Below are 253198 nucleotides of genomic sequence, written 5' to 3' on the forward strand. Positions count from 1 at the left end.
CAAATATGACTCCAAGGTTCCTTGCTGATTCGGAGGGAGTGATTGTGGAATTGCCAAAATGGATGGTGAGTTTGTGTTGCACCGTGGGGTGTGCCGGAAACCCAAGTAGTTCTGTCTTGGCCGGGTTCAGCTGGAGGTGATGCTCTTTCATTCAAGCTGAGATGTCATCTAGGCAGGCTGTTAAGCGACCTAACAGTGATATCATCTGGGTGAAACGAGATGTAGATCTGGGTGTTGTCAGCATAACAGTGATACGAGAAGCCGTGTGCCCGTATGATGGGTCCTAAGGATATCGTTTAGATGGAAAAAGCAGCGGTCCAAGCACCGATCCCTGAGGGACCCCAGTGATCATGTGGTGAGCAGTGGACAGCGAGCCCCTCCATGACACCTTGAAGGATCTGCTGGAGAGGTAGGATTTAAACCAGCGGAGAGGGGAGCCTGAGATTCCTAAAGATGAACTTTAGAAATCTCAGGGAAAACTTGGTTTGACTTTGGTGAACTTTGGTGTGTGTGTCAGCACCAAATACTTTCCCAACAAAATGGTGCTTCTGTGTGATTCACCGTTATGTCAGAGAACAGTTTGCTGAAACAAAAACGAAGAGAACAGTCCAGCTCAGTCATGCATGATCTTGATCAATATCTACTTTTAATTCATGCTGCTGCTCAACATTACCCTGATTTAATCCAGAGAAAAAATCAATAGAACTTGATCAAGACGAATCTTTTGTTAATTCTGAACTAAAATGAAATATTCGCAGCACGCAGAGAGATCTTCGCACAAAACCTTTAATGAATCACATGTAAAACTTCCCATGCAGAGGAATGTTATTTGATTGTTCAGAGGTTACTCTTAAACACATCATGGGATTAACTGATGTTAAGCATCTCAGACATTCCCCTTAAATTACTTGAGAACAAATGTGACAATTGTTGAAATCAATGTATGGAGGTGTAAATGAATGTTGATTATAGAGGGAAAATATCTGCATTTGAGTACATTTGATGAGAAATGTTTGAGTTCATATTGAGATCTTCAATAATATTGAACTTTTGATTGCAGACTTGACAAATCTGAGCTCAATTTGAGAAAAATGTCATACGTGATTTTTCTGTTTTGCATGTCAATGAATCCACAGTAGTTTGTTCTACTGAAAGAACATCTGACAGTAATGCTACAGATGAGGATCTGTGTCAAGGTCTTCTGGTAACTGACTGTCCTGATCTGCCTCTTTACAGGTCTTGCACAGTATGGGGTTAATCCAAATCTGTGTCATTGTGTTTTCCTGGGACAGAACATCTAATCTGTTCTTGGCACAGAGCAAAGTGACACAAAGACAAATGAGAACACTTGTCAATACAGTACATACAAAGCGACTTACAAAGAGTTCAGGAGCAATACGCGATATGTACAAGAGCAATAGTACAATAGGTGCTAATACAAAGTTACTAGTTTCAACAAAAGCTAGACCACTACCTGTTGAGAGAAGAGAGAGGGTTAGGGTTTTATTATTATTATTTGGTTCTGTAAAGGACCATCTCTTTCTTATTTTTGTATGGCATTGAAGAACGTTTTGAAGCAGAGTTTGTGGAGTACAGTGTACTAGTTCAGATACTCCTCTTTTTAAACAGTGAACAGTTTTTACTTATGTTAAATACATTTCATAACTTAAATAGTGGATAAACATAGAAGCAATAATATCAAATCAAGTGACATCTCCAAATAATTTAAAGATTGCTGAGAACCTTTGAAGACATAAGGTGTATTTTTCATCCTGGCAAATAGCAGGTTAAAAAGTAGACTTCAGTTTGTTTAACCTAAACATTAAACATAACTTAAACCCTCAGGACTTCAAACCTGTAGAAGACCTTTGACCATTTGATATATTTAAGTCCATATCTCGCTGACTCATTTTGTTGCTGCCTGGATGGATATATTTGTGCAGAACTTTATCGTGCAGAAAATCCATGGTCATGAGTAAGTACTTTCACCATGCATTTCAAGCCAGAGGTTTATGCGTGGTATAAAGGTACCGTGGATGTTGGAGACAGAGGCATTATACCGCTGCACAATGATAAAGCGCCTTCAAGGTGTTCTGCTGGGATGTGGGAGTCATTTCAATTGTGAACAGGTTTTACGCCAGTGGTCATAAATACAGAGCGCCCACTGAGAGTCACAGGAGAGATCTGCACTCCATCCCCACGCCTGCTGTGTCACGATCACATCTGTGTTTGCTGCTTTAAGGGACTCGAGCAGGTTGCAAACACTGTAGGAGGACAGAACGCGGTGCCTCAAGGGTGACTATTGTTTTAGCATCCTAACAATAAACTATATGTGGTTGTCCACTGAAGTGGCTACATCATCTGATCGCACATATTTGTGAAAACATAAAAATATCATTTAAAATATTCTGAAAAATACTTAAAACGTTTATACAATACAATACAATATAATATAATCATATATTAGGTGACTATAATAAATATGACATGAAACATCACGAATATTTCATATGTAGTCCAGATTGCTACGTTACATTGATTTGACAAATCAGAATAAAGCATACGCCCTATTAGAAAGAGATTGATATCAAACTATACGAATACATTATATGCCCTATTCATTATATTTACATTGAAAAAATACATCAGAAGATACGTTAATTTAGCACGAAAGCATTTAAAACAAACAAAAAGTAAATTAATATATATATACATATATATATATATATATATATATATATATATATATATATATATATATATATATATAGGCCTATGCTAGATCTTTTTTTTAGTTCCCTGGATCCGTTTTTCCTGGATCTGAGGACAAAACACCAAAATAAAAAATTAATAAATATCAGAAAAATAGTAAAAGGAAAGAAAAAGATGGACTTTTGAATAAAAACTTTAAAAACGTTTTTCCAGCATTGTGGTCCGATACCGAGTCACGTGAGCGCCCCCAGCGGCAAACCAGACAATATACATCGTGAAGCGAGTAGTGCTTGAGCTACAGGCCAAAGCATGCTTATGTATGTAATATATTCAAAGAGATTGAGTTCACTCACTGTACCAATAACATAAACTTTGAAGCTGCTACAACTACACAATGTTAAAACAAATTTCATATAATGTAGAGGAGATGGGGCTAGTTGTCTGTTACTAAATAAGATTCGGATACAACAACTTAAATATGCATTTAAAGGGAACTTTGAGTTAGAAAACAGCAAACCAAACAATGAATGATTTTAACAATGAACTGAACTGTATGTCTAATGGCAGCAAGTCGAACACTTGTGACAACCTGCCCCGACCTGAGGTTTATGAAAAATACATGACAAATAGGTTTATGACAAATGACATAAGGGCACATTTGAGTTATATTATTTATTCTTCCCTTTAGTCTGTCATATTGTGTTGTTGTGTTTGATTGCTAAAGAGCTATAACAATGGTGTTTCCCATTTCATTGATTTGCTAAAAGGGATAGTTCACCCAAAAATAAAACTTCTTCATTTACTCTTGTTCCAAACCTGAATACATTTATTTGTTCTGATGTACACAAAGAAAGATATTTGGAAGAGTGCTTAAAACCAGCCAGATTTTGCCCCACCATTGACTACCATAGTAGGAAAGAATACAATGTAATAAAAAAATGGTTTGCTGTCCTACATTCTTCAAAATGTCTACTTTTGTATGTTTTTCCGACTATGGGAGTCTGGTTATAAGCATTCTTCCAAATATATTTCTCTGCATCAGAACAAAGAAATGTATACAGATTTGGAAAAACTCGAAGGTGAGGAAAGGAGGACATCATTTTCATTTTTGGGTGAAGTATGATTTGGAGAACAAGCATTTGTGCAATTGGACTTACTGTTGTTGAGATACTGTATACTGTAGGCCTGTATAGATATAATTTGTAAATTTCTCTGTAAACGAAAAATCTGTAAAGATATGACCCCAATTCTGCAGTCTGAAGGCATTTATTTATGACGTTGGATTAAGGCTCATTCTTTGTGGAAATGACCGAAAGAGAAAATACCAGGTCATTTTTATGACTGAATAAATTGTTTGTATCTCCAGTCGCCGGTGTCCTAATCCGGTGTTATGGCTTTTCACTGAAGTGCTGTTAACATTTGTCTTGATCTCTTGATTTAATATCCGCTGCTGTCGGTGCAAACAAAACATGGATATTGCACCCCCCAGAGCGTCAGGATTCATAGTCTGTAAAATATCTTCTCCATAGGGAAGACGTTGTTTATTCCTCTAATATGATGCAGGGAACTGAGATGTTTATCAGTTTATATGAGAATGCCTATATGCATCACTGATTGTCTCATATATACAGACGCACAGACAGTCTATAAGATTAAGTGTGTAGTGAAAAGGAACAGGCAGTTTCCAAACTAGGCTCCTCCATGCGCCTCGCTCTCTGTGAGCTTTCTGTGACGCGTGGCTACCGAGACTTTACACCCGGACCAAACCCATTCATCACTCCATCACCTTCATGGAGCAATCGTAAATCCTTAGAAAACAAAGGTGATCTGCAGCATTTTACATCCACTGTCCTTGATCTGCACCCACTATACGTTCAAATGAAATTTCTTCATCATTTGAGATCAGATTTGTATTTTATCTGTTTATATATCTCAGTTTTCTCTGAAGACAGTCTTCTCTGTTAATGTCACTTTATAGGGAATGCTAGAATTTCCACATTTCTTAACATATATATTCACTGAATAAATGAATTGTATTTAATCGTTATAATTGTCAAAGCCTTTAAACAGACATGTAACGGCCACAATCGCAATTATTAAATAGACTATTATTCGTCGACCGACTTTCATAACCATGACAGACCAAAACACAAATAAATATATGAATAATGACGGTCCTGAAAAAAGCTCTCCAAAAAAAAGCCGATGTTGACCTTGATAAATGTCCCAACGTGTTGTAGGAGCACACATTCTTCGCTTTGAGTCTTTCATGTCAGCCCTTTGTGCAAGAAATGTTTGATAGTGTTTGTCTCATAAAAACAGGGACACCTCTCGATCACTTTATTATGCTGCTGTCTGCGAATGCCCGTGTGTCATAAATGAAAAGTTCAATGAGCTGAACATCCACTCTCTGTTTTGTTATTGCTGGCTTTTATTTCGTCTTGGTTGACGTCTTGTTACATTTCCAGATTTGAAGAGTGCTCCGTCTTCATTGATCAGTGTATTATGCGCCATCAAAGCCATGTTCCTCTGATGTGGAGGTGTTTTTATCTGCGTATGAAGCAGGATTACGGTGGACATGACAGATGAGCTGGTTTGCTGAGATGAAGTGAAGCTCTTTGACCCGGTGGACTGGAGCTTTATTACTCAGACTTTATCATGAATAAAGGCATCGATCTGAGCTTCAGGCCTGTAGAGACCGATGGAGACATTGTGTGCCGTCCTATCAAATATGTATTTGTGTGGAATGTTTATTGTTTTTTTCAAGAGACATTATAAATAACGGGTAAATAAATTCAACACTACCCAACCCTAGGTGTAGCTGAACACGTAAAATGCATGCGCAACCGCTGTCAGCGTATAAGCGAAAACTTTATCGTTTTAGTTTAAACGTCCTGAAATAACCGAGCACAAATATACATGAATGCTTTGTGAGGTCATGAAATGTATTCGTTAGATAAAGTGTCTAAAAGTCAAAAAGTTGACTTTGACATGTATGAGTGAATTGTTTACTAACGTTACACCGGAGATGGATTGGCAATAATACAAATAACGCTGAAAAATTCAAGTGATGTCTGATGAATTAATCTAATCCGTTTGCGTATTCGAGTTTTGGAGGATCTACTTCAGAGATTAACTGAGAGATGTTGACATTTGCTTTGTTTTTGTGAGTCATTTTCCTATCATTTTGTATTGTTTCGAGATAAATGTTAATCAGTCCAGCTCAACAGCATTGATGCCACAAGTCCTGTATGTTAATCCTTTCAGTCTGACACAAAATAAATTATTGTTTTTGTTTTTCTTTTTTTTCTAGTGGGACACATGTCAAATTTGATCCTTAAAGGGACAGTCCACCCTGTTCATCATTTATTCACCATCTCGTTGTTCCAAATCTGAATACATTTCTTGGTTCAGGTGAACACCGTTGACTACAAAAGTAGGAAGAATCGTAAATGAATGAATGGATGGATGAAGCATTTACGAAGCGCTTTATTATGTATTACACGGCTCGTTGGAATGCTTGATTCTGATTGGCCGGTCGCAACATTTGCATGTTCGTTATTCCCAGATAACAACCCCTCATAACTAATAACATACGGTAACCCGGATGCAGCAATCATTTTGACATGTTTTTTTTTGACGGATTAAATATAAATGTCTTTTCATAACATAAATAAATTTTTTACAAATGATTAAACCAAATTGCCTGTTCGTGACATTTGAATGTCATTTCTTACCTTATAACCGAAGTAAACGGCTTTTCCTCGTGGAAGGTCTGCATTCGGAAAAAATGAGCTAATGCAATATTTCAAATTCATGTCCAGTTTTTTTTCTCATGTGGCAAGTAGCCATGTTATAAAGAGGATAATGTACACTCAGCCAGCTGTTATCGTGAAATAAGCTCCTTCAGTGTTATGCAAGTCCCTTTTTTATATTTCTTCCGATTATAACGAGGCCGTGATAGACAAGGGTCGGTGGAGGGAATCTGGGCAGGACACCGCTACTCTTTACGAAAAGTCCCATGGGATCTTTAATGATCACATGGAGTCAGGACCTCGGTTTAATGTCTCATCAGAAGGATGTTTTTACAGTATAGTGTGCCCATCACTATACTGGGGCATAAGAACCAATACAGACCACAACTGGTCTCACTAACACCTTTTCCAATAGCAACCTAGCTTTCCGGGGAGGGCTCCCATACATGAACTGACCAGGCCCAGCCCTGCTTAGCTTCAGTGGATTAAACCGTTTTGGGACTGAGAACACTTGCAAATCAGATACAAGCGTTTATTTTGAGTTTTACTCCCATCTAGTGGCATGTGGTGTGTTAAAAGTACAAGTTCATCATAAATATTGACGGTCAATACATGTGTGTATAAATGACCAAAGAGAGGGATAAAATGATGATGTTAATATTAACATTAACCTGGTGGATAAACAATTAGATAAACTTGTAAACTCAACTGGAGATTTTTAACGAATATTCCAGTTCATTCAGATATTTTCAATTTCAGTTTCTACCCATTTCTCTAAGAAATGCCTTGGAACTTAACAAACCAATGTAAATGACATTTACAAATAAATAGATAAACATACACACAATACATCTTATAGTTATAGGCTACAATAATTATTGTGCTTAGTACACCTGTCAAGCTATAATTCAAACTAATGCTCCTGTAAATCTATTTACATTTATGCTTTTGGCAGACGCTTTTATCCCAAGTGACTTACATTGCATTGTACTATACATTTGTTTCTATAGAAAGCATGATTGTCATGCAAAAGCAATATGACTGTCAAACGCTCCACAACAGATATTACGATGTTAAAGCAAACTATAATTTGTAAATAATAACATTAAACATGAGAACGCTGATATTGAGATGAATAGATCTGAAACTGGCTACTCGCTTTTGAATGTATAAAACTTTCTATAACTGATTTCATTTGAACATATAAAATCTTTAATTTTATCAGCAATATTATGATCTAAATAGTTTTACATGTACTATAGCCTGTTCCCAACGTCTTTCATGTCACCTTGTCAAATGCAGTTACAAATGTAAGGGTTTTGCTATTTTGTCATCAAGTTATAGTTATAAATGTGTAAAGCACAGTCATATTGTGAGTCCAACATTTGTACCATATATTTTTTTGTGTGTGTCCAGATGGATTTTTTCAGAGAATGAAGGCTGCAGAAAGCCAGACGAGCATCAGCAGAGGAGCCAATACCACCTCTGATCCAGCCTTAATGTCATCACTTTCAATGCCTGTCTTCTTTATTATTCTGTGTCCCTGAGTGGGCTCATGTGTAAGGGGTGCGATGTCGGGGAGCTCGGTTGAGATGGCTGGATGCTGTGTGGCCTCGGGTGGCTCCTCCGATGGAAAAAGTTTCACTGTGAGGAGAAAAAAAAGATTGTTTTGTGATTTATACATTTTGTTGAATAGAAATCAACCTGAACAGATGATTAAAGATTACCACAGATGTTCTCTTCACACACTGGCAGTTGCTCTGGACACTTTGAGCACGACTCTCCTGACTCGTACGGTCTATGTCCTCTAACATTTCCTCTAATAAGGGAATAAAAAGATTGCATGTGTTTTAGGCTGGAAAATAGATTTCTTTTAGCTTTTGAAGTTTTGGATAAAGGTACAAATTACTGGGACTTGTATTTCTGTTACTTACTTCGGATAATAATTGCAGATGAGAAAAGTGGACTTTGGGTAACTCAGACCCTCAAGAAATTCACACACGTGAGCAGCACATCCAATTTTTTTGCTGTCGGCCCATACCATCTATAATTTAAAAACAACTGCATGTTAGGTTGTCAAAATAAGTGTTCGGTCACTTGAGACAGAGCTTGAGGCAACTTTATGTTCAAATATTTAACAGTAAATAACAAACAAACAGAGAAATAGAGAACAAGGTTTTGTTAGGTTGAGATCTAGAGAGAAAGAAACTGAGCCGAAAGAATAAAAGGGCGTCTGTAGGAATGTTTTTACATGTCCTAAGATTCTTAAGTCTTTGTTTTGATAACCACATGGATTTGGGATCATTCACGATAACATAGACCTTTTTATTTATATTTGATTACGAAGAATATACAGTGAGATGTTAGTATTGGTACAGGGGCAATTTGTTTATTTTTTAACAGTTTTCCAAAAAAGATTCACGCAACATATATAATGAATATTAAAATAAATGTGTTCATTAATAATTGATAAGTCATTTATAAATGCATTATGAAGCAGTCATAACTTCAAGAATAAAAAGAGGAATTCTATTGAAATACCTGCCAAATATTTAGCCATGTTTAACTCACATGTTATAAAATGCTTAATAAATCTATTTATTCATTTTTAAGATTCATTATTATCTCGACGTTGTTTGTAAATATAAGCTGTCAGACTGGACACTGGAGGGTGTTATGCTGTTTTTCTTATACCTGCTCACTATTTGTCAGGTATTTCATTAGAATCCCCCTCTTATTCATGCAAGTATAACAGCTTTATAATACATTGGTAAATTACTTATTAATCATTAATGAACACATTTATAAATGCTTCATAAAGGGTACCTTAATGTAAAGTGTTACCAAAGTATGTATATACTTTATTTATAATTTTGATATTAATACATGAACTTTCTAATAATATTTTTCCAGTTGTAGGGGCATCATTCTTAATATATATGTCACTTTTAAAGCAAAGTGGCATTTTTGGACTGTAATACAGTCATATTCATCCACTGAAAAAATTAAGAGAACATTTCGGAGATTGTTTTTCCGATTTGAAATGTACTATTTATAGGTATGTGTTTAGGTAAAATTATCTGTATTATTTTCCTGTGAACCACTAACAATATTTCTCAAATTTCAAATAAAAATAATGTTTGCATTTATTTGCAGACAATTAAAACTGGACATACAGGTGAAAAAAGATGCTCTGTATTTTTTGAGACCCCAAATACTGCAAAGAAGTTCAGATTCACTTTTAAGCTACACTACAGTAATTACAGTTGCTGTTGAATGACTTTATGTCACTCCTGAAGTGTGATCTTGTTGGAATTCAGGCACTGAACGGGAATGGCCGTAATACATCTACTGTAGAAATACTGATTTGGAAAGTCTCTTATTTTTTTCTGCGGCAGTATATTTATACCAATCTGGCAACCGCATGTTGCTCACCTGAGTGTAGTGACCACACTTTTCGTTTTCAGAGCAGATGTTGGTTTCATAATCATAATTATCCATCTCTTCAGACCTGTGGTGCAAAGCAAACAATTTCATGGAAATGAAGTGCCTTAACTCTGTACAGATATAATATAAATAACCATCCATCTTCTGTGTACTCATCAGAATCACAATCAGTTTAGATCATACCAGTCAAGCATTGCTTTTGTAACATTGAATGATCTAGTTTCTACAAAAGTGTTTTCCCCCATTTCGAGGCTCTTGAGTTCAGGGTTGTGGGCCCAGATACATTTGGCTGCGTATGCTTCTGCCACCAGACGCAGTCTCTCGTCCCATACCTGAAACAACAGCGGTAACTTTTTACGAATAAATATGACTTCAATTTGAAATATGAAAAGAAGAAATCTTAAAACTCTTATTGTCTAAATGCCGAATATTGTTTCTCATTTTGTTACTTGACTTTCACCTGGTTGACCTGGTTCTTCATGAGATCTGCGTCATTCTTGTGTGATTGGAAATGTAGAAAGACATGCACAACTGAGTTTCTCCGACAACATTACCAAAAACGGGAAGGACGAAAGACCACATGGGGTTTTATTAAAACACACTCAACATTACGCTCCTGCGGTCTCGTAAAACATTCACATTCCTCAACGTCTCAAGTTGCGCAACGGTATTGCCAATATCCACACGCCCACACAAGTCTCATCCAATCAAATCAAAGGCATGAAGATTACTTCTTCTTTTAGAGCTAAAGAATGGTCTTGTGTTATAAATCTGGTGTTACTCTTATTTCAAGAGTTTGGGTTCATGGATGAGTTGGGGTACAGTTGTATGGAAAGGGAAGCTTTTTCATACTTGATACTAGATTTTGAGAGCTTTATGAAGTGTCCTCTTGTATACGTTTTCAATTTGTTACTGTAATTACATAGTCCCTTGTGATATGAGAAAGCCACTCAAGTTAATTGCGACTATGAATATGCAACAAAGACTCAATTACCAGACAAATCAATGTGATTATTGGTGTTTGCAGAGGTAATAAGCAGGTAAAAGCAATTCCAATGATTGACGGCGGGTGATTCATATGAATGCACGTTGTTATTTTCTTTTAACAGCTTCGCCCTGCTCGCCGTGTGTTTGTGGATCTGTGGAAAACGAAATCTTTCTGTGTGTTTATGTGTTTTCCAAGAAAGAAAGATTTGAACTGACAGAAAGAAAGAATCGTTTTAAGAACCAGCAAAAATGCAGCTAAATGTTTCATGCATGAAAAAATATCTATCAACAGTTTTGACAAACATCACATGCATCTCTTACCAATTTCTGCATGAAGGCAGCTCTGGGCATGACCTGTGAGCGGAGATCATTGTGAATATCTACAATGGTTGATGTCTGTTGCTCTGTTAGGTGACCCGCCGCTAAACTCAGAAGAATCCAGAGCGCGCCGTGCCGGAGGGCCATATTCCAAGGCATGTTGACTGCAGTCAATGGTACGATTCTCCTCTTGTTGTCTGTGGTCTTGCCTTGTGACAGAAATTCTTTCTTATTTCTTTCAGAGCATGTTAATGTTCTCCCCCAGTGTGTGTTCGCGAGAGAGAGCGCAATTGAGAGATGAACACCAGTCAGCTTTGCAGTTTCACAAGAAGTACAGGACCCTCTCAGGACCCAAGACTGTAACTCCCACCTGGCCTGTTCAATACGCCCAGACTCAGATTACACATCCCACATACTCCACATGACTTCATAAAAAATGTCACGCTGAATCACGGCCTGTTGTCCGACTCACTCTAGCAACATAATGCTTTTATGAGCTTGAGTCATGTTGCATGTCTAAGCATGCAGCTCGAGGAATGCCAGACATAACATGGTATGTGATATGTTTTCAACTGCCCTTGTTTTTCATGGAACTGTGCTGTATCGCTGAAATCATATCTTCTGTACCAGACTGTGCTTTCTCCATACAGCGTGGATTGAACCGTAAGATCCTCCTGTTTGAAAAATAAGCGGATCAGACCCAGGCCAGGTTACACAAAGCAAGCGCTCGTGAACTGTAAGTGACGTCAGAGAAATTCTTTGCCTCCATAATAGTTGATTCAGCAACAGAGCGGATTGTTTCAAATATAAACATCTCCTGAAAACTCTTTTCTGACTTCCGTACAGCTCCACACATCGTTCAATACAGCTATTGTACATGCACTATACAGAATGCTGGGTTGCAATCCATTTGATTAAACCATGCATTGTTTTTGTAAAAAATAACCAATGGGTAGGCAATGGGAAACGGTTTAAGAGGAGCATTGTTTACTCTATCTGTGTGTAATACTGTATGTCACTATGTTCCTTTCTCTATAAAAATTTTAATAAAAAAGGAATGTCTCGTAATTGTTTCATCGTCTTTTGGTTGTTTTATCTTATGCCCTGATAGCACACATACATCTGGATGCGTCTATTTGACGTCTGTATTTACATCTGCAATACATAGTTTGCTCATTTGCAATACGTCTCGGAGATGTCTGCTGTCAGACGTCATGTAGACATCTAGAAGATGTCTGTAAGATGTTTATGATTTAGAATGGATGTAAAGCAGCTCTTTCTAAGATGTTTAGCAGATGTTTTTACGCAGCAGATGTTTCCAGGTCTCCAGATCTTTAGCAGACGTATTACAGACGTTCAGACGTCTCTGAGACGTATTGCGGACGAGCAAACTATGTATTGCAGATGTGAATACAGACGTCAAATAGACGTAAGCCAGATGGATTGTGCTATCTGGGTTTTAAATAATTTCAAGGGACACACCGCTTTATAGTGTGCTATCGTGTGGTTGTGGGAAGAAAGGTGGATAGTTGGAGCTGGTTGCCAGGGTGGTGCTATGTAGTTGTTAGGCCAATATTGTCCATTCACTTGCTCACAAAGCAATAGCGCATCTGAACAAGCGGCATGATTTTAGTTGTCATATATATTTGTGTCACAATTGATGGTGTTTATTTAGTTGTTCCAACCCTTCAAGGAGTATGAGCGGTAATGATAGTAAAGTTTGCCTTAGCAAGCATCACTGGAAGGGCGTTCGTATTATTGTTTCATTCCTGGATCGATTGGCATCTTAAGAACTCTTGTAAAATATACATATGTCAGTGAACTCATTTGCACCAGTATGTCTGAATGCATGTGCCGTGCTATGCGTGTCGTGTTCGTTGCTTTAACCAATTGAACCAAAATCTTATATTGTATACAATCACAGTTTCTAACAACACGTTTTTGTTGCTGTAGCTTTGAAAGTGGACGCACCATCTTACTTGCGTTAAATGTGTTTATTTTCTCTCTGCCGTCGTGCTGGGTGTGGACCATTTTGCTGCTCAGATTTTCTTTCCTTGCAACCAGATGTACAGGCATGGGAACAAATTATTCAATGCTGAACTCTAAACACATGTGTGAGGCTCACATCCAATAAGCTGCACACATTTGGAGGAACTTGTTTTCCTCTAAACCTCATTTTGCATGTGTCTTTCTTTTCCCTTGTTTTATATATTTTTTTAAATAAACTACACTCTAAAAAATGCTGGGTTATTTTCAACCCCTCATTGGATCGAAAAGGGATGAACCCAACAGTTGTACATGAACCTATGCTGAGGTGTTTCATCCCCAAAATGTGTGTTGTTTTAACCCATTCCACAGACAGACAGAAGAAAACAGAACACGGAAAGAATATAATGTATATTTGAGTTGTTCTGGGTGGAGAGCTGCTGTGTTCATCATGAATCACACTGTACCATGGGCGTGTCTTCAGTGATATCACACTTGACGATAAATGTAATTCTCAAACATGCGTCACGTAAATGACTTCACAGGCTGTTGCTTTACCTGCTCCAAAAAATGTCGCTCTTCATGTCAGGTATCAGAGCTGTTGCTTAGCACCGCAATCGGGAATGCTGTTTGGGAATATTGGAATGTTCTCCTCACCTCTGAGCCTTTCCTTGCCCCGACGGTTAAAACGTCCGGAATACTTCCAGATGTAGGGTGGGAAGACGGAGGTCTCTCGATGGACTTGGCCCTGGGCTCCACCTTATGTTCTGCTCTGAAATCCCCTCATTTTGACCGTCTGTATTTCAGCTTTGCTTCTAAGGCAACCACAGAAATCATTGATCGTGACTCTGAGGGTTTAAAAGCTCTGAGCAAAACAAAACATATGCTGATGATGTAATGTTTAAGGGTAGTTATGTAATTGTCCTGAAATGTAATTTGTTTCCTTTTCTTGTGATGAATTTAAAGAGATGGCATGACCCACAACTCTTATAAAGACTTTCTTGAATGCGCCCTGAAGGATTTTTCATATATAGGATGAAAAAAGGCCTCGTGAAAAATGAAATCTTTGCAATATTTGTTGTGTCAGGGAATAAACATTAAATTACCATTCTAGAGTATTTCATTATAGTAGTAAAACGCAGTATTGTATTGTATTAACAAGTATGAGTAGAACTTAAAGTTTAGATCCAGACAATGATAACTTGCTTCTATTAACATTTTTTAGATTAGATTAGATTCAACTTTATTGTCATTACACGTATACAAGTACAGTGTAACAAAATGTAGTTTAGGTCTAGCCAGAAGTGCAATTAACAATTGCAGGATATACAGTTAGAATAAATACAGAATACAATATTAGAAAAATACAATACGGTGGGCATGGACTAAGAAAATACTTAACAGTAGGTATGTTCTATGAAAAATTGACAGTAGATTTGTACAATATATGGAATAGGAATATATGATATATTTATGAATAGGAATATATGATATATTTAATATTTTAAATACTCAAGTATTTGTCATAGAGATATTTTTCTGGAGCCTAAAAATTAGATTTCTTCGTTCCCCTTTTCTCCCCTAGATGTCTCTGTCGGGTTCGTGGATGTATGACAAAAGTCTCATGTCATGGTGAACCCAAAGATCTACCAGCAATCCCTTTCATCTTAATAGATTTTTCTCCCTGATTCACATGACCCCTCTGAAGTACTCAATCTCGCTCTCATCTTTCGTTCTGGAGAGGTTTTTTGAGCCGACCCCCTGAGGCAAAATTTTCTCATGTGAACTTCTAACTGGAATGCAGTCTTGTCAAATTGTAATTTACAATATTACTATGGCGTTCCGGGCCCGTCCGACCAGGACGAGACCCCGGGAAGACCTAGGACACGCTGGTCGGACTATGTCTCCCGGCTGGCCTGGGAACGCCTCAGTGTCCCCCCGGAAGAGTTAGAGGAAGTGTCTAGGGTGAGGGATGTTTGGGCATCTCTGCTAAGACTGCTGCCCCCGCGACCCGGCCCCGGATAAAGCAGAAGAAAATGGATGGATGGAATATTACTATTGTGACCGAAGCTCAGGGGAGGGGAGGGAAGGTACAATAAAACAGGAAAAGGGGAATTGATATAACCGACTACGCCACCCAGCACAGCTATCTGGGAAATAGACTCAGACACACAGGTTCAGATTTCTCATGACTGAAGACAATGAGACGTGAATATCAAAATATAATTTATTGTAATCAATGATTTGGGAAAACCCCATGCGTTCTTTTAAAATCGGTAGTAATCTTAATAAAAATGACAGCATGGGTTGGAAAACATTAAAATAGCAGAGTTAGATGAGCTGCCGACCAGAGTCTGGGGATCGCCAGCAAGGAGGCAGGCTAGGTGTCCGGCTTCCCAAAGGAGCCACACGTGCTACAATTAAGTCAAATACAAATGTGAAATTCACAGCAAGGACAAAACCTAAACCAAGAAAAGAACAGGAAAACCACACAAGCAATTAAGGAACTCCGGTATATGGCCGCACCAGCCTGCAACCCCACTGGTCCTCCCCAACTCCTAGAAGCAAACAAAGAAAAAGGACAATTACTTATAACTAAATAGACAAGAAGAGTAGAATACAATTAATATTTCTAAAGCAACAAAATCATAAACCTAATACAAAAACCAGTTGTGATTACCCAAAGCATGGGCAGCACACACATATACACAAATAATCCAAAATAAACAAATATGCTAAACAAAGAAAATAACAAATTCAAAAAGGGTATGCACACGAGAAATATAATTAATATTTCCAGCAAACCGTGAAAGAATGAGAAACCCGACACCACAGGTTTACATGCGCTCAGAAGTGAACAAGCAGCTAGCCAAGCAGAGAAAACTTGCAACCTGAGCGACACCGGGGTCCAACAACAAATGAAAACAGACAAAATTGGTTGGACTGCAAGCAACGTAACCAAAATGTAAATCAACGAAATCAAAACAAACAAAGCGAAGCAAGCCACGCAAAGCAAGCAAAACGAAAAGCAAAGCAAAGCAAAAAGCAAAGCACAACAAAACAGCAGCGATGGAGCTTCACGACATGCAGCAGCACACTACAAAGCGTACCAACGCCTTGCTGTACATCTGAAACCTACAAGAGTAAAATCGTCACGTACCTTTCAAACGAAGTGCGATCAATGCATTAAAAGCGAGCGCTACAAACCCATATGCGGAGGACGCCTCGTCCGGTCTTCAGAACAGCACCCCAACGCTACACCACAGACACAACGAGTCGTATAACTTGATGTAATAAACTGTAATTAAACTATAAATATATACACCTCTGCTTACCAGCCAGGAGGACAGCAGTCACACATGCGGTAATGTAACGCGGTAAAGGAGCTTTACGGCAGCGAAATCAAGCTGTTTTTCAATGCAGCCAATATAATAGGCACCCGCCAAGACAGACACCAGCCTTTCCAAAGAGGGGTAAAACATTCAATAATATCACCCAAACACCAGGATGAACAAGCCACGGTGAACGATAAACGACCTACCCTCAACACCAGGCAGCAGAACACCAGTCCACAACGGAAGTTAACTGAACAATGACGCCACATCCTCCGACCGGGGCAACCCCTTTATATAGAGCTCGAAACATACTAATGATGGGCGTGGCATTAATTCCATTTCACCACAATCTACCCCCCACTCTTAAATCGCTGTCCCAGCGATTAATCAACTAGTACAACCTAGGTTGAGTCCCAGGGTCTAAACATAGCAGTAATACTACTAGAAACTGGGTGAGTAGGGGACACAACCCTTACCACACGAGGGAGATGGTGCAGATTTGAATGATGACCTGCAGTTACACGCCCTGTTCGCCGGGGTAGAACGCCCACTACGTCTGACTGCCCTGCAGATGACAAAACAGCTGCAGCATCTGCACCAACCACAGTATTAGTTTCCTGAGCAGGATCCATCAGATGTTGTACCGGTTGGGGAACAAGTTGTATCGGTTGGGGAACAAGTTGTTCCAAAGGTGTCACCCCCTCCCGTACCCCATTACGGACAACTACACCCTGTACAGGTAACACACCCACCAGATCTACCTCATCCTCCTCATGGATAGACAACTCCAAGGGTTCAAGGGGCTCTTCAACTGATGAACATATAGGGGATTCTCTCTGAACTCGGCTCTTAAGCAATGATCGATGCACCGTGGTAACCTTACACAAGTCCTCGACCGGTGCGATGGAATACACGGCCCCACCGCCCTTGGGCGCTCTTATCACTTGATACACAACTGGACTCCAAATATCTTGGATCTTGTGCCGGCCCTTATGGCCACACTGGCGGATAAATACTAACTGACCCTCCACCAGTGGAGCATCACGCACGTGCTGATCATGACTAGCTTTACGTTTCTCCGCAGCAACCTGTAACCGCTCTCGTGCCCCATCAAAGGCTACTTGTAACCTGTTCTGATGCTCCTGAACCCAGGTGTGCACACTGCCTGCCACTGGCTCCTGTACCCTACCCAAAAGGAAATCCACCGGAAGCTGTGGCTCCTGTCCAAACATTAAAAAATGTGGGGACTCACCTGTGGTTTGGTGTGGGGTGGTGTTATAGCAGAAGAGGACCTGGGGTAAACATGCAACCCAGTCCCTCTTTCTAGACACAGGCAAGGTACGTAGTAAATTGTGCAGGGTCCGATTGAAGCGCTCGCACTGCCCATTCCCAGCAGGGTGGTATGGTGTTGTGCGAGACTTCTTCACCCCATACAGGTCACAAAGCTGCCGAATCAATGAGGACTCGAAGTTACGGCCCTGGTCAGAGTGCAGACGACTTGGAATGCCGAATTTGTAGAACCACTCATTAACCAGGACCTGGCCTACAGTCTCTGCCCGTTGGTCCCGGGTAGCAAATGCTAAAGTATATTTACTAAATACATCTGTCATTACCAAGACACTCTCAATACCCGCCCTTGATGGCTCCAACACGGTAAAGTCTACGGCCAGAACTTCATTTGGCCTTGAGGCCAACAAGTGGCCCATGAAGCTTTGTGTTGAGGGCTGGGTGTCTTTAGCTGACTGACACCTCTCACATTCCCGGCACCAACGGGCCACGTCGGATGATAGACCAGGCCAATAACACCGCCTCCTAATTAGTTCCGCAGTGCGCTCTATGCCTTGATGTCCATGCTGCTGATGCAAGAGGTTAAACACCTCCAACTTCAGTGCAGAAGGCAGGAGTAGTTGCAAGATCTCAGCCCCACCATTAGGACAATAGACCCGACGATACAGCACCCCGTCTTGCGCCACTAGACGATCCCATTGGCGCAACAATGTCACAGCCGAAGTGGACATTTGTTGACGTGTCTCCCGTCCTGGACGTTCATTCGACCTCCAAAGCGGTAGTACTTCAGAAATTATTGGATCAGCTGCCTGTAATCGCCCCAAATCCCCTAGCGAGTAACCGGGTACAGTAACGATCATAGACTGTCGTGCCTGTGCTGCTGATCCACCCTCAAAAGCCTGCTGCAACTGGGCTGGTACTGCAGTTCCCGGGATTAAGCCACCAATCCCTCCTGGTTCAGGGGGGTACTGCCGGGACAGCGCATCTGCATTTCGGTTACTTTTCCCTGAACGGTAACGTATTTCGAAATCAAATGCTGCTAGCTGCGCAGCCCATCGCTGCTCCGCAGCCCCCAGCTTGGCAGTGGACAAATGACTAAGAGGGTTGTTGTCTGTGAAAACAACACAACGACTGCCCAATAAATACTCCCGAAATTTTTCAGTCATGGCCCACTTGAGCGCCACAAACTCCAACTTCATAGAACTGTAGTTGGACATGTTGCGCTCAGTGGGCCTAAGACTACGGCTTGCATAAGCAATGGGACGTATCTGACCCTCTTGCTCCTGGGAGAGAACCGCTCCCAGACCACCGTGGCTTGCATCCACCTCTAAAACAAACGGCCGGGAGAAATCGGCATACGCCAACACTGGAGTAGATGTAAGTCGTCGCTTTAACTCCTCAAAGCTCTCGTTACACTGATCAGTCCAAGTGTCAGAGAACCTTACACTAACCTGCTTTTTGGGCTTCTTCCTACCCCCGGAGACCTCCGCCACCAGCTTATGCAGAGGAGCGGCAATCTTTGCAAATCCCTCGACAAAACGACGGTAATAGCTTGCGAAACCCAGGAAGGAGCGAAGCTCTGTAGCATTAGATGGACGATGCCACTTAGCCACAACCTGGGTCTTGCTTGGGTCAGTAGCCACTCCAGCAGCAGAGATTATATGACCCAAGTAGCTCACCTCAGGCTGCAAGAACGCACATTTTTCCAGTTTAGCTTTGAGCCCTTCCTTTTCCAACCGGCTCAACACAACTCCCAACCTCTCTAGATGTTGCTCAATAGACGAGGAGAACACAATGATATCGTCCAGGTAAAGTAGTAGTGAGTGACACTGCTGATCTCCGAACAACCGCTCCATTAGTCGCTGGAACGTACTGGGGGCATTGCACAAACCAAACGGCATTCGGTTCCACTCGAAGAGTCCGAATGGTGTGCAAAAGGCGGTTTTAGGCCTATCCCCCTCAGTGACTGGGACCTGGTTATATCCGCTGGCTAAGTCCATAGTGGAAAACCAGCGGGCCCCAGTCAACGAATCCAGCGACTCCTCTATACGAGGGAGAGGGAAAGCATCCTTCCGAGTCTTGGCATTTAATTGGCGATAGTCCACGCACATGCGTAGACTACCATCCTTTTTTTTGACCAGAACTATTGGAGAGGCATATGGACTGCAACTCTCCCGAATCACCTGTGTCTCCAATAACTGGTTAATATGCGCTCTTACTACTTCGTATTCAGAAGGAGGTATACGGCGGTACCGTTGACGGACAGGAGCATCATCCAGTAAAGGAATGTCATGTGAAATTCGATCAGTACACCCTAGATCTCCCTCCCCAACAGAGAAAATCATCTGGTATCTCAATAAAAGGGACCTTATCTTTTTCTGCTCCTCTTCTGACAACAAGGACAGATCGAGAGCCGCTATTCGTTCTGGAATAGTGGGCGCCCCTAATTGAACATCAATAGAGCACATGGTTCCTAACACCGGTCTAACCTCTACAACCCCTGGCGGCTGACTGACCACATACACACTAGTTAGCGTGCCAATGACTCGACGTGGAAACAACAAGGCATCCGTGGTCCCCACATTAACAATGGGTATGTACGCCATACCTCTTGTCACTTGTACAAGGGCAGGAGATGCTAGTAATCCCACAGGGAGTCCTGACTCTAATGGTTCAAACAGCACTACACCGTTTGAAAGCGTATCGGAGCAGGTAGCTGCTATCAATTTCATTGTACCACCTGGTATACGACCCGCTCGAGGGCCCCGCACCTTTGCCTTACTTATCGCTTCAACCGATAATTTTGTGGTCGCCTGATGACAGTGCTGCAATGCCTGAAACACCAGCGGGGAAGCGCCCGATACCGCTGGCGAATCAAACAGAGAGGGGCCATATTGTCCGAAAAGCTCCTGATAGCACCGCCCCAACACATTCATTCCCAACACCCCAGGGGCATGGGCACAGATACCACCAGGAGGATCTCTAACAACCAGCACACCACATCTCGGAACAAGTTTACCGCACAGTTCTACATCTAGTTCGATATAACCCTTGTAAGGGATAGACAACCCATTAGCGGCCCTCAGCTGCAACCAGTGACAGGTTTTTAGACGCTCCTGATCCCACAGCTCAAAAGCGTCCCTAAAACAACTTTCTGTGATGGTAGACACCATCGATCCGGTGTCCACCAAACACGGCACTGACACGCCACCCATACGAACTACCAAATGGGGGCAAGATGACATTAAATTCGGCCCGGGGCCATTTCTATCTAACATGGAGCCTTCAAAGTCCCCACCCGAGTCGTGGCTCAACGACACAGCGGGAGCTAGTTTTCCGATGCCTGGTGTTGACGCAGTAACCGTTCTTCTGGTGCCCTGGTGCCTGCTTGATCTAATCGAGATGGACGAGGGGGAAAACGCTCATTACACTCACGTGCAAAATGACCAGGTTTTTGACATCTTCTACATATCACAGAATCATTTCGAACCTGGCGCATACTATGAGGAAATTCGCGTAACTGAGCAACGCTTTTGGTAAGCTGGGTTAGCTGTTCCTGCTGAAGCTTTAGCATCTCTCTAAGCTCGCTCATTTCCGACCGCTGGGGATTCCCCACCGGTGAGTAGGTGTCACCTTGGACACCATATTGAAAGCCATGTGCTACAGGAACAGATTGACTACGACCCCTTACCCCTCCCGGCATTCCCTCTCGCTCCCACCTAATGGCATCCTTACGCACCTCCAGTAGTGTGGCAGTAGGTTGGCGACGCACTAGCTGCTTCAATTCGCGACGAAGAGTGTTATCTAAAACATGCTCGACGAACTGATCCCGTAACAGTACATCTCCATTCGACATTACGCTCGGTGACTGCTGTTTCACCTTCTCCAGAAGACCCATAAGAGCAAGAGAAAACTCCAATAAAGTTTCCCCCTCCTGTTGTCTCCTGGAGAAAAATGCCTCCTGCAAAGCGATATACGACTTCGAACAGCCATACAAATCTTTTAACGCAGCGATAATACCCTCAGGATCATCACGCTCATGAGCAGGTCTATATCGAATTTCATCCCGGGCTTCACCTTCTAAATGATCGAACATAAAGAAGGCCTGATCTGACACGGACAAGCGACGAGCCCGCATACAAGCCTGCACCTCCTCAACCCACTCAATTATCCCAACACCTGACCTACCATTAAATTTGGGACATCTCCTATCCCTAGGGATAAACACAAATCGCTCTGCCAATGCACCACTAATATCATTAGATTGAGATGGGCGTCTCGATGGTCCGGGCATATTAGAAGGGTCGCTACTAAGACCCGGGGAACTCGTTTGGGACTGTTCCTGTTGTAATCTAGAGTTATCAGCTCGCAGCTGAGCTATCAGCTCCTGTAATTCCTGCACTTCATTCTCCATGATCGAAGCACACTTACCACAGCCTAGAGAAAAGTAACTCACTCAGTTCCAAAAAAATACCTCCAACACTGCTGTTTTGTCGCCTAGAAAAAAAAAACACAAACACGTTATACCCCGTCACTTAACCAATATTCACGTCTCACGTCAAAGTCAAAAAGGAAAAGACCCTGCCGACTACGCCAAATGTGACCGAAGCTCAGGGGAGGGGAGGGAAGGTACAATAAAACAGGAAAAGGGGAATTGATATAACCGACTACGCCACCCAGCACAGCTATCTGGGAAATAGACTCAGACACACAGGTTCAGATTTCTCATGACTGAAGACAATGAGACGTGAATATCAAAATATAATTTATTGTAATCAATGATTTGGGAAAACCCCATGCGTTCTTTTAAAATCGGTAGTAATCTTAATAAAAATGACAGCATGGGTTGGAAAACATTAAAATAGCAGAGTTAGATGAGCTGCCGACCAGAGTCTGGGGATCGCCAGCAAGGAGGCAGGCTAGGTGTCCGGCTTCCCAAAGGAGCCACACGTGCTACAATTAAGTCAAATACAAATGTGAAATTCACAGCAAGGACAAAACCTAAACCAAGAAAAGAACAGGAAAACCACACAAGCAATTAAGGAACTCCGGTATATGGCCGCACCAGCCTGCAACCCCACTGGTCCTCCCCAACTCCTAGAAGCAAACAAAGAAAAAGGACAATTACTTATAACTAAATAGACAAGAAGAGTAGAATACAATTAATATTTCTAAAGCAACAAAATCATAAACCTAATACAAAAACCAGTTGTGATTACCCAAAGCATGGGCAGCACACACATATACACAAATAATCCAAAATAAACAAATATGCTAAACAAAGAAAATAACAAATTCAAAAAGGGTATGCACACGAGAAATATAATTAATATTTCCAGCAAACCGTGAAAGAATGAGAAACCCGACACCACAGGTTTACATGCGCTCAGAAGTGAACAAGCAGCTAGCCAAGCAGAGAAAACTTGCAACCTGAGCGACACCGGGGTCCAACAACAAATGAAAACAGACAAAATTGGTTGGACTGCAAGCAACGTAACCAAAATGTAAATCAACGAAATCAAAACAAACAAAGCGAAGCAAGCCACGCAAAGCAAGCAAAACGAAAAGCAAAGCAAAGCAAAAAGCAAAGCACAACAAAACAGCAGCGATGGAGCTTCACGACATGCAGCAGCACACTACAAAGCGTACCAACGCCTTGCTGTACATCTGAAACCTACAAGAGTAAAATCGTCACGTACCTTTCAAACGAAGTGCGATCAATGCATTAAAAGCGAGCGCTACAAACCCATATGCGGAGGACGCCTCGTCCGGTCTTCAGAACAGCACCCCAACGCTACACCACAGACACAACGAGTCGTATAACTTGATGTAATAAACTGTAATTAAACTATAAATATATACACCTCTGCTTACCAGCCAGGAGGACAGCAGTCACACATGCGGTAATGTAACGCGGTAAAGGAGCTTTACGGCAGCGAAATCAAGCTGTTTTTCAATGCAGCCAATATAATAGGCACCCGCCAAGACAGACACCAGCCTTTCCAAAGAGGGGTAAAACATTCAATAATATCACCCAAACACCAGGATGAACAAGCCACGGTGAACGATAAACGACCTACCCTCAACACCAGGCAGCAGAACACCAGTCCACAACGGAAGTTAACTGAACAATGACGCCACATCCTCCGACCGGGGCAACCCCTTTATATAGAGCTCGAAACATACTAATGATGGGCGTGGCATTAATTCCATTTCACCACACTATTATTTACAAAATATATATTTTTTCTTGATTTGACTGGAGTACTGAATGAGTGAAAGCGCCACGATGTGGAAAGAGCGTGCTGTATTTTCTGCATCAGACAGGAGGATAAGACCGCAGTTGATGTGTGAGAAGTTAATTCAAGCTAATCTTTGGGTCGGTTTCATGCGCCGGTCTCTCAAAATGTGTGCTCACTGAAAACACTGCCAAAACACATAAAAGATGAATGAGCTTTGATGATCATACATAGGCATCTGTACAGTACACGCTGTACCCAAACATCCAGCAGTAAACAACTCCTGTGTTGACTGTGGTTTGTTATTCTATTATTTGAAACAAAAGTGGGATTTGTTTGACTTTTGATTTTGCGTCATTGTGTATTTCGATTTAGCATTATTTCCGATTGTACAAAAGAAAATACATTTTTATTTGATCTTGCCCTTTTATCTGCATTTAAAACGAAAATGAGGTCACTTTATTGCTCAAAGCAACTATAACTATGCTTATTGGTTCCTTAAAGCAAATATAAGGTAATCCAGAAAAGGTCTAGAGCTGGTTGAATAAAAGTTTCATGTTCTTCAGTTTTCCCTGGATCTGTATGCTTAGTATTTCTATAGAAACATAGAATCATTCTCCAATGTTGTAATTCCATACAGTATATCCTACAGAATTAGGTTGTAAACATTTTCTGCGTTAGAACACATATACTTTGAATTAAACTTTTACGTGAAAAACTAAATGTCCAGTGATATAACCTGACCACAGCTCAACCCAGACATGTTTACATTGATGACCAGTACATACCATAAAGTTAGTAACTATCAAAGTCAATGAATGACCCAATGGAATGTCACCATTTAAAGTCATGTGCTTTTTTTACTTCTGTTTGCTTTGGCTTTTAGGGGAAGTAACACAATATCTGCCCTATTATTTACCAAAGATACAGAAGCTGTCCAAATGAAATGCTTCACTGCCAAAACACATTGATAGAGTGTGAATTATGAGATGTGACACTTAAGGGTGTTGGTGGGGTATAAGTCAAATCATATTTTTAGAAACAGCCAAATGAACAGGTTGAAATAGCTTGAATGTCTTTGTCGAAAACCCGAATTAACATATCCACACACTTAAAATGTATATATTTTCCTTTATACCAAATTCTATACATGAAACCAGACTATTTCGCATTATTTTGCGATTATAACATAATGCATTCTCAGCGTTTAAAATGCAATAAATGCGGGTGTCTCCTTTCAAATGTATACAGATTATATAAAAAACACAAGTAATAATAGTAATAGTTTATTTGATTTTACAAATTGCTGTACCATGAATACTATTTTTAAAGTGGGCATTACGCTGTTGACGCACGTAGCGTTCAGCCAATCAGCTGCAGCGCTGCGTGTATACGCGGACGCCGATTGGCTGATCGAGGTGACGCGTTGAATGCCTTCTTAGTTCCTCTCTAGCATCTGATTCAGTCAGGCAGGTGAGCGGGCGGGAGTCTCGCGCATTCTCATCTCCACAGGTAAGACTTCACAATACTTTATTAGTTATTTGACCATCGATTTAATGGCGATTTTATGCTTTTATAATGATGTAGTGTTTCACATACGCTAATAATGACATCTGTAAAGTTTTTCCAAAACAACAATGCTGTAATTTAATACGTTTACATTAGTTTACGCGATAATTGGCTAACAACGAGAAATGCAGCATTAGCTATCGTGTTTACTGATTATTGCTTTGCATTCTTATAGTTCCTATAGTTATAGTTATAGTATAGACAACGTTGTTGTGCACCTGCTCTGGAGTCTTAAAGTTGAATGCACACTTCAAATGACACCTATGTAAAACTGTACACGTGTATTGTTGATATTTACATCTTAATTGAGGGTTTATTTTGAGCTCTTTTGTGTTTAAATTATGAACTTCATTCATTTGAACATCTTAATTCAAACGTTATTCAACTGTAACTTTATGTGAATACACATTTACATTACAGGACTCAACAAATCATTTTCTTTTTTAATCGGTTATGCTCTTACAATGACAGCTCATAGGGATTGCTAAGTTTCAGAAAGGAAATGAAACCATAAATCATAAATGTAGTGATTTGGAAACACAGGTTTTGAAACCGCCTGCGGGTGTGGGCCCGACACTTCAGGTATGAGCTATTATTAATAAATAGGAAACAATGAGTCTACAGATCTATTCCTCCCACAAAGCCGTCATATGGCTTCAGAAAACTGGGAATATTGTGAGCACATCTTATGTTTATTGTGCTTTGAAACTTCAAAGCATCTCTTTAGCGTGTCATTGTACATTTACATTCAGTCATTTAGCAGACGCTTTTATCCAAAGCCACTTACAAAGAGTTCGGGGAGCAATAAGCGATATGACCGTACAGAAATCTCGCATTCTTAACATCTTGTATGTTTCACTAAAATAAAACTTGGACATATGAGGTGACATGAGTGTGAGGAAGTAGTGACATCATTATACAATTTTACATTATAACTGATACCGTATAACATTGGCAACATGTTAAATAGTTCGCACAACGTCAAATGGTTAGATGTGTAATACATGAAATCGCACGAAACAAATGTACGATTTTATTTCTAGAAATGCAAGAACGAACTGCTCCACACTCTTTCTACGCATTTGTATAGACAAGGCCTGACTTCAGACATGCTGGTCTTAATTCGTCTGATGAAGGGATTCAGTTTACTGTAGTTTTATATAGTGAAACGCTTTCTGTAGTGTCTTCCTTGGGGTGATGTGTATGTGATATAGGGAAGGTTTATAGATTTATTCTAACAGAGATCTGCTTCTTTTCTTTGCATGTGTACTTTGCAGCTGGACTTGGACTGTGTGTGTTTATTGTCTGTAAATAATTGGCCAGGGCCAACGACAGGGCAAATATTTCACATTTCTTATCTTCACATGAACCATATAAAACTTTGCATAGTCGTTCCCATATCCAACAGTCCCTTCAAGGAGATGATGGTCATCTCTTTATGAGCTTGAGTTTCGTTTTACAATGAACCTTTAATTACAAACTTCGTTGTTTAAGCATAAAAACATTGCATAGATTCCACCTTTAAAGTTAAGTGTCTACATATTTATTGGGGTTTTTTTGTTTATGTGTGTGTGCGCATATCTGTAAGTATCATGTCAGGATTCATAAAAAACTCTCTTGACATTTTTTCGAACACTTCAAGAATGAAATCTATACAAACTTTTATACACGAGGCACACACATGAGACTTTGTTGGCCTATTAAAGAATGTATGTAATACATAAATGTATTAAAATAATAGTATTATATCTCTTAACACATTTCAATTGAACATTTTCCTGTTTACAGTTTTACCTTTTACCATTCAACGTTCTTTATTAACATGTCACTCCCACAAAAGTAAAAACATACATTCACTTTTTTATGAAAAGAAAAGTGTGTGAGTTCATGGGTTAACCTAATGATATGTCTTGAGACCTGATTACTTCAAGTCATTTGAAAGGTTGATTTACCACAATTGTCTCCATACCCGGTAGTATTTGATTTCACCTGTTTGTGAACCAATCCATTGTCAAAGTTACTCAGCTAAAGACTTTTAAACAAAGTGTTATGCAAACTTCATAAATAGAAAGGCAAAAGGATTTTATTATTTACATGGGTGACACAACAGATTTAATCGGATAACGTGGCATTCCGGTTTTCTAGGTGTTGGTTGTAGTCATAGCCCAGTCGGTTTGATGTGTACACGCAACAATGACCTCACCTCAGCCATGCGTAGCTGCCTTAAATATGCCGAACAACTTGAAAATCTTACCATGTTGCATGCTAACAATGGCTGTCATTCACATTTGCGTTAAAATCACTGCGTGTTATCTTTACACATTTGATTTGAATCTATCTGAATCTCTGTAGTTCTTTCCGTAAAGATGAGATGTAGGATTGGTTCTAAAACCTGCCATGGCCAACAAAGATAGCTTCCTTCTAAGGGGTTATTGTCCGTCTTTAAATTAGTGTTGAAGCATTACTCTTTATGAGCAGTCCGCTTGTAATGAGACGCGCTCAGTTGAAAGAATAAATATGAACAAAATATTTATACAGCTTAAGTAAAAGATCCTTACCTCAATTTGCGATGGTTAGTAGGGGTGTGATGAGACGCTTATCTCACGAGACGAGACATGAGACTGGGTTCACAAGAACGAGAGGAGACGATTTTTAGACTTTCTTAAAATAAATCCTCAATGACGAAATATATAGGTAAATAGTCTTTCATTCACCTTAATACAAAATGCAAAAAAATGTTGGCATTATAAAATCAACTTTATGAAACACATTAAACTTTTTTTATTTTAATGAATTATATTATGCAGTAATAAACAGTATATAAACACTGCAAAAATGTTTGTAACAAACTCAAATGATAGGCAGTGATTGCAAACATTTGTGCTTTATAGTTTTCTTAAGCGGTGCAGCTTTTAGTAAAGAGTTGTGGTTGTTTTCTCTATATGCTTTTGCATAGTGTTCATGTTAGTAGAGGTGGTGATCATATCACACGCATAGCGCTAGCGCTCACACACCGTTGCCGCACATATTTTGTGCAGTTATTAGCGTGCACTGTACAGTAATGAAAACAGGTCACACCACAACAAAATGTGCATCCACACAAATGTTCCCAAATATATTTTGAGGTCGCACAGGTTAAATTTAGGAAGCATTTGCGACTAAAATGTTTGTTAATACGAGCCCAGCACTCTACATGCCAATTTCGTAAGGTAAGTGTGTTCTCGCGAGACCATTCGGATCTCGTCACACCCCTAATGGTTATATTAAATAGGTTACGGTTTCTCTGGAAATGTCAGTGTCTTCTCTACAAAGTATAATCTCATCATGCATGAGGGCTTTTTCAGACATTACGTTTACATTTGGCAGTCACTTTTATCCAAAGCAACTTACATTGCATTATCCTATACATTTATACATAGGTATATGCAATCCCCTGGGATGGAACACACAACCATGCGTTGTTAACGCAATGCTCTTACCTATGAGCTACAGGAAAGCTAGTAAACATTAAAAATAGCTAGAATAGTAAAGAATGCACTGGCTTAAGACAAGTTTCGTTAAGCTAGACCACAATCCACAAATTTGGCTTTTGTTGCCATATCTGTTTGAAACACAATATAACAGGTTACTTAACGCACGTGGGAAGAAGAAAAACATGCAATGCAGTCTGAAAGTTTGACGAAAAGAAGATTTATTTAAATCCTTGCGATGGGCGCACATGTTGTTCTCTAGGCGTTGGCTTTGAACTGACGGTCTCACCTACATTATGTGTTCAATAATGTGTGCTTTGTTTTGATTGGCTTACCAGAAGAGGTGAGTCAATCATGCTAAGAGACTTTCATGAAACATTGAGCTGTTATCTACAGGGCGGATGCAGTTTATCTAGTACGTTCAGTTTTCTGGGCAGGTACTGAGAGGCTGAAGGACTTTTTGGGAGCGCTCATACTTGTAGTTTGGCTGATTTGGTACTTTTTGTCCGGATCAATAAAGAGATCGATATGTTCAGTAACGCTGAACCTTAAGGCTGAAGTATTAGGTCACAACCTGATCAGCTTTTATGACATTTATGATGTATTATTTTGTTTGGCGTCCATCCACCAAGGTTTAGATGGCAGCATTCACCATTATTCAAATGAAACGCACCGACTGTGCTGTACAGTTGCTGTTAAGAACCCAAATACCAAAATGTACCTTATTTCCAATCCCAAAACGTATTATCAATCTGTTGGTGAGCATGTGTGTTTAATCTCAGATCTTGTACACATATCTGTAGTGTGTGACATCAGTCATTTTTACAAAGATAATACTGCTGGAAACATTCTCTTACAAATACATTTCCAAGCACTCATCCTATTTGAGATTTAAAAAATTCAGTTTGTTCCACACTCTGTCATCTTGTTTAATGTGTGTTTACTGTATGAACTTTCTTTAGATCATCAGAAAAGGCTCTTTAGACATCTGTCAAATACTTGACTCCTCCAATGTACAATGCCAAAAAGTGACAGCTGGCCAAGGGGCGTTTCCAAGGAGCCTGTGTCTGGTATGAACAGCACAGGGAGCTGTGATAGCATGGTCAGCATCAACTCTGACTTTGTGAGTATCACATCGTCTACCGTCTACAAATTTCCTAGAACAGTGCTTCCCAATCTTTTGTGTGCATATATTTTAAGTACTTTAGGTAGGTTTTGGGATAGTGTCTTTACTTTTTCTTACAATTTCTTTTGCCATTTTTCTATTACGATTTTGCCATAACATTGAGAAGCATGCTCAGAGTATTTGAGACATCTTTTTTTTTGACGGGCTTTTAAGTATATGAAATAATATGATTATAGCCGCTGCCAAGTGGAAAACTGCTACAAAGATGTGTGACATTTGAAAAGCGTGTTAACTACAGCAGTAATTGCATTTCATTTTTATTAAATTACAGGTAATAAAGTGCATATTGCATCTACAGTATACAGCCACTGTTGCAAAATCCCATGTTATTAATTTAAAGATATTGTCTCTACGATATCTACAGCAAATGCTAGTCACTCACATACTTAAATATGTTAATTATTAGCTTTACATATATATTTATAGTCCCAAAATGCGTTTTTGTTTATAACTGTTTTCTCAAAAGAGGAAGAAGGATATGTGATGTCTATCTACTGATACTCTAAAACTTCATTAAACACCACTTTATCTTGTCCATTTACTTAATACTGAATACTGATTATATGATATGTTGAAGATTGTGGAAACGTCAAGAAATTTTAGATCGCAGTTTGAAATGATACTTCTTTACTCTTTGTCTAAAATTGTAAATTGGTCTTGCAAATAATTTCACAGCATTGGCACAATGTGAAACATTTAATGCAGTCGTTTGAGACATTCCAGGTTTTTAAGACCCTTTCCTCTTCATACGATAGAGTGACGACAGTCTGGGGCATCTCTCTGCTGAGGAGAAAGAATGTCTTATGTTCCTGGAGGAGACCATTGAATCTTTGGATGTGGAGGATGACAGCGGACTGTCTAATGATGAGCACAATCGCTCCTCTTATGGACTAGCGGAGAAAATAGCTCAGTACCCTTCTGTCTATCGCAACAAACCTGAGGGTAAGAAGTTACACCTTTTACACACCGTAAAAAAGTTTTGTCTTAAACCAGATTGTTAAACCCATGTCCGAAGAGAGTCTGCTGTCAAGTCATGCTTTCAAACAACTGAGGGTTAAAATCATTACATTAAATTGACATTACCCTGTAAAGACTTTCCTTTTTTAATATTGACCCGTATTTGTTCTCTTTCAGCCTACAAGGACCCAAATAATATCATCGGAAGAGCTAACAGACCATCTGCAAAATACCTCGTGCCGACTCCATTACTCGTTGCTGGTGGAAATGCCAAACTGGATAGAAGATCAAGTGAATTATCACCTAAAGAGAAACCTGCTGTGTTTATCGATGGCTTCAGGTCAGCCTCTGACCATCAACAAACACCACTGGCAGCTTTAAAAAGATCAGAATTCTCACAAGATGTAGATGCTAAACAAAGCACTGGACTAATGAGAGAAGTGGCTGATCTACCGCCTTCTTTCATTCCTGAACCTCCGGTTAGATCTCAAGCGTGCAGTAATAGTCCTAAGAGTTCAGATGCTAAGAAGCAACAGAAAGTCTCCTCAGAGATGAGCTGGATTCCTCCACCTTCGGATTTCATGGACAAATCAGCTAAAGCCGCTCCACGCTACTCAGCACCTGTCGTTGATGAACCGCCAGAATGGACTCCTGAACTTCCAAATCCTGCCAAGCCTGCAGAGGTGATCAAACCAAAATGTATAGATCCAGCACCATCAAGAAACTCAATGGGTAAAAGTGATATTGAAAACTTACGGCAGAAAGCTATGATGAAGAAAACACCTCTGACACCGGTAATGATCGTGCAGCATTCTGGAGCAGAAAAGCCAAGAACACCTTCTCCATCTTCTGACCAGGTACCGGCTGTTCCAAAAGAGTACAAGGACCCCAAAACCCCGCCACCTGTGGCACCCAAACACAAATTCCCTTCTAATATCATCCTCAAAACCCACAAAGAACCTGGGCCTGCATACTCGCTCCTGTCATCAAACGATCGTGCTCCGTTGGATCAGGAGAAGATACGAATGGAGGCATTGAGAAAATTAGGCCTGTTAAAAAACGACAACGTCGATTCAGGGCCCAGTGTCTCTCCTTCTGTCTCACCGACATACAAATCTAAAGATCTGAGTCCGGTGTCGTCTCGCAGCCCATCTGTGTACTCAACATCACCAACTCTGGAATTGCCGCCGGACCAGTCGAGGTATACAGGAGATGCACATCTGCCGATAGACACAAGACACAGAGATGTGGCAAGTAGAGAAAGCCTTTTGAAGAATCCACTGCCTCGGCCCTATGAGATCAAATCGTCCTCGCTGGGAAGGTCAGGTGTCGGTCTTAGCAGCATCGTTGTGGAACCCAGAAGATCGGCGTCAAATCTGGACACCATCAATGTTGAATCATCCCACGGACAGTTTCCGAAAAGCCGAGCTCGACCTCTTTCTGTGGTCGATAAGGACTCGAGTTCGGGACATCCGGAGGTCAATTTCAACAAATCGTTTCATTCCAATTTGGTTTTGCCCGCACACACAGGTGGAGATGCCCAAAAGTTGCCACGATCGAATGGAATAAGTGTGGTTATTACCCCTCATGGGATAAACGGAGAGAACAGACGTGAAGCGCTGAAGAAATTGGGATTACTGAAGGATGGCGGCGGTCACTGATGGTCTTTTGCAGGTTTTTGGGGTATGAGGATTGGTGTCATAGACACTAATGATACCGAAGAAAGACTTTGTATAACATAAACATTTAAATGATGCTGGATCTTAGAAGAACTGCTGTAGTTCAGTTTATTTCTTCATCATCACTTGTTGCACTTTTGGTTTTATGGTCGATTTGCATCTCTAGTTTACGTTTTAAACTAAATTCAATTAAATATTTATATATACTGTATATATATAAATAAATAAATATACAAAATTTTTTGTGAATTGTTGTTGGCAAAGCATTACAATGTTATCGTTTAAGAACGCTTTGGCTTAAAGATAGTTTGTAGTATTTACCGCAAAAAAATGCAATCACACAGGACTGTATTATTCGGGCATGTTTTAGGGCATTGGTTTGTCTAAAATCTCATCTCTCCTGTGTATATTTCTTTATTAAAAAGTTTTCAAATGGTGCATGAGGCACCATTTAACAAAGTTATTCTTGTTAATGAACGAACGGTAGTCTTGTACTGTTTTATGATGGTTTTCACGGTCTTAACTTCATTTGATCTCGGCCTTGTCTTGGTCTCAGACCTAAAGGAAATTTTGAAGGACTTCAATAAAATCTGTTATAATATCAGTATACTGTGGTGGTGATGAAAGTAAGTAAAATGTATCTTGGAGGCTCAGTGTGTTTCTGAACACTTTGAGTGGGTGTTAAACATCCTTGCTGCCTCTGACGTCCAAATTCCTATCCATGTTTTTCTTGTTAACACGGTTCTGATGAGTGACATTCTTGAGAGTTCCTTTCATAACATCAGCTGTTTCCATCAAACCATGCAGAAACTTGTCAAACCTGCTCTGAGTCTTTCAGAACCTTTATCACCTGCACGTCTTTTGTTATCCAGCGTCAGACAAACTTCATTACATCTTTATTTGATTCGACATTACGAAGCCACTGAAAGACTGTCGTTTGTCATTTGAACAGGTGCATCCGAGTCTGGCTTTTTTGCCCAATATTAGATCACAATAGACAGAATGGACAAATACAGGATAGTGCAGGACAATAAGGTGCATACAAAGATTACAAAGACCAGAGACAAAGAGTTGAAGTAATCAAATATCAAAAGTTACGTCATACTGTAAGTTTGGTTGATCATTGTGTTTGATAAGTGTGGGGTGGGTACGGAAACCTTGTGCCAACATGGCTCTTAAATGCTGGGTGAGCTGTCGATTGATGCTTTACCCTCATTTACGTGAACCGATCGGAGCGCGCATGACCCGTGGATTGATCATAGTGAAAGAGTGCACGCTCGCTCTCGTTCTTAACAGTGTAACGCATTTGACAAGAAAAACAAGCAAGAGACAGCAGTGCAAGAGCTAAAACCTTATAGCATCTGTCAGTCTGATCTCAGTCTGTCAAGCTTTATACTCTGACTGCATGTTTAGGCATATAATTATACTTGTTCCTCATACATACTGTCTGTTTTTAGAATAATGCACATATGATGTAGCCTAGAAGGTTAATGGACTTAATCTGTTGATGTATTCAAAGCATTTCCTGCCCAAATTGAATACAACTATTAGCATTTAGTTGAAGCTGGAGGGTAAACACTTATATCATATTTCTAGCAATTTTAGTCTCCCTGCCAATGCTCTTTACACAGTCACTTTAAACTTTAATTGTGAATTTTTTTAACCCAATAACTATTTTTTACTTGAACATATAATTTAATGTCATCCACCGGTGTTTTGTGGCTCTTTTTAAAAGTATGGATTTAGGCACCGGTACCGTTTTAAAAGTATCGATTCGACACCGGGACCATTTTAAAAGTATCGATTTAGGCACCGGGACCGTTTTAAAAGTATCGATTTAGGCACCGGGACCGTTTTAAAAGTATCGATTTAGGCACCGGGACCGTTTTAAAAGTATCGATTTGGCACCGGTACCATTTTAAAAGTATCGATTTAGGCACCGGGACCGTTTTAAAAGTATCGATTTAGGCACCGGGACCGTTTTAAAAGTATCGATTTGGCACCGGTACCATTTTAAAAGTATCGATTTAGGCACCGGTACCGTTTTAAAAGTATCGATTTAGGCACCGGTACCGTTTTAAAAGTATCGATTTAGGCACCGGTACCGTTTTAAAAGTATCGATTTAGGCACCGGTACCTTTTTAAAAGTATCGATTTAGGCACAGGTATCTGAAAAAAACCCAAACGATACCCAGCCCTATACGAGAGGTACTGGTGAATTCAAAATTCAAATGGGCTGAATCTTTCTTAAAGTCTCTCCAGTAATGGTTCTTCATTAAGACTATGAGTTCAGATCCTCATGCTTGTGTTTTCTGGTGACTGATGGTTTATGCGTTCATGGCTCCCTCTAGTGGTAGTAGTTGTGAAATGTGCACGCACACTTATGTTTGGCTCAAATATGGACATTTTCAAAATGAGTTTAACACAGATGTTAAGTTTATTCATATGTTTGTGCCTGATGAAGACCTTTAATCGAAACGGTGCATTTAAAAAAAATATTTGTGAATAAAGGGATAAAAACAGTGTGCAGATTTTTGGCATAATATTTGATATGCTTTTTTTATCTTGCACCTGGCTAAGATGCCTTGGATGTGCGTTTATTCATATTTTACCCAACCATGGGTAAAAAAACAGCATTTTTAGCTTATGGTTGAACTTTGATAGATGTATAAATTAATAGATTTACGTTCAATAACATTTGAGCTGTCTTCGTAAAATGTGCTTCCTTAAAGCTGGATTGCTGACTTTACAGAAGGTTGTGCTGTGGGAGATCGGCTAAAACTATCCTTTCGAGGGCCAAGGAAAGGAAAGGCAGGAGTGATATTGGTCTGTAGCTGCTGACCACTGAGGGGTCGAGCTTGTTTAAAGGAGGTGTGGACAATACCAGCGGGGATGGAGGTGTTTATAATGTGTGTGAGTTGAGGCATTTGAGACAGAGAGATAGCCTTTAGGCTATCTTTGTTGTACAGAAACTATCAGTAGCTTCCTCAACATTGAGAGATGAGTAAAGGGTTGGGATGGGTAGGGAGGAAGAAGACGAAAAGCAGGTGGGAGAGAGGAAACGGAAATGGAAAGATACAGGGTTAACGGTGGGAGGTGAGATTACAGGGAGTGTTAATGTGAACTTTATAAAGAAATGGACAGAGACATGCAGGGGAGAAACCAGAATATTATTAGAGGTGCAGTATCGAGTCAGAACAAGATCTAGCATTTGTCCTCCTCTCTGAGTGGGAGGGGTGTCGGCCCTGTGAAGGTCAAACAAGGAGAGGAGAGCTAAGATGTCGGATGCTTGTGGTTTGTCTAGGTGGATGTTAAAGTCAGGGATAGAGCAGCGGCGTGTCAAGCTCTTCTAAGAAGTTGACCTGGAGAGTGATAGATGACAACACAATGTATTTTGGTTGGATGAGTGATTGCATGGTATTGGAATGAGGGCTTGTTGCAAGGAAGAGACAGAGGAGTGAAGTCGTCTTTAATTTGTTTTGTTATGGTAATGTTTGCTTTTTTGAATTTCTTGGAAATGTGCAAGCTTATACATTGTAATGAATTATCCTGTAATGTGTGTTTCCAGTATGAGGATGAGCATTAGGTGAGTAATCGATGATTTATCCGTTTACCTCAATCTGCCTCAGAGAATCATGGGATATGTGGCTCTATTGCACAAGCCTGATGAACCAGCTTGTATTTTTTTGGCAAACGTTCACAACTTGATTAAGACATGTTTACTATTACTATTATGAATGCACGCAATTTAGGAATTAAAGAATGAACAAAGATGGTTTATTGTGTCCCACCTGTAATTGTCTCTTTCTTTTTCTCTTTATACAGTAGAGTTGCCGGATATCCACCGGAATAAATCGCAAAAAGATTTCCTGTTTTCAAACATGTTTCCCAGAGACTTCACCTTTCAGGATGGTTCCCAGAGGCTAATTTTATAGCTCAGGTGTTGTTCTTTCGTCGCATGGGAGATTTAAAGTTGTATCAACTAAGTCTCTGATGTTTCTCATAAAATTGTTTAGAAGAAATAAAAAGAGAAACAAATTAGACAATACGGTACATGAAGAGTATGGAGGTGTAAAATAAATGTAGATTGTAGATGTAAAATAATCTGGATTTGGGTTAATTTAACGAGAAATGTTCATATTGAGAACTTCAATAATATCGATCTTTTGATTGCAAACTTGACCGATCTGAGCTCAGTTTCTGCCTCTTTTTGTCAGTAGAAACATCCGAGAAGACTTGTTTCCATTTGCACGCCATTTCATCTTATTGATGTCTAGGAGAAATAACTGAGATATTAACCAGAGTAAAATACAGACTCCAGTCTACTTCATTACAGCCTCTTCCTTTGTGTCTACTGAGGAAGCAACAAGCTTGCCGAGAATTTCTTGTATTGCGACATCCCAGAGCGTTTGAACCGCAGAGAATCAGGCCACACATCTGGATGAATCTGGTGATTCAGAGCCGCAGGATGGTGGAGGGGTTACAGGCCCAGCTGCCCCCTTCAGTCCTCCAATTGAGGCTCTGTCTCATTACTGCCACAACAACGTTACGAAACCATTGAGGTTTACCAGCAAACCCTTTACAGGCCTTCTGTTTATAATAAAACAGTCATTCGGACAGTTCCGTGGAATGACTGGACAATTGAATTAAATCAGATTTATTCAGGAATTTCTGTTTGTTTGTTGCCGATGTCTAAGGGGAAAATGTATTAGCATATTTTAACCTGATCATAAGATAATACAACTAATGTGTAATAGAATGTATTTTCAATATCTGTGAAGGACAATTTCTGATGATATGGAGACACAAAGGCCTATCTCTTTACCTTTTTAATGAGTTATTACGTATAAAAACACAAACCAACACATTCCAAACTGTGAAAGGTTATCACATTTCTTTAGGAATTTAAATCTCTGTGTTTTCTGATGTTTTGTAAACTTGTTAACGTTTTTCTGTGAATGATGACAGTAACTTAAATGTTGACTGTTCCAAGATGGCGGACGCGTTGATGGAACGGTTGAATGTGCATCCATCTACACATGCATATCTAAGGTAACTACGTGTAAACGGCACACAATCATCTCTCTTTTTTCAATAGCCTAATGTCTTTTTCTGCATGTGCCAGAGAGATTAGTCATGTGACTTACATACTTCACAGGTGGTCTGGGTCCCAGCAACAGACGTTGGCATCCAGGTATTATCATTTAGTCTTTATCTGGTTAAAACAATTCACTTGTCTACATAAGAAAAGCTGTTATTTACCTGTGTGGAGGTGTGTTGTTTTATAGACCCGCATGTACTTGAAAAATACCACAGTGGTGAATAAGCTCATGGGTTTTTTTTTGCTTTCTGCCCATATGATCCCGGCAGGGTGTCAGAGCTCATCAGCTCAGGTACTTACCAGCATTTACCACACAGATACTGTTATAGATTATATCATATAGCAAATACCCTCACAGTCATCACTTGTTGACCTTCACATCCATTTTCTTAAAGAGATAACTTACCCTTATAGGACCTCATAGCTTCAGACTTTTTTTTGTTTTTATGTTTTGTGCTGCATTTAAAAAGTAGTTTGTGCTATTTGTAATTGTATAGAAAGGATACAAAAATCACATACATTTATGTTCCACGGAAAGAAAAACAGCATCCATCTATCCTTTCTCTATCCCCGCTTGTCAAGGTCCTGAGAGGGCGGAAGCACAAGGGCAAACAAATACATTTTAGAGAGAATTGTACTTTTAATATTTAACACACCCATTCCCATATTATATGTTTTTCACATCAACAATTCCACAATGTAATTTGAACTCCAAATGCCCCATCGCGTTGCAGTTCTCTGTTTCACCGCCAGATGTCTCTAAAGCCTTCGCTTCGAGTTCGATTACCGACGCAAATCCTCTTGATACTTTCCGCAATCTTTGCAATCTGTTTCTACTTTGAAAAGATTAAAGTCAGATGAGTCAGGCTTCAGAATCCAGTCAAGCAGATAAAGAGGGAGTTGTGTTGTGTTTGAGTGAGATGACTCAGGGACGCTCAAACTCTGTGTGGCCAAATCCAGGTTGATGGAGCTTATAAGACAATCAAAATATCCTGCCTGATGCCACAAAACATCTGTCCGCTGGGTGGTCCGTTCAACCTGTGGGACTGATGAGAAGGGTCAGGCTTTTATTTAGCATTCTTTTCTAATTCAATACAGAATTACATTTTAATTACTTTTCAATTTGCATTATTAGAATAGCAATGTAATAAGTTGATCAATTTCAGGTGTCTCGGTATTTGGCATGAGAGCATGTAGTCAATACCACGAGGAAGGAAAATGACCGACCTCTTTAATATCTCAATTATTTCTCATATGAAATAAACATCCGTGTCTGAGGAAAAGAGTCAGAAATCTCACAAATGTCTCCGTCATTGGAATTTCAGAAGAGATGTGAGATACGATTCTTCAAGTGTGAAATCAAATGTCAATAGTGAGATCTCAATATGAACTCAAACATTTCTCATCAAATTGACTCAAATCCAGATTACTTTCCCCCTGGAATCTACATTCCTTTGAAACCTTCATACTCTTCATGGATTGCAAGCAATCACAATCTCTTTCCAATGTCTTGACCTCGCTGTATATATGTTATATCTTTCGTGAATACCAATTGAATTTTTCCAACAGACTCACTTTTCCCAAAATGAGAAGTGCCCTGAGCATCACATCAAAAGCTAAATGAGGCATTTTTTCTCTCGAATCTGTAAATAAATCAGAGTTTATTACTTTGGATGCGATGAAAGCCAAGTGCAACAAATTCATCTGAAAGCCGTGACCCGGTTTTGGCATCACGTCAAATGCACGTTCACAACACGTCTCGCGCTGCGGGATGTTCAAGCACGTCACCTCTAAAAGAAAATCAACATAAACACAAGAACGATGACCCGGCGGTGTGCCGTAATGATGGAGGTGAGACAGGCTGAAGCTTGCCTGCGTCTGCTTTTGTTGAACTGTACTGGGGCTTGACAAGAGGAAGTTTGGAGAATGCTGGAAGAGAAGGCTTAATGTCTCGGCGTTTAGAAACACTATGGAGGAGTTAACCCGGGAGGCAGAGGAATGTCCCAAACAATGACCCTTATGAACTCTAAGCACGTTTTTTTTACCCTTACCTCAGATCAGCTCACTAACCATCGTGATGTGTTTTATGCGGATGTGATTCACTGTGTTTGCAGGGATACATTATACCGGAATTCATCTTGTCTGACGGAAAATTCCCGTTATAAAAAGAGCAGACGGGTCAAAGGTAAAAGCCGTGAGGTGATGAAGGACCCTTAGACGTAGAGTGGCTACGCTTCCAAGGGAACTCCACCGTCTTTGTTGATCACAATGGCGGAAAAAAGTGTTTGTCGCTCGAAAATAACACCTCTCGCTTGCTTTTGATTTTTGATCTTGAATTGTTCTCTGTTGAATCCAGTTTGTGTCTGAACAGGCCTGTTCCGACACGAGTATTCCCGCCGCCATCTTTCAATGCGCGAGTCGGTGTGCTACGAGCAAATGCCTTACGGGATGCAAATCGACACGCCTAAAAGTGTGCTCACATTATTTGTTTTGTGCATGTCTTCTGACAGCGGTCATTGTGACTGTGAAGTTTGTGGAGAGATGAGAGAGAATTCATGAATCACACATGGCCCGGAGCGTCTGACCTCTGTCGCCCCAAGGAAGCCGTTTCCTTGACAACCCCCCACTCATCCGGAGTCCAACCAATCGCTGACGATTGTGAATTCCTGCAGGTTTAGAAAGAGAGAGGAAAAAGTTCTCTATGCACTTTGATATGAAACTATTACAGCCACATTTGGAGACGGAAATGTGTTTGCTGCTTGTATTATTAGAGACTTTATACAGTGTTTAACATCTGGTGGAATTTTGTATTTCACAGAAGGAAGAAGTCCCATGGGCTTGGAACAACAGAAGTGAGTAAAAGTCTTCTTTTTGGGCGCACTGTTCCTTTAATTATAAAGAACACATGTATAGGATGGTGCAAAAGTTAGACATTTAACAATTGTTTTGGGAGGTAATGTTTAATATTCGAATTATTCATAATAATGCATTTATCTACATACACATATTTACAAAAGAAATAACTGGATATTTAACGAATCGAAATAAACATCACTACAAATCCACTGAATGAGCGCGAGAGAGTGACAGCAACACACTCTTCTGCATCTCCCCCCCCCCCCCTCTCTCTCTCTCTGTGTGTGTGTGAGTGTATGGTGTTACTCTCTTGCCCTCTCTCCCTCTCTCGTTCTCTCTCTCTCTCTCTCTCTCTCTCTCTGTGTGTGAGTGTGTGGTGTTACTCTCTTGCCCTCTCTCCCTCTCTCCCTCTCTCTCTCTCTCTCTCTCTCTCTCTCTCTCTGTCTCTCTGTGTGTGTGTATGGTGTTACTCTCTCGCCCTCTCTCTCTTTCTCTCTGAAGACATGAGCGCGTTTCTCCTCCTGGTCTCCGCGCACACGACCTCTCCAAGAGCAAGGAATAACGCGCGCACTCCGTTTCACAGGAGGTCCGTCTCCACGCGCTGGGAATATCGCTTCGCGCACGTTCGGACTCTTTCATTTGTGTGTGTTTAATTCTCGGTTTTCTCTCTGTGAGGATCGAAGGTGTCGGAGATGATGCGCGCCGCGTTTGGATTATTCGGCGTCTTTCTCATCGTCTTTGTCCAGCAGCCACACTGCGCTCCTGCCAACAAAACCCCGCAAGGTAAGTTTCGCTGCTATAATAACGCGCCTCTACTCGGGCGCGATTGCCGCTCCGGCAGAAATGAGTGTTTGCTGAAACTCATGGCAGATAAGTTTGAGTTTTTCTCCGGCGCATGCTGAGACAGGCATGTGAAACATGTTCGGACTGTTTGTCCTGTGCAGGTGTGTTAAAGTTGCATGATAGATGCACTTCTGACAGTGATCGTTACGCATCGAACTGTACATTTGATGGATAGAAATCACAGTTGTGACAAAAGTTTTGAAAGCAGTCAATATGTTCAAGGTCGCTTAGATGTTTGAAAAGTATTTGCATGACTGGGTTTTGTAACAGTATTGCCAAAGTGTTATAAATAAAACAAGCAGTGAGACGAAATGTGGAATATCGCAAAATTTGGGTTTTAGTAAAATAACGAGCTGCTTTGCGCGTTTTGGCTCACAAAACGTTTTGGTGCCATAGGATTGTGTCACAGTCTTAATAGAAAGGGTGACCTTAAATAAAGCGTAGACTTCATCTAGAGCACCCAGTGAGCTATGAAGTCATCTAACACATCTTTAATATAGAGATCGACAAGAGAGGGACAGACACATCTGCAATAATGACATGTAGAGTCATCTTAACAGATCTATTGGGAGTGTACGGTATCACTATAGTTTTTCCAAGAATTAAAATTCTGTCATCATTCGTTCAGTATCGTGCATAACCTGCATAAGACTATGCGAAGCACAAAAGAAGATATTTAAAGAAATGTCTCAGCGGTTTTGTGTCCATACAACGGAAGTCACTGGCGTTCAGAGTTTTGTGGTTACCCACATTCTTCAAAACATCTTCTTTTGTGTTCTGCTCAAGAATGAAAGTTATAAGGTTTGATGGCGATTCATTTTTTGGGTGAACTATCCCTTTAGTTCAGTATCTCGACATTGCGACTCCACTGAAATGATGAAATACAGAGCTGCGACCCTTACGTAAGGAGACGTTGTGCTCATCTAGAAGATTTCAGAGGGACGGTTCAGCCAAGCACCCATTCACCTCCATTTCCCATCACTCAGCGACATGCTCTCAGTACAAACAAACGTCAACAAATGGCGACTCCCGGGGCTCCATCCATGCGGACCACATGCTGTACGGTTCCATATGTGGCCGAGAGCTGGAAAGCAGCCTCCGACAGCCCTGCTGAGAGTCTCACAGAGGCCATTTAAAGGTATTTAACACCATAAAGTCGAGTATTTAACGCTCGCCCGTGACCTGATCGCACAGCGGAGTCTGAAAGTGTGCAGGGTGGGATCTTGGTTCCACTTGTTATTTGTAACACTTCTTGCATGGAAACAAAGTTGCCGTGTGATGAACAGTTGGACACGTGCATATGTGTGCATTTACATTCGGTGACCAAAAAGGCCACCGACAACCGATATGGACGACAAGAGAGAGAGAGACTGAGAGAGAAATGGAGACAAGAGAGGGAGGACTGGGAGGGGGGGGGGTTGTTTTGCATCTTGGGTGGTCTGCTTTCCATTGTGGGAAAACTCAATATTTACATTTTGTAATTAGAACTACTTTCTCTCTTTCATTTTCCACAACAGGGATGACACACATCTAACAGAGGAAGGTGGCAGTGTCGGGGTTAATGACCTGCACCTGTTCACCAGCACAGGACAGACAGGTCAATGAGACGTGCACGTGTGTGTTTGTGATGCTGGTGCCTTATATTTGACTGCTGGTAGAAAGAAATAATAACATTGAGCTTTATTTTTATTTTTCAAAACATTAAATTTCTTCTGTGTTTTGATCTGAAAGAAATTCAGATGAAATGATGTCATACCCTGAAATGAACAAATCAAGAGGAAAATAAATTTCTTTCTTTCTTTCTCTTTATTGGTTTCATTCCATCCATCCATCATTCTTTTTTCAGTTTGTTTGTTTTTTTCTTTTTTCCTGACTCTGTTGGTTTGTATCCATCCATCCATCTTTCTTTTTCTGTTTGTTTCCTTCTTTTCTTTCTTCTTTTCCTTCTTTCTTTCTCTCTCTCTCTCTCTCTCTCTCTCTCTCTCTCTCTCTCTCTCTCTCTCTCTCTCTCTCTCTCTCTCTCTCTCTCTCTCTCTCTCTCTCTCTCTCTCTTCATTTGTACAGAATCTTAGTTCTGCTTTTTATTTTTTTTGTCTACATTTGTATGATCCATCAATATTTTTTAATATAAACACATGGACTTTGTATTAAAGTTTGTTAGGAAATGTTGACTGTGAGCATTTTTAAACTTCATCACTGTCTCCATCAGTACCGGTCGCTCACTATTAGAATGATAGTAATGCAATGGGAAAAGGGCCTTTTGAACGTCGAATGATGGATCTCTCCATGTTATTTGACTAGAAGGATAAAGAGAGAAATGTTGGACACGTCTTGCCGGTCGCTAACACAGCGCCAAGGCAACCAGTGGTTAGGATGTGACATGCCACAGCGGTATGTGTGTTGATGTAACCTCTCCTGCCGCTCTCCGTCTACCCAGAGGTACAACCCCTGCCGGGCAGCCCTGCTGGACATCTCCAGTGTGGGAAATACACATTTCCCTTGAATAGCAGGAGCCGCCAGCAGCGGAGGCCTGCAGGGAGGGGTGGCGTGACAGCGGTTCGCCTCTTTCTCCGTTTGGGGGTTTGTTTGCTTTGTGTAGCCTTTCACTCAATGAAGTTGGAGTTCTTTTGTGAGCGAGGAGTCGTGGCCTTGTCGGAGGCGGGGACGGATGATCTTGTGCTGCTAGTTGCTCCAGAGATTGATTTAGAGAATATCTGTTGCTGAAAATTCATTTGTGAGATTTCTTCCGAAAAATCAGAGCTCAACAATGTCTCAAACTGTTCTGTTTTTTAAACGCAAAAGATTTTTAACAAAACGTTAACTTTTCCGAAGTCGTTCCAAAAGCAAATTAAGTACAAGGCCCATAGTAAAAAACTAATGAGTTCTCGTCTCTTTAATGACTTTCAGAAGATATCTCAAACTGTGCTGCAATTTAAGTCTCCAATTCAATTTATAATTCTGCAATTGAAAGTGATGACTGAATGAAAATTGTATTATTTGATGTTTCCAGATCCATGTTAATTCTGTCTCATCTGAGTCTATTTGTAATTAAAAAATTGTAGGAAAAAACCTCACTCAAGACCATTTTATTACTTTATGAAGCGTTTGCATAGTCTAGACTTTACGTAAATCCAGAAATTGTATTGCATTTATTTTTAGTAGACACTATATTAACATTTTTGCTTAATGTTTATGTAGATAAGATATAAGATCTTTCTTTCTCTCTGCACATCTTTGTCACAAATGTCTGTTTAACTCTTTCCTTTCACGCTTTCTGTCTCAGAATATGCATGTTTAGAGTTGGTTTCACGGACAGGGCTTAGCTTAAGCCTTAGTTAAATTAAGATTTTTAAGTCGTTTTTGCATTACATTACTGGAGTGCATCTTAAGACAAAACAATGGTTTTGGCATATTTAAAAATTTGTCAGGGCAAGTTATTTTCAGTTTAGACTGGGACTAGACTTAAGCCTTGTCTGTGAAACCAGGCAATTGTGTTCATGAGAGTTTTACAGCCCTGTTATGCTTTGATCTCTCTGAATAGAGTTTTCATAATGTATTAAAAGAGATCACACACTCCATCCATCATCGTGTTGGAGAAATGTAGTGCATCATTAGATGGATTATTCATGTTTTGTCATTTATGACTGTTGTGGCAGTAATATTGTGGTGTAAAAAAGCACAACACTGAATGATAACCATAATTACCCAGAAAAACTGTTTATATTTCAGATGTTGCTCTATCATAGCTCAGGAGATTCTCAGTTGTGTTTCATTTAAATACTAACTCAGATGTTAAAGACAGAAAAGGGGACAATTGTTGAAATGCATAAAGAGTATGGAGGTATAAAATATAGACAATTTCATGAGAAATGTTTGAGTTCACATTGAGATCTTGAATAATATTGACTTTTGTTTGCTCAGTTTGACACATTGTAGATGTCTCTTCTGAAACTCAACGTTTGTGAAATTTCTGACTCTTTTTCTCCGGAGAAATATCAGAGAGCGAAATTGAAAAAACTCCATTTCCATTTAATGTCGAATGAATTAAGATACGGTATTAAAGAGATCTCATCTGTGATTTTCCTTTCTTCTGGGCAGGCACCGTGGTATTATATTTATAATGATATTTTTGGGAATAGCGAGCGTTAACCATCCCTATTCCTCATTAGGGAACGACAGACCCATTTAGTGTAAAACGCAAACCTTACATTTTCTTCCGTTAAAATATTCATCCGTGAAAATATTCATCGTACTCGCACGAGGGAAAAGACATGTACTTTACGTGTGAAGAAAGCAAACGAACACCTCAAACTGACTCATTTATTTCAGGACGTGTTGCTGACTTCACGGAGTAGAAATGTCTTTCTTAATTTACTCATCCTCGAGTCATCCCGCATGTTAATGACTTCTTTATTTCAGTTCAGTTTGACACAAACAAATCATTTGATGCTGCCACGTGCCATGTTATCTCCTGAACATGGCAAAGCTCCGAGACGCCCGAACGCGCATCATTAAAGTAATCATCAAAATGATAAACATATGGCATGATGCGAGAGCGAGAAAACGGAGAGGATCTTCATATTTGGGTGCACTTTTTCTTTAAGCGGTGATTTGGAGATGAATGTCAGGTGGTGTGAAACAGTTCATCTGCTCGGCAGACAGCTCTGCGAGTTTCTCCCCGTTGCAGTCGTCATGAGGAGACAGAAGGAAAGCAAACATGCCGGCTCTAATTAGCGGGTAGAGCTAATGCAAAAATACGCACTGCCTTTAAGGGCTTCGCAGTCGAACAAGTCTAAAGTGACACGGCTGGGTTTGGATCATTAAGAGTTTACACTGATAGTGCGGTCGGGTTGAGGGGAAGTGTGCAAACCACATCTGTACGTGTTAGTGAGAGCTTGTGAACGCGTCAGGCAGGGAGGAGAGGAAACACGTCTTAATTGAAGCTTTTTGTGGTTGAATGAATCCAGCAAGCGACCGCCTTTTCTGCCTTTTAACACCCTGCACGCTTTATTGTGTAGTTCAGGGATCGTAAAGCAGCAACGTTCTGTGAAAGATTCACGCGATGAGGTTTTAAATCCGTCACGTTGTGCTTCCCTGAATCCTCACGTCTACATGTTAGAATCCACAGCGTGTGTATTTAAAGCGTCCGAGGGACTCTCTGTCGGCAGGGGTGGAGTACACACCGGTGAAGTCGAGGGCCTACTGAACGTCTCGCGAGAGCATCACGAGACCTGCGGTTATTGTACTGAGTTGGCTTTCTATGCATTGATGTTAGATGAAAAACATACTGTATGCTTAAGTCCCTCACACTTGCTGCAGAGATGCAGAACTCGATCTAAACGCCATCACAATCTTTCAAGATCAGCGTATCTGAGTTATGATCTGCACATCATTTTATACTTTACACCATGTACGATCGCGCGAGTGACTTCACCTCGGACAGCTGAGAAACACGAGAAAGCGTATTTCTCTGATGTTGTTCATAGCGTTAATACAATAAATACAAATGGACAATTTGGAGGTTTCAAATAAATGTAGATTCTAGAGGTTACATTTACATTGAATTTTGTCATTTAGCAGACGCTTTTATCCAAAGCGACTTATAAAGAGTTCGGTTACAAAATGTGAATTTGGGTAAATTTGATGAGAAATGTTTGAGTTCATATTGAAATCTTCAATAATATTGACAATCTGAGATCTCTTCTGAAACTCTAATGACAGAGACATTTTGTCAGATTTTCTGACTCTTTCCTCAGGAGAAATTTCTGCAAAAGTTTGTTCTCTCATTGATGTCTAGTAATAATCGCCAGTGTTAAAAAAGGTCAAATTAACTCTCGCAGTGTATATATAATACACTGTGAGAGTTAATTTGAGAAGTGTGGATTATACATATACACTGTGAGATTTAATTTTAAATTTTTAACACTGGCGATTTTGCTGTGTATGGAGAGGTGCAGCATCAACGAGGAACATCCAGACGGTGTCTGCGAGCGAGACCAGCAGCAGAGGAGACACGGCTCTTCTCGTCCATTTTTGAGTATGAAAGGTTCTTTAAGATTTACCGAACTTTTCTGATTTTAAAATGATGAGAAAAAGTGTTTCTTTCAAACATCTGAACACTCGAGTTAAACTTACCAGTCGAGTGTGAATTCAGAACAGATTTTCAAAGCTGAAGACTGTTGTCTGTGTAGATAAATCGATCAAGCTAAGTATAGCGAGACTAAAGATGTTTTTAGTATTCAGATTGATATAAAATATATAAACAAATGTCTTTACCTAATGCATCTTTGTCATTCAAGCTCAAGAGAGAGACTTTAGGATGAAGAACACCTGAATCTTAATGAACTTTAATTTGGCATTTCTCATGTTTCTCGGATGGTCGTGTCCTCAGGAAAGCTCTGTTGAAATATAAATTGGTGCGATCATCCGTCAGGGGCCCTGCAGGTGAGGACCGCCACCGACTCTTTAAGACAAACAGCGTTCCTGTGCGCCTGATAATCCCACCGCTTTTGAGAAAACACAGGCGGGGCTGTCATAAAAAACGCTGGTTTGTGAGCACTGATGTCAGACACCAAGTAGGATTGAACAGCAGGAGAAAAGTTAATGCGTATAAAGAACCCTACGTCTTGTTTGTTTGATATTGAACGTCAGCGTTTCTGGAAGCGGCAGCACACTGGATTCATTTTAATTCTCTTCTCTTGGTCTGTAACACATTGTTCCCGCTCAAGGGAATTAATTCTTTTCATGAGACGTCCTTCTATTTGTTGTGGTGCGTTTATCGATATCAGGGCACAGACGCCCCGGGCTCGGCAGCCGCAATGTCAGTAAAATACGCTGTGACTCACATTTTCCTTCATGACATCAAATTAATGCCTTCTTCGGTCCCAACAACACGCACACCAATGCTAAAGGCCTACATGAACTCCCGAGCACCGCGCTATAAGCATCTTTTTTATTTATTTCTCTTTGATGTTTATAATCAATACTGCCTTTAAAAGTAAAAACATGGCAGATTTATTTTCAGGTATTTTTCAGGTTATTGATCTTGTAGTTTCACTGAGAAAACTTTGTGCTGAAGAAACTCTGAAAATGTAAATTGATCTTTACTCGGTGGTGCAAACAAAGCATCTCATGGGAACTATTACACGTGGTGGCTTATTTATTTGAATTCTTACAATGGGAAGCATACAAAAAAACTACAATAATTAGAAAGCGTTAAGAAATTAAAACTATTACTTGTGCGAATGAGACTGTAATAAACGTATGAATGAGAATTCATAAGCATTAGCAATTCCACATTCCCGGGAGATTTTGTTGAATGGACTCAATGGTTTTGTTTTTTACTGGTTGCTTTGCATGGGGAGGATTTTAACTTACAAATAATTTGTTATAGAAAATATACACATTTTTACCCGACAGCGATTGTTTAATTCAGCTACTGCCTTTTATGAATTGATTGTATTGTTTTTATTATTAAATCGGACCCGAAACCTTCGAGGCGGCATTTTTGGAGCCATACAAAGTTAAGCCAAATTTTATGGTTTAAACATATTTCTACCCGTTCTTGTATACAAATTACAATTGCCTCTCCGCTGTGGCATCATTGCAACATTTCTGCGACTAAAAATTATTTTTATACTTTGTGTACTTTGTACTTGGTTATCAACACATACAGTGTTACTGAGGAGTGTGCAAATGGAAATCTGACATAAATAAATGAAAATATGACACATGCAAGCTGAGGTGAGCAGAAAACAAAGTCAAGATGTCATTGAAACGTGTTCGATGCCATTTTCTTTTGTGGTGTAATCACAAATCATTTTACTTAAGCAGCTTACTACAGACTTGACCAGAGTAGAAAGTCGTCATATTAAACCAAGAAGACAATGGAACTCTATCTGCTTTTGTCAATATGACACATCGAACGTATCTTTATGGCTCTTTTCTCCTTCCAGTCTTCTGTTTTTCCTCTGTTCAGTGAATGTACGCAAGCATCGTGTCTGAATTCTCCCTGACCCGACCTCTCAGAGAGTTCATTTATTGGGTCGTAAAATAAACAACATGCCTCGGATTGCGTCTGCAGTGTTGCTCTTGTGGGATCGAGAGGTTTTTTGTAGGCCACATGGAGCTTGCGCCAAGCGTATCAGATCTTGAAAAAGCAGTTCAGCGATGGCCTACATCTCGGAGGGCGTGGGGTGGCACATTGGTGCCAAGCTGATGGTCAGCGATCGAAGCTCTGAAGCTCACATCTGGTGCGATCCACTTGCTTTGGTGCTTACTTTATATACAGTATATCATGGTATTGAATGAAGAACATTACATTAAGATTGATTCACTTGGCAGACGCTTTTATCCAAAGAGACTTACATGTAGAAGAGCATACAACATTTTGTTAACTTTAAACAGAATTGTATCGCGGGGTCATGTCTAAAAACACGGTAATACTATGGTATCTTTTTTACTAGTGGCAGTTATACCTGTCAGGGTATCATCAGAAAAGTTCCATAATGGGCCGATTTGAGGTTTATTCACTAATTTTCTTGGATTTAGAGCAAACGGAAACATGAGATATTTCTCCTGAGATCAAAGACTAACAAACGTCTCCATTGGTTTCAGAAGAGATGTCTCAAACTGAGCTCCGATTTGTCAAGTCTGCAATACAATTTCGATATTATTAAAGATCTCAAATGGCGCTTTTCCACTGCATGGTACTGCACGGTACGACGCTGTACAGTATTAAGTTTTGCTATCGCCATCGATATCCTTGTAGAGGCGGCGTAACTATGACTATAAGTTTATAATCTAGGACTAAACTGCAGTGGAAAAGCAAACCGAGCCGAAGTGAAGTGTGCTATACCGAGCCGAGCCGTAGTAAACCTGACGGTACCATGCAGTGGAAAAGCGTCAAATATAAACTCAAACATTTCTCATCAAATTGAGCCAAATCCTGATTATTTTACCTCGACAGTCTTTCTGTTATACCTCCATAATCAACAGTTACGCTGTCATTTCTTTACATTTGTATTCCTCTAAACAATTTTAAGTTTAAATGTATATAAGTTTAGTCAAGAAAGGACAGAAGATGTTCGGAAAACGAGTGACATGAGCCTCATGTTGTCTTCAGTGTCGCAGTCGAACACATCAGATCGTGTGCTCCCGGCCACGTTAAACATGTTAACATTTCAAGAGAAGTCAAGCAGAAAGTATTTGTGGTCGATCATTAATGAGTGATAAACATTTAAAAAGCACAATTTATCAAACATCAGTCTGCTTTAATGAAGTCTGCGGTATCCCAGACGAGGAACAGCACAATGAAGATCTGTCAGAGACGGTCTTGTTATAGGACAGCAAGATGAATGTGTGTGTGTGTGTGTGTTTGCGTGTATTTGTGTGTGTGTGTCTGTTTACAGACTGCATGTGTTTACATTCCGGGGAGATGGTCCAAGCTTCAGAGGCTGCGGTTAATGAATGGAAGGAAATGCTTTATTCTCCTCAGTAATGGAAAAACACTGTGAAAATGAAAGGTCGCGTTTGGTGCCACGGAGTTGCCGTGTGCCAGCTCGCACCGAGATGGGACAATATCCCAGACGCCCAAGAAGACCCTGCGAAACGCTCACTGTTAATGAAGTGAAACCTCGCCTTTGGTTTACAAAGAAGACCCTCTCTGTAGGCATCTAACACAAGGTTGGCTTTAAAATGCAGGATGGATAATTATGTCTGTCTATGCTGAATAATGTTTGTTTCACCAAAAAATTACACACTAAAAATGTATTTTGTGACCTGCATCGAGAATGAATTCACTGCAAAAAAATGACTTTCTTACTTAGTATTTTAGTCTTGTTTTCCAGTAGGAATGGCTCAAAATTCTTGAACCAAGATGCTTTTCTCGATGAGTAAAATTACCCAAGGAAATAAGGTCTTGTTCTTTTATTTTTATTTTTTTATTTCTGTGAATTTGTGCTTAAAACAAGCAAAAAATCTACCAAATGGGGTAAAACAATTATCTTTACCTTTTTCACTAAATTCAAGATTATTTTTCTTACCCATTGGCAGATTATTTTTGCTTGTTTTAAACACAAATTCAATGAAATGTCATATTGTTTTTTCTAAAAACAAGACGTATTTCCTTAGGTCATTTTCCTCATTGACACATTGCATCTTGATTCAAGAATTTTGAACAATTTCTTCTGGAAAACAAGACAAAAAAACTAAGTAAGAAAGTGATTTTTTGCTGTGAAAATGTAAATTCTATCCTCATTTACACAACTGCATGTCATATCAAACCCGAATGGCTTTCTTCTGCAGAACACAAAAGTAGATATTTTGAAGAACGTTGGTAACCGAACAATATTTAACCCCATTGACTTCCGTTGCACCGAGACATCATTCAAAATATCTTCCTTGGTGTTTTGCAGAAGAAAAAATCGGTATGAATTTTTATTTCGGGGTGAATTATTGCTTTAAGAATGAACAGATGGGGTTAATCATATTTGACATATGTCACAAATAAAGGAATTGGATAAGCAAACCGTGATTCCTTTTTTTGCAGGTGCTTGAACATCATTCATTTGAAACTAAAAAAGTGTCTAAATCAAAGTATGATTGTGATAAGTATCTCAAAACTCCAGCTTCCCTGTTTGACCCAGTTCGTCTGTCTGTCGTCTTTCAGATGTTTCACGTGTTTACTTTCCGTCGTGTCCTTGATGGAAACATCCTCGGGGTTTTTTAGGCGCAGACGGTTTTCATGTCGGGATCTTGGCTCCGCTCCGTGTTGTCGGATGTGTCTCGAGGGCCGTGAGATAGCAATCAAAGATTTTGTCAAAGATATCCTTCTTACGTTTGGAAACAGTCAAAAGAATATCTGACTTTACGAAGCCCGTTTTATCGCCTGAGCGCGTATTGAACATCAAAGGGGGGATGTGATGGAGACAAGTTCATATTATAAGCGCGATTGTATGGCTTATGTATGAAGAACAGAGATTGGATGGGTGCATTTGTTCCTGATAAGATCTCATCGATAGAAGCCATTAAAGCTGGTTTGTAGGAACAACTTGTTCGTGTCTGCAGAAATTCTTGAGCTGTAATGGTCTTGAAGATGCCCCAAAACACGATTTTTTCGAGTCTGAATTGATGGCTTTAGGCTTAGATTCATGGTTTATGGTTCATGTGTCATCTATTGATATTTACATCATCTTTATTTGAAAGTCACTGGCTGTATATATATACTGAAATATATTCACCCTCATGTTGTTCAAAACCTATATAAGAAAAGGAAGATATTTAGATACACGTCTCAGTTGTTTTATGTCCACACAATGGATGTCGATTGCACTGTTGATCTGAGCTTTAAATAAACGTTTTATTGTTGTTTAAAGACCGCCAGCATCACTCAGCACTTACAGTAGCGCTGCCTTTACATCGTGTTAAAGACGCCTGGCCGTAACACAAATAGAAGCAGGCGATATTCCTTTTACGAGGCGCTCGGAGGACAAACACTGAGTTCCTTCATTAGATGCAGAGGCACTGGGAAGAGACGGCGGAGGGGTGGATTCTAAATTTTGCTCTTGCGTCTGCATTTCTCCAACACCCTTTTTTCTTCCGTCTCGTCTCTTCGTCGCCTAATAGACCATGAGATGAAGGCTTTGTGCTGGTTTTGCCTGCGCCGGTCTGCCAGGTCACACACCCAATACACTCTCTCTCTCTCCCAGAGCAATTAAACATCGCTCGGCCCGCTAACGGATGTTTGGCCAGAAACGAGAGGTTGTCCCTGCGCTACTGTTTCTGGCTCTCCACCAGCTCATGTGATTGGCTGCCAAACTTGTGCGGGCAAAGTTAAATCCACTCGCTTAAATAATATTTATTTAGATGGTGGAACTAACTAAGTGTGAGTGTGATGTGGTGGAGCTACTTTTAGATTTACTTGAGCAAAATTTGGCTCACCTCATGAATACACAACACTGTGTACATGTTTATGCTCTTACTGGATGAGATTAAAGAGTGACGCGGGGTTCATATTTGTTTTGTTAGTCAGCTACAGTATGCGTTGTCATGTTCACGTGTGTGTTGGACAGATGTGTAATGTTATAGTAGCGTTGCAATGTACGCACAAGCAGTTTGTGTTCACACTAAATTCTACTGTTGCTGAAAACTAACGCTTACGGTCTGTGGTACTGAGCTTTGAATGAACTTCATTTTTAATGGTGGATTTGCAGTGGAATTGCCGCGTGGCAGCTACCTTTAAGCCTATGTGTCTGCCGCTGCCATTCACAAAAAGATAAAATATGTTTATCTCCAAATATCCGTGCCCTTGGAAGGTGCAGGATTTTGGATGCTTGCGCACTGCCACGCTTCTCAATTGAACATTTAATGGACAAACGCGACTGCCGCGTACCGTGTGAATCCACCATAACATCATCGTCGGTTACAACATAAGCGGGCGCAAACCAAATAGCTAGGTGTTGGAGCAAATCAGTCATAATGGTAACGATACGTTTTAATAAATGTGTACGTTTATGTTTCTAAACTGTTAATTTAAAGTTGTACATATTTACTAGCTAATACTTTTGAGTGAACGCCTTGTTTACCGACAGCAATTGTGAAAGCTAACGGGCTACACCTATGAATATTAATTTCGTGATGTGACGTTCACCCAACATCACATCATATAAGGGCATTAATAGTTGCTTCCGAGAGGAACACAGACTTTACATCCAAAGATGACCTCTTCAAAGATGACGTCTTAAAACGTTCATGACCACGTCTGCGCAGGCGGACTTCAAAACTGCATGTGTGCATGAAAGCATTCTTTATTTCTGGACATTTGTGCACACAGGCATATTCATAATCATAATATATAAGACATACCTCAATATACACTGTATTATAAACAAGTTCTTGTCTTTCTTAAAAATGTCTCTCCTAATAGTTCGGTAGGGGCCTGGTAAAATGCCAGCCTGTCTGTTGTTGTGGGGGGTCTTGATTTTGGGGGTCATAAAATATATTTTGAGAAATGTCTTAGCGGTCCATAAAATGAAAATGAATGGGAGTCAATGTTGTTTACAGATGTTCTTCAAAATATCTTTCTTTGTGGTCTTCAAAAGACACTTTCCTCTTCCTTAAATAGCACGTTCAGCACTGTAAAGGGAAAGTTATACCCGTCAAAACCTCTCGAGTCACATTTTTAAATGTGTTGCTAGTGGAAAACGCAACCTCATAAACAGAGGGTTTAGTTACATAGAAGTATAATATGGACCGGGAATACTTTATTGAGAATTCTCAAAGGTTTATGTTTTTAGGTCAATGGGAAGAAACATTTTCTTAAAGTAACTGTAAGCAACTAAAGTAATAAAGACGTTTTATATTCTTAGGTATGTCTTTGAAATACGGAGAGATAATGTGATTCTTCACAGCGTTTCACACATTTGGATGAGGCTTTTACTGGAAATTTGGTTTTCTTGTGATGAAATAGCTGAAGTTTAAAGCAAAGAGACATATTTCAAAGTGAATCTAGTCATTTCTTCAGCACTAGTGGCACCAAACAAGTTACAAAATTATGATTTGTTTCCCAAACGTTCCTCTTGTCTTCCATCGGTCTTTGTACAGACGTTTAGACTGTTTACAATGTTTTGGAGTTGCGATGTTTTGAAGGCAGTAGTGTTTGCAACTTTTGATGTTTTGATGGTTAGGGAAAGAAGACCCTGTCTTCAACATATTCAAAGATGAAATGACACAATGTTGCTTGCTCTTTAAAATACGTCTCTGCACGTATATATTTTTATGGCCGTCATCGTAATCTAGATTTCTCTTTTCGACTCTATGATGTTGAAAGAGACAAAAGAACAAAACACCCAGAAAAGGAGCTCGGCATCGTGTGTCCTATAAAACCGGCCTGTCTCTCTTGAGGGCTGTGGAAAGTTCTCTCTAAACTCTCACAGACAGATTAATACTGACATGTTTATTTCCTCTGTAAAACAGAATTTGTGTTACAACCACTCAAGCTCTTATTTTGGCTGGTTGTGATGTATGGAGCTATTTTATTATACTGGCGATATGTTTTATTCCCGGGACTCAATGCTGATTTGTTTGTTGTGAGCGTGATTGCAGCTAATTGCTCCCCTGATTGGTTCTGTTGTGTGACCGGGATTGTGGGTAACTTGTATGGTTCATTCATTTACAGGTTTGTATATAAATGTTATTTTGGATAGTGAGTCTGGCTGGTTGCTTTGGATGAGTGTGGTTGTGGAGATTAAATCGTATTGGCTCTGTTGTACAAGCGCGATTGTGCTTAATGAATCTTATTGGTTCTGTCGTATAGCGTAATTTTGTTTAAAAATGAGTAAAGACATCCACCACCACTTTCATGTAGAATCAGAAAAGAGATTTGTACCCGTGTCATTAATTCTGAATCTGAATTCAAGAGTAAAACTGCGAATGTGTTAGAGGTGAACATGATTCGCTGGATGGATTGTGAATTAATCTGATTGGTTCTGTTGTACAAGCGTGATAGTTGCGAATTAATCTGATTAGTTATGTTGTACAAGCGTGAATGCGGCGAATGCATCTTATTGTTTCTATTGTACAAGCGTGATTGTGGCGAATGCATCTTATTGGTTCTATTGTACAAGCCTGATTGTTGGAAATGCATCTGATTGGTTCTCTTTTACAAGCGTAATTGTGGCGAATGCATCTGATTGGTTCTGTTTTACGTGATTGTGGTGAATGCATCTTATTGGTTCTATTGTACAAGCGTGATTGTTGGAAATGCATCTGATTGGTTCTCTTTTACAAGCGTGATTGTGGCGAATGCATCTGATTGGTTCTGTTTTACGTGATTGTGGCGAATGCATCTTATTGGTTCTATTGTACAAGCGTGATTGTTGGAAATGCATCTGATTGGTTCTGTTTTACGTGATTGTGGCGAATGCATCTGATAGGTTCTGTTTTACGTGATTGTGGCGAATGCATCTTATTGGTTCTATTGTACAAGCGTGATTGTTGGAAATGCATCTGATTGGTTCTGTTTTACGTGATTGTGGCGAATGCATCTGATAGGTTCTGTTTTACGTGATTGTGGCGAATGCATCTTATTGGTTCTATTGTACAAGCGTGATTGTTGGAAATGCATCTGATTGGTTCTGTTTTACAAGCATGATTTTGGCGAATGCATCTGATTGGTTCTGTTTTACAAGCGTGAATGTGGCGAATGCATCTGATTGGTTCTGTTTTACAAGCATGATTTTGGCGAATGCATCTGATTGGTTCTGTTGTACAAGCTTGAATGTGGGAAATGCATCTGATTGGTTCTGTTTTACAAGCGTGAATGTGGGAAATGCATCTGATTGGTTCTGTTTTACAAGCATGATTTTGGCGAATGCATCTGATTGGTTCTGTTTTACAAGCATGATTTTGGCGAATGCATCTGATTGGTTCTGTTTTACAAGCATGATTTTGGCGAATGCATCTGATTGGTTCTGTTGTACAAGCTTGAATGTGGGAAATGCATCTGATTGGTTCTGTTTTACAAGCGTGAATGTGGGAAATGCATCTGATTGGTTCTGTTTTACAAGCGTGAATGTGGGAAATGCATCTGATTGGTTCTGTTGTACAAGCATGATTTTGGCGAATGCATCTGATTGGTCCTGTTGTACAAGCTTGAATGTGGGAGATGCATCTGATTGGTTCTGTTTTACAAGCGTGAATGTGGGAAATGCATCTGATTGGTTCTGTTTTACAAGCGTGAATGTGGGAAATGCGTCTGATTGGTTCTATTGTACAAGCGTGATTGTTGGAAATGCATCTGATTGGTTCTCTTTTACAAGCGTGAATGTGGCGAATGCATCTGATTGGTTCTGTTTTACAAGCATGATTTTGGCGAATGCGTCTGATTGGTCCTGTTGTACAAGCTTGAATGTGGGAGATGCATCTGATTGGTTCTGTTTTACAAGCGTGAATGTGGGAAATGCATCTGATTGGTCCTGTTTTACAAGCATGATTTTGGCGAATGCATCTGATTGGTTCTGTTTTACAAGCATGATTTTGGCGAATGCATCTGATTGGTTCTGTTTTACAAGCATGATTTTGGCGAATGCATCTGATTGGTTCTGTTTTACAAGCATGATTTTGGCGAATGCATCTGATTGGTTCTGTTGTACAAGCTTGAATGTGGGAAATGCATCTGATTGGTTCTGTTTTACAAGCATGATTTTGGCGAATGCATCTGATTGGTTCTGTTTTACAAGCGTGATTGTGGCGAATGCATCTGATTGGTTCTGTTTTACAAGCGTGATTGTGGCGAATGCATCGGGGGCTGGATTCACAAAACAAATTATTCTTAACTTCCATGTTTTCTCTTAAATTCTAATTGTTATGTATTCCCGAAAAAAACTTCTTATTTTACAAGCGTGATTGTGGCAAATGCATCTGATTGGTTCTGGTTTGCAAGCTTGATTGTGGCAAATGCATCTGATTGGTTCTCCTTTAAAAGCGTAATTGCGGCGAAGGCATCTGATTGGTTCTGTTGTACAAGCGTGATTGCAGCGAAGGCATCCGATTGGTTCTGTTGTACAAGCGTGATTGTGGTGAATGAATCTGATTGGTTCTCTTTTACAAGCTTGATTGTGGCGAAGGCATCTGATTGGTTTTGTAGTACAAGCGTGAATGTGGCGAATTAATCTGATTGGTTCTGTTGTTCAAGTTTGATTGCGGAAAATGCATTTGATCTGAAGTGCAACTCTCAATGAAAATTCTGAAATGAATTACTCGCCCTCAAATTCGGCAAGCCTAGGATATTCATTCATTCGTTCGTCTTCACAACGCAAGTTAAGATAGTTTTGATGAGGTTTGGAAGATTTCTGACTCCCGGCCATAGACAGCAACGTAACTGACAATCTGCGCTTTCAAAGGACTGTGTGCGAATTTTGTGTGGCTGCGGCAACAGTTCATCTAGAAATGAAAAATCAGTCGTTTCTCACCCTCATGCCATTCCCAACCTGTAGACTTTTTCATTCATCACAGAAACAGAATAAGGGTCAGTAAATAATGGAACTGGAAGTAGTCATGAAGTCAAATGGGTTTGCGATTTTAAATGTTGTGAATACATTGTTTTCCCTCTTTTTACTTAGCGTGAGATCTGACTGGTGTATTTGATAATATTAGAGCTCTTAAGAAAAGAAATGATCCATCTTCTGTTCTCTGCAGTGTTGAGACACTTCTGTAATGAGTGGGTGCTGTGCTAAACCCCTAAAAGCTTGGTACTGTAAACAGTTGGTAAAGCCTGTAGCTTTAAAAATGAGTAATATAATGATTAATGCCGCTGTAAAGACATCCACTACCACTTTAAATGTAGAATCAGAAAAGAGATTGCACCTGTGTCATTAATTCTGATCATAAATCTGAATTCAAGAGTGAAAACGGTGAATGTGTTAGAGGTGAGCATGATGAATTGTGGGAATTAGTATTGGCCGACTGGCTATTATACTGTTTGACACTTTCTTAAAGTGATAGTTCACCCAGAAAACAAAATGTTGTCATCATTTGTCATCACAAAAAAAAACATATGTTGAGAAATATCTTAGTGGTTTTGTGTTCATACAATGGAAGTCAATGGGGTCCAATGTTGTTTGATTACCAATTTGTGTTGTGCAGAAGAAAGTCACACAGGTTTAGGGTGAGCAAATATCCTTTTACATTGGATTTGTAGAACCTGTCTCTCCAGATCGCTGGACCTTTTAACCCCTAATAAGCCGTCTCCTGGTTGGATGTGCATCTGTTTTTTAGACCGCATCCAAAGAAGACAGCAGCAACCAGACATAACTCTACTGTGATTGAATACAGAAGGAGAAAGACAGATTTTATTGTTGGAACCACGTGAAGTCATTTTTGGAAACCATTGCCCTAACAGTTGTTTTGCACACAAAATCCCCTTGGTCAGTGCACACTTGCCCAAAAATGTAGAAACTGCATCATTTCTTTATTAAGGTTTAGTGATGCTTGCTTAAGCAAACACAACTGATGTACGCTTGCTCATACTTGAGGTTAGGAATTTGAATGAACTCCTAACCCCAGCTAATAAACTTTGTGGATAGCTTGTAAAGACATTGTGATACCGGTGCAGTTGGTAAAGGCACCAACTGACTTGCGGTAAAGAGCAGCAGCCAGACAGCACATCCAACTGCATAGCAACGTCTTGGGAATTATTCACAGCACCCTAAAATTGTGGCATGAAGTTTTGGGAAAGGAGCCCTTACACTTTCTTTAAAAGTCTTGTATAAACATGTCATGTTATTGCAGTCCATGAATAAATAAATATGGCTTTTGTTTGGTCAACCATGACCATGTCATTGACCTTCGATGGGAACAGAACATAGTTTTGTTGTCATTGTTCAGATGAACCATCAAACCGTATCACCAGCTTGAGTTTTAGAGGTCGCAGAAACATCAAATAAGTCTTGACATCTTAAACGGGAACACTTTTGTTTTGTGTCAAGACTTGGACGGACACAATGGTTTGCTGGTGATCTTCTAACCTGAGCAGCTTGTGCTGACAAATAAAGTTTGGTTTTGTGTAGAATAGTGAAACTAATGATGTAGCATTGCTGTTTGCCCATGTTTTATTAGCGAGTTCAGAACGTGTCGTCTAGCTGGCACAATCGTCTAAGTCTTTTTTGTTTTTCTGGTGTTTCAGCAGATGTGGACGAGTGCGCGGAGGCCTTGGACAGCTGTAGTATTGATGCCATCTGTCAAAACACCCTGAGGTCATACAAATGCATCTGCAAATCAGGATACAAGGGTGACGGCAAACATTGTGAAGGTAAGAAACCCGCAAGAGGAGATAAAGGTGCTGGACCGATTCATGGTTCTAGATTTGAGTTTTCTCTGTCACAATATCAATATCTAAACATCCTAAAACCACAATGCATTTAAGTGTACATTAAGTGTATTTACATTAACTTTAGTATTTCATCATTATATGCAGTATATTATATATATTTCTCACTTTGTTCCAAAAGCCATGTGTTGCAATTGTTTTATTGAACACAAAATTTGAGGTTTTTGAAGAATCCACAACTTTTTCATACTTCAGGCATAAAGGCCCGTTCACACGAAGAACACCAGCAACCGACGATAACAAAAAAGCTTACACTTTGCCGTTTCATATTTTAAATGCATAACCTCATTGGACAAGAATGGATTTTCATTGGCTATCACTGTTTTATCGTTCATTTGGTGGTAAAAAATTGCTCTGAAATTGATCCCAACCTTATCGTTTCTCATTTTACTGTCGCCCACATATTATCCTCCTAAATGTAGAACTTTTTAATGCTTTATAGTTTAAAACAAAAATTAATTATATGCAAGTTTAAGAACTTTTAGCTTAATATACGGAAATAATTATCTGTACTTAAAAGATATGATACTGTGATTTGTAATCCTTAATATATTAAATCAGTTTTAAATCTTGTTTTGAGGATGTTTGGTTATGTGAACTGGGAGATTTTTGCAATATAGGGCCTAATATAATAAGATCATTCTGATGATTGTGTGTTTGTTTTCAACATGCCATTTTTTTCTTACCTGAGGGAAAGGAAACACAGGTTCAGATGCTAAAAACGACTCAATTTTATCCTTTGGATGTGAAATGGAGCATAAAATACCTTACGCATGTTACTGTATGATAAGGACTTGAGAAGGTCTGTAGTCGTAAACACAGACGTTAATCTACTAACGTAACTCTGAAGTCAACTGCTTTGAATTATGACCAGCTTGTAGTTTGGCAGTCTACGGTTTCGTAGGGCCGTCCCAGACCATAACTATGAAACGATTTTTCACTGTGATATCGCCGTATCTGATATTATTTCATTTACTTGGTCTTGTTTTCTTGTGGTCGTTCGCCTCGGGAAGTTTTTAAAGCACGGCTGCGTTTGGAGAGGTGAACGTTTCTTTTGGACAGACTCGACCAATATGATCCGCTGTGGATACAAACACACTAAGCCCAGGCGGGGAAGCGGAGAGTTCAGGAATGTTTGCGCTTTGTTAAAACGGCACTATTGACTGAACCGGGATCAGCACTTAAAGCCTTTGATATGACTTGGAAGCAGAAATGTGTGGAGGGGAGATATGAGAATGGTTGGTAAAATATACTCCACCACGTGCTGAATTTCTGCGCACACAAACTCACGAGTACTTAAGTAGAGCGGGCTGTAATCCTCTCGAAGCTATTGCAAAACTCTTCTTAGCTATTAGCAACAAATAAAAGCATTTCTGAGTAAATAAAAAGCCTTATCCTTGTGAAAGCAGAAGTGCCATGTTGAATGTCGTTGGTGTCTAAAAGGGATAGTTTACCCAAAAATCATTTATTCACCCTCTTGTCATTTCAAACCTGTATGACTTTCTCCAGCAGAACACAAACTATATTATAAATTGTCATGGTCCTGACTATTTGTCTTGAAACAAAACGTAACGATTATTCCGGGTATGACAAGGATGTATCACGGTTATTTTGGACAATAATGAGATCACGATCATTTAACACGATTGCTCACAGACTTTTGAAACAAAATAGAAGAAATTATAAAACTTAAAACTGTATGTAAAGAAATTGCACAGCTGAACTGCTGTAAAGCAAATAGTGCGCTGTGGATTTATACCACAACAAAAGAGAGGATCCTTGCAAAATGGTATGCAGAACAATAATCGTTGTACCTTTATTATTTTATTTTTGTAATTGTTGAAGGCAAAATTGACAATTGTGATTGATTTGAGATGAATTGCACAGGTTGACCGATGTTCGATTTTGCCGATAATAATAACTAATAGTGTGTTCACACCAAATGCGAATGAAGCGTTAAGCGCGAGTGATTTACATGTTAAGTCAATGCAAAGACGCGATGACCTGCTTGCGGTGCGATTCACGCGAACGCTCAACATGCTGTCAGTATTATTTTTATTTCCTCTAGAGGTCACTGTTTTACTCTGTACTTTCTCATTGTATATCACAGTAAAGCTTTCCCTGCTGCATCTGGCTCGAACGCAAGCACTATCGGTGGGGATTTTTGCAGAGCGTTATCGGGAACAATTTTTTCACCAAAAATGATAAATCGATCGACCTCTATATCCCGGTGAGCGTCATCTCAGCGTGACATTAATGACCCACAAACCAACCGACAAATCTATGAATCTCGCCGAACTCTTCGCCCGCCTCTCACATCGAACGAGCCCTTGCTCCGTAAATCACACGCAACAGCAGGTGTAAAATTGCCTAAAATTGGATGGAGGAAAGCTGGTATTGCCTCTGTACAAAACCTGAATATAAACAGAAAAGAAGTGAAAAGATTGCGTGGAAGTGAAAAAACCCCATTCAGGAATAAAGGACTGCGTGTACCGGCAGACTGACTCACTGAGCCCAGACGACTACAAAGCAGTGCAGGGTATTCTGGGTAATTGGTGCTCAATTGGGCGTCAAATGAGAGGGGATGCCCCCCCACCCCAAAGTAACACAGCCATCCACTTTTCTCTCTAGCTTTGGGATGTTTATTCAGCTGGCCTTTCTATACAAACGTACGGCATAAATCGCCATAATCACTGTTACCTCCACACAGAAGCTCATATTGACCGAAATCAATTAATTAAAAGGAAATTACTGACGTCTCTGCAGATGCAAATGACAGATTGTGGTTAAATGCGGTTTTAATTCTATTATTCCTTGATGCTTGATCAAGTTCTACAATATTATGAATTATTTTTCCACTGTAAATCCACTTACAGTATTAGTATCTGGCAGTAAAAATAGTTATTTAGTTTCCATGATCATTATTCTCAAGCTCTCTCTCTCTCTCTTTCTAAACCTCGGACCCAAGCACTTAACCCAAGTGACTCAAGCGAGCTTGTTTGCATAGTGGATGTTACTCATCGGCAAAAACGTAACAAATGAGATCAATAACTTGTAAATTGTTTATGAATAATACATTGTTTTCCCCGGACAGCGATTTCAGCGTGTTATTTTAAGGGAAAGTGCCGCTTAACCTGTCTGAAAGCAGTTCTTGGTGACAGTAATGGTGCAGGAATGACCCAGTTTTTCCATCTCTCCCACAGATATCGATGAGTGTGCCAGCGAATATAATGGCGGCTGCGTTCACGATTGCATCAACATCCCTGGAAACTACAGATGCACATGCTACGATGGCTTCCGTCTGGCCCACGATGGACACAACTGCCTGGGTAAGGCTTCTAGTTATCTAAATCAGACAATGTCTCAAAAAACGCGGGTCTGAAAATGGTTCGAGGTACGTTAACCGTGAATGAGCTTTGTTTTGAAACAAAAGTCTTTGGTATGTCCTCAGACGGTGAGGATAAATGTGTGTGTGTGTGTGTGAGGACACATTCCTTGGTTTGTAACTTGTCGCCGCAAATCTTCATCCACTCAGGACAAACTAAAGCTTTTTGGATGTAAGCATCAGCGCCGAAACTGAATTATGAACGCCTGATATCTAATGAAACTGCGCTGAACGCAGCCGGGTTGTGCGGTTAACCAGTAAGGGAGAGATAAATCCGTAAGATTTCTTTCCTGACTGCCGAGCAGACGCTTTTGTGGCATTAATTGCATTTTCAGATGCCGTGAGCTCACATTTTGGATATTTGGTGGCTCGTGTGCCCAAGTGTTCCAGGTCAGTTAAATCAATCTGAGGGGTTTGTCAAGCCCAAACCGCTGTGTGTTGTGTGTGTGATTTACATGGGGTTACAGTTCTATACTGACCCTGGTTCTGTAACTCAAAACAGATGTTTACTCAAGTCGAACAATCACACCAATGAAGATGTGGAATCGCTGCTTCTCTGTTCGTGGGTTGCCGGCGAGCGTTCGCGCATCGATGTACTGTGTAATTGAACCCTGACACTTCAACCTTTCAGAGACGTAAAGCAATTTTTAGGATCACGTTTTCAAATAATGAGGTCTTCTCTCGCAATGCTGGGTAACCGAAGGCTCAGACAGGTTCTTTCGGATGTGTTTCCCAAACAGGAACAGTTGCATGTAGTACTTTGTATATCTTTAGCTGAACATGCAAAATAAAAATGCCTGCAGTTTTTTAGCTCGATTCAGATGAAGGAATCACCTCCTCACACACATACAAACACTTCGTTCCGTCTCATCTAGCGGCAGTCGCATGTTTTATCGCGGATCATTTGCGACGCTGTATGGATGAGCTGTACTCATGTATGCGGGCTGTAATTATCTATATCTGCTGTCCTGTGCGTGTATGTTATCTTTCATACACCCTTCACTTGCTCTTTTGTAACGCTGTGTTCTGTTCTTCACAAATGAACGCTCTGTGAAACCCGACTGTTGGCCTGAGGGTGAAATAAACAACCCGCTTCGTCAATTTCTTTTTTCTGTTGGCTACGTGCTCTTTTCAGTGGCATACAAAATAACTTTTTGCATGATTTTTAGAGCAGAGGAGCGTATCTAGAATGTCATAAGCGCCTGTTTTTTATAGCAGAATTTGATAATCGCTCAAGCGAGTAGTTTCCGTCTTAAATTTTGCTGCTACATGTTCTTGAATTGTATAAAATATTATCATTAGTCGCCCATTTTCTTTGGCTCCATCTAAACAATAAAAAGTGCTTGTCAACTTTGACAACAGTGTTGAATAAATTATAAAGTACATTTTTTTTTATTTCCATAAAAAACAAATTTGGAAATATAAGCTTTTGGAAGAACGGCAGCGATCTTTTTAGTGGGGGTGAATGATATATTGTGATACAAAGCAATTGTGTGTTTTTTAAAGCGGCAATCATGGGATCTGCGTCAACATACTGTATAACATGTTTTTGTGAATTTACTCCCTTGCGATTTCTTGTAGGGTTTAGCTTTCGTAATTCCTTTCTTAATTTCTTAATCTTATATACAGAAGGTTTAATGACACAAACATGTTATTGTTATTTCATAAAATGTTATTGATAATTGTAAATTCTTTGAATATAAATCTCTTATTTAAATTTTTACTTACTTTTTTACTTTTTATTTCAAAGTTTTACATGAAATATTGTGATACAAAACGTAAACCCAGTTTTAGTAGGGCTGCTCGGTTATGACAAAAATCATAATCACGATTATTTTGCCCATTATTGAAATCACGATTATTTAACACGATAACTCATTAACCTTTAAAACAACATTAAATGTACAAATGTTAAAACTGTGAATTCAACTGAAAAATACATCAATATCGCAAACCTATAACGAAATGTAAGCCCGTTATCATGAATCTCTACCAGTTAAGGAGAAAGGAAGTATTTTTTGAATCAGAAATGAGCACATGCACGATTGAATCAATCTCATAGCGAGACCGTGTCAGCGCTCCGAAACGTTTCTTCAATATGACCTTTAACCTCATAATCCCCTCCTGGCTTTGAGTGATCGATCATCTTTAACTCTCAGCCTGGCACAGTGGGACGGACGGAGTGAGAAAGAAGGGATTTACAGAAGAGCGAAAAACGGGAAAAAAGAGAGAGAATTTCTCAACAACGAGGCATCCTCTCAGGAGAATTTCTAAAAAACGTTTAAGTGCAAAGAACATGAGCTGAGCTCTGGGTTGAGCCAGAATCCTTTTCCAAATATTTGCTTTGGACACCAGCCGCGACCTGAGCATAACACATGTCCCTAATGCAGCGCGCTGACCGAGAGACATTCACTAAATGCGACGGACGTGTGAGAAAACGAGAGCCAGAGAAATCTGAAATCACTGAGTTGTTTATGCAGCGGGTACAAGGTGTTTTGGGTGCGAGGATCTCGGTGCAAAATCCTTAACAAGCGATGTGTATTTCTCCCTATGGGTCCTAAATGGTTTGTGCAGCTGAAGTTGTGGCATCTTTTTTTGCATAAATGTACCCATGGGCAGTGCCTTCACATGGCTTCTTTAATCGGAGTGCGTGTGTATATGTTTGACCACTGGAGATGGGCAGCTTGTAGTAGCATTCGTAAATGAGCATGCTGGGAAATGGAGAGGTTATATTCCTCCCGGCTGGGATGAAATGGCCTAGATTAGAAACTCTATCCCAAGGACTCGATTCATTGGACAAATAGACAGAAATTAGTTTCGCATGAGGGTTTCTTAAGCACAAGCATGTGTATACAGACGGACACTGATGTGACATATCTGAGAGTGAGATCAGATTGCAGTCTTAAGGGCTGTTCACATTATAACGATAACTATAAAAAATTGTTTTCTTAATTCCGGAGAATAGCGGGGTTCACACCATAACTTAACGATAAAGATATCAATGTATCTATATCATTATAGTTATGGTGTGAACCCAGCTATTCGTTCTATGAACGCTATCGTTGGGATCACAGTTTGACTATTGGTGATCGCAACGCGGGGTTTTATATCAGAATTAAAGACTGTAGTGGTCATAATAATATTATAAAGAATATATGTAACGCTTATGACTTAGCAAACTGGCAAAATATATGATTTTCAAGGACACGAGCGGACCCTCAGCGTTCAGAGAGAGCATCCAGCCTTTGCCCATCTATTTTGAAAACGAAAGCATCGGCAACAGGTCATCCACATTCATTTTAGTGACTGGAGAAACTGCAGCGCGCAGGCTTAAAATAAACACAACGTTATTGTTATCGTCCACTGGTGGGGACGTATATATAGTTATAGCTGCAGTTATTGTTATCGTCCACTGGTGGGGACGTATATATAGTTATAGCTGCAGTTATTGTTATCGTTATAATGTAAAAGGCCCTTTAGACTAAGAAACAAAGAGAAACATCTAGTATATTAGACACACAGAACAGTTTTCAGGGTGTCCTGGATGAAACAATTCTCCACCTTTATGCAGTGCGATTTTATTTTTTAGATGTAGTTAATAACATTTCATTTATCTTTGGATATGCCTCACATTACATGACATTCGTGCATTTGGCAGTTGCTTCTATCCAACGCTATTTCCAGTGTGTATGTGTGTTCCCCGAGGTTCGAACCCATGACCTTGACGTCGCTGAATGTGCTTCGTGAACACCTGTATCCTGTATCCCTCTTTCAACAGTTACAACGGTAGGTAACCATAGTGGCTGAAACACCATAATCGGTCCAATCAAAGGGGCAGATTTGGTTGGAGGGGTTGAAGTGTCAACTGTATATACGGTATGTGTTCATTAATCACCGTGTACGAATTCAGAAACTTCCCCTCTGGGTCCGGTCATGTATATTTTTATAATTGTTACTACGGTTTAAAAGCAATGAATAAATGAAAAACAGGTGAAACGCTTGGGCTAAAATAATAATTTTGATTTGAGATGAATGTGTTTGGGTGAAATGGCCATCTGTAATTTCGACAAAAAAAAGAAGCTTGAACTGTATCATTATAAGCTGAACTTGAACCTTCAACGGTTGCGGTAATGTTGTGTGAAGCCACATTAATTCACAAAAGATCTGACATGCACACACACACACAAAAACAGGTGCCAATGATATCAACACAAACAGACACATATAGGTTAAGTGCTTGTAAGCCAAAACACACATACACGTTTAAACAGGCAGCGTGCGGACGATTGTTTCTGTTTATTCTTTCTGGCTTGAGGATCTTTACTGTGAAATGTAAAATATGTGCGTGTCTGCGTTGGAAATCTGTGGGACAATATTCTTTCTTAACAGAACGTGAGATTATCAAAGAAACGTTCTCATCTGCATCTTCGCAGCAGGGTCACAGTGTCTTCTGAGGTTAATGCCCCCAAACGTTTTGCTTTTACATGAAATGTACATGACATTGCTCTGGGGGTTTGCGTAGTTCTCAGTGTTTGTGTCTCTGTTGTTCTGCAGATGTGGACGAGTGCTCGGAGGGGAATGGCGGCTGTCAGCAGATCTGTGTGAACATGATGGGAAGTTATGAATGTCGGTGCAGAGACGGGTTCCTCCTTTCGGACAACCAGCACACCTGCATCCAGAGGCCAAAAGGTAAATGCAAGTAACGCAGACATGCTCTTCAACAAACAACAACGTTGTAAGTAGTATGTAATACGTGGGATTCAGAAAATAGTCAGCAAATATTTATGTGGTTTAACAATGCTAGTGAAAAACCTCTTTTCTCTTCAAAGCCAAACCTTCAGAGATGAATTTGGCCTGTCGGTCAATGTTTGTGTTTCATAAGGGTGCTATTAGAGAAGTGCTGGATCGTACGTTTCGACTACTTCTCCTCTCAAGTCTTTTACTGTGTTTTCTGGACTTCGTTCTTTTGCCTTTGTAACAGGGTTGATAAATAATGTTGTCAATCCCCCATATTTCACGTTTTATGGCTCCCAGATTAAAACTTCTTGGGCAAAGCGGTAAAATCGACATAAATCCACAAGCGCTTTCTAAAGGCTGCTGTTGTCACCGAACGAGAGGCGCGCATCAGAACAAACGCTCATCTGCTTGCTATTAAGCTTATTGTTACTGCGCAATATGCTTCAGATAATTGCAGGCCAGGAAGAAATGATATTGGATTCGCGACAGAGAAAGTGACATCATTCAGCATCTCGGGGTGTTGAGGGATTGATGAATAGGATGTGAAGCCGACAGTCAAACAAAAGTACTCGGCTAATCACTGCACCTCATGAGGTTTAGGTAAAACGAGGTTATTCCTGCATTTTAGTTTGATATTGTACGATAGCAGTTGTTTATTTTTTATATGCGTGTTTAGAAATTACAGTATTGGTTGCAGCAGTTTGCCAGTAATTTACTGTAGATTTACATTTATGTAATTTACCGGCAACAGTTTATTCAAAGATAAATGTCTTTATCCTTACAGAAGAAAACTCATGCAAAGCATTCTGGCAAAACAAACTGTTGCCAATAAATTCGATAAACATAAACCTACAGTGAGTTACTGGAAACTAGCTGCAAAACTGCAGCAAAAACGTTAACGGTGTATTTGTAGAAGGAGGGCGACCAAAATTATTTGCTTAGGTTTCTTGCATTGTTATGGTATGAAAGATATTTAAACTTCTTACTTTGAAAATGTAAAAAATGACCTTATTGTACTTAGATCATGTTAAACCCTTGTTTTCACGTTGTTACACTTTAAAAACCGAGCCGGAAAATGTTGTTACTAATTTAAACTTTACCATATGTCCATTTGTGTCTTTCTCTCTCTCGTCATACGATTGATCCATGTGTCCTGCCTTACAGATGAAACGCAGACGTACACATTTCTCTTATTCTTCCATATGAATTCGTCCCTGTGTGCGTGACTGCGGATCCGACGTGACGTGAGTCCGGCCCACCGAGCAGCTAGCTGTTCATTGAAGGCATCTGGTAGACGTTTCAGACTCATTGTTGTCATAGCAATACCTGCGGTTGTGTCTGTATTGTGGTTGTAAGACGAAAAGTACTTTCGCAAACACGTTCTTCAATGACAGCTAATGTGCGTCGTATTGATGCAGAGAATAAGATGAGAGGAAGTAGAGCCTCGGGCTGTGTGGTGATGTCTGAGATGAGAAAATCCAGCGGAAAGTACTTGATAATCACTCAAGCTCATTTCCACTGCGTCTTGAATGTTTTCTCAAGGTAATTGAAGTGTTGTGCTTTCTATAGCTGGAACGGAGTGTTTTAGAAAGTTGCTAAATAACGATAACTAAAAGCCAAATCGCTGTTCAGAGATTTTCGTAGGACACTGTTGAAGCCTTTAAAGTTAACACCATCATTTTGTGATGGTTGCTTGGAATGATTTAAAGATTATGGCAATAATTGCTTATAATGATAGATTTGTAATACAAGTCTTACCATTTGCAAAGACACTTTATGTTAAACTTGACCTCTAGTCTCCATGTGTCCAGAGAGATCAGAGCATGATGATGAAGAGTTCTGATGAAAGATGATTGAATCAAAGATGCTTTTGTGTCACACCTGTGAAGTACACACAGCGGATTCATCTCAGCACATGTGTTTTGTGTTGTGGTCAGTGCCACGCTCTGCATATTCACTTAGTAATAAAAAACGGCCGCCCTTTTCTTTAAATAGAAGTCTGGAGTGTTGGCTCACGCATGCACAAAACGCACTGTATCACACATTATACACACACACAAATGCAGATACACAGATCCGCAGTTTGTCATATCCTAACATTTATCTGATCGTGTCCAATGTGGTCGTTTTTTCAGTGTGCAAAACCTTTTTTGGCAGTTGGACTCTCACGTCTTCACATTTAATTTGAGGAAAAACCCCAAAGAGAGTTCAGAAGAGAGCAGGTCTAATCTGGCCGTTCCAATCGAAAGTATTCCAGCGACGCAGACTAGCATTCACATCATTAAAGAAACCACCCGAGGATTGTTTTTGGAACGCATGCTGTACATAAATAAACGCATAATTGCTAGTCATCAAAGGTGCTTGTCATATGTAATTATAGAATCTCAAGGAGTTCGTGCTAAACTTCGTCGGAGGAGTTAAAGTCCAGGCAACAAACTCCTCATGACATAAACTTTCATCTTCAAAACTCTCTGCAGCATGCCTGTAGTTTAACGTTTTTTTTCAGAACTGTCTTGATCCCCGACTGTCAAATAGCGACCCGCATTTACGGTCATTGTCGCAGATTCGTAGCCAAATCAAACTCTGGAAGCCCGTCGCTTTGGGCTAGAAAGAAGAGAAGATACAGCTCTGCCAAGACTAAATAGTTTTTGACAGAGACGACAGAATACGGTTCTGTAACTTTCATTGATCAGAGCGGCGTGCGGATGCTCTTTGGCTGTGTAGAATCAGATCTACGGGTGTATTTGTTGAACACATATCATTTAAGGTGGTTAAGGTGTTCCTGTCTCAATAGATTACGCTGTCTGCGCTTTTGCTAGCGGCCGGTGTCTCATCGGTGTCATATTTATGAGTTTTGAGCTGTGTTGAAACCCATGCTACCAAACCAATATAGAAACAGAGAATCCCTCAAGCTGTCCTGCTTGTCTTTATGTATTTTATCAACACTATAGCTTAGCCACATGTTCAACAACAGTCTGATATTAATTGTGATGAGTGATCATGTTAATTCACACATATCGTATGATCGTAAGCTATTCAGCACCTGTTCACCTCATTGTATTTTGAGTGCGATTCATTGACCAAACAGCTAAATAAACTAATTGAAAGATTAATAGCGTCATTTATTTATTTTGATCAAAAAAGTTATAGTAAGAATCTTGTCATTGTGAAATTTTTGGCCACGATAACAGACTAGTGAAAATCTGATATTCTGAATTTTTAGCCTTTTACCAAAAAAGGTTAAGTCTTGCCACAATTACATTTTTGGGAATTTTATATTTTTTATATCATTCCCATATAACCGGCAGTACCTGGCCCGAAGTTAACTTCCTGTCTATGTTTGGTTATAATAAAACAATTTATTTTATATTTAATTTAGATTAAATTTGGATACATTTTGTTTTCGGATATATTAATTGTATTAAATTGAATTAAATGTACTCCACAGCGTCTTTGCAGTCGTGTCAATCTGCAGAACGTTCCGGTTGTATACTTCCAGACCAAGTTCTTCCCTGTGGCATTTATACCAACTTGTTAAATTTTAAGAGTCCTTTAGAATTGAATAATTGCAGTAATGTGCTAGACTTTTTACTATTGCGGGTTGTGTGCATATTCTGATCTTTCTAGCTACATTCACCTTTTCTTTGGCCATTGTCATTTAACGTGTTTTCAAGTGTTTCAAATTTTATGCTTTAGGAAGTTAACATGCCGTGTGGTATGTTATTAGTTTACAGTATAATTCAGTCTGCAGTAAGCGAGGTTAATAACTGGGTTTCGGGGTGTAGACTTTTTTAGAGTAGACACCCCATAAATTCCAGTTTATACGCTTTGGGAACTGAATAGGTGTTGGATTTAATTGCTTACAGGTCACATTAATTCCTCCATCTGGAAATGTGAAGTGAACGGAGGCTGCAGCAGATTGCCACGGCAACCATGTATGACATAACCTTCACTTGTACGGAGGACAGTATTTGTTTGAAATCTCATTTGATATGTTGATCCGTTATATTTACTTGTACTTTTCTTTGCACTCCAGTTCGTAATAGTTCAATTGGCATATTAGGTTTCTGTGCCGTTGAGCGTACTAAAGTTCGATATGGTCTGTTATGTTTGTTTGCGAAGAAGTTTGTGTTACACAACTCGCACAAAAGACAGATTTCCAGGTTTGTCTTTGGACTTATGGGAAAGCCACGTACGTAAATGAACGTTCTCCACGGTTCAGATGTTTTGAGAAGAATTGTTTACACATCACCCAACGACTTGTTAGAGGAGCGTTTAAGTGTGCCAACTCTTCCAGAGAGGTGCTGAAGCCTAAAGCTTCCTGAAGATTAGATGGCGTCCTCCGTGTCTGTGCTGTTTTCGGTTGGCATGCACATCAGAAAATTCCTACACAATCGCTTTGATATTACGTTGGTATTTTGTCTGTGTTTCAGCATAAAGTTCACCTTCAGAAAAACTGCAAGTTCGTATAAGAAAAACATTTTTTTGCAACTGTTGTAGTTTTGTTACGATTTGAACTGTAAGAGTAACAGAGAGTGTTAAACATGTAACATCTATTCTGTCAAATAAACACCGACACGTATAGCGATAGACTTTTCATTTCGGTGCATCCCAATATATAGAGAAAGCATTTTTAAATAACATGCCAGTGGTTAAGTGGGAGACGTTTACATAACATTCTGTAATTATGAATAAATACATGTTTTTTAATAGTTGGAAACTAATAATAACAGTAATTCTGACATGAATTTAATTTAGCTCTTGTAGAGTTATCAGGTGGTGTCGAGCTTCTCGAGTGTGTTTGTTAGAGAATGCTTTCAGTTTACTAGCGAACAAAGTCACCGATGTTAAATCCTCTCTTTCACTTTCCATCCCTGGCCATCGCTCAGTAAACCACCTCGCTATATTCTGTTGCCTTCCACATATATGCTTGTGTTGTAGTGGCACAGACTCTAATCGTCCACTTTTAATTCTTTTCAGATCCCAACTCTGGTGTAAAATTCTTCCTATTTCTGAGTATTAGAGAGCAGATTTTCAGAAGTGATTAAACTTGCTCTAGTAATGATACGACCAGCAGGGAACGGTCAGGGAGTTAGGAGGTGACGTCAGGGTTGGGCTACACCTTGAGGTGGGAAAAAGGCTCATTTGAACAATTTCCTGCTCTTTTGCCGGATTTTAATCCCACCGTGATGAATTGATCTGCAGAACTGAGATGCAGTCCGAGACCCTCTGTTAGTGAAACGAGACCCTCTCTGGAAGTTTTATGAACTTGCATGACATGCATCTCATTTTCGAGCCCTACATACTACATACTTGATCTTTTCATGCCTTTTGTTAATCTTGAATTAAAAACGATTCTGACGGTCTCAATACAATACAAACCTCACAGGATCAATAGATTCATGGATCTGTCTGGATCTTACAACAAGAGCTTCTTTAGAGAAATGGCGCAAACCCCGGCTGCTTCTCAGAGCTTTGAAAGTTTGTCAAAAGCACACTTCTGTGTCTTCCAGGCACTTTGTGAAACATTATCGTTCACGGCTGTGCAAGAGACGGAGGGAACGCGAGAGAGAATTGGAGAGATTGAAAGGTTGCTCAGACGTCAGTTCCTGAGAGAGTAAAAATGGTACAATGTTGTTTTTTGGCAGCAGAAACTGACAACAAAAGGTTCTTATGAATCAAAGTCATGCAGGCAGATGTGAACGGTTGTGAATTGCTAATTGAAACCAAAACGTTCAGCTCTGTTGCCCCTCGGTTCACATTTGTCAGCGGTTTTTCTATACGGAGGGGAAAGGTTTCCTGTAAAGTGTGCTCGGAGGGTCTGCTTAAAAACCGCCCTCGGGGTGTGTGTGTGTGAATGTGTGTGAATGTGTGTGTTGTCTTCGAGCAGTTTGAATGAGTTGTTTCTTGACCTCTGCATTTTAATCACAGCGTTTTGATGGTTTTGCTTGGGAAGGAATTTGTTTCTATTGAATTTTACACTTGTATTAATACAGTAAGCATCATTTCTTGTGGTTGTCACATGACCTCATGCCGGCGTATGTTTTTATTCAAGTTTGTTTTGATCTGGAGCCTTCTGATAAAATTATTAACGCCATGAAGACAATACTCTGTTGAATAATGTACCACGTAAACAGAGCTTTTCGTGACCTTAATCCGTCTAAAGTCATAATCGTGGTAAATACAAATCGAATTAAGACGTGTGGAGTATTCCTATTTTAGTCGCACATCTTAGGGTAATGTTAACAATTCTTAAAGAAATTGATAGCCGTAAGAGCAGGAATGGCGTTCTGGAGGAAACGTTGGATAGTGTCGCCTGGGGACGTACAATGACATATGTCGTATAATAACATATAATCGATCTATGTTTAACATGTAAAACGGGAACATGAAAGGTATATTCTCATGTAAAGTGCTTAACCATAATATTGTTTTACTCAGATTAAGGCAAACAATTTGATTACTGATGTCCATCTGAACGTAGTCAGTGTCCCAAAAATGTATCCCACAATTCAATGCGGTCTTGTTGACGTTCCATTTGTGTGTAATGGAATTTAAAATGACCTGATCTGTGCTCTCCAGATTATTTTCACAGTCTTAATGTATGTAAGCAATTGTCTCATCTTGGTTCATCATTTTCATTTCCTCTAAGAACGAAGACAAACATCTGAGACAAAGTTTATCCTGAAACAAAACATGGGAACACTTAAAGTCTCCTGTGCTAGGAAAGAGCACTATATATTTTTCTAGTTGTGACTGTTGGATTGGTGGTGTGATATAAGCTTTTGTGTTATATAATGGCAGATATAGAGATTCTGACTGTGTTCAGCTCCCTGTGGTTCTCTCTGTGGCTTTTTCGTGGTGTGGAGGGTCTGTTGACACAGATGCGTCCTGGGGTCTGAAGTCAGTGGGGGTTTTTGTTCTCCTCTTACTGTTCAAACACTGGTGGACATGATTCTGATCTCGGGTCAGTCAAAGAAAAGTAAAGCTTATCGCTCAAACAGAGGTTCTGAACTTAACCAAGCAAAAAAAGTGTTGAAAGGCAGAATAAAAGTATTTTATAGATTTTTGAAGAGATTTGTGTTGACATCTCTTCTTTTTCCGAGATGCAGACTTAAGTAAAAGTGTCCATTTGCGCTCCGTTTATCTTATTGATGTCTAGGAGAAATAATTGAGATTTCTTTTTTCAAAATAGTTAATCTTGGGCTTTTCCAATGAGTTTAACTATGAATGCTGTACATGATGTCTGTTAATCCGTGTTATAAACTCTAATGCAAGACGATATATGCGTGAATAATGTAAAAACTAGTTAGAAACGCAACTATGCTGTTTTTTGGCTGGGATGTTAATTATTGGTCACGAGATGGAGAAATGGCACACGCTGTCAAAAATCTGGAGAATGTTAATGTCTTAAATATATGTAGATAAAGACATCAAATCCTCTTTCTCTGTACATTCTTCGTGGTCTGCAGTACGCTTCAATGGAACGGATGTGCCCACCTGCATGGACAAAAACCACTGTGCTCACATCTGCCGAGAAACACCCAAAGGAACCATCGCCTGCGAGTGCCGGCCGGGATTCCAGCTCACCAAAAACAACAGGGACTGTAAATGTGAGTCTTTTATACGAATACGGGTCAACAGAGAATAAAAAGAAAAAGAGAGAGAGGAAAGTGCCAGTCTGTTTAATATCTTCTGTGTCTTTAGTCTGTTTCCATTGACAGGCTAAAAGACAGAATGACACATTGACTATGAGAAACTAATACTAGCTCATCTTTTTGTCTAGTGACTTGTAACTATGGTAACGGAGGATGTCAGCACATCTGCGAGGAGATGGACCACGGCCCCAGATGTTCGTGTCACATGAAATTTGCTCTACACACTGATGGGAAGACCTGTGTAGGTGAGTTTGAATGCTATACTACATTTTAATGAAACATAATCGTTTTTTCTTGAAAAAATGCGCCCTAAAATAGGTTCAATAGGATCAGTTTTGCTTTGAAGCTGACTTCCCTCATCCCTCACGCCGGATATATCATACACAAGTTAATAGAGCAAATAAGTTTGATGAAAAAGCATTCAGCACTTACATTGAATATAGATTGCTGGTTTTTAAAGTATTTTACGGTGAGCACATTGTCTTTAACATATGTATGTAGCTTAAGCGTAACCTGGAGTTTCCATTTGTCTGGTCGCTTGCACCTAAGGTATAAAGCTGAAATATCCGACAGAAATGATTGCATGTGAAGAGTTGTGTGGCTTTGTGCTTTGGCCATCTTACTGTTGCTCTTTGCAGTTTATTTTATTTCTCCTTGACTGTTTAATTCGCTAACACATTTCACTTTTCACTTCTTAACAGCATAGATGCGTGTACATAGATGCCACATTTAGTTGAGCGTGCCTCTCACAGTAAAGTTTTCCAAGATGGTTGTTTAAACCGCTGTGATTTAAATTCCTGAAGAAATAAGCGAATGTGTTGGTCTGTGTTTTAATATGTATGAACTCAATATAACAGGTTTTTGAACTCAGCCAACACCTTCGTCTTGTTTAGAATTGGTAATGTTTGGGTCTGCGCAACAGCACATGACATTTGATATTCATACATGTGTGTTTTGTTCACATGTTTACATTCATGTGTATTGACCCTTCCAATACAATGGAACTTGGGTATAGCGACCCCTCACACAATGAGGCATCTATGTATACATACATGTATGACTTGAATCATTTGGCATTCTATTTCGCTATTTTTCTTTGCTAACTAAAAAGCTGGAAGTGTGTTATCTAATTCTTTGTGGCAGTTTATGTTGCATGTGAGAATGAAATCTGATGTCACGAAAAAGATCACGTAATTTAAAGACATTTGATGCTTATGTGATAAATGTCCGTAGTAAAGGCTCGTGGGAAGATCTTTATCTTTTTTACTTTGTGTTTTGGGTTGAGTTATGATGCAGGAGATTGGTTTTGGGGAAATACTTTCATTATTAATACTTTTTCATATTTTAAACTTGTTGGCTGAGCTCAGATTATAAACCAGTAAACGCAGATGCATTTTTTTCTGAAAATGAACGTTGGACTGTTTTCTGTTCTGCCATATTAGCTGGAAAAGTCATAAAGGAAGCCGCAGACGGCAGTAACTGGTCCGTCCGCCTCATTCGGCCACATTCAAATACAAACAAACACTTGTGAAGTTTAACAGCACAATATCAGCAGCCAAAAGATCAGGGTGTCTCGCTGGGATTTTGCAGCTCGACTCGACCAAAGTAGTGGTTAGTCTGCCCATTTCCTGCTCTCTCTCTCTCTCTCTCTGCCCCCCTGTCTCTCCGCTCTCACTTTCTTAGCTATTATGTCAAGGTCTCGCTGAGATGGCCTGTTATTATCTTTCTATCCCCCCTCAAACCTCCTAGCAGATCCGCAAATGAGACGTCTGGCTGCTCTGACAGCCCCAAAGACATCATTGAATCCACTGCTGTGGAAAAGAACAGGCCACAGAGGCCAGAGGCTTGCGGTGAATCTGTCAGGGTCGCACATCCCCCCACAGGAATCCAGATCGAGCGCGGCCGAAGGCTGGGTCGCGGTCGGAAACGCCGCTGGCTGCGTCGCTCTCTCTCACGAGCTCTAATAGGCCAGAAAGCCACAATAAAACAAGCTGAACTTATTAATGAGCCCATGTTGAGCGAGGGCTGGAGTCGCCGAGTAATTGATGTGGCTTACCCACAATCCCCCGAGGAGATGGAAACCGCTCGTGTGATAAGAGAAGGTGAGAAATGACGCTAGTTGGTGGCTTTTTCAATTAGGGGCACATTAAGTCTCTAGGTTAAGTTGCATTCAAGCTAGCAGATTTCGACTTTGTACTTTTGGAAAAGTAGCTCGCCCAAATGTAAATATTATCTCATCATTTGCTCATGTAAAATGTACATGACTTTCGGTTGAACACGAACGATTCATTTTCTTTAAAACTTACATTTATGTTCATTTTATATTAAAGAATATAACCTGACGGCATATCGTATTATCTTAATATATGAGAGTCAACGTGGCGAAGCTGCACTAAGCCCAAATATCCATCATTAAAGTGATCCAAATGACCGAACTGAAAGTTTGTGCAAGGAAAATCTTATTTAGCGCTTGTCATATCCACGACAAAATATAGTGCATGGTAAGTCCAAATACAGTGTGGCGGCACATCAGTGTGTTGTCATTTGTGTTTTCATCACCACCATAAAAAGATAACATGACAGCATAATATACAATTGTTTATTTGTGTTTAACTAAAGAAAATACATCATATGCATCTGGGATGCCAAGTAGGTGGGTAATAGTCATAGTTCGGTGAACGATTCCTATACCCTCAGTCTTCAATGTTTTTTAACTTTTGAGATTATAGTTAAAAAAATTCAACTTAAGTTATAGACACAAATATGAGTAAAATGAAATATGTTAATATGCATGGGATAAAAATTATTTCCATCCTTTATATCATTTTTGTCCCTTTATAGTGTCACGTTTTGCCAGTTTTATAAAAAATAAGTGTACTCAGTTACCAGGGAGACAGCTGTGTCATTATGGATTATTTTGCATAGTTTGACAAAATTACAGCCGTTCTTTGCTAAAAGTGTCTTTAGTTGAAGAAACACCCAAAGCATGAGAATAGAAACAGTTCAAGGGATCAGACGTATAGTAAAATCTTCCACACATGTTAGAGACATTTTCACATGCTTTGGTTAATTGGAACGCGACCAGAAGTTGCGTTGGATTTATTAAGAACGTTTTGTTCGTCAGCCCTCGTGATATGAATCCTCACGAACAGGTGTTCACAATTTACAAAAGCTTCTTAACAATCTCTGGTCATTTTTGTAACATCCTTTGCTTCATTGCGCTGCACGCCAGTCCTTGGACTTTAATCTTGAAATGGCAGTTTGGCCACATTGGTTGGGCAAAAATCGATCGCTCTGATCTTACTGGGTGGCTTTTATGTGTGTCTTGAACTGCGCTCTTCCTTTCTCTCTTTCTCTTCGTCTTCACTCACTGCTTCGGGACTGATGCATATCTGCGGCTCTGTTTATTTTTGCACTTTATTCAGCTTTCATCTTTCGCAATCTGTTGCGGCAGTTTCGCTTTGGCGAGTTTAGCAGGTGATTTGGAAAGGGCTGCGTTGGGTGCTGCGAGCAGATGGAGACTCGGAGGATGACAATAAACCGAATACGCTATCACACCTTCATTACATCACATTTATTTATTTGGCAGACGCTTTTATCCGAAGTGCCTTACAATTTGGAGAGCACATTTCGTTGAACGGTACCTATAGTTTACAAGGCCATGTTATTAATAGGATTAAAACTAAAGGAAGCAAGGGAGAGAAGGAACAACCTGAAATACTTTTTTTAAATTAGACATAAAACATAGCCAGTTGTTGGTTAAATGGTTTTTGAAAGTTGTGAAGGATGCTGCTGTTCGGCTGGAGGCTGCCAGTTCATTCCACCGCAGGGAACCGAATGAGTTCGGCTCACGTGTATAGATGAGGAGGTCTGTAATACCTGGAGGAAGCTGTCTGTTATTTATCTCCATTGTAGATAGACTAAATCCCTCAGAATTATTAAAAAACGTCTTCGAAGTGAGTAGGCCATAGTGATTAGTGATAGTATTGCTTTGTACGGTTCCGGATAAATTATATCAAATTATGCACTCTTAAAAATAAAGATGCTTCAAAAGTTCTTCACAGCCATTTTTGGTTCCACAAAGAATCTCTTTCTTACTTTTTTATAATCTAAAGAACCTTTTTCGCCACAAAGAACCTTCAGATGCTAAAGGTTCTTGAAGGAACCAAATATTTGTAAATAATTAAAATATGACATCACTTTGAATAATTGTGAATTATTTGCAATTATAAGAACTCAATCATTTTTCTTACATTTGCAAAATAAATTAGGATTACATATTATTATTTGTAATAAAAATCAGTTTATTTATTCATAAAAAATTTACTTTATAACCTTTTTTAACTTTTACATTTTGGGATTTTTGCCCCTCTGTCACCTCATCTGTTTGAAACATAGAAAATCAGGTAACTTTGTGTCCTTATCATCACATAATACATAAATAAATTGATCTCAAACTCACATTTCCTTTGATAGTTCTTCGTAAATCAAATTGATGATAAATCATCGTTACCGATGTTAGTTAGTAGTAATGAGATTTGTTCATGCATGATTTAAAATAAAATAAATATACAAACCATAAATAATATGCCCTTTTTAGATTTAACATTGATTCTGTTAATGTGTCTGTGTCACTTCCAGATTGATAAATAATCTCTGCATGATGTCACTTCACACCTTCCTGCTCGGTTTCAATGTTTTCAATGTTTACCACCAAGCGTCTGGCTGTATTTAGACTTACACTAACCCGTGTGCGCCTTCTGCCGTCTGCTGTGTTAAATCACTCTCATGCGTGGGACGGTTGTGTCGTCCGTGCCTGAAAATCCTAATCCTTGTATGAAAGTGTATCAAAGTGGTTTTATCGTTGTCAGTCTTATTTTATGTTACTGCTGTAAAAACGAAGTTTAAACTAGCTGAAGGTGGTTTGCTGCTTGCTGTAAAGCCAGACTGGTTTCCATCGCCCAGACTGGTCTGGATTGATGGTTTTAGAGGGGTTTTGAGCTCCAGCCAACATGCCAACAAACAACCAGCAAATCAAGTTAGAGTTAGAGCTCAGTTAAGCCTTTTTGGATAAGATTGGCCAGTTTGTTGAGTCAATTTTGGAAGACTAAAGCCGTGTTTCTGTAATGTGTGTGTGTGTGTGTGTGCAGAAGAAAGGAGTGTCCAACCGCAGCCCCTGCAGCCACAGCTGTTACCCAATGGTAAATATCTCCATTTCTCTAGCTTGATTCCTATTGGCTTCCTCTTTTCCAAAGTGCGCGTTGTGAAACTCTTACTAACTCACATTGCATTGTTTTCTTGGGTTGGGGTTCAGTACAGCTAAGATCAAGGCATTGGATTTGTTTCTTGAATTCAAGTTTTGATTTCTTGGATTGTCTGAACCTGAGCCCAACTTTGCCGGCGACCTCCTGATTCATCTCCCTTCCTCTAATGAGAAAGCATGTTCAACCTAGACCTTCAAAGTTAGAAAAAGTCTTATGTAGGTCAATAAGCATTGATTCAGCACTCATTTGACCTATAATGAATGTTTTTAATGCAGTTCGATTGGTACCTGATTTAGAGCGCAGCACGCATGACAAAGCTCTTGCAAGAGGTTAGAAAGTTCTGCGACTCGATCTGCATGCTGGCTGAATGCGGGAAGCTTGATATGTTTCTCATTCTGTTAATTGGGTTTGATTTAAGCACGCAACAAATACACCGGCGCTTAAGGACAACCTTTGTCCCACGGCCACAACTTTTCTTCCTTTTGTTTCTCTCGCTGTCTCCTCTGGTATTTTCGAGACCTGGAAAGCTTCGCGGTTCCTGAAAACCGAGTTTGTCTAACTCTCAACATCCGAGCGGTTTTAATGTGGGCCGATGTGTTTGGTCAAAGCTTGGAATGACCCTTGCCACAGCTGTCACATGCCGCCAGAGGTAAAACTATTCGATGAATGTTTCTGACTTGTCCGACACTTAATTGTGCCAACATTTTCAGTTGTGAGGGAATTCTTGAGCAAGCCTTTGGATGGTTTTGCTTAAGCAAATTGAAGCCAATTACCATGATGGTCATATACATGCCAACATGATTCAGGGTTACATGTAGTCCTGCTCAGAAACGGGTTTTTTTAGACGTTTTTGCACGCTAGTACCTCTTCAGACTACTTTTTGTTAACATTTTAAGTCGAAATGGAAGTCAGAATGTCAGGAAGAGATGGTGGGATCTCTGGGGAAATGATTAGCTGAGCGTAATTGCAATGAATGCAGAGCAGTTTCCAGCATTGCTTTAGCAGAAGTCCCTGAAGTTTTCTCAAAGATCATTGTGCGTTAGCAGGCAGGCCGCTGGCCTCAAGATAATGACTGTGTTTTTCTTCATACACTAACACCTTGTCTTTCAGTAACTCATCTAAAACATTCATATAGACACCTCCAGACCTCCAGAAAGAGAAAAAAAACGTAATTACTGTCTGTGGAGATAATGGCTGTATTGAGATTCCCAAGTGTTGGAATGCGACCAAAGCCGAGCCATTCAATCAGCATGAGCATTCTGAAAGAGTTCAGGCTATTTTTTCGGAAGAGCGGGTCTTGACACGCACACCCGTCGATGTTTTGTCTGTCTTGTCTGAGGAAGGTGTTAGATGCTTGATGTTTGAAGTGCGTGCATGAAATCTGAAAAGAAGCTCTTAAGCTTATTTGTGGAGCCCGACCTCAAGTTTCTGACATTCTACTGCCGAGAGAACACAATGGGATCTTGTGTTATGTTATTCTACACAATGTTGTGTTAACATTAATAGTGAGTGGGGCAGCATGATGAATAAAAAAAACTGCAAACGATTTTAGTGAAGCGCGGTTAAATGCTGCTGGTTGGCACTCTCGTGTAGAAACCCCATATATACGCCATAGAAGAAGTACCATAACACACGTAAGCTGCGTCTGAATTCGCTCACTTGTTCACTCATTCACTATTCCCTATTCATCGAATGCTAAATAGTCCACTATATGGGGAAGAAGTGAGCGATTTCGGACACTGAACAATGTCCGCAACGGTACTGTCAGATGCAGGGTATATTATGTCATACCGCTTACAGGACATAGTGAGCGAGTGAGTGTACATCAGATGTACACTCAAAATCAGAGTGCATTGTGGGTAAAAAGTAGTGAACGAATGTAGGGAATGAGAATTCAGACAACACTACAAAATGGCGGACACCGGATACATTGCACTATAAAGGAGAAAGGAAGCGAATTCGGACGGTCGTGTTTCTTTAGCGGTCCGCCTGGATACAACACAAAGATGTCTGAATGAAGAAGCAAAATAAGAATTATCACTTGCTAAATTCTTAAAAGTAAGCAAAGATCACGGCATGAACGTATAATCATTGTTATGACTTTTGACACGTTCGTCTGATACTGCGGGAACATTTCCACACCTCTATACATGATGCGGCAAAAAATGAAACATGATTGGTATTTACTTACTTGTTAGTCATACGGCCTCTAGGGGACGCCTTTGCCAAAGAAAGCTGCCAAAGTTCGCAGACCTTCCGTAAAGTCTGGCGACGCAAGACAAGTGTCTTCATGACAATAAAGTATATTTTTAATGATGATGTTTGACAAGTGTTACTTTTTCAAAGGCAAGTTATAAGCGACTCAAACTCTCACTGCTTTTAGATCGTGCAGCATTTCCTACGAATCACCGTGTTTCATGGACAAACATATGCATGAAACTAAATCACAGACTTTTCAAAATTATAACCACTCTAGACACATTTACTATAATATACAGAGTAGTATGTACAGAAGTTGAATATATGTGGTAGATGAATATGAATGTCAAATTGACCCATTCAGGAGTGAGTTTTGGTTTTGTTGTTATCTGTGGATGTCCTGTGGATCAGTAGAGTTTGATGGAAAGTCAAACTAAATGTGCTTATACATCACTAACCTTTGTATGTTCCCCTCCGTAAAAAGATGCTATTCACGTATCTTAACAGCTAAATTCTTTCCAAATGATAGGATTTAGTCACACAAAGGCCAGTGTTTTCATATTTCAAAGGCATACAGTAGATGTGATAACTGATTTTGATTTTCAGAGATTGATGTTGTTAGTAAATATCGAGTGTGTTTCGACGTAGACCAGCAACCTGGCATATGCGCTCTCTCTCTCTCTCTCTCTCTCTCTCTCTCGATATAGAGTGGTTCTTGGGAATGGCAGCAGGTTTTGTGGTAAACCCATGTGCAGGGAAGTTATTCTTTTATTTTAATGGGAGCAGTATGAGCTATCCCACATCCCATGTTTTTATACCTTGCGGGGACTTTGCATAGACATAATGACTGTACCTAACTCTCACACAAACCTTTTTGCATTTTCATACACGCATCATTTAGTTTTTCATCAGAGATGTCATTATATACAGCACATAACATATAATATAAACATAATTTAATTTTAGCACGATGTTTAGGAATCAGTCTTACTGTATGACGTGAGCTTTTGCCATATCTAGCAAACTTGAGGAGATGATTTTGTGCCCATAGTATATAGCTAATAAATCCATCTCCCTTCGAAAACACCCGCTCCTGTTCCCAGAACCACGTTTACTAACTGTAGATAAAGACATATAGATCTTATGTCTTGCACTGTTTTATTGCTGTTGTGTTTTCTGCTGAATGATTGACAGGGAAAATGCTTGGCAAACACCTTTTCCCTGTTGACATTTCCTGTTGAATCAGGAAGCTTGGGCAGCTTGCATGTGTTGTGTTTAATGACTAACAGATCTGAGGTTGATACACGAAAGTTTGACGTGGATTTATTCGGGTACGTCTGAAGTAAAACTGACTTCTGCCGTGTGTGTGTTTGTGTTCTTTCAGAGACGTGTGCGGTGAATAACGGCGGATGTGACAGCACGTGTCATGATGCTGTCACTGGTGTGCGGTGCAGCTGCCCGGTGGGCTTCACACTACAGCCAGACCGCAAGACCTGTAAAGGTAATACTGAGATAAAGATATTTTCTATTACCTAACTCCAACCTTAAATCTCTCTCTCTCTCTCTGACAACTCTCTGCATTTTTACATTTTCAATAAAAACTGTTCACACACATGTACACAATTACACAGAGACAGCAACGCACAGCTAGCGCATAGATAGTTACTGTAACTGCTATTAGGATATTTGTTTAAATGTCCAAAAATTTTATTATTAGCCATGTCCTAATAATAGTGGACTATTTAAAAATAGCTGGAAAAAAACATTGATGTAGTTGGGTCCATGTTGGCATCATGAACGTTCCCATAGTAAAACATTATTTTTAAGGAGGAGAAATGCTCAGAATAGCAGCGCAGAATGGTCTTGTTATAATGACTGTAATTCCAGAAGTGTTTAAAGTCACCAGGACAAAACTTTGATAAAGACACATTTCTCTGTTATCTGGTTGTTGACAGTGTTCGTCTTGCTGTAAAACATACATGTTCTTCAAGAAGTTGCATTTAACTGAGGATTTAAGATGATTCGGTGTTAAAAAGTACTTAGATTTTATCGCGAAAAGTTTACACAAATATTACAATATAAGTGACATATGCTTTATAATGTTGTAAAACAAAACAGTCTGATAAAGGACTAAAAAAATACTTATAGGAATTGTTGTTCACTTTCAACATACATTTTCATGATATTTTACTCACCCCTGTTGTCATCCAAGATGTTTATGTATTTTTTTCTTTAGTCGAAAAGAAATTTAGATTTTTGATGAAAACATTGATTATTATTACCATGATTATTCTCCATATAGTGGACTTCAATGGACTCCAAACGGTTTAAGTTCAAAAAGACAGTTTCAGTGCAGCTTCAAAGGGCTTTAAATGATACCAGGCGATGAATAAGGGTCTTATCTAGCGAAACGATCTGTCATTTAAAAAAAAATATATATATGCTTTATAAACACAAATGCTCGCCTTGCTCTGTTCTGCAAAACTGCGTTCACGATTCAGGTAATACGTAATTACGCTGAAATGGTCACGCTTGACGTAGGCTGAAGTACAGAGTCAGTGTTTACAAGTTGAACATGCAAATACTAAGTCAAACGCCATTTACAAATAAAGGGAGTTAAAAGGTAAAACAAGGATGTCGGACGATTTTGAACTTGGAGGAGAAGATGAGATGAATTTTTTCGAGCATGACCTTTTCAATTTAATTATGTATTGCGTGAAGTCATGAATGCGCTTTACAGAACAGAGCAAGGCGAGCATTTGTGTTTATAAAGCATATACATAAAAAAGAAATTAGAAAATGACAGATCGTTTCGTAGATAAGACTCTTATTCATCGTCTGGTATCGTTTAAAGCCTTTTGAAGCTGCACTGAAACTGTCATTTTGACCTTCAACCGTTTGGAGTCCATTGAAGTCCACTATATGGAGAATAATCATGGAATGTTTTAATCAAAAACCTTAATTTCTTTTTGACTAAAGAAATCTAAAAAGTGTACGCTTATGCTGTAGATGTCCGACAGTCGAGTTATTTAAAGACTTCAACCGTAATCTCAGAAATGAGTTCATGCATCTCCCGTCGTTTCATTAAATGCCATTAAAACAGATACGCTTTAAGACAAACTGTCGTGTGGATTGAGATGTGTCTTTAGAAATGACAAATTATCACAATTGTGTCTGATTATACTTAACGTGATCTTCAGATGTAATCGGCCTCGAGTTCAATAAAAAAATGGAAGACTTTTAGGTTCATGTGTCCGTCACTGTCTCGCCTCATTGCGACACGCTAACAAGAGCGATAAAAGAGTATTGAGTTTTATTAGTGCTGCTACAGCAGAAACAAAGAAAATCATCTCCAGACTGCTGGCATAAGAAAACACGACAGACATAGAGAGAGAGAGAAGTTGTGTTTTATTCTATGTGTAATACAGTGATTCTGTCCAGATGATATAGAGATGAACGGCTCATTTCCTCAGATGATTCGGCTAATCAGAACCATCCACTTTAGCTCAATCATAGCCAACTGAAGGCTGACGATACATCCATCCATTATTCCTTAAGAACAGAGCAGAGGAGACGTGGTCCTTATGAAACTTCCTCCTGTTTGAGCTGCGGGAGGTCTCCAACATTCTCTGACCGCAGAAATGCTCTGATGTCACACATTTACTCCATGTGTGTCCACTGAAAAAAACATGCTGTGCTCACGGCTAACGTCTCATCTCCTCTTATGTGCTCTCACGGCTCATTTCCCTCATCTCCTATCTTATGTTCTCATGTCCTCTCTTTTCACCTCTGTTCGTTTCATCGTCTCTCCTCTTGTCGTAGCGCTCATCTTCTCCTCTCTTGAAATCTCCTCTCGCTTCCGTCTCATCTTGTCTTTTCATGTCGTCGTACGTCTCACATCTCATCACGCATCTCGTCTCGTGGCACTTTTCGTTTTACGTCTCCCCATTTTTTCCTCTCCTGTCCATTTATCTACAGTCTTTTCTTTTGTTCTCATCATATCCTCGCTTCTCTTTTCTCATTTGAAGACCACATCCTCATATCTGCTCTCTATGAGACTGTTTATCTTTTTATTGTTGCATATTTATTATTCACTTGCGGTCTGCATCACAGTAAGCCGACAGGAACCGTTCTAATCCATTACATGTGTCTTCGGTCATACTATCCAGTGTTCATTACAAACTCTCTCTCTCTTGTTACAGACATTGATGAATGCCGTATGAACAATGGGGGGTGCGACCATGTGTGCAGAAACACAGTGGGCAGCTTCGAGTGCAGCTGCAAGAAAGGATACAAACTTTTGACCAATGAGAGGACTTGTCAAGGTAGGTCGGCCAATTGACGTCTGCGTATTTTTGGTTTGATCCGGTGATATTTTATGATGTTTTGCTCAGCACACATCGCATCTTTTGAGTGGAGCCACACGGGGCTTAACTCATAAATACTATCAAATATATGAAATAGAAAATATAATTATTTTAAGTTTACTTACTGCATCTCTATATGTGTGTTTTAGACCCTAAAGTTAAAGCATGAAGATGAAATACAGTACGCAGTGCACATTAATTCTGTTTTAAGATCAATGTAAGAAACGTATTTTGGTTTCTATTTGTGTTTTGAAAATAAGTTGGTCCTCTTATTTGACAGTAGCGTTAAGGCGGGGTCTGCTCGGGTCACGGGGTCTCATTTACAGGGAAGGTTCAGACTTTATATGACCGCTCGAGGATAGTAATGTTCTGTTTGGCCTGACGGTGCGGTAGCGTTCACCTAGCAGGGGTACAGAACTGCGACACGCCGCTCCTGGCTACAGGTCTGAGGATTAGAACCAGAGATCCCTCCAGAAGCTCCCGGCAGGGATCTCTCTTCTGTGGAACATCTGTACCTTCGGGATTTCACCAAATGAACGTGAAAGAATGAATGACGGAGAATAAATATGAACAGAGAAAACATTATAAAAAGAGTTTTTCGCTATTCATCGATGGGTTTGTCTCAGAAACCTTTCGGTCAAATGATCCTTAAAGCTTTGTGTCTTTATTACCTTTTATAGTCGATTGAACCTTTTTGTCCATAAATTAGCGTTTCCATATTGTTTTCCATAAATTCACTTAATTTGTGCATTACATTTGCATATTCTTCACGCTATTTTAATAGATTTGAATGTTTGATTTTGTAGACACTTTTAATACTTGGCATGTTAAACAGTTCTGTGTTGGGTTATTGCTTGATGTTCAGTCTAAATCTGAGTATATTTTTTGTGGCAGTGATGTTCATTGATTTATTGAAATGCTGCACGGCTTCATGATGGTGTAACTCAAGTTATGAGTGCATTTACAGGAGATGGACATGAAGTATTTTTAAATATCAATACTTTATGTGCGTTCTTACTTGACTCGACTACATTACAAAGCATATATCATACTTTTTACTCCACAACATTTAATACATAAATGCTGTTTTTCACTTTTAGTGCAAGCTCAAATCTAGTACTTTTACTTCAAATCTTTTACTAAAGTAGATTTTTATTTAAAGTCTGTATTAAATGTAATGTAGTGGAGTAAAAGTATGTCAATTGAAGTATTTTTTTCCTAAGTAAAAGCACTCATTAAGTACACATACTTAAAAATCGTACCGGAGTAAAAGTCCAAAGTATTGACCACTTCTAAATTCTCTCTGCTACACTGGTCACTGGGTTGATGGTATACCGGCGTCCAGCGGGTATATAAGGTTTATGAGATCGGAATTAAGACCCAGGAGCCGTGTCGAGCAGTTTTTTGAGCGATGGATACACTTTATGGAGCTTAAAAAAATTGCCCCCCATTGTAACGCTTGGAAGAGAAAGGAAACGTGGTATCATAACTCCGACCACATTATTCTTTAAAAAGAAAATCACATTCAGTCAGGATGCCTTTATGTTAATAATATCCCTTTAAGTTAAGCTTACTTAATTAAATCTAGGCGACGAGTTCGCACAATTCAATTACGTGAAGTACACAAATGAGTTTTTACAGTGCATGGGTCTGATTTCGCTAAACTTTCCTGTAATATTTATAAAATATATATAAACAGTGTTTGAACCTGTTAACAGAATTGACATTTTACACAATTTTGGGCCTCTATTAACTAACCTCCATCCAGCATCCTCAAAACAACAGATTTTATGGAATTGCGCTATAGTTTTTTAAAACCGAATGACTATATTTATGACAAATGCTAATGGTGTGTCCGAAATATATTATAAAAATAACAAAAGAAGCACGACATGCATCACTGCTGTCCAGAGGAAGTGACATCACTGGGTGCAGATCACATGAACGCTTTGGAGATTTTTATGCAGATTTTATAACCGAGTTGAACAGAACTTAGGCGTGGGAGCTGGTTATAAATACATATAAAGATATTAAAATTGTTACTAGAGTAAGCACAAACCTGCTAATAGTTGCAAAAGATTCAATAGAAGTAATTCAGATAGGAAATCAGAGTCTGCGTCTCGACACAGAATAAACAGCGCCTGTGAGTGAAACACGTAAACACAATATCTCCTCTATCTGACTTTTGTGTGTCATCGGTCTCGTCCTTCAGCACCTCTCCGAGAGAGCAGCACACATTCCTCCGTCGACTTAAGCTCTTTCTCAAGTGTGTTTAGGGGAAGCTCTTATCAGATGGCTGCTTTTCTTGAGGTGGGAGTCATAGATAAAGCCTCTATCTGCTCTATATAAACAGACTAGCTTTTATTTTCCTCTCACAATGCCATTGTTTCAAACTAAGAGATTAAGAGAAACCTGCATACTCAGGTCCACAGGGGTGAAGAAGTCAGAATATCTCTGGCCGACAAACATTGTTTGTCAAGACAATAGCGACACTGTTACTTTTGCTCGTACTTGATGTTAAAAGCTTTGTGAAATGTCTTAAGTTACAATTTTCATTTTCTCGCGTACAAACATAACCACAACCATGTTTTAATCCAGTGATTTGTTGCAGTGTCTTAAAAATGCGTTTTGTTTGTGCTGTTGAAATGTCTTCGGTTCTCCTAGAAATCAAGTGAAATGATGGACTTCTCCTTGACGCGATCCTTGAATGTTTTTGTCCTTGTGAAAAGTTGTGTGGTGGTCTCTTGAGCGATGAACCTCTCCGTGCCGCACTCGAGGGAACTCAAGGTTCACACTGGATGACAAACTCTACAGCTTGCGAATTTGAGTAACACCAAAAGGTTACGAGAAATGGAAGCACACGGCAGATGTTAAATGTCACGTTATAAAAATACTGGTTTTAACCAAGTCACGTTAAAGAAAAGTCATCATTTACTCATTTACATACCGTACACTCATTTCTTTCCAAACCTGTAGTAGATTTTCATGTTAACGTAATTCGATTATTCATTTATCAATTGTGTTACCAGTATGAGTCATAACACACAATAAAGATGAGATCGGCGGCCCTTTAGAGATATTTGTAATCTGTAAGTGTTTGGCATGCTATTAGCATTTTCCGGAAATCGTGACCTTTTCAAAACAATGTTCACCTCTTGAAAGCCTCCTCTGGTCTCACCTCAAGGACTGATGGCAGACCGCCGACTGCATGACAAACATTATTTCATTAGCCGTCGCTTTATCTTTGCTTCTTGAATGTCGTCCTTTCATTTATTATAATTTTAACATAATGGTCAGAGGAAATTGTTTCATCGAATGGCTTTTTAAAGTCTAGACCGATGAATGTTATAAAAAGAAATATCTGGGGCACCTTTAAATGAATGAAAGAAAAATACGATTTTTACTTATACACGCATCTTTATCATATATACATTATTGAACATTAGCAATAAAAACAAAGAATGTATACATTTGTTAGATCATGTATGACACTGAATATATTTAAATACTTTCTGCTTTGTTGTGCAACAATAAAGATAACTTTTTATTATTTAGAATAAATGCACAATGCAAAATGTAATATTACGCAATGTTAAATGCATTGATTTATGCTATATCGCTATGTTTTTCTATTATTTTGACGTGAAACCTGACATAGCTAACGTCTAGAGACTCAAGAGCTCATTTCTGAAGTGTCCCAGGTTACGACACGTTCTGTAATAGACAGACGGCGAGCGTTTAAGAGTAAATCATTTCCATATGTTGTGAAAATGTCAATGCCTCGGCTTTAACCAAATAACACGTGTTAATGAAGAGCAGAAGCTTTCTTTGCTAATAAGACATAATGGTGGATCACATTGAAATGATTGACAGCAAATAAAAACAATGTTTGCAAATTTACAGCGTGAAAACTGTTCATCATTATTTGCATGACTGTGATTTTTATATTTATGTGAACAGTTGAATAAAGTGCTCTCTGTATTTGTAGATATCGACGAGTGCTCGTTCGACCGGGCGTGCGACCACACCTGTGTGAACTCACCCGGAAGTTTCCAGTGCTACTGTCACAAAGGTTACGTCCTCTACGGCGTGGCTCATTGTGGAGGTAACTGATGCATCATGGGATCGCTTTTATTTTGAAACAACGTATGTCTCTTGTTAGGGGCTTCTGAAGAGTTGTGTTTCTGTGTTACGAGGACGATATTGTGTGCCGCAGTAAAAACTAATAGAAAACGTGTGGGATAGAATCACCCTCCTTTGACTTTACTTTTACTAAGGTCCACTTTGGGCAACCCATCCAATGAAAACTGAGACCCTCTCATATAAATGTCCTTCCGTTTCCCCCTCTTAGAATCGTGATGGTACCCATTAACCAAAGCTTAGTAGACTTTCTTTGACAGACTTGAAGAAATGATGCTGTCGGTGTTGTGCTTATAGACTCTCATATCCTAGATGTAGTTTCATTTGAATGAGATTTGGATTGAGTGTTTGTATGGCTGGTTTTGGTAGGGTACCAGGTTTTCGCGATGAAGGTATACATCACACCATTGTTTTGGGGACCATAAATAATGAATGCGTTTCTCTCTTCATCCATCCGAGCTGTAAGATAAAACCCAGATTTATGGACCTTTCTCTTTATTCCAAAGAATGGGTGCCAGTTTCCCATAAAAGGCTTATCTTCAGGGAAATAAATGTTAGGACCGGAGAGTCTGAATCGACTTAGAGAGTTTGTAATCTATCACTTGCACTATTGTTTATTGTTTTTGAAAAATGCATAAATGCAAGTCGATACAAGTGCCAAATAAGCCCCATTGTTCCTGGTCTTTATGCGAGTAATCGTTGAATGTTATTCCAAGTGAATTTTTATTTACAATTACATTTATTCTTTTAGCAGATGTTTTTATCCAAAGTGATTTTCAATGAGAGAGCATTTAACAATGTGTCAAAAGAAATAACTTCAAAGTCATGTTTACAAGTAGAATCACAGCTAATGTGACACTTTCCCAATTAAACTTGTAAATTATTATATTATTTGAATACAAATATAAACAATTGAGTTTACACTTTATTCAATTTAATTCAATTTAGTTTATATAGCGCTTTTCACACTTTTCATTGTTGCAAAGCATCTTAACATACATAATAATAATAATAATAGATTAATAAAACATCATATATAAGTAAAAGTCAAATAAAATACATAAAACTTAAACAATTATAATATTTATTTTCATTAAAGTAATTTTATTATAATAATGAATTATAGTTTTAGCTACAATAAAAGTACACACACACACACACACACACACACACACACACACACGCACGCACATCAGCTTTACTATCTCCGTGGGGACAGTCCATAGGCGAAATTATTTTTACACAGTCGAAACTGTATATTTTATCCCCTAACCCAACCCCTAAACCTAAACATCATAGAAAACTTTTTGCATTTCTATATTTTCAAAAAATATCGTTCTGTACAATTGATACGCTTTGTTTTTACACGAGTCCCCATGAGTTGGTGTGCATTCAGGTTTATGTCCCCACCGGGATACAAAAACAAGGCCACACTCACAGTGTGTTGAGGTGTTGTTTTCACCTTGGTCCTGTCTGTACGAGACAAAAACAACAGCCGTCAATTTCTGTACTGGAAAACATATTTGCACTTCATGCCCCCAGAGTGATTCTCAGATACCCCGCCACAGATAACCCCAGACTGACAACAGACATGGCATCCTTATATATGTGTTGTATCTGTGTGGATTTAGCTTGTGCAGATTTTCCTTGCAGTTGAGACACATGGAACGGTTCTACATTAGATTGAACCGGGACCCTCGGCTGAACATGTCCTGGAGGCTCGGCGCTCTGGAGCTACAGGAGGTTAACAGATGTGTCGATCTAAAAGTCACCTCCACACCTCTCTCACTCGCTTGTAGATTAACGGAGGAAATGTGGAAGTCAAAGGAGCCGGTTCAGATCTGATGGAGAACAAGAGAAAGACAAACCAGATTAGACTACCAAGCGATGGCTTTATCCCTTTAAGAAACACACAAAGACGCTCGTCTCACATTTACTCTGTACAGAAAACCCATTTCTTGGTTGTCTTTTAGTTTGTTCTTCTCAGACAGACATCCACTGTTTCTTTCTCTGTCTCATTTGCATCTGTTTCGTTGTCTGTGACAAACTCACTAAACCTATGAAGTCATCTGTCTAAATGTACACCTTTAATCTCTGTGATGGTCTAGATGTAAACATAAATGCAATAAGTGCAAATAAAGCGTTTGCAGTCAGTTCTGTTCTCTGGGCTAACAACCCGTTGATCTTTTTATATCCGAGCAGTGGATTCATAATGAAATCTTTATAATAATATCTTTAGTCCTGACCTGCTTAACAACAAAACACCCTTGAATCATCAGTCTCACAGGGAGTTTGTTTTGTGAACGTCTATCATCATCATCTCATTGTTTATGTGATTTTAATAAGAGCTCTGCTGACTCATATAGGAGAACATCAGAAAAGCCCAAACCCGAGAACACATGTTCAATCGATCTGAATAAAGAGAACTGCATGATTGTTCATGCAAAAATGACCCTGACTTGCCATCCCACATTTAGACTTCCTTTCTTCAGTCGAACTATGACAAGCGTCCTCAAATAAGACGACACATCATATTAAATAGAAATCTGGTTCTCGGATGTCTTGTGTCATAGGCCTATTTAAGAGACACGCAAAAACAAATGCGATTTTTAGTTTTGAATGCGTCACAATGTTTGATTTTAGCATTTGGATGTGCTTGTGTTGGTTTCAGTTGTGCCAGCTCATCCTTTTTTTCTCGCCTTAACTTAAGTACGCATGTTGCACGTCGGTGACCTTTATTCATCATAATGAAAACAATCGAATCAAAATAGCCTAATCTCAGGCTTCACTTTAGAAATGGAAGGTCAATTGTTTCTGTGTTTGTCTGTATATGGTCTTTTAAAACACACGAATGAACTGCTGTTTTTTGTTGTTGTGTTTTACAGATATCGATGAGTGCAGCATCAATCGAGGCGGATGCAAATTTGGATGTTTGAACACTTTGGGCAGTTACGAGTGTACGTGTCCTCCAGGATACAAACTGCACTGGAATAAGAAAGATTGCGTCGGTATGTGGACAAGACTGCCAACTAGAGGACAGTCACGCGCCACTACTACAACCTTACTGGACTTTTAGTATTTCATTTCAATCTTCGTTTAAACACATTGACGCATTCATATGAGATGAATGTGTGTTTTTCCTCATACAGAGATCGTGAAGTGTCCGTCCAGTCTTCTGTCCTCTAAAGCCACCCTCGCCTGCAGTAAGACGGGGAAGAAAGAGAGCTGCTCTCTCACCTGTGCATCCAAAGCACATTACCTGGCAGGTACATCATCAGCATACCCAACCACAAATCTGTTTATTTCATTCTGCCTTGAACTGCTTTCATGTTTTGGTCAAACAGAATCGGACAGCAGTTATTCTGTGAGTTGTGGGATACCCGTTCTGCGGGGTAAATCCCAGAGCCGCTCCAACACAAGCGCCGTTCAGAGCTGCCTAGGTAAGACGCACGGGGTTCTGGGTAAATTTGATGTTATCTTCAATAACATTGACTTTTCACACAGGTTGAGAGATTTGTGAGATTTCTGACTCTGTCTCCGTTTCATTTGCTGTCAGTTTAATCTCATACAGTATGATATTACTGCATGCGAAATAGTAGAGATGTTGAATAGTTCTGTGATTTTTCTTTCTTATGGGAAATTTTGTTTGCAGTTTTGCACAACCGAATGAACTCCTGTAGTCGGAGCTCTTGGTTTTTCTGTTGTGCATTGTTCAGCACCTCCTGTCACTGCATGTTTGTTAAGAGACGCTTCAGGTTCAGATTCTCTATTTGTGGAAAGTTCTGGAAGCCGATGAGACGTTCTCCAGACCATCTGCAGCTCATGATTCTGAGAAACATCGCAGCTGTGCTATTACACCATCAGTCCGTGTGCTTGATGTTTGTTTTTCATGTCAAACTTGTTTCATTTACCGCTACAGTATTGCTGGCCGATTCAGAATGAACCTAATGCAAATTGATATTTTATTCATGAATGCGTGTCGATGTCTCTGTGTTTGGTTGTAGAGACTCAGGCTCCTCCCGTGAAACAGACGGCGTCCTTCCGGATCAAGAACGCCAAATGTCACCTGCACCCGAAGCACAAGGGGAGGGCGGAGGACAACGGCAGACAGATCGGGCCAGGTCAGAGGTCATAGGGGCCTGGAAATCAAGGGTACCATGTCATTTTGATGGTCCCTGTTGTGGAATAAGGTCGGAGAGGGAAAACACTGTTATTGAGGGGTTTACTGCAAACACGGAGAGTAAAAACATGCTGATAAACTTCCAAGAGTCAAACACGATGCTCTCTGTATTACTTCAAAAATCGTGAAAAGTCAAATCTAAACATTGAAAATCTAATTCGCAGGCGGTCCGCCGTGCGTCAACTGCCTGGTCACGTTTGTTAACCTGAAGTGCGACTCTTCCAAGAAGGCCAAAGGTCGACGAGCGCGTAACCCGTCGAGCAAAGAGATCACACGGATAACCCTGGAGCTGGAGGCCGAAGTGAAGCCGGGAGACGCCACGGGTGAGTGGGACGTCTACAATACGACGTTATTAAAGCTGAAGGTGTTTCTCATGACGCTCGTGGTGTCGTTCTGCAGGGAACTGTAATATGATGTGTCAAAGACAGCGTATGGAACAGCAGATGAAGTCGTACATCAAAGCACTGAAGAAGTCTATTAACCAGGAGCGTTTTCTCATCCGGGTGGCGGGGTTGGAGTACGAGGTGGCGCAGAAGCTCTCTCAGCCCGCGGCCAAGCCGGAGAACTGCGGACCGGGTCGAGAGAAGGACAGCGGCCGCTGTGGTAAGTGGGTCCAGGACCCACATAGTATTATGAGGACCGTTAAAGATTGAAATGAGAAATAATAACCAAACACCCTGCTCCTATTTAAAGTCACATGATTGTTTTTATCTCATTCATAAAACGCCCAAAGTATTTTGTTGAATGTCTATGCACACATTTAATACACTTGAATAGAACAATTTTGTGTGGGGTTTCTTTTTAAAAGTCAAACAAAAAAAATGAGAAAATGTGTTTTGGACAAAGACCTCATCCAGATCAGATTCAGAACAATAATCCAAACAGAGCCTTTGTTGATTTTGGTTTATAGATGCTTCACTTAAAGATGTGTAACAGCGCCCCCTACTGAAAGAAAATGTAAAACATTGCAGGGAAGCGTGTCATAAATAAGGATAAAATGTTCGGAATGGTAAAAAAAAGTATTTCTAATGAATATACATAAATAAGATGGTCTGAAGTATGTGGTAAATTTATAAGAAATGTATTCAACATAAACACAATTCCGGTTGTCCCGGTTTAACCAAATCAGGTCACCGTAACTTTTCACGCCTTGGTAACCAAAATCAGACATCCTGAGTTAAGTGCACATTTTAAAAACAGTAAAGATAAGGAAACACAAACATAACAAACTCCTATGTTTTGGTAAATTCTTGTATAAATTGTCACGTTTGAGTGTAACAATGTTTATGTTGTTTACACAATCTATTTCCTTTGAAATGTGTTGGTGAGAGTATGGTAATTATGAAGAGCTTGTTTCCTCACCGCTGCACCCTGCTGGCTGCTCTCACTTAGTCAGATGTCTGCCTGGGTCATACTACCACGGTGAACAGGAGCGATGCGCCCAGTGCCCACCTGGAACTTTCCAGGAACGTGAAGGTCAGCTGGCCTGTGACCTTTGCCCTGGAGGAGACCGCCATGGTCCATTAGGAGCTCGTAACATCACGTCATGTGCAGGTTACCAATCCAAACTTTTATAATAAGTACGTTTTAACAGTCGGCATTGTGATTTGTTTGAATTAAACCGATTAATAGTGATGAATGTTAGATGTGTTTTTAGTTATAATTTGAAGGTTAAAATCTCATCATGTGTTAAAGGCTGTTCATTTAAAAGGTGATGTCATGTTGATAGGTCAGTGCCCTCCTGGATATTTCTCCAACGATGGCTTTAAGCCCTGTCAGTTATGCCCGCTGGGCACGTACCAGCCCGACCCCGGACGAACTCTCTGCTTCCCGTGTGGAGGAGGACTGGGTACCAAAAAAGAGGGTGCCAGCTCTTTCAACGACTGTGAGGTCAAAGGTCAGACATTTTTACACTCTTCGCGATGCCATAAAAACTGTTGTTGGAGTTCATTGCTCATTTTCCGTTTTACACAAAATGTATTTGGTGCTATGGATTTTAAGAAGAAAGGGGCAGAAGTTTGATTTTGATCTGTTAAGATGACAGTCTAGCAGCTGCTTTGTAACAATGAAAATTGTAAAAAGCGCTATATAAATAAAGTTGACTTGACTTGACTTGACTTGAATGTCTGACTCACAGAGCGGTTTCAAACACACTGAACTTGCACAGAGACAGCAATGTGTCATGAGACCACCAGAACTGGACGACTGAAGCCTGTGAAGTCTTAAAATCAAACCATCTGTGTGCAAGATCTTCATCATGACAAAAATCCGTCTCATGCTTGTCGCATGACAGAATGACAACAGTTTACCATTTTTGTGGCATCGAATCATAAAAAAAGAAACTTTAAAAATATGTTTAAAGCACTTAGCTACACGTAAACCAGATGGTTCATATGAAAAAGAATATTCAGCTTTGTTTCAATTTATTTTTAGCAAACAGAAAATCTGTATGCAAACATTTCCAGTCATTCTTTTAGTGTGTTTTGCACTTTTTATTGCAAATTGACACTATCCTGTAGTCAATTTTCTTTATTCTGACTAGTTTTCTCTAGTTAGGTTCTGTGTTCAAGGAGAGACTTTACAGTACAGTTTGTAGCATGGAAAAGTCATTATGTCTATAGAAAGTCCCTAAACCACATAGAAACCAAATGTGTGTGTTTGTGTATGTAGTGTTGTGTTCTCCAGGTCATTATTATAACACTTCAGTTCATCGTTGTATCCGCTGTCCTCGGGGAACGTATCAGGCCGAGTTCAGACAGAACTACTGCATCTCCTGTCCTGGAAACACAACCACGGACTTCGACGGGGCCATCAGTGTCTCCCAATGCAAGAGTGAGTTCACTTCTGTGTCTTTATTCACTTTTTTAAAACATCAATGAAGGATATTGTTAGAGGCTCTGAAATGATTCCATCGAAGACAAGAAAAATGTGATAACTTGCGAAATAATGTGATGTATGAGACACGATATGATAATGTTTCAAGTTTGTGAAATCAACTTGGACAAAATGACACAACCAACATTCCGAAAAAACTATTCTCTTAATTCTCACCGCTCTCTCAGCTATCTGCATGGACCTAAAACTTGTGCAATAAGTATTCAAATCTGATATATAACATAAATATTCTCAGTGTAGATGAATTGACTAAAGATTTTCAGACTCCAATTTCTCTTCTCCAAGTCTTAGCAATGATACGCCTGTTTTTACTCACCTGGGTTTCTCGTGGGCTGTGTCAGAAATAGACCCCTGTACTCTTTCGTTTTCAGTGCTGTTGAACCATATTGGATGCTATCGTGTGCACTCATTCAATCTCACGATGCACCACAGTAACAAGTAGATAAGCGTTGTACGCTGCTCATCTATTTTGAGTCTTAAAAAATGAATTCCTGCATTTTGGCACAAGATGGCACTCACAGCCTTTCTGACACACCCAGAGTTTCAATTCACTCGCTTGTTTTTATGCATTTCTTCAAGTGGACATTCATAACTCATTATCAGCATTCAAGGTCTTAAAAGTCACGCAGACTACGTAATTCTCAGTGACAAATGGAATTTTGTGATTCATTTAAGAAAAAAACGATGAAGCCTTACTCAAAAAGGCTTTTTTATAGTCCTCCTCGGGCAAATAAATTCGCTAAAAGTGTAGGTTTGTTGTTTGTTCAGATCGGGAGTGCGGTGGTGAAATCGGCGAGTTCATCGGATACATCGAGTCTCCTAACTATCCTGGAAACTACCCAGCCAACGTGGAGTGCAACTGGACCATAAGCCCTCCGCACAAACGCAAGATTCTAATCGTGGTCCCTGAAATCTTCCTGCCGTCAGAGGACGAGTGTGGAGATGTTTTAGTCATGAGGAAGAACTGTGAGTGTTTATTGACATCTGACTTAATGTAGGTCTGATGGATAATTGATTTGGATGTTGGGTTGTTGTTCTCACAGGGTCGGCGACCTCCATCACCACGTATGAGACCTGTCAAACGTACGAGAGGCCCATCGCGTTCACGGCTCGATCACGTCGTCTCTGGATCAACTTTAAGTCGAACGACGTCAACAGCGCTCGAGGGTTCCAGATTCCATACGTCACATACGACGGTATATCATCATCAGACAGCTCCATACTCATCATGTATATACAGTATACGTCACAGATCACCATGAGAAGTATAGTTTGTTTTTTAAGATCTTGCGTTTTCCTTCTCTAGAGGATTACGAGCAGCTAGTTGAAGATATCGTAAGAGATGGACGACTTTATGCTTCCGAAAACCATCAAGAAATACTTAAGGTCAGTTTTGACTTGTGAATGGTGAGACTGACACATTTCCGTGATGCTTATAATTTGCAGCCATTGTGTTTTCTTGGAAAAGCCATTAAAGGTATTTTTTAATTCTCAGATTCAGTGCAAGCTCTTCCAGCGGCTTTTGTTTGCATACGCACATAAATACATGATGTTTATCTCCATTTTTTTCCCCGATCAGGATAAAAAACTCATTAAAACTCTTTTCGATGTGCTGGCTCACCCAAACAACTACTACAAGTACTCCCCTCGAGACTCCACGGAGATGCTGCCGCGCTCCTTCATACGCCTCATCCACAGCAAAGTCTCCGCCTTCCTGCGTCCGTACAAATAGTCCAAAAGCTCCAACCACCCCCTCCAATCACCTGACCGCGACTCGACGGGATCTTACACACACACACACACACCACCACACCCAACGACATCACAATATGCAGTTATCAAACATTTCATTTCTTTACTCATCTCAGCGGGGGAAAACATCTGTAAAAAGACTGCGGTCACACTCCCTGCCGTCTCGATGTTTTTGCCCGCTGAGAACCCTGTGCGTCACAGAAATGATGCGTTGTACAGACGGAGGAAAGTTGTTGCGTGTCAAAGAAATGTTTCACAAGCGTGCTTTCAAAACAAGCTTTTCCAACTCATCCGTGTAAATGTACAATCTTTTGTATATCTGTACTTTTAATGTGCTCTTGATTCATATCAAGCATTTCACATTTATATTTGAGCTCCTAGAGCGTTCATGTAATCTCTAAAGGTCATGCTGTTAAAACAGTAACGTTCAGATTGTATTATTTTCAGCCGCATATTCGTCCTAATATACGCGTTAATTTAACAAGAAAGATGTGTGTTATTGAAAAGGCTCGGGTGATAAAAAGGTCGCTTGGTGTTTTAAGCATTGGACACTCGGTTCTGCGCGAGACAGAAATTGTATTCGTTTTTTTCTTTTGCAGGACTTGCAATTGCTGCTCGTTTTAAATCGTCACTTTAAACCTTTTGTTTGAATGATATTCAGAAATTTCCCCCTGCAGAGAAGAGCAGTTAGGGGCCGAACCCTTTCGACGTGAACCACTGATAAATATAAACCGGAGGTTAACACGGATGGGAGTCATTAAACAGTATCAGTACACATTTCAGTCCTGAACCGGATGAAACGACAGCGTTTGAGGTTGATTTGCACATAACTTTGACCATCCAAAGCAAAGCGGCGTAAGGTTGAAAGGTGACGGGTTTCACTGGACTGCAGTGATGTTTGCTTTTAAGTGCCTGAAGTACAAAATGATCAGGAGAAAAGATCAGGAGAAAGCCTGTGGATGTGGACATTCGAGAAGTTTGGGTAAATCGTTCCTTAAACAAATAATATAAGGGAAAAGTCAACTTTGGATCGGTCAGTTCAAACCCAATTCCAAGCGTAACCGAAGACAGAAAAGGAAACATCACAATGGTTGTTTGTCATTTCTCTCTTTTTTGTTTATTGTAAATATGAAATAAACAAACTAATTGGAATCTAAGTAATACGTTCAGAGTTCTTCGACCTTGCATTTAGTTTGCTATGCGTTGTCCACCCCGCCAAATGTCGAAACAATTCTATCTATGAAAAACCATCGAGAGGATGTGTTTGGACGTTTCAAGACCCTGAAAATAAAAATTTAATAGGGATGCACCGATACCATTTTTAGAGACCGATATGTTTTTCTGGTACCTGCTGATACCTATACCGATGCCTGTACAAATATGTTAATAAAACGTTATCTTACTGCTACATTTTCTTTTGTTTTTAGGTCTTCTTAAATGTTAGTACAATTTTTTAATTACGTTCTCTTTTTTAATGATAAGTAGCACAATTTTCCTCGCACAATTACTTCAGTTTACTAAATAAATGGATAAACTCTGTGGTCGAATTATAAAAACTATTAAAGGGGGGTGGTGTGGTAAAATGTGAAAGTGAAAGTGAAAGTGACCTATTTGTCAGTTATGGAGAACCATACCTGAAATTTGCCCTCTGCATTTAACCCATACAGAGAGTAGTGAACACACGCACAGCAAGTGGTGAACACACATACACCCGGAGCAGTGGGCAGCTATCACTGCAGCGCCCGGGGAGCAAGTAGGGGTCAGGTGCCTTGCTCAAGGGCACCTCAGTCGTTACCTGCCGGCCCTGAGGATCGAACTGGCAACCTTCTGGTCACGAGTCCGACTCTCTAACCATTAGGCCACGACTGCCCGATGTGAGCGTTACTTTGACGTATCGCCGCAAATGGTGTTTCTTTATGTGTTTGTATCCTCGTACAGTAAAACACTGACGCTGAAAGCTCCCCAAGCATCACGCGTTCAGTACATGCAACCGCGCCACTCGGTTCCGTCTGCGTATTCCTCATTTGGGTAGATCATTGGGCGTTAAGTATGTAACGTTATCGGTCTTTGGTATCGGTGTGTCACAAGGAGTACGAGTAACTTACATGTGCTTGGTATCGGGCCCGATACCGATACTGGTATCGGTGAATCCCTAGAATTTTATGGTGTCGATCAAAATGCTCCAGATGTGGTCAAATGTGTTTATCTGCATTTTATTTTGACAGACCTCTCTTTCCAAAGATGGTTGAAGCATACAAAGTCCCAGTCTGTTTATGTGCAGTGATCAAATGAGAGATTCCCAAATAAAAAAAGAATGTGATGTCCTGTATTTAAAAAGAATGTTTTAATGGAACAGTGATTGACGTTTTTGGTATTTTGTACATTTGACATCTATTACAATGGTCATTAATATAAATGTTTAACTGTATAAATATAAAAGTGAAGAAAGAAAGATAAAAAACATAAATCAAGTCAGGAACGGGTTGTACAGAACGGTCAAACTCCAGTTTCTCCCTCAATGTAAACATTCTGCAGCACTACGGGATTGAAATCTCTGTATCGGTCATAATATGTGAAATAGCCACGACTGTCATGAAATAAAAGGTTTGTGGCAAAGTAGTCAATGTTTGCTTCTTTTGAATGTTCACTAAAGAAATGACATTAGCAGTCTGTGACTGCGGCTTTATTTTTGATAATTTCCCCTCGTCTTTGCTCTACCAAACCCGTTTCAAACAAATTTATATGTATCGCATTTCTGTTTTTTTTCCTTTGTTTTTGTTTCGTTGTGTTCTTCGATTTCTTTTCTTTTTCATCTAGACAAATATTTTTATTTTGTTTGCCACAGTGTTTCATGGAATGGGAAATGGTATTTGCACTTGAAATTTGTTTATGCTCATGTAAAAGTGTCTGGATTTTGTATTGTCTTGAAATGAAAGAAATTGGTGTTCTTGAAACGGCCTAGCTTGTTTTCTTCATTCATACAGAATAAATGAGAAAACGGCAAAAAATTCAACCAAAATTCCGTGTTGTATTACTTAAATACACAAGTGTTGCTGTAAACGTTGCGAGATCATTATTTTATAGTAATATTAGATTGTTTTATGTGTTCAAATCTGAAGAAAATAAACGTTCATTTAATTATTTATTTTAAATCTAGTCTTTCATGTTACCTTTCCACAGGTGTCCCAGAGACAACTTTAAAGGTCTGTTTATTTGACCTTTTAGAGAGGTTCATCTGTCGATCTGGTTTTTGCTGCTGTTCCAGTTAGTTTGCGTCATAATCTGTGTTTGGATTATAGAAATATGGCCAAATGGGCAATGACACTTATTTGCTGTGGTATACCAGGAATGAAGGCCAAAATGTGTATAATTAATATGACTGTTAAAGTCAAACTTTTTGCATACATTTAAGATTCGCATATACTGACGTTTGTAGTCATTTGGAGACTTGACACGAAGTTCCACTCGCATCTCTTCATTGTTACTGGGTTTTAAATCTGTCTATCTATTTCATCCTGCCATCACATAAATTATAATGGATTTAATAGTTATAATGTGAATTGTATTTGTTATAACGGATTTACTATAGTGGTCTTTACTGGTAATGGATTGGTGGGATGTTACGGGGTGAATGGGAACCAACAGAACACCCTTAAATCCTACTAGATACCCAAAACACACTTGTACATTTGTGTTACTAGTACTGGAAACCATTAGCATTTTTTTAAGATGGCAGTGTCTCAAAACAGTAATAAATTCAAACAATCTGAACATCAGAGTTTAAAGATCTTCACATCTCAGAGTTTAAGCATGAGGACCGTGTCATATTTGCCTCCTCGGTTCAGGCTGAACATTGTTCTGTATGAAGGACCCTGCAGACCCTTGAACGTGAAAGTAAGAATATACTGTGCACTGAAACTATGGCATCATAAAAAATCATATTCCACAGCTTTAGATTTGTTATCACTCGTCTTTATTATGTCTTATCTCCCAAAGAAAGGGTCCAGCTGCTGGATGAAAATGGCCAACACAACCAAGAATACACGCTTGGTGAAACACAACACTACACGACTGCTGTGTATATTAAAGGGTATGAAACTTGAACGAGCAACCATTGGGTTTTGAGACCGGGTGATGGCATCGAGTTGAAATCTTGAAAAAAAAGATATGCAAAATACAAACACTGTATGTCAGTGTTATATATCGTTCTTTCGTGTAAATCTTTCATATTGAACATATAGATATTATAAAGTAGACTTGTGCAAACATTATTGACACTAGGGCCACCTACTGTAACTGAGCCAGCTAACATCACCTTAAGTCGACAATAAAGATGTAATGTTGTGAGTTTTGAGCTATTTCAGCACACCATCATGTGTTTTATCATTGACTGAATGTGTATTGAAAGTTTTTAAAACCATTGTTTTATTTATTATGTTGCACACAGTTTACTTAATTATTTGTTAAGTTCTTATTGAATGCAGATTATCTTCTTATGTGACTCAGAAAGGAAGTCATTTGTTTTTGACCAACGAGTTATGTCACTTCCTCGTCCGGCTCTCTCACATCAACACGTGACCAGAAAGAGTCATGAATAATGTAAGTGTGTAAAACTGTGTCAGATCAACATCACATAGGAAGTTCATTGAGGGCATAATGGATTAGACTAACAGTTAATGCATTAAATCATATTTCAACCCGTAAGATTTTACTACTTCAGATGCTGAGAGGAACACCAAACCACATCAGACATTGAGGGCTCACAAGTTGATAATACAATAAAATAATATACTTTTAAAATCGATCAAAGACTTTTAATGCAGCACAACATTTTACTGCATAAACAATAAGTTTAGGCATTAAACATGTAAATACTGAACCATAAAACACTATTTCAAATACTACTACAAGCGAACAGATGTTCTGTCAAAGTGGCACAAAAACAAAAAATATTAAAGAGATAAATAAAAGATCAAATGTATTATAATCGAGAACCAGTCACTATGAGTTATTATAAATCAGATAGTGAAGGTGTGCGACTTCACCTTTTTGTAATTTACCCGTAAGCCACATTTAAGGAAGTTGTTTAGTTTTAGTTAAACACACCATACAAGTTCTCTCTATCTCTCTCTCTCTTTATTTCTCTCACTCACTCACTCACTCTCTCTCACGAACACATACATGTAGATACAGAGACACACCCCTTAACAGGAGACGTTTTTTGACAATACTTGGTGAGTGCTCTGACATATTTTCTTATGTCTCTGACAGCATGGATCAAAAGCCGCTGGTAGTTCCTCAGGTAAGAGTACCTTCTTAAAATCTGCAAGTGTACATCATTATTCAAAGACGTTTATTTGACTACAACACAAGATGCTAGTGTCAACATTAGAGGGCTTATTTAAATAAAATGCAAATGTCGGTATATGTAAACAATCAAAACTTCAAATCAAATCTTTAATTATAATGTTGCAATGATTCAAAGAAAATACACACAGCGCAGAAAACAACATCATTGCAAACGTTAAATGCAACTTAATCGTTTTTGATGAGTTTCACAAAAGAAGCTTTGAACTTAAGGTGAAGAGTGCAATGAAGCTCCTCGACCTAAGCAGACAATAACACGAGAAGTGTTGAAAACAAACACGCAAGAGATCAAACGAAACGCTTCCTCATTTTAACAGTTTTTCGCTTACCTTGGTGTTGTCCAACGGTGAGGTTTCATGAATGTGATGTTAATGTTGTTTTGTTTTTACAGCTCAGCAATGAGATGCAGCTCAGTCTCATGAGTTTGGTGAAGTCGGGAAAGTTGAGTATTGATCAAGCTCTGATTGAGGCCAAACGCGGCTCGATGAGGAACTTTCAATCACAGGTGAATCTTCTTCAATATACGACAGTGAGACGAGGAAAAGCCCAACTCACCTCTTGTTTGTTTCTTTTTCTAGATTTGATCTACTCTTGGAATGTTTGTGTTTGTTTTAAGAAAGCCTTTGTGCTGTGTTTCAGGTTTGCATTTTTACAATGCGGTGTAGGATGGGTGTGTGGGTAAAAGACGGACTGAAGTCATATTTGTCATAGCAATTTAAACCAGAAGCCAATGAAACCTGAAAGAATTTGGTGTGCTTTGTGCTTCTTGTCAAGGAAATGATTAGTTGCTCGACCAGTTTTCAAGGGACGCGCTAATATTGAAAGGACGGTCGCCATGGCGATTATATCTAACCCGAGGCAGTTTCGTGAAGTGAAGGTTTGTGAAAAAAATCCCATTCAAACAAACAGTAGTTTGTCATTTCCAGAACTATGGGTGCGTCTCTTGTTTAGTAGTTAGGGCACTGATCATGGGGTCGGGCCATTTTAAGGGCCGAGGTCTCATTCGCGAAATCCTTCTGGTGCACTGACTACATTCGTTCCCTAAAAAATCCAACAATGCAACGCAAAAGTCAGGGAGCATCGATCCTCATTATGTTCCTGTGACTTTTATTATAAGAAATTTAAGACTGGCTCAGATTACGGGATTACAGGACAGATTTACCCTCCCCAGAATCTTTCGGAAAAATCGTATCCATCCTCGATCGGGTCCGATGTTTGGTCCACATTCACAGATCAAATCTTACAAATCCCGATCTGCCCTGAGAACAATCGGGGCCGTCCAGATCATATCAAACATGTCTCATATTTGGGATTTCGCTTTACAACAACCCATGAGAGACAAGACTGCAAATTGACGGAGTGACTGGCAGAACTTTAAAAATGTAAACTGCTGTGGAAACAGAAGAAATACGTCCTTCGCAATGTCCATTGTGTTCTGTATTTTACATAGTGAACACGAGCTGCTGGCTGCTGCTTCTTCTTCGCGGTTTTAAAGGCAGCTTGCATCCATTGTGTTGCACTACTGACATCTTCCGGTGATCGTCAACTCCTCGACTTAGTCACATTAGTCACAAGGAATTTTCTACTTTCTGACACATTCTAGTATGTCCTTAAAATCTCGTCCCACTAAACCTACTTTAACACACTTTTATTTAACTGCTACCAAAAAATAACATCCCGCATAACCACCAGTTGACATAATGCCACGCTAACACTAGATGTCCCCAATACACACATTGTTCGCATCAGCGGGATGTGCGCGTTCTCAAGTACGATTATCTTCATGTTATCTTGTAGTGTGTGATGAGCCAGAAGTTTCGAATTTTTTTTGTATGAACATTTCTTATGACATTTCTTAACAGATTTGATAGTTCGTCAAGAGAATCGTCAAGATTCTCCTTATGTGTGTGCTGCAACCAGATTTTATAATCGGTCAGGATTTTTAAACTCCTCCTTCCTGCCTCCAGTAGTTCATATTTTTCCGGAAACTAACGTACAGCTGTATCTCTCTTTGATGAATTCGATCAAACTAAATACTCTTCGAAGATACGAAGCATGCAATTCTACTGTATATGTACTCAAGTTGAATATGAGATTGGCAGAAATTGCGTGTGTTACCCCATCTTTAACGTTTATAGCGCTCTCAATAAACGCATCGATTCGCATCAGAAGACCTTTGTTAAGACCACACAGCCGTGTCAAGCACTTCTTTGATTGACGGATACGCTATTTGGAGCTTCAAAAAATTGCCAACCATTCACTTACATTCTAAAGAAGAAAAATGATATGTGGTATTATGACTTTCAATTATTATGTATTATTCTTCAAGAAGAAAGTCATATTCAATCAGGATGCCTTGAGGGTGAGTAAAACATGGGGAAATTTGTGTTTGCCTCTGAAATATGTCTTTTACAGTTTGATTTAATATTAGACAGATGTATCAATGACCGAGGTTAGTCATGAAACACTAGAAGCTCAGACTCACGTGACACATCAGCACAACGCAAACTGATGGGTTTTCAGATAACTCGTAAATGAAAATGCAAGCTGCTGCTACAGAGCTCTGTGTCCACCAATGTGTTTTGAAGTGGCTAAAGCTGTGGTTTCTTGTCATTTTGGTTGCTATGATACAGAATATCTACCAACATAATGTATTGCTAATATCTCAGTTTGCAGTATATGTTTAATCAACAAATGTTAAATGTTTCGGTAGCTCAGGGATGTTATGTTGTACAGAATACTTGGAGACAGAAATGTTATCTTATGCATTATTTTTAACCGTTGTACAAGAAGGATGTGCTGGTTGGTCGGTGTGGTATTCGTGCTGCCCCCTCCTGCACCCTGATTGGACGGCTGAGTAAACATTTACGTTTTTTCCCAAAGTTGAGCATATTTGAACCCTCTGCCACCAAAATAAAAGAAACACGGAGCACCCTGCATTGAGCGTGAAATGAATGTGTCGAGCACATTCACATGTCATGACCATTTACATTCTTACATTATATCCCACCAGTTATCATGACTGAAGTATGTCTGTTGCAGGAAGATGTACCCTCGCAGTACAACTTTAGCGTCCGCAAGTTCAACCGCTACATATGGCAGAAAAGAGTGTTACAGGTTTGTATCTAAAAATCAGAAATGCATGAACATCTGTTCAAATAGATGTTAGCAAATGGATGAATCTCTCCCGGTCCGTGCTCTCTTTGCAGGTTGATTTCACCAAGAACATACTGTGCAGCATCGAGAAAGGAATCGTGAAGCGTCAGCTCCTCTTCTCTGATGTGAAAAACTGTCACGATGCTGCAGGGACCCGATTCTCCATTTCATTCAAAGGTCGACTGGACTACGAGCTGGAAGCCGCTTCTTCGGAGGACAAACACAGGGTGAGATTATGTGCAACGTTGATTTAGTTTCATGTCTTTTTCCAACCCATCTTTATGAATACAAATTATAAACAATGCATTTCTTAATGTTCTGTTTTGCGCTGAATATGAGTTTGTACTGGCTGTCACACCTTCAGATGATGCAACTGGTAAATCAGATAATCCACAATAACATATACAGCCTTCCCGTGGACACATCTCAGGACCAGGAAACTAGAAATGGACCTCCGGAGAACCTCAAAGAGGGACATCTTTGGCTTCAGAGAGGAGGACTGGCATCATTTAAATGGAAGAAGTATGAACATTTCTCTGTTTCTCTGTCTCTCGCATACATATTCTAGATATTTGATCACAGAGATATCTTATATGATGGTTTTACATGGTTTCCTATCATGGCAAGCATCATTTTCGATGGTGGTTTAAACTAACTTTATCCCAGCGACTCATACAGTAACTCCTAGCAGCAATATAGCGAATGCTTAAAACCACTTAAAGTATCTTAGCAACCGCATGGCAACTCCCTGGCAACCACCCAGAGCATTGTGGTATCAAATTGTGCACAGGCAAGCACCACAAATTGCTTTCTATTGCAAAATTAAATGCAAGTACTTATATAAAACATGTTTATGGCTTGTTCCGTATCCTTAGATATGAAGCTCATCTTCAAAAAGGCCTGCTGACCATGTTGCCTGTTGCTCAGCCACCTGTTGCCCTCGATGCAGAAGCATCCGTGTCCTCCAGCGAGTCTGTCTGTCACTTCTCGGACCTTTACGCCAGTGTGAATAATCACAGGTGTGATGGAGGTGACGGGACAGCTGTTGTCATCCATCTCTCGGACGGTAACGTCAAGGTGGAGACCTCTGGTGCCCCCGACACCTTTACAGTGCTTAACGACAGGAATGACTTTATGTGAGTCGCACGCTCTTGTGTTTGAGTTTTGGTTGAAATAATGTGCATTGGAATATAATAATGACACTGAATTGGGATGATTTCTTAAAGCAATTTCTTAAATGAAAAAGGATTAATATTAAGAGTTAAGTCTTGTTTTGCTTTGAATTTGTAGCCAATTATTAAGACTGTAATCTTGTGTTGCCCCAATTTATTCTCATAATTTGGCCTTTATTTTTCAAATCTGAGAGAAATTTAATATTTAAATAAAAACAATTGGGAATAGTGGAGGTATAGGGAAAATATTATCGACTTTATGCTTTTTTACCAATGTTTTTAACAAAATAGCAAGCAAGAACATGTGTTTAGTTTAAAAAAAAAATCCTTTACAAATTTTCTATAAATATCAACACATGTATTGCCGCATAGTCATTAGTCTATAAAAGAAAGTAGGTGTTTATAAATATATATGACATTTATATCTTATATACGACAGGTTCAGAATACCAAAGACTGGTCATATAACCTCAGACTTTGTTCAAAATGAGCGAGACGCCTGGGTGAAAGCCATTAAACAGCTTTGCATTGACTGGAAACGAAAGTCTCACTGCGAACCCTTATATGAAGTCACTGAAACACAGAGAAATCACAATGGCATTACAGAAACCAACAGCGAGCCAGAAAAGGATATTTCGAATAACCACATGCCCGCCACACCTCCCCCAGTACCACCTACACCGAGACCACGCTTACCCCGATCTTCTCCAGCCCGGCCCGAGGCTGTTCCAACAGCAGCAGAGCCAGAACCCAACACCTTCCAAATATTAGAACCAGAACCCAAGCCAACCCCAACAGCACAGATACAAAATATACCCACCGCAGAGGAGAAACCTTCACCTGCTTTATCATTTTCTCTGGCCTCAGCCATGCCCGTGCCAGGTCCTGTTGGAAACCAGGGTGTCCCGCCAGCGCCTTTACCCCCTCCAATGCTCAAGCAAACTGCGAAGCAGCTCAAAAACAAGATGAAAGCTTTTCACTGGGACCTGGTTGCTCAGGATAAGGTATCTGATGTTTCCTGTGAGATAAAATCCAGTGCTTGTTGGATTTGTTTATACGTGTTTTCTTTTGGAACATGGTCAAAAATGAGGTGACCCTCGTATGTATTTACATCATTGCAGTTGGCAGACGCTTACATCCAAAGCGACCTTAAGTACATTTTTAAAGCAATCCTCTAGCAAAAAAGGAACATTTTGTTAATGTAGAACCAAAGCTTTGATTTTTTTATTATTCTTTTATTAAGTAATTTAGTCATTTAATAATATAAAAAGATCACCTTCAAGTATGAATGCATTTGCTTAGTAGGCTCAAAGTTAAACAAATAATTTGCTTTTTTATTAAGTTTATGATCATGCAAACTTGTCTGCAATATCTTTTATAGATATAACATATTTTTTTTAAGAGTTATTTTGAATATGGAAGAATGATCAAAGCCAGGACAGTACTTATTTGTGTTAACATTTCATGTAATATCGAAATTAAAGACTTGAATATTATAAATTAACAAAATAAAACATTACAATATGATGATAATAATAATATTAAATATAAATATTTGCTTTCAAACTTAGACCAAACGAGTCATTGATAATCATGAATTTTATCATCAAAATCAACTTTTAAACCATACGATGGTATTTATACATTATATAACCTCTATATATAACCTGTACTATAATGCTTTAGCATTGCTTTGGCATTTTCATGAGGGACTATATATCTTGAATTGCAAACAGTGTATCTGATGTTTTTTTAACAGTTGGTATGAAATTATATCCTAGACTTGGATTGAGAAAATGTGATATTGACCGTTTCCTCCTCTTTTAGATTGAGAAGTCAACGTGGGCCCGCAAGAACCCCCAAAAGATCGAAATCGACACATCACGCTTGTATGAGCTGTTCTGCATTAGAGACAAGGCCACCTTAGGCAGATCAGAGTCCAACGCTAACGTGGAAATCATGCTGAACGCAAAGATCGCTCACAATTTCAGTGAGTATCTCAGATGTTCATCAGTTTACTTATGGGTCTGTTCTCAAACATCACAGAAAACACATGATAAAACATTCAAGCACAGCCAAACCAAATGGGTACAGGTGCAGGAACAATACAATGAACCCCAAGTTTTATTGTATGGACAAGTGCTTGGCTATTATAAAGATCCACGTGTTATTATCCAGATGTGAGGCTGAACTATTGGATGGAAGACCTTTGTTGTGTTACTGTTATTTGATGAGAAATGCCGGATGGTTACAAATGGTTGTGGCGTCAGTCACGGTGGGCGGGTTATTGATCTCTCTGAGAGGATTAGAGCATCACCAGATTGAATATCAAACGGGTCACTTTTGGTTAAATCATTCAGCCCAAAACAAGCTTTCGCTATATGTGTTTATTTAAAGTAATTTTTACTTTTTTGGGGTTCAACGTTTTGATATCCACCTTCATATGTTGCAGACATGAATTATACCTTAAGTAATGTGGCATTTTGAGGAGAAGTGTGCTGCCACGTTACTAGACGTCTTAAGTTAGAGATCCAAACAATATAGAATAGAATATCAAAATCTGAAAATCTGAACAAAGAACAGCTCTGAAAGCTACAGCTAGGTGGCAGTGTTGAATCAAACTGTGCTTGCAAAACTGGACACAGTCACAAAGGAAAGTCATTTTTCAACATGACCCGCTGAATTTGTCAAGCGTGTGTTTGTTGTACTTTTCTTTGCCTCAAGATAAGATGCATAATGGGAAACATCGATGCTGTCTCGAACATATGATGAACAGCACAGAGCATCTTGTTTGTGGAGTAGATATCTCATCCTTGAAATGGTGCATTGCAAGATAATATTTTGTCTTTTGTGTTTAAAAAGACATTGAAAGCGAAACATTTCGCAAATGCAAAAGAAGATGGGTCCTTGTGTTTATTAATGCTCTGAATCATAAAAAGCCATCAGAGGACATGTTTGGTTTTGTCTTGACGATTTATGGTTGGATTTCAATGAGCGAAAAATGTTATGCCCCGTTGAATGAGCTAGGAGCTTTTAAACTTAATGTAAGAATTTCTTCCTTTCTTCATTTCCTGGTATACTTACCAGTAGATGTCTCAATATGCACCGCAGCGAGATGGTTTCATGCGTTTTAAATTGTGCTCGCACCCAAGTTCTCAAACTCAAATGCAAATTACGCTTCACGAACTTCACAGATGAATCCTCTGAAATGTAACACAAACAGAGCACCTGTGAGATTCTCCCGCAGGTGCATCAATTAGCAAAGGGGTAAGAAAAATGCGTAGCACCCTAACTAGCACGTGTAAGCCATTTCTTCCCTTTCCAAGTGCCATTTCCTTATCTCTGACTATAGTTGTAGGCAATCAGAGCCTGCGGCAACCCCCAGGCAATCTATCTCTCAGCCGGTCTAACACGAAGAGGGCAAAGGGGCCACAGAGCTCAGAAAAATGATAATGCCTCCTCAGATGAATATTGCATGTTGATCAGTAATAGGGCTGTAAACTACCCCGACCGCATGAAACGGAAGAAGACGTCTAAAGTGATTGAGCTCAGAGGGGTGCTGGGATGATGGCACCAAGAAGAGGCGACTCGATGGAAATTTCGGAAGGAAATGTCAGCGTCGTGCCCTCTTCAGACACACCCGTTAACTCATGCAACGCTTCTGGATTTCATGTCTTTTTATGAAGTTTGATGCCTTACACACATCGAGCGAGTTCATTACAGTGTCTTTATTCTCCTGCACATATAGATGGAAGTTACTTTATGCACAGACGGCCATGAATGAAAACAGACATTGCTTTTAATTTCTCCAGCGTTGGAATTATCATTCAGCTTCACAAAAACCCTCATGGAAACACAATAATATTAGAAGAACTTTAAAATGCGATTCAAGAAAAATTTGATAATGGGGCTTAAGCCTGGTTCCAGACTAACTTAAATGTTGATGTTGTCGAAAACAACGTATACTGACATATCTTAAAACAGAAGCCGGCGATTGTTTTGTCTCGAGATGCACACAGTAATCTCTTTTTTTGTGTAAATGATGTGTTACAAAACGACTTTAATATCCTAATTTAAAGGAGCAATGTGGAGACTTTAGCGGCGACTATCGGCGAGGTTGCGAATTGCAACCAACAGCTCACCCCCCTCCCTTTCGAAGCACTACGGTGGCTGACACAGCACAAAGTTGTCGTTTGTGCAATCATTTTTGTCAATGCCATTGACTTTTTGGCTCAGAAGACTTTATTGAGTCTTCAGATGTTTCATTTTTGCAAAATGATGTTAAAATTGATTGCATAAAATATAAAAACACATTAAGGTGAATATAAATATACCAGGTTGATCTCACAGGAATTTGCTACTCCTATTTTTTACAAGCTGGCTATTGGATTTATAGCAAGTAAATTGTACAATGAGTACACTCATAAAAACAGGATGAATTCATCTTGTCCCCTGTGTATGATTTTTTCTGATGTGAAACACAAAAGAAGATAGATTGAGAAATGCCTCAGTGGTTTTGTGTCACACAAAGGAAGTCAATAGGCTTCAGCGTTGTTTGGTTCTTCAAAATATCTTCATTTGTGTTCTGCAGAAGCAAGAAATTCATACAGGTTTGAAATGACACGGGGATGAGTAAATGTTAAAAGGTTGTTTTAATTGTAGGCGTACTGTCCCTTTAAGCAGCTGATTTGCAGGTTTGTCTCTGTGTTGAAATGAAAAAGCATTAGCCATGATGCGCCCTCTTTTCCCTACAGAGTTAAAAGAGGATTTCTTTTGTGTTTTGCACTGAATTGATAAAAGCGTTCAGCATTAAAATTGTACCCTTGACCCCCGTGCAGCTCAATCAAAGCAGGAATAAAATGCTGTAATAGAGGCGCTGTCCCACTCACCCAAAACGCTTCATCGGTTATTCACGACCTGTTGTTTGTTTTCAACATCAGAACAGTGAGGTTTAAAGTAGTTTGGTAGGATGTTATCTGCATCCAAGTTGATGTGGACAGAAATTATTAAGCACGCGGTCTTTTGTCTCCAAAATACGTTTGGATTTTTCCATCACAGTAGGGGAGTGTGTGTGTCAGGTGTGTGTTGCTGACTTTTGTCTATGTTGTCCCCACAGATATTTTCCTTAAAAGTTTCCCCGTGCCTCCAGAAGAGCTCAAGGACAAATTGTTGATTATAAATGAAGAGGAAGGGGGTCTCTCGGACGAGCACATCGCCTCTCTCAGGAGGTAAGAGAGTTTCGCAACGCTTCTGACAAACTCGACACCTGACAAGATAGTTCATCTCACAAGTGCAGAATTATCTCAAGTGGAGGTGTGTGTATCCAAGTTAATCTGTCTGGGTCTGTTTTCTGGTTGTGGACTGAAATGCACATGATTAATTCACATCATCTTGCCTTGGAAGTACCCACAGAAGAATCACATTGGTTAGCAACCTCTCCATCATTGCTCTGGAGACAGAGAGCTATCCCAGAGGAACACTTTATTGCTCAGATATTGCTCTTCTGTAGCTCAGGAGATTCATCTCAGTTGTGTTTGTTGACGTCTCAAAGGTTTCTCCTAAAATTGCTTTGGAGGTATAACAACATACATGTAGATGGTAGAGGTAAAGTTATCTGGATTTGGGTAAATTTGATGAGAAATGTTTGAGGTCGTATTGAGATCTTGAATAATATTGACTTTTGATCACAGACTTGACAAATCTGAGCTCAGTTTGAGACATTGTTGACATCGCTTCTGAAACTCGAATGACAGAGACGTTTGTCCGATTTCTGACTCTTTTTCTTAGGAGAAATATGAGATGCAGATGAGACTCAAACTAAAGTTTCCATTTGCTCTCCGTTTCATCTCATTGACGTCTTTGAGAAGATAATCGAGACATTAAAGAGAATGTTGTTTTCCTTCTTTCTGAATAATGAAATATATGTGGATGACAAATCTCAGATAATTTGGTCTTGAAAGAATTTGAGGATTTCATATTGACTCAGCACATTTTGAGACTTTGGTGAAGTCTCTGAAAAAAAGTCCAGGTATAACTTTTAAGATTACAGAGGTCTGCTTCTCAAGAGAAAAAGTCTGAAAAGCACTTACACGAAATCTCTATTTGCTCTCAGTCTACAAAATTTTCCCTGAGAGATGATTAAGAGATTAAAAAGATCTCACTTTAATCTTCTTTCTTAGCGGAATTACATCCGAAAAGAGGAAAAAAGTCCACGTTATTTGTCGCTGTCCCTTAATAAAATATAAATGTAAATCGAGCGGTCGAGTGCAGAAAGCTCACCGTGGGCTTTGTTTTGTGTGTTACTCCAGCGTGGCTGATGTAATAAAGCCCATGGAGACCGGATGAAGTCACCGACAGTTCAGATCGAGAAACACACAGCGGTCTTTCTTTAATGCTGATATACAAGAACATATGCCAGACTCTCTTAACAGAACAGTCACCTTATGAAACTTTCATCAGATATATCTGAGCAAAAGGAAACTATTGAGTTGCCCTCGGGGATGTTAGGTCTGAAAGCTGCCGGAGAAAGGCTCTCCCGACTGCATTCGTCATCTGGAAAACATCTCGAGATGACTGCGGCGGGCCGACCTCCGTGCGGGGGACATAATCTAACTTACCTACTGAGGGATTTATATTTATGTAGCCAAATCCGCCACAAAATCTAAGTGCGGCCACACAGGCTTCTGAATACAATCTTAATCGAGTCGCTCCCAGCTGAATCTGCAATATTAATGGTTAGGTGACTGTAGTTTCTCCAGCGGAGCATCCTGAGCCTCATGAAATAGTCAGTGTGGGATGGATTTGAAACACGCTAAAATGATATGAGCACAGGTCCATTTTGGGGGTGAGCCGTGTTCAAAGCGGATGCATGTTAAAAGGTTACCTGGGCACTTTATACAACCTGCAACCCGGACCACTGAAAATCGGCGTGGCCCTTTTTCAGATGGAGGGATTAAAAGATGAGGAGGCAATCTCAGAGGGGAAAAAATGAGGAACACAAGGTTACGTGACATCCCTTTAGAGTCATGCGTGCATAAAACAGGCATCTTTTAAGCATTTATAAAGCGGACACCCGGGACCCTTGTTCAGATGAATTAGCCATTCACTGCTCGACTGTGACTTTGTGTTTCTGTCCCGATCAGGTACGTGCCCACGGCGGATGACATTGAGATGTATAAATCATATAAAGGAGATGTGACTGAACTGCATGTGGTGGACCGTTACATGCTGGAGGTAAGCTGTAGACATCACGCTCTACTTCAGCACAGATGTCAGACGGAAATGGTGTTAATGATCTACTCTTGATTGACATGTTTTGTAATTGCAATCAAACTTTGCAAGGATTGTATAGGCATTTCATTCAGAACCTCCGAGAAGGCAATTTTCACAAGTGATGTTAGGTGGCACATCTTTGTGATCGAAGAAATTAAAGATCTCATTGATGCGTTTCAGCCGATACGATTTCTTGAAGGTTGAAGCCTTCAAGAAAAACACACCGATGATTTTTTCAACTCAAAATCAAAGCAAAAAACAAGAATTCATATTTGGTTTAAAGCTAGAGTTATGCAAAAACATAGGTTGACAGACATGTAGGACATTTAGGGCCATTTCGTACCACGTTGTTTTAATAGCAAATGCACTTGCGCTCATTTGTGCACCCATGGGCAGGCTGGTCTAAAAAGAGCTGTGTTCAGAGAATCTTTGGTGCATTGCTATTTTGAGGAACTGAAAATAGACTGGGAACAGGAGATGAGACTCTTATTGATTTATTTCACGTTACGCCCAAAACACACACAGTGTGAATAGGACGGAATGCAACATCCAGCCCATGGGCTCTATTTTCACGATCTAAGCGCATGGTTTAAAGCGCACGGCGTAGGTGCTCTCAGGGCGTGTCCGAATCAACTTTTGCTAGTTTTACCATGGGAAAACGGTCGTACAATGTCACATGTCCTAAATGAATATAATATAAAAATATTTATAATATAAATATAAATATTTAGACCACTTCAATTATTGATTACAGACCGGTCTAACCAAAACATTTTTATGAAAACACTACCTTACCTATAGCTTTAAAAAAACAAACCAAAAATATGACAATTAAGTATGTGTTAATGAAAAACTGTTTAAAAATATACAACATATTACAAAAAAGATGTTCATTCAAATTCTCATTCAAAAAGTGTGTACATTGTGCTACTATAGCCTCACCAGATCTTATTGGTTTACATTTTTATCAAACACTCTCTTTATTGCGTTAGATATGTTGCTGTATATTTTTGTCACATTGCGCAGATCGTCTTACGACATCTCACCTTTTTTCTTCAGATGTGTTACATCCCGAACCTCAGCGCCCGGCTGGACCTGCTGCTCATGTTGCGAGAACTTCCCATCTGTATGGAGGACCTAACGCCGGTCAGACTCGCATTACAAACACCTCATATGCACCCGTCACTCACACTCGTGTCAGACGCTTTCCTCTCCTCCTTTTCATCTATCGGCTCTTTCTCTAAATTATTCTAGATAGGGCACATTAAGAACACGCCACTCTAGATAGATAGGTAGGCACGTTTGTTGCATTCAGTGTTTCTTTTTCATTATGATAATCGCGCGCGCGTGTGTGTGTGTGCATATGTTAATTTGCATGTTTGTATATGAGACGTGAGTGTGTGTTGGCATTCGTTTTGTACTGTAGTTATCTTTGATTATGATTGACGGAATGAAAGTTTGTTTGGAAGAACACATCACATCTCATGTGAAGTCGAGTCTGTCAGTACGTCGAGGGGAGATCAGGATTGAAGCTCTGTAAAGGAGGCTCTTGAGAGCTGATGAAGAGAAATAACAAAGACTGAAAAAGCTCATTTGCTAATGCAAAAGATAATCTCGACAGACAGCAGGCGCTCGGGTAAAAAAACAAAATGGACTTGAGAATGAAGAGCTGTGCATTAATACATGGGAGCTGTCTCCCCCAGGTATCTGCACTTAGAGCGGGCTGAAGGGGTTCCTAATGGCAAATCTTCCCCAAGTTCTGGAAGTCATTTATTAGTTAGTGCAAGGTATTCTGGCCTGAAGAGCACTCTGAAGGCTTTTTCTACCTGAAATCCCTCTTGTGCTTTTAGTTCACCTGCAAACTTTGTTTTCATTTGACCCGGTGTAACCGTCTGGCCCTGCACCATTACATTTCTTTCTTTCTGATGTTGAGCTCGCTCGGCGCTGTGAAATACCTGTAAGGAACAAAAGCACGGTGTTAAGCTCTGAAATCATCTTGTGTAAATGTGATAAAGTTAAGGTGGTAAATCAGAAGGTCAGGGAGGTTTTATGGGAGGCGTTGGATACACTTGACTTTGCGGACGGGTGGCAGAAATGGCTTTCAGTTTTGGCCTCAGGGGATACGCAGACATTCAGCTGATTTGGCACTTCTGTCCGGCTTTATTTACAAACAAAAGATGCCGGACATGGCAGTCATGTCAGTTCACGCTCGGAGAGGTGTGTGTGTCGGTAGTATGAAAATTAAAGTGTAAAAATGCACATTTTTTTACGTAATGGGCTTCATCTAAAAGGACTGACTATATTAAAAATGTGTCAGTTTATTTTTGCGTTTGTAAATAATGTGCACAAAAAACAAACATGTATATAAAAAGTCGTGTACGTGTTTTTATTATAACAATTTAGGGTTCTTTTCCTATTTAAATTATTTAAATTTGCAATCGCTAACATTTTTCTCTGTTATTAAGAAAGTGCGTATGTACTCTAGCCATCTTCAGATGCCTTTGGTTGTGGAGTGAAGTTAAGATTAAATCAATCTTAAATAAATAAATAAATGAGGAGAGAGGCAACCCCAAAACATTTGTTCACCCTCAAATCCTGTGTATGACTCCTCTGTGTAACAAAATAAGATATTTTACAAATGAAAAGAAATGGGGTTCAGGGTTGTTCGGTTACCAACATTATGATAGAAATTCATACAGGCTTAGAATGATATGAGTGAGAGTAAATAATGAAAGTATTTTCATTTTTGCGTAAACTATCCTTTTGAGTACATTTTTTATTTATTGGTAGCATATCTATAGATACTACATTTAGCTCAACTTAATATGATCTCCTCTGAGAGGTCCTTCATTGTTCAGGGCACCCTGAACACATACCCAAGCTTTTGTTTCTACTTCTGCCATTAAATCCATGGGATTTCTGACCTGGTTGACTTTTAAACCCCAAACATTAAGACGGATTTACGCACCATGTGACAGGCTGGGTGCCGGCTTGGAAAATTGGTCTGGCTTAGAGAGGGGAACGCTGAAGGATCTGGAAGTGTGTTGTGTTTTGTCTCAGACCTGTTGGAGGAATGCTAACTCCTCGTGGCAGGATGAGCTCTTACTTAACAGAGCATACGGCGTGGGTACTAAAAAGAGTTTCACAAAACAGAAGTATAAAATGTTGTTTTGGTACAGTTCGGTGTAGTTTAGTTTAATGGCTTTGGTAAAATTTGCATTTAAGGGTGATCATTGGACATGAAATAGTCTTACTAAATTTTTTCATGATTCTAATCTGAAAAACGATTTAATTCGAGGGTTTATGCATCAATGTTTTCAATAAAAAAAATTTACAAAAAAGAACATGGTTGCTGTAGTTCAACCATGCAAATGAACTATTTGTAGTTAAACTGTGTGAGGACTTTTCTCCATCAAATACTAAGTTTAGGGTCACCTTACACACAAATAAATGTGCTTCACGATGTAAATTATTGCATAAAGTACTTTTAACATCCGAAAGGTTCTTTGGGGCGAAGAACGGTTCTTCAGATTATAAAATGGCAAGAAAGCGATTATTCATTAAAAACCTTTGACTTAATGGTTCTGTGTGGGTCCAAAATGTGAAGCACCTTCATTTTTAAGAGGGAACGAAAATGTTTCTTATGATTCTGATCTTAAAAATCTTTTAATCTTAAAGTTTATGCTTAAATGTTTCCATGAATGTAAACGTTTAATTGTTTGTGACAACAATTTTATTTCTTTCCATTTCATCCGAAAACTGAATTTGCAATTAAGAGGCTAAAATATGTTTCATTTATTCTTATAGTCTTTTTAAGCACAACACAATTCCCATATGTCATTCCCTAGTTTTATTGAGTTCACTATTATTCTAAAATTTGAAAAAAACATTAAAAAAGAACGAAAAAAGTGTCTCCAAACTTTTGAACGTTAGTGTAGATCTGCTTTTCTTCTGCTCTAGGGTTCAATATACCAGACAGTCGGAGGAATTAAAAAATAACTAATAGCAAAGAATCTCCCAACGCCTCACGCTTCAACCCAACCAGTTTATCTTGACTAAATCACAGAGGCTTTACCCCAAGAGAACCATCGACACGTTACTTTAGTATTAATAAGAATTTAAATGAGAAACTTAAATGAATGTGGTGTTTCTAATTTGGTAAAGTTAATTGAAAGTAATCCGATGTGAATATTACACATTCAATTTGAATCCTGATGTGTTGTGAGTGTAATGTTCCCAGATGGAAATGGTCGGCCTGAATGTTTGCATACAAGAAAATACATATATGGTGTAAATACATTACCTATTCACTCTCATTTAAAACCTGTATGACTTTTTCCTTCTGTGCAACACAAACGAAGATATTTTGAGAAATGTCTCCGAGGTTTTGTGTTCATACAATGGACGTCAATGGAGTTCAATGTTGTTTGCTTACCAACATTCTTCAAAATATCTCCTTTTGTGTTCTGCAGAAGAAAGAAAGTCGTACAGGTTTGGAATGGCATGCGAATGTTTGTATAACTAAAAATATTTATTGCATAATCTGCTTGTGGGAAGCTATGAAGTAAAACACTTTTTTTAGTAAATTTCAGTTTTACAAGTCATAACCAATCCACAAAAAATGTGATTTCTACACTTTTACTCTATAAATAACCCTTGGCATGATTAACCGTTATTTTTATTAAAGACATAATAAAGGCACAAACACATCAACAGCGACAATGAAAAGGGCAGTTTTAATTTTAAGGGTCAAAGAGAAAATGGTGAAAAACAGTTTTCGGCACAAACAAACCTTAACTATCACTTTATGGGGGACAAACGTATGATACAAACGTTTGATATGATTTAGACTGCTTTAGAACAATTAAAGATGATCTGTCTTATTTTACGATAGTATAAAGTTATTCAATTGTGTTTTTAATTCCCAAAATCTTACCTCTGTATCGACAGCATTTCATTCAGTCATTCTAATTGACCACATACATTTTCAAGCAATTGACAGTAGGCTGTTAAAGCGACATACCCCCATGGACCGGACCTATAAGTTAAGTGTCTTGTTGACTGATGGTGGCCCTCATTTTTCATTTTTGTGTATGTGCGTGTAGCAATCTATTAAATCCATGAACCTCTTAACCTATACTGTAATCTATCAGAGCTCAATATTCCCAGGTGTCGTCTCCTGTGTGCTCGTGACAGGACGCGTCCGTGTCAACAGGACCACAGAGAAATCACAGAGAACCCTCAGTGAATGTGATTGAGTTTGTGGTTTGTGTGTTTGTCTCGCAGCTGATTATCCAGAAGATCTGCATGTGCCAGCAGCTGATGTCCTGCGACTCATTTGTCAGCGTGTTGGAGTATCTCCTGACTCTAGGCAATTACATCAACCACAACGCTGGCAAAGAGAAGGCCAAGGGATTTCGCCTTTCGTCATTAACAAAGGTATAGGACCCCGAACGACCCTTGAGAAGACGGCCTGATTAAACCTCTCATTGGCATTCATGACAAATATCAGCCTTATTTAGTTATTTATCTTCTATTTTTAAACCCTTCGTCTGATTTTATTTGTCCAGGCGGTCTTTTGGTAAGCCTATGTGTCAATGCTGCGATTTTTCAGCAAAATCACAGAATTTTGGATAGATATAAATAAAAAATAACTGATTAATTATTATTAAGTATGCAAATATGTAATATGTTCAAATAAAAACGTAATATTTTATAATAGCAATATATAATAGAATTTAAAAATAGGTAAATAAAATATATAAATAATAAAATCTAGAAATGTATATTGTATGTATTTATATATTTTATTTAATATATACATATTTTGATAAATAAATTATAGATAACTATTAAAATAAATATACCGTATACACTAAAGTAACCTGCAGTTGTGTGTTTTAAACAGAGATGGCGATATAAAGTTGCAAAAGTTAGAACTATAACTTTACAGTTTTAAAAATAGTTTTTGAAAAGATACAATGCAAAAATATTTTATTAATCAGGATTTTTGTCTAAAATATCTCCTTAAAAGGGTTTTTTAAATGAATATATGCATTATCTTGAATTGTTATGTTTCACCAAAACGTCTAATTTTCTTTTTAGTACAGTATAAAATGTTGAAGTTTATCCATTTCATTTGGTGATGCCCTGTGATGTATTGACAAGACAATCATCGCTTGTATAATATCTTTAGCCAGTGCTTTGTCTCATTTGTACGACTTCATCCGCCACACAAATCACACGATACCTCAGCGGCACCTTCAAATTTCTCCAACTTCCTCTTAGCTATGAGCTCCCACAGCCTCGCCCTGACTCAATAGGTACGTGGTGATGTGGGCAATTGTTTGTCCATATTTTTATAGCTCGTCAAGTTATTAGTAACACGCCGGTAACGTGTATTGATTATTAGGCCAGGGTGCTGGAGAACCGCTTGCTAGGTGGCAGATTTAAGGGCACTTGTGCGATAAGCAAAATGACTTTCTTTTTAGCTAATGAGGCATCTGAGCTCGGTACCCCTGTGCTGTCGCCATGGAGACCTGACAAAGAATGAACAGAAGTGTGCGCTTCTTTGAAAGTGATGGAGGACAAGTGTGCCGGACGGCTCTGCGTGTACTTGGATTTCTCTGTGTGAGATATAAGGATTGTGGTCGGAAGTGCTGAGCAAACATTTATTTGATGCATGCTTGTTATTTTTAGGCCTGAAGTGAATGCAAACGCTTTTGTCTACAAGCATTGTGGAATGCAATTTATTTTCAACGCTGCCCCATTACGGACAAATTAAACTCCAAATAGTACTAAAGGTTATATTTTTAATAGTTAAAGACACTTAATGAGAGTTAATTAGAGTTGTACACCGCTTTAGTCAGATTTGGTTGTGTTTTACTATATATTATATTATATTTCATGTATACATTTGTTTATTATATTTATATTATCGGTTGTCATTTTGTGTTTTCGTTAAGCTAGGATCTTCATCAAGGAGGCCTCTGAAAGCATTTTAAGGCATCAAAAATTTATAAAATATTATTTATAAATGAAAAACATATAGCTCACATAACATTTTATTAAATGCACTTTAAAGAGGTTGTGAAATGCAACCAACCGCTCCCTTCACTGCTTCCCTTCTTCGCCGAAGGAGATAACGTATTTATGAAACGTGCTCTGTAGTTTGTCCATTTAGGCTACCGTAGAAACAACATGGTGAATTCCATGCAAGAGTACCCGCGGTTGAAGACATAGTTATGTATATTATATTGCATTTCTATTAATAGATCCTCCCAAAAATTACACATTGGACCTTAAAGTGTTACTTTAATAATATAGGCCAGTTTTATACGTGTCAGGGGTATCCATCACCGTTGACATCCTCCAGCCAATGAGAAACAATTGAGCTGAATTAATTGACATTCTTTTTCCTATGTAACTCAGTAACTAAATAACTCCTTGGGATGTATGGTTTGCTACAGCAGGAACAAGCGCCCACATTCATGTTTTTATACTACATTAGCCAAGCCTTCTACTTTTGTCAATTCGCAGAAATTATGTTTCTGCACATAACTTTGTAAAATGGCTGGTGTTTGAAATTGTAAACAACAAAGAACACTCATCGAAGGATTCGCTCTTAGCAGCGGAGAAAATTGTTGCGGCGGTTAGGCGTCTCCATGCATTACCATAAAGAACACTTCTTGAGGCTCGGTCTCATTCTCCACAGACCTCTTTAGATGCAGATGTTTGCAAATCATCATTCCAATACATGCAAACTGCCTTTGTGGCTTTAGCGCTCACTTTACACAACGCAATTCAGACTGAGGGATTTTGCACTCAACACTTTAATAATTTACAGTGCTTGTGCGCGAGATGTTTTTATAAAATGAGTTTGTCCGGTACTGAATGCACTGTCCCACAATACAAATACAAAAACTGTAACTCGCGGAGGACACTGTATAGTTTTGCACTGTGTTGTTAACCTTAAAGATGTCAATGAAATCAATACGGCAAACCGTTTTTCACACGTATACAAAAGAGATGGGTCTTTTCGTTCAGGGTGTTACTCACATGGGTGTTCAGTTGTCAAACCTTTCTCATTCCGTGACCTTGGGAATGGTGTTCGCATGCAAAGATGCACGCGTGGAATCAAGGCATAGCTAAACGCATGCTCGCATGAAGGATACACATTTGTTTGTTTGCTTTCCTGCTCTTTACTCCGCTTTGGACAGGGATTACTTTTGTTTTTCAGGAACGCGGGCATTTAATGCTTCTTCAAACCCTATCATCGTGTCTCTGTCTTGTCTTTCTCAAGGTCTCTCAGCTGCGTGGGAACAATCGAAATTTCACCTTGATGCACGCCCTTGTGGAACAGATCATGTTGCGAGAACCGAGTTTGGCCACCTTTTTCCTGGAGCTTGCAGAATTTGAGACGGTTTCTGGGGGTACTCTAATCAAAATTTCATTGAAAGAGAAGACGTGATAGATGTTTGCAGGCCGAATGCCTTTTGATTGTGTGTTTCTGTGGTTTTCCTGCAGCCTCTGTGAAAGGCCTGACGGCGGAGGTGGATGGTACGTGAGTCTCTTATCTGATGCATTTGTGCGTTTGTGTTGATGAGGAAGTGTGCAAGATGCTCTTTTAGAAGGGTTTATCGTGTAAATGTTGTGTTGAAGTTTTTAACTTTATAACGGACTGAGCATTAGACGCAAACCTGTTGCTGTTTGCCCGTGCATTAAGGCATGAAGGCCTTGCAGTGATATTCAAACGGGGATTCTATGTAAAATGTTTGCAGAATAAAGCGAGATAAGATATAAATATTTATCTTTCAGTTGTGAAGAATGAGTTTCAGAAGGTCATGCAGTACAGGAAAGCACACAAACGGAGAAACGCAGTTAATCAGCAGCCAAAGTTCTTCAAAGACTTGAAGGTAATTTATCTTTCCGTCATACATTGCACATTATTCCATCTGATATCTTCATCATGCCTTTGGATGAACGGATGGGTAAAAAAACAATCACACCAGGAACCAGAACTATAAAGAAAGATTAAAGGAGCAATGTGTAGTTTTTAGCGCCATCTAGCGGTGAGGTTGCGGTATAGTATGCCTTTACAATGTTGGACTAATTTAATTCACCAATCTCTTAAATGGAGGACACTTCAAAAAGGGAACAAAAACACAACCACGAATCACTATCACTTCATTTCATTTCAACACACACTCATTCAGTTGTCACACGTGTCCCTTCATTTCTGTATCACAAGTTTTCACTAAAGTTTTTTATTTTTATGGAAAGCTACAAACCGAAGGCTGTTAAAGCTTTGCTACATCATCTAAACCAAAGGTGAGATTTCAAACCGGAAAATGTAATTCACGTCCCAACTTATTGGAAGAAGTTTTATTTTACGAAATGCATGGGCATCAAATGAAAATAAGATGCCACAAAATGTTTCAAAATGATTTTATACCCTCCGCAAATCCTTTGAGTACAAACTCTTCTGTGCATGTTTGATGTGGTCGTTCTCTATAGAAAATGTATTTCTGCATGTGGCCAGTAAGGTATCAATGCTAACCGGCAGATTAAGAGCAAAATACCACACTTTCTCCTCTTTATCTCCGGCTCTAGATGGCCATCGAGAGATACGAAACGGATCTCAACCAGCTGACGAAGAGGTGCGAGGAGATGAGGAAACTCTACACTGACATATTGGTAATCCCTGAGTTATTCTTTCAATATCTTGTGTTGTGTTGCCCGGGGAGACGGATGGGTCGGAAGCCTCGGCTGTGTGGAGATTGGCCTTTCGCTGCTTATCTGTGGCAGGCGGACTGAGAGAAGGGCAAAACATTTCAGCCTAGCCATTCCTCAAGGTTATAAACACCAAGCTCGGTTGACTGTGATTTATTCTGTCAATTTTATATAAAGTTTATGGCTGTGCTTGTAACAAATGATGTTTACTGAACATGTTACGGTCACAGAAAATGGCTCCTGGCTTACGTGTGATACAGTGAGCCTTTTTTGTCCATGCGGTCTTTCTTTTATTTACTTTCATTGAGTTATGTCTTGTTACGGTTGTGTGTTATTGCCATTGCGCTGTGTCTTATTTTCTTTGGTTTGTGTCTTATTCGTTTGAGTCTTTTCCATTGTGTTGTCTTAGTTATATTGTGTTGTTTCATATTTCCGTTGTGTTGTCTTGATTCCATTGTTTTGTGTCTTAATTACATAGTTTTGAGTCTTATTTCTTCTGTGCCATGTCTAATTATCATCGTGTTGTCTCTTACTTTCTATTGTGTCTTATTCTTGTTGTGTTGTCTTATTTCCATTTTGTTGTGTCTTTTTCTTTTCTATTGTGGCTTAAAGTGATAGTTTACCCAAAAATACAAATTCTGTCATCACTCGCCCTCTTGTCATTTCAAACATGAGTTTCTTTCCTCCGCAGAACACAAAAGCAGATATTTTGAAGAATGTTGGTATCTGGGCCCCATTCACTTGCATTGGTTTTGTGTCCATAGTTAAATAAGTGAATGGTGGCCGATGCTGTTTGGTGACCAACTTTCTTCAAAATATCATCTTTTGTGTTCTGCGGAAGACAGAAAGTCATACAGGTTTGAAATGACAAGATGGTGTGTAAATTATAAAGGAATTTTCATTATTCCCTTTTCATTCTGATTCTTTTAAATACTAAAATAAAGAGAAACAAAACAAAATAAATATATTTCACATCAGCCAGATCTTGCAACTCTTCTGAACAGTTTAATTTCCCTTGTACCTTGTTCAGTAAAATCCAGGTGAAAAGCACGGCAGGTGCAGAAATACACTGTTTGATTATAACCCAGCAGTAGAAGCTCAACTCTTTATGGACGGTCCTTTTTCTCCATCTGTAAGGTGTATTTCCCAACTGTCCCAATTTTCTTCAGCACCATCTGTAATCTCACAGTGGGGTTGTGCTTCACAGTGAACGTTCGGCCCATTGTGAGTTTGACAGGCTCAAAAGTGAGTCTGTTGCCAGGGATGAGAATTGCTTAAGTTTTACAATTACAGCCGAAACTTTTAGCTTGTCGCGAAAATACAGAAGAAACTTGGAGTGAGAAAGAGAAACAGAGAAATTGCTCCGAAATGAAAGAACTGGAATTCGGCCATTATAGTTTGTTACTCAACACCGAGGTTATAAAACGTTCTGCTATCTGAAGCTGTAGCTTGATATAACATTTGGATCGATCGCTGTTCTCGCTGTCCATTATTTTTCACAACCTTGTCATTCTGTCATCCGCAGGTAAAATTTGGAGAACCTTTGGATCAAGACTCTCAAGAACTTTTCGGTTGGATTGGGCAATTTATTATTGACTTCAAGAAAGTTTACAGCGGGTATGTTCATTGAGTTAAGCAGCCGTACACAGATTTGTGCACCTGTTTTCTCAAACATTTCATGAATACAGTTTCCGTCCGAAGGGAATTTGAATGCCTTTAGAAACAGACTTATCTATGGCCCGAGACCTTGCTCGCTGGATCGCTCCCAGTGCTGCTGTTTGCTTTAGTTAAAAGTCTTGGCGAGCTGCTTTCACACGAATCTTTCACCCTTTGCCATAAGAACCAACTTGGATTAATTTTCCAGACGGGGCAAATGTTTACTGGAGGCACAAACACGTTTGTTTTCTCAAAGTGAACAGATTCCAGCATGAGTCCTGATTCTCGCTTTATGGCCTTGTGGATGTGTGTTTGTGTTTTCTGGATGATGCCGAACTGAATCCACAACAAAGAACATCAACATTTCACACTGTCGCACACAGACCCGTCTTGAATTTCCTTTTTGAAGGAATTCATTCATAAAGTAAAGAGGAGGAATAACAGACTATCTGAAAGTTGTTTGTGCGAGTTGTTTGTATAACTTTTTCATTTCAAACTGGAAAATGCCATTCATGTCCCAATTTACGATTTACCGATTTAGGAAAATATATTTGTATTCAACTATTTCTATAAGCTTTACATAATAACACTCACTGCAGCACAAAAATATAAACAATTTAAAGCAAAAATATGAACATGTATAAAGTAAGACTATATATTAAAAATAAAGATGTGCAATATAAGAAAATGAAGTGTACTTTTTTGTGTGTTGGGTAATGGCCTAGAAGAGTTTCTCATGTAGAGATGAAATGATTTTCTTTCCCAAAAATACAGTCAAGCAAAATAGCAAATAAATGTGAATTTTTTTAAGGAAAATATTCATCTCAGGAAACAGAGCATGATGTGCCCTTGTATTCTGAACTAAACTACTCGACTGCACAGGGAACAAAAGAAAAATATTTAATTCATTAAAGAAATGTTATCGCAAGAACATGGAAATACTGTCAACCGCGTCTAATTTATCTCCCGAAGCCTTGATTTGCGCTAATAGTCATTTCAATAAATCATAAAAGTATTCTTGTCAAAAACTTTAGCCGTCACTGAGTGCGTTGCTTTCGTATCGTCCGTTTTTTGTGGCAGAACATTCTGTACTTGAAGCTTTTGAACATCGGCTTTAATTAGAAGCACAATCTTATTACAGCAAGAGGATTACAGATGCATGTCTGCTGCCTTTTAAATGATCCTACCTGAGCTTTTACAGTGGTTTTTGTTTTAAATCTCGACATATTTAATCCGCATGTTGTCATTTCAGATGTTTACCTTCGAAATTCTGTCATCAAACCCGTATGTCTTTCTTTCATCTGCAGAACACAAAAGAAGATATTTTGAAAACTGTTGGTAACAAAACAGCACAGCCCCCCATTCACTATTATTACCAATGCAAGTGAATGGGGGGCCGTTCACAACATTCTTCAAAATATCTTCTTTTGTGTTCTGCAGAAGAAAGAAAGTCACACAGGTTTGAAACGACAAGAGGGCGAATAAATGATGACAGAATTTTCATTTTGAAGGTGAACTGCTCCTTTAAGTCTCTTCTGCATAAAAAGAGTCAGAAATCTCACAAATGTCTGTCATCAGAGTTTCAGAAGAGATGTGAACAATGTGTCAAACTGAGCTCAGATTTGTCAAGTCCGCAATCAAAAGTCAATATTATAGAAGATTTCAATGTGAACTCAACGTTTCTCATCACATTTACCCAAATCCAGATTATTTTACCTCTACAATCTACATTCATTTTTTCTCATCTGTACCCTTCATGTATTTCAACGATAATTGTCAAATTTGCTTCTACGCTATTTTTGTCTTTGAGGCATTTTTGGAGAAACATCTGAGATCGAGATTTGCACCTGCAATTCTCCGTGACTTCACCTACATGGAAATGTGTTGTTTATGAAAATGGTTTGGCTAATAACATCATTCAGCTGCTGTTTCATCATGTAATTTCCATGGCAACGTAAGCGCTGCTTCTGTTCTGTTTGGTACGGTTCGGAGTCGGTTCGGCGTTCTTCATCGCTGGCACATGAAACCGGCACACATGTTGCCCTCTTGACCAGCATGGCACAAAAGCATTCAGGATGTTGAAGAATCACAGTCAATGCGCTCAGCTGTGACCCTTTTGTATAGACCTCAGGTTAACAATTTCCCTCGGCCACATCTGCAAAGTGACTGCCATGGGTGAAAGCAGCGAACTGCCAATCTCCTGTCGGCTCGGATCGACAGGCAAAAACTTGCTTTTAGATTTAGTCATTTATGGAGCCAACGGTTATCTTGTGGGTTTTATAGATGTTATAATTGATAAAGGTCTTTAGATTACTTTTAATGCTATTCCAAACCTTTGTGTCTTTGAAATGCAAATAAATGATTGATGTGTCATATACAAAAAAATCACAGTGACTTTCAAACTGCAAAAAGGAGCTTAAAGCTTGCTAAAAGTGGTCCGCACATCTCATCTATTTGCTAATTTTGAGCTGTTTTTAAGCCTTCTCTTTTTCTCTCTTACCTGGCAGATTTGTTTAGATGCCCCTAGAGAAGACTGCATGTTTGAACTCTGAAAGAGCGGGGGTCTTCGTTTGATGGATTTTAATGTCATGTATTTTCTAAGTCACTGTCAGATCTCAACGGGAGTTTACTGAGAGCCTCTTTTTACCCAAACCCTGCAGGCCAGAGCACACGTTGCGTTTTATGCAAACAACAAAGACACACAATTAAAACCTCAAATAAACATCTAAACATCTTTTAAGAGTTTTGCACTCTGTGCTGTGGATCTCACCACGACCTGGTGAATCATAACTTGGTCCCCTGAGGTTCTTTCTCTCTATTTTTCCAAAACAACGTCTGCAGGGGTCAGAACTAGCCTTTTCTTTACGCTCCCAGACCTGACTGAGAAGACGGGTAGCATGTAGGTCACAGAAGGTTGATTCATTCGTAGGAACTGAAGTCCAGCTCTTTTATCTTAGTCCCATCCAGAAATAGATTCACGGCTATCTGCCCGGCTGTCATCCTAAGGTTGGGTGCGAAAAATCCAATAGTCTTAATCAAATATTAACTGCTTTTGTCATCATTTGTGTGTCGGTTTTTGGTCCTCGCTTATAGATACGGGCTGTTAACACAAGTAATACATTTTGGAAAATTATTTTATTATTTGCTTATCCATGTTGTCCGGATTTGAAAGTTATTATTTTTCCTAAACCTTCCTGAAACTCAACGCTATATTTTATGTTCATAGTGACCAATTCTGTCAAACTTTAAAAATAACAAAAGGTATTAGTCCATATGACTGATGTGCTACCATTTTATTGCTCATAAGTTTCATTTCGTGTCTCAGGAGATTTGCCAGAGTTGCTAAAGACTTTTAGTTGCAAACTTGACAAATCTGATCTCAGTTTGAGACATTGTTGACATCTCTTCTGAAACTCTAATGAGAGAGAACTTTTTGACTCTTTTAATATCTTTAGAGTTTGCAGGTTTTGCTTTCCATTCAACTGATGTCGAAGAGAAATATAAATAAATATTGAACACATCTAAAGGTAATTTTTTTGCTTTATATAAAGAAATACTGTTTACAGGTGGTGTCAAATGGCAGAGCCATAGGCACCATAATGCTCAAATGTAAATAGAAATTTTAAGCATTAGTGCTGATAAATATTTAACTAAAAATAACAATAAATTAAATGTAAACAATAAATAGCTTTATGGTGCAATACACAACTCAATCAAATATCTCACTACGGTTCATTTCCTTTATGAATTCTCAAGTTTCTTTTTGTGAATTACTTTGATTCAGGAACGCAAGGTCGAAACATCTGAAACATTTATGAATTCTGAAATATGAATGGCCGCATCAGATGCTGTGCTTTCCAAAGCAAGAGAAGTTCATCCTTACATGTGGTGTTGAGTATATGCACTATATTGCAATGCACTCTAAAAATTCATGCCTGGGTAAGTAAAATAAGGACATCTTCAAGATTCATTTGTCCATATTTTACCCAACAATGGTCTGAAACAGCTCAGACTTTTTGTATGCTGTTCGGCATTTGTTTTCTTTTAAACATTCTCTCAAGACAAAGCTCGCATGAGTGATGTGTAGGAAAGAGAATAAAAGCAACAAATATTACACTGCACATTTATTCATTTGTCACCCCGAGCAAAATGGGTTCCCGGGTGACTTCACTGTTAATTTGTGCTCGCAGATATAAATGAAAAGCTGTGCTTTGCTGAAGTGCATCCAACGCGTCCTCCAGAGTTCCTCAACAATGAGATTATGGGAGTACAAAATGTTTTATGCATTTTTCATGGACTTCTTGGCACGCGCTTCATCCCCAGATCCTCTTGAAAAACTCTATTCATTAACAAGATCAATGCAGCATTCAATGACTTGCTTGCATGCGTCTGCGTTTACATATCGAGTCAAACTAATTTCATTTCACGTGTTTACAATCTCCACACCACATAGGAGGCAGACACGAGCGCGTTGCTTTTCTTAAGAGTCAAACATTTGAGAAAAACTATATTCATGGTTCCAACTTTAGGTGCGTAAAGCAAAGCGGAACCATAAATGTAGAAATGCTTCACTGCGCCATATTACGCACGAATTGTTTTAACCTACGTTACTAAATATGTTCTTTTTTACTTCTGACGCGTTTTAGTTGCTATGCAACATTCTCATGGGACACAGCCGTTTCTGTCCACTGCAATATATTGATGGATATTTTTGGTATATTCAAGACTATAGGGCATCCTTTGATGTTCAAATTATAGTGGACTATGGCTCCTCTGGCACTCCAGATGTTAGGGGATGTGGCCAATGTGATGATGTATTAATTAGGTAATTTGACAGTATAATAATAATAATTTAATAAATAATTTAAATACTTACATTTCTTCTCCTATAGTTTCCATTTGAGAAATCCAATAGTCAAATGAGATTTTATCTGAGCAAATGAGAAATAATATTCTATTTGTTTATCAAACAAACAATCCTCTGTGATGCGACCTGACAATTACTTTGGCAATATGAATATTATTTAATAAAACTAACCACGCCCTGTACCTTCCAGAAAATGTTGATGTAACCGTGATGATAAAAAAGAGTTTGCTTAGTCTCAGGAGAGTATTGATCATCTGATGTTACACAACATCACGGGTGTCTCGGCTTCTCACTGCCACTGACACATTGTGGTTGAGCTCGTCGGGTCGGGTGTGGGCTGTCTATATAGTGCTTTTGGTTTAGAGGGACAGAATCATACATAGAGGCTCTGAAGGCAGTCATTACAAGTGATTAAGTTTACTTTGGTACTGCAAAACTAGTATGGACAAAAGGGGGCGATTGCGCAGGTAGTGCGGTTGGTGCTGCCACGAAGCCTCCGGGAGCGCACCCGCACCTCTCCAAACCTCTTCATCTGGAGTTAAAAAACACAGAATCGCTTGAACACGAGGAAACAATATTATTCTTAAAACATGACTATTCATGTAACATTAAGAGATTTGTAAACGTCGGGTTGATGTTTGGAGTAAACGTGTGCAATCCCGGAGCAGAAGCGCAGTGACGGGACCCCGTGAGCGCATTCGGATTTTGGCTGTGCTGGAAATTGTTCGTCATGGCGTTTGTAAAGCCCCGTAAGAAGGTGTGCGTCGACTGTGTGGTTCTTTTGTTCTGCATGGTCTTGTGTGAGTTCGTTTGGGCGCAGAATGACACGGAACCCATCGTCCTGGAGGGAAAATGTCTGGTGGTGTGCGACTCGAACCCAGCCGACTGGAAGAGCTCGTCCTCGCCGCTCGGCATCTCCGTGCGCGCAGCCAACTCCAAAGTGGCTTTCTCTGCGGTAAGAAGCAACAATCACGAGCCATCAGAGATGAGCAATAAGACTAGGATCATATATTTCGACCAGGTAAGGATAACACACTAAACTGATTTTATACTTTCATATGTTGCATTTTATCATTAAGATTTGGGGAAAATATTTTGGATGGCACAGTTAAAAAACAATTTTCAAAAAGTTTTTTTCGACTTACACTCATATGACTGCGCATTGATGTACGTGATTTATTATATGGACCATCATATTTTGTCATTGCTTTGTAATGAATTATGATCCTGTATTGTGAATTATTTTGGGCCACGCTTTACATTACAGGAAGTCCAATCAGGCCTCATACAAATTCATTAGGTGTAAACTGAATATGGTGCATTACATATACATCTACTTATACAGAATGCTATTGTTTGCATCATATAGAGTGTCATGTTGCTTAGTTGTACTCTCTCTAAAAACACAACAAGATGTTATATTTAATTTGCCATAATCATTATTTTACTCAAGTTATGCATGTAATATAATTATACGTTTAATATAATGCGTGGACGGATGAATTACTATTTTGCATAATGACATAAGTTATCAGAACTATGTACTGCAAAAATGTACTTATTGAACATTGACTGGGCTGTTTTTGAATTAAATGAATAATCACAGTGATGAGTGTCACTTTTTGCTTCAGAGCTAGAAAACAAATCAGATTCCACATACCAGGTGACTAAGAGCTAAGCTTATCTGTCACAGGAACATATAGTGATTGACAGAGAGAATGAAACTCTATACTGCATGAAGTTATGCAGAAAAGTAATGTTGGGATGTTTGATGGTTGTGTAAAAAATTGACATTTTCTAGGTTCATTTAAACCAACAGTTTTAGCCATGGGTTCAAATAAACTAGAAATTGTACAGTGTATGTTTCCTTTGTAGACAGGTTGGAAATATCATTGCGATGGTCTTTAGTGATAGCTCAAACTGTCACAGCAGTAAAAGGCAGAGATTTTTTATTGTGCTTGTTGAGTTTGAGGTCAAATAATGCGTCTGTGCTGTAGACTTTTTCTGGGTATCGCTGTCTGATGCATGCTACCATATGATTAAAATATAATCTGATTTTAATTAGAAACGTTGAAGGATGTACTGAAATGCAAACGATTCTAATATGTTTCAACCTCTTACTGTAATATGGATGAAGTTGTCTGGATTATACAGTATATTCTTTTTTTCTGGCTACCCACAAAGCAGGAAAGGACCTGATTCAATTCAGTGTGCTTTCCTGGTCAAAGACAGGGAGAATAAATGCGGCAACAACTTCAGGCAAAGTCGGATCAAACAGGACGCCCTCAGGAGTGTGTCGCTGACGAAAATGGGTTTTATTACCAATGTCCTTCAAATAGATTAAAAAGAGAAGAATTTCACTTGTTTTTGGTTTGTATTTTATCATTCATTTACTCACCCCCTTTCCCCCTGAAAAACAGAAGCAAGCATTTATGTATTAGGACATTTGGATACGTGTTTCAGTTCACAGACCTCCGTATAATAATAGATGGATGGATGGATGGATGGATGATGATGATGATGATGATGAGTAGGTAGGTAGGTAGGTAGGTTGGTAGATAGATAGATAGATAGATAGATAGATAGATAGATAGATAGATAGATAGATAGATAGATAGATAGATAGATAGATAGATAGATAGATAGATAGATAGATAGATAGATAGATAGATAATAGATAGATAGATCATTTCTGAAGATGAATTGCGGCATACGGGTAAAGATTATTTTTCAGTTTTGCTGAGATACAGTAAAAGCAGTGGGAGGTTTTGCCCTTGAGTCTGTTTTATTCCCTTCTCATTGCTTTGGCTGCAGGATAAGGTAAAAATAAGGTAAAAAGGTGCAGAACTGGCCAGCTGCAATCTGGCCCCCGAGCGCTCACCAGCTTGACACACATAACACTGTCCAATAAGCCGTCTGGCCAGCCTCTCGCTCCAGGTTTTGCCACAGGGAATGGTACCTTAAACCTCACAAAATGCAAGAGAAAGATTGTGTCGTCTTGTTTGTGGACCCACGAGGGTCTTGTGTTTGGAATGCTGAGTTATCCTAATGCAGTATCACAGCCAGTTTGAACCCAAAGCCTTTTATGCGTTCATGTGTCTGGGGAGTTCAGGCTGTGTTTGTAAATATTCATGTATCATATACAATGTGTTCAAAGGAAATGCTTAAAGTTTGCAATTTTTAAATTTATTTCAAATTATATGCATTGCATGTTAAACACGCAGTATATTATTAATGTGACATTTAGAGCAAAAACTTGAACAGTCCAAAAAATAGTGAATAATTTCAAATATGTACGGTATATATATTTGTTTTGTGTGTGTTTTTAAATCCACTTTATTCATTAAAATTATAAAAACAATCACTAAACCACCTTAAAAACACACGTAAATGGAAAGAAAAAACATATAATAGCAAAGAAAAAAAACGACATACGTTTCTCACAGAAAAAAGGGTTTCCTCCAACAATGGAAGAAATGTTATAATCATAACTGTCTATCTTTTGTATCATCAAAGAGTATCATTTCAGTACAAGAAAGGTATTCAAAACCCCTCATCCAGTTTATCAAAAGTAGCTATTAGTCTTCCGTAAATGAATTCCGAAATCTTTGAAAGATTTGTCCAGTTTTACAAACTTAGTGAACGCCAAATTCGTTTTCTCCACATTGTCCAAGTCTGGGCCTGTCAACAAGGCCAGATCTCTGACTGTGACCACATGAGCTTTGATGAAAGTCTGTCATTCCATTTCTTTCAAAATAAAAAAATTCAATTGAAATTCCATCAATGCCTGGATTTTACCATTTGCCAAGCTCATCACGGCTGAGTACAATTCAGGCAATGTCAACGGTTGGCTCTAGGTCAACATTTTCGTTCGGCACCTTTAGAAGTGTTATAAAACTATGCATTTCTTCTGGTTCCTTCAAGTCTCCCCAATCAACATCCCAAAGGGAATGAATTTATAAGCTTGAACCATACTTAAGTTAAAGAGAAAAAGAGAAATTAGTTGGTGCATCCATTTCATTCATACTTTGAAAGCGTGATCTCACTAATGCTCCTTGTCCTCCGATTCCAAGCAGATATGCTAAAACATTTATTTTATCTTTAATTATTTGAGAAAGGGTTTTGATCATGAGAGGAATCATTTAAGGTTTGTAACTCAATATCTCTTTTAGCTTAACTGTATTTCTGGAATTCTGGAGTGTATGAACGTGAATTTACCCTACATCCCACCATTGCTGAATTGACTTAAACTGCTGTAACGACGATCTCCAATGCAACCAAAACACTTTTTTAAAACATTCACCAAAGAAATGTTAAAATGCCAATTTGCACCTTTAACCTCAAAAGAGTTAATAAGAACATTCTCACAAACCAAACAATGATCTGAAAAACTAACAGGAGTGACAGAACGAGACATACAAATCTAAGATTGATGTTTAAAACAGTATATCCTGTCAATTCTTGCCATTGAAAGATCATTTCCCGGCAATGAGACCAAGAAAACGATCTATAATAGCCATGCATTTCACGCCATACATCTGTTAAATGAAACCTTTCTATAATACAAGCAAGCTTATCTCTTGATGACATACACATATATGGTTCAACATGATTGCGATCTACCTGTACAGTTAAAGTCTCCCGCTAGAAAAATAAAATCTTCAGAATCACATCCATCAAGTGTGTCAGACAGTTTTACAAAGAAAAGCATTCTTTCTCTGGCATTGACAGGAGCATATACATCGATTAAAGTCATGGTTTTCCTTTCATAATTTGACTTACTTTAAGCAGCCTCCCCGATATCACGTCTTCCACTTTGAAACTGTCAAAAAAGACTTTTAAAATAAAAAACCCACTCCAGCACTACTAGAGCTTCCATGACTCAGTACCCTCCCGTTCCCTCTGACAATCCACTTTGTTATCAACAAAAGAGTTTGTTTCTTGTACGAAAGAGATATCAATATTTTTCAAATTGATCAACTCATACAGTAATGCTCTTTTTCTTGGATCTCTTGTTCCTTTTAGATTGAATGAAGAGATCTTACACTCAGTCATAAGAAGAAAAAAGCAACCAAAAGAAAATAATTTTCTTATTTTTAGTCTTCCACGTTATCAGTTGAGTAGTGTGCACGTACTTTCTACACTACTTTATGATGGAGAATGATATCAGACAGGTGGACAGATAAATAATAATTCTTTCTGATGTTCACTTTAATCCATTTTTATGTAACACGACCCCAAATTTCATTTTGAGTCCTGTGAGATTGATTATGGTTTTTAATCTTTGTAATCCAGTTGTGTGGCGTTGTACATGTAAGACAATGTTTGCCACTAACAGGATTTTGTTTTCATTGTTTCACCAGAAAAGTTTTGGCTTTTTCTACGTCCAAAAGCTAAACAAAGCCGAAGTCTACGATGTGTTTGTCACTGTGTCCTCAGCAGCAGATTTAGTCTCTGTGTAAATGCATGAAGAACCTGTAAAATCTATGGATACCCTTCATTTGCGAAGAAAATGTTGGGTAGTTAAAAGGGTCTATCAATAGAAAAAGGAAGCCATGCATTTTGCAAATATAGATAGATAGTTAAAGGAAAACCAGAGATTCATAGAACTGTCTTAAAATAACAGAAGCTTGTGTTAAATTTTGCTTACGCGTTGGCACTTTAGTCTCGCACTCCATAGTCTTTTCACTGCTGAGTGACTTTGTATTGGTCTGCTTCTGTGTAAATGAAGTGTGTGTTATACTGTTACCCTCAATTGTCATTCAAGTATAAACACATTTATGTCGCCTCTATGTGTTAAACGTTTAAATTCTACATGTAGTGTTTTAATATATAGCTGTTGTGATTTATATCCATCTGCCCTCGAATGAGAAACATCTGCAGGCTGAATGACTGAATGAAAGGTCTCTTCACCGCTGCCGATGTCTTATGTGGAGAAGTCCCATTGAATGCATGACCGAATGCATTTTTCATTTCAGCTGTCTGTTCTAATCTCCAACTAACACATCCCATAGTCTTTCAGCATCATGAGTGGTAAATCCTTCACAGAACAAATAACAGATGGATTTCACTGTCAACCTTTTGCAGGTTCTTGTCAACATAGGAAACTATTTCACGCTGGAATCCGTGTTCCTGTGTCCCCGGAAAGGAATCTACAGCTTTAACTTTCACGTTATTAAAGTTTACCAGAGCCAGACCATCCAAGTGAGTAAAGAAACAATGTCACACGGCTTCTCATTTTAAAGTCATGTTTGAACAAAGCAAAGGGGGTTACATTAAAAAACACCTATGATTAGTAATGCATAAGTTATTCCTTACATTGCATTTGTAGGATCTTATGATTGACCATCAGATGTATGTTTTATTTCATGACAATCATTTTCTATTCATAGTTAGACCTTAGCGTAATGCATTAAAGCATAAGATCAAGTGTTAAAATAAGAAGGTGTTATAGTGAATTAAACAAATGAGCATGAATAAATGTGTCATTTCTGAACTTTTTACTGTTGTGTGTTAGTAAAAAGGCAAAGGGATACCAGAGAATTAGAAATGTGACAAAAATGGTGGCGAAAAAGATTGTGATGTTATTTTCATGATTGTGTAAACTCTTATTATTATACTAAACAAAAGATTGCAAGTATGTGAAGTAAATCCTGTTAATAGATTTTTTAATACATAATATAGGAAAAAAAACAGGCACTGACATATTTCAAGATCTCTTGTTATTGCTGCCTAAGTTATTGTCGTTTTTTATGGAATGGGAGAAACACCTTCTAAAAGACAAAAATGAAAATTCTGACATTATTAACTTTGTCCCTAACCTGTATACATTTATAAATAATCAATAAAAATAATATTATAAACTTTATAAATTGTGTAAATGAACACAAGGGAGATCAACAGATCTCATCCCTCATTGACTGCCATAGTATTTATTTTCCCCTACTTTGGCATTCAATGGTGGATGAGATCTGTTTTGTTACTGACATTCTTCCAAATATCTTCCTTTGTGTTCAACAGAACAGAGAAATGTAAACAGGTTTCAAACAATCCGAGGGGGCGTGAATGATGACAGAATTACAATTTTTGGCTGAGCTATTCCTTTAAGAAGTTTTATTACAGTCAGCAATGTATGTAGGGATGTACAAAAATATAGTGTTTGTACAAATATATTAAAACAATGTATGTGAAAAGAGACAAATATAAAAATTGGCAATCATTAATATTGTTCACACCAAGGACACTTATGCTTAGTTTCACAGACGATTCGTAATCCCAGACCAAAATGCATGTTTGAGCTGTCTCAACTGAAATAACTGAAATAAAATGTCTGTGCCATTGTTTTGTCCTAAGATTTATGTTTTTTTCTAAGGTATGTTTATAAAAGCTGCTTAAAAGTCAGACTTTAACCAAGGTTTAGTCGTGATTTGTGTAAAAACAGTGCTATGTATAATCCTTTTTAAGTCATCCATACAGGTTTATTCTAAGCTTGCATGCTGCAGTTTCACACTTTGAATCTGTGAGCCCATGAAATCTGAATGAATTTTGATTGGCTGTCTATTTTTTTTCATTTAACAGCTGTAAAAATGCTCGGACAATAATCCCGACCATATTGTGCCTATGTATAAATACAGTATAATTATATCACTGCATACAGTACTTGTGGATTTAAAATAATGATCTAAATGTTATAGTTGTCGTTCTTGGTGTAAACAGGCTTTAACTACTGAAAATATGTGTGGAATAAGAAGCTCTGCATTGATTTGCTCTCTGTGCTTCAGGTGAATTTAATGTTAAACGGAAAGCCGGTCATTTCTGCCTTCGCCGGAGACAAAGATGTCACGCGTGAAGCAGCCACCAATGGCGTCCTCCTGCACCTCAACAAGGAAGACAAAGTTTACCTAAAGCTGGAGAAGGGCAATCTGGTCGGTGGATGGCAATACTCCACCTTTTCTGGCTTTCTTGTATTTCCCCTGTAAAGCACAAGAACAACTGTCGTCTTTTCTGTCCTGCAAAAAAACCATCATCGTGTAAGCAGCCCTGAAAGGCGTCCGATTGGAACCCTATCTCCAGATCGTTCAACTCTTGTCTAAAGACTACATTGTGACAATGAATTATCTGGAGACTGCAGAGCAATATCTCTTCTCCCGTCAGCCGACGTTCTTCATAAACCCTTCCCGGCAGATTCAACGGCGGACTCATTGTTGTTTTAGTAAGTTTCCTGTGTTAGACGTCCAGGGACATCCATTATTGATTTGAATCCACACTTACACGAGAAACAACATTGACACTTTATATGTGCCGATAGGTGTTAAAGGGAATTTTTCTGTGATTCACTCATTGACTTCACACAGTGCACAGTTTGTTTTAACAGAACCTATGCCAGCATATGACAAAACAAGATGGTGGGGGGGGGGGACGTATAATGGTGCAAATTAGTTCAAGATAAGCTACTGTATCTCCAATTCACTCATTACAACATATCACTCCATCACTTGCGCTTTCTATGGGTTGGTTTGCGTCTCCAAGTGGATTACATTTTTTTGCGAACTGTTCCTTTAGAGTCTTGGTGTGAAGTCTTTGCTTATGGACAGCAGTTTATTACGCAGATTGGTGCAATATCGTTCTTCAGAGAGTTTGTAAGAATGCAGTGGCTCTTGCTTAATGTGTATTTTCAAGGAATTCTGTTATAAATATTAAGTGTTAGTTCATTATCAGTCTGGTTCTTGGTCTTGGAATAAGTCTTAAAGTTCACCCAAAAATACTAAATTCTGTCTTCATTTACACACCTTTGAGTTGTTCCAAATCCTTATACATTTCTTTGTTCTGATGAACAGAGAGAAAGATATTTGGAAGAATGCTTGATACCAAACAGTTCTTGGCCACCATTGACTAAAATTACCTTTACTTTTTTTTTGTTCTGTTGAACAGAAAAGAAAATATTTTGAAGAATGTGGGCAAGCAAACAGTTCTGGGGCACTTTTGACTACCATTGTGATTGTTCCTACTCTTTTAGTCAATGGGGTCCAACATCTGTTTGGTTACAGTCATTAGTCCAAATATTTTTCTCTGTGCTCATCAGAACATGGTAATGTGTACAGGTTTGGAACAACAAGAGAGGGGGTGATGACAGAATGTTCATTTTTGGGTGAACTATCCCTTTAAGATTGAGTCTTGGATATGGTTATGGGCGGCACCCTCGAGAGTTTGATCTTGACTGCTTAGCAAGTATTGTGATGTCAAATCAATTGCTTTACTTAAGTTTCATTGTTTTCTGGAAATTGCCCTCTCAAATGCACATGACTTCGTATTAGTGTTCTAATAAGTATTTAAATAGTATTTAAAAGTATATAAAGTCCAGAAAACGAACGGTTAGTCTGAAATATTTGAAATATTTCTCAGTTTTCAGTCTGTATGCCAAACGTTGCATCTATATGTGAATAGCCTCACCCCGTCTATAATATCCGATCATTTCATTGTTTTTACAAAGTTATGAAGACATTAAGGCAAGCAATTTCTTCTTCATTTGGCCCTTAGTTACATGGCTCGACTGATGTTGAGTGGTATTTATTATATTCCAGTGAAGTGAAGGTATTTGAACATTTACACATAAGGATGTTTGTGAATCCTCTTTTTTTTGAGAATTATCTCCAATAAGTCATAAGCCACTATCAGACTGTAGTAGTTTTATATGATAATTATTTACAGGTCTGTGATTTTGTTGCGGGCTTAACTGAAAACGCTGTGTATCACGAGGCACCCGGGAGAAAATTTATGGCCAAGACTTTGAACATTTTCTGGGTTGTGTGGTAATTTAGTAAGAGTCCAAATCATAATCCAAGTTAACAAGGAAAACTGGCCCAAATTCTTTTTCTCCATGTTTTAACCAAGTGCTGTAGGATGGATTTACCTTTGCAAGTATGGAGAACTGTGTAAATTTGTTCAGTACGGCATTATAATGATAATGACAGGCTGAATATGGATAACATTGGAGAGTATCATCCTCTGGAATGTCTGGTGGAATATGGTCATGTGACCACATGCAATTTGTCCTTCTGAATCTAAATGCATTCATGTTAGTACAGGTGTAATTTTGATTTACAATTACCAATGTAGCAGATATATTGGAGAATACAACTTTGAGCAAGGTGGATCCCAGAATTAGACTTTACCCGTTCATAGCAATAATGGTAACTGTAAAATAATGTTTAAAAAACCAATTGATGTGGATGCTAATATCTTTTTGTTAGTTATCTTTACAGTTATTGTTCTTGCTGTGAACAAGACAATGGTCTAGAAACAAAGGAAAATGCTTGGCGAAGACATGGCATCCCTTTGAACATTGTCTGGTTTTATGTGGCCTCTCATCTGTGTAGAAAGCTTTTGTTGTATGTAAAACACATATTTTGATATGATTTGCAATATTTTCTAAATGTCCTATGTTCCTATTTTGTATTTCATTTTAAGATTGTTGTTCCATGCAGGTCCTTCCTGATACTCTGAAATGAAGAATCAAAGACATGTATATTTGTTAAAAGTTACCAAAGTAGATCTAAATGTATCTGAGAACTTGTTTCAGATATAGAATGGACAGATGCAGAAAAAAGATGGACTACCTTTGTGTCGACAGTGAATCATTTCCATCAGGAGCCACCAGAGAGACATTGGGTTCATGTCATTGATTCATAATCATTCAAATGTGTTGGAACCCACGATTGGATTGATTTTAACAACGGGCTTTAAACCCATTATGTGTTTCTGTTCAATTAAATGAAAGCATCTGTTATGAAAGTTTGTTCTTGTTCATTTTCTTCACTTGTATGTTCGGTAGATCATATCCAACGTTTGCTTTAATAGAAAAGATCTTGGTATTGAATATCTGTAACCTCTAATCGAAGGCTTTGCAGCATTGAACATTATTTTGTTTTGCGGAGATGATCGGGTTTTTGTATTTCATTGTTCAGTTATTGTCAGGCAACTCTATCTATCCTCTATGAGAAACAAAAATTCACCATAGAAAGAACATTTGAGCAGATAATACACTAAGTCTGGGAAAATTGGCATGGATGACATTGCACGAAAATTTTAAGATTAGATTTAAACATCATTTTTGTAGCAAAGTTCCATAGAAGGGAAGGAAGGAGGCGGGAACCGGCGGACATTCAAACACTAAAACTTTAAACATAAATAAACAATAAACACGGAAGTAAAGACCGGCAGCCACCTCACTGTCGATTGCCGGCCATAAAACAAACACAAACTTAATACAATGTCTGGGCCCGGTCCTCTCTCGTCAACAGTCCTGCCGGTCGTCCTTTTAAGCTCCCGGTCTCCTCCGTGAGAGATGTGGGACCGATGCGCGCATAGCTGATTGCACTTATCACTCACGCCACCGGCCCTGTGTCACGGTTCTCGTCTCGCCTTCCTCACCACAATTTTTTATTAGGGGTCCTAATAATGTGTCACGAATCACAGAGGAAGAACCCAATTGCAGGCAGCGACAATGAAGGGGTTAACAGAAGCTTTATTATAAAGCACAAAACAAACATCCACGATGGGGAAAAACTCTAACCAAACCAAATACTTTCCACAAGGGGGGCAAAAATAAACAACTAGGAAAACAAGGCCCTTGACATTATACATACATGAACTTGGCAGACTAATACAGTGCAGCAAACATGTACAACAAACCAGCACAAGACAATAGACAAGAGGGCATTATATAGGGAGACTAACAAAGGAGATAACGATGGGCAGGTGTGGGTAATGAGACACAGGAGGAAAGCTATACTAGGAACGAGAGGGGCGGGGCCAAATGACGAGACTGGAGAGAACGCATATTATGTCCTGATTGACAATAATATGTTTCTCTCCACATAAAACACGTGAGTCTGTCATGATTCTGCCCCAGACCAGAAAATCAAGACAAGAGAAGGCAGAATCATGACATAATGCATGTTTAAGGTTTGCACAATAGAAGGTGCTTCTTTATAGCTTTTTTCTAAATGTACACTAATTGTCGACCTCTTAAAAAATTATGCATTCACGGGAGATCAGGATGCATTTGGACATAACATTATGTCGTAAGCTTTGGTGAGTTGGTGATATGGCGATAAAATGCAGCTTCTTAAAGACTTAAAAATCTAAGATGTGTGTCGAAGGAAGACCAGAGTCAATCCAGAATATCATAGTTGTTCTGATGTGGGCCAATAAAAAACCTGTTAACAATCCCCCACAGCGTTTCAGCCTCATGATGGCGAGTATCGCACGAACAAGCACCACTTTGAATTTTTCTTCAGAAAAGGTTCTAGTTATATTTTCAGATGCTGTTTTGAGACTGTTTTCACAAACCTTTCACCTGAATGTGTGACTTTAAAACGCGTGATTTAGTGATTGTTTTAACACATTTGTCAGTAAACCCCTTACAGAACATGAACAAAGAATAAAAACTGTACATAGAAAAAGTCCCCTGCAATCAATAATGTTATGAAGTAGAATAAAGTAAAATTCTCGCATATCTATATCTATATCTTTGCGTGCCAGGAATCATTTTTTTTATTTATACTCTATAGGTTTGAAATACTCTAGATAAGACCATTGATCACCAGGTATGTTTGTGTCCTTTGTTCACTGATCTCTGTCCTTTTAAAAGTTTCTCAGCAGTGAATCCTCACTGGAGTCAACAGAAGCCGTCCAATTACTCTTAATATTAAATCGCCATGAGCAGCGAAAGCGAGCCGCTAAACGGACGGCTCTCGCCCGACGACAGCCAATTCTGCACAATTCCAGAGCTGACATTATGCAGAATCTGCACTTCTGTTTCTGAATAATTGGTCAATTTGGCCATTTTCTCGCATGGTTCAGGAATGATAAATATGTTGTTCTGCAGGATGCACACAATGGCCCGTCGAGCGGCGGCTGGAGACCTCGGCAGGTAAGATGGATTTCAATACGGAATACTTACAAAGTCCCTGTTTACTGGCCTCTCCTCATTTAATATTAAACACAAGAGTTATTAAACCAACCATCAACCAGAGCCATTACAAAACCATAGAGAGAGAGCAGAAAAACAAGAGATTTAAAGAAACCGTTTCGTGATGCAATGGAGAAAATAAGAGAGCATTTGGGTGAATTTCAAACTGGAAGTATTGATTTGTCTGTCCAGCCTTCAGTCTCGGTGTCCACGCATCACTTCTCCAATCCATAGATTCATTTGTTTGTCGTTTTTGAACTGCTTCTGAGAATAATTGACGAAAATCGCTCCATACTAAGACCCAGTGAATCGCCTCCGAAAGCAACGTTTCAGGGCATCGTCGGCAACGCACCTCACGTTCAAAAGATGCCACCTTTATGCTGCCTCAGACACCTTTATTTCGGTTACATTCTAAAGTGTCAAAGAATTTATTCTTGATGGAGTGCAATCCCAGAATGCATTGTAGTTAGTTCAGAAACAAGAAATAAAGTATGATGAATATATGAAGAGTTTGGTTCCAAGATGAGATAGCCTTACAGTTTTTTTCATGTTTACATTTTTTGTTGTGTTTTATTGTGTTAGTTAGCAGTATTTTTTGTCATCATGGCTTAAATCAAAACCAACCAACTGCAGTTTGATAGATATTAGTTGGAATGCACAGTAAAAAAACATTATATCTCATTTTGGATCCAAACTCTTCATATATTTCATTAGATCTGTAACCGTTGTCTCTCTATCACCACCTCAGTTTGAAACAAAAACTGCATTAAATTGAACGAAAAAATTAATAAAAAATTTGAATACTTTGTTCTTACATGAAAAAGAAAAGATGTATTTTTTTGTTTGCTCTATATGTCTATTGGAGTAACTGTGCAAAATAAAACAAAACAATTTTTTTATCCGATGAATGCAACCAGAAATAATATTTTTAGCTGATAGGATCGTTGTGATCTTGATATTAATAATGTGTGGAGATGATTCTCTTGTAATAAGGAGACTTCGCTCTTTTCCATACGTGAAACAAGTTTCTTTTTTTACATCCTGTCGTCTTTATATTTTACTAGGTTAATTTCCCAGATTGAAGGAAGCCATTTTACAGGATTTTGGAATAATGCCAATATACTCCATATCACTGAACAGCATTTATATCACGGCTCAATGATGCATGCAAACAAAAGCCTGGCTATAATGCTTCTGTTTGGCACATCTCATCGGGATACTTTGTAATTATTTTATGAAAGGAATTCTTCACAGCTGGTGCGATTAGTCAGGAATTCATTATTCATGCTGTGTGTCTGCATTGTGTAAACAGCCAATTACATGACAGTATTTATTAGAAGTAAATGTGTGAGTGTTAAATCATTACACTGAGCGACTGTGAAGCTACTCAATATACAAGCTTCGAATAGAAGAACCATTTCTAGTTCCCCAAAGAACCCAGTCAAAAGTTTTTTGAATGATCATTTCTTTCTTACCTTTTTAAAGTCTGGAAACTTGTTTCACTATAAGGAAACGTATTTGCAACAGAAAGGTTATGGAACAACCAAGTGGGAAACTTCATTGTTCTGACATTTTCCTTCTCAGAAGATTTGACTTGGTTCTCTGTCGAGTGTCATTTCAGTATCAACTTCTTATCAAGAAACGGTAGATATGAAAAGACAAATGAGACAATTGTTCTAATCCATGAAGATTATGGATTGTAGAGACTGTAGGGGTCCCATTTGGTTAAATTTGATGAGAAATGTTTGAATTCATATAGATCTTCAATAATATTGACTTTTGATCAAAGTCTTGACAAATCTGAGCTCAGTTTGGACATTGTTGACATCTCTTCTGAAACTCTAATGACAGAGACATTTGTGAGATTTCTGACTCTTTTTCTTCAGAGAAATATCTGAGACACAGATGAGACTGAAACAAATGATTCCATTGGCCCCAATTTAATCTCATTGTTGTCTTGTGAGAAAGAACTGAGATATCAAAGAGATCTCATCTGTGCATCTTCTAGGAATCTTTTAAAAGTGCTTTACTAGCGCGATTTTTCATGCTTATTACATGGAGACCCTGGCGTCAAACACTTTCCTCTGATATTTTCTTGTGTTTCCTTGTCTTAAAGAAGTTTTAAAACATTTCAAGGTTTTTCAGTTGTGCCCTTTGGCGCATTTAATGAAAATAATGTCCATTCACGTGGGCCCTTTGCACTCGTAAAGCATACATGCAGGTTGTCTACGGATGATTGGCACCTTTGCCTTTTTGCATTACTTAAATGGGTTCACGGCTTGTATAGGTGGAATGTCAAGGTAGGACTTGACGTTGAAACACATTGTTACATGACCCATTGACACCCCTCAGATGTCGGTTGGAAAATATTTTTCACATGATTCAATATTTAGCTTGTTGTGTCAAATAAAATGAAGCATTCTGTGGATTATGATGTAATATGTTGAACATTAGTATGAAAGACCTTGGTTGGATGTTGTGTTTTGTATAATGTAGTGCCCTGAGAACCTTGAATTTAACAGATTAATTCCAATGCGTGACACGTCTTGCTTGCATAATCGTGACTAGCTTGGCCAAGTTATGAAGTCTTGAGTCATAGACTAATTCATATATTTTCTTTATGACAGCAAATTTATTTGAAAAGCATTCAGGGTGAATAAACAATGAAATCATTTTTCTTGTGTCATGTGTTAAGTAAAAGGTTAGACCTTGTTTATTATAATCCAGGTAAGTTATCTAAATTCTTGTATTGCATTTCCACAGTCTATAATATGTGGTGGTTTGTCTTTGGGGATGAACTTGTTTGGCATTTAATTATCTCTCTCTGATTTCCAAATGAGTTTTCTTTTCATGGCAAACTAATAATAATAGATGCCGCTGGATCATGAAAGATTAGATTTGCCTGTCTGGAGACAGCCTGCTCTATATTCATATCATCTGAGATTTACACCCACCTGTTTAAAAACAAAGAAAAGAAAAACACTTGTGAAGGCAATTACAGGCAGAACATATCCTCAGATTCTCAGAGAAAGACTCACTATGAATATTATTTTGATGTTGATGAACATGTCAGATGAGAGCGTTCAACACAATCTCAAGGCAAAAGCGTAACTGTTTTACAATGTGGCTAATTCGTGTGAATTTGTTCGATTTCATTCGCACATTTTTGTACAATTTGATTTTGCACCAGCGACGTTAGGGGAGGGGCTTCAATATTGCTTTTTTCTAGTAACTCTGTGTTTTTGTACGATTCACAATGTACAAATTAATACGAATGAGCCACTTCGTAAAATAGTTATGAATAACGATAAGATCAGGCTGGAGCGTTTGCATGTATGTGTGGTGCACATCAATTGCAGAATTTATCATTTGGAAAAATATTTTTATTTATTTCTAGAGCATAAAAGTTATGCACAAAGTAGTTTAGTTATCTCTGTTTTGCATTTTTTTAGATGGGGCAACATGATATTTCATGCGTTTTAACTTCTTTACAGTGTAGGTTTACATGGTCGACACGAACGTATGCAGGGATAATGCGATGATGTATTGTGTGCTCCTGCTGTAGTTCTTCCCTCCTACCCGCCTCCAGCAGCTCGTCTTTTTCCTGAAATAATCGTACAGCTGTCTCTGTCTTTTATACATTTTTATAAATACTCTTGAAGATACAATGTGTGCAATACTACTGTATAGGTACTCAAGATTAATATGAGATTTTCAGAAACTGTGTGTGTTACACCATCTTTAAGTTTAAAGTGGATTGTAACGAGTTTACAAGGCCATGCACTTTGAGAAGGTTTTAAGACTTTCAGAATTTCATTTCATCAATTTGAATGTCATATTTTTTGGAAACACATTCGATAACTAGGCTAAAACATTTTTTTATTTCAGCTATGAACTGTGAGCTTGCTCATTTTGTACCGGGACTGCCTTTTTAAACTGATTAATTTAAAATTCAGATGAATCACAGAAAAAAGTCCTCTAGTGTCCTTGCACATATAATGCCAAGGTTATTGTGTTTGCAAACTCATCACGGTCATGACTTGAGTTGAAATTGTGGATAAAACTTTGCACAGATGAGGTTAGTAAGCGCCTCTGTCACACATGTGTCATGTTAACCTGTTTAAGGTTAACATAACATTTATTTTTTCACTCTGTTTAAATCTACTGTAAGTGGTTACATCCATTGCTTTTTGCAACATTAACAAAATGTAAAAGGATGTATAACCATCATTAGAAAGGACCTTAATGGAATTGTCATGATTCTCGAGTGGTGAGACACGGAGAGAGGACCCAGGTGCAGACAGCGGGTAAGGGGTTAACATATTTAATAAATAATAAAACAAAGACCCACGCGGGGGTAACAGAACAAAACAGGGATACAATAACATGACTAATACTAAATACACTTAAACAAGACTAAAATAAACTTTAAAGATGAACATAAAGACTAGACTAGACTAGACTAGACTAGACTAGACTAGACTAGACACGTGAACTCACCACACAAACCACAATGAACCAGCACAAGACAGAAGACACAAGGGCATTAAATAAGGGACAATAAATTGTATTTATTATTTATAATTATGGTTATATTTTCTATAAGCAAGGTGATATATATGCGTGACTTCAGCTCCTCACATCAGTTCAATTCTTTAGATTCATTGATGCATTGTACCAAGTGTTTGCATCACAAACATATTTTTAAATCACTGTGACTCGAGTTTGACCTTTGGGTTCAAAAACATTTTTTTTATTACTGCAAAATATTTCTGGTGTTCTAATTAACGGAAAATAGGACAAACATTTCATTCAATGGTGATAGTAAATCACGGTTTCTGGTGAGATCTCTGGTTTCCAAGGAAACCTTTGAATAAAGGTCTGATCAAACCTTTGAAATACAAGGACAGCAAAGCCTGTGGAGCATTCATTGACTTCTGCACTTGGTAAAAAAATAACCAGTGTCTCCTGAAGTTTCCCTCCACAAGCAAACATGTTTTATCTGCTCACTTTGTGATAAATGGCTTCTCTGTCTGATCTATTAAGCTATTTACGATTCAGCCTTGCCATAGCGAGGGCAAAAAGTCTGTCTGAAAACTTTAACCATTTGGTTTGTTGACATAGGACACCTTGCCAAATTAGAACGACAGACGACTCGTTCGAGTAATTCAACTTCTTTTTTCCCAAGCCGACAACTTTGTTATTCATTCATTTTCAGCTTTACAATAGTTTTGGCAGACAGCTAACATTCACACAGCAACATTACATGATGCATGAAATGTAATTTTAAGGACATTGTAATTGTTATTCTTTATAGAAAATGTTAATAGTTGTTGCAGAAATCATGACATCCTCTGTAACATGTGGACCATGTTCAGATTTCACAATTAAGGGATTTTTTATGGCAAGTGTGCATTTCCGCAACGAGATAAAAAAATCAAGTCTAATTTCTGCGTCCTCTCCTCTGCTGCTGTGTTTTGTCTTTCACAAAAGCTGCTGAGATAAAGGAATTGTGGTTTGTATGGATGAAGCACCATCCATCAAATGACCTCCTCGGAGATGCTTAAACTACCGTGAGATGAGGAGAAAACTGCTGGCAGGGAGAATTCTCATCTGTGTCATAATTGTTGCGTCAGTCTGTTAGAAACAGCAAACCACAGCTGATGTGTCTGTCGTTTCCTCTGATAATCTCCGATGTGAATCGGTATCTGAGAGGGTGGCCACTGCACGTGCGTGCCAGCTGTGTGATAACTTATACACGACATCTAAAGAAAAACATCACTAACATTATCTATAGAAAAATGTAAAATGTAATCATTTGCATTATTCGTACTGTTTTCTTTTCTCCTCTACGGGTAATGTAACATTTCACATTTTGTCTATCTAAATAAAACTTTAGCAATTTATTACTGCCTCAGCACAATTGGAAGCAGAAGAACACGTTAACACAGCAGAATGGAGAGAAATTACAATAGGTCATATATCATAGAAGTGGACATCTTATAAGTTGATAGTGTATATGTCAGGAAAATTGAGCTCTCTGTATAACTGCTGCTCTTGTAGAATGTATTTAAAAGGCTTTTTATCCTAACTTTGTCATTGAGTCTATTCACATCTTTGTTTCTCTTAGTCCTAAACTTGCATAAATACATTATGTCTTTCAGAAAAGCTGCGAAAACGTGAAAATATCTTTGTCCCGTGTCAGCCACCGTAGTGCTGATTGTTAAAATATTGAACAATGTATTGTTTTTTTGCGTAAACTGTATTATCACACTGACTGTTTTCTTAAAACAGCCTAATATATTTCATTTACTGGTAAAAATATGAATGTGAAAAGAAAATGTGAGAATGAAAAAGAATCGATACACCAAACAATGTAAAAGTACTATAAAAAAAATACTTTTTTCTCAGTTATCCTTTTGTGTGCAGTCAGGTTTTTTGTTAGTGCAGCGTCATGCTTTGTTGCCATTTCACATGAGAATCTTCAGTAAAGCATTTTTCTTTTCAATTGATATTGGACTTTGAATTTGCTTTGTAGCGTGTTTGCTTTTTTTATTATGAGATGAATCTATGCATCAAGAAAATATCTGGAATATGCAAATTGGCTAAAGACATCCTGCCCCTAAAACAACATCAAACAAACAGACAAAAGCACTGTTTGGTTCATTGGAATGCTATTTAAATAACTAATCTGAGATTTCTTTAGTATTTTTGTACTCAAGCAGGACATCAAGAAAATTATAATTCAGCACATTGTACAAAGTATACAACAAATATTTTCTGTCTATTGATTTCATCAGACAATTACAAAAGTTTGCTTTAAACATGCGTGTTTTGGGTTTAAATAGTATGCATACTTGAAAAGAATTTCTCTTTACATTTCTGTAAATCTCCCCATATGCAGGAGGGTTGTTCTAGGTCCAACAGAACTGCACTTTCTACTCTAAATCACGTTAAGCAGAAGCTTCAGAGGAGTTTCAATTGGGCAAAGTTTGAGGATGGTTTTAAAGTCCTATCTCTGAAAATCGTTTTAAATGTCATAACGTGTCAACTTCGGTGACCAATTTAGTTTGAGATGACTGAGAGAAGATAAAAACAGAAGAAAAGGCCAAAAGTGAGGGATTAATACTTTATCTATTCTGTCACATTCTGAATGTGCTCCATCATGAGGGAAAACACACTCTGGCAGATGGACACATTTAGTTTGGATCTTGAACGGAGTGACTTTTCACAGAGACAAATGTCCATTACTGTTTCTCTCTCTCGCATGCGGCCTCTCACGGCCCCTCTCTCTCTCTCCAGGGACATTTATCGAAGGATATATCTGCGTTATATAACATTTGAATGTAATCAGGGCGGGGACTACAAAAAGAGGGAGGGGTTTCCGGGTTACGCTCTTCTATGTCTTCCCTGGCTGTTTGTTGATCTTAAAGAATAAGAATATTTTCACTCATGATAATTAATGTAAATTTTTATTGAGGTTTTTTTATCACATTGGCCCCTTGCTGTTTTTAAGAAATAGGACTGTTTAAAAAGAAAATAGAAACCATGTAAGAAATCCCAATGGATTTAATGTTCATAATGGGAATAGTAGTGTTTTATTGGAAACTGTAATGTTTTTTTGGGTCTTTACTGGTAAATTTGAGGTTGAGTTCTGTTGGTGGTGTGTTATGCAAGATGGCAACCAACAGACCACCATTAAATGCTACTGGAAAAACACACTACATTTTCTTTTGCTTTTTCCGTAGGGTTGTTACGGTGTTTTACCTTGGTAAGGATCAATACATTGCAGGGAACAGTTATAAGATGATAGCCGCAAACTACAAGATAGATCTTAGAGATTGTACACCGGTATCAGTTTGGAATGAGACTTTGATTTATTATTAAGTAAATCTCATGCTTATCTCAATGTCCAAACACAGTGGATTTTTAAAACCATATGATAAATAACTGTAGGTTGATGTCACTGAATGAATAAACTGTCCTTGGTTATAGACTAGTATAGCATGTATATGGATGTCCAAAAACGAGACAAACAGTACATTTACAGTTGTTAGGTTTGTAAAGATTTTAGAAGTTTACATAAATCAGATCTCACAAAAAATAAGTGACCAGGTCCACAAAATATAAGTCAACCAAAATAAACCTAAATAGCAACAATGTTTCAGATGTATAGACATTTCTTCAATGAAAAAACTAAAGAAACCATAGGAGAAATTCTAATTGTTTCCTATGAAACACCATGATGAACCATTAGCTTTTTACATTAAAACTATTAATTTGTGTTGTGTGTTTTGGGAATTATTCCGATAGGATTTAATAATGTTGTATTGGTTCCCATCTGGCAGAAAACATCCCAGAATTCATCACATATCAGTGGAGACCACTATAGTTTCCATTAAAACAAATGCAATTCCCATTATAACCATTTTTTATCGTGCGTTGGGAATGGTTCTGTTGGTTTTTCAGCATTTAATATTGTAAAATTAGCATATTTTCTACATCATCACTTTGTGTGCATAATAAAGCTGTAACATATTTCTGTTTCTGCTAAGAGAAAAGAAATAAGTATAAACTGAATATGAAACATTCACAAAACGACATACACTACACTACATTCGTAGAAATGACAGCATTACTGGCTGCAGTTTGCCGGTAACTTACTATAGATTCACATTTGTATATTTTATTGGCAACCATTTCTTCAAAGCTAAATGACGATTAAACATTAACTTTAATGTTTTAAAGTCTTTATCTCTAAGGACAAAAAAATCAAATAACAGCCTATTTTATAGTTTTTCTCTGTAAAGACTTGTTAATGTTTCATGTTCATTTATCTTCGAACAAACTGTTTATAAATAAATTATATAAACGTAAATCTACAGTAAGTTACTGGAAACTAGCTGCATAACTACAGCAACATTTTTACAGTGTACCATTTACAAAACAAAGCTAAGGTTTGTCCAAAAAGTTGCTAGATGAGTTGCTATTCATTTTTTGAGTCTAAAGGGGTCTAGAAAAGTCAGTATAGGATCATTAAACTATCTCATACATTGTTGTACTCTATACCGTAATCCCATACTCTCAAGCAGGTGCTCACAGTAAGATCTGCCGGCGGTAACAGAAGTGAACAACTTCTTTTACACACACAGCAAGTGATGGTGTGCACTAGGGAATCACAACTCATCACACAAAAGCAGTTAATGTGCTGGCACATTTTCCAGCTGAATACAGTGACAGAACGCTTCAGCTTTCAGTTATGTAATCGAATGGCAAATATCAGTCATACTCATTATGTAGTGACGATAATTTGCATATCATTAAATTATCCACAAAATTCTGGAGAAGATGATGTCTGCCAGCAGGTGGGAGGATTCTGTGAGCAATCCCTCAACCTAAAGTGGCAGTTAGCGTAACCTGGGAAGTGTAGAGAAGCAGCGAGTTAATATGGAAACGTAGAAGAAACCAACAAAAGCACATGCAGATGCTTAAGCATCTTATTTAATACCCGTAGAGTTATGACAATGTGGCATTCACATTTACGAAACGCTCCATGATGTAAACTCAATTCAGTTGGGATGCCAACACCACTCGCATCTCCACGTTGAGATGGCAAACTTTCTGTTGTGTTTTAGAAATTATGCTTACGTTTGCACCGGATTTATTAAAAGAATGACATCAAATCTCATTGGTTATCGCATTTTGTGACAAGTTGTCATGTGATGTTTTGTCATGATACACCCAAGAACCAATAAGAACTGAAGTTAGACATGCGCTGATATGCGTTTGCTTCAATTTACCTAAATAAGCCAAAAATATGATGCATTTAATATCACACAACTATAGATTGTGGGGTTTGTTTACTTTAATGTGCATGTTTGTGTCTACCTAGAATGTTTTGTATCCCGAATAACAAGATCAAATGAACAAGTAGCGGTTGTTTTCAACTAAAGAATGGAAGCCATGAGGCCAGCCAAACCCAGTCCCAACGGTTTTAACATTTATGCATTTGGAAGACACTTTTATTTTGACTCGCAATGCAGTCAAACTATGTGTTTTATCAGTTTTATCAAACCTGTTAATGTAATTCTCTTCACCAATTGAGCTACAGAAATAGGCACAGCAATTTACGCGGCTAGTCTTTTTTAAACTTTCACAACTATATCATGCAGAAATCCATTTGCCTCATGTGATGTGCTTAATGAAAGGGCTATTGTGTGTATATTCCACAGTGGGCCTTCACAAACCAATTTGAGCTTTGAGTGCTAGGCCAATTGTTGTTGTTTTTTCTACACAAAATCAGGTGTTTTAAGTATAAATCTGTTTTCAAATACATCTTGTTTCATTCATTAAAGACTTAGAGTACAGAGGAGGCCGGGGAGTAGTTTCATACTTTTTACTTTCCTCAATATGTTTTTTTTACAATGCCACATTCTGTATTGGCACATACTGTACCTTTCAGCCTTTGCTACAATAAAGCTTTTGTAACGCTGACCTTTATGGAGTTCATTGTCACGATAGGAGCCTGCTGTTTTTGGATATGGATCCGTAAAGGACACCCTTTTGGACATATGAAATGCAAAATAAAATAAAATAGCTGTAAACATTTTTAAACACATAATATATTCATTAAACAGCAAAAATGGGAAAGGTAGCACATGGACAACAAAGCCAGTATTAAGGGTCAATTTTTTGAATTAAATAGAAATAAGCTTTCCGTTGATGTATAGTTTGTTAGGATAGGACAATATCTGTCCGAGAACGTTTTGAAAATCTGGAATCTGAGGAAATATTGAGAAAATCGCCTTTAAAGTTATTAATCACACCATTTACTGTAAATTTACAGGCAATTTCTAACAGTATTATACTGCATTTCAATAAAGCAGTAATAGGCTGTATCGTTTACTGTATGGCTGTAAATATACAGCATTTTGCTGTTTTCATCCCTCTTGCTTTGTAATACAGTATTATAGGCCAAACAGGTTTGTTTTAATGCTCTCTATTGGCTTATCGCTGTAATGATGTTGTGGAGATCAGATGAAGCCGAAAGTAGAAATTCTGAGCTTTACATACCAAACTTGAGTGAGTAATTCACAAAGAGGGGACAACAGCAAGCGATGTCTGTGTTTCCGACCATTTTTGTTTTTGCGATTTTGCTGCATCCACTCACAAAAATAACGTTTTGATATATTGGCGGGAAAAGCACAAAACATCTTTATGGAACATAAAAAAATATATAATTTGGACCCACAGGCAAAATATTTATTGTTGGCTATTGCTACAGATATACCCATGTGACTTATGACAGGTTTTGTGATCCAGGGTCACATATTAAAATATTTTTAAACATTTCAATTCATATTTTCATAATTGAAACCACTGTATGAGATTTGATGGACTATAATGGACACAAAATGTTTATTAAAAGATTATGAATAATCAGTGTTACAAACATGGATTTGTTAGCATATAATTCATATAAAGAGCTGAATTCTTTGCCTTGGTGAAATGATATTGTCCATTCAAAGTGTTATAGAATATTTGAGTGAAGTTTTGAATTTATTACATTTTTGATGATGTAATTAATTGACCTGTGATGTACAGCACTTCAGCAATTAAACTCTTTTTTCCGGTTGCCAAATTATACTAACAACTTGCTCCAGTAATCCCCGCTGGGTGAATCTCAAGTAGAGGTTCATTTTTGTCAGCATGCTGTGATTTTGAAATTAAATACATGCTCATTTACTTGATGACTGGATTGAGACCGTGAGAAAAAAATTGCAAAACGTTTTAATATTTGCAAAAATATTAAACATGTAACAAAAGTAAACATGTACATATTATACACCATGGCAAAAATCAACCAGATACTCGCTTGCGTCTTCTACACAGCAAAACTAAACAGAAAGCAAATGAAGATAAAGGATCTTAATGATCTCTTGTGTGTCCAGTTTCAGAAAATGAAAAATGGAACGGCAGTGTTTTTTGTTGCGTTGGGTGTTTGCTCTAAACAAAACTGCTTAAACAGTTCAATGTGTTTTAAACCGTCAGACATCAATAATGCACACTGCCATTCTTCATCAGTCAGCGCCCCAACTAAAATGCCATTTTGTGATGATTTCCTCTTCAATCGTGCAGAGCGCTCTCCACGTACCAGCGAACAGAACAATTATTAATATCAGATTGACATTTTATTATTGTAATCAGCTCGGGCTGATCAAGTAGGTAGACGTCTCTGAGAACCCTTCACCGCACTCCATTGACACTTGACTAATCAGGGCTATGCTCTCTTGAGCTCTCACCTCCGGTACGTCTGCGTCTGCAGCCTGAGCTGGTGATAGACGCTGTGTGATTTCTGTGTAAGGTGCTAATTTAGACTCTGCGTTGCATCCAAATCATTTCAGAGTTTCAAGTTGGATGGTGACATGATGGAAGTTCACGAGTTACCTTTGACAGCACAAATGTCCTTATGAAATCGGATTTATTTATTAATAATATTAATTGCAAGAACCCTCAGCATGGTATTGAGCTGTGCACCATGTATGAGAATATTGTGAAGTCCCTCCTTGTTTCGAGCAGGCCCTTGTATAAGACACATAGATTGTACAAAGTTAAGCCAGGTTGGAATGGCCATGTGGAAGAGAGACATGCTGAGGCAAGAAGGGCCTTTAAAGCATGGGATGAGTCAGGCAGACATAAACACGGCCCCTTATTCGAGTACAAGAAACAGGCAAATGCAAAGTTTAAATATGCTTTACGTCTGATTAAGAGGAAGGAAAATGCAATGAGATCGGACTCTCTAGCGAGGAAGCTGCAATATAATAGTCCTACTGATTTCTGGAAAGAAATCAAAAGAATGAATAATTGCAAAACATCGTTACCAACGAATATTGATGGTGTCGACGGCTCGGAAGAAATAACTCAACTGTGGCAGAAACATTATTATGAGCTGTTTAACTGTGTTAAAAGTAAGTCTCTTACAATGGGTGACATTGATAGTAATGAAGATGCAACTGTTCTACCCCAAGAAATATATGATGCAATTATGATGCTAAAGGATAATAAGGCATGCGGCATGGATGAAATATCTGCGGAGCATTTAAAATTTGCAAGTAGAAGACTATGTCCCCTAATTGCTATTTGCTTTACTGGGTTGTTAGCTCATGGTATTCTACCTGATTCTATTTTATCTGTCATACTAGTACCTATCATTAAGGAAAAAGCTGGTAAGATTAACAGCTTGGATAATTACAGGCCTATAGCTCTAGCCAGTATTTTATCCAAGGTTTTGGAGAGGATTATACTGAATAGGCTGGAACATTTTGTCTTGACCTGTGACAATCAGTTTGGCTTCAAACCTAAACATGGCACGGATATGTGTATTTATGCCCTAAAGGAGGTTTTGGACTTGTATAATAAGCATAATTCCACAATCTTTATGTGCTTTATTGATGCCTCTAAAGCCTTTGATCGGGTAAATCATGAGAAGCTATTCTACAAATTGCACAGCAGAGGGGCACCCAAATATCTAGTCAGAATCTTAGCCTTTTGGTATGCCCATCAGTCAATGTATGTGAAATGGGGTAACTCCATGTCTGCCTCATTCAATGTAAGTAATGGAGTTAGGCAGGGAAGCATCTTATCTCCCTTTCTCTTTAATATTTATATGGATGATCTATCAAAGTTGCTAAATAACTGTGGTACAGGCTGTATGGTTGGGGACTCCATCATCAACCATCTAATGTACGCAGATGACCTGGTTATTCTTTGTCCATATAGTGCTGGCCTTCAGCAGCTACTTAGGGTCTGTTCTCAATATGGCTCAGAGTTTGATATTGCGTTCAATTCTAAGAAGAGTAACATAATGATTGCTAGAAGCAGGGAGGACAATAAACTCTCATTTCCTGCTTTTTATCTGTCTGGTATTTTACTTAGAGTGTGTGTTGAGGTCAAATACTTAGGACACTATATAACTGATGACTTGTCTGATGATAGGGACATTCATAGACAGTACTGTATGTTGTATGCACAAGCTAATATGCTGAACCGCAAATTTAGCATGTGTTCACTATCTGTGAAGACCACACTTTTTAAAGCTTTCTGTACTCCGTTGTACACTGCCCACTTGTGGCGGCGCTATAAAAAAAGCAGTATGCGGAAACTCAATGTGGCGTATAATGATGGTTTGAGGCTGCTGCTCAAATTGCCACGATGTTGCAGTGCGAGTCAAATGTGTGTAAGTGCTAATGTATTCACGTGCCCTGCTGTACTCAGGAATCTCATGTACAGATGTATGTGTAGATTGGCAGTGTCTCATAATAGCATCATTGCAACACTAGTGAACCCTGCATTGAGTGCGGTTATGTTCACTTCAAAACTGTGGAACCATTGGCGTTCTAGTCTGTATGCTAACATTTGAACAATTTTGTGTATTGTGTAATTTTGACTTTTGTAGTCAATATTTTATTGTATGTGTCTTATCCTGTATTGTTAGTTGTTTTTTGTACTATGTGGTTGCTATGGACCATTTTTATGTGTCCTGAATAAAGAATATGATGATGATGATGATGATTAATGTTGGCTTTTAGTATGAATATGTTAGCCTTAAGGATGTCTATAAGCATTGACAATATTTGCATTTGGAAGTGTTTAATACGTAATCTCTCACTTCTACCAATATGGATCAACAATGTTTATGACATCATTCTGCACTTCAGCTTCTCATCTGATTCCAACCATGTGAGTTACAATATTATATAATATTTTAAATAGGGGCGGAGACACTCGTTTTGTCCCACCCTACCGTTTCATTGGAAAACGTCAACAAATAATTTCATGGCACTATAAACAAAAGTTAATTAAAGGCACACTGTAAAATAAATCTGTTGCTGCCAAAAATGTTTTACATTTTTATTTTAAATCTTGACCATAAATGAGTTGAAAATGCATAAATTGAGTTTCCTGATTTATTGATCAGATCTTTTTTTACCCTGCAGAACTGAAATAGCTTCTTGTGGCCAATTGAACACGTTTACATTTAGTCATTTAACGGACACTTTTATCCAAAGCGACTTACAAAGAGTTCGGGGAGCAATAAGCGATATGTCATACAAAGAACAATAGTACAATAGGTGCTAATACAAAGTTACTAGTTTCAACAAAAGCTGGACCACTACCTGTTGAGAGAAGAGGGTTAGTGTACTTTTTTATTTTTATTTATTTATTTTTCATATGTCTGTCAAGTTTTTTTGAAGGTTGTGAGAGATGCGGTTGACCGGACCGCATTGGGAAGAATGTTCCACCAGGAAGGAGTTGTGAAGGAGACGCAGCACACGTGTATCCTTTGTGTAAAAGACAATCCCATGCATCGCAATCAAATTTGGTGCCTGAAATAAAATAATTGTCAATAATTAACATGCTTAAAATTTATTTTAAATTAAATAATCAAATTAAAACATTTGTATTTTTTACATTGTGATATCATTTAACCCCAACATCTCATTAGAGATGAAGAGGACTCAACACCAAGTACCAATCTCCAACCACAGTCTGTCTCTCTGCACGTAATATTTATTTAACAATTATCAAAATTGGCGAACGGATAAGTGGAATTGGCAAATAAACTGAATAAAACACAAAATGAGAAAGATAATAGTACATCTATAGACCACAGGGTCCCCAGTTATATTACATAGCGAACACTCCGCCGATAAATGATGTTTTATTAACAAAGTTCGGGAGGAGCATGTGCAAATCAATACGCAGCTGCCCGCCATTACGTCTCCTGTCCTATCAAATCACTTTACATTATCGCAACATCCCTCCTCCACGCCGACTCCTCACTATCTAACCCTCTACTCGGAGGTGGGGGGAAGCCCTCCGGGCTCGGGCAACACACAGAGATCGGAGCCTTCGCCCCGAACAAGGACATCACGCCAAATACGGATGTACTTTCTCTGCTTAACTAAACTACTGTAATAAGGCGAACACGTGAAGTGCACACTCAGAAAGAACTAAAAATTCACTTCAAATTCAAAACAGCAATAATCACCAAAATCAAATCAATATACTTATATCTCCTCACCTTAGCAGAGGAATTCATATGGCATATACAAATGAGAACCCCAGTTTATTGGTCCTTAATGGACAATAAAAACAAACAAAATAACAAAACGAATAAAAATCAAACAATAACTTCAATCACTTTGCCATACAGAACCCGGTTTTTCATTTGGATCATACAAAAATACCCATTTAGCCACTATTGTTTCTAGTAAAAAATACTTAATCCTCTGAAGCACCAAACACATGTTTCTCCAAACGGCACAGTTCGGTTTCTATTAATCCTCGTCTTTTCGTCATCTCTTAAACAGCCTTAAATTCCCAATCCACATTCCTTGGACTTCCTTTTACAACAATCTGATTTGTAGTCCATCTCATTGGTAGTCCCTATATCTTCTACCCCATTACATCATTAACAATGCTGCCGCACCCTTAAGTTCTTGGCTGCTGTGTTAAACTGTTAAAAGTTGTATAAGCCGTAAAGTGTTAATTCGGAACGTTCGTCACAATAAGGAAACTTTGCGCTTTGTCCGTGTAATAATACAACACCTTTGAGAAGAAAGACACCAGCAGTTAAAATGTGTTTAATGTAGATGTCTCCTCAAAACAGACTCCACGTCGGCTGCATTTCTAATGGAGATCTGTCAGTGCGATACGGGTATTTTCTTTGACTGCACATTTATATACATAGATACGCTGTGAGTTCTTTCTGCACTGAGAACGCATTGCTACTTCTATACGGAACCCAACAAAATTTGATTCACTTCGTGTAGTAGACATTACCAGAAGAAACAGTCCTGCCATCCATCATTCGAGGCAACCCGCTCTTTATCCTCCTTGTTTTGGTCTTAGGTCCATTATCATAATGTTGCTTTATCCTGAAAGCTTCATGTGTCATTTTGTATTATTTCACAAATTGACCTCATTGTGAACTGACGGCGTTCCTTCCTTCGAGTCGAAATATTTAATGAAGAGAGACGTTTGGTTGAAATCTTCTCGTCTTAACAAACATCTTGCGGTACTGTAGCATCATTACATTAGAGAACCGCTGACTCACGGAGCTCAAAATAACATCCAAGGTCATTGTCAAAGACACCGTGAGAGTGACTAGTGATGGAATACATTACCAGACAGCTGAAGAACAAGCTGTCAGCATTTTACACACTTTTCCAAACATGCACAGATTTTCACGTTTTCTTTCTTACAGAATGTATAATGGGTCTTAAAAGTGTATAGTTCACCCAAAAATGTAAATTCTGTCACATTTACTCTTGTCATTTCAAACCCGTTTGACTCTTCTACAAAACACAAAAGAAGATATTTGGATGAGTGTTGGTAACCGAACGACAGCAGTACCCATTCACATGCATTGCGTTTGCATTCGTACAATAGACGTGAATGAGTACCGCCATTGTTGGATTGCTTAAATTCTTCAAAACGTCTTCTTTTGTGTTCTGTAGAAGATGACAAAGTTTTCATTTTTGGGTGAACCATCTCTTTAAGTATTAAAGACAGGAATGAAATATTTAAATCTACTCATATTGAGACCACTATTTAAAACATATAGTAGTATACGTTGATTTTTAGTAAGGTTTAAGACACACTCGTATCTAAGCATAATAGTAACATTTGCTATGGTAAATATTACGGTGTACCATAGTATTTTTTCATGTGGGAAGATGTGTGGACCCAATAAGTGAAGTTTGTAGAACTGAAGTGAAACATGTTTTTATAAATCTCTTTAAATTTGCATTCGTAACATTACCTCGTGACTAATGAATTCCTCCTGAAAAAGGTGCAATTCATACCTCAAAATAAATCCGTGTAGTTTTAATGACTTTGTACATTGTCTGCAGTTTCAGCCTCGGCAAGCAGATGTCCAAGACGGCTGCATGCATTTGTGTTTTTGGACCGAGCGGATACAAATTGCTGCTTGGCATGGCATCGTGCATCTGTGATTTGAAACAGGTGTTAACAGACCTGAAGATGCATTTTTATTCAACATCAATGGAAAAAACCCACAGCCTGCGCCGGCTGCCGCCTGCAGACTAATGTAAATTAATGACCATGCGGTGTGGAAATCCATTTTTCACAAATCATTAGCTAAAACACACAGGATGTGTTTTTTGGCACAGGTGTTGACTTTAAATGTCTCTGCATCTATATTCTGAAACCGTTTGGAGGTAACAGACACCCTCATAATATAGCTGTACAGGACCGGGTCACACCAACTTCACAAATTATATCTCTTTAATATCTCAATTATTTCTCCAACGAGATTAAATGGCGAGCAAATTGGCATCTCATCTGTATCTAATATATCTCTCCAGACAAAAAAAAATCTGAAATCTCGCAAAGAGTTTCAGAAGAGATGTCAACAATGTGTCAAACTGAGCTCAGATTTTTCAAGTCTGCAATCAAAAGTCAATATTATTGAAAATCTCAATGTGAACTCAAACATTTCTCATCAAATTAACCCAAATCCAGATAATTTTACCTCTACAATCTACTTTCATTTTACACCTCCATAGTCTTCATTTGTTTCAGTTTTTCTCCCAAGAGAAACATCTGAGACAATGTTAATTCTTAAATAAAACCCAACTGAGAACATATACTTTCTTATTTTCTTTTACATGGCTAATCCATCATAGAACTAAAGCTACACTAACTGTTTATTCAATAAAAAAAGTTGTGTTGTGCCTTGAACCCAGCTAAATATCTGTCTATATTTACATTTCATTTCCATATACTTACGTTTTGAGTGCCGTGCCGGGATAATCCTGCCGCTACTTGGGAATGACCCTTGCATAAGAAACCAGATAACACGAGAGTGTTTTTTTTCATGTCAAGATGGGTCGACCCACCAAAAGCCCACAATTTAATCCGCTCATATACGGGCAGCATGTCCCTGGGGATTCAGGGCTGTGCAGGTGAGCGAGGTTGAGCTACAGAAAGACCAGACAGACCACTAATAACACTGCAGCACATTTCATCCACACCAAAGCGCAGTTCCCTACCGGGGCAAATTAGATTTTCATTTTCCTTTTCAGAAATGGGAGTCATGTTGTGCGGACGCCGCCGGTGGATGTGCTGCATGTTAAACTGTCCTCTGATCCACCCCAGAACAACTCAGACATGCCGTCACGGACCGGTGCGGCATTCCATAACGCAGGTGATGTGTGTTGAAATACTTCCGTACAAAGTCTGTCCAACCAGGCAAACTTATTTTACACGTAACTAATCCTTTTGGTGACACTAGAAATGTCGTGCCTCGCTTTAAATCGTGCAGTTTAATTAAGAGCTGAAAAGATGGAGTTCAATAGAAAAGCTAGTAAAATATATGCAAACCCATGTGAGAGGGGTTCACGGACTGCAGTCTATAAAATTAATTCGCATAGATAAGATGTAACCAATTTGGACCTTCAGATGTTCGACTATATTAGATTCCATAATGAATAGTAGCCTGCTTGGTATGGCACGTAGCACATAGTTTTGAGCCCTGAGTTTCCATCGCCGCAGACATAAGGGAGATACAACAGCTTTTTCAAAGAGCGTCACATGAAATGAGCTTTGCCTGAGGTTAAATCTCTCAGTCTTTGAGGAGGGAAAGTTTAATGTTTTCATTATTTAGGCGATATTTTAATTGCTTAGTGGTGTAGTAGATATTATCGACTGTCAAACAGCATTTATCTGTCAAGCTGCAGGAGAATAAATAGAGGAAGGACAGGTGCACAAAAGCAGTGACTGTGATTTCTTTGGTTATATACTTGTGTGGCCATGCGGATAGTATTGTGATCTGGCTGGTTTTAAGTGTGTTGCTTTGCAGTTGCTAAGGATCTTTTTTAAAGATACACAGAGATGCAAAACTTTTAAAAGCACTTTACTCCTAGACTTTAAGAGAAGGTAGCCCTTAAAAGGAAAAATATGAGATGGGAGGAAAATATTTTGAAGCCTTGCGTTACTTCGGTACAGACATAAAAGTGAATTTAAAAATACTTTACATATGTTTAATTTATCCCAATTACAAGCAACATACATGGTTAATATTTGTAATTTACCCCGGTTAAATACATCCTACAAAAAAGACATACATGTATTGGGTAAAAAAGACAATATTTAGAAAATAACTATAATTGTCTTTTAGGTTTATAAGACAATTCAATATGATCTCGTAACTATTTTAAGAGGTGGCGTATTCGTACGAATTTGTTAGTTGTGATAAAAAATGAACTATTACTAAAACACAAGAAACATTGAAGCCCCGCCTCTTATTCTGACTTGAATGGGGCGAAAGCAAATCGTTGTAAAATGTACGAATGAGATCTTACGAATTGTTACGTTTTTTTTTGTGTCGGACAATAAACTTTTTTATTAATGAATGGGATTCCACAGATGGCAAAAAAAAGGTAAAATGTTGTATTCTCTCGCAAAATTGTTTTTTTGCAAACATTTTGTGTTCTGCCAGGAAATTCAGCATGAAATGAAATGGGAGGAAAGATATTTGAAACGTTGCTGCATTTGCTTACAAAACTTTCATGTTGTCCTGAGAACTTTTTTAAATACTTTTGCACTTTTCTCATGAAGATTTTGCGTTTTCACATAAAAATTTTTTACGAAAGAATACAAACCCAGAAAGCAAAGATTTAATACTGAATGAATGTTATTGGTTATTAATTGGTTAAGTGTTTATTCTCAACATTGATTCAATATTAAATCAATTCTCTTTGCTATTTGTGAAGCGTACTCGAGACAAAAGTATCAAATCACTTTTTCCATGCCTGTTACTTTACAGACTTTGTGATGACTTACCCTCAACCGGCTATATCCATTCTTGCTCAAGTGCTAACGTAAAAAAATTGTCTGCCCCAGGTGACATATCAGCTAGTAACTAAAATCCCAGACATGAAGCCCTGAGGCTTTGCTTGGTAAACAAGCTGAAATAATTCCACCGTGCTATCATTATTTGCACAGGTCTCCACAAATCTGAGTAAGCACTGACCATAAGGGTTCAAGTGTTCGCTGCTCGAGGAAGAAGTTGAGCGAGCCCTGCCCGGTCTGATACCATGACAACAGCCATCGGGCACAACTCAGAAAGTGCTGCACATCCGTGGTGAAATAAGAGCCCTTCTGCCCTGTGAAGTGCTCACCGTACGTGACTCTGGTTTCAAGTGGATTTTCAAAGAGATTAAAAAGGTGTTCACAGTTTACGGACATAATGAAAGTTGTGTGCTGCTGGCAGTGTGTGTTGGGATATCACATGCTGATGTGTGAGGATTATTATAAACACCCCAGAGAGGTGCATCCTATTTAGACATGACTTGTGAATTGTCAAGACTCAGAGTAAGCCAAGAAAAGAGAGCATTCACGGGCCGGCTGCTTAAGCTTTTATTCAATGCAAACAGCTGATCAATCTTTCGTATATCAACAATGAAACAAGGTTATTGTAAATGTGACAATCCTTTAATAAATATATGACATTTATTTGTTTGCTAAAAGGGAAATAGTCTTAAAATAATAGCAATACCAAATGCTTTATGCACTTTTGCACAGTTAGTGGTTGTTTCTGGTTGAATGTCTCTTTTTGTCTTGTAGATTTCTTTATTATGCTTTAAAAAGCACTATTAAACTTTCAACATTTCAAATGGGGCAATGGACTCAAAATAGTATGCTAGTATACATCGGAATAACGTGGCATATACTGTACATAATGTGAAAAGTGGTCGAAAAAAGAATAACTGGTAAAACATTCAATATTTCTAATAATCATATGCTGTAAATGTAAGTTAATATAAAATATTAAATGATATAAATAATTTATAAATAATTAAATTTATAAATAATAATAATAATCTTCATCATCATCGTCATTATCATATTAAATAAGTGATTAAAATAATTTCACATATAAAAACAAAATAAAACAAAAAAATGTAACATTCAACATGTAGTGTTTTATTATTTTACATATTTATTTTTATTACAAATCAAATTTTCGGATATTTCATTTATACAACAATAATACCTAAGAAAACGTAATATAATATCATTTTAAATGTTGCTTAAACAACTTATATTGTTTGGTGTAGTTCCAAAGTGTACCAGCAGGGGCTATTTGACTAGATTGAAAAACAATTTCCCATTATGCAGTTTATCTTTTGCATAAGGTTCCACCATTGTTAACTAGGAAGTCTTCAGGTCTGAGTGAATAGAAAAGTTAAAAAGTAAGGGTGCATTTCACATTCAGATGAACCAAACTCTTTGGTGACATAGCCGAAGACTTGAACCGTGATGAAGAGTTCAGTAAGACTGTGGTGTCAAAGGAAAAACCTACTATAGCAACGACGTCTACCTCAAATCTCCTCTATTTATATAAAAACGCATATTTGTATTTATGAATGAATTTATACTCATTTTCAACACATGCATCAGAAGCCATTATGTTGCATAAGATCATTTGTTGCGGATACCCTGCTTTTTGTATTTATAGGAAGATTGTCTGGGATTTTCCATCGGCCTATGATAGAACAATGTTCAACTCAAGACATGCCGAGCGATAGCACAGAGCTCCTTAAATCTGCCTTCATCCATCACACTTCAATTATGATCCGAATCATTCACAGATCACACCATTTAATATGATTTGGTCTGAATTCATCTCTGTAAGGCACATCTGTTTGCCATCATTGATTTGTGTCAGATGAGAAGAGCTTTTGAGGAGAACTTGTTGAAAGAAAGTCCTAGATCTGAACTTCCCTTCAACCGGTGACCTGAAAGAGACTGTGAGTTTGAAGCTGTTCTGCTGACAGAGGTCATCCTGACATTGTGTGAAATCGCAAACTATAGCGATCCGTATCCTGCTGTCACAGCGTGCTGGGGAATATACGCTCCCACATAAATAATGATGAGATCAACGCTTCGCTCTAAATCACTGTTATACTTATATGAAATGGAAAATTACGGCATACCTTGATTTCAATATCATTTGACACTGATTGTGGCGTATCGGACTTTACATGCCCTGGAACTTATGGATTGTGGTTCCTTCTTAAAGTGACAGTTCACTAAAAATAAAGAAACTTTCATCATTTTCTCGCCCTCTTGTCATTTCAAACCTGTGTGACTTTCTCTCTTCGGCAGGACACTAAAGAAGATATTTTGAAGAAAGTTGGTAATCGAACAGCGCTGGCACCCGTACGTACACAAACCAAATGCAAGCGAATGGGTACCAACAACATTCTTGAAAATATCTTCTTTTGTGTGATGCAGAAGAAAGTTGTTGTATTTACACATTATAAACAAATACAGACGATAAATATATTTTCTGTCCATTCTAGTAATGATGCATGGAAGAATTCACCCAATAAATGAAATCTTCAACTTCTCCATATTTCCAAAAGATATCAAGGCTCAATAGATTCATGTCAAAGCTGTTTGCCAATTATTCAGCATTAACATGGCGGTTTTATCTGTGCTCACCTTGTTATGTGTGCCTTTTGTATATGTGCATATGCATGCGCTGAAATAATGATGTGCAATTTACAAAATTAGTTTAAAAGCCGTCCTTACGCATGGTATGAATAATAATGCTGGAAGTCATTACTAGAAACTAATTCCTCTCTGAGTGGCTGAAAGAGGTTTGGTACCACCGGAGAATGTATGACCTGTTGGCCGGACGCTTCTTCAATAACGTATGATAGGATCTGAGCGGGTGATTGATGTCTGTGTTGCTTCGTCTGATGTGTGAGCGTGTGTGTCTCCTTTGGGAAGGGTTTAATATGTTTTGATAATACTTTGTAGGTGGGAAATAACTATACGCAACCTGAAAGTCCATGTGTCATATAATATTTTATCATATTTGAAGAGTTTATGTTGCAAAAACAGATCACTTGAAATAAAAATAAAAAATGTATCATCCCAATGAATATCAATCAAACTACAGTGAAGATGTTTTGATTAAGTTATAAATCTAATTTAAAATACATAATTTTTCAACGTTTTAAAAAACTTCTGTTCTGTCTTTGCAGATAAACTCTTCATGTAGACATTATATAATACTTTACAATATTTTTCATTTAAATTGTTATAAACAATATTTCAATATTTATTTTTAAATATATAATTTAATGAATAAAATACATTTTAATTAATATAATTAATTATTTTTATATGCCATCATTGCTGGTCCCGTTACACCTTGTGTAATGAACAATGTTGTATGTACTAAAGTGACCCACGGAAAAAAAGAGGCTTGTGCTGCTAATCTCCAATAATTCAATAATGGCGCTGTTTAACGGGACATGGATTTAAGTCTCAGCGATTTGAGTCGTAAACAGTAAACTCCTTATTCTGACCTACACAATAGACTTACATGCATGATGTCTTTGTACCAAAAGCATTTAATACCTTTAGTTGCTTTCTATAGCGGTACATTTCAGTAGGAGAAATGACATTCATCTTTCCCATAAAAGTATCTGAAAGTTCCATTACAAAACTAAAAATATAATTTCAGTATAATTTCAACACTGCTTGAGACTACATTGGCTCTCTTTTTAGTTTATAAAAGACTTTTAAACATACTTGAGGTGTAACAGTAGTAAACTTTGAGTACAAAAAGAACTTTACGACTATGTTTCTTGTTTGTACTGCAAGAATCCTTATAGACATATTGGTGGTTTACTAGTTCACTAGGTTTTAGCACATTTTTGAGTTTATGAAAGTGAACCCTGAAGTACACACTCAGTAAACTTCTAGTTTAGCGGTTTTTATACAGCAAGTCTATACGTTTTCTTTAAGTGATCTCACGGGAATTTGTAACTATTCTTGGTGGCTTATTCGTATGAATTTGTATGTTGTGACTCGTACAAAAACATGCAATTAGAATAAAAACAATTCAGAATGAGAGTTCAAAGTTCAAATAGCACACTTAAAGTCTGATTTTTGTAAGGGTTAGAATAATTAAAGTACTACTTACAATAGATACACACCATCATATTTTGATTGTTTATTGCATGTGCTTTTTCTTTAGGTCTAATATCACAGAGAGATGACATTTTCAAACAAATCCCATTCATTTAATCTGGGTGCTAAATACTGACCTAGAATGTATACTTGTTGTTATCAGTGAGTGCGAGCTATAAATCTACATACGGTATCTAAAGTTGTAAAACAGTTAACATTAACATTGTTCATAGATACTTCTCCATTCGTATCATATTGATCCTGGCCAGTTTCGATACCCAAGGGTAAGTGTGCGTGTCGGTATGTGTGCATGTCACTGTAAAGCCCAGTTTTTGGAACAGCGAAATAGCCGCCGTCTGTGGAGAGCTGATCTCCACGAACACACGAGAAAGTCCCTGTTTCTTACAGAACTCTACGGCGGTCTCCGCCAGCTGGGTTCCCAGACCCTTACGGCGCTGAGGAAGAGACACGATCAACTGAAAGATGCCCCCTACGTTTATTCCCAAAGACCCTCTGTCCTCTGCGTTACCGTTCCAACAGTCCTTTACACCCACCACAGCCAGAAGCCCGGCGACCTTTGACCTCCCGTTGACCTCCGCCTCCACCAGCCAGAAATGATGCACAGGGTTATCCAGGAAGTTGACCTGAATGTTGAACATTTCCACATCCAGCCCTTTTTTCAGGTAGCTGTTGTAAATCTCGTAGCAGCAATAATAAATCAAACTGACCCACGCTCCGGCGAAGAGCAAAGCCTGGAGGTAGGAGCTTCCGCCAAGAACATAGCCCGCCACGGAGATGCTGAGGGTCATGCCGATGTGGTCCGTGTGTCTCATAGCTTTGAAGAAGGCTGGATAGACGTGCTCCATAATTCCGAAGCGGAGGAGAGAGATGACGGCAGATTTATCTGTGGGCTTGTAGGGACGAATTACACATTGCACTGCAAGAGAGTTGCACGAGATTTAAGTCAAAATGTGTGACCCTTGAGGCATCAATGCATATGCATTGAATCAATGCCACGTAGAATTAAGGCAGTTCTGAAGGCGAAAGGGGGTCAAACACAGTATTAGTATGGTGTTCCTAATAATCCTTTAGGTGAGTGTATATATATATATATATATATATATATACAAAGAATAGAAAAAAGGACAGGAAGAGAAAACTACAGGCAAAGAAAAAGACAGAAAGAAAGAAAGAGAGAGAGAGAGAGAGAGAGAGAGAGAGAGAGAGAGAGGGAAAGAGAGAGGGAAAGAGAGAGGGAAAGAGAGAAAGAATAGAAAGAAGGAGAGGAAGAGAAATATATGGGCAAAGAAAGAAAGAAAGAAAGAAAGAAAGAAAGAAAGAAAGAAAGAAAGAAAGAAAGAAAGAAAGAAAGAAAGAAAGAAAGAAAGAAAGAAAGAAAGAAAGAAAGAAAGAAAGAAAGAAAGAAAGAAAGAAAGAAAGAAAGAAAGAAAGAAAGAAAGAAAGAAAGAAAGAAAGAAAGAAAGAAAGCACCATAAAGGTGAAAGACAAGCTGTGTAACTTTCACATCTAATTACAAAACATTTAAAGATTATGCAAATTAATACAAATTTCAACAATTTACAAGAATTCCCATTAAAACATGAATAAATTAGTAATTCAACACATTATTCAATTTTCATTTTCATTGACTGTACATAAAACCCATATATTTAAAAATATTGATAAACACCCAACAAGTTTGTAATGAGCATAATCTTAAGCATTGATGTCACCAAGCCCATGAACATTAACATCGCGTCTAAACTAAGCAGTTTATCTGTTTCAAGTAGAAAGTTTCGTAAGACCACAACATCTTTCCGACTTACTGAATACCTTTAGCCCCATGATGAACAAATGATGTGATGTGTAATACATAATAATAATGGCATCTGCCAAATGAATAAATGTAAAAAATAAAAGTAGGTTTCACATTTTTTAAACATCTCATTTGGCGTGAAAAAAAGTAAATGAATTAATTAAAAAGAGTTGGCAAAACTCTCAGTACAATCTAGAGAATAACATTTTGTGGCAAAAAGTAAAACATTTTTAACAAAAGCAAGCTATTCCAGTCCTGTCATGCTAATTGAATTAACAGGAAAGGCAGCGACACCCTTGAACATCTTCCTTAACACATTTACACCCATATAAAATACTCAAACTTACAGTTAGTGTTCTGTGCCATCGCTGCCTCTCTTCCGCTCTGCGTGAACTTTACTCACAGTACCAAACAAATAACCCTCTCACAGGCCAGCTCAGAGAAGAAAACACAACCGCGTGTTCTTGGTATTTAATGTGATCGGCACTAATCTCAGACTGTTGGTGAAATGACGTTTTTGTATGACTCAAGCTAATTTGATATGGTACATTTCATACGCAATGCTCATTCAAAGTGCTTAACATCAAAATAATGAAAATAATCATCTAAATTAATCGCAACAATAAAGCAAGGAATTTAAAAACCTTTAAAATAATGAATATATTATACATGAAATATAGTACAGTCAGTTCGGACACGTCACAGATCTCATTCATGAAATGCACAGTTAAAAAGATAAGTTTGGGGTCTGCATTTAAATGTTGATAATGTTTTAGCACATCTGATCTCCTACTGCGGGAAACAAGTTAAAAGCGGACTTAGAAATTCAAAACACAGTGTTTAGCTATTATTATTAACTTTTGATTTGAACGCTTTATATAGTTTTAAGTGTTTTAAACACTTTCTTCTTTCTTTGTAGTTTTGTAAAACACTGAAATGGCGCTGTAAACGAAATGATGTGCTGTATAAATAAACTCGCTCTGGTTTTGCTGAGTCTGTTTGCGAGCTGCAAATTTGGCCTGGGTTTTATTTGTGACATCCTAGAATGGTGTCAATAATATGAGCTGTTAAAGTTGATACCTCGCTGCGCTTTACAAGCCAATACTCTCGCTTAAAACTGTCTTGACTGCAGCATTTTAAACAAAGTTGGCAATTTATCAATGACACTTGTATTGCTTTTTTAATCCAACCTGAAAAGCATTTTCAGAGTTCATTATCGCTCCATGGTAATTTCTGTATACAAACATCCATGCTTTCTGATGGATCTAGTACGTGTTTAAAGCAAATACTTTAATATTAGAAATAACTGGGTTCACTTTGCAGTGTCGTGCACCGTGTGTTGTTTAGTGTCCACTATTTTAACGTCAAAGGCATAATTCAACTAAAGTCTCAATTCTGTCATGATGTAGGCCTATTCACCCTCATCCGGTTCAAAACCTGTACGTGACTCTTTCATCTGTGAAAGAAAAGAAGTGTTGGAAGTGATGCTGTTTGGTCACCGATGTTCCCCAAAATATATTTTGTGTTCTGCAGCAGAAAGAAGTCATACAGGTTGGAAATGACATGGGAGAAAAATATTTTGGGGGCGAACTATCCCTTTTACACAAATTGCGGGTCATTATCACAGATCCAAAAACGAATGGTTTAAAGTAATAAATCCTCTCTTTCGTGAGAAAATGAATAAACATGTGGTCTCGCGGCAGGCACGCTCACACATCTGCGAGGCGTCAAATCTGCTAGAGTAGAGTAGCTTCATTTTCATTGTTCCTCTTATACTGTGAGGCTGTCGACTCAGGTGCCAAAGGATCTTACGTCACCTTTCACCTGCGTTTATTTTAAGCGCATAAAATGCACTGGAAACCCAAATTCTCTGTGTAATAAATGCAAGCAATTGCTGTTAAGCTCACAGTTATGGTCACCATCCAGATGACATATTTATGAGGACGCCCAACTGAAACTAGAAGGTTGCAAACCATCATGTCATTTTTTTCTCTGTGGCCCGAGCACAACAACAGTTTACAGAGAGATTTAAAGCCTTCAACCAATGATACTCCACACAAAACACATTTTCACTTCTGTATCTGATGATATATGCAATGTCAGAACTTTGTGGAGAGAACCCAAGTGCAGGCAGCCAAAAACAGGGATGACGGGGTTAACAAAGATTTTAATAAAAAATAAAACAGGAAACAATAACCCACAAGGGGGTATCAAGACAATACACAATAACTACAACGATAAACTGAAAGCTAAACACTCAACAAGAACTCTACTGTAAAAACACTAAGACTAGAACGGACACTCACAAAGACTAAATATATTTAAACATATCAGGTAAGACAAGACTATTCTGGATGAAGTAACAAGACCGGCATACAAAATACAAGGTACCGAATACAATGAACGAGCACAGGACAATGAACACGAGGATGTTTTACAGGGGAACAAACACAGGATAATTAACAAGGGGCAGGTGTAGGTAATGAAACACTCAGGGAAGGTTAACGAGGAAACGAGATGGCGGGAAACACTAACGAGACACGAGAAAGAACATGGCAAGTCTACATTTCATAACAAAGCCATGCCTTTCTCACACAAAACCTAAGGCTATGCCATGACTCCGCTGCAAGACCAAGAATAAACATGACATGATAGCGGAGTCATGACATGCAAACGTCCAGGTGAGCACTTCTGACCTCCTAAAACAGAACGGTCAATTTGCCAGAGCAAAACAGGATCAACGTTTTCATTGCTATATCAATTTCATTTTCATTAATAACGTTTACATTTAGGTCTAGTCGGGTTTGAAAAAAATATACGATGGGTCGGTCGGACTCGGGTCTAACGTTATCGGGTCTGTCTCGGGTTCGGGGCTTTAAAAAATAAAGAAAAAATTGGCATGTCGGCTTCGGGTAAAAGTGATTCGGGTCATTTCAGGTCGGGTAAAGATCTTTGGACCCGAGAAGACCTCTACATTGAAAGTCTAGACATTTGTTACAAGATGTATAATAAAGCTCATCCTAAAACCTGTTTGGTTTATATTTGTAGAGAAAAGTGCACTTAAATGTTCAATATTGTCATTTGTTTTGATGTTAAAGCGCCATTCTGTTGTGAGTAATAAACCTGTGTATGTCAGTGAAGATTGAATTTTCTCGGCGGTGCGACGGCTCCTTACACCTTTTTAAATCAATAAAAACCCTCATGAATTGCAAAAGGAGGTGAGGGTCAAGGGACTCTTGAAGTTTCTGGAATAATTGAAAGCATGTCTGTCCATTCGAAAATTCACACTTCGCTTTATCCTGCATGTTAATCGTAGGATTGGATTAGAATCAAATCGCATTAGAATCAACCAGTTCTAAAATACCACCAAAGCAAACCATACGTAAGAGGTTTACAGGACACTTATTTGTGGAATTTCTCACATGATATTTCTATTGCTCTTTCCCAGCTCGTGAGAATTGGAAGTGTCTTAGTTATGTTTAGTATCAACTTTGTTTCAGAAAAAGATGAGACTAAAATAAGAAGCGCGAGACAGAACTAAAAGGTTATATGTAATGCTGGCCAAGAGAAAAAGTTGAGAAATTCGATAGATTTAAACCTTTAAGACATCAATTTAAGCAACAATTGTTTTTTTAATTGTCCTGTGTCCAACAATGGAGTTTGATCTTCACGAGCATAATTGATGCGTCCTTCTCTTAATCGTGAAAATGTTTCATTATCAAAATGTTAAATCTCTTTCCCAATGCAGCTTTGTTATTGAGGAAAACATCGAGCTATTAAAAATAATCCAGCAAACTGCCTTTAATAACCACATCATATTTTGCCTGTTACCGCGGGTCACATCACAGTCTCATTTGAGAATAAAAAACTGCTGAGAAACTAAAACTATATCACGTGACTCTTCTGTATTGTCACTTTAAGTTTCTGTTACTTCGGGCTGCTGTAATTGCTCTGATGGGTATTATAAACGACCGATGAAACCTACAAAGTTTCTATCAAATAATAACAGAGAGCCTCAAACCCATAGTAGCAGTAGTTAATGTTCAGTTTCTGATCTCTAGAGAGCTTACTTCTAATAATGACTTTCTACTGCATGTTTAATTTATATCGTGGCGGTTAAATGAAGGTACAATAACAATTAGAAATCTGTATTCAAACCTGCAGTTCATGCCCCACAGGAGCACCACAGCATGATGTTAAGAGCTTATATACACAAACCCATCCAACTTTAATTGCTTTTCACAACAACAATGAAATAGTATTTTTTACCAGTAATGTTTGAATCAGTCAGGCACTGGGAAGAAATGCTTATCTTCTCTTTAGAAGGAACACAGAGCCCAAACACCAGAAAACAGTTATAGAGAAACAGACCGTTACAACATCCCCTGCAAAAACTTTGCGGGAATTTATGAGGGATTACTTTCTTTAACAGAAACGTTTAGAGAGAGTTCACCCAAAAATCCTCCATCATTGTAGATATTTTAGAAAACGTTGGTAACCAGTCAACATTGACCCCCTTTTGAACACAAAACCTTTCTCAAAATATCTTATTTTGTGTTTTACTGAAGAAAGACTCAAATCTAGGTTTTAAAGAACTTGATGTATGACATAACAACATGACACGAACAAACAGGTTATTTCTGTTTTTTGGGTGAACTGTTTACTTTACTTTACCTTTAAATCTACTACGTCTCATTTTTGGTCACATTCCTCTGACCAAATCATTGATTTCTATCCACTCTTATCATATTATCTTCTTCATTTATGTTTCCTAAGGAATATATCTGACAGAAAGCAAATCCCCAAGAGACAAAACCTAGAATCCCGGCAACATCTGAACAAACATTACATTTGCTGAATAATAAAAATGTACATATGTGAGCTGCAAATGAAATCACAAAAACGGCAACTTTACGATAACTTGTACGTTCCTCGCCCTTCGAACTTCTGTTTAATAAATATTGAGAATAATAAGATCTTGCATACAAGAGTCTGTCATGATCACGGGGGTGAGACACAGACAGAGGACCCAGGTGCAGACGGTGCGTAAGGGGTTAACAGAAGACTTTAATAATAATTCAAGACGAGAGACGAGACCGGAGAGAGCATATGGCAAGCCAAATAAACAATAGTCGCCTCCCTCCACATTAAACATGAGGTTCTGTCGTGATCCTGCAACTAGACCAAGGGAAACATGACATGATGCGGCAGAATAAGTTAACTTTGAGTCTAACACTATAAGCTCCATTTAACACATGTTAACATGACTTCATCCGTCTTTAAGATCTCCTCCACATTTAGCATGATAAAAAAATGGAAATAAAAAAGTCAACAGATTCTTAAAATACAGATACCAAGAGCTGATTTTACAAACGTATGTTGTCCTAAAATAATTTCCGGTTAGGAAGTTTTATTACTTTTATTACTTTACTTTACTCTATTCTTTATTGTCATTGTAAGTAAAAGTTGAAAGAAATGCGTACTCACAGTTCAAAAACAATAAAGAAAGAAAATTAGACACAAAGAAGGATGCAGATCAACCAATTTCCGAGAATATGGCATGAATATTGCACATTCTGTACAGATTCTAACTGGATATTGCACAGATGAAATATTTCACAGACAATTTCACAGATGGTACGAACATTCTTAATACAACCGCTGTCATTTGGTTTTTCGAAATTGTATAGCTACTCTGTCCAAGCTGTTTCCATAGCGATTTGTCCTTGTTTTGGGGGCTCGGTACCATCTGCCTGACGGTAACGGATTAAACAACGAGTGAACAGGGAGGGATGTATATTTAATTATATTTTGCACTTTTTTAAGGCAACTTGCACTGTGTAGGTCTTCTAGAGTGGGCACCCAATGATCTTCTCAGGAGGTTTTCTTAGTACCTGAAAATATATGATTTATTTCTGTCTAAATCTTTCCTACAAACACAGACTGGAATACAACCATCTGTTTATGCATTACAGATGGAAAATACACAACATTACTGGGTATAATTTGGCTTGTGAACCAGACTAATTTAGTTGAGTAATGCTGACTAAAGCCAACGGTTAACAGCGTAACGCTGCTTTTCCAAAAACATTCTTCTTCGGTAAGTGCTGGACTCAGAGGCATTGGGTAAGAAACCAATAAAGGGCCAAACATTTCTGTCGGTCTAGATTGAAGGAAAACAAAAGCTTGCTGGAGATGCTATATTGCAATTTGACGCCATTCTCTTCCCCCAGGGAGCTCGGGACTGCGACACGGGCGGCCATGCGGGTCTATGCCAAATTCCATCTATCACACTTAAAAAAAAACAGCCCATGTCTGTTCAACAGCACACAGCGATATTCTGAGGTTTACAAAGATGCTTTGAACGGAAACAACGGGCCAACAGAGCTGTCACTTGTGTAACATTCTGTCTGATGGAGAGCTGTGTGAGCTTGGCGGGCAAATGCTCAGCCTGGCTTTCATTAGGAGGAGTCCACAGTTGTCTAAGCGTAACTGTCGGCTGGGGACGCCGGTTCGGTGTTGTGGGTTCGATGTGTCACTATATTAATAAATGATGGTCGAGAACAGAAATGGTCTCGGAGGAGAGCGGTTCAGAGTGGATCTGTCCCTGTAAAACACAGCTGACCTCAGGTGTTTTATTTCAGGTGACATGAGAAGTCACACCTGTGGATGGCACGTGCTGAAGCGGGCACTCAGCAGGGTGGCACTTACGCCCTGAAACGTATTAAGCTCATGAATGAATCAGATCGTCTTTATATATGCCGTGAAGGCCTGTTCACACCAAATAAGAAAACTTAAAAGTTTTAATAATGGTTTTAAATGTAAGAGCATAGAGTTGTCCACACCCAAATGTAACTATAGCAGCACAGAGGAACAATAGCATTGGGATTAATTTCAGACTTTCAAACTTCAAATATAAAGCTAAATATGGACACTAGCAATCAATAGTCAAGATTATCCTTGGTGTGAACTGGCCTTAAACTCACATGTTGGTATGCGCTCAGGCCGGGATCACATATTAGTGATAAAACAGTAACTTACCGGTCCCTGTTTTTATATCTAAAGTCTTACAGTACATTCTTCAAACGCAGATGTCTTAAGCATGTTAATGTTTAATTACTTAAATGATGAATTTTCCCATGTTTAAGATATAGAGTGAGTTACGTTCATTTTCATTACAGTAGCATAACCATCTGATCAGCAGACCAGCAAGACACCTCAACATATGACAAATGTGCTTATTCTGAAACCTCAAAACAGGCTGAATCTGTTCTTTAAAGGGGTCAGAATGGAACGAATGGCCTGCCTACTGGTCGTGACGTACCCTCCGGCGGTCGCCTCGCAGCAGCCGGTGACCACCAAACGCTCTGCTACCTGAAGGGCCGAGGGTTCGTCGGCCAGCAGCCATAGATGTACCAGACGAGAGAGCTGAGCCACCTGCTGCCTGGCGGGGACGCGCTCATTGTATGGCCAGGCGTGATACTGCTGCACGGCACACATAGGAGATAATCCAGCCCTCGCCAGGATCTCCGCCTTGAGAAGATCGTAGTCGTCCCTCTGGGCGGCCGTCAGTGAGTAGTATGCCCGCATTCTCCACCACTTGTGGCAAGGTAAGAGACACGACAGCACACGATGTTGGGACAGCAACCCCGGAGGGGAAGTTTTATTAACAAAAAACTCAACGGAGAGAAAACAGTAAATTATTCAGCTTCCGGGGTGCTCGTCGTGCAGTGCGGTAGCGTAGTTGCGGAGTCTCGATGACAGCTTGGATTACTCCTAGGAGCTAGAGTCCGTCTCTGTCACTGGATTGGAGACAGAAGAGAGAAAACAACACGTAAGTTAACTTTGGGTGCTCGCGATTAAACGGGCACCCCCTCTGCGTGTTTTTGCGTCGGACGACGCTGATTTAACTTTGTACCCCACTCCCCGCCACACCATTTAAAAGCGAATGCTCATACAGACCTGCCTGTAACGCCGCTTGTAACCACACCCCCACAAATCTACGTCAGTTCGTGGTTTGATCTGACTAAAACCGCCTGATGTTCCAAATGTGGTCCGTCACACGATTGCAGTATTCGTCCAATCACTACGCACTGGTTAACTGGCCAATCATAGTACACCTCACTTCCAGAGCGATGAGCTTTGTAAAAAATCTGCACGTTTTTTAGAGAGAGGCGGGGCAAAGAGGAGATACAAACATGCACGGTATGTGGAAAATACAGCGTTTTTATCCCTTAAATCTTGTAAACACATTGCACTACATTTAAAACAAACAATAATATAATAATAATTATAGTTTAAGCCGTATCATATGACCTCTCTATGTCACAAAGCTTTATTTCTAAACATTTGCCATCACAACAGTGTGCAATTCACACTCACCTCGTACATTGATTTCTAAACGTTTTAGTGGAAGGTCATTGGACCTAATAAGCTGAAAATGGGTTGTTGACTATAAATCAATGGCGCTCTCTGTCAGTTGGGATGGCGCGATCGTTTCTGGTCGCTTCACCTCCTGCCGCCGTTGGTTTAGCGTTCTAGGCGCAATACTTTTCGCTATTTTTATAAATGCTCTCTAATTTTTTAGTTGGTCTGTATAATTGTGTCTGAAAAAATGTATAAATATATATATATATATATATATATATATATATATATATATATATATATATATATATATATATATAGACTTGTTTTATTTAATCTTGTAGCAAGATTTAAGTATAGTTGTTTCTATATTCCTTGAATCAAGTATATAACTTTTAGGTTTTATTGGTCACATGTACAGCTATCTCCTCCTCACAGATTGCAATACAAAAATATGAACTTAAAAGAAAAGTATCAAATTATGATTTAGGCAATTAAATATAAAATACGAAAAGAATACATAATATGGAGACTTTACAATACAATAATAGAATAAGGATATACATATTAAAATGGAATATGAAAAAGTGCAACATAACTGGCTGTTAGTACCCTTTAAAATGAAATGAAAGGGTCATGATCCTGCCTCTCCTTGTCTTGGTTTTCGAGTCTTGTGGCAGGATCATGTCAGTCCCATGTGTTTTGTGTGGAGAAAGAGCATTGTTTTGGTTTGAGAAGCCATGCTCTCTCTCCGGTGTCACGTCCTTTAGTCCCGCCCCCTTGTTTCCCCGGTTAGCGGTCCATTAGTGTTAGTCTTGTCTCCAGCCCTGGTCCATCTTTCCCTTAGTGTTTCAGTCCCCTTACCTGCCTCGTGCAATCCTCCTGTTAGCTTTCCCTTAGTGTTTCATCCATGTCACCTGCGGCCACTCTCCCTGTGTCATCAGTCCTTGTTAGTGTTTCCTTTTATCAAGTCCCAGTTTCCCTCTGTTCCCTTGTCGGTTCATTGTTTATATGTTCATGCCATAGTCCGTCCTTCATCGTTTGGATTACCAGTGTTCCTGTTTGTGAGTTTGAGGATTATAGTTTATTTGTTATTTTAAGGACTTTGTTTGTTTTGTCCCCATTGTGGGAGGGTTTTCCTTTGCACCTTAGTCTTGTTTTGTTCTTGTTTTCCCTATCGAGGGTTTTTGCTTTGGAATAAAGTATTGTTGTTCGACACATGTCTGCCTGCGCTTGGGTTCTGTCCACATCCATAACAGAATGAACCGACCACGAAGAACCCAGCAGGCAGCAGTGTTTGCTGCAAGGTCCCGCCAGCCTCGTCCCCTCTGCAGCATTCGCCAGGATAACTCCGACCTGGCGGACTACCTTGATAGGTTTCTGGAAGCTGCTGGAGAGGTGGTCCTCGGAGAGGAGGAGGTGACCGCAGCATTCATCCACTGCCTCAGGGTTCCCCTATCGCCAGCGGAGACGAGGAGGCTGAGACCGCTGGACTTCGAGGGTGTGCTCAGGTTTGTCATGAGCCGACCGGAGCCCAGGGTCTCAACACATCCGTGTTTTGCATCTCCGTTGGGCCCCATCCCTGAGGGACTTGCCCTGAAGCTCGGGGTGTTGACAACCGCCGCGCCCTCACCCTCTGCTCCACCACCAGCTAGCCTCCGTGGTAGGCGTGGACGGAGGGAGTCGTGGGATTCCCCGTCCGACTCTTCCAGCACGGAGATAGTGGGGTCCCCCACCGCTACTCTGCAGCCGGCCACACGTCCTGTGAGCTGGTCAAAGAGGAAGAAGCAGAGGAGAGTGGCACCATCCTGTCCTGCCCAGCAGCCGGTATCCAGCCCTGCCCAGGCGTCAAGTCCGGTGGTCCCGTCAAGTCCGGTGGTCCCAAGTCCGGTGGTCCCAAGTCCGGTGGTCCGCCCTGCACCCAGTCCTGTCCAGCCGGCCTTCCAACCTACAGCCCAGTCGGCCTTGCCCCAGCCGTTCCCTACTACGGCCGTCCCGTCTTGCCCTACCCCTTCTAGTTCCTCCCACTCCGAGAAAGGTATCCCTACCATGTCCAGGCCTTCCTACCCCACACCTCTGCCCAGCTCTAGGAAGCAGGGTCCTGTCCCTCCAAAGTCCCCACCCAGTTATTATGTTCCCAAGTTTGTCCCACCCATTCCACCTCCCCCCTTCCCATTGATGTTTATTTTATTGTCTAACCCCAGTCCCTTTTTAGTCATGTTAGCCCTGCCCTTAGTGTGTTCTGTTCTGTGTTTATGGTGTCTGTCCTCCTGTCTGTCAGTCTTGTCATGTTTAGTGTGGTCTTGAAGAACTCCTGGAGGAGTTTATGCTTTCTTTCAAAGCCGCTAACAATGCATTTAATCTTCACATTTGTAATTATATTCAGACACAATTTGTTTTGCACTTACACATCCTAAAACTGACATTGGCAGGGAACCTCGGTTTGACGCTGGTTAATTTATTGTTTTCCAAATGATTCCATAAATTCATAATTTTCTCAGCTCCCTAATGACCCAGAACAGGTATTATGTACCGAAAATGAATAATCGCTACAAACATCCAACAGCCCTTTGAAAACAACAAAGCAACTGCATCTCAAAGATGAATTATGAACTTGTTTTGCGAAGGGAATTAAGCTCTGAATGTTTCGTTCAAGCTGAATTTAGCAAATACTTTCATGAGAAATGAAGCTTGGTTCCAGCTGCCTTCTCGCTTTTAAACACACTCAATGGGAGGCGGGAGAGAGAGAGAGCGAGCGAGCGTTTACAATACACTTTGCCAAGTCTCAAAAATGAACACCCACAACACCTGCCAGCGAGGTCTATAAGAGCCAAACCAACAGAGACCAGGTCAGATCTGAGTGGCTGTTCACGCTTTGTTTCTAAATAACGCAAGCATGCTTTTAAAGTCTGGCACATTGTAATTCAAAACAAGGACACGCATCACAAATCGAATATTCTTTATCATAAAACAACATAGGCATCTGTTAAAGATGAGGTTAAATGCTGGTTACGGCCCGTAAAAGCCATATGTCTTCTACTGGAGGAGTCTGATGAGAATTTAGTTGCAAAGGAAAAGGTTTGTTTCGCATAATTTGGGAGATATTAGGAATACCAGCGCTGGCTCTTTGAAATGCACCTTTCAATTTGAGCAAAAAATGGCTTTCCGTTTTATTCCCTTATCACCTAAATCTACAAAATTAAAGAACTTCCCAAGCTTTTATCTCTAATCAACTTGGAAATGCATTAACGGTGGAGAATTTTGGAGAAGCAGACTTTTCTCTCCGTGCATCTCATTTGTATTTCCATTAAATCCACCGACCATGTAGGCCAATGCAAAGTACAAAGACTTTCCCAGACATCCATTAAATTACACGGCAGCGTTTGCTACGAAAAAGGGTCGAATTGGCATGTTCTTTGGTAGGAAATGACTAAACTAAACTCTGTAAATGTCAAACTCTCTCTCGTCTGTAAGTGTCCCTGACAACTGACCTCCGCAAGCTGTGACCGGCACTGTCATGCAGTAAATATTTGTAAACATCTCCTGAAAGAGTATGCTGCAATTTAAGTCAATTTGAGGGTTTTGAGTTTTGGCCAACATGGGATTTGAATTAGAATGGCAAATGAGAGAGCAGATGTTGAAGCGGTCCGTCAGATGTTCAGGGATATTGGGGTTACGAGGCGGTCGACCTGCTCGCAGTGGTCACCTACTTGACAACCACTGACTGATGGGATTGTGATCTGTTTTTATTGAAAGATGATAAATTTAATTTGCTTTCCACAACACAGAATACAGAAACTTGAATACAGAACATCCAACAGGTTTGATTAGAAATAAAACTGAGCGACTTATGTTTTATGAAACATCTGTTTGAAGCAACCTTTTTGTTTTTTATCGTTCCAGTAAACAAAATGCACCCGATCCAAACTTTGATGTTTATGAATTTATTTTCCCTGTAAAGACAGAGAGAGGTTTTAAAGGAGTAGTTCACCTTCGAAATGAAAATGCTGTCATCATTTGCACACCCTCTTGCCCTTTCAAACCTGTATGACTTTCTTTCTTTTGCAGAACACAAAAGAAGATATTTTGAAAAATGTTGGTAACAGAACAGCCCCCCATTCACTTCTATTGTAACCGATGCAAATTAATGGGGGGTTGTTCACAACATTCTTCAAAATATCTTATTTTTTTGTTCTGCTGAAGAAAATACAAGTTTAAAAAGACCAGAGTGAGTGATGACGGAATGGAACTACTCCTTTAACTTGGTGGTGGGTGAGGAGAGACCCCCTCATATGACTGTAAAGCGCTTTGGGTGTACAGCAAATCACAATGAAGCGCTATGTGAATGCCTCGTTCGTTCATTCATTTAAGTGATGAATGAAAGTGGGCTTTCAAGCTTGTTACTGACTTGTATATACTGTATGACTAAATGCTATACAGTAGAGTTGTGTGAAAGCTGTTTTGATTCTGCAATGCTGCATTAGTCATCAAGACAACCGAAGTATTCTTTCTATGACGTCTATAACTTTAATCTGTACATGTATTCTTTATCTACGGAATGGAAATTGCACAACGTGGTTTCTCATAAAGATGTCAATGTTGGTGCTCTGAAGTCCGTTTTTGCACAAATCTGAAATTCTCACATGGTTAAATCTGCATCAAATAGGCCTTCTGTGCCATCCTAGCCGTGTAAAGATGTTTTTTGATCATCAAACAAAAACACTTGCAGCTCTTCTTTGCATCTACTTTAGTTAAATGTCTTTAATCTACTTGGAATAATAGCACAAAAAGTTGTTCTTTACTCTGTGACTCATTTACCAGTTAAAGCAACAACACTTGAAATGAAAAAGCATTCATATATACACACAAATAGTTCTCATTTGCCTTTTGACTGCTCAAGAAACATCGCTCAATCGCTCGGTTATAGCTCTAATGGCTTATTGGGGAAAAAAACATAATTTTATGCATCAATTCACTAAAAGTAAATTAATCCATCGCACCTCACTGTACAAGATCATAAGAGAAGGCGGTCACCCCGACAACCCCGGCCAACTCACAGGTATAGAGCAGTTACTGAAAGAAGATTAAAGTTTTATCCCTCATGCCCAATAGTGTTTTGTCTTGGAGCATGGCAGATGGGAGGGAAAGAGAGACAGAGACTGAGAGAGTTGATAAAAGTTCTTTGTGTTTTCTGTGTAATCTGTTTTGCTCTTTTCTAATAGTAGTGGATGACTGATAAAGAGGAATTTAGATGGATAACACGCTTGGGATTCGCATTTGCTTCCTTATTCAGGGATGCAGGACAATAGTATTAAAAGTTCCCCGTGGTCTCATCATTTGGGAGGAGGGTGGGTACAAGACCAGAAATGTACTGTTTTCGCAGATAGTCTGACCAAACTTTTTAGCTCTATAATGTTTAAGAAATTAAACTACTGTGTATAATTTTCAAACCCTAAAACAAACTTTATTACTCCAACATTGAATCTATAGAAGCCAATACCTTTGCAATTACTCTGTTGTCTATAACAGAGTGTCTACAGGAAACAACTGAAACATTATAGATTTCTTTGTCTTACATGTGTCTACATCCCTGACATCATGTTTTGCATTAAACATCATCACTGAACACGATAGACACCAAACTATATTTACACTTCGGTCAATTTCTTACGATGCTCAAAAGTTCCACTATGAAAGAAACTTTGTTTCATGTTGAACTTCTTGTTTTAAGTTAAATTTTAACATGCCACAATACTAAAAAACAGCTGGTGTGAAGAAGTACTCTTCTAATAAATATCATTAAAGAATATCAACAGTTTACCAACATTTAGAAAGATTATAATCGTAGAGCAAGCTGACCAGAAAATGTCAACATAGTATTTGTAGATAATGTGAGGAATATGTAGAATGTCAAAATAATCTCTCTTCAAAAGGTGAAAAATCAAGACAGAAACGTTTCTAAGGTTAAAAGGTTATACAGAGAAAAGAGAGCGTCAAACTGAATTACAACGTTCTTGTTCCAGACTCCCCCAAAAAATTCATTCAAATATTTATGTTGTTTGAATATGAGCCTCTCTGCCCTTTTCTTCACTAATAGTCAAGTTCCTGAACAATTCTCCCAGCGACTGAATTCGGTTTCTATACGTGAGTTCACATTTTAAACAACACAGAGAGCTGTATTTCTATTCAAAAGAGAGAGAAGGTCTGACACGATGAGACAGACTGAGCTCTTGGTAATTTTGTGCTGAGAATGACTGATTCAAAAAAATCAGAGCTGCAAGAAAATGATCCGTGATTCCGTAATCAGAACATCTCTCTATATCTGCCCTTGGAAGGCGAGGACAGGAGGCTTTAAAATGAGACTTCCACACCAAAACAACGGCGACTGTACCTATTAAAGATGAGGGAAAGTACGACACAATACTAGTACATCGAATAAAATGCATTAGCTGGCAAAACATTTGAGTCACCCTTATTGTTATACTCATCTTGAATGACTTTTTTGTAGAACATCGGCCACAGTTTTTATTATAGACGGTTTCAGCGGCGACAAAATAAACGCATCCTGTGTTGCCCAAACTTGACTTTAGACCTCTGCTTAGAATCAACAACTGTTGAGAAGTTTTAATTTAATTCAATAAACACAAAAAATGAATATAAATTTAATATAAAACAAATCCTTTTATTATAACCAAACAGGAAAGTTAACTTCGGGTCAGGCATCCGATTGAAACCGATTGTCATGATGGTGAATAAGGACTGCCTTTTTTATGCTTTGAAAGTAATGCAAAATCCATTAAAAAATCAAAATCTTTGACTCACTTTATCATTTTCATGCTATGCAAATATTAATATTATTTTCAATTATTGAGTAATTCCTGTTAAACAGTGCTCCCATCAAAAAAAGTACTTTTTTCATCCGTGCGTTCCTTTTAAAACGCATAATAAAATGGCTTTCTTCAGCATTCATCACCATCCTGACAGTGCGTCCCGACCCGTGATTGAAATGTCATTACTGGCAAATGAATTCATCTCCGAGACCCTGCAACTGATTGCTTCCTTACTGCAGGTCCATCTGGACAAACCGTACGTCTCCTTCACACCAAATCCACAATGAGTTCCCCTACACGGCCCACGCCACACGCCGTGCCGCACGTCCCTCAGCTCGTCTCCATTCCGAATCAAGCAGTGAGGGTTCGGGGCAACGTTTTTAATCTGCCACAAATCCCCAAGCGTTCCCGTACATGTCTAGCTGTCATAATCTCTTCTACATGGACTGTCGACCAAGGGTCTTGTTTTCCATCAAGTGCAAAGGGGCTGTTGAATTTACTGCTTTGCGACAACACTGCAGTCAGTTTGAATATGCTACGTATCAGATGTCCGTAAAATCAGAGTAAAGTCGCATTTGCGCAGACTTCAGTCGAGAGGTGCTCTGAGATGTCATTACATATCGAGTGTTTCACATCTGCACTAAAGAGAATACAAAGACCCTGCCAGCTTCCAAACATCCTATTTTATGGGTTATTGAAAGATACCGGTTTTAAGAAGTAAAACTTTGTGTGAGTATTGGGACATACATTGGGACATTGAAAGGTTTACATCACAGCTTTCCAAAATATTGGATATTCGTACTTTCTACGATTCGACAGATCTGAATGAAAACCAGATCAGATTTATCTTTGAGTGACATACACATGTGACCCAAGTCTGTGAAATGAAGGCAAAAGTCATATAATCAAATTATGAGATAAGCATCAAAGTTTGATTTTTATATCTGACATGGTCTTAATCCGTCAACATTAATGATATCAGAATATTTTATGAAGCAAAAAGTAAATTACATTAAATGACATTTTGGCCATAAATTATAACTGAATTTTATTCTTTAAATCTTAAAAGGGATTGTGGTCATTGTTTCATATTTCAAGATATATAAGCAATATATTCTAAGCAGAAACAAGACATAACACAGGTATGCTCATCTTTCTTGATTGATCTCGACACCAGGAAGCCCGGTGAAATTACTATCCTCCATATTATCCGTCTGTTACGCCCGTGATTCCAGATCTGAACATGTTACTGAATAATCCACAAGCCTCAACACGCGCCATGAAAACGCATACAAATGTGTTATGTTTGCTTCCAGGCAATGGCGTTTACCTCTGACACTACGTCTCTATGAAGTTTTATGTTGTGTGACGCTCCAGGGAGAAATTGAGCAATAAGTATGCAGTCCCCCGAGGGGAAAGAAGAGAGCGCATACAGTCAGATTTGTTGTTCCTCTGCATGGGCGACACAGAGCACCATGTATTGTATTTGTATCTGTTTTGTAGGGACAACATGACTGTGGACAAATTGTATAAACAAGGCATGTTTTAGCAGCTTGTTAGTGTGAGAGATTCAATCAGAAATCTTGATGAGGCGGTGGTGACCTTTTGAAGTAACCCTTAGACTGTCTGATGTTCAACATGTTCATTGTGTCTGGAATGGAACAGCTCGAGGAAACAGAGACCCCTAGCGGAGATATTGTGAAAGTGCAATGTAGTCCCAGCATCAGTCTACGTGAAAAACCTAACCTCCTTTGTAATTGAAGAGACATAGACCAATATAAACAAAAAGCAGCTTTCTCAGAACTGAGTGCAATTTATTGTGATGGCAGGACTTTCTATCAACAAGCCAATTTCAAGTTTAGTACTGGGCATACGACATCTAATGTTTTCATTATGATAAAGAGACCTGTATGTTTATATGTGTGCTATACTTACTGCAACAGCAAAAATGAGTTACCAATGTGTTGTAAAACAAGAAGAGTTTAAAATATTTTGGCATCTGTATCACCCGCACTAAAATAAGCTGTCCGGTTTACAGTTCGCCGCCATATTGGACAGGGCAAGAATGTCAAATAAACACATACGAGTGAACGGATAAGCTGTGTCTTTTCTGGACAAAATGCACAATGCCATTTACATTTCAGTACTTGACAGTTTTCAGAAAATAAATGACTGAATACTTTCCAGAGTAAATGGGAGTCATGCAATTCTATGTGGTGTTTGTTATTTAATGCAAAAATAAGCTAGAAATACCACCCTCACATACTCTCTGGTACAATCCTTCCCATCCATGTTTCAGTATCAGTGGGGACCAGATGCCCGCCTGCTGATGCAAACTCACAATCGCAACAGCTGGAATTTAACAGCTCACATCTGTATGAGCCGGTAATGGGCTGTATGTTTACGTGGTAATGATGCAGTTAGGTGGGAATAATCATCATCCGTTTTCATTTAGTGGTTAACAAACCATTTACAGGTTTGATTAAATACCTCCTCTTGAAAATTGCACAGTAAAAACCCACAGAAATATAATCCTAGAAGGTCATAACACTTCAACACACAACGTGGCCAAACATGAAATCCTGCCTTAGAAAATCCCACCATGTAATAAGTATTTTCTTCAATGCCTTGCAAAGCCTATCCATAACCTTAAACAGCCCAAAGGATTTACATAGAGAACAGAAAACTGTGTGCTTTTAAATAATTGAAATACTTTATTATTTTAATGAGATTCTTTAATTAGAAAAGGTTACTTATTACATTTTCTGAACAGACGGTACAAGGAAAAATATGCTTCTCTGGAAAAAGTTCACTGCTTTGATGCAAGTGCATTTTATTGTATGTCAGGCATCTGTCAAGTCTAGTAGATAGAAGGCATTTATTTCCTTTCTTAAACCGTTTATCGAGAGTCTTTCTAAACGTTCTCTTACTACTACCAAGCATGGCTCCATAGCTCAGTGGTTAGAGCACTGGTCTTGTAAACCAGGGGTCGCGAGGGGCCTGTCAATATCTATTTGTGTATCTGAACTTATATTAACTTTGAATGAAACCCTGCTTTTGTATGTAGTGTGACTTACGGTGTGCATATTCAATTATATTTATATAGCGCTTTTCACAATTTGCATTGTTCCAAAGCAGCTTTACAGGGGAAAATAAGCAAAACACAAAAAAGGTAAAACACAGTACATGAATAGTTTAACTTGTTATATAAACACCTAGTAAATAATATCTAATGTCAGCAGTCTCCCGGTGTTTTTTTTTAGCATATTTTGCATTAAGTGAATGCTTGGCTGAAAAGATGCGTCTTTAATCTAGATTTAAATTGGGCGAGTGTGTCTGATCCTGGAATAATATCAGGAAGACTATTCCAGAGTTTAGGTGCTACGTATGAGAAAGCTCGACCCCCTTTGATGGATTTAGTTATTCTAGGTGTTATCAAAAGTCCTGAGTTTTGAGATCTTAGAGAGCGTGATGGCTTGTAGTGTGATAGAAGCTCTGTTAGGGGCTAAACCCTTTAAGGCTTTATAAGTGACTAAAATAACTTTAAAGTCAATACAATATTTAATGGGTAGCCAGTGAAGGGTTGATAACATTGGGGTTATGTGATCGTGTTTTCTGGACCTGGTTAATATATTACAGGGACCCAACATTATATCACTTACATAAGAGCACAATGGTAAGTTTTTCAACTGTGTTTTACAGGTTTCAAAACTGTTTGCATTACCAGCCGAGAATTTTAACCACTAGGCTGCGCTAAGCCTATGCTTAAGCCAATGAGGATTCACTTTACATGAAACATAAAACATGAAACTTACAGGAAACAATGTAACGGTTTTGCTTTTTATTTGTAATATCAGTGCCTCTTCTTTTCTTTCCTGATGCTCCATCCAGTCGCCTCGACAACAGCTCACGTCATACAATAATTAACCAAACATAACATGTGAAATTTCAAAAAACACCATCAGCAGAGGAAACAGTACAGAAAGCAGTTATGGAAATTTCCTGTTTGAGTTTAACAGTCCGCAGTTTAACAGTGTCAAGTCCACATGCTTGAAGTATCAGCTTTCATCTGCCTCGAGATTAATGTTGTTTCCAAACTTGGCATACAGCTGAACCTTAAGATCTCCAAGCACCACCTGTATGGATAACACGCGGCCCTCCAGACCTTTGATCTCCTCCTGCAGAGCTTCCTATGGATACCACAATTGAGATTTTTAAGAAGGTGACAATTTCCCAGATACATGTTAATTAAACCTGTGCTGGAATCTGAAAACCTGTATTTTGTTACGTTATATTTTTTCAGGTTACCTTCGCTGCCTCCAACAATTCCTGTGTCTCTTCTTGAGAGTGACTGATGAAGACATCTCCGATCTGATATGGGATCAACATTGCATCGTCATCGCACATCATGAGGTCATCACCGGCATCCTCTAGATTCTGTAAGGATTTCTGCAATCCAAAAAAGAGCATCAGCATTCAGCCCAGACAAGATGGCAGACGGGCCTAGGAGACAGACAGTTACCTTTTTAGCCTCGATTTCGTCTTTCAGTTCCGACATCCGATTTGTGTTTCTGGCAAACTTGTTTATCTTCTGCTGGTCTTCAAATGTTACATTGACATCTTCAACTGCCTGTCAGGGTTGACAAGTTATCTTAAAAATGTGTTTTCAACCAGCTTAGAAATAGCAAGCCTTTGCGTTCTTCTATATACATCGTTCAATGTACGTGGAGATTCCTACGTTATTCTGTATATTGTTAAATAACAGAGTATGCCACATTAGAGTTTATTATTTAATAAAGTTGTGTAATCTGATGTGCGAGGCGTATCAAGTACATTATCCATGCAAAGATCTTCTCTCTGAAAACATAAGTCTGTTTATGTATTTCAGTGTGATGTGTTAAAAGACTCCGTAAACAAGTCCAAACATTCCCTGATGTTATACATTATACAAACCGTAATGACTTCCATTACAAATTCCATTAAAAACCATCAAGACCATTACAAAATCTGTTTATGTAGTGCGTTTCAGGCTTTATTCCAGTAGGATGTAATGTAGTGTTCTGTTGACTCCCATCCGTCAAGTAACATACCATTAACAGTAGAGACTATTAGATATTTATTAATAATATCCCACATATTACTGCATATCACTGACAATAACGCATTACAATTCCCATTATAACCATAAAATCAGTAGAACTTCGGTTAAACACAGCACTTAAAAGCTCATGGCGGCTTACAAAAATGCATATAAACTAAACAGAGAGTAAACGTAAACAATGAACATTAAACGTCACACGTTTAGCGGTGACTAAAGCATATATCGTGTGATGTTAGCAAGCTAGCGGTCCAAATAGCAAACAAACCCAAGCTCTGTTTAAATCCCCCTCCTGCATATATGTCCTTATATCACTGCACATACGTTTATTTACAAAATCAAACGCACGTGGTAACGCTTAACAGAAAGGTATCTGTGCGAAGACGTACCACTCCTTTCTTCATGGTGGCCGCCATCTTGAACCGGAAGCGAATCGCGTGAACGCGCGTGAGCAGCGATGCACGTGGCTTTTCATTATCATCCTGTCTTTTTTCAGTTTTTTGTTTCGAAAGCACGTTTGGGAAATAACGGTTCATATACGTCGGTGGTTTTCCGATATATTTCTCATTGATATTTGACTTCCGGACAGGCAGCACCCAACACGTGATCGATTATCGCAATGTTGAGAAAAGCGATGACTGTCTGTGGCTCAGGCTGTTAAATGTTTAGCTTACATAATGACAGTGGACACAGCCTGACTTGAACAAACTCAATGTGTGGCTTGAGCTAGAGGTTCTGTAAACAGAGCTACACCCAGGCACAAATATTGATCTAATGCATGTTTTAATGTATCCCCAACATTTACAACATGGCAATGTCAATCGTACCAAAATAAACCATCGTGCAAAAAAGGCCTTTAGGTTTACGCACCGAAAGAAGCCAATACGTAACCAGCAGAGAGAGAGAGAGACCCATGAGATTTCCATTAAAAAGTGCAAACCATTAAATCCATTAAAATAACGGTTTCTGAGATATTTTATGATTATTATTTTTTCAGGGACACCAGATATCTTGTAATTCTTATAATGTGTGTTCAAAATCAATGAGAAAGTGTCCGGCTTTTACTAAATCGTTCATCTGTATGAAAATATTATTTTGTTTGTCCATACAGCCTTCGGATAATTCATCATGTGGATGAATGCCGCGGAGCATTCATGATGGAAGGGATCAAGTTTACTGTGACCACAAAGGAATTTGCTTCACGCCCCCAGTGTGTACATTAACAATGTGACTCTGTATCCATGAACAGCGCTACATGACAAAATATCACCCTGTTCTGGTGGGGTCTCTGGGCTTTAATAGGATCTTCTTTTGTTTTGTGTCTGTTGAATCGGGGACTGCGTGTGTTTGAATGCTCTGAGGTTTATTTCATTCGATATTAAAGAATGTACTGTACACTTTGGCGCATCGGTGGATTCCTCAGCTCAAATGACCGTGCGCTCACCCATTTGTGAATCAAATAGTTGCGTCTACTCTTCGAATAATGAGGGTACGCTGGGGAATGACTTGAATTCTCTGGGTTGACCCGTGGGAGACGATGTGCATAACTGTTGGATTTACAAGAGCAGCTTGTGTCATTTAGGCGTGTGATAATCATTGCATTGAAAGCATGGCGTTTAAAACATCTCATTGGTAATGTGCGATACAGCAATTAGTGAAAAAAGATGCATCAAGAACACAGATGTATCCCAGAACATCAACGCAACACATTAACCATAAATTATAACGTGATGACATCACAGGGCAAGTGCAGTAGAAGAGTAAACTATAGATTAGCCTACATCTACATTTTCTGTTTGTTTTCCCTTCGGAAGATGAAAAACATGAGTCATGAATATGCACTGCAACCCATGAAATTAGTTCAGTAACAAGATAAGGGTTATTGTTCAAATATGTTAATATGACTAGATATGTTTTTTTTCAATGAATGTTCGTATATCCGAGGTTGCAGATTTCACTGGCATCGGAATAACGCAAACAGAACTCCTTTTGTGTTTCAAGATGAGCTTAAACTGATCAGTTTAAAACCCTGATAATCCAATCAATAGACCTGTAGTGGGATCTAATTAATACCTGGAAATAAACAAGTTTTTTTTATTAACTTCTTTGTAAAAACAAGATTTTCTTGTATCCACTCGAGCACACAATATGCACAAAAAATGTGAATCACAAAATGGCCGTTAAAATCTGAGAACATATGTTCACACCCCGGAGACCCTCTTTGCATTTTTGTTGTTGTTATCTGCACTGTTTTACACATCAGGCCCAAAGTTTTCCTGAAAATGCTGTTTAAAAATGTTTGTAATAAACTAAAAATGGCACAAAAATACCAGGAGGATGTAAGAAATAAGAATATAATCTTAAATTCAGTCACTTATGATAATAATATCATTTATAAAGCATGGAAAAATGGTAACCTTTGAACCCCACGTTGTATCTATCTTTAGAAATATCAAGATCTCACCTGAAACCCTCATATGACGTTTTTGTATTTCTAGCTTTTATAATTTCACTCATAACTATCAATTAAGTGTTTTTATCATCCATCGAAAGTGTGAGGACTCATTAAATAAATAAAGGCTTATGTTGTTTGGTATCATGGACTCTTGGAAGAGAGTCATACATTGCAAATAAACTTTTCTTTATATCCTCTACACACATCCTGTTTGGGGCCAACCACACCTACAAAACAGGGTGGCTCTTAAGAACTGATCTCCGACCAGCTTCGCACTTTCTCTCCTTCAGAAACTTAAATACATTTCTGTGATGCTTTCCCTGTCATTGTGCGATGAATAGATTAATGAAAGCTCATCACTTTTTGCATGAAACGGCTAATCATTGAAAAACAATAGGACACAGTTCTGTTTCATCAACGCTTATAATTCACATGCAGTGTTTTAACCACAGTGTTCTATCACAGGTATCTTACGGTAGGAAATGTTGAGCTCCTCCCTCTCTCAGGACAGGTATATGTTCTCACACGGGTCTTGACAGAAGCAAAGTACTGTTGATGACTTTTTAACTTGGGAAACTACATCAAATTGCCTTGTTGGGGCACAAGAAACGTCAACGGTAAATCGCTTTATTTTTTTGCTATGTAAACAACAAGCAGTTTAAATAACTGCTCTTTTTAAATATTTTATATGATGCTCATTCTTTTTTGGCCTTGAATTTATGAGCTTAATGAATTCAATTGGATCTTCATTTTGTGATTCTAATTTGGGAATAGACTTTTATTTTGGAACGATTCATTTGTTGGTCAAAGACATCTTAAGTGCATGTTCTTAATATTTTATATTCATTTTTGACATGTTTTGTGCATTTCTTGAAATGTCTTATGTATCGTAATGTCAATGCAGACTTTCAATTGATGAATTGAAATCAAGATGGGAAATGAGCAGTCATCTCCGAAAAAACGTCAAAAGGTAAAGTTCATTTCACTTTTGTGTATCGTCTGTTGCCTTGATGACAAATAACATTTAACAAGAGTTTTGGATTTGGCGGTCATGCAATGATTCCCAATTCACATGTTTTAAAAACTGCATTACAATTCAACAAGATATATTTACTTTAAAATAACTTGTTATTATATAGAACAGGCCTTTGTGTTTGTTTAGGTAAATGTATGTGTATATTTTTGACACTGTGATGGACAGGACATATGAGCACATAGCTACCAATACCCAACGGCTTATACAAAAATGCTTAAAACACGCTGTGAAGCTAACCCATACTATTGAACAGGCAGACTCTGCTGAGACTAAAGCCCAAAACGGACTACTGAATGGGCATGCAGTTCCTCCTTCAGATTCAGAGCCTGGTATGTACATTGTATGATCATTGCACTTATTTTATGACGTGTTTATATCTTGAGCTCCCGTCATAATCTCAAAATGAAGAAAGGACCACATGAATATCATCGTTTTAAATGCTCCCGCAGACATTTTTTCAAGTTTGGATTAACTCACAATGGAGAACAAGACTCAAAGCTCTGTACAAACTTTGAGTTTCGTATGCAAACACAGTGGATAACATGGTGCTTAATTGCATTGTTTGTGTTACTGTTCTGCAAGTCGTACAAAGCACTAGAGATTTCTTGTAAACATTGAATTTCAAACTTGAAAAATCCTTTATTAAAGCAAGAGTGTACATAACAAGCAGTTTGTTTGGCTAAAACTCTAGCATTCAATTTGTGAAGGGAGCAACAATTGAAGCATTTCATGGGCGTAACCCATTAGCAAACATAGGTCATACCAACGCCGGTCAAAAAGATTAGCAATTTGATACGCAAATATTACCGTTCCTGTGCATCTCATTTCATTTCTTTCATCCAGCAGTTTGCAAAAAAGCACAGCCGGCAAACAGCGAAATTCCACCAGCGACCCACACAAATAAACCACCATCAGGTAAAGCGGAGGTCGATAAAGGCAAGGAACCTGCGCATGCCCAAACACCTCCTCAGAAAGACACAAACACAGCTGATGCAGAACCTCCTAAAGAAGTTCCAAAGCCCACTGGAGACGACGTGAGCAACTTCTTTGGTAAAATGTTTAAAAAGAAAGCCGAACCTGTGGCAACAGAGGGCAAAGATTCAGTTGATGGACAGGTTACAGCGGAAGACGAGAAATCAGTAAGTAGAAACTGCAATACAAGTTCATTATTTAGCTTTCCAATATATCCTAACCATATGCATTGTGTAAAGTTATATGTGTTTATCAAAGTGTTTTCCGAGACAAGCAACAAGACGTTTTGTACTCAGATCTGCGTATTAAAATGTTCAGATTGACTTTGGTACATAATCTTCGCTTGACGCATGTACTGGCATTACACCTGGTTAGCACACAGTGTCTGCGTTATTTACCCTGTTTGGTGGAGTAAATAACAGGTGTGACATAAACAATGCATGTTATTAGTTCATGTTTCTTTAGATTTCATCTCTGCAAATGTACCTGAAGTATTCTTCTAAGCGTCTACCAGCCAACGTGTTCGGAAAATCCAGTTGCTGCGTTTTGTTTCAACATTGACAATTTCTCGTTCCAAAAGGATATAGTCATCATAACTCCAGACCAAAAGGAGATTCGCGAAGAAGCAGCCATCTCACTGGAGTCAACAAGCAGTAACGATGAAGCTCTGACCTTCTCTGATGTTATCCTTGACCTGCACAGTACACAGGAACCAGACGCTTTTGCTGAAAAAGTTGAGATACATATAGAAAATCTGAAGTCTGAAACAAAGAAAATTGATGCTGAGTTTCCAATGTTATTTAAATACGAAGAACCTACGATTACTGATGCTGAACAGCACATAAATGAATCTGAAGTCTCAGAGAAAGCTGCTCTGAAGAACTATTTCATGGATAATTCGAATGCCTTGGAAGCGCCTGAAATGTTATCTGAATCGGCAGTGATCATCGAAGACGAAATGGCTCGCGTGACTGTCGACTCCATTTTACCTTGTAATGGAAGAGCAGCTGGGGATGAAGAAAGCTGGGTGATAATTGAGGAACACGCGCCGGCATATACTTACTCAAGACATCCGGGAGCTGTTAAAGAAGAATCTCCAACCTCACCATCCAATGCAGAAGAAGAAAGAGATGATCTAGCAAAATCTACAAAACTGCTAGCTCACCTGAGGACTGTGTGCGTTGAGGCTTTTGAAGATTCTTCATATAAGCCAGTCAGGGTAGATGTACGTTGTAACCAAAGCACGATTCACATCGCAATCGAGGTTTGCCCGATTGTTAAGGATGAGTTTGGTAACCACACATTTGTGAGAGGAGAAGAGAATAATTTCACCCATAGGATCGACAAAAATGATGTTCACTGCAGTACTGTAAGTCAAATTTCTTGGATAGACGCATGCATGTAACAGCAGCGCCGGCGCATGGATGAACTCATAACCTCAAAATGGTCACAAACTAACTCCGAACCATCGACCCGTGTCAAGTAACAAAAATTTGAAATGTGAAGTTTGTGAGCATGTTTGTTTATGTTTTTTTGTCCGTATGTCACGGTGTCAGACAAAATAACTTCCATCTAACAAATCCATCAAATTTTTGCCTTTATTTTTCTTGTTTTTTATTTGCACGAAACTAACTTTTTGACAAGAGAAAACTGTATGTCGCTTACCACCTACCAGCTGTTTCAATGCATAATCTGTGATATATTTGATATAAAGGCTGAAATTAAAAACAGCACGCCACACACAACATTATGCACATAATCTACTGTAAATTAATCACATTTACTCCGATGAAGACGTCCAGCACATTGCTGAATATCAATGAGTGAGGGGGGGAAACAGACTTTAATAAAAGAGTGATTGTTGCAGCCGGTCCGAGTAGGCAGAGGCATGGATGGAATTGTGCCCCTTATTTCAATGCAGCTATTGCACATCAGCTATAGGGTTGTAACACACTTTCAAGGGCTAAATCTCTGGGTCTGTCTATAGAAACCAGTGGCCATTAAGGCGAACGCAGAGCCTGTGCCAGAGCCCGAGGGGACCGCTCTCGAACTCCTGGAAGATCTCGCAGTAGTCGCAGAAGAAGTTCAGCAACTGGAGGACACGAAAGCAGCAGAGAAAACAGTTATGAACTTTTTCAAAACATTCGTAAGTATGATTTTTCAATTACTTAAATTCATTTGTTTGACCCAAACTTACGTGATTTAAAGGCACTTGGACGCGACCAATTTATTTAATTTCATTGCATGTGTACATGTTTGGCTGACACTTTATTCAGATTAACGTATTGAATTTAAACTGATGTTCAATCTGTTTATCCTTTCTCTAGTAATCGAACCCACGCACTGAAAAATGCTGTTATTTTCAACCCAGCGTTGGGTCAAAATGTACAAACCCAACCGTTGGGTTAAAGTAACCCAGAACATGTTTATATATGACCCAAAAAATTTTTTTAAACTTTTGGCATAGGCTAAATAACAACCTATTTGTCCCTTTTTTGACCCAACGCTGGATTGAAAATAAACCAACATTTATTTTGAGTTCATGACCTTGGAATTGTTGATGCAATCTTTGGTTGAGTAATTAAAGTCGAATACCAAGTTTTATTAATATAAAACAATATATTTATCCGTGAATAATTTAGAAATAAAGCATAAAGATATTTGAGTTTAGCATCACATGCATTTGCGTGTATGTGACCACATAGTCTCCTTCAACGAGGTTATTATCTTAAACTCACTATCTTAAAAAAGTACTCTGCCTTTATAGGATTGGTTGAACTGGACCTTTAAATGTGTAAAACTATCCTTGTCAGTCTGCTAAATGAATCCTTTGGTCATGTCAGAATGTGGTTGTCTTTTGTTTGCTGCATAATGTGAGCTCACAAGGGAGGCCTGTGCGTCTGGAGTGGTGATGTGCTGTGATAAAGCACGGGCAGGCCTACGCCATCTCCAGAGGACAATAGCTGACTCAATACCAGAAACATGTTCACAACGATCCCTGCCAGGGAGCTCTTTGTGCGCCCGTGGCAAAGCCATCCCGTAAAACCGGGTCTCAGTTTGAGAAGACGGGCATCCTGACAAAAGATACTTTTTGATATCTCTATCTGCAGATGAAGACAAATAGGGCCGAATCTCCGGCATGGAGTACCTGAAAGAGCAATACACGCTTAAACATGAAACTCTAAGGGTTTTTCACAGTCACTCTAATGTTTCCCTGTCACCATTCTCTTTTCTGCATGTGAAGGTCAGTCCGACCAAAACAAGCAAAGATGCCAAAGCCACTCCTGATGCTTCAAAAGACCAGGTAATAAAACTTAATGTCACATTGTTATCTGCAGTATTTATAAAGTATGTATTTCTTTTATTTCTCTGGCTTCCTAGCACAAGTCTATATGGATAGATTGTATGCTTATGACTTGAATTCTTCATGCAGATGCTTAAGTAGCTAAGCATTAAGTCCCAGCTGATATAGATGCACATACTCTTCAATATTCTTTCATTGCAAGAATCTAAGGTTTCTAGACATCTGTCAATTTCTTTGTCTTTTGCCAAAGACCCCAGGATGTGTTCCCAGAGCCTCTCATTAAACTCTTTCGAATAAAATTATTTGGGCGAACAGTGTAAACAGGCGATGCTCTATTGATTGTCTTTGTGTTTGATGTTTTCTGTTTTTCATCGTGCAGTCACAGAAGGAGACGCCTCCAGCACCTTCAGGCAATGTGAGTCCTTATATTTCAATATTTTAATTACTAGACAAACAGACAGACAGACTAACAGATAGATCTTGGCTCTAAAAATCACCCCAATATAACCAAACCTCTGCTTCACCTCGTCTATTAGGTACAGGAAGCACCCAAAGCACCTCCTCCACCCCCTCCAGCACCTCCTAAGATGGAAGGCAAAGCAGATGCCGCGGTGAAGAAAGAGGAAACGTCTGCAACAGCTGCAACCAAAGCAGCAGAAGCTTCTGCCAAGACCAAAACTAAAGACAGTACCTTCAGCAAACTCTTCCGTCCGAAGGTAAGAGCACACCTGCCACCCGCCCGTCAGGAGTGGGTTACTGTACCCTCTGTAAATAGTGTTAGAAGGTTTCAGTGGCTTGCCAAATTAGTTTGTTAGGTAGTGTGTGTGGCAGACCATAATAGAGTTATGTGAATTTGAGATGTTGCTAGGCAAGGTGGTGTCAAAGGTTCAGGTGACGACAGCAGAGCTAAGAGAAGTGGAGCGGTAAAAAATGAGAACCAAAAGAGAATATCAACAGAACTGGTTATTGTATCTCATACAAATTAATTCCTTCGAAATAGCTGCTGTGATTTAGCTCTTTTGAGCTTATTATAATCTATATATATTACATGCAGAACAAGGTTTAAATTGTGTTTACAAGCTCTTCACATCCTTTTTGTACGCCAATCCAATCAGCGGGACATTCATTTAAAGTAATGAATGAAGTGCTGAGCGCTCTACTTGTATGACATCACGTTGACAGTAGCCATTACCTCATGTCACAACAGTCGGCCAACTAAACCATGTGCTTTGGGCTCCATTTCACCACTTCTTAACTTACATCAGATTTATTCAGCAGATTGAGACGCTTTGTGTAGAGTGACTCGGTGTTTGTCTGTGAAGGGAGAATTGAAGAGAATTGCTTTTTTCAAAATTAATGTTAATATTTGCTTGCCTACAGCCTGATGTGGTGGAAGAGAAAAAGCCCGTTGAGGTTCAGGTAAATACTTTCAGCAGATTGACTGTCTCCTTGTGGGCTGCATGCTGGAACGACTTTATTTCTAAACAAAATGATGAACTCTTTCCATCTTAATGGTACCTTCCATCAATAGAGTACAAATTGGCCAAACCAAAAAAGTTTGTACGTGTATGACAATCAAAAGCAAACAATTCCTTGTTGGATTTACATAAATAACTTTAACTATAAAAAACAATTACTGCTTTTTTACATACAAAATGTTTTATTTGATAAAGGTTATTCAGAAACCTTCTATCATTCACCCTAAAATCTGCTCAGATTCCATTTTGAACTCTTTTCATGGACTGTCCCTCTTTGAACAGCAAAGGCTTTCTTTGGTCAAATGTACACAAAATGCAAAATATGCATAAATGCACTAGAGACTTCTAAGGGCCCCTATATATTCATATGTGCTTGAATGGGGTCACTTTCATTCTCACCTGACGATTCTGTCCCAAGCTTCTCTTCTGCCTTTTCACAACCTTCTTTACGTCTCACTGTTCTTTATTTTCCATTGTAACAACATGCCGTTTCTTTCCCGGACACTCCAGGTAGACGCATCAAAGACCAGCACCCTCGAGGCTGCTGCCAAACCCGAAGAACCCCCAGCGCCCAAACCAGAAGAAAAGAAGCCAGAGAAGAAATCGGCTTTTGGAGGCATGTTCAAACCCAAGGTAAACAGACCACGATAAACAACCATCCAGGCGTGAAAATGTATGTCATGCATTAGAGAACCGCATGCAATAATAGGTTTGTGTAAATTTGAGGTACTGCTAGGTCAAGTGTCATCTAGGATCCAGGCGGCGGCCTCCAGCGCTGCCGCGGCCGTCTCCCTCGTGTCTCCTAGATCGGTAAATGGCGTTGTGGTGGCCATTTTGCATTAACAATACTGATATCTGCTCAGACTGATATCTGACATGATTCTTTGTGTTGTGAGATATCTGTTTGCTGGCACAGCAAGCTGAATGGGTTGTTTTTAATCAAGTTAATGTTTTACCTGTGTGATGACTGAGTTATCAGATCCTACTAAAGTCCTTCGCTCCCATATGGTGCATTTATCTGGCAAGAGCTTGTTTCAGTGTGACAGAATGCATTTGACAGTATCTGTATTCTTTGGTTAAAACTATTTGGGTATATGTATGTGGCATATGTATGTTTGTTTGTCTAGCTTTTATCTTATTCTTTATTACGTGAATTTACATTCTTTATATTTGAGTATTTCATATTTTAACTAATATATTAATTCTTTATTTTGTTCTTTATATAATTATTATTGTTTATTTCAAGTTTGTTATTTATATTTCAATATCTATTATGTTTATAGTAATTCTTTATTCATTCGATATTTTCATATATATATAGTTTTTTTTTCTTATTTGTATAATAATAACATTAAAGCTGCAGTCCCTAACTTTTTACGATAAAAATGAACAAAAATCTAGTAAAAAGGGTATGTTTTCACAAGAAATGTCAGTTTAACATCATTTTATCCCATGTAAAGACAAGTGCATAAACTAAACTTCAATTCTATGATTCATACGAAGATGCACTGGTATAAACTACTGAAAAACGTTTGTTCAAAAGCTTTGTTATACGAAATACAAAAGCTTTTAGTTGTATTTCGTTTAACTTTTAAGAAATGAAGTTATTCAAAATACAACAATTCAGTTTACTATCATTTAAACATAAGTGGCTTGTTCTGTGATTTAACTTTGGAATTGAAGGCAGCTTTTGAACTGAAGTTTTGAATTGAAAACATTTTTACAGTGTGTTGATATAAAAGCAAACGTTATGGATTGCAGTTTAACAATTATAAAAATGTATTTTGTTTCTAATGTAATAATACCTAATTAAAAGAACACGGCTCATAGTTAATACTCTTTCATTTTATCAACTTAAGGCCACTGAGCCCAAGAAGGAGACGCCGGCTGCACCTGCCGCGGCAGAATCTGCTCCCGTCGCAAAGGCCAAGGAGGAGCCAAAACCTGCCGCACCAGCATCACCAGCCCCTGACAACAAATCAGCAGAAAGCACAGATAACGCCTCACCCAGCATCTCTCGCAAGCTGGAGAAGAGGAACTCCATGCAGCTCTTCTTCAAAAACCTGGTTAAGTAAAAATACAGAGTTTAGCTTGAGCCAAGAAATTGACCGAAGACAAATTAATTTAGCAATCTTCACTTTTTAACTGTCCAGCTGTATGCAGTTTCGCCGGTTCAAACATTTCGTTATGTCGCCTGACAACTAAGTATCCCGAATGTTCTGGTTTCGTTGGTTGGCTATTAATCTTATAATATGTCCTGTCTGAATGATCTGAAATGATCTTCATTGTGTTTTCAATATAACGTATCATGTCAAATAAAGCGTGATGGTATCGCAAAGTTCTGATTACTAAATATATTACAGATAGATTGTTTGAACCCTTGTGTTTATGTAAAAGGCAGCAACACCATTTAAACACCATTCATTTAAATTTGACGCAAAACGTGATCGCATGTGACATTTGCAAACCGAGCATACGTACGGACGTGTTGTAGCAAGATCCATTGTTGATATTAAAGTAAATCAGGCACCACTTGTCAGGCAGGTTACATGCGCTAGCAAAAAACAACCTTTCCTTTTTTAAGTTGGGATCACTAATATTGCGTTGTGCATTGGTGTGTCTCACAGGGCCAAAAACGTCATTCTGATGCTGGAGTGCAAACGGACCCCGTGGCACCCGAGAAGGCCAAATAAACCCAGAGCCTTTTGTGTTGGTGATCTTTACCGTAGCATAGGAATACAAATCTTTTCTTGACACTCCAGACCAGATAAATTCATTTCAACTCCCAGCTTCCTTTCCATTGGTTATAAGGTTGACCCCTTGAAATTATGGTTGAATCTCCATGTATTTAGCAAGCGTAGACGTAAGTGTACAAGTATTCCTTGTTAAGCAAGCTACATGTGTTTTTGACAGGAGGGAGAGAGAGTCTTGTTTTTTTAAACAATAGAAACTCGTTGGAGTTGAGTCACGAGATGGAAAAATGAAAGTGAGAATGTGATTCTGCATTCAGAGAAAAACTCAAATTCGATATTTTCATATGCAAGGAACATATGGAGGTATGTGAAATCTCAACTAATGCTATTTATCATAAAACACTACACCAGGTGCATTATGGGATGTATGCACATTATCACATTAGAATGTTTTTTTAATGGTACGAAGCAAACAATGTCATTAACACGGGAAGAGAAGTTGTTTCTGTAATCATACAGTATCTGATTGTAAAAACAATCAGATTCAATGTACAAAAACCTACTCAATGGCCCATTGTCTGCTTAATTCAATCAACCCTCTCTCTCTCTCTCTCTCTCTCTCTCTCTCTCTCTCGCTCGCTCTGAAACCAACAATGCCATTTAAAATCCATTAAAAGCTGCAGGAATTTCCAAATCACCGTTTTAAAAATCAAAATCATTTATTTAACCCCATGTCCATCTTGTAATATTTCCAATATACATTATGACCCACTTACTGGTTATTTATGTTTGACCCAACGGTCGCAAATCTATTTTTAATTTCTGCTTTACATAACAAAATCTGCATGTATAATAATGTTCTTAACAACACGGCAATTATTCTGTTACCTGCTTGGCCGTCCATTTGTGTCCACGGGAGTAAAAAAAAGAAGATGTTCTTGTTCAAAAGTGTTCTTTCATGTATTTTGTATGTTTTCTGAACATTACGTGTTATTAGAACATTATGTAATACAACTTCCAATTATTCAATACGCAATAATGCAATATACATCTATTGGACAGTGAAATGTTCATGGTTTTACTCTGATTCTTGTCTACATTTGTAAAGAGCAGACGGGCCGGAAATTCAATGAATCTTAGATTTTTCTGTTTCTCCTTTGTTGCATTTTTGTCTATTTAACCAATTTATACAAATAAATGAACCATATGTCTCCTCTGTAAAAAGACTCATTCTTTATTCAAATAAATAGATATAAAAAAATGGAATGAACTCAATTTTTCGTGGGTAAAAGTGGGTAGTCTTTATTTGGCTTTTGTGTCACGGTGCTTGGGTTTGCCAGGGACTTGTTATGTGTGTAGAAAGGATTTTCTTACCCGTTTCATTTTCTGCCAGCCAAAACTCAAATCACATAGACACATAATAGCCCACCTTTCCCCAAAAAGCCACATGTATCTTTCATGTCTGTAGCACATGCCCCATACTTGGTAGAAATATAAAAACCGAGTTTAAGTAATAATTGTTCACTAACTTCTCCATTTCCATTTATGCATTTGGCAGACGCTTTTATCCAAACCGACTTGCACTGCATTTTACATTTTCTTTCTTAGCATGTACAATCGGGATGGAACCCATGACCTTGGCGTTGCTATCGCCGTTCTCTAACCACTGAGCCACAGAAAACCTGCAAACTCTTTCTCAATAGTTTACTTTGTGAAATATAATATAAGTAAATAAAGCTTTAGAGATAAGACAGCCTGCGTTTTGAGAGTGCACCCGCCCACAGGGAACAAAAATGTGGAAAACGATTAGCGTGTGACTAAAGATGCATGGGATTCTGAGTACTTATTGTTGGACCAGTATACTGCCGCATCTTTTATGCTTTCCAACACAAGCACACAGTCCCAGCTGTGTGTGGGATTGTGTCCTAGGGAAGGGGCTTCAGGGCTGGAGAGTGGTATGGAAGGGCCTTGTCAGCACTAATGTGTGTTACAGCCGATAGTAAAGAGAGATAGAGACTGCCAGATTCCTATATCGCCAGGATGTTCCGATTAATTTTCATTTTTTTTGTTCAGAGATGAGAAACTATGAAGTAAAGATTGTGTGTATTATAATTCTTTTTGAAGAAACAAAAATTGGACCCTTTGTTTTCCCTTGTATGGACACAAAACCACTGAGACATTTCTCAAAATATCTTCTTTTGTGTTCCACAGAAGAAAGAGTAGTACACAGGTTAACAACCACATGAGGATGACTAAAGGATGACAGAATTGTATTTGGGGCTGAACCATCCGTTTAAATTGTTTGCACTGCTGTAGGGGGAGATGTTAACTTAAGGTGTGGTACCTTCAAGTATTTGTATATTAAAAAGAGAGTCAGTGTGTTGTGCTGACTGAGCGTTTGCTCTGGGATGGTGAACAGTGCTGGCATTGTCCCACAGACTCATGACCGTTCTCATAGCTGTCACAAACTCTTCTCTTGGAGAGCGATGTCCCGGACTTAAAAGCATACACACATTATGTTTATCAGCTTGTGCTCCATGGGATTCAAAAGTTGTTGTTTTTTGGTGCTCTAAATGCTCTACTCAGAAAAGGTACAAAGGCTGCAGCACCCTTTCAACAAAGCGCATTTTAGGACCTTTTTAAAGGGTGCCGTCCCAGTGACAGCTATTGTATTATATTCAAATATATTATATTATTATTCGATTTTATGTTACTTTATATGATTATATTATATTATATATGTTTAATTTTATGAATACACTCCCACACGTGAAACATTCTTTGGTAAATCCTTTGTTCTACCACAAGGTGTCTCTAAATGTCAAGTCGCTTGAATTGCTTCCTTGTTTAGTAAAGCAGAGGCCTTGTGCTCTAGAAACTTGTTGACATATTTGTCATTTCTCATTTCCCACCATTACGGAGGAATTTTGACTTACCATTAATCAGACGGGAAGTTTAATATTGCCCGAGGTGTTTTCCCAGTGCTTGTGCTATAGTGTGTGTAGGGAATTTGGTTTCAGTATAATATTCTTGAAAGTCATTATATTCAGCAGGTTTAGGTAAAATGTCAGGAAGCAGCCATTGTTGATCCGAGTGTTTATCCTCACTTGTCGTGTCACATCAGGGCACAATGTTTCCATTTCAAAAGGCCCAAGTTTCCCTCAATGGTGGATTTACAGGACAAAGCCCCCTGACAGCCTGAGGTTCCTGCTCATTCGGTCACGTTTATCAGCAAATCTCACTTTTGAAAGTAAATCTTAGTGAGTTTAAGTCCAATTTTGTGATTCGAATAAATGATGTAAATTAAGAGTAAATCAATAAAAGTGAGTTGAACCGCTTTAATCCGAATTGAATATGATGTCCTTGAATCGGTTTATTTTAGGTCTGATTTATTCATCACACACTCAAATAAGCTGAACGTATATTTTCCTTTGTGGCACAATTGGTATGCAATGAACAATACAGCAATGTTAATGAATGTATATTGTTTAGCTCTTATCCGACCGCAAGCGGTCCTCGCAAAACAATGAGGTCAGCTGCTCCTGACACATCTACACAGTCTCCAGTAAACTTCACAATCCACTCAGATCCCAGCCATCACACGTGTGTGCCGTCTGCTCAATACACACTCCTTTAGACACATACTGTAATACTCGTCTGTTTTGATGTATTCGGTTAGTTTGACAGCTTTTGCCTTTTCTTTGCTTGTTTTTTCATAACTTATAAGGAAAACTATTATTTAATTGTTTTGTATTTCATGCATTGTGTTTACCGTCATACAAAAGGCAAACCTGTTTCTTCACATTTTGCATTGTCAGATTTCCGAGAACCGTTTCCTCTTCCAAATGTTGTGATGATGGCTTCTGCCCTACTTTTCTCCCTCATTATTGGCTGATCAGCCATTTGGCTTGATATTATCCCCAGGGGAACACAACCCCCCTCCTCAGCAAAGGCTGGGGACACAACACTTTGCCGGGCATCTTTTAACTCCCTGCGAAACAAACACATTAAGAACTATCAGAGAAGGAGGATATGGTTGGACTGGGTGGCCAAGATTATTTTGCTTTGAAAAATCAAGAATATAAGTATGGCACTGATGTAGAATATGTCTGTGAGAATTGACATTTCTTTGGTTAACGGATTTGTATAAACACACTGTATCATATACTGTAATAGTTTCCAACTATAACAATAGAAAACAATAGAAACCATTAAAGAAATTCAAATACATTTGAATGGTTTATATGGGAATCATATTGGTTTTGATGGAAACGGTGTGTGGGTCTTTTTCTCAAATCTAAACAAAAGCTCCAAACTTTTGTCTATCGCATAATGTAACGGTTTCAAAACTGCATCGTAGTGCATGACAATAAAAAAAAATTTCAAATCAACTTTAATGGGAATTATATTGGTTGGCTCTGTTGGTCTTTTTTCCCAAATCTAAATAAAAGCACCAAACTATTTCAAATCCACATCACAGTGAAAACCGTAATCTAAATGTATCACGTGACAACATCAATAATTCAGAGTACACAGGAAGCACATACAAACTGAGCTGAAGAAGAAACCCCAATTATATTCACAATGGCCATCAACAGAACTTGATGAAATGCTACTTAAGCGAATCTGTCTGGATCTACATAGGGTCTTTTCCAGGGTTTCATCAAGCCAGACATAATAATGCCATTCCCGATTACTGGCTGCCCCCAAAGCCTTTGTGATGTCAGAACAATAGGAAATGAGCGGGAGGCCTCTGTGTCACATGTGGTGCCTTTGATTAACATTCTGCTCTGGTTTGTGTCAGTCTCAGGACAGAGCGACACAAAAAACCAGGTGAAAGGCAATACGGCGAAGTTCTTTCTACAAAGGTAAACAAATGAAGAAATCAACATGAAATGCGTTCCTGGCAACGCATGCTATTGAAGCATTCGATTTAAACTTAAAAAGGACTCATTTGTCCCTTGAGGTAACACACTGTCTTAACATACTGTCCTATAAAGTTTAGTTTCACTATGGACTGTAGAACTGACTCATTTTTTAAACTGTATGTACTTCATTTGTCAATATCACACCTTTGTTAACACAAAGGTCTTTACAGGTCTGAGTTCACATTGTGAAATCCATGTTCAGGACGGTGATAATGTGAATACGTAATTGATAATGTGCGCTCAGCACGTCTTTATTGCAAAATAAACCACGATCAGGTCTGGTATCACTCCGTCCATCTTAAAGGTCCAATGTGTAATTTTTGGGAGGATCTATTGACAGAAATTCAATATAAAATACTTGTTTTCAGGGGTGTAAAAGCATTTTTTTGTTACTTTATAATTCAATCTATGTGTAAGTACTTCCTCAAAGGTTTTGAGACACTCACATTCCAAGTTCCACTTTACTCGTGTGTTTATATTTTTCCTACATTTTAGTATAATAATAAACTCATCAAAATTATGGAATAAAACAAAAGGCACTATGGGAATTATGTGTTGGTTAAAAATAAATTAATAAAATAAAATCTTCAGTGTAGTCGCCCTTTGACTAGAATTTCCAGAAATGTTTCCTCATCATTATCAAGTAACTTCTTGAGGTCTCACCGTGAGATTCTTTTTAAACATTATTAAAGGAGTTCACATCTATGATCTGCTTATATTGGCTGTTCTTTCTTCATTATTCATTGAAAGTCATTAATTTCACAAACATTTTTATTGAATCAAATTTTCGATTTGTCATGAAAAAACATGTATGTTTGCAAAACTTCATTTTTGTCTACTACACTAATCTTCTAAACTAATTTCAGACATTTAAGCATACGCCTTCAGATCAAACGTTTTTTTTTTTTTTAGATAATGAGAAACATTTCAGTCACTTTTGTACCAAAACTTTTGACCGGTAGTGTACACCGCGGGTCCCCTTACATGGAATTCACAATGTTGTTTCTGTAGTACCTCGAAATGCGCAAACTGCTCTACAGAACGTGTTGTGTAAATACTTTATTTCCTTCAGCAAAGAAGCGAAAATGTGACGTCTTCGAAAGGGAGAAGTGAGCCATTGGTTGCATTTCACAACCTCACCACTAGACGTCGCTAAATTTCATACACAACATTATTTTATCATTACCTCAAACGTGTGTCATTGCAAACTTGTATGACATTCTTTCTTCTGCAGAATGTAAATGGAGATATTTTAAAGACCACCTGTAACCAAACAACACTGGCCCCATTGACTTCCATTGTTTGTGTTCCACAGAAAAAAAGAGTCATATAAACGTTTTAAATCCTCATCTGTAAGTCGCTTTGGATAAAAGCGTCTGCTAAATGACTAAATGTATATGACATGAGCAAGAATAACCAAAATTTTTCAGTGGACTATGCCATAAAGGTTTGGCTGTAAGATTTAGAATGGCATCACTCATTGCAAGCTAAACATTTAATCCAAAGACATTTTTAAACAATTGCTGGCCCAAACAAGTACTGATGTGGATTTGTTAACTGCGTCGGCCTGCAAGCAGCTGTGGGCTGCAACTGAGAGCCCCTCTCTCAGAGAAATGATTGCAATAGAGCATTGGTCTGTGAGCCAGCATTCACAGTGCACATGAATAGAAACCATACAACACAGCACGGCCTGGACACTCTTCAATGGATTTACTGTAGCTATAACAGAATGGGAGGTTTGACTTTGGAAACAGAAATTGCCAACAAACCTCTATGAAAAAACAAAGGTATAAATCAATAATTAATCAATTTGTTATGAAGAACCAAATGTATACACGTATACACATTGATGTATACTTGTTTTAAGACAATTTTCGCTGCACCTAATAACATTGCATATCATCATTATAGTCTGAACCACAGCATTCTAGTTATGTTTGTCTAAACCATCAATAAACACAAAGTCAAATCAAATAAAATTTAAGTCCTTCCATGGGAACAATGCAAAAGCAAAAGGCCTTAGGGAGGTTCCCAGAGCTGCATCTTCCTTTCCACGAGGGCTGGGTGTGGAAACGGGGGGATGGGAAAGTTGCAGCTTCATTCACATGCAGAATATCGAACTTAAAGAGAGTTTGACCGCATCGGACAACCGCCTTACATTTGAAAAGCTGTTACACCTATTATTAAATGTCCAAAATATACAACACTTGTGTTTATAATAGGGCTCTTCAATTGAAACTTCTGATTCATACTGTACATGCGCATGAAGAACGTATCCGATATGGTTAAACCGACTAATACAAGCCTATTGAGTCATGTCAATCTTGTTTAGTTTTTAACTCGAAGATTACACAACTTAACAGTTTTCTACCAGAGGGGTTTACAGAAGTTACTTGTGACGAAGTGTAATAATGTTCCAGTTTTAAGCAACATTGTTGCTGTTAGAAACATATAAAGTTCAACATTTAGGCTATTTACGATGATCATTCTGTATAACCTAAATGTTCAACTTTATACGTTATATACGTTTATATAACACAGACATTAAATTAAAAAAGTATTGCCGTGACGTTTTCTTGATGGATTGTTCAGCGAGACAAAGTTTATGTCATTCTCTAATTTATTTGAATGTATCCATTGTCTGACAAAAAGTAACCAGCAATTCCACACGTGCATGTGTGGCATAAGATATGTTCACTTCCGAATGTAATATGTTGAGTTCTGAGAAATAAGGTAACTAACTAGCATAGCTGTTACATGAGTGTGTTTTCTTGTTGTGTCCTACACCCTTCCCCCCACCCCACATATTGTGTGTGTGTGTGTGTGTGTGTGTGTGTTCAGCAAAGCATGCCGAGGACGCGATAGGTATCTTCTCTCATATAACAGCCACATTTATGCACATCCACGCAGTTGCAGAATGATCTTATAATTCAATAATGAACAGACACTTTAGCAAAAAGGCAGGTTAAGCCTGTTTGTCCGCCTCTATTCGTTAAAAAAGCAAAAAAAAAGTTCATAAATGCTCCGCGATGGGGCAATACGTTCCGCAGTCTTCCGCTCATGGATGCACGTAAGGATGAGAGTTGCACCTCGTGGCATGCGGCAGGAAATGCCGTTTGCGTGATTAATTATTTTAATTGCGCTATCGACGGCGATAACGGAAGACGTCCACGTTTGTCGGAAAAAGCGTCCGACTTGCGTGATTCGTTTTAAGCAATAAACGTAAAGCGCTGTTGTTTTTGTAAACAAGATGAAGAATAGTTGAGCGAGTCACGTGATCGAAGGTGCGCGCATCGCCAAGTTCCATAGAACGGGTTGCGTTAACGCCATCGGGAGCGCGCCTCTCTCTCTCTCTCTGAACGCAACAGCTGCACAGTGAGTGATTTGCAAACATTGAAAGCAAGGCATTTCGCCCGGCTAACAATTGGCTAACTCAGCTAATCTGAGAAAGAAAAGAAAACCAGCTACCATCCCACATAAACGTTATTAGTTACCATAGCGATTGTTAGCGCAGAATAAAAGTACCTGACGGCGTCTGAACATAATGGTAGGTATGGAGGGTGAGTTCCTTATTTTCTATATCACTCATCGCTAGCGTGTCGTTAGCCAAATTTCTATTATCACCACGAGCGCAGGTTGATCTAAACTCGCCAAAGTGAACAAACCGAGTCAAGCGGCGGTCTTAGGTTGAGCATCGACACACTATTACACGAAACAAAATAGATGAGCACGAAAAAGTGTTTTTGTAATGCAGGAACTGCATTCGGATCTTTTGATGTTCCTCCTTAACTTGAGAAGGGAAAGAATAGAAAACAGCCCGACTGAAGTTGTCGACACCCCCACAAACTTAGAAATACTCTTTATCACGTTGAAGCTATAATAGTTTGTGTTTATATGCAGCGCGCACGTATACACATTTATATCAAAAAACTTTATTTATAACTATAGACTTTTCTTGTCAACAGTGCCCGTGATGTATTATATGGCTCAAACTTCTCACAACTTCTTATTCTGCATATTTGATCACGTTGCTCGATCAACACACTTTGATCGTTATAAGAAGTGTTGTCGTACTTGTCCGTGTAGTGCGTAAGGTGGTATTCTCGTGCCGTAAAACACGCCCGTGTAAATGAACACGAGCAGTTAGGAAGGGAGGGCTGTCGTGTCGCATTCCGGGGAAAAAAGCACGCAGGTATATCGGTGAGGTATCTAACGTTAGCGAAATAACGAGCAGTGTGTGGACTTGCTCATCGAGTTAGATCTGATCACGTGTCAGGAAGTGACGGCTGCGTTAAAGACACGCTTTCATCGCGTTATTAACTATACAGCCGTTTATCACGTTTAATGGTGACATTGTGCGCTTTCCAAAAACGTTTCCGTTGTGACGTCAACAGCCGTTTTAATCCCAAAACGAATACTGCTTTTTAGAGAATGTACCTTATTCATATCTATTTAGGATATATGATTGCATTACAGTAACTGTTAATCCGCAATGGCTCTTTGGTTTCAGACAATTATTATTATTCCCAGCTCGATCTCATTTAGAGAGGCACGCTTGACACCCCTGGTTTATGAGAAGTTTTGGACAGATTCAGATGGTTTTGAGGGCCGGAGACCAAACAAAAGCCCAAGTCAAACACCAGCAGGCCTCAGGCGGTTTCTTTTGCATGTTTGCGCTTCATCATAATGACATAAATTGAGTTATTGTTTTTTAATTATTTTGTGTAAATACGGATACTTTTTGGTACTCTGTCCCTGGGCTGTGTAAAGCAACTTTGAATTTATTACCGTTGGCTAAAACTAAATAACGGTTAGATATGACACGGCTTGCATATTGGCTTTATCGGAGTATGTTAGCAGAATAAGAGTCTCTTTTACCCACAATTCATCACAGATCGTTTCTTTTTTTTGACTTGTGGTTATTCTTTAGGTAGCTGAAGTGCCGATGTGTCTTCAACCTCTGTTCTGTTTCTTATCTGTTTTTAGAAGGTTTCTTTGAAAGTACTTGATGTTCTCAGAATTTAGCGTAAGATATTTTTACTATAAATGCTGACTCTAAATATTACTCCATTGTGGTCGATACAGAGAAAATTGTTTGAACTTTTAAGATGAGTATATTAATGTCAAAAATCAAATCCCTTTGTCACTCAACCATATACACGAGTGCAAAAGTAGGGTGCAGTTCCATGGAAGTATGACAGAATTGTGGAATGCAAGTTACAAAAAATGACAATACTTTACAATAGACCGTTCTGTTGTATCTGTGTGGATACCTTAAGGGAGAGATAAACACGGTTTCACTTATTTGTTAGCATTTTTTTCAGCATTAAAGGCAGGTTAAGTGATGGCAGAACAATGCTGGGACTTCACGTTAAGCCTCTTGTTTGAGGTTTCACAGATATTGTGACTGAGAGCTATGTAGACAGGCAGAAGACTTCAACTTCCTGTTGCCTTAGACTGTAATGCATCGGAAGAAAAGGGCTTTGTCAGTTTTGTATCAGTCTGAATCGGGAGTTCTCGTATTGTGTGCATTCACATTGGCATTTAGTCATTTAGCAGGCGCTTTTATCCAAGGTGACTTACAAAGAGTTTGAGGAGCAATAAGCGATATGTCATACAAAGAGCAATAGTACAATAGGTGCTAACACAAAGTGTGGCTAGTTAGGACTCTCTTGAATAACCAATTGTTAACTTATACCTATTAACTTTCTTACTTTTGTTTTTATCAGCATGCATTTTGATAACATCACAGTGGGTAAAGTGTCATTCCCACTAGAGTTGTTTTTCTCAAGGGCTAGATCATTATAGACTAACACGGTGTCCTTAACAAGCCTGTCGCTGCTGGTTCACTCCCAATTCAGAATTCCCATCCCATGCTTTGGACGAAACCCACAACCTTTGGCTGGCAGCCCGGATATTTAGCCACTAGGTTATTACTACCCTAATTTGGTTTAAGCTTCCTTAAACAGCTACATTTAGACAAACACAATTCAATTTTATTTACTTCTATACATTGATGTGTCTATTGTTAGTTGTTTGTCTTTTTCCGGGGTTTGCATTGGCGTTGCATTTTAATTATAGAAAAGATTCAACAATCTGATATATCGTATTTTCTTGTTCGTGATAGCAAACATGAAATATTCATCTTTGGATATGACCTGTGAATGGAATAGAACCAACCGGATCGGGACATCCCTATTCACTAGTTGCACTATTAGGATGGAAAAATGGCCTTTATTTTGTTTGCACTAATAAATACTTCTGCCTGCCATCTGCAATCACCAATAGAACATTGTTCCATATTTTTTCTATATCACCATAAATATAATTTCCCCAAAAATGAAGTATATTATAAATATAAATTTTGGAGCTATATCGCCCTCCCCTCTAGTGTTGTGTACTGGGAAGAGTCGGCTAAACATTACACTTAAGGTCTAGGTCGTCGCTAATCTTTTTTGTTTGCTTGTTAAACAATCCATGTGTGTCACAGCTCAAGTAACGGCACACAAGAGAAGAGCTCTTGTTGTTAATTTAATCATTTTAATTTCAAAGGCTCAATCTGATTGCATTCCTCTTTGGCCACACCTGACTTCGCCTCTTGCTTCTATTTCAGGTTTTGCCTGTCAGGACAATTCCTCTGCGTGAATCACAAGACAACAACTGATCGAGTTTATGCCCCAGCAACAAACTGCTTTTTTGTGCAGAATGGATCATAGGGGTTTACTGAAACTCAATGCGGACATGCTTATCTAAAGAACCGTTTGGTTTCCATGGAAGACCCAAGAGTATTACTTATTTTCTTTGACGTGTCCTCCATCAGTATTTCAGATGAGTGACTTTGTCATACGCCGTATATTTTTTCTTTAAAGCTTTCTGCAACTGAATGCGAAATTAAAAGTGTAGTATCAATACAATTACAAGCACCGCTGAAATGCCTACCCACCCATTGATCCCATATGTGGAAAGTCCTGATGGACCAGCCCATGATATCTTCAGCCACAGCAGCGCCAGTATGCCTGGCACTGGATCAAGCATGACACCTCACGCCAGTTTAGCTGACAAACCGGACACGCAAGCTGCAGGTAGTCTACCTCTAGACTGCATGTTTTGTGAGGAGACTTTTACGCACCAGGAAGACCTCGGCCCGCACCTTCTCTCCCAGCATCCCACCACGTTTCATGCTCCCGCCGTTCTGCGTGTGGAAGCGGAGTTCTTAACTCCCAGCGACAGGGCGCGTTCCAAGACCTGCCCAATCGTGGAGAAGAACGATGAGATCGGTTGCGTAGTGTGCGGTCAGGTCATCGCAGATGCGGCTGAGTTGGAAACACACATGAGAAAACACAAGGACTCCTTCACGTATTGCTGTGGGCTCTGCGGACGCCGTTTCAAAGAACCCTGGTTCCTGAAGAACCACATGAGAACCCACGGAGGAAAGGCGGGGTCTAAAAACAAAAACCAGGACTTGGAAAGCCCAGTAACAATTAATGACGTCATCCAAGATCAGCCACCGTCACCTGTGGTCACGCCTTACAAGATGTGCATGGTCTGCGGCTTCTTTTTCCTCAACAAAGAAGGTCTGGTGGAGCACAGTAAAGTTCACAATCGTGAACCGGAGGCGGATGAGAACATCTCTGCTGAGAGCCAGCCTCCTGAGGAGGCGTCTGTATCTCGGGAGGCATTTTTTCAGACCTTACAGTTGCATCCGTCTACAGAGAAATCCGAACGGAACCAACCATCCGGACGCTGGATCTCACAGCTCGATCCGTTCAACACCTTCCAGGCTTGGCAGTTGGCCACCCGAGGAAAGATAGCGGCCGGTCCGAACGTAGCCAAAGAGCTCAACGCAGACTCTAACTCGGACAACGAGGACTCTGGTTCTGACAAAGAAGAACTGGGGGCCATCTGGGCATCAGGCGGTGGAGATAAACCCATGAGACGAGGTCAGAGAAATGAACTCAAGCCTACAGCCGAGACCCCGTCCCCAACACCAGAGCAAAAGGGGCTGATGGGTAAAGGCAAGCCAACTAACTGCGACGAGTGCGGTAAGATCTTCAGGACGTACCATCAATTGGTTCTTCACTCTAGAATCCATAAGAAGGAAAGGGGGGGAGCTGAAAGTCCCACCACACCTGTAGACGGAAGGGCTCGGAGCGTGGGCTCCTGTAGCAGTTCATCTCTTGATAGAGCTGAGGAATATTCAGAGGATGGTTCTGAAGAAGGATTGCAGGGCGACGGCTTTAATACAGGTATTGTTAGCAGATCAAGTTTTTTTATGGTTAAATGCACTGCGATAACATAGTTTTTGTTATAAGAGATAATAAAAACAACTTAAAACACAATATTATCAAACATAGATAAAATATTTTTAGATTTTTCACTAAAAAAGGATACATTTGACAGGGTTTGTCCCGAACATTAGAATTAGTTGGTTTTATTGTGGCTGTCAAAACACATTAGTGATGTCAAGTTGCTATTTCATAAAGACATTAAAAGCTTTTGTAGATGGGAGAGCAGTGATTCTCAACCAGGGGCTCTCACTAACGTGCAATAGGGCCTCAAGATTATAATGATTTCAATAATTTTAACGATTTAAAGAAAAAAAATTCTTTAAAATTCATGATAAAAAAAAGCATAAACATAAAAAACCTTAATGTGTTTGTGTCTGGTTATTTGTATTTGCTGGGGGGGATGTCGGGGGTTGTCAAAAGTCAAAAAGTTAGATCCACCTCAGCAGATGATGGAGCTCCCTCTGCTGGTTAGTGAAAACATGACACTTGCACACAAGACTTTTTTGGGGTTTTAGGAAACAAAAGAACATTTAAAAAGCTTCTACATTTATTTGAACATACATTTACCAAATAAGTTAATCTCTTTCCCGCTCATTCTCCTTCACAACTCCTTCCTGGTGGAACATTCTTCTTAACTCGGTCCGGTCAACCACATCTCACACAACCTTCAAAAAATGACTTAAAACACACCTCTTCAGTGAATACTTGACAGACAAATGAAAAAATGAAAATGTACACTTAACACGCTCTCTTTGGGTAACATGACTAATTTTATACAAGTGGTTTTCTCAAATTATTTTTTGTTGTTTTTTGTTTGCGTGTTTCAAATGCAATTTTAGTTTCTGTTATAGAAGACCATATCTTTTAATTCATTTGAAATGGGCTCGTGCTTTGTTTAAATGCTGACCGTGCAACTTATTTACCTGCAGATAAAAATGAAGATGCGTCGGGGAAGATGAAGCTGAAAATTCTTGCTCCGAGAAAATGCAACTACTGTGGCAAGACTTTCCGCTCAAACTATTACCTCAATATTCATCTCAGGACACACACTGGTATGTAAAACACATTTTGTGGGGGGGGGGGGTTATTTACTATTAATTAATTAATTTCCATTTTGCATGTTTATGTACTTGTTTATATTGCATCTTTGAAAGGTAAAAGTACTTTTTAACTAATATATATATATAGTTGTATCATTTATATATCTCTCTCTCGCTCTCTGTCTCTGTTAATAGGTGAAAAACCATATAAATGTGAATACTGTGATTATGCTGCAGCACAGAAGACCTCTTTGAGGTATCATCTGGACAGACGTCACAAGGACAAGCCATTCACAGAGATCCCAAACATTCCTGCGTCATCTGCTAAAAATATCAAGGCTGTTGAATCGCCCACAAACCTAGATGACAAACCAGCCTTAAAACCAGTCAAACAGTGGCTTGCCCCTAAACCTCTCACTCCTAGTGTTAAACTTAAATTAGCCGTAAGCCAGTCGTCTATTACCAGCCCAAGTCCATCTTTTCAAGTCAAACAAGAGGTTACAACATCTCCTGACACAGCTCCATATACCCCCTGTAAAGAGGCAAACCAAGAATGCCCCTTACCTGTTAACCCGAAGACGGAGACCTCAGAGACCCCACTGAATCTGTCCCTCAAAGCGTCTCTCTCTGTTGCTGCTACCTCAATACCCAGAAATCTGTTACTAACAAACAAATGTACCTCCTGCTCGTATGAGACTCTCTACCCTGAGGTTCTCCTCATGCATAAAAAACTCATCCACAAGTTGGAAACGAGGAAGAATGGATACAAACCTCAAAAACTAAAACGGTACACTGGCTGTCCTCCGGCTCTCGAGGGCAAAGACGTCACTCCTTTGCCCCACATCAACAAGAAAAATCCTCGTCGTACAAAGTCTCCACCTCGCCAGCCGGAGAAACCCGCGAAGAAGTCTTCCGGACGTCCTCAAGTGCCGAAGATCTCTCCCGCAAAAGAGCGCTGGAGAGATCAGCAAAGAATCAGGGAATCGTACCCACCTACCGTCTCGTCATCCAGGGAACACGCCGTGGAACCCAACAGGAAATTAAACGCTGCGAAGGTCATAGACAGAGACGTCTCCAAGCAGAGACCTGCCGTAGATTACGAGACGACAGGTCAGAGGACGAGCGTGGGCAAGAACGGAATGGTGTGGCCCACCGACCCGGCCAAACTTTGCCTGTCGGACCGTTTCCGAAACTTGACGCCAATGGATGCCGGCGAGCCCTCCAGCAAGAGACACAAAACATTTGAGCCATCTCACGCCTTGTCGGGGCGGCTCGTAGAGGAATTTAACAGACTTGTGCCCTCTGGCAGAAATGTGAAAACGTCGCTTCAGTCTAACTCACCCCTAGCACCTGCTAAAGTCATTTCCACGACTGCTAGCAACAGCGGGCAGCCCGACTGGAACGTCCTCAACCTGCTCCGAACCTACACACCCAACAGCCTGGCCTCACTGTACCACCCCACCGCTGCAGGATCATGTCATACTGTCATGACTTCACCGGTCACCGGTAAGTATTTACAGAACCAAAATATCATCAAGTCATCATTAACACACCCTCACGTCATTCCGTGACTTCAGGTTTACAACCGCATGAGAGTGAATACATTGTTTTTTGGAATGAACAGTGTCTTTAAGCTCGAGTTAAAGGGACAGTTCTGGGGCACCATATACGTGTTTAACAGAACAAAAGTTTTTTTCAAATCTGTATAAATTTCTGAGGACGAGTGTGTGATTGTTGGGTGAACTTCGTATACAAAATTGTGTATATATATATATATATATAAACTGGGCTAAATTGATCAAATATTTTTTTTTTTAAAACATACCTAAGTTTGGAAGAAGATATAAAGACCGGACCTCTTGGAACTTTAACTGAATACCCCTGCTATGAATGAATTATGCCGAATCTTTTTGACAGTTTTTCACTATTTTGGGGTAACGACATTGATTCATGAACTTCACAAAGAAAGTTTACTTGACGTTTCACTTCGTGTTTAAAAAGAAAAAAAAGATTGAAACTGTATTTTAATTAAAGCTGCAAATCATAATTATATTCGGTGAATAATAAACAAAAATCTGTTGAGCTAGAACATAAAAACAGTTTAGGAAAGATTTCTTACCATTACTTAATTTACATCAGTAAACGGAAACTTGGATATAATAATGAATCATAAGTAAAGTTGTCAGGTCTGATTTAATTGAAAATGTCGGTTTGACATCATTTGACCTCAACACGCATAATGAAAAGTACCTAAAATCTGCCATCCAAGATGGTGATAGAGATCTTTATGAGGGTTGAAGTCAAACGAGGTGAAACTGACATTTCCAGCAAAATCATACCTGACCGGATCTGGCGAATGTTTGAGAAAATATTTGCATGTATTTGCTCTTATTTTCATCCCAGAATGTATGAATGTATATTATTCAAAGAGATCTGAAATGGTTTTATTTCTCAACCTCTCTTTAGGGAGCAGATCGGTGATCTTCCCTCATTACTCCCCAAGCATGAATCAGAGGAGAATCCAGAACAGTCCTATGAGTAATGACCGCTGTGGACCTTCAGAGAAGAGCTCGTAGGACCATGCACGGTAAACGTCTACAGACGCGGCTCTCATTCCAAAGGCCACGTGTTGCCATTTTGAAAACACAGGAGACGGATTTAATGTTGATGGTTCATACAGCAACGGATGGATGTACTGCGGGCGGCAGGGAGGCTCTTCTTCGGAAAGCCAGAACTTGGAGTGCAGGCTTGATCAGTGTTGTTTCCTTTTCATTTGCATTCCATTTCGACAGTGGTACACTTAAAACACACTCGCTCCTGTTTACCGTGCGTGCCGGCCGGCCGACCCGCAAATCCGTTTCAGGTCAGCGGTTCATAATTGCCTAAATACTAATGAAGCCGCAAACTGAGCAAGTACCTCCATACTTTGATTAAAAGCCGACATGCCTGTATAAAGCGGACACCACTGACCAAATAAACAAGAGGGCAGTGTTGTGTTTTGCTCCTCGAATTACGTGCTATTGTTTATACCTGTATATATTTTTTACACATTACAGGTCAACTTTATGCTATGCAGATAACGGGAACCATTGTATTTCCGATGTTGGAAATCTTTTCATTTGTGCAAATTTAGCTGCTGTGTTGCAACGAAGCAACGGTGATGTGTTGTGAACTGTTGTGCAGGTACATTAAATATAAATAAAATGCAGGGACTGCGTGGTACCTTTTTCACTGTGACAAAGACATTCAATGGAATCCTCAGGATGGATGTACGACTGCGATATCGCTCTGCCACAGCGAGCAGTTCGGCCTAAAGTGTTGTGAGCATTTTTCGCATTTTGTTGCTTTTTCATATTTTATTTGGTTCTTGTGCCATGTTTTTTTTACCCAATAATCAAGGATTTGTATTTATTTTCAGTGTGTTGCTTTATTAGATGCTCATTGCGTGTGTGTTTGTGTGGTTCTGTCCCAGAGCCCGTGTGATTATGGCCTCGTGGTTTATCTGTTACTTAATACTAACCTCCTCGAAAGACGTGCGGCCACCGTCTAGTTAACTTATTTTGTAATATTTAAGGGGTGTTCATGTTGAAACATTCGATGGTTAACTTGCAATGTGTTTTTCCCTCTTTGGATTCACTTTATTACTGCAAAACAATGATATGGTTCTGTTTGCGAGTGTTAAAACGGTAAACTCAAAGCTGCTGTATGCTGCTGTATCAACTTCCTTCTCTCGTTCTGGTTTATCTCTCAGTCATTTGAAAGTTTTTAAAAACTGATCTGGATTCGCGCTGAAGTAGTTTAGTTGAAAATGAAGTGACAGGCGTGTGTACATATTTGTTTGTAGTAAGCTCATTTTTTCCATAGGGTGTCTTTTTGTATTTTAATTCTTTTTTTCCTTTGCACTTTCACTTACAGTTTTTCCTCTTTTCGTTTTGCGTGGTTAGGTTCTGTCTTTCACAAGCATGCAAAATGAAGCTTGAGAGGCCTCTTCCTTCTTCTCTTGTTCATGTATCATATACAGCGCTGTTATTTTGGACTCTAACAGAATGTGTAAAGTGGAAATCCAAATTTGTGACGGATGTATTTCAGGGCCGTGGGCCTTACTAGTGGCAAAATAAAGCAGTTGTGTAAATTGGAATAAATGCGAAATTGTGTCTGATATTCTTTTCATTAGATGTTATTTGATGGTGAACATTAAACGTGCCAGGGGAAGGTAAATATTTAATTTTCATGCTGGTGGAGGTTGTTGAGCACTTAATGAGGTCATGGTTGGATGCAAACAAACTTTGTGGTCTGTAGCGGTAAATCTAAACTTTTTTGACACAATATATAAAACATGCAAAAGCTTGGCAAATGTTAGGTGGCAAATAACTAGCGAGAAATGTCACAGCTCTGTATAAAAAATCGTATCATTTAGAAAAGATGCATTAGCTGACTTACAATAAACAATGTAGTTTTTGAGCATTTATTAATCTTTATGTAATGCCAATTCAATAGTTCATGTTAACGGATACAAAAATGTAATTTATAAAATGCTTCAGTAAATGATGAAATTAAGATGAACTTAAATGAATAAATGCCGTTTAAATTAATTCATTTTTAGTTTGTTAACTAATGCATTGGCGTTAACAAATGCGACTATAACGTAATGTGTTACCAATTTATAAATATATTTGGAATATGTTGAAATATCTTTTTACAGTTTTGTACACACTTCCGGTCAAACGTTTTTTCAGATCTCGAATAAACATTTTCAGGTCTTCAAAAGGTTTTCATCTAAATGTGTACGCTTAATGTCTGAATTTAGTTTTAAATATTTATATGCAAATATAAACTTTTCCATTATAAACTAATATATCTATTTTTTATTTAAAGATAAATGTTTTTGAAAAAGATGACGTTGACTAAATGACGAAATACGAGCAGCCAAACAAGTGTTTGAAAAACTCTGACCAGTTGTGTGATTTATAGATGATTTGCATTGACATCCCCAAACTGATTTAACAGAACTGTTTATTTTTTTATTTTACAGTTTAAGGTCTTTGATGGACCAAGAAGTAAATGCAACTTCACTATCTGCACACTGGAGGGCAGAATCTACAAACATATGAACAACTTCTGTATTGTAGCCAAAACCCATGTGCTCCACTCCATGATCTCACAACACCGTGCGTCATTTCGTTTTGTAGAGCTAAAATAATCACTTAATATGTAGCTGTAAGATACGATGCATCACAGAGGGTTTTACGAGACATTTTCACAGCTATGCCCTGGTAATCTTCAACTTGCTCTGTTTGCAAAGTGAATCGGTGTGAACGGTGTGTTAAACCTTCCATCACAAGTCAATCAGCAAATTACAAAGGACAATATCCAGCGCATTAAGCAGTCCTTCGCTCTCTCCATCCCCTCCTTTCTTTCTCTTTCTTTTTCACGCGCATCTGCTTACTGTCTGCTCCCCAGGGCCGGCGCTGCGTAATCTATTGCATTAGCTCACATTAGCGCATATCGCCCATGGGCCTCAATAATCACAAATGCAAAATGAGCATTTCACTTAGTATCACACTGAAATGTCCCTCAAAGAGAAGCAGCTGGATGGGACAGGGAAGGAAACACAACCTCAGCCCGCAACACACTTCCTGTTTAGTCTAATCCCTCAAATCCAATGTGATTCTCTAGTGCGGTTTTATGCCTCTTGAGTCCCCCTGAAGGGTTTAAAGTCAGGATTGTGGCTTGCTGTGAGTCGAGAACTGCTTGATGCTGTTTATTTGATGCACACTTCGTAGATGTTTGGATGAAGCATCATCAAAAGAGCAATGTGGAGATTTTGAAGGCATCTAGTGGTGAGGTTGCGAATTGCAACCTCGGGCTCACTCCACCCGTCCCTTTCGAAGAACAGAATATGTTGTCACATGTAGATCACATATTTTGTTCATCCATTAAGGGCTACTTTAGAAAGACTGCGAATTCCATGTAAGGGGACTCGCGATGTATGTAGATCGATACGGCTCATTGTAAGGTCCTTAAAACATGATGGTTTATTATGAAAGGTCTTTATACACCGCTGAAGACATTTGTGCATATTATATTGCATTTTGGTCAATAGATCGTCCTAAATATTACCCAAGGCACCTTTTAGTGTTTGAAGTCTGGAAGGTTCTTAAGCATCGTGTGATGAGATTCAAAGGGATTGTTCACACAACAATGAAAATTCTTTCATCGAAGGTTCACTTTTATTTCTGTGTGTGTGTGTTTACCGGGAATCGAACCCATGACTGCTAACAATATATTTAGTCCTCAACGCATATGTTGATCAAACATTTCTAATTTACACATTCAAATGTTCTCATAAGCGCATTTTGTAAACGCATGCAATGCGGAGCAATAGTTACAGCGGCTGCCGTCACCCCCTGCTGTTACAGCACAATAGTTAATTCCTGTTTTTGTCCTGCCTTGTTTTCTGTGAAGGTGTGGGCCCTTCTGTGCCTGGGGTCACACCCTGCAGAAGAGAGCTTTATTTCCACTGGGTTCTGCTTTATTCACCGCAGGAGGTGTTGCTTTTGCTGACATCAGGATCTGGCACGCACAGGGCCCCACACAATGCTGTGTGCAGCAGGTAATGCGCTGAAGAACAATGCTAAGATGTTAATTAGAGTTATGTGCAACATGGGGCCGCCGTGGCGCTGCGCGCAGTTACCCCGAGTGTTTGTGAGACCATTTGTGGCCGAAGCTACGCAGGCAATATTCCCTGTAGACACGGCTACTAAGGCGACCGTATACATATTTTATTAGAGCCGTTTCCCCTCTGTCAGGCAAATTATTTGTTCGTCGTAAAAATGTTTGACTGTCTGATTTAGTATTGCCGTGTAAGATCGATACGTTGGATTCATTAATCATAAAAAAGTTGTGTGTGCGGTTTAGTGTGTATTATAAAAAATAGCTTTCAATTATTTATCAGAAAAGGAAAAAGGGAATGCTCACGCAAACACACGGTGTCATTTATTGTGTCTTCGTCTCGTATCTGTATTGTTATAATATGCGATGCTATATTATTCCAGATTGATCTCACAGGAATTTGTAACAATTTCACGCTCATTTGCATGATGCGAGTCGTACGAAAACGTACGATTATTTGCAAATAGCTGTTAAGTTTGCATCTGATGTCACGGGTGCGAAAGGGATCGTACGAAATGACTACCTCGTAAAACCTCAGTTATTGTGTCTGTATTGTTTGTTTGGATTGTTTTTGTAACGTCGTAAGATTTGATGTTCGGTTGTTCCAGACTGATCTCACGAAAATTCGTAACTTTTACGAAGCGGCCGTGATGATGCGAATCGTACAAAAACATACGATTGTTCGGAAAATAATAAATAATAAAATAATTCACCTCCAATAATGTCAGCAGATCGTACTAAAACGCACGAATGAGATCGTACTGTTGTTTTCGACCTTGATTTCATGGAAATTCGTAACTACTTTACAAAGCAACTAAATGCATGAATTTGTGCGATGCGAGTCGTACGAAATTGTACAGTTACTAGCAAAAAGAAATGAATTTCCACCTCTAAACCTGTTGTCACAGGTGCGGAAGCAGATCGTACGAAATATGTACGAATGTGATCCAACAGAGTCATACAAATTAGCCACTTTGTTAAATATTTGTGAATTGCTGTGAGGTAGTGCTGGTTGTTCCTGATGTTTAGGCCTGTTTTACACTGCTTTTCTTTTTTGTTTTCCTATCATTTGTTGCTTTATTGTTGTAACATCTGTTTTTCCTCCCTGCAGACAAAGAGATTTTGACGAACTTCACAGGAGACGCTGTCGTCATTGATAATCCAGATTGTCACCTCTATATTTTCTGCGGCCTTACCGAAGAAATGCGTTGTTTGGGCTACGCAAGACATTCACTGTGATTCCTCATCATCGTAGTCGGATCGCTCTGTAAAAAGAAAGGAGATACAATGGCAATTGCGGAAAAACAGCCGCTGGCCTCAGGAAAGGGATTTGGGTGTCTGGAGACAAGCAGGGCCATATGGAGCAGGCTAAGATAGCAAGGCACACGTTCAGAATAATGGATGATGTGTCATGTTTCATGTTGCTAAGAAGCCATCAAGAGACCTGCTTGGGGAAAATCAAAAGACGTGCGTACAGTAAAAGCGACTGTTGCTGCGTTTAAAGATTTCGCCGGGCCCATCAAGCCGCGTTGCTCCGTGTTCGGCGTAGCCCATTAATGGGATGAGGATTTTTGAGAATGACATTATGGTCGTCATTGAACGCGGAGAGAAAAATAAAGAAAAGACAAAACAAAAAGTAGGCCCAGCTGCTCTTTAAATAATCCATTTACACGCCACCAATCAAGATTACGTTTTGTTTCATCACATAAACACTAATTCACAATCGCTCGTCCCCAGATGTTGTGTTTGCAGAGGAAGATGTAGGGCCGAGGTCGCAACAACGCAACTCACATCCTCCTGCCTGAGCCCGTCTGCCCTTCTATCGTCAAGCCATAAATATTACAACGGTCTAAACATCACAATCTCGCATGCTCTCAAAACACAGAGCTGAAATGATAGATGGGGGGATGAGTGATAGATGTTTTCTACCTCTCCTCGCTTTGGATCTGAAACGCGGGGCGCCCGGCTGTTTTCTTTTTGCCGGGGGAGTTCTTTCACTTTTTCTTTCTCTTTTCTTTTGCGCGGCTGCTAAGTGCAAAAGCCCCCCTCCACCTCCACCCGATTCGCTCTCTTTTTCTTTCTCCTGCTCTCTACCTGCATGCCAAATGCGTCTGCGTGCCCCTAACCTCGCTTTTTCCTGCGGTGTCAGAGCCACCCCTAAGTGCTGTTGCCGATACCCATGAGTAAGCCCCATAAAAGCCCCGGCGTCGCAGCGGCCGTTATTGTTTCTTGCGGATGATTGATTGATGGATGAGGGCTGACACTTCAATGAAGCCATTTCCACCGGCATCTCTATCCGATGATGTGCAGCGTACATTTTCTATCTACGCCTCATTGCTCGCCTGTGTCATTCCTGGAAGTTCATTTACACCATGTTCCCTGAAGGACCTTTTTTTGCCCATCTCCCTTTTTTTCTTCTGGATTCACTCTCTCTTTCTCTCCTCTGGTGTCATAAAATAATGCTGTTTCTTTGGGGGTCGGGATAATTTGTGCAGTGTGACAAAACAAAAGGCACAGGGAGGTTACTTACAGCAGCGGCGTGAGTTTTAGTATACTGCACATATGATTCTTAGATTGGAACATGTGGTTAAATTTGTGTGGTCATACTTACTGTGCAATACATGGATTACATCATAATGTATTAAATATTTATTTGTTTGTTTGCTTGTTGTGAGTTTATATATTTAGAAATATTTAATATATAATATTTTAAATATATGAAAATTTTGTGTCATAATATTTTCATGAATAGAAAATCTTATTGATAAGAAGTAAATTTTGAATGATGCATTTTTACTCTTTTCAATGCAGTTTCCACGAAGGTACCGGAGCGTTCGATTAAATAAACTGAATGAAAATATTAAATCAAATTTTGTGTTCCGTGGATGAAAGGAAGTCGTGTGAATCATTTTCAGTCTCGATTTTCATCTTTAGGTGAAATAGTCCTTTAATAAAGTTACAGAATACATTTCTGAAAGTGTGTCTCATCCTATTTAAAGCAATACTTTATTTGTTTTAATTGCATATCCAACACAAGGATATTGATGTACGCACTGCGTATCAGTAATGACTCTGTTAGCGTTCACGGTAACGACGCATCGTGAGGATCGGCGAGCTGCTGATACAACAGATCTCTGTTTGCTCTTCCGGATATTGTTAGTGATTTTTCTGATGGTGAGCTGAAGAAGATGATGGCTTTTTGAGGACAATTCTTCACTTTTATCTCATATGGAGAGCAGATGGCAGGCCCGTATCCGTGCAGAACTCTTTCTGGGATGACAGCCATGAGATTCCCCCTCAGGTGCCATGGGAGCCCTCGTGTGATGGTTGGGACATGGGATGTTCTCGGTGAAAGAATGGCTCTCTGTTCTCACTTCCTAATGGCGCCTGCTAACCACATAATGTTTCAAATGTATGTGTGCACACATCCAGTCTCAAAGAGAAAAGATCTTCTGCTAAACTATTTTATCATAATTTTTTGTGTCATAAAATCAAAAGATCTTTTGGATTGAGGGATCACGGTTAAGTAAAGAATAATCTTCTTTGAACAATTTTCTGTTTCATTTTGCGTCATGCTCTCCATTACCAGATGATCATTTTGATTTGTATGTATGCAGTGCTGAAAAGGGCCGAGATTAAGCGGACGGACTGTAGCGGGACATTTGTTATACTTTCAAGCCAAAAATGCAGAAAATGCCACCCAGGGTGTCACAATCTACTTGTATTGTCAATTATCGTGATATTTTAGACCATGGTTATCGATATACACATACGATTAAAAACTCTCTTTAATCCTTAAACTCAAATTTCAAGAGGGATTTGTTGGCCAAAAAAACTAAATAAACTAAATGAAGATTTGATTTGACTGATTTGTTAATTGAAAATCATTAACTGATACCTTGATAATACCGCCAGAGCGCATTCTTTTGGCCACGATATCCGTGAAGTTAAAACCTGTTATTGCGAAAACCCAATTGTAATTTTAAGCATTTGTAGACTATTTTCTGCATAAAAATAGAAATCTCTTTTCCGTCCCCTTTTGAAAATGACTCCTTGCACTCCGCCCCCCTGTGTCTTACCCATTTCCAGCTCTGTGGGTATGAACGAATGTGTTTACACGGACTGGAAGTTACGTGGGTAGCTATAGCAGTTATGAAGCGTATGGAGGTCACAAGTTCTTCTATAGCTGGTCGTACGATGAGTCAAATATTGGATAAAAGGGGATACGAAGGTATAAAAACAAAGTTGTAAGCAATTCTATATGTATGGACTTTCCCAACACTGTTCTTCTCATTTGTTTTGTGTCATCTGCTCTTTGCAAATATACAGCATACATACGATCCAGTAATGAATGTGTTAAACTTGTGTGTGTCCCACCAGGCCCATTTCCACAATGAGCCTTTTTGTGCGTGTCACAGGCCATTCCCTGTGACAGCGAGGATCTTTCAGATAAAACACAGCATGTTCAAAAATCCTCATCAAAACAGAAGGTGTAGACACTCCTTAAAAGCCTCCTGCATTTTTGATGACCCGACCTTCTCAAGATGAAGTGTCTCATAAGGTGAGGTGAGTATTCGTCCACCCTGCATTTATAACGCACGCGGCTCCCAAATGAGAGAGAGCCAGGCGATTGGACTCTGGTGGATATTTCCCCCGCGTCTTCATTCAGTGTGTCATTCTTTATCGGTAATCACCTCAGAGGGCAGCGTAACACTCGTTTGCTGGAGGCGGCCCTCTCTTGCTCAGAGAGGCGGTGGACAGTAGGGCCATCCATAACCCGCGATGCATTACCAGCCGCAACGCGTGCCGTATTCACTCCTTTTAGAAACTAGCGTTCAAGTGCAAGGCCCTGGGTACAACACCCCTCGGGACCCATCAAAAATCTGTCATGCTGTAAGGTTTGAAAGATGCTAGGCTTTGCTAACGTTGATTGTAAGCTTACCCTGCTTAAAAACAGGTTCGACAAACATGCTAAGCTCGTCGAAATGTATCAATAATGCTAGTAACATGCTAGTCGAAGGTTTTTAAAATGTATTATGCTAGCAATTGAACATTGCTAGTATCATGCTAGTCCGAAATTTACAGCCTGATCTCACAGGAATATGTAAATATTTCATAAGGTAGGTAATTTGTATAAATTCACACGATGTGAATTGTACAAAAATTTACGATTAAGGTGATTACCAACAAAAAATGACACTGTTCCTTCCATAACCCCACCCCTAAACCTAACCATCATTGTTGCGAAAGCGAATCGTTAGAGTTCAAGAGATTTTACGAATTTATACAAATTAACCACGTCTTGAAACACGAATTGATATTTGACACACTAGTCCAAGCTAGTCAAAATGTATAATGCTAAAATGCTAAGTTTAAAAGATATTGTGATATCCCTACCACCAATTGACATGTACCCTGATAGCCAACATACTGTACATATGGGAGACGTATATTTGAAGTCCGCCTTTACATTTGCAAGATTTGTTTTTAGCTCGTATGCAATACTTATCTAGAAGATGTCTGTAAGATGTTTGTAAAACTGTCTTTTATCAGAGGTTTTTCAGATGTTTTTACACAGCAGATGTTTTCCAGATTTCTAGATCTTTACCTGTGCTAGCTGTGCGTCAACCCTATGGACTACGCTAGTCTGTTTACCAAGGGACTGGTCTTTTTAAATCCGTGTTGAGTAGTTTTTTGGGGTTGTAGTTTAGCTTGACTTGGCCCCTGAACCTATCTCTTCCGCCCAGGTGTCCGTGAGTCATCTCAAAAGAGAATCAGCCACACCCATCCGACAAAGCAATGTGTCGATGGGCTAATGCATGCTGACACTGAAAACTAAACCCACCGAAATGAGAAGCAGCAAATTGGGTTATTCATCTTCACCTGGCAGTAATCTAGTTGATAAGCACTATGTACAAAGATCTTGCGGGGGAGAGGCAATGTGATTACCGAAAGCCGAGCCTGTGATGCCCGAGCCTCATTGCAAAGGCCTCTGGTGATCAGAGGGATGAGCCCCAAACAAACATTTAAATCAGACAAAGAAAATAAGTCGTTTTCGTTTCTCCCACATGTAGAGGATGGAAACAGAAATAAATATGTTTGTTTTACCCACGAACTAGAGGATGGTGGTTGAGGCGCTTAAATGAGATATCATCCGTTTCCGCTTCAGAGAAACTTGGTCGTTTTCTTTCCTCTTTCCATACCGCGATTGTTTTTCCCTGAGAATAGTGTGCATTCACCTGAGAAATCAGGCCAGCGTGGAGAGCAGTCTGACTGTTGTAAATAAAGAACAAAAGCTAAAGAGATTCAGCTGTCCGTCAGCCTCGGCAGGATACAACATTATCTCACGGCAGACCGGCTTGAAGTTAGAGGTGATGTCCGGGTGTGGTGCTTTTCCGTTAGATTTACTCAGGCAGGTATTTTGTGGAAATGTAGCTCGCCATGACTTTAAATATCTTGACATTTTAAAAAATGCCTTAAAATGGCTATAAAATCTGATTGGATGAGCTATATCACTTGAATTCTTAGATGTAATAATATGTTGTGACATTGTGATAACAGTAATGCATATTTAAGGTAAGGCATGCCTTTCCTTGAATTATTATAATGCAAATAAAAAATGTAAGCTTAACTAAATTCGTCAGAACGCTACCGGACCGGCACGCCTCTGCAATGTTTACATTATGTTAAATCATTACTTGGTGCCGTATATGCGGTTTCAAAAAGAGCACGGGCCTTTGTTGCTCCCTCTAAGAGGTGAATTATTTCCGATCCTTTCAGGAGTCAGTCTGACCGTCTCATGACTTATGCATGTCGTAGATCCCTTCCCCTCCCGATAGCCGGAGCGGCCGCGAGATGTTGTCGTATTTGCCGGCGTGATGCATGGATCCCCGGTGGCCGCGTAAAACCCGGCCAGGCCAGGTGCAACACTAATATCCCAGCTGTATCCAAACATTTCCTTTCAAAGTAAGCAGCACGAAGGGGCTCATAAATTAGAGCCAAGATGTCGGGCTTCCAATAAGACCCTACCCTGAGCAATAAACTTTGACATTGGTGTGTGAAAAACGCCGGCTCTTTTTCATTGTCAAGTGTTACAAATTGATGAAATGAGTTCATCGATGTTCCCTGGTCATTATCCCTCTAGTGGCACTTTGTTTTACAGACAGGAGGGAAAGGGCCGGAGCAGATTAGGGGCCCCCGACACAGTTTATCAAACCAAATCTAATATCATCCATAAGAGGAGAATCTGGAAATCAATACTTCATTACTAAATTGTTACTGGGGATGAAGACTGATTGCGAGGGTTCAGAGATGTGTCTCGGCGGCCGGGGCACGGGAAGTTCAATGTCACCGACGAAGTGATAAGTAAAGACTTTGATGGGAAGAAACATTTCTGTAATGGGGCGCTGGTGAAGGAGGGCTGGGGGGTGGTATTGGTAGGAAGAGATAATAGAAACCGAGTTTGCCTTTGATTGGGCTTTTGCTTTATAGCTGGAATGAGAGAATGGTTGGGAGAGGGGGGGTCTTTCTTTCTTTCTTTCTTGACTTCTACAATATCTCAAAGGCTTCTGGGCACGTGATGCTTTATGGTTGACTTACTGTGTCGTCTGCAAGCAAACTCTCATTATGAAGAGATCAATTTACACAATAATCGAGTCTTTATTGTCTGTAATATAGATCTTTGTTTATTTGTGTTTATTGTTCTCTTCGCAGGGCTGTCGTGGTGTAGGTTAGTGAGAATGTGAGCTGTGGTTTCTACTTGTGTTGTGGAGGCAGACGTTGGACTTCTGGTGCAGCTAAGAACTTCTATAGGAAAGGGGTATAAATGATCTTTTAACCTTATGTTTATGTACAGTTTGAGTCTACACAGTTCTGGAAAAATAGGAGATAACATAAGCATTGGAATTCTGTTGCTTAAAGGTGCTGTGTGTCATTTGTTTTTAAACTATTGACAAAAATGCAATATAATATACATAACTATATACACAATGAAGCGTTGTGTTTTTAGCTATTTCTATCTACATACACCACTGGTCCCCCTACATGGAATTCACCATGTTGTTTTTACAGTAGCCCTAAACGGACAAACTGCTCTACAGCATGCTATATTCTGGATGTTTTTGTTAATACATTAAATCCTTCAGCAAAGAAGCATAAATGTGACGAGTTAGGTCTGTGTCAGCATCCATTGTGCTTCGAACGGGAAGGATGGAGTAAGCCATTTCTTGCAATTCGCAACCTAACCGCTAGATGCCACTAAATTTCATAAACTGGACCGTTAAACATCAACATGATTTTTTTAAGTATTCAAGGTCTAAAACGCTTTTCTTTCTTGAAAAGGCCAAATATCTATTTTAAAGAAATGTTATCGGTAGCTAAAAGGAGGAAACTATTTTTTTTACCTAAATACATGATCGAAATCATTTTAAAGTGGTCTCTTATTTTCTTCCAGAGCTGTATATATTAATTTATATCTTGACTAGACATAACATGATGGAAAATAAGACTTAATAATAAATAAAACCGATATCCCAACAGTAACTGTTCTACAAGCATGGTATTTGTAGTAAACTGTATATTCGAAATCACTTCTCCTCGCAAAAACATGGTTATTAAACATTTACTATACATGATTTTTATTAGAAAGACACGTCTTGATGGGGATTCTGTTGAGCTTGTGGACTTCACAGAGGACATTTACTCCCAGAAGTGGTTCAGAGGTGGACGGCGAGGGCTGACTTGTTCCTATATAGCACACTATTAAAGTACTGTACAGATTCTACACAGAGGCCTGGCTTTGTACCTCATTATACAATATTAGACTGCAGACACTAAGATGTGTTTTTGTATGTAATAATAAATAAGTGCATATCATTTCCAGTGTTATGCCGCATTGCCATCCCTCGGTACTGTAGGTCTCTAATTGGAACACCGTTGTCTAAAGCATCGCAGGCGAACCCTCGCTCATTTTCTTACATTCAACATTCCTTGCGTACATCGCCAGGCCTGCAGAGCCCCGTCTCGCTCAGGTGACAGAGATAAACATTTTTTACGGCCGTGTCTGACATCGGCGGAGGAAGAAGACTTAGTCCAGTATCAGAGGCCCACGGCTAATGATTTTTGAGCAGCCCCCAACTGAGTCTTAAATGTCTGCAATATCCATAAACAACTCTATACTGTCCAATTAGGCAGACAGAGATGTACTGAGCTGTCAGACAGATTTGCATGGCTAAGCACCTGAGATCCCTCAGATGATGGGGGGAGGGTTCGTCAGGCCGAGGAGAGAGAAAGACGAACACAACGGATGACTTTCATTACTGCGTTTTGCCTTTTTCCACACACCCAATTACTGCCAGGATTAATTGATTATCTTAACTTTCCGTTCAAAGCCCGAAACAGGGGATGCCTGCTCTCGCCCGCACCACGTGCACGCTTTCTTTTTCAGAGCATGTGTATTGTCCAGGTTCAAAACTGGCCTGGCTTTCCTGCTGGGATTTAATACATTTGTGCAATTTAAAGTTGAAAAAATCTGTCGCAGTAAAAAGGCGGCCATTTCCGGCCGGCGATACAGGGCGTAATTGGGATTTATACCCTGGCGTGCCACCTTCCCTGCCCCGCTTGGATTTTTCTCTCCTGTCTTCGGGCAGCGATCTTGGGAGAATGTGACACTTCCCCGAGTACATCTGATGGGAGTGAATCATGCTTTTTAGATTCATTATGGCACTTTATTTTTCCGCGGGGTCTTTTCTCCGCTGTCCGTCCGACCCTGGTGGTGAGACGCGAGGGAGGTGTATTAAAGCACAGACAGCGTACATATTTCACGACGTTCATGCAGTTCTGCTCGGCGGATCGGCTGAGATGCTCTGCTTTCTGTCGCTGTAAGTTTTGTCCTACACGCCGGCCAGACAAAGAATTCAAAATGGCAAGTGTGTCTCGGTACAGAGAACATCATCAAAGTCTCATCAGGCTGTCTGTAATTCTTGGGTTAACGCTGATTAGGAAGAAAGCAAGCAAGGGAGGGAGAGAAAGAAAGAAAGAAAGAAATATTTACATTTATGCCTTTGGAGAACCCTTTGCTCTTTTATAGCGCAGGACAGTTCTTGTGTTTTAACTTAGTCTCAGACAGTTTTGGGTGTAACTAGTTACTGTAATTGAATTACTTGTCCCTTGAAAAGTAAAGTGAGGGATTACTCTTATTTCACTGTAATTAAATTACAGTTACTTCTGATGTAATTAAGCTAAATACTTTGTGTACTATAGGATTGTGCATAGTGGAATTGACATCAAAATTAGTTTAAAATTCTCACATTTGCAATGCTACTTTATGTAGTTTTATATTATTTATTTGAATGAATTTAAAGAGCCGTTTCATGTCTATCCCAGCATCACTTAACTTATCAAGGTTGATGTAGGATATAGAAAGTAATTCGTAAGAAGTAATTAAATACTTTTTGTAATCTGAACAGTAATCGAATTACACTATTGAATATGTAATTAGTAACTAGTAATGAATTACTTTTTCCAAGTAACTTGCCCAACACTGGACTCAGATGTGTCTTCAGTAATAAACGAGGATTGTTGAAGACTATGGAGGTGTAAATGAATGTCGACTGCAGAGGTAAAATAATCTGGATTTGAGTATATTTGATGAGAAATGTTTGAGACGGTATTGAGATCTTTATAATATTTAGTTTGAGACATTCTTGAGATCTCTGCTGAAACTCCAATGACAGAGACATTTGTGAGATTTCTGACTCTTTTTCTCCGGAGAAATATCCGAAACATTGAGATTTAAGGCAAACTTCCATTTCCTCTGCATTAATCTCATTACGTCTAAACTTTTAAAAGTCGTGATGAATCCTTCAACACATCCACACAATAACCCATTAGAGAGTTGTCCATGTATGTAGATTGGATATCATATCTAATTTTATATTCCAAACCTCAAAACATGTTACGAGAACACATTGTTACTTTTCTCACCCAAAATGTCGTATCTGGCATGAACGATTGCTTTCCGAGCGTGCGGTGGCGTTTCTTTGAAGCACGTTATTTTGATCTCAGACATTGGCACCGTTGACACCTCAGTATTTGACTGTCCCTCAAGCCTCTCCATCTCCCCGGCATCGCACTTCCATTGGAACTAATTAATAAAAGTGTTTAAATCGCATTTCCCCCCTCCTGTTGTAATTAACAGCAACATCTGTTAAAGTTTCAGTCAGCCTAGAAATAACAGCCCCTATGCACACTCGCCGGGAGAAAGAAGAGAAATGCTTGGATAACACACACGTGACTTCAGCGGACGGGCTTGTTAGAATATGAAGGTTGTATCGATACGTCGAGCTCATTGATCCCATCATGTTTTATTTTCTTGTCCGTGCGCTCATTGTCCAGCAATCTGAGTTGGATTACAACATCTGATGCAAAGAAATCGATTCTGAAAGCTTTTGATTATGTCTGTATTTTGAAATAGACAGATGGATGGATCAATGCGGAGGTTAAGTTAGGTCGGAGCGGAGAGGGTCTAAGTGCAGCCGGACGTGTGTTGATTTAGTGGACGTGTTCCGTGTATTTTCATATGAAATCGTCTGGTGAATTGTGCAGTCCGCGCTTGTACATTTTTGGTTTCGGCTGAAGTTCTTTTTTGGAGGAATTTTCTGCTTTATTTGTTTTAAATGTACCATAAATGCACCATCTGTGTCGGAAAGCACGGATATGAATTTAACTCGTCACAACACATTCACAGTAAATATGCTGAGACGATTATAATAATATGCTGGAATACTGCTTTAATGTTCAATCTAGTTCAGTTTCTCAACTTTGTACACCAACAACTGCCAAGTTCCAGTTTCGAAATGGAAAATATGATCATTATTTAAGCTTTGAAAATGCAGTAGACTTGAAATGTGCACTTTCTTTTGTAGCCGAGCTAACAACTTTCTTATGTTTGCAAATATTAAAAATCCATCAACCAAATATCCATCAAAATACGTCTGCTCTCTTTTTTCTTGTGTCTGAAAGCGACAGTTCACCCGTCGTTATTTATTTACCCTCATGTTGTTCAAAACCTGTTAAAGGAACACAAAAGAGGATATTTTGAGAAATGTTTCAGTGGTTTTGTGTCCATACAATGGAAGTCAATGGGGGTCAATGTAGTTCTGTTACCAACATTCTTCTAAATATCTTATTTCATGTTCTGCAGAAGGAAAGAAAGTCATACAGGTTTAAAATTCCGAAGGTGAGCAAATGATGAAAAAGCTTTCATTTTGGGGCGAACCATCCCTTTAATGCCGTCATTACGAGGCCTCTCAGAGCTCACGAGCCTCGGTTTGAGTACTGAGGTCGAACGCTAAATCAGAAGCTGAGATTAGACAGGAGGTGTCCCATGAATCAGGTTTGCACTCGCTGCTTATAATCACTTTTGTGTGACAAAAAACTAATTGAACTCAAGCTGTTTTGTGTACACGAGTATGACAAGAGCTAATGGGATAATTTGAAGTACAAACGGGTCCTCACTTTTTCATCATTAATTACTACTAATTATATGAGCGCACGCACACGCTCGCGTTCAGGCACCTATTACGGTATTTTGTTCTTGAACGGGGCGAATCCCAATCACAATGTCAGGGACGTGTCTTAATTGTCGTATTGTTTTCTGTGTCATAACCGAACCCTGACTATGTTTACAGTAGAAGACACCTGCCGGTCTGAGCGGTCTGATCGCAAGAAAGCAAAATCGCAGATCTCTTCGATATCTCCATTATTTCTCCTAGACGTCAGCGAGTTTAGCAAATGTAAAGTTTTGCTTCAGTCTCCTGGGTCTCAGATATTTCACCTAGAGGCAGAAATCTCACAAATGTCTCCGTAAGAGATCTCAAACTGAGCTCAGATTTGTCAAGTATGCAATCATTATTGAAAATCTCGATATGTATTTCTCATCAAATTCTGATTATTTTACCTCTACAATCTACACATCGGAGCAATAAAAGATTCCTTCGGGTGTTAATAACTCATCATAATCTAGATCAAAGTATCAGACTAAAAAAGCGTGTCAAACATCTTTAAATGGATAAATTGAGATCAAAAGCATATTGTAATTGTATCCCTGGCCCTTATAGAACATTCTGTCACCTGTCCGATGTACGTCATACCGAGCATTCATTCACCTCATCTCTGCGTTTTTAATTGTTGTTTTATACCCAGAGCTCATCCTCGGGGAAGCAGCCGAGTCACTTGGAAAGGTTAGCGGTCCCTGATGCAAGCGCGTTGCTGGATTTCACATAATGTCATGTCTTTATTAGCATTTTCACTGTTAATAATGTAGTCACCTGACATCAGCCCGCCGCACCGGGAGCACCACGATGATGATGCAGCTGGGAAATGTGATCTCTCCCAAAAACAATTACCGTCCGATACTTACCGCCAAACAGTTGTTTTAAAGGCGCAGTGGCGCGATTCATCAGTAATCAAGCGTTCATTTCACACTTCACTGAATGGCCTGTTTTAATCTCTATTCAGAGTAATTAAATCTGTCTAATAAAGTGAGCGCTTTTTTTCGTTCGCACTTTCTTTTTTGTATTGTTTTACACCCTTCGCGTCTCATCTCCCGGTCCACGCATCATCTCGCCTCCACGACAGGCAGAATCATTCCCTAAAATTAAAACATTCCTGACCTATCCGATATGACAAGCGATGGAGAGCGCGAGAGAGAGGAAAGAGAGGAAAAAGGACGGGCTGAGGATGAGAGAAGTTGAAAGAGATTCCTCACAAAGCTCGTCAGGAGAGCGAAGAATAGCTGACAGTCGTTTCTGTTTCTCGTCTCTCTCTTCCATTTCAGACGAGTGGAATGTGAAGATTTGACCCTGTCAATCAGGACCGGTGACAAGTTTAATCACCGAGCGCCCTCCACAAAATCATGGCTAAATAGGAATGCAAATAATAGAGCACCAGGGCCTCTTATAAATGCTAATCATGAGGGCTAATCAGCTGACAGGACCACGGATCCGGCTCGCTCAAGGAGTCACTCAAACTAACTTATTCTCTCTCTCTCTTCCACTGTCATTTTCTTTCTTTTTCGCTCCTTTTACAGGCCGTGAATCCGCACGACTGCGTGAAGGAAAATCCAGAAAGGTCTCTGAGCGTTCTCAGTGTTGGTGAGTAGCAATAAAACAAACGTCAACAAACACAATGAGCGTCAAACATGTTTCCTGAACATTCTGTTGCCCGACGGTTTCATTCGTCGGTTGATCTCTGCACGATAAGTTAATAGAGAGTTAACATTAACTGAAAAGTGACGTTGAAAAACTTTATATTTTGAACCACATCTTGCATTTGCATATCAGTAGTTTTTCTGTTTCCAAAACATTGTCGCTTTTCTAAGGAGGATGGAATGGAGCAGTGTGACAAAAATGCTACAGACAAAATGATGTAATGTAAAGACAATTACAAATTAGATACGGCAAAAATATACTCTCTATTAAACATTTTAGTGTGCATAATTTGTATTATTTTATTCTGTGATATAATTTTGATATTACGTGGTATTGTATTGTCAATTGTCTAATTTACATTTAAGACGATCTCTCTTGCAAAAGAAAGGTTAGACATTCAGTCTACTTTTTATGTACTTTTCAGAAAACGTTTTGTTAACTACGTCTCAAAGTGGGCATATAGTGTGCCAATTTTATTCCAAAAAAGTGGAGAACTGAAATATTACACGTACAAGCAGTACTAGTACTCACTTCATAAAGCAGGCTATCCTTAAAATGAGGCTTGATCTTTGCTTAAACGGATAGTTCAGAACCTGTGTTTGACTCTTTTCTGTGAGCCTCAAAAGAACATATTTTGAGAAATGTCTCTGTGGATACATACATGATTGTTTATGTTAAATTATCAGTAAAAGTGCAGTTACTGTACCGTCACTGTAAAATAAAATTACTGTGATCTAAGATCTCTACAACTCTCAGTTGTTCTGTTGGTTATCTCTCTGTGGTCGGCCCACTTTTGCTCTATTTGCACAGATGTAACATGTCAATTATGCCCACCTTTGATCTACTCCTGTATTATTTCACCGTTTCTGCCTCGCGTGTCGGAAATCTGTTTTTGAGCTTGATAAAAGAAAGCTGGGAATAGAGTTTCCTCTCTGTCTCTCAGCGAGATGAAGTGGCCGTCTCTTTCAGAACCATGTAAATGAGGCCTTGCCAATCCACAGCTCTGTGATTCCGCTCAGAAGTGTGGAGCTCAGCCGAGACTTTGAAATGTTGATTTAAGCCCCGATCGAAGATGGCGAGTCTCCCTCCGCACCTTTAAAATACAGTTGATCTAAGTTTTATGTGCGCTTCAAAGTTGTGAAGGTTGGCTTTCTTTCCCCAATTGTCTAGGATGTCAAAGCTAAACGTGAAGATCCGCTCCGCCACGCCTGCATCAAGAGTACAGCGGGACTGTTTGAAGTCGATGGAATCGCTGGCGATAAGACTGAAGTGGAGACAGTTACTCTTTTGGAGACTGTACTTGCTTTTGTACTATACTTCTGGTACCTGCAGCATGTGCTTTACAGTCTCGGTTTTATTAAACGTAGAGTGAATCACACCCATGTACAGTTGGGACAGTTCACCCAAAAACCAGTGTTGTTTTAAACCTTGTTTTCTGTGGAACACAAAATGAGACTTTTGGGAGAATCTTCCTTCAGGTTTTAGTTTTTTAGTAATTATAATCACTTGTGTGTTATATTTAATTCCAAGTTTTTTGAAAACGAAATAAGTCAGCTGTTGTTTCTCATGCTTTCCTCTTTGGCTATCCACAGAATAGCAGCGTACAGAAGAATCACAGCATATGGGTTTGAAATGACAAGAGGACGGTGAGTACATAATGACAAAACTCTTATTTTGGGTGAAATTTTACCAATACATTTATAGCGCACGTTTAATTTCATTTTCTGGTTGTCACACAGCTGTGAAGTATGGCAGTCATATCAGATTTCTAAACACGAAGGTGTTGACGTTTTCACAAGCGCAATTCCTTTTCAAAACATCAAAACAAGGTATTCACTTCACACTGTTGTACGTCTAAGTTTACGTTTGTGAGTTTCCAAGAGAAAGTTGCTCCTTCTCCTGTTTTCGAAATCAATAATTTGTTGTAACGGGAGCTTTTATTCAAAGGAAAACACTATCGTAACATAATCATAAGCAGAGATGGCAAAAGTACACACATCCCTTACTTAAGTAGAAGTACAGATACTCATGTTTAAAAATACTCTGGTAAAAGTTGAAGTACTGACTTAATTTTTTACTCAAGTAAAAGTTTTAAACTTTTATGTATGTGCTCTAAAACATACTTAAGTAAAAAGTAGCCATTACTACTACCTGCTTAAGCCTGTATCCATGAACAACTGCTATAGAGAACACATGCAGACAAAAGTGAGTTACATTGTTAATTATACTGAAATGCAAACAAGAGTGAAAGTATCATTATAATTCACACCTCACCTAGTTTACCAGATGACAGATTAATAGGCCTAGTGAAAATATTATAAATCATTACCGCTCAAATTGGCAACTTTCTAGATAATCCTATTTGCTGGCTTAAACAATTTGTGCTAAAGACTGAATATTAAAGTGTGTGCCAACAGCACGAACAGCACTAGCAACATCCCTTTAACAAAACTGAAAAAACTGGAGGGAAAAACTTAACAACAGATAACAGGCAAGCAACACTACATTAAGTTATTGTGTGTGTTTGCCGGTGAGTGTATGTGTGTGTTCTTTTTCTGGTCAAAAAAGATGCGAAGTGTGAACAATGAACAACATCTAACTAACACGCTTGCAAAATATGAATTCATGATAACATAACAGACTTAGCAAACATAGAAAATAGACTATAATTACGGAAAACATTGACTTTGCTTATGACAAGAATTTTTAACACCGACAATTTCAAACATCTCCCGAATATATGGCCATGGGTGATTAGGAATGACTCACCTAAAAACCGATAAACCAACAGGCTTCTTGTTTAAAAACAGCGCGCATGACAAAAAATAATACAGATTAAAGTAACAAGTCTGGTTTGAAAATGTAAGAAGTAGAAAGTACAGATATTTGGGTAAAAGTGTAAGAAGTGAAAGTAAAAAGTTGTCGGAAAAATAAATAGTGAAGTAAAGTACGGATACCAAAAAAATCTACTTAAGTACAGTAACGAAGTATTTGTACTTCGTTACTTACCATCTCTGATCATAAGTGATTCAGTCTGGTTACGTTTGTCAGTAAGAGTTACGCTAGAAACGGCAGCGTAAACAAGCTCTCACATCTCAAAATCTAACACTGGCAAAGTCTATTTCTCCCCTCGAACTGATGCTTTACCGTCTAATTCTCATGGGCGTATCTGAGTGCCTGCTCCGTACCCCATCTCGAGACCTGCGTAAGTTCATCTGGCAGTGCCAAAGGGGAAAACTTCAAGACTTGAAAAACATTGTCATGTGCCTCAAGACGACCTCATAAAACTTACTTCATTTTTTGATATTTTGCGTAATGTCTCTGTGGTTTCGCGTTCATACATTGGATGTCAATGGGGGTCAGTGTTATTTTGGTTATAAACGTACTTCAAAATATCTTCTTTTGTGTTCTGAAGTAGGTCATACAGGTTTGAAATGACGTGAAGGTGAGTAAATTATGACAGAATTTTCATTTTGGGGTGAACGGTCCCTTTAAACCATTTCTCCCTTGGCTCATTTGTTGTCTGTGGGAAAATGAAACACCAAGTGATGTCATTTGTCATTTTTAATTTGTAGTTATCCTTCGTTAAACCATTTTAAAGCAAGTATCTACTCCATTACAAGACACTGTAAAGAAGAACAATATAAGAATTTTTCGGTGTTGGAGCGACTGGTGGATTTAGCTGTAGGTGTCGTTCACATCATATCAGATAGTTAACAGCAGACCTTTCTCTACACGCCCCGAGGTGAAGATTCAACTCGCCGACCACCCACATCGTCAGACGTCTCCCCAGGCATCAACACCAGACGGCCATCGTCCAGTTGATGTCTCCCCAGCGCCAGCCCTCCGCTGCTAATGATGCCCGTTTTTGGCAGTTCAGAGGTCTTTTTGATCCGATAGCAGCCCTACGCGGCAGTGATCTCCACAGATATCACCGGAGAGAGGGGAATGGAGGCTGAGGTTCAGAAACATGTGTCTGCAGATCAATCAGACCTCCTCAGTCTGTCAGGCAGTCGGTGACTGGGACCGAGGGCCATCAAGGCCCGATGCCTTCTCTTGGATTTGCTTTCTCCTGAAGCATGGAGTTTAGATCTAATGAGGAATGGCTATGCTATGTGGAATAGAACTGCCGAGGTGCTGTCGGTGTGCACAAGTGGGTCAAGATCAAGTTGCCTGTCTGGTCGAACAGAAAGGGTTATGAGAGATGAATTCAAGATATCTGTAAATATAAACATGGGAATACATTGATCGGTTGGCATAAGGAAAAATAATTCAAGTGTTTTAGAAATGAGGCAAATGAAGAAAAACATTAAGAATCTCAAGAAGCTTGTTGATTCAATGTCAAGAGCACATTTTCACTAGTTGCTCCGTTTTTATAATGGCATAATACTAAACATTACCTTCTAAATCCATTTTACAGTTTTCTACAGAGATCAGAGTTCGACAGTCGTGTGCGACTGCATTGAGATGGACACCTGACCTTCACGTGTTTCTCAAGCACCACCCGTCTGGATTTACCCCAGACTGGCACACGAGTTCCAGCGGACGAACAGAAAGGGTACAGGATGACAGGCCTGTCGGCTATTTTTACACCCGCTCCGATAACGTTGGGGAAATTGACAGACTACCAAATGATGTGTTGCAGAGTGGCGTGGTTACAGACAAGGAGACCTCTTCACGCGGGAGGGCACTGGCTGCTGACACTGGGTATAATAGCCGTGCATGGAGCTCATTGTGTGCGTCCACCACACATGGCATTTGGAACCGAGTGGCTTCTATCCCCACGGACAAACGATTCGTCCTTGGCCGGGGAACGTCAGGCTTCTCGCCTTTCAATCAGCTCTCTTGGAGGATCTTGGCAGGGGCTGCTCTCTTAACCCTTGAATTCATTAATAATTAGCTTAATTGTGTGAGGCAGGGGTCGGACTTACCCGAGACGTCTGGTGAATTCTTGATTGCTTTCCGCCTTTTTAAGACCATTTCATCTGTTCTTGCAAAATGAAGTGTTTACTCATTTATCATTTGTTTCTAAACCTCTACAATGTTTTTGTTCCTCTAGTAAACATTGATCGTCCTGGCACTGCTGCATTGTGAGAGAACCTTCAGGATGCCCATGCACTGCATCAGATTGCAGAAGCTGGCACGCTTTATCAACGCCACTTGTTTTCATTTTGCCTGGGGGCTGCTGCCAGCGTCATGGGCCGCTCTTTGCAATGTGACAGCTCCGTCTCAAGGGGTCTGGCTCCCGCGCAAAAGCAGCGCATCAAAACAAATAAGGCCTCTGCCACTTAAGCGAAATCCGCGATCAGTTGCGCCCTTAAACTGCAAGAGCGCATAAGGCAATCCAGTGTTCCCCCCGCTCTCTGCTAGTCTCTCCTGCGATTCAGCATCATCTCCACTGGAGGCCCGCCTCTGTCATCCTATGGAACCACTGAAGAGGTAATTACAGATTTTGCAGCGTACAGAATTTCCAGAGACAGACACCTGCCTTAAAAGATTACTCCTCCAGGGTCGACATCCCCACCCTGGCTCCTCCTCCTGCTCTTTTTTCCCATCCGAAAAAATTCTCTCTGCCGATCCCCTACCCGAACGCCGATGGCAACGGGAGCCTGTTGTACATAAAATAAACTAACTGTCACCCTGGGCAACGTGTGGCACCCGAGCATTTATTCCGTCTCGCACATCCTGGCACTTAGAATTATTTCCTTCATGCCTGATAACCAAATTACAATATGGCAGGTCTCCCCGGAGCCATGGGGATCGTTAGTGCTCGCTCACAACATACTTTCAACTGATGTGGCGTTTTCATGTACAGCTGCCAATCAAAAGTCTGCGGAAAGGAGAGATGCAAATGAGGGCGGGCCCGGCAGTGTTACAATTACGGTTATGTGTGTGTGCGCGTGCCGGCGAGCGGACGCTTAATCCCTCGCCTGTGCCCAAGACAGACAGCTGCAGTCTGAACGGCATCTAACTCTACTCTAAATGTGGGGTAAGCAAAATGGCAGGTGAAGGGAATTACTGTAGCGCTGTTGGATTATGAGCTGTCGTCTGCTTTTCTCAGGTCTCTGAGTGGGCTGAAAGCTGGAAGTCGGCATTTAGGAGCACGAGAGGAAAACAGAACGCAATTTTGTCGACGTAAACTCTGGGGGGCGGTTTCCCAGACAGAGATGAGCTTAAACCAGGACTAGGCCTTAGTTACATAAAGACATTTAAGTAGCTTTTAAAACGTTTTAGTAAATGCTGAAATTAACATGAACTAAAATTAATAAATGCTATATAAGAATTTATCATTGTTAGCTAATGCATGAACTAATTGTTAAATAGCAGCTTTTTGTAAAGCGTTTCCAGTGTATTTTTGTGAATCTATAGTGTTGGTTTGCCAGAAGGTATCTGTTATTTAACCAAATTTTCCGGGTTACAATGCAAAGAAATGAGGGTTCCCAGATTTGTTTCCAATGAAGTAACTTATGTTAACTTCATGTCATTTACAGATGGGTTCCTTTAAGACCATCACCATTTCAACCGTCTCTGCATAATAAAGGTAAAGCAAATTCACCGGTTTCCCGTCGCTCAGCGAGAGAGATTAAATGACTGGGAAAATGTACCAGTGCATAAATCTGTGCACTGTGGGTTAATAGCACAGTAAATCGCATCAAGCATTTTTCAGGTTGCTTGACTTTATATCTTCCTGTTTTTGTTTCCCCCCTTTTGTTTCCCAATTTTTTCCCCGTCGACCCCCCCATCACTCCTCCCGTCTAAAAGCGATGCTTTTGTTGCATTCCGAGAGGTTGATAAATCAATCCATCAAAAAATTCTTTGCGGTGAAACTCAATCAAGAAAGGTCATGTCGCCGGGAAAAGAACAGATTAAATTAGCATTGAATTAGACATGGAAAGTGAGCTCTGTCAAAACCATCACCCAGCTCAGCACAATTAGAATATGTTAATTATGCATTTCATTAAGGGCCCAGGCGCTCTTTGAATGTGCGATGAAATGTCACTGGTGTAGGCAGCCGAAAAATGGAAGATTGCCAGGCACAACTTTCTTTGTGCGGTGTGTGACACCTTCATTAACATCAGGGATTGCTGCTCTGATTAGACTTTTTGTATTAGTGAAAGTCTTAGGCCTTCAAGTGCTTCGCCTTTTTTCCACCCCAACCAGAAAGGACATTGTGTCTGCGGACGCTGGAAAGCAAGGGTGAATTTACCCACCACGACACCCGGGCAACAATACGACCTGCGATCCTCAGGCGTTAATGGCTGCGCTCGTTCCTTCGCATCGGTTTCTTTTGATTAGCTTAGCGTGCCTTTGTCACGACGCTGTCGTTCAGAGACCTCATTTCCAGCTTTGCATGTCGAATTTAAGGTGCATTCAAATCGACGGCTGGAGGTTGCCAGGCCGCTGTTGGTGGCGTTTCTACTCACGTCTGCTGTGAGCTTCGCTGCTCCAACATGAGCAGCCTATCAGTCTATTTTAAGAATATCCTCAATATTGCGATCACACAAATGAATATTTCTGTGAACATTCTTACTTAGAGTTTTTTGAGTCAACACAGATGGCTCGAATAACTCGACTAGACATTTTTACAACACATCATTTTATGCGGCTTGTTTTATTAAAGATGATGTTTATTAAGGTGACTATTTTCGTCATCGAAAAGCAATTTAAGTGTTGAGTTTTCTGCAAGGCAGAGCATGGCGGAGACACACTTTTCAAATTATTCTCAATAAATTCAATTATTTTCCTATGATTTCTTATAAACGTCTGTATACCTCCTTAAAAGAGTTCTCTTAGGTGAACATAAAAATCAGCTTCGAGTGAAGACAACGTGATGGCCGTGAACACCTCTCGCTATCCTTGATGGCAGAATGAGAGGCACGGAAAGACATAAGAGAGTAAGATAATGAAAAAAAGTGAGAAGCCAGAGCAAATGGTCCAGCAATCCCGGTGACTTACAGTCAAGATCAGTCAAACTTTTAAAAACTTCATTAAAGCAAAATGAAAGTGCTCCATGACACTTTGAAATGTAATAGAAGACGCTCTGGAATGGGAACAACCTGCCAATTACGGCTTTCACAGCCTTTTTCAGGGTTTCAATGACTGTCTGAGTTCCCACCGAGGGAAACTCGAGCGTGTATGTTGGTTCCTCACCCAGGCATGCATTTAAGCTGATGTTCATAACGCCGCTCGATCACCGCCGGTTAATCGTATTCACGCTAACGTTTAGTTGGAAAGAGAGCTGGTAATATTAACCCTGAGATGCGACGCTTTATTTAAAATGTATAAATCTTGCTTTGTGTTGGTTGAAGAGTGTTGGATGTTTCTCATCGGTTTTGTTAATATCACATTGCGTCGGTGTGCTGTGTTGTCTTTTACAGGCGGTAATGGATGATAAATTATTCCAAAAAGCTGCACTTGTAAAAGAAACTGTTATTTTATGAACATCTGTTTCAAACACTACTGAGATGAACACTAGCTAGGCGTTCCCGCGTGTAATGTATAGATCACATGGCATGATGTAAACACTGGTCCAGCAGCACTTTGTAATTCATTTTTTTATCTCACATCATTTAATCTCAAATATATTTTTTCACACAGTGATAAATGTGCTATTGTTTGTGTTTAAGTGTATGTGCAGTGTTAAAAAACTCAAACACAGAGTTGGTCCAGCACTTTTTACATCTTTTTACAAAATGATGCTGCCTTCTAAGGTGCCACATTATGCTCAAATTCAGACTGATATTGGAAGTGTTTTTCTAAAAGTTCAGGTAAACACACCATCCACTTCTTACACAATTTTTTATCAAAAATGAAAAATGGATATAAGAGAAAATCATAATATCAATTAGAAAAAATCCATCTTATTCAAATAGATTTCACGGGAAAACAAACTATTTTGCATAGTTACAAACTGCCATGCATTGAAAAAGACTATGTCACGTAGTGTGTCGTATTTGTTGAAGAATGTTGTTTTATTTATTATTATTAGGCCTTGCATTTTTAAATAGGATGACTTAAATGATAACACACTTTACTTTACTTTACTTTACTTTACTTTACTTTACTTTACTTTACTTTACTTTACTTTACTTTACTTTACTTTACTTTACTTTACTTTACTTTACTTTACTTTACTTTACTTTACTTTACTTTACTTTACTTTACTTTACTTTACTTTACTTTACTTTACTTTACTTTTACTTTTACTTTTACTTTTACTTTTACTTTTACTTTTACTTTTACTTTTACTTTTACTTTACTTTTACTTTACTTTACTTTTACTTTTACTTTAATTAACTGTACTTTACGTTACTTTACTTTAATGTGCTGCACTTTAACTAAAGAGTGTGATAGTGTCCCAAATTGAGTATGCGCCCACTCACACACACACACACACAGAAAATGTTGTGTGAGTCTTATCCAGTATATCTAAGAAAAATTGTAAATGGCCAACAAATTCTCCTAACGTCATGTCTAATATGTGTGAATGACCATAAACTCCTTGGGATGCATGCTTAGAATGCAGTACACCGTCCTGCTCTTGTTCCTCTAGTATTCATCTACAATCTGACCCTCTAATGATTTCTTGCCCTCCATTCATCAGAAAGATTCACGCTTTGTTTTCCCTCTAAAAAACTGAGCCATCACGCGAGACCTCCATACAACAATACAAAGAATCACTGTGTAAGATATGGTACATCTGACCACAATAAATATCAGGCAAATGCACGGCTGTAAAATAATTTACATACATCTACAGGAAACAGCCAATCAGAGGAGAAATATGGGGGTCTCCGTCTGCTGTAAATGTATTCGGTGGCCTGAGGATGAACTTGGAGGCCATGTGACGTATGATTTACACACAACAGACCGCTGACTCTTTGCAATGATATATCTCTGCCTCTGACATCTAATCTTTCTCTTTAAACGCTGATATAGAGATAGATAACAGTGTTCTATTGATTCTGCTGTTTTTTCAGTGTCAGCTTTCTACCTCAGGCCGTGGCTTTTTTTTAAACACTAACGTCTTGTATCTTTTATATTCACAAGATTGAACGGACCGTTTCAGCTGTGACCTATTTTCCAGTTCGTGTACAGATATGGTAATACCAGGGTTCCTTGATGACACCATCATGAATTTAAGCTCGACACTTAGCATGTATGGCGGTTTTCACATTTGCTCTGTGACCATAAAATAAAGGGATGGTTCATAAAAGACTGTATATTTTTTAATAAAAAAATCGGTTATTAGTGCACCCTCATGTCATTCAAAACCATTATGTGATTCTTTGTTGTGTTGAATATAAAAGAAGATATTTTGAGAAACATGTTGAAAAAATGTTTACGTGCTCTCCTATTTGTTAGTCGCTTTGGATAAAAGACTCTGCCAAATGAATAAATGTAAATGTATCTCCGTGGTGTGTGTTCACACAAGGGAAGGCAATGTTGTCTGCTTACCGACATTATGCAAAATATCTTTTTTTGTGTTCTGTAGAAGAAAGAAAGTGAACTTTCCCTTTAAGGCACATTTAATTTTATAATAAAGCTAAAATGTGTTTTCGGTACAGCTGCTTTAAAATAATAATGCAAAACTGTGAAAAGCACTTTTATAAGAAAATTTGATCGAATTTGAATATATGCATGAAATTAAATGATTTCTATCTTCATATACCATAATGTTGACGTCGATGGGCTATTAAGAATACCAAACTGTGCTCCCAAAACGTGGTGTTACTATGGTTCTTGTTATTGGCCGGTGATCCTTATGCGATCATCATCACGATTATTAATGCTGTTATAAAAAATAATTTTCATCATCATCATCATCCACACAGGCCAGCACGAGTCTTACATGGCTGTCAATGCGGGTCTGAAAGATTTGGCAAGCAATTTATCTCGAGCTTCATGTTTATTCAATTCAAGTGTTTCCATATTAATACAGTTAATCTAATATCTAACATGTCCACCTTAATTACAGCCTTTCTTCTTGTGAACCCTGATCTGCTACAATCTGTGCAAAGAGCATGATTAAAGGAATCCTGCACCTCATTTGCACATTCACTCTGTAGGGTGCACGCGAGGCTTGCACAGCCTGCTGAATCAAAAGGATGTGAGAGAAAGTTTAAATTCTCAGTCTGAAACGTAACTTCAAGCACAGTATCATCCGTGGATACGTCAACCCCGTTACCACGACCGGCCTGGTACAGGGTTGACAGAGCTTTTATGGGGCAATTTGGACATTCGGGCCACGAACTAGCGTTGGATTTTTCCTGACGAGTTTGCGAATGATCAAAGCCAGCAGCTTGCCCGCACCATCTCGTACTTTCTGACTCCCTATGATATAGTTTTGGAGCATTTACACCACTTTAAGCCTCCTAAATGTCATAATTCCTATTATTCATAGTCTGATGGCTTGAAAACATCAGGCCGTCTTAGAATCACACCGCCGACGGGGCGTGGGGTTTCTTTTTATAAAAACGTACTAATAAATCCACTGCGAAATCAAATTATACACGTAACTATGCTTGCATCACGCAGGCGGCAGTTAAATCTGAACTTGGCAAAACCGAGGTCGACTCGCATTTGCAAATCCTCTGTCAATCTGT

At 39.0% G+C, this 253198-nt stretch overlaps 9 protein-coding genes across 19 annotated transcripts; 6 read left to right on the top strand and 3 right to left on the bottom strand.

The window, feature by feature from the left end:
* Positions 1-6985: 6985 nt before the first annotated feature.
* Positions 6986-11867, bottom strand: LOC306907066 (peptidase inhibitor 16). Its single transcript, XM_079478899.1, has 6 exons — positions 11223-11867; positions 10098-10246; positions 9903-9978; positions 8402-8511; positions 8195-8286; positions 6986-8111 (listed from the first exon to the last, which is right to left on the bottom strand). The coding sequence occupies exons 1-6, from the start codon at positions 11376-11378 to the stop codon at positions 7894-7896; spliced, it is 801 nt and encodes a 266-aa protein (XP_079335025.1). The 5' UTR covers positions 11379-11867; the 3' UTR covers positions 6986-7893.
* A 13657-nt stretch (positions 11868-25524) lies between these two features.
* On the top strand, positions 25525-33515 carry LOC306906287 (specifically androgen-regulated gene protein). 2 transcript variants are annotated; one of them, XM_079477555.1, is made up of 4 exons: positions 25525-25578; positions 30068-30228; positions 31047-31233; positions 31426-33515. In XM_079477555.1, exons 2-4 carry the CDS (start codon positions 30124-30126, stop codon positions 32907-32909), a joined length of 1776 nt encoding a protein of 591 aa, XP_079333681.1. In that variant the 5' UTR covers positions 25525-25578; positions 30068-30123; the 3' UTR covers positions 32910-33515. The 2 variants fall into 2 exon arrangements, with proteins under 2 accessions (XP_079333681.1, XP_079333682.1); XM_079477556.1 differs by lacking the exon at positions 25525-25578 and having other exon boundaries at positions 29752-30228.
* A 7930-nt stretch (positions 33516-41445) lies between these two features.
* scube3 (signal peptide, CUB domain, EGF-like 3) lies at positions 41446-104333 on the top strand. Of its 2 annotated transcripts, XM_079477796.1 has the most exons (23): positions 41446-41667; positions 60413-60535; positions 63817-63942; positions 68553-68687; positions 76208-76348; positions 76522-76638; positions 81544-81594; positions 85241-85357; positions 88059-88181; positions 92212-92328; positions 95249-95371; positions 95513-95629; positions 95708-95803; positions 96368-96484; positions 96708-96866; positions 96943-97146; positions 97936-98097; positions 98273-98440; positions 99214-99375; positions 100207-100404; positions 100482-100634; positions 100745-100824; positions 101018-104333. In XM_079477796.1, the coding sequence occupies exons 1-23, from the start codon at positions 41577-41579 to the stop codon at positions 101168-101170; spliced, it is 3033 nt and encodes a 1010-aa protein (XP_079333922.1). In that variant the 5' UTR covers positions 41446-41576; the 3' UTR covers positions 101171-104333. The 2 variants fall into 2 exon arrangements, with proteins under 2 accessions (XP_079333922.1, XP_079333923.1); XM_079477797.1 differs by lacking the exon at positions 81544-81594.
* A 2111-nt stretch (positions 104334-106444) lies between these two features.
* LOC306906274 (uncharacterized protein) lies at positions 106445-130226 on the top strand. Its single transcript, XM_079477539.1, has 17 exons — positions 106445-106492; positions 106949-107062; positions 109600-109674; positions 109767-109940; positions 110078-110235; positions 110589-110849; positions 111325-111889; positions 112713-112875; positions 116002-116113; positions 118028-118118; positions 119217-119303; positions 123444-123596; positions 126460-126589; positions 126684-126716; positions 126975-127072; positions 127770-127853; positions 129415-130226. The coding sequence occupies exons 1-17, from the start codon at positions 106463-106465 to the stop codon at positions 129517-129519; spliced, it is 2433 nt and encodes an 810-aa protein (XP_079333665.1). The 5' UTR covers positions 106445-106462; the 3' UTR covers positions 129520-130226.
* A 4417-nt stretch (positions 130227-134643) lies between these two features.
* cbln4 (cerebellin 4 precursor) lies at positions 134644-145200 on the top strand. Its single transcript, XM_079479054.1, has 3 exons — positions 134644-135433; positions 140500-140616; positions 142194-145200. Exons 1-3 carry the CDS (start codon positions 135143-135145, stop codon positions 142389-142391), a joined length of 606 nt encoding a protein of 201 aa, XP_079335180.1. The 5' UTR covers positions 134644-135142; the 3' UTR covers positions 142392-145200.
* A 27225-nt stretch (positions 145201-172425) lies between these two features.
* LOC306907074 (N-acetyltransferase family 8 member 3) lies at positions 172426-174664 on the bottom strand. The gene is made up of 2 exons (XM_079478908.1): positions 174569-174664; positions 172426-173342 (listed from the first exon to the last, which is right to left on the bottom strand). Exons 1-2 carry the CDS (start codon positions 174585-174587, stop codon positions 172633-172635), a joined length of 729 nt encoding a protein of 242 aa, XP_079335034.1. The 5' UTR covers positions 174588-174664; the 3' UTR covers positions 172426-172632.
* A 17442-nt stretch (positions 174665-192106) lies between these two features.
* Positions 192107-195012, bottom strand: pfdn4 (prefoldin subunit 4). Of its 2 annotated transcripts, none has more exons than XM_079477443.1 (4): positions 194906-195012; positions 193941-194048; positions 193727-193867; positions 192107-193608 (listed from the first exon to the last, which is right to left on the bottom strand). In XM_079477443.1, exons 1-4 carry the CDS (start codon positions 194930-194932, stop codon positions 193477-193479), a joined length of 408 nt encoding a protein of 135 aa, XP_079333569.1. In that variant the 5' UTR covers positions 194933-195012; the 3' UTR covers positions 192107-193476. The 2 variants fall into 2 exon arrangements, with proteins under 2 accessions (XP_079333569.1, XP_079333568.1); XM_079477442.1 differs by having other exon boundaries at positions 193240-193608; positions 194785-194940.
* bcas1 (brain enriched myelin associated protein 1) lies at positions 194873-207708 on the top strand. 6 transcript variants are annotated; one of them, XM_079477436.1, is made up of 13 exons: positions 197469-197588; positions 197876-197941; positions 198261-198336; positions 198851-199146; positions 200967-201125; positions 202224-202283; positions 202663-202698; positions 202820-202999; positions 203664-203702; positions 204272-204394; positions 204488-204571; positions 205621-205827; positions 206389-207673. In XM_079477436.1, exons 2-13 carry the CDS (start codon positions 197903-197905, stop codon positions 206452-206454), a joined length of 1365 nt encoding a protein of 454 aa, XP_079333562.1. In that variant the 5' UTR covers positions 197469-197588; positions 197876-197902; the 3' UTR covers positions 206455-207673. The 6 variants fall into 6 exon arrangements, with proteins under 6 accessions (XP_079333567.1, XP_079333566.1, XP_079333562.1 ...); XM_079477441.1 differs by lacking the exons at positions 204488-204571; positions 206389-207673 and adding an exon at positions 194873-194979 and having other exon boundaries at positions 197437-197588; positions 198854-199146; positions 202826-202999; positions 205621-206096; XM_079477440.1 differs by lacking the exons at positions 204488-204571; positions 206389-207673 and adding an exon at positions 194909-194979 and having other exon boundaries at positions 197437-197588; positions 198854-199146; positions 205621-206096.
* Positions 207709-214425: 6717 nt separating this feature from the next.
* Positions 214426-224868, top strand: znf217 (zinc finger protein 217). 3 transcript variants are annotated; one of them, XM_079478356.1, is made up of 5 exons: positions 214426-214929; positions 217996-219628; positions 220600-220722; positions 220906-222216; positions 223177-224868. In XM_079478356.1, the coding sequence occupies exons 2-5, from the start codon at positions 218314-218316 to the stop codon at positions 223284-223286; spliced, it is 2859 nt and encodes a 952-aa protein (XP_079334482.1). In that variant the 5' UTR covers positions 214426-214929; positions 217996-218313; the 3' UTR covers positions 223287-224868. The 3 variants fall into 3 exon arrangements, with proteins under 3 accessions (XP_079334482.1, XP_079334484.1, XP_079334483.1); XM_079478358.1 differs by having other exon boundaries at positions 214542-214757; XM_079478357.1 differs by having other exon boundaries at positions 214740-214942.
* The last annotated feature ends 28330 nt before the right edge of the window (positions 224869-253198 follow it).

Source organism: Barbatula barbatula, assembly GCF_947034865.1.
Source record: "Barbatula barbatula genome assembly, chromosome: 17".
NCBI lineage: Eukaryota > Metazoa > Chordata > Actinopteri > Cypriniformes > Nemacheilidae > Barbatula > Barbatula barbatula.

Bases quoted from the DNA above. Each gene is read 5' to 3' on its own strand.
- cbln4 (XM_079479054.1), top strand. From the start codon at position 135,143: ATGGCGTTTGTAAAGCCCCGTAAGAAGGTGTGCGTCGACTGTGTGGTT. The intron at 135,434-140,499 runs GTAAGGATAACA...AACCTTTTGCAG, and splicing joins GGATCATATATTTCGACCAG to GTTCTTGTCAACATAGGAAA. The intron at 140,617-142,193 runs GTGAGTAAAGAA...TCTGTGCTTCAG, and splicing joins ACCAGAGCCAGACCATCCAA to GTGAATTTAATGTTAAACGG.
- znf217 (XM_079478356.1), top strand. From the start codon at position 218,314: ATGCCTACCCACCCATTGATCCCATATGTGGAAAGTCCTGATGGACCA. The intron at 219,629-220,599 runs GTATTGTTAGCA...ATTTACCTGCAG, and splicing joins GGGCGACGGCTTTAATACAG to ATAAAAATGAAGATGCGTCG. The intron at 222,217-223,176 runs GTAAGTATTTAC...ACCTCTCTTTAG, and splicing joins CATGACTTCACCGGTCACCG to GGAGCAGATCGGTGATCTTC.
- pfdn4 (XM_079477442.1), bottom strand. From the start codon at position 194,838: ATGTGCAGTGATATAAGGACATATATGCAGGAGGGGGATTTAAACAGA. The intron at 193,868-193,940 runs GTAACTGTCTGT...TTTGGATTGCAG, and splicing joins ACGAAATCGAGGCTAAAAAG to AAATCCTTACAGAATCTAGA. The intron at 193,609-193,726 runs GTAACCTGAAAA...TGGTATCCATAG, and splicing joins AATTGTTGGAGGCAGCGAAG to GAAGCTCTGCAGGAGGAGAT.
- LOC306906274 (XM_079477539.1), top strand. From the start codon at position 106,463: ATGGATCAAAAGCCGCTGGTAGTTCCTCAG. The intron at 111,890-112,712 runs GTATCTGATGTT...CTCCTCTTTTAG, and splicing joins ACCTGGTTGCTCAGGATAAG to ATTGAGAAGTCAACGTGGGC. The intron at 127,073-127,769 runs GTAATTTATCTT...CTCCGGCTCTAG, and splicing joins AGTTCTTCAAAGACTTGAAG to ATGGCCATCGAGAGATACGA.
- LOC306907066 (XM_079478899.1), bottom strand. From the start codon at position 11,378: ATGCCTTGGAATATGGCCCTCCGGCACGGCGCGCTCTGGATTCTTCTG. The intron at 8,512-9,902 runs GTGAGCAACATG...TTTAAATTATAG, and splicing joins AGTGTGGTCACTACACTCAG to ATGGTATGGGCCGACAGCAA. The intron at 8,112-8,194 runs GTAATCTTTAAT...TTCTCCTCACAG, and splicing joins GTGTGAAGAGAACATCTGTG to TGAAACTTTTTCCATCGGAG.
- LOC306906287 (XM_079477555.1), top strand. From the start codon at position 30,124: ATGCCAAAAAGTGACAGCTGGCCAAGGGGCGTTTCCAAGGAGCCTGTG. The intron at 30,229-31,046 runs GTGAGTATCACA...TTCATACGATAG, and splicing joins TCAGCATCAACTCTGACTTT to AGTGACGACAGTCTGGGGCA. The intron at 31,234-31,425 runs GTAAGAAGTTAC...GTTCTCTTTCAG, and splicing joins CTATCGCAACAAACCTGAGG to CCTACAAGGACCCAAATAAT.
- scube3 (XM_079477796.1), top strand. From the start codon at position 41,577: ATGATGCGCGCCGCGTTTGGATTATTCGGCGTCTTTCTCATCGTCTTT. The intron at 63,943-68,552 runs GTAAGGCTTCTA...GTTGTTCTGCAG, and splicing joins CGATGGACACAACTGCCTGG to ATGTGGACGAGTGCTCGGAG. The intron at 100,825-101,017 runs GTCAGTTTTGAC...TTCCCCGATCAG, and splicing joins ACCATCAAGAAATACTTAAG to GATAAAAAACTCATTAAAAC.
- bcas1 (XM_079477436.1), top strand. From the start codon at position 197,903: ATGGGAAATGAGCAGTCATCTCCGAAAAAACGTCAAAAG. The intron at 202,284-202,662 runs GTAATAAAACTT...TTCATCGTGCAG, and splicing joins CTGATGCTTCAAAAGACCAG to TCACAGAAGGAGACGCCTCC. The intron at 202,699-202,819 runs GTGAGTCCTTAT...CTCGTCTATTAG, and splicing joins CTCCAGCACCTTCAGGCAAT to GTACAGGAAGCACCCAAAGC.